This window comes from Anabrus simplex, chromosome 7, assembly GCF_040414725.1.
Source record: "Anabrus simplex isolate iqAnaSimp1 chromosome 7, ASM4041472v1, whole genome shotgun sequence".
In the NCBI taxonomy this organism is placed as follows: domain Eukaryota; kingdom Metazoa; phylum Arthropoda; class Insecta; order Orthoptera; family Tettigoniidae; genus Anabrus; species Anabrus simplex.
Window position 1 is genome coordinate 177,486,318 of NC_090271.1, and position 288,358 is coordinate 177,774,675.

The 288,358-nt window shown below is 40.7% G+C and overlaps 1 protein-coding gene across 6 annotated transcripts; it reads right to left on the minus strand.

The window, feature by feature from the left end:
• Positions 1–8,538: 8,538 nt before the first annotated feature.
• Positions 8,539–221,577, minus strand: LOC136877020 (protein big brother). 6 transcript variants are annotated; one of them, XR_010860698.2, is made up of 8 exons: positions 221,396–221,577; positions 192,182–192,268; positions 172,887–172,997; positions 100,741–100,857; positions 98,212–98,331; positions 77,985–78,107; positions 50,636–50,724; positions 8,597–8,646 (listed from the first exon to the last, which is right to left on the minus strand). XR_010860698.2 is itself a non-coding variant. In XM_067150813.2 (7 exons), the coding sequence occupies exons 1-7, from the start codon at positions 221,567–221,569 to the stop codon at positions 8,602–8,604; spliced, it is 747 nt and encodes a 248-aa protein (XP_067006914.1). In that variant the 5' UTR covers positions 221,570–221,577; the 3' UTR covers positions 8,539–8,601. The 6 variants fall into 6 exon arrangements, 2 of the variants coding, with proteins under 2 accessions (XP_067006914.1, XP_067006915.1); XR_010860697.2 differs by having other exon boundaries at positions 8,604–8,646; positions 50,632–50,724; XM_067150813.2 differs by lacking the exon at positions 77,985–78,107 and having other exon boundaries at positions 8,539–8,646; positions 50,632–50,724.
• Positions 221,578–288,358: the final 66,781 nt, after the last annotated feature.

Genomic DNA, 288,358 nt, shown 5'->3' on the forward strand with positions numbered 1-288,358 from the left:
TGACGTAACATTTAGTGCAGACTACAAAGTTTTGAACTGCCCGTTCGGTGGTATCACGTACGATGTTATCCGAGTAAATACTCCTAACCACAGCGTATTCCACGTTAAGAAAATAGTATTGCTCTTATGACAACAGGGTTGCCATATCGAACGGCTCTGCACAACAGCGTCATGGGAAAACCGTGGAATATATATTGGTCAAACTCAGTACTTAAGTTTAAAACAAAAGAAGGAAGAAACTAAGCTGCAATTTGTTTAAAAAAATCTAAGGTACAGGCATTGTAAAGGAAGGGGGGGGGGAATTATATATGTTTTTATAGCAACATGGGTAAACTACCGCACATACAAAATTCCAAACTGGGAGAAAATAGACAACACATTTTTATAGGCTCGGGCTAGGGGATGCAGTTAAATACATTTAATAAATTTGTCCAGGTAACGTCGGGTACTACTGTGCCGTCATATCACCCCACGAAAAGAATGGTAACGATTAAATGGGCTTGTGAAAAAGTGGTAAAAATGTGCCAAAAATTAATTGCGTTTAAGAAACAAAAGCTAAATAACAAATCAAGCACAGATAAAAACCATAGCGAATTTCTGTCAACTTATGCCGTGATGTATCGCTGCACACCAAAGCACCAGTAACAACTGCTGCACAGTACGAGAATATTAAACACACACACACAAATAGATGACATTTTTACAACAGTGATAAGCTGCCGGCGATTCACAGCGTAACGGATTATGCGACTCGGAAGGAAAATGAAGGCAACAAAGCGATGGCTGTTCCCACCATTGTGCTTCCTCCCTTAGAATGTATTTATGAAATAGAAAAGCTTCAGTAGTTATTTTAATAACTCACGGGCAAAAACATGCCCCATCCAAGTTCTGTCTTCCATAACACATTATACAGTACATTATAATATTCCTTAATCACGAGAAGTTATGAGCGTCTAAGAGGGGGTGTGTTCACTCCTTGTAGGTCCATAAGAGCAACACTGTTTTCTTAACGTGGAACGAGCTATAGTGTCTTCTACTCACAACGCTATGTTTATCTTTCAAGTTTGCTGGACACCCCAACATACTCTGGTTCACTGTCATCTAAAAGACTGTAGATACGAACAGATATTCACTTCTTTTGGGAACGTATGTTTGTTTGTTTAACGCTTGCTTGTAGCTCCAGTCACATTGGAACATCTAAATGAAGCAAATGATAGGCTACTTCGTTTGACTTCTTTACACAAAGAAATGATCAGCATCATGTAAACAGTCTGCTGGTGGGCGGGAGTGATAGAATATATCCAGAGTATCCCCCACCTGTAGTATCAGTCGCCGGGGCTCTCAACTTAACTTAACCTATTTATCTCCAGGCAACGTTAAAATTCATTCAACAGTTTATGGGACTTCAAATCTGGTATGTGTAAAGACAGAAACATGCAAATGCCGGGATGGTATCTAACTCAAGGCCACGGCCGCTTCCTTGTCTATTCCTTCTAATCTTCCCATCCCCCGGCAAGGCCCCTGTTCAGCATAGCAGCTGAGCCACCTGGGCGAGGTACTGATCCTCTTTCCCATTTTTATCCCCCGACCCAAGGACTCACGCTCAAGGACACTGCCCTTCAGGCGGTAGAGGTGGAATCTCTCTCTGAGTCCTAGGGAAAAACCAACCCTAGAGGGTGTGGAGGGTGAACGGTTTAAGAAAAGATATTATTATTATTGTTATTATTATTATCACCACTCAAGCTTTATGCGATGTCGACACAGTTAACGCTTTTCTTAAGAGAAACATCAGAGTGAACTTACAGTTTTAAGTGAACTCTGATATCGTGATTATAGTAACGAAACTTCATATTTTGTGTGGAATCAGAGCCACAGGGACATGCCTTTTCTTCCTCGGAAATCGCCTACACATTGGCGAGGAGACAGCGACATTGCCGCTCGGACCAAAAATTGCATGTCTACTTACCGCTGAGTCATCAAGTCGCTCTTGCAGTACTTATCCATGATCACGATGAAGCTAGGATTGTTCAACACTATAGCCAAATGGGGCATGATTTCACACCCTTGATTAAGGCGAACATTACCTGAAATATAAAACGCTGACATAATTATTGGCACCAAGCTCGATAGCTGCAGTTGCTTAAGTGCGGCCAGTATTCAGTATTCGGGAGATAGTGTGTTCGAATCCCCACTGTCATGAAGATGGCTTTCCGTGGTTTGCCATTTTCACACAAGGCAAATGCTAGGGCTGTGCCTTAATTAAGGCCACGGGTGCTTCCTTCCCACTCCTAGCCCTTTCCTGCCCCATCGTTGGCGTAAGACCTACCTGTGTCGGTGCGACGTAGCCTGAAGCAACTTGTGAAAATAATAATAATAATAATAATAATAATAATAATAATAATAATAATAATAATAATAATAATAATGGTCTTAAGTTAAACAGGTTTTCCAGGAGTGTGATAAGAAAGTCGTAAGTCACTACTCCTCAATATAACTAACAAATAGACACGCCCTTCCTCCATATTTTAATACAGCAGACTGTCTGAATGGTGTGGAAATAATTGTCAGTAATTTTAACTCATTGACCTTATCAATCTATCCTTAACATAGTCGCTCTGTATTACAATTTGGAGGTCATGTTTTACCCAGACTGTTCTACTTGGCACCGCTTTAGATACTGACGTGAGCAGTACGAGAACACTCCAGTGCTGATGTCTCCGACACAGTTGCAAGGGCTACTGTTTACAAGATTTGAGGGCTCATGTTCAGATACCGAATGTGAATATATTTATATCGTTTCTGAAACTGTTTACTAATGATTACTCTAATTACAAAAGGTCTTTTTAATTTAGTAGAAATAGAAAGACCGGGCGAGTTGACCGTGCGGTTAGGAGCGCGCAGCTGTGAGCTTGCATCTAGGAGATAGTGGGTTCGAACCCCACTGTCGGCAGCCCTGAAGATGGTTTTCCGTGGTTTCCTATTTTCACACCAGGCAAATGCTGGGGCTGTACCTTAATTAAGGCTACGGTCGGTTCCTTCCTATTCGTAGGCTTTTCCTAGCCCATCGCCGCCATAAGACCTATCTGTGTCGGTGCGACGTAAAACCAAAAGGAAAAAAAAAAGAAATAGAAAGATATTAAAACAGGATAAAATTAAACTCTTTTGAATGTCATAATTACCTTACTTACACTTAACAAAGGGTGTGTGAGGCATGGGCTAGGAGTGGAAAGGTAGCGGCCATGGCCTTAATTAAGGTTATTTGCATGGTGTGAACATTTTAATAATGTTATTGGCTTTACGTCCCACTAACTACTTGTATGGTTTATGGAAACGCTGAGATGCCGGAATTTAGTCCCGCAAGAGCCATTTAACGTGCCCGTAAATCTACAAACACGAGGCTGACGTAATTGAGCACCTTCAAATACCATCGGACGGAGCCAGGATCGAAGTTGGGGTCAGAAGGCCAGCGCCTCAAACGTCTGAGCCACTCAGCCCGGCGGTGTGAAAATGTGAAACCACGGAAAAACCATCTTGACGGCCGCCGACAGTGGGGTTTCGAACCCACAATCTCACAGCTGCGCGCCCCTAACCGCATGAACAACCCGCTCGGTCATTCCAGTTCATTTAGGGCCGGTTTTATAAAGGCCGCTGAGCGAAGATTAATTTAGAGCCTAGTTCAAGAAATTAACTGAGATTACAACTTAGTCGTGTTGTATTTACTGTAGAGTGATCAGACGTCCGGATTTCGCGGGTTTCCGCCTATCAATAATACACTGTACCGGTAAATGTTCCGCAGTTAACGGAGCATAAGAATGATCTAGGGAAGCACGGTGTTTATTGGAGCATGTACAGAGAGGTGCCTATCTTTTGAATAATTATTATAATTCAAAACGGCTAGCTTTATTTTTTTAAATATTGAAGCTTGTTTCCCTTGGTTTCACCGATCACACTGGAGAATAGCATGATAATAATTCAAAGTAAATTTCAAATGTTTCCTTCCTGGGTAATGTGTCTTTCTTGACGTAATAATTCAAAGTATTTTATATGATTGAATATTAACCTTAAATTAAGTCTTTTCTTGATGTCAATATAATGCTCGAAATTGATAATCACCTCAAATATTAATGAAAGTAAATTTTTAGATTTCATTCTTGAAGTAAAGAAAGTGATGCATAATTATTGCCCTAAAAGTCCTTCTAAAATATGAGCAATTTCAATGTTTGTGATTGTTCACTTGATCCTTAAAACTATGAAAATGAAAACCTACAACCTATTTTCCAGTCATTGACCGGGTCAGGGATGTAACGAATGAAGCAGATATAGGCTATTAGTACGATGGGGTCGCCACTCCCAAAGTGATTTATTAATGACTGATAGATGCTATGAAATGAGAAGGGAGAGTGTTGCTGGAATGAAAGACGGCAGGGAAAACCGGAGTACCCGGAGGAAAACTTGTCCCGCCTCCGCTTTGTCCAGCATAAATCTCACATGGAGTGAAAACCTACAACCTATTTTCCAGTCATTGACCGGGTCAGGGATGTAACGAATGAAGCAGATATAGGCTATTAGTACGATGGGGTCGCCACTCCCAAAGTGATTTATTAATGACTGATAGATGCTATGAAATGAGAAGGGAGAGTGTTGCTGGAATGAAAGACGACAGGGAAAACCGGAGTACCCGGAGAAAAACCTGTCCCGCCTCCGCTTTGTCTAGCACAAATCTCACATGGAGTGACCGGGATTTGAACCACGGTATCCAGCGGTGAGAGGCTGACGCGCTGCCGTCTGAGCCACGGAGGCTCCTTAAAACTATACTGGCTTTTAATGATTTACGTTCCACATTTTTCAGAAATAAAGTCAGTATGGACTGTTTCACTTGATGAAAGGGACTGTTTAAATTAGCACTGGGTTCATATCACCTGAATGTCCAAGCTGGAAGATGTTGATGCTGAAATGTTGTCATCACCATAGGCTCATTGAAGCACGATACCTCGCTGACCCTTAGAACCACAGAACCAGAGAACTATAGGACCACCCTTCATCGATGTTATCACGTTCCAGAAAAAGTTCGTGTCACTCACGGCGATCGTTCATAAGGCGTAATATGAGTGCTAATTTAGATTGCTGTCAGGATTTCACGCATTCACTTAAGTAACAGAGGATGACTATACGAAACGCATGAAAGTTTAATTGACTTTATGGCTTTGAGCGACCTACACAGTTCACTTGTTATATTGGAAAATGTTAAAAGTATTGGAGAACTCTATCTCACAGTCCAAAGTGCCGGAAAGTGTCGGAAATGTCACACAGTCTGTAATGCACAAATACGTAAAATGTCTATGTTTCATGAAGTAGAAGTTAAATAAAGTAAACTCATACCGTGACGTAGTATTGCTCACTTTCTGTTTAAACTTAGAGTTGCACTTAAAAAATAAGGTAAAGTGTTTTCTAGATAATTAAATACTGTCTCTAGAAAACTATTACAGTTGGTAACTCCGAGGCTAAGTTCATGAAACGCACTTTTGGAAGGAACCACAAGTTCGTTTATGACCGCACTAATTCTATTTACACGGCGATAGCATTTCGTATTATTACAGGGGCGTAGCCAAGGGGGCTGGGTTTACATGGGGTTAGACACCCTCCCCCCCCCCCCCCAAGGAAGTTCTACAAAAGAAAATAAACGGAAACTTACAATAAACGAGTGAAAGTCGACTCATTGGGTTGACTCTTTGAACATTCACAGAGACATATCAGATGTAAGGCTTTTCAAGCGTTTGCTCTATTAACCTTAAAAGCCTTACATCTGATATGTTTTTGACATGCTCTATTGGTGAAAAATATCTAATTCCCTCCATGGGAATTTAGAATTTACCATTCGGAATTGCTAGGCGGGCAATAATTCCATTGTGGAGACCTCCCGAATGCAGTTATCAGACTGTGCCTCATATAGAATATAGGCTTCTGATAAGCTCACCTGCATACACCCAGCGTCAGTGGGTAGGGTCTGACACATCCCACTCTGACGAGTCTAGTGTCAGACCTAAGACGAAACGCTGGTTAATAGAGCAAACGCCTGATAAGCCTAACATCTGATATGTTTTTGACATGCTCTATTGATGAAAAATATCTAATTCCCTCCATGGGAATTTAGAATTTTCCATTCATTCACAGAGACATAATTGTAAAAGCAACAGATCTCTTGAATCTATTTTCTAAGAAGCATCAAAATTTGGATTTTAGATTGTAAACTGAACATACCATTCGCTGTAAAACTGTTGACCTTGATCCTATTGTTCTCCTGTATGTTAATGGAAGGTTTTGTAGTTTACTGCATTCTGAATATCAACATTCACTTGTAGCAGTGTCCTTATAAAGACACTCATGCATGCGCACACCACACATTCACAAGCACCTTCATGATGTTCTGCCATAATTTTGTCACTATAACCCCCACCGCTATCGGTCGATCCTGGCTACGCTACTGACTTCTATAGTATCATGCTCGTATATCCACTGTCGAGTAACTAGGATAAAAATTAAATAGTTATGTAAATAACGTCCGCGTCTGTGGTGTAGTGGTTAGCATGATTACTTGCTACCCCCGAAGTGGGAGGGGGGAGGTCGATTCCCGGCTCTGCTACATTTGAAATGTAGTATCGAAGGCTGGAACGGAGTCTACTCAGCCTCGGGAGGTCAACTGAGTAGATTCCTACCTCAGCCATCCTGGAAGTGATTTTCCGTGGTTTCCCACTTCCCCTCCAGGCAACTGCCAGGATGGTATCTAACTTAAGGCCACAGCCGCTTCATTCCCACTTCCAATCTCCCCATCAACCACGAGGCCCCTGTTCAGCATAGCAGGTGAGGCTGTCTGGGTGATGTACTGGTCCTCCTTTACAGTTGTATCCCCTGACCCAAAGTCTCACGCTTCAGGAAACTGCCCTTGAGGTGGTAGATGGGATGCCTCGTTGAATCTGAGGGGAAAACCAACCAAAATGAGCGAGACAAAAATAGGGAAAAGTGTAAACGGCGCAGAGTACAGTCAATTTGCGTTCACACATACGTACGATAAGGGTTTACGCGTCCTCCAATAAGAACGGTTCTTGAAAATATTTAAGGTCACTACAAGGAATCGAGGCACTTCTCGAGAGTTCTGTTCCGGGAGACCATTCTAATTTGAGGGTGTGTAACGAACACATGCGTTAACCGATGGAAGTCATTTTGTGCTGAATGTATTGAACGAAGTAAGTTAAAACACATTTAAAGAGTTATAACATTAATAACTGTGATATAAAATTACAAAAGAGTAAAACATTTGACAATGTTCTGGCATATGGAGAATATTGGCGCATGCAAAATTTCAAGAAAGGACAATTGGACGCCATTAAGCAGAAATGATCCAATCGTCAAAATTATAAAAAGTCGGTTAATGGCATTTTTGGTGTGGTTTACCTTCGCCTATTTTTAAAATCAAAGGGAACCAGCCCTAAATCCATTCATTACTAAATAATATTCTTGTTAGAAAATGTTCTCGATATCAAGTGCAGCATTTCTATTTCAGTCACCCGTGCAAATCGAGGCGCAAGAGCTCCGTGCACTGTGCATCGGTTCCACTCGGCTCAGCTCGGACCAACGCTTCGTCTCTGGGCTACTCGGCTAAACTCGGCTCGGATTTGGAGCGCTACGGAACAAGTGAAGAAGAGGGAGAGAAGCGGAGCGAGCGAGACAGGGGTGGGGAAAGAGAGAGACGGTGCTATAGCTCCAAATCGAGGAGGGGGGTCTGCACTCTGGGCAACCAAGCGAAGTCGTCTTTTGCACCGTGCACAGTGCATGCACCAGGCGTATGCACCCTGAGAGGCCCTGCTCTACCCAATGGTTTATTTATATGAACTTCTTTTATCCATTTAATTTCAGTTCAAAGGACCCTTTAGTTCAACTTTGACTTCAGTTTTCTCAGGTTGGTTCCTTTCTGATTAATGCTATTCAATTAGAGGAAAGAGCATCTTATGGCATTCTAAAATGCTGTTATTACCAGTGCCGAACGGAACAGTTTCAGGAAAAACATTATAATATGAACTATTGTATTTCTTCCATTTATTTTTAAAATAATGATTAAAACTGGAATAAGAGTAATGGTGTGATTTTATAGAGAGAGTATTCAAACTACAGCCTTTATATCAAATCTCTCTATTTGCATGATGCACTCACGTGAAATAAAACTTACGGTCGTGTTCCGATACAGCCTATCTTTCCCCTCTCTTTTTATGCGGGTACCATTCATAACGCCATGGGATTTTTCAGTGTAAATTCCCAACCTGGGATCCCCTGGCATTCAAACCTCGACCATCTAGGGGGTAAGCTAATAGCTAAGCTACTACGCCAATCACGCCCACATGCCAGATGAAGAATAGTTCTCATGGATACTGTTAATTTTGGAAAGAAAATCGGTTATTCTACAAGAGATTGTATTTAAGGGGAGATGGGAAGAAATAACAGACATACGAGAGAATGAAATACGTTTTATTCTAAACACATAACTTACAGCAATACAATGTACAGAACGAGCTATACTACACGGTGTAAACGATGAGATGGAGAGGGGCGCTAGTGTTGGTGGTGACCATGATTTATGTCGCTCTTCTTCCGTGCCTGAAACAAGACCATGTACAGCATGACAGAACAGGATCTGGAAAGATGCAACCACATCCTAATTATAGCAAGTACAGCAACATGCTCTACACACAAACTCAACTTTCTGCATGCACCTCAGGCATAGTTCAGTACCAGCTTATCGACAAAATAAAAATGTAAAAAACAATGCAGTCACGGATTAAGGATACAGAACAATGGTATAAGTGCGGAATGCAGGTGCGAGTGCTGCTGAGTGATACGAGTGTTGCAGTGGTCGTTTCCACAAGTGTGTTACATACAATTTTTCTACGGAAGTTCAGAATCAGAGTCTTCATATTTTATTTGGGGCACCACTCTCTGAAAAGGTGTGTATTAGATAAAATAATACACAATTCCAAAAGGCAGTCACTTCTGAATCAGGTTTGTTGTCTTGATTATAGAAGTATCTATTGTTGATATAAATAACAGTAGAACATTAAGAAGCGTACCCGGCTTCATGGCTGGGTGGTTACAACAGGAGGTACCGCACGGTGAAAGTATCGAAGTAATACAAATGTACTGTAATGTCATTGAAATGTTTCATACAGTATGAATAGGAAATACTGAACATATGCAGGGTGGTATATGAGCATCAGAGGGTTGGCCATCCTGATAAGTCATTTGAAAAAAAATAATTCGATACCTCACTAAAGTTAACCAATCAGGTCACTTTGCTGACGAATTCAAATAGGGTTTGTGAGGCGGTGTTGCTAAATCTGAAAGACCGAGCTCGATAGCTGCAGTCGCTTAAGTGCGGCCAGTATCCAGTATTCGGGAGATAGTAGGTTCGAACTCCACTATCGGTAGACCTGAAAATGGTTTTCCGTGGTTTCCCATTTTCACACCAGGCAAATGCTGGGGCTGTACCCTAATTAAGGCCACGGCCGCTTCCTTCCCACTCCTAGCCCTTCCTTGTCCCATCGTCGCCATAAGACCTATCTGTGTCGGTGCGACGTAAAGCAAATAGCAAAAAAATAAATAAATAAATAAATAAATAAATAAATAAATAAAAAAAAGATCTAAAAGCGGCTTGAGACTGGCACTAATGCCAGTGACACCGGCTGAAACCCACGGCGTGTTTGTGTTTGGTGCTGATTTCTCAGCGTGGTTCTCAAGCCGGTCTTGAATCACCTGCAGATTTAGCAAGATCGCTTCGCAAAGCCCATTTGAACTCGCCCGTGAAGCGATCTGATTGGCTAACTTCACAGTTAATAAAATAACAACAGTGTGGGACATAAAATTTAATGTTTTTTTTTTCAAATTACTGTATTCATTAGTATGGCCAATTCTTTAAAGCACATATACCCTGTTCACGTTGTTTCGGACCACCCTGTATATTTTTATTCTGAGATTCCTCTGTTGTGCAGCTATCCCGGACAAGAATTTTTACTTACAAATGGCGATTTACAATTGACAGTGAAATACGTAAAACATCTAAACAAATATATTCTAAAAACGATACAGGAATTCTAAAACGAGAGAAGAAATTAATTGAAAATGTTGTAACAGATCCTCATCTAGCGATCAGCAACCCAATCACCTCCCACCACTTACTTCCTTGGCCTGTGAATTGTTACCCTCAAACGATACAGTAATGTTGGATCAATAACAAAGCAGATGTTCGGCTTCCTGTAAATGGCCACAATCTCTGCACGCTTGCTGGATCCATCCGTGGAGATACAGTGGGTTTCTTGATAGCCTTCAAATTTGAAATATTCATTATGAACTGTGTTGTGAATTCTGTATTGCTGTCTGCATTTGTAATTAATGAGAACTGTCGTTCCCTAATCCTGAAGATCATGATCTCTGATAACATCTCTCTGTATAAGTCTCCACCCTTCGTAGTCTTCTGCGAAATGTAGTCCTTGTGTCCTTATGTGAGGGATCTTCCAGTTACAGTCTGTTTAAAATGTAGGAGTTCGCCCACCATTCCTCTTCCTAGGGTCATTTCCTAGGATTGTGTGTTTTTCGAATCTACCTTCTCAAGGTCGCATGATCTGATGAAAGAACTGAACAATTATTTATTGGTAAACTACCAATAGCATGATAATGATGCTCATCTCCTTGAGGATGGACTCATTGTTTCGAAATGATCAAGGAATACGAAGCGTTCTTCTCCAGCACCACATTCCAATATACCCTATGCAGTTCTTAAGGTCCATGCTACCGGGCGAGTTGGCCGTGCGATTAGGGGCACGCAGCTGCACTATCCGGTAGATAGTGGGTTCGAACCCCACTGTCGGCAGCCCTGAAGATGGTTTTACCGTAGTTTCCCCATTTTCACACCATGCTGGGGTCATTGCCGCGCTTCCTTCTCACTCCTAGCCCTTTCTTGTCCCATCGCCGCCATAAAAATCTATCTGTGTCGGTGTGCCCTAAAAGCAAATTGTAGTTAAAGAAAAAAAAGGCCACGTTTGAGTACTCTAGAAAAAGACAGAAGACACTATCGGGACTAATCTCATCTTAAGATAAATGGAGTGATTTTTCCCAATATGAGGTAAACTAGCCCCGCGGAGGACAGGAAGTCACCGTGCACTGCACTGCTTTCTCACAACCTCAAGAGAAGAGGAAGTGGTCTGAGGCGAGCAGAATGCAGCGATGTAACAGAAAAAAGGAAATATCTGGTGTCAGTAACGTAACTTACGTCTTGAACATCGTAATTTTAATGCTGACTGCTTGAAATACACAACTGGTCATACATCATAAACAATTCAGTTTCTAAGTTATGAGAAAATATATAACAATTCTAGTTGTCGTTTACGCCAGCCTGTTATAACGTAAACTGAACAGAACATAACACCATTTTCTCTGCAATTTAGAAGAGAGCCATATAGAACCATTTCGTGGACATTTGCCTACATTTTCTGTTTCGTGTTTCTTTTAGTTTATCGATGTAACGCCATCACTTATGCAAATCAGCCAAGTCCTCCTTGTGTTTATATTTGACCTTCAGCGAATCGTCACACTGTAAATTTAATAGTTCCATTTGATACCTGTTACGAACATTGTTGCCATCGATTGAATACGCCATAGCTGGACAATTTGTAACCGAAGGCTGTGTTTGCGATGCTGGTAATATTAGATTAGGAAATGAAGTCTTAAAGGAATTGAATACGGGTCGAACGTTCCCCAAACCAGATTTCCGAGATGCACTTGTTACACAGATAGTATCTATATTCGGTTCGACATATGGACTTACCAAATTTTCATAACAGGAAATAATTATTGCGAAAACCAGAAAATGTTTCTACACTTTGGAGACTCAAGCTTTTGTTTTAGGCTTATTTATTTTCATCTCGTACTTCTTACCCAAGACTCCGTCCATACTATTCAGGAATTTCTCTAGATCTTCTTCAGTCTCAGATAAAATAACAATATCATCGGTAAATCTCAGGGTTTTCATTTCCTCTCCTTGAATTGTGATTCCCTTTCCATATTCCTCTTTGATTTCCTTTACTGCCTGTTCTATATAAACATTGAAAGGGAGGGGGGCAAACTGCAACCTTTCCTCTCTCTTTTCTGGATTGCTCCTGCTTTTTCAAAGCCCTCGATTCTTATCACTGCAGACTGATTTTTATACAGATTGTAGATTCGTTCTTCGTTCTCGGTATCTGATCCCAATCACCTTCAGAATCTCAAATAGCTTGGTCCAATCAACATTATCGAATGCCTTTCCTAGACGTACGTACACCATGTGCGTGGGCTTGTCCTTCTTCATTCAATCCTCTAAGATCAGACGTAAAGTCAGGATTGGTTCACTTGTTCGTAGAATTCCTGTATGCAGCATCTACCTTTCCTAAGACCATACAATCTTCATCATCCTTGCACTTCTCTTTCAGCCATTCTTCCTTAGCTATCTTGCACTTTCTATACCCTTCATTATGTATTCACCTGTATTCTTTTTTGCCCCTGACATTTCTTGCATTCTTGTATTTTCGTCGTTCACCAATCAGGTCTAGTATCTCCTAAGTAATCCATTGAGTCTTAGGTGATCTTTCCTTTCTTCCTAACATTTCTTCAGCAGCCCTACTGACCTCATTTTTCACGACTGTCCATTCTTCTTCTATTGTGTTTTCTTCAGCCTTTTCATTTAGTCCTTGTACAACATGTTCCTTGAAACAATCTCTCAGACTTTCTTTCAACTTGTCTAGATCTCATCTCCTTGCATTCTTTCCTTTCTTCAATTTCAGATAGCATTTCATGACCAACAAGTTGTAGTCAGAGTCCACATCTGCTCCTGGGAAAGTTTTGCAATTCAACACCTAGTTTCTGAATCTCTGCCTAATCATAATGAAGTCTATTTGATACCTTCCAGTGTATCCAGGTCTCATACACGTATACAGTAATCGTTTGTGGTGTTTGAATCAAGTATTAGCAGGGACTAAATTATGATCGGTGCAGAATTCAACCAGCCGATTTCCTCTTTCATTCCTTTGTCCTAATTCATACTCTCCTATTGTATTACCTTCTCTTCCTTGGCCTACCACTGCGTTCTAGTCTCCCATCACGATAAGATTCTCGTCGCCTTTTTACATATTGTATTAAATCTTCTCTCTCTTCATATATTCTTTCGATTTCGTCATCCCCTCCGAACAAGTGGGAATATAGACCTGCACTATTATGGTGGGCATTAGTTTAGTGTCTACCTTGACAACAATAATCCATTCCATATGCTGGTCGTAGCAGCTTACCCGCTGCCCTCTTTTCTTATTCATTGTTAAACCATCTCCTGCATTTTCCCTGTTTGATTTTGTGTTGATAATTATGTAGTCGCCTGACCAAACATCCCTGTTCTTACTGCCAACGTACTGTGCATCTAACTTTAGTCTATCCATCTCCCTTTTCAGATTCTCTAACCTACTACAACGATTCAAACTTACAACATTCCACGCTCCGAATCGCGTACGGTACAAACGTTTTTAATCTTATATTATTATTGAAAACCTACAACCTGTTTTCCAGCCATTGACCGAGTCAGGGATATAATGAAGGAATCATATACCAGGCTATTAGTACGATGGGGTCGCCACTCCCAAAGTGATTTATTAATGACTGATAGATGCTATGAAATGAGAATGGAGAGTGTTGCTAGAATGAAAGATGACAGGGAAAACCGGAGTACCCGGATAAAAACCTGTCCTGCGTCCACTTTGTCCAGCACAAATCTCACATGGAGTGACCGGGATTTGAACCACGGTATCCAGCGGTGAGAGGCCGACGCGCTGCCGTCTGAGCCACGGAGGCTCATATTTTTTTTGATTCATTGTGCCCAACTGTGGAGCGCGTTTGAACTTATTTTGCACATTGTTTCTTCTTCTTTTCTTCTCAATATTTCTTCATTTTTTCACTGTGTTCCTTTCTGCGTGTTTCTGTCCAGCCTGTATTTTTTCTTGTTGGTTTCTCTGCAAATTTATGTTTGTTTACTAAGCTTCTAAATTTCATTCTATCTTGAATGGTTTCGTCCTCAATACCCATTTTGTGTAGATCTTCATGAATTTCTGCTAAGCAATTGTTGCGGATTTTCAGGGTTAGAGCTAGATTTAGAATTTTCTTTGTCAGCCTGTTGTTATCCATTCTGTGTAGGTGTCCGTAGAATTTTAGTCGTCTCTTTCTGATGGTGTCTGTGATTTTTTCTGTGAATTGAAAAAATTCGTGTGGTTTCTTTTTCATCCAAATTCCATTTTCGAACTTTGGTCCTAGGCTCATATTATTATTATTATTATTATTATTATTATTATTATTATTATTATTTCTATTAAATCATGTCAATATCCTCTCTAACTGCTTAGGGGACCACGGTACATAAAGCAAGGCCACAAACATCGAGCGCATGGCTACGTGTCCCGAGTGTTTAGTCTCGTGCGCTCGCAATTGATGAGGGCTTAAGGAAAGTGTGTACGTGCCCTGGGGCAAGTCTTGAGGCTCAAAACGCAAACAGACAGCATTGAGTTCCACTCGGGTCATATATCGTGCCTCCAGTGAATGTCGCTGCTTAGCGGGTTACGACACCGCATGAAATATAGGCCAAGATACAGAATAGAAGTAACCTCTCTCTCCAGCAGAGACATTTTCAGTGTGTTCCATCTGCCCTGAACTAGAGATTAAAGCCTGTTATCGAAGACTGGCAATGTTCAACAAGCGAGGATATTCTTCTTCTCAGTGGCGTACCTAGGAATTGAAAAGAGGGAGGGCTTGTCCCTAACTTACACGCAAGATGTTTGTGGCACATAAATTAGAGCTGGTAGCTTTTGAGGATTCACAAATAACCGGAGATACGTTTAGTTCAGATTTCCATCTCCGTGTTTTCTGCTAATATGTGGGTGTATTTTGTTTTTATTTTTGCGAAAAATCAGAAACCCTTTTTAAAATTCATTTCTAGTTCACTACCAAATTGCACTGATCGACACCAAAACCTATAGCTGATTGAGCTCTCAATGAGCATTATTATGTATAATAGATGTATCGGCTAGGCAGATCTGACTACAATATAAGTTAACCTTTTAAGAGCGGTTGGAAACAGATTCCTTCGATTTGTGATGCCACGTTTAGTCAACAAACATCATGTTACAGATGATAGCAAATTAATAGATTCGTGGAATCGGACGTACGACAAAAATAATATTTTATATGCCACGTAAGGTATGGATTTAAGTTCAATTAGTTCAGTTTCAGCCGGAGTGGCTCAGACGGTTAATGCACTCGCTTCCTGAGCCCAAGTTGGCAGGTTCTATCCTAGCTCAGTCTGGTGGTATTTGAAGGTGCTCAAATACGTCAGCTCCGTGACGGTTAACGGGACGTAAAAAACTCCCACGGGGCAAACTTCCGGCACCTCGGCGTCTTCGAAAACCGTAAAAGTAGTTATTGCATTTACGTCACACTAACATTATTATTGGTTCAGTTTTAGACTAAGATAACATAGACGCAGGGATTATAGATAGACACTGTCGGTAGAAACACAGAAACATGTTTCAGTGTTGCGCTCGTGACATAAGAGATGGATTGTTTCTTCATGCTTTAAATCTGATTAAAATCTGAAAGTGTTTCTATAAGAATGAATGGGGACTTCAATCGGGTTAACACACACACACACACACACACACACACACACACACACACACACACACACCTTCACCTTCTTCTTCTTATTCTTATTCTTGTGGTGGCCCTGACTGAATACGTGTTCCTATATCCGCGCTGAGTTGCCGTGTCGTGGATGTCGAACTGCTGTACTGTTGGAGGTCCAGGATAATTTTATTCGCCCACGTCCATGATTCCCTTTTATGATCATTTTTAGCAGGTTGTATTTGTCATTTCAGGGCATGTAAATAAGCTGCTTTCGGACGTTTTCTGAATGGCAAAACTTCACCCTATTTCCCGGCACGAGGCAGAACCACCCCTTTAGTGTCGTGGTCTACCCAACATTCTGACATACGTCCACAGTTTTTTTTTTTGCCAGTGGCTTTACGTCGCACCGACACAGATAGGTCTTATGGCGACGATGGGATAGGAAAGGTCTAGGAGTGGCAAGAAATCGGCCGTGCCCTTAAGTAAGGTACAGCCCCAGCATTTGCTGGTGTGAAAATTGGAAACTACGGAAAACCATTTTCAGGGTTGCCGACAGTGGGATTCGAACCCACTATCTTCCGGATACAAGCTCACAGCCGCGCGCCCCTAACCGCACGGCCAACTCACCCGGTCGTCCATAGTTCTAAAGCCTACAGTCGCTGCATTGACGAAGGGTTAAGTGTCCATCCTTCGACCCCGTAAAGCAGCACCAATAACCCGACATGCCAACGACTTTCGAATCCGAGATTACGATTGCACATAAGATGTTCGAATTTCAGAAAAACACTTGTTGCAATGCCGATTGTGGTACTTATTTCTACATCCAGCCAGCATCCTCAGTCGGCTTTAGGCGGAGGACGATGGACCGTCACCTTCTTCGTTACTCCCCATAGTGTCATGTCTAGACCACATCATCGGGCGCGTAGGGTCCCCTGGTCGGAGGTCCCCCTCGCCTGCGACCAGAGAGTTCGTCGCTACGCGCCCCGGCCGAAGCTAACATCGACGCTGCAAGATTATTGGCAATCATTCGATCCGGATACCATGGAGGAGGTTTGGGCAGACCCACCCCTGCGGCCCAACATATATCGTATTGAGGAGCTCAGATGGAAATCGGTCCCGTGGGACGTGCGACGACTCTCGAGTGGGCAGCCTCATCGGTTCCGGCACCCCGGACGCCTCCAGTCAGTCTTCCGACGACGGTAGTGACCTTGAAGCTGACTACAGTGAGCCCTGGATGAGACCACGCCCGCCCCCGGAGCCGCCGCCAGGACACCTTCAACACCAACACCAGCCACCGGAAATTCGCCTGCACGCTCCAGTCTCCTACATCTCCGTTGGCGTTGATCTGCCTCATCCGGTTCCCTACCTGGGTACTGCGATGGGTCGTTATGCTACTCGCATAATGACCACTGGGGTCAACCTGTCTTCAGGCCCACACGACAATCAGCCTTGAAGGATCAGGTCATCGAGGACCTTCTGCGACACGACATCATCGAGAGGGGTGAGTGTTCGTCGGCCTTTCCCCTGTTCCCCGCCTCCAAGGAATCAGGGGCGGCGCGGGTCATTTATGACCTTAGCACAGGCATTAGCTTCTATTCCTGCCCATCACTTCGCGTGCAAGCTCGACTAGATCCCTATTGCCCCCCATCCATCACGCAACGCTCGGCCACCACCGTGCAGGAACTTCACTCCCAAGAGTTCGATGTGGGTATCTTTTCAAAATGGCGGGGCTGAGTGGCTCAGACGGTTGAGGCGCTAGCCTTGTGTCCCCAACTTGGCATGTTCGATCGTGGTTTTCCGTGGTTTCCCACTTCTCCTCCAGGCAAATGCCGGGATGGTACCTAACCTAAGGCCACGGCCGCTTCCTTCCCACCTCCTTGTCTATCCTTTCCAATCTTCCCATCCTCCCGCAAGGCGTCTGTTCAGTATAGCACATGAGACCGCCTAGGCGAGGTACTGGTCATCATCCCCAGTTGTATCCCCCGATCCGGAGTCTGAAGCTCCAGGACACTGCCCTTGAGGCGGTACAGGTGGGATCCCTCGCCGAGTGAAAAACCAACCCTGGAGGTTAAACAGATTAAGAAGAAGAAGAAAAAGAAGAATAAGAAGACCTAGATGGTACATGTTCAGTCATGCTTGGAAGTTATTGTCCATTTATTCTTCTCCGTTAATTCCTGATACATGGCATTATGTTACCAAATATAGAATCAATGAAGCCCATCAATTCGTAGAAGCCATTTCAAAAGTTGACACCTCAGACAAAACGTTAGATAGAAACTTTGGACACAAGGTCTGAATGAGGTAACAATGAATAACGTAATGTGAGAGGAAGACATTCCTCAATTTCTTGGTAGACGTTCGTGCTTTAGAACCAATGCGACCGTGGTTATTTTTGAATGATCAGTTCAATAAATGTAAACAATTACAACCCAACAGGGAGGTCTCCGAAGGTAACGTCGGAAGTGGTCCAGTGCTGTAACGTTAGGGTTTGCAAGACCTGCTAATGCAGGTGGGTCCCGGGCTTACTTTCTCTGAAAAAATACATTAATTAATTAATTAATTAATTATACCTGAATGTCAGTCCACTCGGGAAAGGTGATATAACTTTACTTTTTTTCGAATGGATTGAAGAAAAACGTTTTCAGAAATCTGAAGTAGATGAATTCAGGTGGCTGCGTCTAACTATTGCAACAGTAGCTTTATAAAATGAATTTGAAGATGTATCCGTTTAATTCCTAGATCAGGTTTTCAGAAAGGCTCTGAAGAAAGAAATCGCCTTGAAAATCTCTGTAGCTGACTTAACAAAGCTGTTAGTAACAGATGTCAGAGTTGCTAATGTCCTAAACTTACGCACGGCATTTTGTTCGTTTATAACTATTCCTGTTTCTTCTGACGAACGATTATTTTAGATGCTGAAACTTATAAACAACTATTTATGAAGTGGTACGATCCAAGACACACTTATTGAACTCAGCCTCCTCGGCACCGAATGTGAAAGAGCCAGTTCCACTGGCGTCAGGAAAACCACCCGTACAGTGAGTGCCATACCTTTGCATACCAGAAAGAACACGCATGGTCCAGGTTTATTGTGCTAATGTGAATACAGTCAAATATACTTATAAATATTTTATTTCAATCTCTAGCCTAGAATATATTTAACTTTCAAGATAAAATCTAATAATTAATTAATTGTATACTCTTACGTTAATTCTTATGTGGCCTACGCTGATGACGCCCTTCTTTTAATTAAAGCAGATAATGTGCGGGATCTGAAAGTAAGAGCAAATTTGTCTCTTGACATTTTATTTACTTGGGGTTATGATAATAAATTACAATTTAATCCCCAGAAAACGAAGGCCATGCTTGTTACAAGGAGAAGGAAACTAAGAAAGCCTAAAATTAAAATGAATGGATAAAATATCACTATGGAAAATCATATTCTTTATCTAGGAGTTGTACTTGACAAGAAGCTAACCTTCAGGGCCCATTTCAACAAACTACAACAGAAAGGCAGTAAGTTTATGCAAGGTTTAGCTATTGCCCGCGGACCTTCTTGGGGACTAAATTCAGAGGTACTAAGAATTATTTATGATACGGCGTTTGTACCTCTGATATTGTATTGCGTTTCCTCTTTTCGAATAACACTTCAGAAGAAATGGGCTCAGCATAAATTGATGCAAATTCATAGATGATTTGCCCTTCGTATTTCCCGTGCTTAACGCACCATCTCTACTGATGCAGCTCTTCTTATTACAGGCATTGAGCCACTATTTCTGACGGCGATAGCAAAAGCTGAACTCACTTTTTTTGAAGAAAAACAAAGTGTCACCAATGCCCATTCTGAATACCACTCTAAAGCAACCTTGTCATTTTCTACAGTCTGATCACCCAAGTCTCTTCAAAAACTTTATTTATGAAAATTGTTCAATTTTCCATGACTGCTTTATTTACACAGATGGATCTCACATACCAAGCACAGATGAACAGGACAGAGTTGTATGTGCCTTCGTTGTTCTTGAAAACGATTCTGAGGTGTTCTCATCCCAGTACAAACTCTCTTCCACATGCTCTATTTTCCAGGCTGAACTGTGGCGATCAAGTCTGCGATCGAATGGTGCAAATCTAACAATAAGAAATCTCGGTTATTAAGTGATTCGCAAGCTGGGCTGAATGCGATAAATAATAAATATAATCTGAATCCAATAGCTGTAGCTATTAGAACCACAGTTCAAGAAAGTCCGCACATCTGTTTTGATTGGATTCACGGTCATTGTGGAATATCTGGAAACTAGAAAGCTGATCTTCTGGCGAAAGCAGCGACTACATCTAATTTGGAAATTTCTATGACAAAACGTCACCTAGCTACGCTAAAAAAATCATAAAGAAGCACGTAATCCATCAATGGAACAACATCTGGACTTCTTCCACTAGAGGCCAAGTCACCAGAGAAATATTCTTCCCTGAGGTTTCCCACCGCCTGCAAAGTAACGTGTTGGTGCCAAGCTTTGAAATTACTCAATTTTTGACTGGTCGTGGCAAATTTGGTTATTATTTTCGTCGATTCAGAATCAATCGTCTTGATGGCTACATGTGTGTTTGCGGATCCTCACAAACGGTGGATCACCTGCTGTTTGAATGTGCTACATTTGAAAGAAGAAGGCATGACTTGAACTCTCATCTGAATGATTGTAACATTGCATTATCAAAACCCCTGTATCATTTGTTCAAGAAGCCATGCTGTTACAAATATTTTATTAACGTCATCCACTTCATTTTCCGTCGATTAGCTACATGAATTCATTTTCATTGTAAAACTGAATATGTATTTTAATTATAACCCCAGGATACAGTAAAATAGGGTTCCGAACTGCTTTGGATATTCAATAATAATAATAATAATAATAATAATAATAATAATAATAATAATAATAATAATAATAATAATAATAATAATAATAATTCTTATGTTTATGAAAGTGATATAGACTACATTATTATAGTTACTGTACATTAGTGGGTGTTATCGATACGTTTTCTTCTAAGGGGCCCTATTTTGCTTTCTGTGCTGCAGATAGATTAGGTTGACAAATTCCAGGGATTAGATATTATAGCTTGCACTTGCTAGAATAAAAACTGAATAAACAGAGCGTTTAGGACTTTGGTCTGTCAAAACGACTGAGTCAGCACCTCATTTGACCTTACAAGGCTGAATGAACCCCCGTTTCAAACCTTGCACTAGGATTTGAATCGTTGACGCGCCAGGACTCGAACCTAGGACCTTCGACTAAGAGGCAGACACACTCTGCGGGACTGAACTTGGCCAACAGAAACACAGGTCAGAAATGCACACATACTTTAAAGATGTTGTATCTTGTCACTGGCAGAAGCACTCCGTCCATTAGAGCAGGTCTGCTGTCCTTTCTTCCGCTAATTCCAGACGCGTGCTGGGGGAAGTGCTCGCGCGTGCCCAAGGAAAGCAGACCATGTTACAGAACTGGGTGAGTGAAAAGTTCTAAATTTACGTTCATCAGCCTCTTATGGTATGCCCAGGAAGTACAAACTTTTTTTTTTACATTATGGTTAATTTACTACAAAGCAATAGCGTCGAACATCGCATGCTGAGTCACACTCCCAAAACTGATAGAGTATGTGAGTTATATACGTCTATCTTCAATTTCACCAAAATGCATTGGTATTGTCCTTCAAAAAATGAATGCATGGTATTGAATGTTCCTCGTATTTAATATTTTATCAGACTTTATTATCAAAATATAATTCATCTCCTTCTTCAAGTGCTATCTTCTCTCAGAAGGTCGGCTACCATCACCAAGATTCTTGCTTTAGAACTTTAGATGTTGCAGGAAGTAACAGCTCAACAGTGGAACAGTTCAACCAAGTATTCAGATTATCAATCCAAAACGTCTTCTTACCCGTTGCCTTGCATCTTCCCTTGAACGATCAGTTTTTATCTAGGTATTTCTCTCCTCTCATCACATTACCGGAGATACTGCAACTTTCTGGTTTTAAGAGTATTTATTATTCCATTTCCCTTTCCGATTCGCCTCCTTATATAACTATTTGTGACATTATCTGTCCACCTCAACCGCATTGTCTTTCTGTAAGTCCATATAACAAATGCCTCTAATCGGTTCACTTCTCTTTTCTTTAGGGTCCAGGTCCTAACTCGATAGAACTAGGTAGAGAAGACGTAACATTTCGTCTAATTTTTAGATAAGAACTAAGGCCTCTCAAGTAAATATAAACCCTCTGAATACTTAAAACAAACATATTTCTAGGCTCAGTTATTTCTGAGAAAAGTGTATCCGCGAGATACTGGTACAATACCATGCTCTCACTCTTTTTTAAGCAACTGTACAGTACATACATACATGCAGTAACTCTCTTCATTATAGACCGTTACGCTATTCAGCGCACAGTCCTCAAGCCTCTGTGAATTACGAAAGCACCTCCACAATCCACTATTTGTAACTAGTTCTGAGGTCTCATTTAGTTCCACAACTCTTATCATTAAAACCATCATCGTCGTCGTGATTTCCCTCTGCTTCCCTTACCCTCAAGGGCCGAGTCCTAATCTCTTCAGTAATCCATCCTCTTCCATTCAACTCACATGACCCCTCCGGCGAAAACGGTTTATGCGTACAGCTTCATCTATCGATTTCATTCTTAACTCAGTCCTTATCTTCTCATTTCGAGGAGCCTCTTACTATTGTTCCCACCTGTTATTACCAGCAATTATTATCGCTACTTCCATGCCAGATACTTGCAACTTATGGGTGAGATATCTTGAGTCCATCCAGGTTTCAATCCTGTACAGCAAATCCGATGGAAAGATAGTTTCGTCCGAGAGCTGACTTATCTTACAGAATACCGTTGATTGTAATTAGTAGTTCTCTGCATTAGTTCTGCTACACCTTAATTCATTTTCACTTAGCATACTACCATCCTGGGAGAATACACATCCTAAGTACTTGAAATGATCCACCTGTTCCAATTTTGTTATCCTCACCCGACATTCAATTCGTTTAGGTTTCTTCCCTACTGACATTACTTCACCATGTTGCTTACAAGGTGTTCCCGGCCAGTCAAATGGAAGCAGGGCTCCGTCAGTCCCATAGGTCCAAACAAGGCCTAGGTAACATTCTGAGCGTATTCGATAAATTATCGTGAAGTAAGGTGCCCGCCTTACGAACACAGTCCCACTCAGAATCTCTTCTAACAGTTTAGAGATCGCAGTGGATCTGATAGCCCTAGTTGCCTGAGCACAAGGAGGGTAACTCAGAATACTATGTCCGAGATGCCCATCCCTGTTCAGTAGTAACTGATATCCCGGCTCTCTGGACCACTTACTAGGCCACTCAGCCGTTGTGCATAGTTCACGAACTAGGACATGACTCCAGTAACCACATCCCGAACCACCCACCAGAAGAATAAGAATAATAACAATAAGAAGAATAAGAATGAGAAGAAGAAGCATTTCACCAATGAAAGATAACGACATCACTTAAATATTTATAACAAACAAGTCACCTCTCTGGAACACTAAATCAACTATATTCATCAGTCTTCAGCACCTGGCTTCCGGAACAGGAATACTTGATGTTATAAGTTCGTTGCAACATTATGGTCAGAAAGTAACTTTTTTTATAATGCGTCTGATTTAAATGTTGTCCTTTTGAGTATGTCAGTACTTTGAGATATAGTGTGTATGGACATCTCATACTGTTCTAGAACAGTGGTGGACAAGGCATTTTTTTTTTTGCTATTGGCTTTACGTCGCACCGACACAGATATGTCTTATGGCGACGATGGGACAGGAAAGGGCTAGGACTGGGAAGGAAGCGGCCGTGGCCTTAATTAAGATACAGCCCCAGCATTTGCCTGGTGTGAAAATAGGAAACCACGGAAAACCATCTTCAGGGCTGCCGACAGTGGGGTTCGAACCCACTATCTTCCGAATACTGGATACTGGCCGCACTTAAGCGACTGCAGCTATCGAGCTCGGTAGGCAGTGGTTTAACGATGCAATAACTCAAATAAGTTCGTTGTGTGTGTGTGTGTGTGCGTGTACGTGCGTTTTTACGAAAATGCCTCAAAAAACGGTTACAAGAGTTCGCACGGAGAAACTATTTCACAGGCAGATAATAAGGAGGCACCGATACGCTAGTCACCATTCTTGTCAAAGCATTTGTTTCAACGGTACACCAAGGCATTGAAATAGTCTGCTTCCAGTCCCTGAAGCCACATCATGAGGGCATGCTGAACGGCATCTGATGGGGAACTGACTAGGCTAGGTCTACATAATGCAGAACAGACATGCCCAATGAATAGCAAGGAGAGAACTGACAATTCCGCAAAATAGTCACTACTTTTCAGCAGAAGCCGACGACACGTCGATCGTGATTTCGGCTCGTTCGCGTATGAACAGTTTCTGCAATGGCTGATAATATTTCCCTTGCATGCATATGATGAAGTGAAGGTGTACTGTATACTGTCGGCCCCGTGGTGTAGGGGTAGCGTGCCTGCCTCTTAGCCGGAGGCACCGGCTTCGATTCCCGGCCAGAACAGGGATTTTTACCTAGATCTGAGGGCTGGTGCGAGGTCCGCTCAACCTTCGTGATTACAGTTGAGAAGCTATCTTACGGTGAGATAGCGGCTCCGGTCTGGAAAAACCAACATTAACGTCCGAGAGGATTCGTCGTGCTGACCACACGACACCTCGTAACCTGCAGGCCTTCGGACCCTGGCCTTTCGGGGCTGTTGCACCATGGGGTTGACGTTTTACTGCATAATTATATTTATCAGTGCTTTTTGGGCTACAGATGGACTTTATTGCCGCAGAAGTTTGACAGCGAATGGCCTCGCTCCTTAACCCTCAAACACACGCGTATGGAGTGGAATCCACCCCAAGTCATTTTATTTCCTAGTGAAATGTACAAATAACTTTTCTGTGCTCTCCCCGCTCTTGAACCGTTCTGGCTACAATTAATACAGTAATTCATATTTTACAATACAATAATATGTGGGGTGGAAGGCACCCCTACGCGAGTGTCTGCGTCCTAAGATCTGGCGCGTGTGCTTGAGGGTTTAAGAAAAGCGGAACTGAAATACGAAACAAAAATTGGGTAGCATATGTGCGTTGTGTATTATTATTATTATTATTATTATTATTATTATTATTCGTAGCTGCTAATCCCACACTAGCACAGAAGTTCAGTAAACTCTTTACATTCACATTAACTTTCATATCTTTCCCACATTTACCCAACACCTTGTCATATCCTTGATGTTGGCCCCTGTTTTGCAGTAGGCCTATGTATCAACTTCATCTTCAACCTCACATGGCGAATAGACCGAGGCAATTCTCGCCCTAATTCCTCCACTGCTAAGTATACTCTCATCATCGCTCAGTTACGTGCTTAACAGAAACTATGTTACGTGCAATAGAATTCATCTGCCCTTCTTTTTTAAACGCGTATTGAGAACCACTTTATAATCTAATCTCTTCCTCATTACATTCCTTTACCCGAGCATCAACTAACACGTCTAGATGCATCCTCCTTGCTGTCTTAACCAGTTCTACATTCTTTCTCCCATAAGCCTCATTAATATTGATAGCGCCCCGTCGAATATCTCCTTCGCCAAGTTCTTTCCAAATAGTCCATCGCCCGTCAAATGGAAGTGGGACTTCGTTAGTCCCATAGGTCCAAGGCTGGCTTAAAATATTCAGAGCTTTGTAAAGCCTGTGAAGCAGGATGCTGCCCTACTTACACACAGCCCCAGTGAGGATCTCCCCTCTAACGTGTTAGTAACCACCACTGGATTGTATAGTCCTAGCCGCCTGAGCACAAGAAGGACAATGACTCAGAATATGTCCAAGATGTCCCCTCCTGTCCTATAGCAACTGGTATCCCGACTCTCAGGACCAACCCTTACTATTCCACTGAGCCGTTGCCCATGGTTCACGAACTAGGATCAGCTACAGTAGTAGTATAATTGGATGGTTCGGCCGCCTCCTCCTCCTCCCGCCGCCTCCTCCTCCGCCGCCGCCGCCTCCGCCGCCGCCGCCCGCGGGAAATTTGAATTTTGGCGGGAAATTTGAATTTTGGCGCGAGATTTGAATTTGTAAACAAAGCCACGTGCTTTTTGACAGCTGTCATCGACAACAACGCATCGCTAACCTCACTGCTGCCATCTTGACGGGCCTAAACCTCACTAGTGCCAACTTAACCTAACTAGCATGAGGTAAACAAAGCCACGTGTTTTTTGACAGCCACGTGCTTTTTGACAGACAACAACGCATCGCTAACCTCAGTACTGCCATCTTGACGGGCCTAAACCTCAGTAGTGCCAACTTAACCTCACTAGTGCGAGGTAAACAAAGCCACGTGTTTTTTGACAGCCACGTGCTTTTGACAGATTTGTAAACAAAGCCACGTGCTTTTTGACAGACAACAACACATCGCTAACCTCAGTACAGCCATCTTGACGGGCCTAAACCTTAGTGGTACCAACTTAACCTAACTAGCATGAGGTAAACAAAGCCACGTGCTTTTTGACAGCCACGTGCTTTTCAACAGATTTGTAAACAAAGCCACGTGCTTTTTGACAGCTGTCATCGACAACAACGCATCGCTAACCTCAGTACTGCCATCTTGACGGACCTAAACCTTAGTGGTACCAACTTAACCTAACTAGCGCGAGGTAAACAAAGCCACGTGCTTTTTGACAGCTACGTGCTTTTTTGACAGCTGTCATCCGCCATCTTTAAACCACAGAGCACTGTGCTGCCCTCTTGCGTCACCTGTCATCGGCAGTGCTGCCATCTTGACGGGCCTAAACCTTAGTGCTACCAACTTAACCTCACTAGCTCGAGATAAACAAATCCACGTGCTTTTTGACAGCCACGTGCTTTTTTGATAGCTGTCATCCGCCATCTTTATTCTATAGAGCACAGTGCTGCCCTCTTTAGCTACTTACCTTTGAAATGTGGTGGCGGATAATTTGAAAAATGCTTTTCGACAAGCAGCCATCTTTAATCCAGAGAGAACAGTGCTACCCTCTATGTGGTGGCGGCAAATTGAAAAATTCCACGTGCTCTTGTTTGAAAACAAACTCACGTGCTTTTTTGACAGCTGTCATCTGCCATCTTTAATCTATAGAGCACAGTGCTGCCCTCTTTAGTTTGAAATGTGGTGGCGGTAAATTCCACGTGCTCTTGTTTGGAAACAAAGCCATGTGCTTTTTTGACAGCTGTCATCCGCCATCTTTAATCAACAGAGCACCGTGCTGCTATCATGCGGGCAATTTCATCACCTATCACCCGCCATCTTTAATCTACAGAACACCGTGCTGCCCTCTTTATGGCTACTACCTTAAGCATGTAGTAGCGGGCAATTTGAAAAGTTCTGTTAGCTATCATCCACCATCTTTAATCAAGAGAGCACCGTGCTGCCATCTTTAGCTAGATACCTTTGAAATGTGGTGGCGGCAAATTGAAAAATTCCACGTGCTCTTGTTTGGAAACAAACTCACGTCCTTTTTTGTCAGCTACCATCCGCCATCTTTAATCAACAGAGCATAGTGCTGCCCTCTTTAGTTTGAAATGTGGTGGCGGCAAATTCCACATGCTCTTGTTTGGTAAACATAGCCACGTGCTTTTTTGACAGCTGTCATCCGCCATCTTTAATCCAGAGAGCACCGTGCTGCCCTCTTTATCGTAGTAGATGTAAATTCGTCACCTGTCATACGCAGTGCTGCTATCTTTAGCTAGATACCTTTGAAATGTGGTGGTGGATAATTTAAAAAGAAAAATTCTTCAGCAGTCCTCTCTCGACGCTAATTGCATAAGATGGCGGCTATACATGACTCCTTAAGTGTGCTTACGCAAGATGGCTGCTATACACAGGTTCTTATGAGACGCCCTTGGGATGCTTGCGCAAGATGGCGGTTATACAAGGCTCCTTATGAGACGCCCTAGTGATGCTTGCGCAAGATGGCGGTTGCTCTTATGAGGCGGCTTAAGGGTCCTTGCACAAGATGGCTAGAGACGCCCTAAGGATGCTTGCGCAAGATGGCGGGCACAAGATGGCGGCTATACACGTCTCCTTATGAGACGCCTTAAGGGTGCTTGCGCAAGATGGCTGCTGCTCTTAGCTTAGAGGCTAACACGTCGTGCTAGTTCGATTCATTAAATTTGGGGCTTAAATGCAAAATGTTAAATATCTCGAAAGCGATGCATCGTAGAGCAAAACGGACAAAACATTTTCTGCCCAGTACCTCGGTTCGCAGTACGAGGAACAAGAAAAACATAGTCTAATGATGAGATCAACGGTTCGGTTCCTACTTAGGCCCTTTGGCATTCACTCTGTTTTAGCTTGTATTGAAGTAAGTCTTCGTAACATGATCAGGTCTAGCTATGGTAGAGAGTATAACGTGCCGTGCAAGTTCGATTCATTAAATTTGGGGCTTAAATGCAAAATGTTAAATATCTCGAAAACGGATAAAATTTTTCTACCTGATACCTAGGTTTGCAGTATCAGGAACATGAAAAAACATAGTCTAATGATGAGATCGACGGTTCGATCCTTACTTAGGCCCTTTGGCATTGGCAGCTATCTAATTCTACAAGATGGTGACTATACATAGCTTCTTATGAGACAGCTTAAGAGCGCTTGCACAAGATGGCTGCTGCTCTTATGACACGCCCTAGGGGTGCTTGCGGGAGGTAGCAGCGACAAGACGGTGACTATACACAGCTGCTTATGATACGGCCTAGAGGTGCTCACACAAGATGGTGGCTGCTCTGATGAAGAAAGTTAGCTTTGCATCGTGCAGGTATCTTTACAGCACTAAACCTCATACCTTTGAAATGTGGTGGCAGGTAATTTGAAAAATTCGACGTGCTTTTTCTTCACAGCAGCTATCTTTAAACAATAGCGGCTATACATAAGCTGTTAAGGCCTCCTCTTATGTCAAGGCATAGCTCTATCGAACAAGTTTAAACCTGCATCGGGATAGCTAGAGTAAGCATGTGCTGCAGTGATGACGTCATTATGCATGTTTAGACTTGCAAATCACTAAAGAAACATAACAAGACTAGAATCGAACACCGCACTCTATGCCGTTAACTTTATCATGTGATCGGAACATTGATTGAAGTGTTTAGAACACTAAATAAGTGATCAAGACTATAATAGAACACTGTACTCGATACAACATGTGTTTAGAACATGTCAGGGGATACCTTTGTTCTAAGAAGATTACCGCACATTCCTTGGCTAAAGGGCTAATGGGCTAAAGGGCTAATGGGCTAAAGGGCTAATGGGCTAATGGGCTAATGGGCTAGGGCGCCTCTCCTCTCTTTATCCGGGCTTGAGACCGGCTCTACAACTAGAGGCGGAGTTAACACCCTAAGGAAGGGAGAATGTTGGGAAATAATCTATACGAATATAGCTACTCGATCGACTATATACTACAGATGGATGACTTAGGTGAGGGTAAGCGCTTACTTAATAATACCTACACGACGTAATTCATACTCTATTTCAAAAATATCTTCTTTGTACTGTGTGTAACCAGCATCATGATAGGCTCTTAGCAGTTGTAAACGTTTTACGAGTACGTTGGGGTCTTTACAGTAGCTTATATCTACATAGGGTAACAGAGGCTTGTTGTGAACTTTGAGTCTATATGCAGACAGTTGATGTGCAGGGACTTGTTTTGATGTAATACGTGCTTCAGCAGTAGCGTTTCTAGGTACAAACATAACTTGTTTCGATAGCGATGAAGCGTTGAAATTTCCTTCTTCTTTACCTTGCATCTCTTCTTGAGATGTTTGCACTTCGACAGAACGTGTAGTAGGCTTAGGAAATGAAGTAAAATCATCAAGCTGTAATGGCAATGAATTTTCTTCTTCTACTTTCCCTTTACTACTGTTTTGATCAACATCATTATCCTTATTATCATAATCATGATCTTGCCTCTCTTTATCTTGAAGTTTGTGCTCAGTAACAGAACTTGCAGCAGGCCTAGACAGCAAGGGAGAATTAAAAATCTCTCGCAGAGGTGTACTTTTTAAACATAAATCAGTGTTCGCTGGAATATGGTTGAGCTCTTTGTATTTTGTTCCCGATGAAGCTACATTACACGCGGCTTCATGACGTTGAGCGTTGTATGCGTCCTTGAACTCTCTTCTACAATGTTTGCATTGAAAAATCGTCCTACATGATATCTCATGACGTCTCCTGTGATAGCTTCGGGAAAATGCTTTTCCACACTCTTCGCAAATATACCTAGAAATAGGTTTTTCCATGACGGACTTTTATCTTCTGCTAACAGATTCTTCTTTAAATCTACTCGACATTTGTTACTCTCTACTTCGATGATGCGAACAGCTTAGCGATTAATAGTAAACTAACACAAAAGCGTATAACCAAGGTAGCAACAGTAAGGTTTAAGCCCATCAAGATGGCAAGAGTGAGGTTAGCGACGTTCTGCTGTTGGATTTTAAATTCCGCGCTGTAACATGCATAAGGTGGCAGCCTTGAGGTTTACTGCCGTAAAGATGGCAGCAGTGAGGTTAGCGACGCTCTATTGTCCTTCAAAGTGAGGTTAGGGTTCGTCAAGAAGACAGCTGTCAAAAAAGCACGTGGCTATGTTTACCAAACAAGAGCACGTAGTCGTGACGTCACGGTCACTTCATCAATCCTTAGCTCTACGTCGTTAAGAGCAGCATTAGGATTAGCTATGTTTAAAAATCTTAGGAACAGAGCAGCAGTATGAATAGCCATGTTTTAAAGCGTGTAGACATCACCTATCGATTTTACATGCATCGACTCTCGTACTAAACTTCTTCCGCTAGATCGTGCTGCTATCTTAGCATAACCTATACGCATGACCTTAAAGTACAATGAATAGTCATGTTTCAAAGCGTGTACGCATCAACTATCGATTTTGCATGTATCGAATCTCGTACTGAACTTTTTCAGGTAGATTGTGCTGGTATCTTAGCATGAACTTAAAGTACAAAGAATAGCCATGTTTCAAAGCGTGTACACAACACCTATCGATTTCGCATTCATCGAGTCTCGTACTAAACTTCTTGCGCTAGATTGCGCTGCTATCTTAGCATAACCTATACCCATGAACTTAAAGTACAAAGAATAGCCATGTTTCAAAGCGTGTACATATTACTTATCGATTTTGCAAGCATCGACTCTCGTACTAAACTTCTTCCTCTAGATTGTGCTGCTATCTTAGCATAACCTATGTGCATGAACTTAAAGTACAAAGAATAATCATGTTTCAAAGCGTGTACAGATCACCCTGAACTTCTTCCGCTAGATTGTACTCCTATCTTAGCATAGCCTATACGCACGAACTTAAAGCACAAAAATAACGATGTTTAACAGCGTGTACACATCACCTATTGATTTTGCATGCATCGACTATTTTTTACCGCCAGAGTGTACAACGATCGCATATGTGTATTGCTAACGTATGTGTATAAAGTTAAAGCACAAAGAATAGCTATGCTCCAAAGCGTGTACACATCACCTATCAATTTTGCATGCATCGACTATCGTACTAAACTTCTACCGCTAGAGTGTACAACGTTCGCAATTGTGTGCTGCTACCTATGTGCGTGGACTTAAAGCACAAAGAATAGCGTGTACACAACACCAGTCAATTTTGCACGCATTAACTCTTGTACTAAACTTCTGCCACAACAGCGTGCGATCATCGCTTGTGTGTGCTGCAATCTTAACATAACCTATGTGCACGAAGTTAAAGCACAAAAAATACCCAAGTTCAAAGCGTGTACACATCACCTATCGATTTTGCATGCATCGTCTTTCTTACTAAACTTTTCCACTAGAGCGTGCAACAACCTTATAAGTATGCTGCTAACTTAGTATAACTTATACGCATGAACTTAAAGCATAAAGAATAGCGATGTATAAAAATCTTGTGAACATAGCAGCAGCAGTAAGAATAGCAATGTTTTAAAAGCGTGTACGCATTGCCTATCGATTATACATGCATCAACTAGAGTACTAAACTTCTCCCGCTAGAGTGTGCTGCTATCTTAGCATAACCTATGTGCACGGATTTAAAGCACGAAGAATAGTTAAGTTTCAAAGCGTGTACACAACACCTATCGATTTTGCATGCATCAACTAGCGTACTAAACACATTCCGCTAGAATGTACAACGTTCGCATGTGTTTGCTCTGCTACTTTAGCATGACCTATGCGAACGAACTTAAAGCACAAAGAATAGCGATCTTTGAAAATCTTGCGAACATAGTAGCAGTAAGAATAGCAAGGTTCAAAAGCGTGTACGTATCACCTTTTGATAATGCATGCATCTTCTACTAGAGCACGTGACCATCGCTTGTACGTGTGCTGCTATCTTAACATAACCTATGTGCACGAACTTAAAGCATAAAAAATAGTTGTGAGTAAAAATTTTGTGAACATAGCAGGGTGTTTACTACGTAGGTGTAGACATTGAACATTGCATGCTGAAGCAGCATACTACGTGACCGTGACGTTACGACTACGTGCTCTTGTTTGGTAAACATAGCCACGTGCGTTTTTGACAGCTGTCTTCTTGACGAACCCTAACCTCACTTTGAAGGACAATAGAGCGTCGCTAACCTCACTGCTGCCATCTTTACGGCAGTAAACCTCAAGGCTGCCACCTTATGCATGTTACAGCGCGGAATTTAAAATCCAACAGCAGAACGTCGCTAACCTCACTCTTGCCATCTTGATGGGCTTAAACCTTACTGTTGCTACCTTGGTTATACGCTTTTGTGTTAGTTTACTATTAATCGCTAAGCTGTTCGCATCATCGAAGTAGAGAGTAACAAATGTCGAGTAGATTTAAAGAAGAATCTGTTAGCAGAAGATAAAAGTCCGTCATGGAAAAACCTATTTCTAGGTATATTTGCGAAGAGTGTGGAAAAGCATTTTCCCGAAGCTATCACAGGAGACGTCATGAGATATCATGTAGGACGATTTTTCAATGCAAACATTGTAGAAGAGAGTTCAAGAACGCATACAACGCTCAACGTCATGAAGCCGCGTGTAATGTAGCTTCATCGGGAACAAAATACAAAGAGCTCAACCATATTCCAGCGAACACTGATTTATGTTTAAAAAGTACACCTCTGCGAGAGATTTTTAATTCTCCCTTGCTGTCTAGGCCTGCTGCAAGTTCTGTTACTGAGCACAAACTTCAAGATAAAGAGAGGCAAGATCATGATTATGATAATAAGGATAATGATGTTGATCAAAACAGTAGTAAAGGGAAAGTAGAAGAAGAAAATTCATTGCCATTACAGCTTGATGATTTTACTTCATTTCCTAAGCCTACTACACGTTCTGTCGAAGTGCAAACATCTCAAGAAGAGATGCAAGGTAAAGAAGAAGGAAATTTCAACGCTTCATCGCTATCGAAACAAGTTATGTTTGTACCTAGAAACGCTACTGCTGAAGCACGTATTACATCAAAACAAGTCCCTGCACATCAACTGTCTGCATATAGACTCAAAGTTCACAACAAGCCTCTGTTACCCTATGTAGATATAAGCTACTGTAAAGACCCCAACGTACTCGTAAAACGTTTACAACTGCTAAGAGCCTATCATGATGCTGGTTACACACAGTACAAAGAAGATATTTTTGAAATAGAGTATGAATTACGTCGTGTAGGTATTATTAAGTAAGCGCTTACCCTCACCTAAGTCATCCATCTGTAGTATATAGTCGATCGAGTAGCTATATTCGTATAGATTATTTCCCAACATTCTCCCTTCCTTAGGGTGTTAACTCCGCCTCTAGTTGTAGAGCCGGTCTCAAGCCCGGATAAAGAGAGGAGAGGCGCCCTAGCCCATTAGCCCTTTAGCCCATTAGCCCTTTAGCCCATTAGCCCTTTAGCCAAGGAATGTGCGGTAATCTTCTTAGAACAAAGGTATCCCCTGACATGTTCTAAACACATGTTGTATCGAGTACAGTGTTCTATTATAGTCTTGATCACTTATTTAGTGTTCTAAACACTTCAATCAATGTTCCGATCACATGATAAAGTTAACGGCATAGAGTGCGGTGTTCGATTCTAGTCTTGTTATGTTTCTTTAGTGATTTGCAAGTCTAAACATGCATAATGACGTCATCACTGCAGCACATGCTTACTCTAGCTATCCCGATGCAGGTTTAAACTTGTTCGATAGAGCTATGCCTTGACATAAGAGGAGGCCTTAACAGCTTATGTATAGCCGCTATTGTTTAAAGATAGCTGCTGTGAAGAAAAAGCACGTCGAATTTTTCAAATTACCTGCCACCACATTTCAAAGGTATGAGGTTTAGTGCTGTAAAGATACCTGCACGATGCAAAGCTAACTTTCTTCATCAGAGCAGCCACCATCTTGTGTGAGCACCTCTAGGCCGTATCATAAGCAGCTGTGTATAGTCACCGTCTTGTCGCTGCTACCTCCCGCAAGCACCCCTAGGGCGTCTCATAAGAGCAGCAGCCATCTTGTGCAAGCGCTCTTAAGCTGTCTCATAAGAAGCTATGTATAGTCACCATCTTGTAGAATTAGATAGCTGCCAATGCCAAAGGGCCTAAGTAAGGATCGAACCGTCGATCTCATCATTAGACTATGTTTTTTTCATGTTCCTGATACTGCAAACCTAGGTATCAGGTAGAAAAATTTTATCCGTTTTCGAGATATTTAACATTTTGCATTTAAGCCCCAAATTTAATGAATCGAACTTGCACGGCACGTTATACTCTCTACCATAGCTAGACCTGATCATGTTACGAAGACTTACTTCAATACAAGCTAAAACAGAGTGAATGCCAAAGGGCCTAAGTAGGAACCGAACCGTTGATCTCATCATTAGACTATGTTTTTCTTGTTCCTCGTACTGCGAACCGAGGTACTGGGCAGAAAATGTTTTGTCCGTTTTGCTCTACGATGCATCGCTTTCGAGATATTTAACATTTTGCATTTAAGCCCCAAATTTAATGAATCGAACTAGCACGACGTGTTAGCCTCTAAGCTAAGAGCAGCAGCCATCTTGCGCAAGCACCCTTAAGGCGTCTCATAAGGAGACGTGTATAGCCGCCATCTTGTGCCCGCCATCTTGCGCAATCATCCTTAGGGCGTCTCTAGCCATCTTGTGCAAGGACCCTTAAGCCGCCTCATAAGAGCAACCGCCATCTTGCGCAAGCATCACTAGGGCGTCTCATAAGGAGCCTTGTATAACCGCCATCTTGCGCAAGCATCCCAAGGGCGTCTCATAAGAACCTGTGTATAGCAGCCATCTTGCGTAAGCACACTTAAGGAGTCATGTATAGCCGCCATCTTATGCAATTAGCGTCGAGAGAGGACTGCTGAAGAATTTTTCTTTTTAAATTATCCACCACCACATTTCAAAGGTATCTAGCTAAAGATAGCAGCACTGCGTATGACAGGTGACGAATTTACATCTACTACGATAAAGAGGGCAGCACGGTGCTCTCTGGATTAAAGATGGCGGATGACAGCTGTCAAAAAAGCACGTGGCTATGTTTACCAAACAAGAGCATGTGGAATTTGCCGCCACCACATTTCAAACTAAAGAGGGCAGCACTATGCTCTGTTGATTAAAGATGGCGGATGGTAGCTGACAAAAAAGCACGTGAGTTTGTTTCCAAACAAGAGCACGTGGAATTTTTCAATTTGCCGCCACCACATTTCAAAGGTATCTAGCTAAAGATGGCAGCACGGTGCTCTCTTGATTAAAGATGGTGGATGATAGCTAACAGAACTTTTCAAATTGCCCGCTACTACATGCTTAAGGTAGTAGCCATAAAGAGGGCAGCACGGTGTTCTGTAGATTAAAGATGGCGGGTGATAGGTGATGAAATTGCCCGCATGATAGCAGCACGGTGCTCTGTTGATTAAAGATGGCGGATGACAGCTGTCAAAAAAGCACATGGCTTTGTTTCCAAACAAGAGCACGTGGAATTTACCGCCACCACATTTCAAACTAAAGAGGGCAGCACTGTGCTCTATAGATTAAAGATGGCAGATGACAGCTGTCAAAAAAGCACGTGAGTTTGTTTTCAAACAAGAGCACGTGGAATTTTTCAATTTGCCGCCACCACATAGAGGGTAGCACTGTTCTCTCTGGATTAAAGATGGCTGCTTGTCGAAAAGCATTTTTCAAATTATCCGCCACCACATTTCAAAGGTAAGTAGCTAAAGAGGGCAGCACTGTGCTCTATAGAATAAAGATGGCGGATGACAGCTATCAAAAAAGCACGTGGCTGTCAAAAAGCACGTGGATTTGTTTATCTCGAGCTAGTGAGGTTAAGTTGGTAGCACTAAGGTTTAGGCCCGTCAAGATGGCAGCACTGCCGATGACAGGTGACGCAAGAGGGCAGCACAGTGCTCTGTGGTTTAAAGATGGCGGATGACAGCTGTCAAAAAAGCACGTAGCTGTCAAAAAGCACGTGGCTTTGTTTACCTCGCGCTAGTTAGGTTAAGTTGGTACCACTAAGGTTTAGGTCCGTCAAGATGGCAGTACTGAGGTTAGCGATGCGTTGTTGTCGATGACAGCTGTCAAAAAGCACGTGGCTTTGTTTACAAATCTGTTGAAAAGCACGTGGCTGTCAAAAAGCACGTGGCTTTGTTTACCTCATGCTAGTTAGGTTAAGTTGGTACCACTAAGGTTTAGGCCCGTCAAGATGGCTGTACTGAGGTTAGCGATGCGTTGTTGTCTGTCAAAAAGCACGTGGCTTTGTTTACAAATCTGTCAAAAGCACGTGGCTGTCAAAAAACACGTGGCTTTGTTTACCTCGCACTAGTGAGGTTAAGTTGGCACTACTGAGGTTTAGGCCCGTCAAGATGGCAGTACTGAGGTTAGCGATGCGTTGTTGTCTGTCAAAAAGCACGTGGCTGTCAAAATACACGTGGCTTTGTTTACCTCATGCTAGTTAGGTTAAGTTGGCACTAGTGAGGTTTAGGCCCGTCAAGATGGCAGCAGTGAGGTTAGCGATGCGTTGTTGTCGATGACAGCTGTCAAAAAGCACGTGGCTTTGTTTACAAATTCAAATCTCGCGCCAAAATTCAAATTTCCCGCCAAAATTCAAATTTCCCGCGGGCGGCGGCGGCGGAGGAGGAGGCGGCGGGAGGAGGAGGAGGCGGCCGAACCATCCAATTATACTACTTACAGTAACCCATACCATGAACCATTACACCGATCTGTTTTCAGGCCAACTTTGCTGTACGGGAATAAAAGCTGGGTGGCCTCAGGATATCTTATTCATACGTTAGAAGTAACAGGTATGAAAGTAGCAAGACTGATCGCTGGTACAAACAGGTGGAAACAATGACACGACGGTACTCGGAATGAGGATATAAAGGCTAAGTTAGGACTTTATGGGTGAAGCGGTACGCATAAACAGTCTTCGGTGGTGGGGTTGGTCAGGCGAATGGTGGAGGAGAAGATGGATACTTAGGAGAATAGGGAGTAGATGAAGTACGGACTGTTGGGGTCTTTCACTTACTCATAAGGATTCAGAAGCATGCCTCTGGTTGCCAATTAAGTGATGTTTCTCCTATTGTAAAGAGACGTGATTTTGAATAATTCACGATTAACACAAAGAGAATAATGAATTTCAATTTCTAAAGAGTAATGCGATTATCTTATGAGGGATCAGCAAAATCAGTCCTTTTTTCTTCTCCTTGTTTGAAAGTAGACAAAAGTCCATTAACTTCATCAAAACATGAACAGGACAAATATCAATTAACTGGATAGTTAATGGTCTTCTTTACTCTACTACGATAAAATTCATTAACACCTTTGGAATTCAGAACTGAGTTTTTAAATAAAATGCCTAGGGTTATTTCAGTTACTTCTGATCTCTATGGAGTCTGCTTGGCTCGATTCATATTTTAGCCAGAGAACTGAATTGCGAGCCCATTGAGAGCATCAACTCTGAAAGCATTGCACTCTTCGGGAGTTTCAAACAAGAATACTATAGGTCTACCGAAATAACTCTTCCGGAGCTCTCACTTAGCAAGACAATAAAATAACTGCGCACATAGGAGAGAATTACTGTAGATAGTTTACTTCAAGTGCTAAACAACTGAAAAGAAAACTCGACTACTCAAATACTTAGAAATAATAATAATGCTAAGTCGTATGCAAGACGGCAGAAATACCAGACAAGATACCTTTGGGCGAGCTTGGCAGTGTTTTAATTAATTTTGTCGGGTAGAGGTGATGATTTAAGAGAAAGTAAAATTAGGCAACCATCTTCTGTTACCAAAATAAATTTAAAAATATAAAATTAAAAGGAAAATGAAAAATATTCAGTTAATTAATTTTGAAAATGAAGGGAAAAAAATACAAACTATAAAAATTATTTTATAAAACCAAGAAATCCTTTTCATGTAATAGGAGACTGAGTCTTTTCAGATGCTATATATATAATTAAGTGCATCAGAAATTATGTATGTGGAATAATGGAGTTGTGGACTTCAAATTCTATTGACAGGTTTTTGAAATTGACAACTGTCAGACTTGCGGCTTATAAGTTTGCCACAAACTAACCTCCGCACACAGACGCCTCTTCGCTTCAGAACATAAACACGAGACTAGATTTGCAGTTATTTAGAAATTCTGTTGCAAATCGTATAAAATTTCCTAGGCAGACGAACTTGGAGGAATTTGAAGACAGTGAGCTGACAGGAACTTTTACTAGGAATTAAGTCGCGTAACAGATGAATTTATAAGTTTCAATACGTCAGCGAATCTTAACTAAATGGAACCTCAGTTGGAACACTAATACTTTTGTTCCACATATCTTGAATTCCAAAGAATAACAATAATGGAGAGCACCATACAGATGCCAGAATGTTTTTGAAATAATTAATTCCGGTATGTGCTCACAGCAAACTTTAATCAAGATCCGCTAGAACGGCTCTTTGGTATAATGCGATCATTAAGTTACAAAAATCATTCTCGAACAATAGATTTCCTGAATTTAACATGCCACACAAAACTTGCCGTCATCAGGTAGTCTATTAAAGTAGAACACTGGCTAAGAAGACAGAAGACACGAATACGGCTGTAGTAGAAAAAGCACGGAATAAAATGTAGAAAGCACGAGATTTTCCTCAGAACATAATGACCTCTTACTGGAGTGGACTATTCATTTACTTAATATTGATTGGCATAGTGTTGCCAAAGCGAGTTTTATTTATTATTGCATGTACATTACAGTTAACAATGGGCAAGGCACGCAAGGTTGTGAAATGTATTCTGTGTCCTTCATACAAAGCCTACAGAATAATATTGTTGTTTACGTCCAACTAAGTACTTTTTGACGGTTTTCGGAGACCCCGAGGTGTCGGAATTTTGACTCGCAGGAATTATTTTTACGTGCCAGTAAATCTATCGACACGAGGCTGACATATCTGAGCACCTTCAAATACCACCGGACTGAGCCAGGATCGAACCTGCCAAGTTGGGGTCAGAAGGCCAGCGGCCACTCAGCCTGGCAAAACCTACATAAGAAATACCTTCTGAAGCCCTCAAATTTATTAGGGACTACAGCAACAAATACAGCACTGACAGCACTCTCCTCACCCATACTCCAAAAGCCGTTTTCAACGTGTTGGTGAAAGTTCAAAATGTAGGCTACCGTCACAAAAACTTCCCTGTGGACATATCTATGGGGCGATATTTTTACGAGTGTTTGAACAGTATAAACGGCATAAAAATGATTCAAAGTATTTATGGTGGTGTGGATATTATCCCTAAATTTGTTTTGCATTGTATGAAGTGGCAATTTTATTTTGTAAGAAAAGAGGCTAGAAATGAACTGAAATCTTCTGAGATGATTAAGTCTACTCGGAACCTATCCAAACAATCTGACAACTAACTTCTACAATGCATTGTGCGTGCAGTAATTTTCTTTTATTCGTTTGTCGACTTGAAAGCTCACGCTCAATTAGAGGAGGAAGAACAGCCTAGCGGAAGGACCGATAACTAGGAGGGAGCTCACAGTTTGTTTTATTCGCTATGGTGGCAGTTTGCCTCCTCCAGTCGGACATGATCATCTTTCACAAGCTGCTGGTGGTCCGAGATGGTCTGCGAGAGGTCCCAGCGACAGCTTCCTCATCAACAGCCAGCCACTCCCAGTCCACAGGTTCCACAAGCGCGATAGAAGTGCTGGCCGCCCGAACGCTGAACTTTCTTGTGTTGCTGATAATCTCTGACTCGTTCTCCTGCAGACTTCTTGGGTTTATTCGATTTGTCTGATTCCCATCTCCCTGAACGCGTGTACGATAGTTTCTGATCCATTTAGACTTAAGATATTTAGACATATTGCAAATGTAACCCAAATCTGTACATCTCAACTGACCTGATCATGAAAATATGGATGTTTTGGTGAACAATGGTTGCTGGTACGATAGAATTCTGCGAGGAAAATTTAACAATACCACTCATAACACTATAGAACCACGGAGTCACGAGGTATACTAATTCTTCTGCATCACGACAATCTATTTCAACACAGAATGGAGGAAGCTCCCTCCTCTCACCGTGTTACAATTTATGCATTCTCGTGTAACGCTCGAAATTCTGAGCAGGGGGACGGTACTGGAACGAAACGAAAGACGTATTCTAAGTCAAAGGTATTCCATGATTGCACAAGTACCTTTTCTTAAGTGCGTACATCGCGCTCTGGGCGCCCTGGTCTACAAACTGTCTTCAGTCAAGAAGGCTATGCAATCGTACAGTCGAGAAGTTTTAACACCATAGCCTCGTTGACCTCCTCGCCATGTCCAGATATTTATGTTCTCCCTAGTGTCGGTTATCTTGAATGCTGCAGTTTACTGTATGTCACCACCAATGTAATAAAGAAATAATATGATATTTTTCCTCTCAACAACAGTTTATATTAGATTTCAAGAAAATGTATACATATCTTATTCCGCCTTCATTTGAACGAGCGCGCAAACCGACATACGCTCTGGAGGCGCTTCTCTAAGTGTGTGAACCAGATCTCACCACTTCCGAGCATTAGAAACTGTACAAAATACTATTTGGCTTGGGTTCGTACGTGGTGTTAAGGGCTGAGGGAGTACCAGTGGCCACCTGATGCAATGCTTCAATTTCATGCAGCATGTAACATGCAAAGATCAAAAATGCTTTATATTTCAAAAACTAGATTACAGAATATGACAAGACAATGTGGACAACACTCAGCGTTACCAATATAGGGACTAGACTATTGATGTAAATAAGGCCTTCGATTCCGTTTGGCACACGGGTCTCCTTTACAAACTCTGCCACCTTCCTCTTCCTATTACTCTTATTCACCTACTATTTAACTATCTCAAGTGTAGAGCCGCTAATATTACAATCTGTGGTGCTCGCTCTTATACCCTTCCTCTCACTTCTGGTGTCGCTCAAGGCTCCCCTCTCTGTCTCCCCTACTGTATATCCTGTTTACTTATGACATTCTCCACCCTTCCCCTCCTCTCCGCTTATATCAATATGCGGACGACTTAGCCATCCTTGCCCTAGGTCATTCCTTCACCTCACTTACCAAACACCTCCAATCCCATCTCAATATTTTGGTATCTTGGTTCAATTCTTGGCATCTTACACCTTGGATAACCTCCTAAGCTTTGGATAACCTCTTATTGGCCAGAACAAATAAGAAATGACGCCAGTAATCAAAAAAATACAACAACATGGCGGCCTCCAGATCAACAAAGGCCAGGACACACATCATAATAGATGTTCCCGATAAGCTCGGCAGCGGACTATGTCGTGAATGAATGTATTAAATTGATGTTTTCTATATTGCAAAGAACTTGTGTCAGCCTCACCTCAATTGACTTATGTATTTCCATGATTGTACCCTAAAGGGCAGCTCTCTCGATCGTGTGCACGGAGGATCGTTCTTTCGGCGAGACCTTTGTCTTATGTCTTTGGAGTGAATCTTTGCATTGTTATGAGTGCTGAATATAAAGATGGAGCCCTCGCAGATTGGAGCGGCGTTCTTATGTTATAAATGGGTTTATAACAGATTCAAACATGACCCATACTACCTTGCTTCTTATTATTTAAATTACTGATATGGCAGGTACATTAATATTTATTTTAACCATGCTTTTACGGTGTTTGTAAGACATTCTTCACTATCATGCATAGCTGATTGATATGCGTCCTTGTACTCAGAGCGAGAATGGGTTGTGTGTCTGTTGTTGACGTGATAGCATTGTGTTCGTGGCTGGGTCTCTGATTTATTTTGGTGCACTGCATTGTAAAATAATACCTTGCCATCTTATGAATGTATGCCCTGCGTCTCGGGTCGGAGATCCATTTCGGGTCGTACGGAGTGCATAAGTGATGGGCTTACGCGTGACCGTTAGGTCACTAATATGTTGCTGCTAATTGCCTGAGCTGTGCACGCTATCCCTAACATATGTGAAACCCCATATTTGTGATCAGGTGAGTCACATTATACGAGTTTGTGTTCAACTTATTTACTGGTGCAACTGCTCGTATCATTTTCCGATGCTGGCAGTGTGTATGTATTTGTTTGCGTGTGTGGGCGTGTGAAAGGAGAGTAATGATGACGTATCGATCAGTTTATTAAATATTTTAATCTTTTCTGGACCTCGTGCTTGTCGTGGGTAGGTTTATTCTAGTTTTGTCTTGGTGTCCGTCCCGGCCGTTTGTTGACCTAGAGGCCGCCATTTTGTTTATTTTCATTCGGGCTATGTGCATGCCTGTGCTTCTCTTTGGTTTTGAACTTTAATTCTTTGGTCCAGAGATACTGCTCTCTGTGCTAAGATGTGATCTTGCGTGTTTGTTTATGTTTCTCTGGGTTTACTGTTTACTATTCTTTTTCTGCTCCTCGCTGCGTGGGGAATTATGATATCTAGTAATTGTTGAGACGATGCAGAAATAATAATAAACGCGTGGGCTTGGAATTTCATTATGCTCGCTGATTGAATTAATCCGTGTGGATTGTAATCGCATCACGGTATTATGTAGCGAGACTACTGTTGTAAAGGTGAGTGCGTTATATTAATAATTTCAACCTGGTGTATTGAAAAGAAAAGATGTGGTCACACATCAATGATATGATCTCCAGTTGGATGGGTATTGAACGTGTATGTATTATCTCTTTTTGATTGCTGGCTTCATTTCTTATTTGTCCCTTTTTTGAATTTTTCTATTATTTTCAATAAACCCTCATTTGAATTTAATTCGTTTTTTACTGTTAGTAGTCTTAGTGTTTATCATATACTGCATTGAAATGAGGGACATTTCCAGTTCAGGGTTGTGTCGTTAGCCTTTACTAGTCGAGGTCCACGCCTCGATTCTCCCGTTGTGCGTATCATAATATGTCTGATATTATCTACAAAGGGAGGGATATGGTTCAAATGTACTATTAACCCTACTAAAACTCAATTTGTTGTTTTTCGCCTTAAGTCTCGCCTCCGTCCTATTAGTAACCGAATCCGACTAACACTGTATAACGTCCCTCTTGTAGAAACTAAACTACTAACTTACCTAGGTATCCCTTTTCAGAACAATTTAAAATGAAACTACCACCTTGCAGCCATCCACCGTAAAGCGGTTTATCGTTTCCGTGCTCTCCGTTCCCTTACCGGCCCCTCCTCGGGCTTGAAACCTCGCCATCTACTAACCGTTTATAAATCATTTATCCGCCCCCTCCTTACTTAGGCATCAATGACTTGGATTACTGTGCCCTCTACGGACTACGCTCGACTGCCACGACTGGACCGTCATGCTCTCCGCATCGCCTACCGCCTTCCTTATGACATTCCTTCCACTCATTTTCAATCTCTCTATAGTTTTCCCTCAATTCTCACTCATCTTCACTCCCTCCGTCTCAACAATCTTAATTCTGGTAACTCCAATCATAACCCTCTCATTACTGAAGCCCTTGCTCTTTCTCCTCTGGCCACTGCTATTTACAATAACACTCGCACTCTTGACAATTCACATCTTTTCCTCCCTGCTACTCCTTAGCTTCCACTAGATACTTCCCGCCGCAACCTCCTCGCTAGATGTTATGTTACACACAGCTGACTGTGCTTTCACATGCCGATACCTTAAGACATGAAGTGTCGAATGGACTCTTTTTTGTGGCTTTTGGAAGATACTGAAACCGTTCAATACCATGTTACTAGACATGTCGGAAAGTTATGTGTGCCGTTCACCACATCAATTTGTGAAATATTTGGTTGCAAATAGTATTTTATGCCCTGTCCGGGATACGAACGACGCTGGGTGAGTTTGGAGGCTGGAGCCCTAATTGCGTTTAAGGAGAGAGAGAGAGAGAGAGAGAGAGAGAGAGAAGCTCGGGATACAGTTTGAACTTGGTATTGCACTCTCTATCGTGCAAGAGAGTTGACGATATGACTCGAGGCTTAGGATGCTGCTTGTGTCCAAAGGCGTGGCTAATTTACAGGGCTTCAACCTAAGAACTGCATATTACCATCACTTCCTTGCCTATTTCCTGGATACCAACCCACAGATTTGGTGGGCTCATCAATAATAATAGTGATAATTCGCCATAAGCTCCGGAAGACTATATAAGAAGGATCAACAAACTTCGCATAATTTGCAGTATCTAATGAGGTAGAAATGTAGTTTACTTCTAGACGCAATTTTAATGACGTCACTTAGAGCAACATCGCAGTGATAAATACCACATGGCCCTTGGGGTTTCTTTACTTAAAGCTGGGGAGTCCCCATCGCCCCCACCACGCGCGCCTGAAATCCAAAAGATGCATGCGTAATTACTCTGAAACACACGATCCGATTTGATTGAAAATAGTTCAGTAGGTAGAGCGTGTAAAGAGCTACAAATTGAGTATCCATTCGACTTTGGAAGATGTTTACTAAAGGAGCGAATATGTAAAAGCCGGATGGACGTACCGTTTCCATAACGAACTCCACTAATCGGCTATATAAGGCGTTTCACCCTGCACATTTCAGCTTATTCTATGCCATGGTTTGTGCGATTCCCGTCACAGTGCAGAGTAAGTGTTTCTTTGTGCACATATCTATGGTCACTGTGTGATAGGTGTGTGTGTGTGTGTGTGTGTGTGTGTGTGTGTGTGTGTGTAGTATCGACAGTACTGCGATCAGTACTTTTCTTGTGATGAAATGACTATGAGATATTCTCAGAAATTAAATTCTAGACAGGTTAAGCAAATGAGCTTCATTTAGAGACCGGGTCATACTGGAGTGCTCATCAGCGTATAGTTGATACCGTGATTAGTGAGAACAAAATATCATAGTGCTATAGTGAGCACGTGTGAAGCTACCAGAGGCTACAAATACTATCAGATGAGAGTCATATTAGCCAGGGATGAACGAGTTGAATAGTGACGCTCAGCTTATGGGACAGATAGAGTATCGAGTAACGCTATCTGCAATGAACGGGGCGTGAGTGGCGATTTTCAAGAACATTAATCGCTACTTGTGGTAATCCATCTCAAGACAATGAGTGGGCATTACTATTATCGCACTTATCTAGAAGTCAGATAAGCAATACTTCGAATAACTCGACTTGCATTTGTGTTCACATGTATGCGAGTGCCCCCTGAACTCAGTGCTAGCGACAACGAGAACGCACCTATGTGCCAGTGGTATTCCTGAGTGGGAGGAGAGCATGGGATGTTCATTGGCTTAGAGATAGCAGTTTTTCAGTACATCATGAAGCCAGGGCGGAGCCAGATGAACCCAGGATCTTCTACTAACGAGATGGCGGTCATGGATAACTAAACCCATATGGGTATGGGTATCGCCAGATGACAGCAGGTTACACACCAAAACGATAAATAATTTCCAATGATATCTTAATGAATATCCGTCAAAGGTCGCATTGATATGATAACTTAAATTTGTAAATAAATTCAACAGCATGCATTCTGACTTCATGTGTAGCATGTAGCGAGCCTCAAAGGGGTATAGCTTCTTTATTAGTTTTTGTTTACTTGTCTTCAGGTTGATTATTTGTTAATCACTAAATTTATCTCCAGGAATCTGCATGAGGTAGTGTTTAATGCCCCATATGTTATGTGTGTTTAGTGAAGCATCCATAGATGGGGCGGGTTTAAATAATTCGGCTGACTTTCATAACATTTCAATTTAATCAGCTGGTAGGATCTTCCTAATTTCCGATTTTGAATTGTGCGATGAAACGGTAGCCAGGTGTTACACAAATTAAAATTTTCCTTGTTATAGACATCCTCCTTTAGTTTAAGGATGCTGATAAGTGAAGAAAGGAAATATTGACTCGAGGTACGAACTATTGACCTAGCAAGATACGAGAGTGTATGAAGTATTATACTTTAATTCCCTGTTGGAGAGGCATTGGAGTAGTGTGGATATTAAGCACATGGGTATGAAATTGAGTGCAATAGAAAGAATATGTGGAAATATATGCAGGATATGAGAAATAATAATATAAGCCCGTAGTGTAATTTGTAGAGGCATTGGAAGAAAGTGAGTAATATATGATGCTCTTGACCTGCAGAGATTTTCGCCCTCTTAAGCACATACTGCTTAAAATATTCACTTGCGTAGTAACCTGTCGTTACCACTGGGAGGCTCTGTGTTAATGAGCCGGTAGTTGATGCATTTCCTCTAATCAGGGTATTAAAATAAATTTGTGGTTAGGGAATTTCACTAGTACCTCGAGTTAGAATGGTATGGTTCGATACCTGACTGGCACCGAAGTTCTTGGGTCGATAGCGGAAGACCCTTGTGGGATCATGGACTCCGGAGAGCATTGGAGTGTATTTCATATCTTGTTTACAGGGGAGATGCTCCACCGTATTACGTATCTTATTGTTTGTGTCATGTGTATTGTTTGGTGATTCATTTCTGGAGTTACAGGTTCACCAGCGTTGTAAATGTCCATGTTCTATTTTTGTCACCCCGCAGAGACATGTGTGTTCAGTAGTGTGGTAATTTGTAATGAGATATAGGAACCATTAGTAATAGGCGACTGCAGGATTTTCATGATAATGATAATAATAATAATAATAATAATAAATAATTTCGTGTTGCTATTTCTAGCCGAGTGCAGCCCTTGTAAGGCAGACCATCCGATGAGAGTGAGTGGCATTTGCCATGTGTGTTATTGTGGTGGAGGATAGTGTTATGTGTGGTGTGTGAGTTTCAGGGATTTTGGGAACAGCACAAACACGCAACCCCCGGGCCATTGGAATTAACCGATGAAGGTTAAATTCCTCGACCCGGCCGGGAATCGAACTCGGGACCTCTGAACCCAAGGCCATTACGCTGACCATTCAGCCAAAGAGTCGGACATTTTTCATGATTAGATATGTTGATTATTCATGTAGAACGTACTGATTAAATACACTCAAAATTAAAAAGAACCATCAGAAAAACCAAATGTATTTGTGTAATTTGTTTTCCTTTTACAGTAATAAGTGGACGTTATATTTATCATACGGAAAAACATGGTCATTGACCCTTGTAATGAAGTGTAAATATTCAAATAATATCATTATCAAAGTCAAAGGGAAACGTCTCTAATATTTGGCAGTGAATCTGTAATATATGCGATGTTGAGTGGTTTCGACTTGGGAATGTCAGATTGCAATTGAAGAGTGAATAACGAACTCATAAAGACATTAAATGGCATTACCCATGCAATAAGTTAAGTGTAGCATATCTTAAAAATTGCCATGCAGGCAACTTAATTGGCATTTCGTGTGTGTACAAAAATTTTCATAAATGATCTTTCAGTGAATAAAATTGCGTTTTGAAGTAGGTAAAATGCATTTTTATTCTTTACTAGATTAATGTATACCTCTTACCATAGTGCCTTACTTTCAGGATATTTATTTTACATGCCCACTTCATTTTCGTCGGACAGGACCGTGATCCATATGCTCTCGAGCGAAGCCGCTGCTCGGAATGAAAGTAGCGGGGATGGGACTTCGATGCCCGGGTTTGATTCTCCGAGGTTCTTCATCCATAAGAATTCCATCCATGACATTTTTTGAGGCATGATTTTTATACTTAGGACTCTGCCGATCCCCGACACAGGTACAATATCAAGTAGCTAAGGCTCTTACTTGACAGTCCAGAGTTTAGTACTTTTGAGAAAAGTATCCAGGAATTCATACATTCTTAAAGTGAATCCATCTTTGTTAAAAATACATTCTGTAGAAACTGTGACCTTACGGCAGAAAAAATTAACTAGAAGAAATGATTTATCTCAAATTATCTTTCATCCTTTTCCAAAATCTAGAATTTGCCATTCATTCCGAAAAAAGTTACAAAACTCCCATAACTCACGCAAGTAACATTCACGAGAGGGAACTAATTGCTTATTTTTTATAATATCCATTCCAGTGCATTCAACGCTTCTTAGTGCGCCATTACACCGAGATTACTTTTTCAATCAGTTTCTAGATCTTCACAGGGGTATTTTTGATCTAGTACCACTTGTTTGTAGAAACCAGAAAGTCGTATATAAACCACTGAGTGAAATAACGTCGATCTGTTTTAATTCCATTTCATCTCAGCAATAAACTTGCTACGTGTAAAACAATGAAATCAGTTCTATGACTTGCTTGACATAAAACATGCAGTGGATTATCACTCGTTCAGCTAAATATGGGACAAGGATTGATGATGGACTACCAAAAGACACAGAGGACTGTTAGTAAGAAGTTATATTTGAAGCAAACATCTACAACATAAACCAACATTCATCATTCACAAACAAACAAATATTAAAATCATTCTTATAATATTACATAACAACAAAACAGTGTTTCTTGCACATGACACAGTTCTTAGAACATGTTAACGGGTGGACACCAGCAAAGGGCATGCGTTTTAACGGTAGGTTGAGCACTTTTGTGGATCGACTAGACGTGCAGAAATGAAGCCTCCTCTAGAGGTAATGGCTGTAGAAAATTAGTATAATAATATTCCGTTACTAACTGAAGATCGTTGCCTGCTGTCATTTCTTGATGGATACAGTACTTTTGTATCCATCTCTTGGCACAGGCCATACTAAAGTGTAGCTTCCACCGAAGTCCCAGTCAACATCCATGACAATATGGAAGTTGCTGGGGTATGGGTGGTGCTGAGTATTGACATTCAGAGCACGACTAGTGTTATGAAAGGTGCTGCTCATATGGTCAGTCGTGCTGCAATAGTACTTTCTGACCCAGTGAGGAAAGCAATGGCATACTACCTCACTCCTCATCTTGCCTAGTACGCCTCATTTTGGTTCTGCCATTGGTTTTTGGGGTTTCCTTATAACCGAATAACCTTTGGTGGTGCTATTTGAGGATCCAACCAGCCTCTGGGCTGATGACCTGACAGACAGACAGACAACTAAAGATCATTTAATTTGGTGCCACTTGACAGACGTTCATTCCATTCCTCTCTACCGGGACGCAACACGCTGCGGTGAACACTCTCAACATACAGGCGGGAAACGTTGTGTAGACAGACAAGAATTCAAAATAGAATAATTATACGGGTAAACACTTTTCAGGACAGAACTTTTCATTGTCGTAAGTTACAAAAACAAGGAGGAGAGCTCCTGAGTTCACTGTTCCTACTCGCAGCCCCATCGATAAAAATATTTGCCGAGTTTCCTTAAGTCTTCGTTACCAAAAGGAAAGAAGTGTGAAATTAAGTTGACTCACATTACCCTCCTGTTTTCTGTGGCTCATAATTCAACAACAAAAATCTACAATGAAATAATGTTCTTGAATTATTAACAGAGCCTTTGGATGACTTATTCAATAAAACACGTCCCTTAACCTACCAACACGGACAACATGAGATCGAACCTGCACAATAATTCTAGCTTTCTAACCTTTTGACTCTCGTTTATCTATATTTACAGCGGTCATTTCACAGACTGAAGCGACGATCTGTACATTATTGCTGAATGGAGTATACTGAAGCCTGTAATGCTGAAGCCAGAATACGACAAACTGAACAAGATGTAGACAGGAACAAAGCAGTCAAACTTGCACAATAAGCCCGGTGAGTTAATAGATGAGTCCGTCTAGCCATCTCCCAAACCCAATCTGAAGTTAGCGTATTTTAAGTTATTTCGGAGATCCAGGGTAAATAAACAACTCCACCTCCGGGAGGTAGCTCGGTACGTTCTGCTGCCGTCCTCAAGCCCAGATAAAGGAGGAGGGTGAATGGCTACAGAGCCTGCCGGGAAGATGTAGCCACTAAAATTCAAGTAATACTTTTTACTGGTAGAACATCCACCAGTGCATCCTTCAAATACAATCTCTTATATTGATGGGAGAGGGCAAGTGCCCAGTGCCTGGAAACAGGGCTTTGTCGGCTAAAAAATGGTCGCCATAACAGAAGAGTCCTCGGTCATCCAGGCTGGCGGGTGAGCGTGTGGTTGACAGCCCCACCCTGGAAAAAGATATATCGTTGAGAAGCCAAACAAGTGATGCCCGAAGAATGAGCACCAGTTGCGAAGGAGTTACCAAATTATGAGAGCTGTGTGCTAAAGAAGAACGTAAACTGTCCACTGTTATACGGTCTCAAGACGCTTCCTTTGGCAAACTCTTTAAGCTACTCTGCAACTTTACGATCGACCAATGAAACAGACTGCAAACCATCTATCAAATCGTCCATCGAATTCTATAAGGAGTACCAGAAAACAGGAAAGTTACGCGAGTTTGAAGTTTCATTTCGCACGTCTAGTGTATTCCCATTTCGGGGTGCTGAGGGGACATGCTGTACTACATGCTGGCTACGGCGGGCTGAGAGGGGGGCCTACTTGCAGGGAGAGGTTGATGCGCTGGGGTCCCGCGTTGCACCGCGCAGATACTGGTGAGCTCACGTGATGCTGGAGACCACTGCCCATCCGGAGCTGCCAACACAACAATAAATGACATTAATGATAATAATAATAATAATAATAATAATAATAATAATAATAATAATAATAGACGTATAACAAGTTTTATGATATGATAACTAGGGCAGAGACAGAGAATTTTATGTAACAAATCACACAAACTTTCTTAACATAAATACATCCATACACAGTCAATACATTTTTGCCTTACAAAGAAATATTTAAATAACTCAAATGATTTGTAATGTCGGCCACAAAGGCAAGGTCAACAAATCAGAACTGTGCTCTTACATCGCCATAGCTGCAGGGATAGAGAGTAGTGGGGCTTGGGGTCAGCCTTTGGCAGGACTCAAACGCTGAGTTGGAATGTCCTGGGTTAGAACGTTACTGGATAGCGGATACGATCGCAGAGGCCGGTGGGGTTTATAGTTATTCGAAGGTGAAAACTCAACTCTCACTGGCTTTCGGCACGTTAAAAATCTCCTTCAAGAAAAAAAAAAAGTCTTGGGAAGATTTTACTAATAACCTGGAAAGGCTAGGTCAAGCAGCAGGGAAACCTTTCTGGACAGTAATAAAGAATCTTAGGAAGGGAGGGAAAAAGGAAATTAACAGTTTTGGGTAATTCACGTGAAGTCATAATAGATCCCAGGGAATCACTGGACAGGTGGAGAGAATATTTTGAAAATACTTTCAGTGTAAAAGGAAATCTTCCCGGTGGTGTCGCGAACAACCGAGCTCATGGGGAGAAGGAAAATGTTGGTGAAATGACGCTTGAGGAAGTGGAAAAGGTTGTGAATAAACTCCATTGTCATAAAGCAGCAGGAATAGATGAAATTAGAGCTAAAATGGTGAAGTATAGTGGGAATGCAGGGATGAAATGGCTTCATAGAGTAATAAGATTAGCGTGGAGTGTTGGTAAGGCACCTTCAGATTGGACAAAAGCAATAATTGCACCTATCTATAAGCAAGGGAACAGGAAGGACTGCAACAACTATACTATTAGTATACCAGGCAAAGTATTCACTGACGTCTTGGAAGGGAGGGTGCGATCAGTGGTTGAGAGGAAGTTGGATGAAAACCAGTGTGGTTTCAGACCACAGAGGGGCTGTCAGGATCAGATTTTCAGTACGCGGCAGGTAATCAAAAATGCTACGAGAGGAACAGACAGTTATGTTTCACAGAACTTGAGAAAGCATATGACAGGGTAACGAGGGAAAAGATGTTCGCCATATTGGGGGACTGTGGGATTAAGGGTAGATTATTAAAATCAATCAAAAGCGTTTATGTTGACAATTGGGGCTGCAGTGAAAATTGATTACAGAATGAGTTCTAGGCTCAGGGTACTTACAGAGGTTAGCCAAGGCTGTAATATTTCACCCTTGTTTTTCGTAGTTTACATGGATCATCTGCTGAAAGGTGTAAAGTGACAGGGAGGGATTCAGTTAGGTGGATGTGTAGTAAGCAGTCTGGCCTATGCTGATGACTGTCTTAATGACAGATTGTGCCGAAAGCCTGCAGTCTAATATCTTGGAACGTGAAAATAGGTGCAATGAGTATGGTATAAAAATTAGCCTTTCGAAGACTAAATTGATGTTAGTAGGTAAGTAATCCAAGAAAACTGAATGACTGATTCGTGATACAATACTGGAACTGGTAGATAATTTCAAGTATTTAGGTTGTGTGTTCTCCCAGGATGGCAGTATAGTAAGTGAGATTGATTCAAGATGCAGTAAAGCTAATGCAGTGAGCTCGCAGTTGCGATCAGCAGTATTCTGTAAGAAGGAAGCCAGCTCCCGGGCGAAACTGTCTTTACATTGGTCTATTTTCAGACCAACTTTGCTTTACGCGGGCGAAAGCAGGGTGGACTCAGGATATCTTATTCATAAGTTAGAAGTAACACACATGAAAGTAGCGAGAACGATTGCTGGTACAATCAGATGGGAACAGTGGCAGGAGGGTACTCGAAATGAGGCGATAAAGGCTGTTAGGAATGAACTCGATGGATGAAGCTGTGCGCATCAAGCGGCTTCGGTGGTGGGGTTATGTGAGGCAAATGGAGGAGGGTAAGAGAAACAGAGGGAGACCAAGACGACGATCGTTATACTCAGTTTCTAACGATTTAAAGATAAGAGGTATAGAACTAAATGAGGCCACAACACTAGTTGCAAATAGAGGATTGTGACGACGTTTAGTAAATTCACATAGACTTGTAGACTGAACGCTGAAAGGCATAACGGTCTATAATGATGTATGTAAAATTATGAAATATAAAAAGATATGATTTTTTAATAAACCAATAACACTTTAATTATTTCCTTTCTCATTGATCTTTTCGTGTGTTTAAATCTCCCAGGAAAGCGTTGAAATTTATATTTTGCAGAACGTATTCAGTGGCCACAAAGACCAATCAATTCAGCCGTTCCTGTGTCACTGAAGATGGATGACACCTTTTCAGAAATTTGACTTCGAAAATACCCAACCGGGCGAGTTGGCGGTGCGCGTAGAGGCGCGCGGCTGTGAGCTTGCATCCGGGAGATAGTAGGTTCGAATCCCACTATCGGCAGCCCTGAAGATCGTTTTCCGTGGTTTCCCATTTTCACACCAGGCAAATGCTGGGGCTGTACCTTAATTAAGGCCACGGCCGCTTCCTTCCAACTCCTAGGCCTTTCCTATCCCATCGTCGCCATAAGACCTATCTGTGTCGGTGCGACGTAAAGCCCCTAGCAAAAAAAAAATACCCAATAACAGTAAATATATTATTTTTGAAACAATCATTGATTCTTACTTGAGCCTCCGCGACTTAGACGGCAGCGCGTCGGCTTCTCACCGCTGGATACCGTGGTTCAAATCCCGGTCACTCCATGTGATATTTGTGCTGGACAAAGCGGAGGCAGGAGAGGTTTTCCTTCGGGTACTCCGGTTTTCTCTGTCATGTTTCATTCCAGCAACACTCTCCATTCTCATTTCATAGCATCTATCAGTCATTAATAAATCACTTTGGGAGTGGCGACCCCATCGTACTAATAGCCTATATCTGCTTCATTCATTACACCCCTGACCCGGTCCATGACTGGAAAAGAGGTTGTAGGTTTTCATATTGATTCTTAGTTCTTTTTTTTTTTTTTTTTTACTCTACAAGATAAACAAGGCAGGAAATGGAAACAACCTTGACATCGCCGTAATTTTGTATTTTTGTCTTATGTTTTATGATGTGCCCTTCGTAAGCATCAATAAAAGTTCGTTGTTAATCATGACGTACGTATAAATTCTTAGCGCTATCGTAACTTTTGGGAACGTTGATACCACCACATTTTCAAAAATGAGTTTATGTGTATGCTATACTGGCACCATTTCATCAGCTTTAAAATCTTCTGTGATATAATATTCTTGAAATAAAGTTTTCATCTGTGAACTTCAACTCTGTGCCCTCAGGATAACTCTCTAAATTTTGAAATCTGTCTTGACAGAAATTCAACAGGGAACCAATGTGCTTTGTGCTGTATGCTTCCGTGCGACATTGTTTCATTTTTACTCTCTCTCTCTGAAACAATTCAAGAAAGTTTGACGATAATTTTCTTACAAGGTCAAGTCAGTGTTATTTCGTTCCGTTATCTGCGGATTGTAAAAGTTGTTACGTCTGCGTTAGTGCCTACTCTGCCTGTTAAGTAATCACTGATCAGGTAATGGTTGTATTTACAGTACTAAGTTCGACTGCAATTCAAACTAACTCCCCACAAGAGCCATGACCTGGATAAGCCACTTTGGTCTAGTTTTTGTTCAAAATAAAAATTGATTCTAAGATTTTATACGTGAATAACCAAATTGATTAGTTTTTTTGTAACCTTTTCTGAGGAATGACCCGCTTCAGAAAGTGCCGACATAAAGGTGGAACTGTAGCCATAACAATCAAGAGCGGGGACAGTTAATTGGGGTATGGATTACAGCGGACCGGCAAAGGACAGGGGAGACTTCAATGGACTAACGTCTACCTGGAGTAATTTTAGAGAATTACGTTGAGGCTAAGTCCTGGAGGAATTTAACATACGAGTTGGAGATCATTGATAGATTTAAAGAAGTCGGAATGAATTTCTCAATCCCAAGTTTACCCACGTAAATAGTTGAACAACAGAACAAAATCGAATGAGTTGCAGGTAATTCACAGACCTATATTCAGGGGTTACATTCAAATATTTAAAACGACAGAATAGGTAAATCATTGTGTTATATGTACAAATATTTTAAAGAAAAAATAGTTTGTAGGCGGAGGTTAGTTCCGAGAACAACCCAGCCAATTTCATTATTATTCTGTTACCACCAGAAAGCTTGTTTCTTCCGAAGAAGTTGCCCTGGTCGCGGAACCTCCTGATACGGCAACTCTGATAAGGGACATGCAAAGAAGGAAAAAAAGAATTATGTTGGTCACCAACCTTCTGCGAGAAGAGGAAGAAAAGAAGAAGAAGAAGAAGAAGAAGAAGAAGAATCTTAGCAAAAGAAGAAATTCAAACTACATTTAAATAGGTTTAATTTGTTAAGGATGTATGTCATTCTTTTGCCAACGTTTCGAGAAACTGGCTCCGTAAATGTCAAACTGCTCGTGAGCCTCTTACAGTACAAGGGAACCATTTGGGGTTTGTGTTTGACCAGACCTATCATAAACTAGGCAGGATGATCGGCTAAGATGCTATGAACTTAATGACAACTGTCATTCTGCCGTAAAATAATATTTACGTACTTACAAAATTGTAATTTTTGCTGCAGTTTTAAATGGAACGTGGTTTATCGAAAGCATCGATTGCAATAAACTTGCTGGGATAAGGTGCCATGTCATCTCTGCACGCCTGCCGTTGTTACATAGGCGGTCTACAGCATGATAAATTGAGTGATCCTAAACAAGTCCAGAAGTTTCCTTGTTTGTGCTAATCAGAGGTTATGTTAATAGCCTGCACGTTTATATAGACTACCAATAATTTATAATGCGTGATATTTTACCTACCATTATAGACGATAGGGTACAAATCAATCAATCAATCAATCAATCAATCAATCAATCCTGATCTGCATTTAGGGCAGTTGCCCAGGTGGCAGATTCCCTATATGTTGTTTTCCTAGCATTTTCTTGAATGATTGAAAAGAAATAGGAAATTTAATGAACATCTCCCTTGGTAAGTTATTCCAATCCTGAACTCCCCTTCCTATAAACGAATATTTGCCCAATTTGTCCTCCTGAATTCCAACTTTATCTTCATATTGTGATCTTTCCGACTCCTCAAGACACCACTCAAACTTATTCGTCTATTAATGTCATTCCATGCCATCTCTCCGCTGACAGCTCGCCAACATACCACTTAGTCGAGCAGCTCTTCTTATTGCTCTCAATTCTTCCCAACCCAAACTTTGCAACATTTCTGTAACGCTACTCTTTTGTCGGAAATCACCCAGAACAAATCGAGCTGCTTTTCTTTGGATTTTTTCCAGTCCTTGAATCAAGTAATCCTGGTGAGGGTCCCATACACTGGAACCATACTCTAGTTGGGGTCTTACCAGAGACGTATATGTTCTCTCCTTTACATCCTCACTACAACTCCTAAATACCCTCATAACCATGTGAAGAGATCAGTAGGCTACCCTTTATTTACAATCCCATTTATGTGATTACCCCAATGAAGATCTTTCCTTATATTACCACCTAGGTACTTACGATGATCCCCAAAAGGAACTTACATCCCATCAACACAGTAATTAAAACTGAGAGGATTTTTCCTATTTGTGAAACACAACCTGACTTGTAACCCTGTTTATTCATACCATTGCCCACTGTCCATCTCACAACATTATCGAGGTCATTTTGCAGTTTCTCACAATCTTGTAACTTATGTATTACTATATACAGAATAACATCATCCGCAAAAAGCCTTGTCTCGGATTCCACTTCTTTACTCCTACCATTTATATATATAAGAAAAACATAAAAGTCCAATATACTGCGTTCAGAAATGCCTCACTTAATTATTACAGGGTCAGATAAAGCTTCGCCTAAATTAGATCTGTTTTCTAGAAATATAGCCACCCATTCAGTCACTCTTTTGTCTAATCCAATTTCACTCATTTTTGCCACTAGTAATAAAGCTCTATTTTTATATATATATTAGTATACTGTACTAGATGTAAGCCTCTCTACGACGGGGAGAAAGTGCTTCTAATGTAGACCTAAATGTATGCATACCTCAGTGTTATTTCACTTAATGGTTAGGTGACGAAATACCATGGATAGAGACCAAATGAACAGTGAATTAGTGCCTGGAATATGGTAGTTTGTAGTCTAACGAAGGTGTGCTTCCTTTGTAGAATTCAGCAACCTTCATACCAGGTCTTGATTTAGATGAAGATCTGTCTCTGGAGTAGCTCCTAATAAACGTGTTGAGCGTTTCTTAAAATGCTCCAACAGTATATAATCTCTTCCACAAAATGTCATCGTTTGGGCATACCTTATCTTCTTATTTATTATTTCATAACCGTTTCCTTCATGGTTGTAGATATAGTATACCTAGCGCAGGGAATGGTTGCAGTGTACAAACATATTTCGTAGATGAAGTCTAATTTCGGAAGAGTTAGTTAAAGATCATTTTCCGATGTGTACTTCAGATGTCACAAAAGAAATCAGGAAAACTCTGCAGTCAGTTAAATTAGGCTGTTGCTGGGCTTCTTCACGAACAGTAGGAACTGAAGCTGAGGACAGTGATGACAGATAAAAGTGATGATTTAGTGAAACCCTTCGCAGGTTTACACTGTTATAAACATGAATTATACACCAATCAAGTATATACTTATCTAGTATTGTAATATCTACTCGAGTTGAATTCTCCAAACAATTTCAATGTGAGGTCCATTAACCGACGTAACACATTCCAAAGCATTTGAAATATATACTTTGCGGCCTGGATGGCTTATATTTCATTAAACGTATTTATGTGATCGCTGCAAAAATAATCCATTCTAATCATTTTATCAAACAATATATCATCAATTTCAATGAGCAAATTGGTAGTGGACAAAATAGTGAACTTTGACGTTTCGAAAGTCCATTCTTTTAACTTCAGGACAGCATTATTAATCAGAAATGAACTTCGGAGGCAATATCCTTTTCAAGTGAATGTAGTTAGAGGATAAAAACCCACAAAGCACCAAACTTCAATGTTCTACTACAGTATTAAGTACATACTCAGAAATATAAAGGATAAGAATCACAACTTTTTTTTGCTAGTGGCTTTACGTCGCACCAACACAGGTAGGTCTAATGGCGGCGATGGGATAGGAAAGGCCTAGGAGTTGAAAGGAAGCGGCCGTGGCCTTAATTAAGGTACAGCCCCAGCATTTGCTTGGTGTGAAAATGGGAAACCACGGAAAATCAGGGCTGCCGACAGTGGGATTCGAACCCACTATCTCCCGGATGCACGAATCACAACTAGGAACTCAAATTATGTGTCAATGTCGTCCTCAGGAGAATAAGAGAATAAATATCCCGAATTGCCAACCTTCAATTCTGTACGTATTTGTGTATGCAATCAGAGCGGCAAAGAGCTAGAATTACAGCCATGACGTCAGTAAGGCAAGGAGAATGAATAGTAAAAAGCAAACTACCTAGCAGCCCTCCAGGCAGTCGTAAGTTTCTGGTATTGCCGGGAATCCAGCCCATGTCTCGAAGGATGGTAGCTGTGCGGTTAGGGGCGCGCAGCTGTGAGCTTGCACCCGGGAGATGCTGGGTTCGATCCCCACTGTCGGCAGTCCTGAAGATGGTTTTCCGTGGTTTTCCATTTTCACACGAGGCAAATGCTGGCGTTGTACCTTAATTAAGGCCACGGCCGCTTCCTTCGCACTCCCAGGACTTTCCTATCCCATCGCGCCATAAGACCTATCTGTGTCGGTGCAACGTGAAACAAATTGTAAAAAAAAAAAGAAGGATGGTAGCCAACAGCGCAAAACCACTGCACTACGAAGGCGGTCAGAATGAATATGGCAACCGCCTGATAGGAAAAATCTCTCGTATTAGCTGTAGAGAGCGCCGATACATTCGGACATTTTCCTCATTATTTGAAAAATTTCCGTCAAACTTGCAGGAGGTTTAATATTTTTCAGCAAAACCACGTCGGGAAGTCAGTAAAAATCCTCGGACGGATCCACAACTGGACAGAAAACACTGGATTTTATAAATATGTTATATACAATACATATTTTGGGCCATAACTCGCGCTGAACCCTTTTTTCATAACAATGCGCAAAAATCTTTAACGATGTGGGGAACTGTTGCATGTATCAGTTCGAACTAGAACTGTCACCGTGGCAGACAGGAGTTCGTACTCTGGTGAAGAGCGTTTGGTTCCAGCTGTGTGGGTGCACGAGACACCCAATATTGGCGCGACGATGGTGATGTTATGAATCGTTTCCAAGATAGTTTTAGATCGCAATAACATCATGTTCACGGATGAGTGCGCAATTTACCGAAGTTAAAGAAATCGAACCGAGCTCGATAGCTGCAGTCGCTTAAGTGCGACCAGTATCCAGTATTCGGGAGATAGTAGGTTCGAACCCCACTGTCGGCAGCCCTGAAGATGGTTTTCCGTGGTTTCCCATTTCCACACCAGGCAAATACTGGGGCTGTACCTTAATTAAGGCCACGGCCGCTTCCTTTCCATCCCCATCCCCTGTCCCCATCGTCGTCATAAGACATATCTGTGTCGGTGCGACGTAAAGCCAATAGCAAAAAAAAAAAAAAAAAAAAATCGAAACGTTGTGTTTTGGAGTAAGGACAGATCCTATTTCTCACAGGAATATGTTATGATCTGGGCTGGCATGACTGCGAACCGCATTCATAGACCATTCTTTAATGGCCCCGTTGACGGGCTGTCATGGCTCTATCCGCAACTCACGGAAGCTGGAATAGCAGATCCATAATCCTGCAACAGATGGAGTCCCTGAGCATTTTGCTATAGTGTTAGAGAATGCCTTAATGAACTGTTTCTAGACAGGCCGATTGGGCGCAGATCGGAGGCAGCACGCCCCCCCCCCCCCCCCCCCACCTCCAAAGACCTGGCCACTGAGGAGCCCTGACTTGTCCGTTCCAGACAACTCTGTGTGGGGTTTCATCAAGGAAAAAGCCAGGCAATATCGCTACTGAACATCGGAGAGAAGTGTTTGTATATACTTGTGGCGTATTCAATTGTGTTAGGATAAAGGTGTTGCTCACACTGATATTTTGGACACATGGTGTTGAATACATCTTATAATGTAAAATAAACGTCAAATTTTGTTGTACTTATAAAATACAATAAAAATGAAATAAAGAGGGGTTAAGGTGACGAACGACCCACCCTGTATATGTAGATTAGATATACAAGAATTAATATTACAGTTCCCATTATAAAAGATACAGAAGTAAATCTCAAAATTAGTAGAATAATTTTGTAGAGCGTGAAATTGTGCACGTGTTGTGAACATTGAATTTTCAGAAAACAATTGTAACGCTGCTTTTGCTTTTCCGAAATTATTATTATTATTATTATTATTATTATTATTATTATTATTCAATTTACGGTATGTTAATTGATCATTCACCCAAGTTTCACCGCAATCCGTCTCGTCCAACCCAAACAGTTTCGTGTCAGTATCACTACGGAAAGGTTATTGCACATTTTCGAGAATATTTTGAATTCTGATCAGTGCAGTTTGTGTTCAGGGTTTCATGTATTCCTCGTTGAGATAGAACTAAAGTTTTCCCCCCCGTAATTATATGTTACGTATCTGCCTGTCGGGCTGAACCTGTTGAGAGGATTACCAGTGTCATCATCGGCTTGACTCGAGTACAGGTGTACAGGGGAGTTCTCACAGCGATTACTTCTCTTTGTGCTGCCGTGCCGCCCCGGGGACATCTGAGCTTTCTTTTCTTCTGAATGTGTATGAGCAAACAACTGAAGGAAAATGTCGCCGTGTTGAAGTATCAGCTGCTCCGACAATAGCAACATGACAGCAGCTGACTGACAGAGGGCATCCACATACCTGCAAGAATCTTTCCATCTTCCTGGGCTCCATTATGATAAGTGTAAAGCAGATTTAGAAGGGAACACTCGCCCTACAATTCATTTTTTTCTTTTCAGTGATATCTCATTTTCAAACAAACGTAGTTCTAGTATAAACTTCATCAATTTAGAAGCTTTAGGATGCATGATATTTCTACCTCAGTTGCTCAGTGATTAGGCTATATCAATTTTGGTTTATTAATAATAATGTTGTTTTTTCGTGTGGCTATTTATAGCCGAGTGCAATCCTTGTAGGCAGACCCTCCGATGAGGGTGAGCGGCATCTGCCATGTGTAGGTAACTGCGTGTTATTGTGGTGGAAGATAAGAGTTATGTGTGGTGTGTGAGTTGCAAGGATGTTGCGGACAGCACAAACACCCAGCCTCCGGGTCATTAGAATTAACCAATGAAGGTTAAAATCCCCGACCCGGCCGCGAATCGAACACGAGACCCTCTGAACCGAAGGCCAGTACGCTGACCATTCAGTCAACCAGTCGGACATAATAATAATAATAATAATAATAATAATAATAATAATAATAATAATAATAATAATAATAACCCCCAATGAATGGAGAGATAGCTCTTCGAACCTACGCAGGCCTCGCCCGGTAAAGGCGTTCTCTGTTCACATGGAAGGACGTGGGTTCGATTCCCTGTCAGGAGGTAAAAAAATTTAAGAAACGAGATTTCCACTTTCGGAGGTGCATATGGTTATGAGGTTCATTCAACCTACACCAGAAATGAGTACCAGGTTAATTCCAGAGGGCAAAGGCGGCCGGACGTAGAGCTAAATCACTCTACCCTACCAAGCGCCGAGGTTACGGATAGTAGAAGCCTTTACCTTCCACCCCTCTCAGGGACTTCATGGCCTTACAGAGATGACTTTGCTGTACTGTAGAGCCTTCTCCGGAACTAACGACTGCGTCAAAAACGGCTATTCAGAGGCTGAAACAAATAGACATTCATGTTTTCCTTCTGTGAATTAATTTTCCTTCGTTTCTTTTTCTTTTTTTGCTGTATTTTCTTTCTATTTTCTATATTGTACACTCTCCCCACTTCTATACTGTTTTCTCTTTCACTTTTTACAAGTATGTGTTTTGTTTCGTAAATTATTCAGCGTGTTTTCATCATGCTCTTTCTTCCTCAAGCTGTGCGAGGCTTAAGCAGTACCATAAAAACCAAACCAAACCCCATGGCACTACAGCCCTTGAAGGGCCTTGGCCTACCAAGCGACCGCTGCTCAGCCCGAAGGCCTGCAGATTACGAGGTGCCGTGTGGTCAGCACGACGGATCCTCTCGGCCGTTATTCTTGGCTTTCTAGACCGGGGCCGCTATCTCACCGTCAGACAGCTCCTCAATTCTAATCACGTAGGCTGAGTGGACCTCGAACCAGCCCTCAGGTCCAGGTAAAAATCCCTGACCTGGCCGGGAATCGAACCCGGGGCCTCCGGGTAAGAGGCAGGCACGCTACCCCTACACCACGGGGCCGGCACAAGCAGTACCATAGCTAAATAAAATACATACATAAAAATATATTTTCTTAGAAACTTTCTACAATACATTTTCCTATAACCCATTGGTGTAGTATATATTTCATTTCTCCATAACTTTGCTGACATATGACAACGTCTGACGCCTGCACCGATAGGAAAATCAACGCGTGGAAGGTTCGTAATTCGAATGCTGTTACTGTACGTCTCCTTAAAACAACACTCTCCACAATTGTCATTTTCCTTAAATAAAGATTTCCTTCTTCGCTAGCCTTGTTAGTCCTCTGGATTGTGGATTCAATTAAACTAACAGTATCTCTTGGCTGTCACAGGGGAGATTTATATAGAAGACAGGGTATGGTTGCCCACGCACGACCTTACTGTACAACCTGAGTAACGCTGAGTAACGAGCAAAGAGTTCACATACAGCTCGTGGCTGGTGAGTCCATGAAACGGTGAATCAGCGATATTATCAGCTGGGTCCATATTTTATCAAGCGACCTTTGGAGTGACTCATCAACCTCTGTTCCTACCATGCCTTCCTTTCTTGGGCCTTCATAGCTGCCTAGCTCCGTGACATATTTCATGCTTGAATCATCAAATACATTTCTCCTGTTATTTTTGGCTTCACTGACTGAGACTAGTCGCGCTCTCTCTCATTTATTCTGCGGAAGAAATTCCATACCTAACTGGCGGCAAATGTCTACTCATCAAGATGAGAAATATAGCACCGATAATTCTATTTCTGGAAAGGTATATGCTGCTCTGAAGTTCACTAAGGATACGACAGATATGAGTAGCCTATCAGGTTAATCACTAGGTTAAAGGCTGCCGTGCATGGGACCAACTATTCTTACCCACTTCATGTCTGTTAGGTCATCAGCCCAGAGGCTGGTTGGATCCTCAAATAGTACCACCAAAGATTTTACGGTTATAAGGAAACCGCAAAAACCAATGGCAGCACCAAAATGAGGCGTACTAGGCAAGACGAGGAGTGAGGTAGTTTGCCATTGCTTTCCTCACTGGGTCAGAAAGTGCTACTGCACCATGACTGACTCTATGAGCAACACCTTTCATAACACTCAGATGCACTAGTGCTCTGAATGTCATTACTCAGCACCACCCATACCCCAGCAGCTTCCATATTGTCACAGCCATGGATGAGACTGGGACTTCGGTGGAAGCTACACTTTACTCTGGCCTGTGCTAAGAGATGGATACAAAAGTACTGTATCCATCAAGAAACCCACTTCATACAGTACGCAAATATACGCTTTCATACTGATTCATTTATTGTTGCCTTCTCAGCATATTTAGCGGTGAATTTAATTGTCATACGTCTGCATAGGGCGGGATTAATCTTACGGCAATAATACGATGAGAAATCGCTCTCGAAACCATCCACAATGGCAGGAAAACAGGCCGATATCGCGTGTGGACCACCAGTGGTAGCTAAACGCTCGGCTTTTCTGTCGGCTGTCTTGTTCGACCGGTGGTGCACGAAAAATAGGCGGAAATGCATCGAAAATAGACTGTCAGCGCTGTTAAGTGATGGTGGTGATTATTATTTTAAGATGAAGTACAAACTAGGCAACCACCCTCTATAAAACACTAATCAGAGAAAAAAATTGAAGGGATCCGGCACTTCGGAAAATGAAGGTATCGGCAAAGAAAGACAAGGGCGTTAAAATGAAAGACTCACTAGGCTTCGAGTGCTCTAATACTGGCGGGGTCGGAAAAGAACAAGAGCTGTCCAAGGCAGGTCGGATAGGATAGATGAAAGCGAGGAGTCTGGCACAAGTACGTGGAAGCAATGCCAGGACTCTGTTAACGGCCCCGTGGTTGCCAACCAATGCTCCCAAGTTCAGAGCCCCTGAGGCCTATTCCATCTAATTCTTCACTGCTTTTTCCAATACCCCATACAGTGCCCTGTGTTTTACAAGCGAATTTAAAATATTTTTATGCAGCTTATATTCCGTATGTGGCATATTTCTCTCCATACATCTTGTGCTCGTCGAATCTGTTCATTCCACTTACCATTTCGACGCTAGTATAATTCCTAAATATTATATTTTATTGCCTATCGGTATTACTAATTCTAAACCTAACCACCACCTTTCTTTTTAATGTACACTGACTGACAGAGCAAATGCAACACCAAAAAGGAGTGGTCAGTACTTTATGCCAATTGCAGGGTAGACTGACGTCACTGAGGTATGCTCATGATGTGAAATGTGCCACTGTGCTGCGCACGTAGCGAACGATAAATGGGACACGGCGTTGGCGAATGGCCCCCTTCGTACCGTGATTTCTCAGCCGACAGTCATTGTAGAACGTGTTGTCGTGTGCCACAGGACACGTGTATAGCTAAGAATGCCAGGCCGCCGTCAACGGAGGCATTTCCAGCAGACAGACGACTTTACGAGGGGTATGGTGATCGGGCTGAGAAGGGCAGGTTGGTCGCTTCGTCAAATCGCAGCCGATACCCATAGGGATGTGTCCACGGTGCAGCGCCTGTGGGGAAGATGGTTGGCGCAAGGACATGTGGCATGTGCGAGGGGTCCAGGCGCAGCCCGAGTGACGTCAGCACGCGAGGATCGGCGCATCCGCCGCCAAGCGGTGGCAGCCCCGCACGCCACGTCAACCGCCATTCTTCAGCATGTGCAAGACACCCTGGCTGTTCCAATATCGACCAGAACAATTTCCCGTCGATTGGTTGAAGGAGGCCTGCACTCCCGGCGTCCGCTCAGAAGACTACCATTGACTCCACAGCATAGACGTGCACGCATGGCATGGTGCCGGGCTAGAGCGACTTGGATGAGGGAATGGCGGAACGTCGTGTTCTCCGATGAGTCACGCTTCTGTTCTGTCAGTGATAGTCACCGCAGACGAGTGTGGCGTCGGCGTGGAGAAAGGTCAAATCCGGCAGTAACTGTGGAGCGCCGTACCGCTAGACAACGCGGCATCATGGTTTGGGGCGCTATTGCGTATGATTCCACGTCACCTCTAGTGCGTATTCAAGGCACGTTAAATGCCCACCGCTACGTGCAGCATGTGCTGCGGCCGGTGGCACTCCCGTACCTTCAGGGGCTGCCCAATGCTCTGTTTCAGCAGGATAATGCCCGCCCACACACTGCTCGCATCTCCCAACAGGCTCTACGAGGTGTACAGATGCTTCCGTGGCCAGCGTACTCTCCGGATCTCTCACCAATCGAACACGTGTGGGATCTCATTGGACGCCGTTTGCAAACTCTGCCCCAGCCTCGTACGGACGACCAACTGTGGCAAATGGTTGACAGAGAATGGAGAACCATCCCTCAGGACACCATCCGCACTCTTATTGACTCTGTACCTCAACGTGTTTCTGCGTGCATCGCCGCTCGCGGTGGTCCTACATCCTACTGAGTCGATGCCGTGCGCATTGTGTAACCTGCATATCGGTTTGAAATAAACATCAATTATTCGTCCGTGCCGTCTCTGTTTTTTCCCCAACTTTCATCCCTTTCGAACCACTCCTTCTTGGTGTTGCATTTGCTCTGTCAGTCAGTGTATTTCCCTTTTCACATACCATTACTTTTGACTTATAATAAATGCTAATTTTTAAACTCCATTTTCTGCAATATTCAGCCGTTATTATGATGATGTTTTGCAAACCAACTAATGTCAGAGACAACAGAAGGATGTAGTCTGCAAAAACCAGGCCAGGAATTTCTTTATTGTTAAGACATGGGCTTGTCAATTCTCCTTCCCTTCGTTATCCAAAATATTGTTAATAAATATGCTGAACAATATTGGCGACAGCTTGCACCCCTACTTTAGTCTAATATTTAAATGAATCTCTACTACAATTAAGTCTTCCAACTTTCTTATATCTACCACAACAATACGGAAGACGGAAAATATCCTCTTACAGTAGGAAGGGGGAATAGTAATATCGAACTCAGCCACGAACGTGTTGATGTTATTCCCAAGTAACGTTATTTAAGTGCCCATAATAATATTTTACATCTTACTAACTAGCTTTCTCTTACAGTTTTCGAAGACGCCGAGCTGCTGGAAGTTTGTCCCGTAGGGTTTCTTTTACTTGCCGGTAAATCTACCGATACGAGGCTGGCGTCTCTAAGCACCTTCAAATACCGCCGGACTGAGCCACGATCGAACTTGTCACTCTACCGTCCGAGGTACTCGGCTCGGAAATTTTAATGCCCAACAATTAATTAGCTATAAATATAACCTACAAAGAATTTTAACACCGATTTCTTAAACATTCATTTTGTAATTATGTTTTTTGTGAACTACCAAATGAAAGGTTAAAGTTGACGTTCACTTCAGCGTGAATATAATCTACAGGCCTCACAATTTAGAGCATATTTCTCATAACTAATCTAGCTCTCTTCCCCTAGAAGATCAGGATGATCCTTGAAGTGAGGAGCAATCATCTACTTTTTAATAAAGTGGAGTGTATTGAAGACAAGATAAATGGAACTCTGAGAAAGCAATATAATCGCTGTCTATTAGATGACCCTTTCGACAGTGTGCAATGATCAGCAGTTTGTCATGTACACGCCCCGACTGCTTTGTCCACGACCTGCCTGCACCCTTTGCTTCCCCCAGCCGACGGAATAATGAAGGAGGAGCAACATCTGCATGGAATTTTACGACTGCATTCATGTCTGATGTAATCAGAACAGCAGAGTCCAGGGAAATCTAAGATGAGAAACAGCCCTCGTTAGCGTATTGCCTCTCAGCATTGGGCACTGCTTACAGTAATTTTGACAGGTGTTCGCCTCCAATGTTCAAGATTGCAGGATCGAATCCCAGTGCAGCCGGTTGACGTAGCGGCGTATGTAAAGTGGGTGGTTACAGGTTTACCCCCGCCCCCGCCTCAATGAACATGTGAACTTCTCTTTTCTTACTGAAACATAAAACCCTGTAACCAGAAATAATAGTAGCCATAATAGTTTCCTGGAGTCGGCACTTCCATGTAGATTTGACCCAGTTTTATGGTCGCATGCACTTTCTGGCACAACCCTATTTGAAGGTGTGTGTTCTGTCTTTGTAATGGTTGGAAGTTTTGCCATTTGTTTTTTGTCTCTCCGACACTGGCATGTCTTATGACGACGACAGTGTAGGACAGGACTAGGGCTGAAGTAAGCGATCGTGGCCTTAGTTAAGCATCTGCTTAGTGTATAAATATGAAACCACAAAGTAACAGTCTTTAGGGCTGCCGACAGCAGGGTTAGAACCCAGTATCTCCCGAATGTAATCTTACAGCTACGTGACCCAAACCGCACAGCCAACTCTCTTGGTGTGGCTGACAGTGTGGAGTATTTTATGTAGATGATGAAAAAGCTATTAAGACGAACACAAAAACCCGCGCCCCGTGTAGGGGAATTAAATATACGCAATGAAAATCATGGCACAATTATAGCATGCACCCTCCAAAAAAAAAAAAACAGTCAAGTAGTTTAAATAATTGTAGAATCTGGTTCACTATACAAGTAGTGTACCCCTTTGTCCCGTTTTCTGATACGGAATAGGGTATGAGGCGAGATGAAATTATATGGCATGTTTTTACGGCCGGATGCCGTTCCTGACGCAGACCTCAGTAGTGGTTTCAAAACCTTACAACTTTTAAAGATGAAATCGAATTCGCCAGTCACAGATGTTTTCGTCTCACTTTGACAGTACTGTAGCGAACTCGTCTAACAATCGAACAGAGTTTCGTTTGCTAGTAGGCCTAGATGTTAGACAAATCCCTCCTCTGTAGAGATTGTGGTTAACAACGAACAAGAAGCCGACATACCATTAGCCAGTAGCGATAGCTCGGGAACTGAACTGTCGTATTGAAAAGGGGCTTAAAGTGACAGGCAACTTTCTTTCAGTAAGACCATACAGATGTGCTGTTTTAAGAATAAATAGCGAAAATTTAGGATAATAACTTCTAATTATTCGAAGCATATAAAAATATTATTGAAGGTATTAACAAAAACTAGTATTAGCAAAAATTTGCTACCGCCAGGCACATGCTTAGCGAGCCTTTATTATAAATCTACCTCTGTTTAAAATGTCCAGCCCGGCCGGGAATTGAACTCGGAACCCTCTGAACCGAAAGCCAGTATGCTAACCATTTAGCTAAAGAGACTGATAATAATGATAATAATAATAATAATAATAATAATAATAATAATAAACAACTTCAGCATTCCGAACACAAGTGGCTTGAGTACTGAAAATTTACAAACACGAATTCTTGTAAATGCTCAATTAACATGTATCTGGTTTACAGATATTAAACAATAAACATTGAATTTTTGCTCAGACTAGCCGCGAAGTAATTGATATTGAAGGATGCACACACCTTCGGTACCGACGGTCAAGAATACAATATAGACACGGAAAAAGTGCGTGTACGTGTAAATAATGTATATACTGTATATATGTTCATTTCAACATACACTGCTGGAAAAAAATTAAACATCCAAGGACAAGGTCATTTTATTCACAAACGATGTGAGAGGTAGTTCATCATTGCAGGAGTAAAGACCGCGCACCTTTTAGCGATATTTCTTTGTACTGGTAGGAGGAGTAAGGAGGGAGCTCTCCCGGTTTCGGTAATACTGCCAACTGAATGGAAATGAAATCTGAATTGAATCGATAATATGATCGATATGAATTTTCTAAACCTTTATCATCTTGAGCCAACAACTGTGTCATACACACGTTATATAACATTTCTCGATGCGCATCTTGTTCCTAGCATGAATTCTATACTTCGGCTTTGCTGTGTAAACAACAACAGTACTAGTACGCCAGATGTCGCACAGCGATGCATAAGCGATTCATAGTTCGTGTTTCAAAGGTTGCCAATACGAAACTCGAAGGTACCCGAGGTCGACCTATTCAACACTAGGGTGTCCATGTATCGCTAAAAGATGTGCGTACGGTATATGACTACAAGTTCCGACCGAATGAAACACACATGTCACAGTAAACGGTGCCCCAACAGTGCATTAATACACAGTGTACCCACCTCTGGCGGCAATACAAACTATCATAAAGGTGCCGAATGGCATCCTGCGATAGATTGTCTCAGGCATCTTGCACCTTTTGATGCAATTCGGCAATGGTTCTTGCAGGCTCTGGGGAACGCGTAAGTTCCCGCTTCATATATCCCATACGTGTTCGATTGGCGAGAGATCCGGTGATCTTGTTGGCCAGGGCAGTTGTTGTACACCGCGAAGAGCACGGTGCGTCGCAGGAGCTGTATGTGGACGTGCACTGTCCTGCTGGAAAATCACTTCACCTTCCTGTCAAAGCGCTGGGACAACAACCTGTGCAATGTAGCGGGCACTGGTTACGTTACTCTGCAGAAACACTAACTGTGACCGCGAGTTGTAACACTATGAAGCCTGGGGTGGGTCCTGGGTGTCGTGGGCGAATGCACTCTGGAATAGGCCGCTCACCAGGTCTACGCCGTATACGTGTACGTCCATCACCTGCATACAGACAGAATCTACTCTCGTCACTGAAGACAACAGAGCGCCCTTCCCCTCTCCAGTCGACTCTTTCACGACACCAGAGTAGCCGTGCTTGGTGGTGTCGTGGTGTCAGTGAAAGCCTGGCCAGAGACACACGTGATTGTACTCCTGCTGCAAGCAGACTGTTTCCAATGGTCCTGGATGGTGTTCGGTCGGCCACGCTGCTCGCACAATGTGTCGATCTCGACGTGCGTCCGTACTACGTGGACTTCCGGAGCCTGATCTGCGGGTGTGGGAATGATCCACAGACCACTGTTCAAAACAGCGACACACCACTGATACATTGTGCCCAGTGCAACAATCCGTCAATACGTCCGTCCAGCTTCCCGCAGGCCCGCAATGCGACCACGTTCAAATGGCTGCAGTTGTTCTACAGGAGCACGTATTCGTCAGCAGGATATGGCTGTACCTTAGAATGAATGTTGCAAACACTGTTGACCTCTGACCTCAGCACAGTTACTGCCTGCGCACGGACAGACCTCTTGACCGCCATCTGATCGCCGATGTCCGTGACAAATGAATCAATAACACAACAAACCCTCAGCATGCACATATTATACCTTGGTGCCACTGAAGACAGTCCTTGAGGATGTTGCATGTTTCTACCCGGCAGTGAATAAACATACGGAAATCAACACTCGCCGACTCCTTCATTCGATCAAAAATCTACTGTTACATCAATTGTCTTTCATTCGTATAGGGATTGCCATATCTCATACCTCATTATCCCAACCTATAGGCTAAATATCGCAAATACAATTGACCTTTCAGAAAGTAGAAATGCTGGCTAGCGGGGCAAGTATAGTTCTTCTCGTGGTCAATGAAAACTGCACAGGTAAGTCCAGGTAGCAGCAACAGGAGTGACAATTGCTGTGGGATTAAAGTCACAATAACTGAGACGAGTTTCGGCGGCAAATGGATAGGAAAGTATTAGGAATGTAGCAGCTCTGACATTAGTAAAGGTAAATTTGCTTGGTGTGGAAATGAGAAGTCCTTGAAATTCATGGTTAAGGGCTTCTTCTACGGAATGCGAGCTTACAGCTATACGGCCCATGTCGCGCAACCAACTCGCTCGGTACAAAGAAGTCTGTTCTTCGCTGGTGGGATAAACATAAGGCGACTGGTGAGTATACCATAGGTCACTTTTGCTTGCGCGTAGTACCACTATATTAGGTCCAAATACGTTTGTGATTAGTAGCAACAGAGTGTGCTGTCGGGTTTTATAGTACCTGTGATTAGTACCACTATATGAGCGACACCATGGGATGAGGGAACCCATGGTTCTGGTTTGCCTATGATTAGTACCCACTATATGAGAAACACAACGGGATAGTACGAGTCCCTGTGGTTAGTAGGCCTACAGTTAAATGATGACCACCATAGGTTTGCGTTGCCTGCAAATGGTGCCGCAATGTGCGAAACACCATACAGTAGGTCTGTGTTACATGTGCGAATTTCATTACCAGTAAGTAGTAGCATAATGTGCGGAATACGGGGAATCTACGCTACTTTTGATTAGTACTGCAACATGACAAATAGCATGGTTCTACTTTCCTAGCGATAAGTACCATTATGAGGGGCCGATGACTTGGATTGTGGACCCCTTTAGACTACAAGCATCATCGATTCAGTATTGTGCTATAGAAGAAGTCCCTTGGTCAGTAATACTGTTGTTTTACGTCAGTTTCTGAGAATGTGAGGCTTTGCGGATTGGATCCACTGACTGTTCTAAATTCATATCCATCCATTCATTCTTCGTTTTGGATTCTGGTCAGTGGAGGATTTAAGACTTTTAATTTGTCATTACATTTCGTCTGATTACGTACCATTAGGGGCCGATGACCTAGATTTTAGGCCCCTTTAAACAACAAACATCATTATCACCAAAATACACTGTAATTTCTTATGAACCAAAGACCACTGAACATAATTTATTACGAGTGAAAATTTGAAGTCTCATCTGACACGACCTCGCCGTTCTTACAAACGAAAAAAACTAAGTGCGATAGCATACAATAAATGATGTCCTTGCACAATTGTGGAGGTAGAGGGAAGTGTCCGGTTCCATGGCCAAATGGTTAGCGTGCTGGCATTTGGTCACAGGGATCCCGGGTTCGATTCCCGGCAGGTTGAGAATTTTAACCATCATTGGTTAACTCCGCTAGCACGGGGGCTGGGTGTATGTGTCGTCTACATCATCATTTCATCCTCATCACGACCCGCAGGTCGCCTTCGGGAGTCAAATCAAAAGGCCTGCACCTGGCGAGCCGAACATGCCCTCGGACACTCCCGGCACTAAAAGCCATACGCCACTTCATTTCATTTCGGGGAAGTTATACTGCAATTGCATTGTGTTTATCATGTTTTAAATAATCTGAGATAATATCATTTAGTGAAAATCTCTGCCCGCCTCTGTGGTGTAGTGGTTAGTATGATTAGCTGCCACCCCCAGAGGTCCGGGTTCGATTCCCGGCTCTGCCACGAAATTTTAAAAGTGGTACGAGGGCTGGAACGGGGTCCACTCAGTCTCGGGAGGTCAACTGAGTAGCGGTGGGTTCGATTCCCTCCTCAGCCATCCTCGAAGTAGTTTCCCTGGTTGCCCACTTCTCCTCCTCAAGGCAAATGCCGGGATGGTATCTAACTTAATGCCCCGGCCGCTTCCTTTCCTCTTCCTTGTCTATCCCTTCCAAACCTCCCATACCATCACAAGGCCCCTGTTTAGCATAGCAGGCGAGGCCGCCAGGGCGAGGTACTGGTCCTCCTCCTCAATTATTTCCCCCGACTCAAGATTTCATGCTCCAGGACACTGCCCTTGAGGCGGTAGAAGTGGGATCCCTCGCCGAGTCCGATGGAAAAACCAACCTTGGAGGGTAAACAGATTAAGAATGAAAGAAAGAAAGAAAATCTCTATTTTGTCAACGATTTTAGTGAGAATATTTTGAATATTTTAATGTTCTCGTTGGGTTTTGTCCTCGGGATTTAATTTGAGGAAATTGTTGGTTTATCTGTTATTAATTCCGTATTCATTTTTCTTTGTAATTGTTGTATTCCTTTTCTTTCACGTTTCTTCCCATGCTATCGAAAACTCCCTCCTAACTTCTCCATTAAGACATTCGGAGGCCAGTTTAATTTGCAAGACCTATAATGTGAACAAAGAAATAATATTTTGTATTAAATCATTCTAGACATGTGGAAGACTCCGTGACCACAATCGTTTCTTGTTCATAAGAATTGAATCTTCTGAAGCAGTAAAACTACTACGAAGCGTCCTGTAAATCACTTCACTGACCACGAGTTTTAAATGCATCCGCCACAAAGCCTCGCGAACTCTTAAGTCTTGAACTCTTTCGCCTCCACACAGAGGCATGGTACGTTCTGATTCTATATTGTTCAGTAGCTTTGGGACTGCTCGTCGCCATCCATGTTTGCCATATGATAACATGCGTTAATTTTTGTGGTAGTGAGTTAGTGTAATTAAATTTTGCAAGAACACTCTTAGAATAGTTGTGCACCTAAATAGGGTGGAACTGCTGAACTTACTGAGCTAATGCAGGGTCTAGCACAGTGTTTAACCTATTTTGTTTGAAGAAGCCCCAGACATATTCAACTAAACATTAAGGAACCGTAGAGAACATAGGGTAAAATATAAAATAATGGTGTACCAGGTGCTTCAGATTCATATTCTGCAGCATGTTGGGATACCGCACATAGCAGGTGCATTTGTATGGAGAAGAAAGGGTATGAATATTGCTGCAAGTTTTCTCACAATAAAGGTTCAAATTCATTTTCTGCACACACTGCGACTCTCTTCTCATTCAACTCTCTAGCACTCTTGTTAACAATGTCAGTGTGATAGTTGCTGTTGCTGGACGAAGTTTGTGCACAAAGTCAACCTATTTGCAGTTGATGCTGCGTAAACTTCGTCGCGCAGATAGCCCTATAAAATAAAATAGCCCCATGGGGATTTAATCGGGCTCTTCTTGGAGGTGCAATCTGGTAAACCAAAACAATATAAAACACTAGAATATATAAGTAAATTTATAACATTTAAATAGCAACGTAATTTATGCTCAGTAATCCGTCACTCACTTGTTCAGCGATCTACTCGCAGAAAGCCCCGCGATGGGCATGTTCACCCGGTTGCAGGCGCTGAGTTGTGTGTCATTTAAATGGGTGCTATTGCAAATTATGTTCAATAATCCAATGCACTTCAACATGAGTATATATTCAATGTGTGTCCACAGCTGAAATATGAGGGTATCTGGCAACGGAATCTCTCATTTTCTCTGGATTCCTTGACAGTGTCCTACATTCGGGAACCTACTGCGATCTGGATGTCATCTGACTGGATACTGCCGTGCATAAAGTGCAGCTGCTCTTTTTTATAACGTAGTCTTTCCACTGCTAAGCATTTTATCAGATTTAATGTTTACGCGCTATATCTGTTTGTACTCTGAGCAATGCACAGAGCCCTCATGCTGCATTTCAGCAAATCGATTTCCCAGTAAGTCCCTGCAACATTCGGCAACTCTTTCGACATAACGCTCTTGCATGTAGTCTTTTCATGCATTAAAATGAAAAGTCCTACAGTGGACCAGGTCGACCACCCATTCTATTGCGGAGTATTTGAAGCACCCGGTACTGTAAGAGAGTCGAATTGCAATTATTATATTTTCAGTAACATTTTTGATCAGTATTTAATTAATATTCTTCATAGAGAAGCGTCCACATTACTTTTACAAAAACCGTTGTTAATAGAAGCACGAGTTTTATGTTCATACAAAAGCTTTTTTGTTTGCTAGTGGCTTTACGTCTCACCGACACAGATATGTCTTATGGCGAAGATGGGATAGGAAAGACCTAGGAGTTGGAAGGAAGCGGCCGTGGCCTTAATTAAGATACAGCCACAGCATTTGCCTGGTGTGAAAATGGGAAACCACGGAAAACCATCTTCAGGGCTGCCGACAGTGGGATTCAAACTCGCTATCTCCCGGATGCAAGCTCACAGCCGCGCGCCTCTAACCGCACGGCCAGCTCGCCCGGTTCATACGAAAGCATTTCAAATAAATAAATAAATAAATAAGTAAATAAATAAATAAATAAATAAATAAATAAATAAATAAATAAATTTGAAAATAGTGTCTCTGCAAAGCATTTTGTAAAATTCATTTTCAGTTAAAAAGATAAACAGTTTTATTTATTTCTTTATTAATACAACTTCTCCCATGAGGAGGCTGCCATAAGGACAAAGTGTATCAACTACACAGTATTTTGTCTTCTAAGTTTGCTAATATGCCAGATAGAAATACCCATCACAAGGCTCAGGAATAAGTTTGGAAAGAATTTGGAATGTGGAATGATGTATGGTTCTTCAAATGTTATATAGATGGTTGCGGAGTATGGTTACTGAACCTCGTATTGCGGCGAGAGCGATGTCGTGAAGTCGTGTCCGGTTGAGACCGAGAGAATCCCATGCCTGAACAAGAAATTTAGGGATTGTGCCTCGAGCTCCGATCATGAGTCCATGGACGGAAATATTGTCTAGGTGATACAAGTCCTTATAGTAATTCATGGTAGACTGGTAAATCGACTTCTTCTCGGCGTCCACCTCTTCGGCCTGGCCAACGTGCGACTCGAAGCGTATTGTGGGATCTAAGATTAGTCCTTGCTTGCTAGCTGGCTGAAAGGCTATCATGCCAATACGCCTGTTACTCCCACCGGTAGCTGGGCCAGAAACCTCTTCGTGCACCCTGAAACCGTGATCCCTCAGCGAGGTCGCGATCATGTGTCGTATGGAATGATGGCGGGAATTTCTCAATACCTCCCGGTGAGGACAGGCACCCAGGGCAAGGGTAAGAGTTTCGTGCACTCTGTGGCAACGCCGACAGAGGGTGTTGTCGTGGGACCTTCCCGGCACGGAGCGAACGGCGCACACATTCGCTCTCATCTCGATGGCCTCTCTCCATTCAGCACAGGATAAGCCTCGGTGATCTCTTATCCATTTGTTCCCTGGCGTGTATTCCTGGAAGAGTCCAACGCCCTTGCCTTTGTGCGGCAGCTTCGTCCATGACTGAACTTCTCTGTCTCGTAGTATCTGTCAGACCTTCCTTACATTGGGAAGATGGCTGTTTTTGGACATAACTTGATCATTCATTTCTATGCCTAGATCTTGCAAACCAATTGTACGTTCTCGCTCCAAGTTCCTAGTTGCATTAATGCAGCCGTTATTTGCAAGCGATAATTTATTACAGATGTTAATATGCTGTAGTTTGGCTTCCCAAGAGGCGCGAAACTTTAAATACACAATTCTGTTGACCTGAATCGAACGGATCCTTCCCCTGTCTGTCAGTGTCAGTGGCGGTAGGTAAACATACATATTCAACCGAGAGCGTTGACTGGTAGGTAAGGACGACCAACAATCTAGGTCTAATAAAGTGATTGTGGGAAGTGTGCAGTGTGATATTTGGACTTGTATCTTGGAGCATAATAATTTTATTCCTGAGCGCACCTTTGATAGGCAGGCATGAAGTTCTACAACGGTAAACCGTCATTATGGAAATCAGGAAGTTCTACAACTGTAAACCGTCATTATGGAAATCAGGAAGTTCTACAACGGTAAACCGTCATTATGGAAATCAGGAAGTTCTACAACGGTAAACCGTCATTATGGAAATAAGGAAGTTCTACAACGGTAAACCGTCATTATGGAAATCAGGGAGTTCTACAACGGTAAACCGTCATTATGGAAATCAGGAAGTTCTACAACGGTAAACCGTCATTACGGAAATCAGGAAGTTCTACAACGGTAAACCGTCATTATGGAAATCAGGAAGTTCTACAACGGTAAACCGTCATTATGGAAATCAGGGAGTTCTACAACGGTAAACCGTCATTACGGAAATCAGGAAGTTCTACAACGGTAAACCGTCATTATGGAAATCAGCACGCTCTGGCATAAAACAAAGATTTCTTTTGCTGGAAACGCCAAAAGGCATGTCAACTGAGGCCAACGAGCGTAAGCGACATGTTTCTTTCTAAGACACCAGATAGCAAGAAATCCACATGTCGAATCATCATACAAGTTTATGTGCAGCGTCCACTACAGACATACAACGGTTAAATTACGACTGTTTGAAAATACTCTACGCATTTTTGCAGAATCCTGGTTGGGAATCGCTTATCTAAAGTCCCATGTTAGTGCAGCCGGGTATTTGTTGACAGCACTCATCCGTTTTTAAACAGCTACTCAGTTGTCTCCACGCTGAGCAGTCGTACCCATTTACTGGTAATAAGGCCTAAGCGAATGATCTACTTCATTTGGCTGTAACCTACAGTCTAATCAAACGGATAGTGTCGTAGAACGTATTCACTGGCGTAGAATCCCAAGGAGATTACTGACGAATAACTATAGATTGTTACTGGAAAGAAACTGACATGAAAAATCGCATGGCTAAGAGAAACTAGATTTCACACACAGTCACGGAGATTTGATGCATAGATGCACTGGTGAAAAACCGACATCGCCTGAGTTTACAAAAGGCTGTAAGTTATTTCCATGTTTGATTATATAAATACACAGATCATACCTTATAAATAAAATGTCTGGTTATTAAATGAATCGGACTTCCACTGTCTTTCAGTGTCAGTACGGAAGAAACATGTAAATTTTCCCTTAAAGGGGACCACAACGGGAAATACACGACCTCTAGACAATCATAATTGATTACCATCACATTTCCAGTGCTTAGTCCAGAAGGAATTCGCTGACAAGGGACACCCAACGACTTGACCTGACGAATTTGGACAAACACTGTCACCGGCCACGTTCCATGATTAAATCTTAAATCGTGGTACTGCCGTTACAAGTGAAGAGTTTGAATGCAGGCATGTCAAGAGTCCTTGCCCCCACGACTTACCAGCCACTGCTTAAAAATGTGCTCTCGGGCCACACCCGACTCTTGAGTGGGAATGATTAACACTTTTTATCAAGTTAAATGTGAACAACGGAATCAGGCTTAAAGGTTCAGTCATTTTCTGGTTCTGGTCACCATGTTTCGTCAAAATCAGAATTTTTGAGTTAATAATATGCTTTACCTTGAGCCCATAATATAAAACATAATATAAAAGAAAATCTAAAAATTAAAAAGTTATAAATAATTAAGACCTACTTTGCAGGTTGTAGACCTCGTCAGACCCAATGATTTCGTCCGTCAGAAAACCTCCTGTTAAGAAGAACGGAAGCCTCTCCGTTCAAGCCCTATCTCTGCTCCAGGCCAGAAATTCCAGTTCTTCTGCATCACAAGAAACAAGTTTTAGCGATACAGACTGCGATATTTTTCAACATTTATTAGTAGTTGATTATATACACATATTTCTTTCAATGACACAGAAAACTAAGTTCCTGTTTCACAGCGGGAGAGTATTTAGCTTCAGCCTAGAATGTTTCTCCGCACTCCAGGACCACGTTTGCGAAAGTACAACTTATCGTGAAGACAAAAAACACAGTACGGTAGCGACAGAAGTGCAGGAGTCTTTTTCTAAACCTTGAAAATTACCTTTGGGAACTGAAAACACTGAAGGTTTTCCAAAGAATAATTTGTAATTCGAGAATCAAAGAATATTGTCGATTAATACGCAAAATGCTTTTGAATTATTTTACGATAGCCTCATGTTCAACCGAGAGCGTTGTATGAGAGATAAGGTCTAATCAAGTGGTTGTGAGAAACGTGCAGGAACAAGGAGCCGATATTACACATTCTGATGTCAAACTTCTAAGACAATCAGTGTTAGAAGAGGCTACTTTTTTTTTTGCTTTACGTCGCACCGACACAGATAGGTCTTATGGCGACTATGGGACTGGAAGGGGCTAGGAGTGAGAAGGAAGCGGCCGTGGCCTTTATTAAGGTACAGCCCCGGCATTTGCCTGGTATGAAAATGGGAAACCACGGAAAACCATCTTCAGGGCTGCCGACAGTGGGGTTCGAACCCACTATCTTCCGAATACTGGATACTGGCCGCACTTAAGCGACTGTAGCTACCGAGCTCTGTGAGGCTACTTTTAAACTTCACTGAATGACATTGAAGAATCATGTAATCAACTACTTAGCAGCCTAAATGGGATCTTTTCTTTTAACAATTTTGTTTTGTAAATCCTGAAAGCAAATTTGCTACTTAAGGTGTAAAGACAATCAAAACACGATGTACAAACAGTTTCCCAAAACTGGCCCTGGCGTCTTGCAAACAGGTTGATGTCTCTTCGCAGACGGACTGAGTGTCTACTTATCCTTTGCAAACGTGGCTCCTCACACGGAAAACATTACGCTGAATGGAACAGTTAGGATAATTTTGGTATCGTACACCAACTCTTAAGAGTACTCACAACAATGACTCCCTCACGCATTCACAGGGATAAGACTGGAGAGACTGAATTCATTCTCTGAGTGAGCACTATACAGACTTCCTTTTTCGACAGCTTCCTGCTTAAAACAAGTTCTCTCACTATACCATCCTGACATGATGGAAGAAGTCTCAATTGTACAAACTATGACAGTTGAAGTATTATATTTAAGGAACTGATTATTGCCTAATATCAGCTATCTTATCTACCATATAGTTTAGCACCATGTATAATGTGTAAAATATCCGTATAGAACCTAACAAATAGTTTTTTACGATTGCGGAAAGGCCTCTATTGCAATGGACATTTACGCTAGTGTATTGTTCTACGGAAGTGGCCTAATTTAAGAGATCAAAGACAAGTTTACACAGGTCAGAATGAGACACTTCATATTGTATTTGGAACATCGCCTTCAGGAAAGGTATGCGAGATAAATACTCATTTCAAGAAGACATTTCGATCCACTATCTCTGAATCGGGTTTGTTATCGTGGTTACTAGGAGCATTTATTATTAAGCGTGCAAAAAATGAGCGCAGAATATATTTTCCACACTCCTTTCGGAAAACAAATGTTCGGTGGAACGAGCGAGTTGGATGTGTTGTTTGAGCCGTGCAGATGTTGGCTTATATTCGTAGATGACTGGTTCGAATCCCATCATCGGCAGTCATGAAGATCGTTTTCCATGGTTTCCCATTTTCACAACAGGCAAGTCCTTAATGCCACGGCTGATTCCTCCCCAGCCCTAGCATGTTTCTATCCCACCGTCGCCTCAAATCCATTTCAATAGGTACGACGTTAAAATACTAGCAAGAAATACGTCTAGCAGCAGTTTTTTTTGGGAAACTGCATTTTCCCGCAATTTCGTAGGAAAATGCTTTTGTGGGTACATAGCCTGTCATCGTGACATCTTTGCAATCATAACAGGCAGTTTCTGGCTAGCAGTAGGTACTCTAATGATTTTGCGAAAGAACGACTGCCATCAGGAATTTATGATCCACCATATAAGTCAACATGACGAAAGCAACGGGAAACTACCTCACTCCTCATTTCCCTAGTACGCCTCTTCAGTAACACCTAGGCCATCTATGACAGCTAATGGTGAACCTGTTGAGGATCCAACCAGCCTTCGGGCTGAATACCCAACATACATATAAGTCAACACATGCAAAGATTTACACTATTGTAGTTATTTTCCAACCTTTCCCGTTGCGGCCGCAATTCGAATCCTGACGAATGCATGAAAGAACACTGAAGTGAAATGTTACATCTCTATGGTTCATATACGACTTAAAACTAGAGCTCCTGCAGCTAACAATCACATCAACAGCCACGTAAAACTGTGAGCTTGTTTCTCCCAGTCAAGTCTTTGGAAGAAGTATAACAGGTTCTGGCAAGAAGAAAATTACAAATTCATAGTTTTTGAGTATGGATACATTCAACAAAAGGAGGATGGAAGTTACATGTTTCCACTATCCACAGACTCCATACGAAGTGGTATAGAGAGCCGTCGCTTATGTCCCCGTGAATTAACTGGTACTTATTCCTGTGATAAGCTGAACGCCCCTCCAGAAGTGGAAATCTCGTTTCTAAATGTTTCACCATCCTGGCAGGGAATCAAACCCACATCCTTCTGAGTGAATCGAGTCCACCTTTACCCTAATAATAATAATAATAATAATAATAATAATAATAATAATAATAATAATAATGGCTTTATGTCCCACTAACTACAGTACTTTTACGGTTTTCGGAGACGCCGAGGTGCCGAAATTTGGTTCCGCAGGAGTATTTTTACGAGCCAGTAAATCTAGCGACACGAGGCTGACGTATTTGAGCACCTTCATACACCAGCGGACTCAGTCAGAATCGAACCTGCCAAGTTAGGGTCAGAAGGCCAGCGCCTCCCAGCCGTCTGAGCCACTCAGCCCGGCACCTTTACCCTCTCGGTCGGGCAATTCCCTTACTAAAATACCAAATTCCTGCGGGACTTCGACCTGAACCCAGAATCAAAAATCTCGTCCACGAGCCTCACTGCGATCAACACGTCAAGTTTCATCTCACGTTTTAGGTACCAGTAGTTAAATAAATATAAAGCAATCTGACGACGATGGAGCAAGGGAGGACGGAAAAGGTCTTGATTCGTGTGCCTATAAGAACGTCAGCATACATGTACGTAAAACGTTTCTTGAACTACTAGTTAAATGTTACTGGCTTTAAGAGAGGGCAGCGTGCTCTTGAAAGATATTCTTTGCGAGCAAGTCAGTGTATTGGTCTCTCATATGTAAGCTTTCTTATATGCCATTCGTCTGAGACGAGGTTCGATACTGCAACTTTGAGCAGGCCTAACCAACTACATAATACGGCCGATGAATGTGTGATATGTTTCTGGGAAGAAGAAACAAGGGAGCTAATCAAAGAATGAATATGAATGAAGGATGCTTTGTCTTGGAAGGAAAATAATTTCAAGTTCCTGGAATCGATAATGGCTATGTTTAGATGAATTTTTGAAAATTTATCATTGTTCACATGTAAAAGAAACCGATATCTATCGGTGTTTATGCACTATTGTTTACAGCCCACTATTTATTCTGCCATGGGTTAGAACAAATTCGTTAGCGCCAGCGACTTCGCTGTCTCGTGTTTAGCTTCGATAAAGCAGTAGAAACAACAGAATAGAATTTAATTTAGTCAGGCACTATGTTGCATACAACAGAAATTCTCAAAGGAAAAGATAACTATAAAAGCACATGCAAATACTCAAAATAATATGTAACTGCAATAGACTATATATCAAGTTTGCAGTTTCAAAGAAAAGCTGCTCTGCAAAAAAATTATGCATGATTACACATTATTTAAGATTACACCTGAATATATTGATTGGTAGTTTTTTCTGATCTGATGGCAATTTATCAAACACGTTTAACTGAGCAATAAAATCACTTGAATTTGATTTCATCGGTTTTTATATATACCATAATAAGTGCATTATAAATAGCCTATGTGTGTTCACAATTATCATGAGACTATGGTATAACAGTTATTTTTCTTATTCAGCCCAGTCGCTATTATGAATGGCGTGAAGGTGCTACTAATAGAGTCGATCAGTACATACATTTTGGTGAGTTTGCAGACTTGTGTGTAATAGCGCTTACAGGCAGTCGGAATGAGAAATGTAGCGGGAATAAGGCTTACTTCTTACTTGCCTAGTACGCCTCTTCAGTGACGCAAAGGTTTTCTGTAGTAGCTGAGGGTGAAACTGTTCTGGATCTGATCAGCCTTCGGGCTCAGGATTCAACATTCAATTCGCAATAGGAAGTAATGTTTCTTTTAATAGATTTTCGATCTGCTGAGTTACCCCCTACAAAAGAAGTAGACTATCCAGCTTATTTCATTCTCTCTCTCTCTCCCACTCTCTAATTTCCGATATTTAGAAATAGAGGGAAAGTACCTCTATTCAAATTCTAAGTAGGTTATTCGCTTCCCTTTATTATAAAAGTATAGGAATAGTATTGCTCTCCCTTCGGAAACCCCAGTGAAAGATGAGACAAGAGGAATCATTGTCATTCTCAAGCCTCTGGAAGGTTTATCTGTATCATTATAGCCCCTATGGAGAAAACACTTGAGTGAGAGGCACATCAACACTCGAGTCAAGCATATTGCCCCTGTAGTCAGTCAACACACCGGGCAGGCTCCATTCCTCAGCAGGGCGTATGACAAGGGTCATTCTCAAAAGCTACTTTAAACTTTGCTGACTCCAACAAAGGGGCCGGAACGCCGCGGGGGGCCATTTCCCGGCCTGTTACCCCGACACAAAGCACATGTCAACCCCCTGCTGCTAATGTCAGGAGCAATGAAAGGGCGCAGATTCTCATGGAAATTGTAAGGTGTTGAGTTGGGGTGCATTTTTTATATCACCTGGGGCCTGCTGCCACATTAACGACTCAATATTATGTTACATATGCTTGGGCAATCCTGAAAAAACTTGACTTTTCGCGGGGAAAAGATACATCTTATTCTATTATTATTATTATTATTATTATTATTATTATTATTATTATTATTATTATTATTATTATTATTATTATTATTATTATTCAACTTTCATGGAAATGTGAGCCATATCAGCGTTTGGTCATAAGCAATTTCAATAAATTCTGATATTTATTACTGTTAAGGTAGCTAAAAGAAACCAACGGAAATACTGATATTTCGTTCTAAAGGTTGCCGTTCGAATCACAATAATTGAAAAAGGGCGCAGCAGACAGACAGGTAGACATCTCGTCTTAAAACAGCGGTAAGAACCAAAAATATAACAAGACCTGAACCATTTTACTGAGCTTTCAAATTAACGAACACATTTTAAAAATGTATTTATTTAATTAATTAATTAATAATTAATTAATTAATTTACAAGTGCCGAAGCCTCCATGGCTCAGGCGACAGCGTGCCGGCCTCTCACCGCTGGGTTCCGTGGTTCAAATCCCGGTAACCCCATGTGAGACTTGTGCTGGACAAAGCGGAGGCGGGACAGGTTTTTCTCCAGGTTCTCCGGTTTTCCCTGTCATCTTTCATTCCAGCAACATTCAATATCATTGGGCTGATCACTTAGATGTTAGGTCCCTTAAAACAACAAACAACAAGCATTTAATTTCATCTGTCAGTCATTAAGCATTACCGCAGAGGAGTGCGACAGGATTCGGCACCCGGCACAATTCCTATAATCGTCGCCAGATGTGGGCTTTATTCATTCCATTCCTGATCCGGTCGAATGACTGGAAACAGGCTGTGGATTTTCACTTACAAGTGCCGAAGTTCGGGTGCTTTCGAATTTTCCAAAATTTGACGCTACCCCAAGTTGCAAAAATGTGCACCTTTGCCGCATTTCTAGGCCAAGAATAGGGGTATCCTCCTTAACCACATTCTTAAGGCGACACCCCGGAGATAAAAATATATTTTTACCTAATGCATAGATTTTCACGAAACTTTGTGGAATGTCACTTACATAAAAGTAGAGATATCACGAACATTTATTTCATATACAATATTAGACTAATAGTTTTCCAAAAAAATTGAAATTTTTAATTCTATTTTTTCATGAAATTTAATTAAAATGTTAATGTAAATTCGTAATTAGGTAGATAATAATTCTTTTAAAAGCACTACGTACTGATTTTCATGTACATAATTTATATAAGGATATATATCGTACTAAAGTTTATGTAATATCTTGGACTTAAAAATCTTTACTACTTGAAAAAATTCTGCAATCAAAAATTCCATACGCAGGTTTCGTAATATAGCTGTGATACATATACCATAACAATTTTGTTACGTTTGGCAGAATAATATGGGAGAAGAATGGGTTTTAAATGTAAAATTACAATTGGCAAACAAAGCAGTATTACAGTGATAAATTGTTTGAATTCAGTGGAATAACTTCGTGTCAAGAAGAAAGAAACTCAGTGTTTTCAATTTTAGTCATTAAAAAATTCACCAAAATGAGTTAAATATCTATTTTTACCTCCGGAGTGTCGCCTTAATTATGCATTGCACTATCTTACGAGATGATTCAGCCTGCAGTGAAAAACAGGGAGTACGACAAATTATCGACTAAATACCGACTGTAACTATTATAAACGGCTATGGGTAATAAAGGGTGATATGACAGATAATATAACCCATTAGACTAACTTTTAGCCTAACATGCGCTATTGGTATTAGAATTACGTAGGCGACTAATGACTTACGTGACTGAGTGCATCGTAATACAACTATACACATCTGACTTTTTTTACAAGTTGCTTCACGTCGCATCGACTCAGATGGGCCTTATGGCGACGATGGGATAGGAAAGAGCTAGGAGTTGGAAGCCACCCTGGCCTTAAGGTACAAATAAGATAAATTCAGTCTCTTTGCAGCCGACCGCGCTAATATAGACGACACTTCACAACAGTACAGGGAAGTCAAAATTAAGTGGTTCGTCTGGAAACTTGAGTCTTCTAGAGATTATCTCGAGTGTGGATACTTTATGCCCACAATCCTGCAGAAAGAAGCTATCGGCATGCCGTCCTTTCAAGTCACGGAATACCGTTCCCCCAGACCACCACAATGAAAGTTCTCAGTCATCTTAACACGATTTACAATGCAAACGAAAATGTAAAACTGAAGACCTGAACAAAAATGTTAGTAAACAGAAAATTAATTGTTTCGTTCAATCAAGCAGACATCTTGAGGTGAATCAGATCACATTAAAACATAAAAGTAACTTGGGAAATGTATACAAATATCACATACGCTTACGAAATATTACTGTAAACCGGTTATCGCACTGGAAAATAAATGCAGGTCAAACAGTTTTTAAATGTTATTCTGTATTTTTTTAAAAAGGTTTTCTTTCAGTTGCAGTATTTCGTATAAGTTATATTATAAATTGCAGTGCCTTTGCTGGCGAGACCAAGTGCGTACAGTGCACTATGTCGTCTGGTATGGGCTAGAACAAATTTGTTATTTTCTTTGAACTATCTCAGTCTCATCCTTTGCTTTAACACGAACGTGTATAAGGTATGAGCGATGCTAGTAATACCATTCTTTATGCAACCAGTCCCTGTTATGAATGGTGTGAAAATATAGCGCAAATGGTCAGCTGATGCGTGCATTTCTGTGGGTTTGGCAGACTGATATGTAACAGTAACTACTGACTCTGAAGAAAGTAACGGGAAACTACCTCACTCTTCACTTTTCTAGAATGCCTCTTCAGGGACGACTAGGCCATCTACGACAGCTGATGGTGGAACTATAGATGATTAAACCAGGCTTCGGGCCGAATACTCAAACATACATTACAAATTGTGTTTGACGTAAATTGAGACAATGAAAAAAAATGACTAACCAATGTAAATGAGAGAGACCCACTAGTGAGAATAGTTGAAGCATGTCTACGGAGGAACATAATCCGAATAAACAACAACGTAGAAATTTCTGAAGACATAATACAGACGAACGGAGTTATGCAAGGGGATCCCATGAGTCCCACACTTTTCAACATTTATACAGCAGATGTGAACCGCATAGTAGAGGAAGGATCAAAAGCAGAGCTGATCCTATACGCAGATGACATGCTGATCGGAGCGAAAGAAAAGGAGGATGTGCAAAGGGCAGTCCGCAGACTAGAGACCTGGGTGGAGGAAAACAGCCTACAGATAAATGAAGAAAAGACAGTACAAATGACCTTCAGAAAAGGTGGGAAATCAACGCCCAAAGACAACATAACATTACACCAAAAGCCATTACAAAAGGTACGAAATTACAAATATTTGGGAATAACACTACAGACAACGGCGGCGTCCTTTGGTATACATATTCAAGAAAGAACGGCAGCAGCAATCAGAGCCTCATACAGCATCCAAAACATTTCAAACCTTTCAATCAGCACGGCGATGAGACTTTTCAAGACGACAGTAGCGCCAGTGATAACATATGGAATTGAGATCGTGTGGGAAAAGCTGAAGATCGGAGACCTGATGAGAATAGAAAGAATAAAAGCAATGTTCATGAAGAGGATTACCCGAGTCGGAAAGACAGCGCCATCCCGGATGGTATACGAAATGCTGCGGGAGACGTATTTCATAGAAGACATACGATCACAGTTCTACCTACAATCAACGGAAGCAAGCAGGGCACTAGTAAATATCAGGGAAAGGAAGAAAAGTGAAATCGACCTCGACTTCTACGCCTCACCAGCGATGACGGACGATAGATGGACTAGAGAGTGCAACACACAGCGCCACGTGATAACACGACTCTCCATACATGGGTTTCACCACAAGGTATGCGTAAACCAGAAGTTCCATGAGCCAGACGAAGATTGTAAGTGCATTTTGTGTGGACAGAAGTGTAGAAGATATCACATCATAACATGCACGAAAAGAACCAGGACAATTACAGACTATAGCAAAGACTAAAATGTGAAATTTATTTAATGCTCAAACTTGAGTGTACATTTCTCTATTAATTAATGTAAATGTAAAACTGAAGACCTGAACAAAAATGATAGTAAACAGAAAATTAATTGTTTCGTCCAATCAAGCAGACATCTTGGGGAGAATCAGATCACATATCTCAATAAATTACGAACACGCGACAAAAAGTATTATTTTTCTTCTATCCCTAGCTGGTGAGTGGCAATGTGGGCAAACCCCGTAGCTAGTACACTGCTGTGGGTGGCTCCTGGACTCCGAGCAGCGTGCACGACTTGCTTCCATTCCTTGCAATTGGTGACTTAAGACCTTGGCTCTTCAGATCTTCCTCGATGTTCTCGAACTATGTTTTCTTTGGGGAAGTTCATTTGTATCTTCCACAGGGTTGATCGTTGTCGACAGAGGAGTTGGTGCGAAAGTCGACAAAGTTGACCGAACCATTGCAATCGTCACTTTTGAATGTTATCTTCGATGGGTGCTTGGGTGTTGCGCCTTCTAAGTAAGAATGCGTTTCGAACACTATTACGTATAAAAATTCCCAGTTTCTGACGTAGGTATCGCATTTGAAATACTTCAAGTTTGTCGAAGAACGTGCCCCTGCAAATTTAAAAATTATTGTCTTTCTTTTTTTGCTAGTGGTTTTACGTCGCACCGACACAGATAGGTCTTATGGCGACGATGGGATAGGAAAGGTCTAGAAGTTGGAAGGAAGCGGCCGTGGCCTTAATTAAGGAACAGCCCCAGCATTTGCAAACTACCGCCTATCCTTCTCACTATCTCATTCGTCAATAACGTCCGATTACTCTAAAACATTACGTATTCCACTCTTCTGAGGCTCTAGCCGAGTCTGGCATTGCCTTCCACTCGAATAAGAACGCAACTTGGTAGATGCCAGTACAAGAAACGTACGTGGAAGGCATCTGACAACCCTTACGATGATTGCGGTACCGTGCCTCTGTCCATTCTCCACATCGCCACATTGGACGTCCATGTGGACAGGGAAGAAGCAGTGCAGTGGCGAAAAAGGCTGGACATATATTTGTGATAGCTTGTCGTTATTGGTTAGGGACCTAGTCTGTCTTTTCTTATGTACATTTTGTTTGTAGGTAATATGTAGAGGGGAATCGGGTAATATGGAATAGTCGGGCAATAAGGAATACCACAATATCTTGCCTGAGGGGTACTGCTCTCACGTGGAAACTCGTCGAATTACGGTAAATGTTCTCATGATGCTTTGTATTCACTTTCGACATGCTCGTGAGTCAGGGGAGCAAGAATATTTGTTTTCCATATTTAAAAAGCTTTTGCAGGTAATTCTTTTAAAGCTTGTATTAATTACCAAAACTGGGTTTAGTCCTGGGAAATCCAATGTTACATATTGTACAAGAGTTGCTTATATTGCTACACCAGTGTAACTTCCTTGTTGTGCAAAGTTTAGGGCATGACAAATCCTTTAATTCCAGCATGGTGTGTCGGGATATATGGAATACTGTTTTAGTTTCAAAGTAAAATGACGTTTAAAATTAATTAAAATTAATTGCATTAATCCTGGTATATTATAACATTTAATTACCTATAGATCTCAGTTTCTGCATATGTGACTTTTGTCACTGAATGAACAAGTGACTGTAAAAAGAAAACTCTGAATAATTAGTGTATACAGATTATCATTCAAGTTAATTACCAATTTTATTCTTTCGATTTTTAAAATTTCTGTACGTCCACCTGTAAGAACGTTCATTAAATATAACTGAATGAATTTATTGAAGTTGAATTTTAATTTACATATTATTTACCCTACTATTCCATATTAGCCGACTATTCCGTGTTACCCACCAAGTGCAACTTTTTGAAAGAAATAATTTTGACGTGAAGACATTAACAATTTACAATTTCAAATTATAGAGAATCTTGGCTAATTATTTGAATTTTCAAACCATATTTATTTATATTTCATAACTGATTTCGGTAAGAAGTTATAATGCCAAAAGTAAATGGTATTCCATATTATACGACTCTCCCCTAATGTAATTTGTATCCCTTTGCCGTACAAAGTGATAACGCTCAGGCCCCTCTCTTTCATATTTCCTATCTTAGCTCTCATGGACAACTGACACCGACGACACCATATTTTCAAAGCGTGGAATGTTGTAGGTTCGAACCCAGTGTCTCCCGGATGCAAGCTCACAGTTGCGCGCCCCTAACCGCACGGTCAGTTAAAATACTGCTCCTAACGCATAGGCAATAGAGGCATGTAAGCCTACATAGTCTTCGTTGACTGTTCATGAGAAACCTACAACCTGTTTCCCAGTCAATGGCCGGATCAGGGATGGGATGAATGAAGCCCCCAACTTGCGGCGAGGATAGGAATTGTGCCGGCTGCCCAGGCCTGTCGCACTCCTCTGGGGCAATGATTAATGACTGACAGATGAAATGAAATGATAGTGGAGAGTGTTGCTGGAATGAAAGATGACAGTGAAAATCGGAGTACCCGGAGAAAAACCTGTCCTGCCTCCACTTTGTCCAGCACAAATCTCACATGGAGTGACCGGGATTTGAACCACGGTATCCAGCGGTGAGAGGCCGGCGCGCTGCCACCTGGGCCACGGAGGCTCTTCCGTTGACTGTTCATATCGCTATATATTGGTCCCATTGCATTGGCCAGCATTCGAACCGTAACAGAATGTGACGTCCGAAAGTGGTACACAACTATAGGCCTACAATTTTTCAATGTAGTCTCCGTTACTTTCAATGCAAGTCCTCCAGCGCCTAAAAAGTGCATTGATTCCTCTAGAAAAAGAATCCTTAGGCTATCTGCATAGCCACTCATGCATCGCCTTCATCCTTCATCTTTATCATTATAGAACGGAACCTTCTTCCTCCCAGCGTCTTCCTGGGTGGCTCAAATATGTGGTGATCTCTAGCGGCAAGGTTTGGTTAATATGGTGAATATGGTGGATGTGGAGGACGCCCAAAGTGGCACGTTTTGGGTGGTAAACTGTTGTAGGGTAGTATGGGGCATGTTGCTGTTGTGACAAGTTTGCATTGTCGTACTGAATTAATTTGTTGCGCTGACCTTGCGTCACTTTGTAATCTGCATGCCTTCGAATGAAGCAGCGGTCGCTTCGTAGGCCAACACTCATTAGGGCTGTGGCGCTATGGGGGTAAATGGTCGCCCAATAATGTTCCAGTTATTCTTGTATTATGTACAGTGAAACATAAGGCCGAAATTGGCACGCAGACAACCCAAATGGCGTCAAATCAAAGTGTTTTCACTCAGTAGATGGGGCTACTGACCAACGATTCGCAACTTGCTGCCGCTTCATGAAATGTTATATTTTACCGGTGCTGCTTTAAGGTGTCGAAGGGAGGATACTAAAGACTCTGTCAATGAACAGACTTTAAAACTCTGAAATGTAGATGTATCGCAGAATGTTTGAGATTCGTGAGGTCTTAACCGTCCGCCTCTGTGGTGTAGTGGTTAGCGTGACTAGCTGCCAGGCCCGGGTTCAATTCCCGGCTCTGCCACGAAATTTGAAAAGTGGTATGTGGGCTGGAACGGGGTCCACTCAGCCTCGGGAGGTCAACTGAGTAGAGGTGGGTTCGATTCCCACCTCAGCCATCCTCGAAGTGGTTTTCCGTGGTTTCCCACTTCTCCTCCAGGCGAATGCCGGGATGGTACCTAACATAAGGCCACGGCCGCTTCCTTCCCTCTTCCTTGCCTATCCCTTCCAATCTTCCCATCCCTCCACAAGGCCCCTGTTCAGCATAGCAGGTGAGGCCACCTGGGCGACTTACTGGTCATTCTCCCCAGTTGTATCCCCGACCAAGAATCTGAAGCTCCAGGACACTGCCCTTGAGGCGGTAGAGGTAGGATCCCTCGCTGTGTCCGAGGGAAAAGCCGACCCTGGAGGGTAAACAGATGATGTTGATGATGATGATGATGATGATGATGATGATGATGAGGTCTTAACCCTCGCAAAACGCAGGAAAGCAGACTATTTCAATCACATCTTGCAAAATGACGAAATCAGCCATATACAAGATACAAAGGAAAACTTGGAGCGGGCTGAGAAGATTATCCTTCGACAGTGTTTTAATATCCACAATACGGCAACCTGTGATACAGGGAACACAAGAAGAGAAAGATACTCCATGATGGTAGCCGACGCTCTTCGAGGAGACGGCATCAGAATTATTATTATTATTATTATTATTATTATTATTATTATTATTATTATTATTATTTATATAATTATTAATGTACCGGGTGGTACACCTCCACGCCGCTAATTTAAATGCGCGCCAGTTAAAACTCCTCTGCTGGAGGAAGTCTGAACTTTATTGACGGTATTAATTTTCTACCTTCTCAGAAGATGTCACTACCTGTAAATTTTGGAGTTTTAGAACTGTGTCACTTTTGATGTGTTTTTGTTTCGCTTGAAGTAAGAAGTGTGAACTTTCTCTTCTAGAGGACACTACTGAAGATCTACAATAGTGCAACCTAGTGCGGAGTCAGAGAACTATTTTTTTGGAGAAAATTTAATTTCAAGAGTTTGTTCTTTGTTAAATTTCTTTCTGTCATTGTTTAAGTTGGCAATATTTACCCCTTTCTTCCCCTTGTTATGAATGTATCCAATCCCGAATTTCTTCTATTAATTTCTGACCAATCTGGTGTATCTTCCCCCAACTTGAATCTGTTGCGGGGTCCTACCCAATAAAGAGTTTGTGGGAGGGTGTTTTCTTACCCCCAACGACTAGAACCTTCCGCGAGAGGATATAAACTGCTGATTTTCGGGTCTCCGGGCCACTTCTGTTCCATCTTTCTGTGCGTAAGGTACACAGCAGGGGGCGGGAAGCGCCTCTTTCTTCTCCAGCCGTTCAACACAAGGTAATGGCCAATTAATAACTTCTTTCGTTGCTAGATCAGCAGTTTAACTCTCGGGGCGGGTTCTAGGCCTTCCCACATGTAACTTTCCTTTAAAATGTAAAAACAACTGGTATCTATTCTATTTTCAAACGACATATCGGGATAGAGAGTGTTTAAACCTCTCGAGCTCCCACTCACATCGTCTTGAGGTGAACTTATTTTTCTCAACCAATTCTTCCGTAATGTAATGTAAATTGCTATTAAGTCACCTCTGTAGTATGGGATTAGCCCTTGTATTAACGGCCTAGTGCCAAGTAGGTCTTAAGCAAAGTGTATTAGGAGTGCAAGTTCGCCTCCTCTCAAATTGTATTTTAGAGGTCATGTATTAACCTTCTTGTCATTTAACAGACCTCAGTAGGTTGGGTATTTTACCCCTGTGTATATGTCCTTTGAGGACAGCTTAAAAGTGGAGTTCGGAGTGGCCTATGATAGGCTTGTATTTTAGGGGGAAGTTGCCCTTTCTTGAAAATTGTGTTTCTGCCTCAAGGAGGCTTTTGGGTGTAATTGGAAGCAAATGTTTCTGGCATGTTTGGGGGTTTTCGGCCCCTTTGTTGTATGGTGTTCATTGTAAGGTTGGGCTCTTTGCTCAAGAATTATGTTTCTGACTTTTGAAGCCCCAAATGGGGTACCTATGTAAATGTATTTTTGAATCGTGTTTCGGCTACTAAGTACCTGTTCTATTTGTTGTTACCTAATTTTGCAAAGAAAATATAACCTTGTTAAATTTTAAAATTAATTTCACTTTAGTAGCTTGAGACCTATTCACCACCCAGCACCTTCTTTCATGCATAACTACCACCAAAACACGGTAACAATTAATAACACATTATTAATAATTGTTAATTATTTATTATTATTTAATAATAATAATGTTATTGGCTTTACGTCCCACTAATTACTTTCTCGGTTTTGGGGGACGCCGACGTGCCAGAATTTAGTCCCGCAGGAGTTCTTTTACGAGCCAGTAAATCTACCGACACGAGGCTGACGTATTTGTGCACCTTCAAATACCACCGAACTGAGCCAGGATCGAACCTGCCAAGTTGGAGTCGGAAGGCCAGCGTATCAACCGTCTGAGCCACTCAGTCCGGCATTATCATTATTATTATTATCATTATTATTATTATTATTATTTATTGTGCACTAAATATTCCGGTAGCCAGCCCCGTGGTGTAGGGGTAGCGTGCCTGCCTCTAACGCGGAGGCCCCGAGTTCGATTCCCGGCCAGGTCAGGGATTTTTACCTGGATTTGAGGGCTGGTTCGAGGTCCACTCAGCCTACGTGATGAGAATTGAGGAGCTATCTGACGGTGAGATAGCGGCCCCGGTCTAGAAAGCCAAGAATAACGGCCGAGAGGGCTCGTCGTGCTGACCCCACGGCACTTCGTAATCTGCAGGCCTTCGGGCTGAGCAGCGGTCGCTTGGTAGGGCAAGACCCTTCAAGGGCTGTTGTGCCATTGGGGGGGGGGGATATATTCCGGTAAGGGCTAAAATAAACTTGTCACTTCCATCGATCTGTCCAAAATGGAAGTAGCAGAATTATCACTGATTCCATCAATGACAATCGATATGTAGCCCGTCCCTGTAATGAAGAGTGTGCAAGTGTTGCTTTTGTAGAATGAGAATTAGAATATGAATGTTTTCGATAACATGTATTATTTGAGTGGCAACTACTCAGTTAAAATTATGTTAGAATGTTTTAGTTTTAAGGCGTGTTCTAGCTCAAGGATATTCGCGGGGCACAGGCCTTTCAGAACCATAAAATGATACATTGACTGTTCCCCAGGCCTGAAGCAATTAAATGTCTCCCAAGATGACTAATCTCTCGCAAGGCTGAAATGCTTGTTTAGTTTTTCCCGGAATGAATGTCAATACGTGTGAGAACAATCCGCCCTCACCAGGCCAGCTCAACATCTGCATGCTGTTGGTACACAATGGGCCTCCCGCTTGACCCGAGCATGACAGCTCAAAGGCGGCCTTTGTGCACTCATTGCAGGCTCGCTTTACCCGGCAAGAGTCCTCCATCTAAAGAGCCTCTTTACGACTCTAATTGGCGCTACATTGTGCTCCCTTGTTATTCCTGCAAATATGCTTGAAATCACAAGTTTCCTTTCTCAAACAATGCACCAGTCCAATTAATCCCAGTCCAAGCTTCATACCTTGCATCCAACACATAAGCTATATTAAATGTAATGGGAGCGATACTCCACGAGACTGTAAACGCCCACTCAGTACATTCTTAGACAATGAATGTAACGTGGAGAATGCTTGTCAGTGTGAAAGATCGCTTATATTTTGAGTGTACTGAGTAGGCCTGTGTAGTTCAGTTTTTTAGAAATAAAAAAAACCTGTTTAAAGAACCAAAATGATTTAGTCAAATGAGACTACTGTCTCAAAACTTCATGCGCGAGGAAACTCAAAATAATTATTTTAAAACAAGTGTTCCTAATGTGGAATACCATTCTTTTTCAATAATCATAACACATTTTAATGAACAATTATTTTTCGCAACTTGCTTTACGTCGCACCGACTCAGATAGGCCTTATGGCGACGATGGAACTGGAAATGGCTAGGAATGGGAAGGAAGCGGCCGTGGCCTTAATTAGGTATAGCCCCAGCATTTACCTGGTGTAAAATGGGAAACCACGGAAAACCATTTTCAGGGCTGCCGACAGTGGGGTTCGAACCCACTATCTCCCGAATACTGGATACTGGCCGCACTTAAGCGCCTGCAGCTATTATAAAACAATTGAAGATGATCAACTAAAAGTTTTTACAACGTTCATTTGCTGTCATCGCGATTTTCCCCTTGCTTGTTTCTGTGAGATACACAAAATAACTGTTCCACAAGGTGGCTGACCTTTCCGTAATGCCTTCCATTCAGTATCGAGATCACGGAGACCGGACAGATCATCTGTGGAATAATTACTCGAGAAGTTTCTGTATTCTCATTTTCTTAACCACTATGTTCATAATTCGCTTTGTCTTCGATTGGGATGAACTTTCGTCAAAGTTACTGCAATTTGGAGGATAAATTCTCGTAACTGCGAAATAATTTACAGTGACAGATTCAATTTGTGGTTTGAAGTAACCATTGACAAACAGCCTTGAGTTCCTCTTCTTCAAAGCACTCTAGCCTACCAGTAGAACAAACTAAAATACGTATCAAGGTAATTTGAAAAAAAAAACACTGTTAGATTGTTTTAAATTCAATTCAATATTTCCTAACAAAATATTATAAACTTAAAGATAAATGGGATAGGCTGTGTCCAGATACGGCAGAAACTTCATTCTTTTCTTTCACATGAATACATAGTGTGAATGGAGAGTTCAGATGATTTGATTTGTTTATTTATCATCAACAGAGTTATTAATTCTCCAATTACATACGATATAATACATTCAAATAATAACAATATTAACAGCACTTACTACTACTACTAATTATAACTAAGCAATCTATATATATAAAATAAGAGTTTTGTCTGTACATTGCTCAGAATTTGAAAAGAATGGTATTTCTGTATCGGTCATGTCCACAGTAACAAGAAAATGTATTTTTTACTTTTCCGTAATGTCTGTCTGTCTGTCTGTCTGTCTGTCTGTCTGTCTGTCTGTCTGTCTGTACACGCATCACGAGAACACGGCTGAAGAGAATTTAATGAAAATCTGAATGTAAAGTCGGATGATGAACCGCTGCAATCTAGGCTATAAATTTTTTAATCACGCTGAGTGAAATGGTAGTTTAGGGGAAGGCCTAAAATTTAATTGTCAAATATTTATTTTATTAGTGATCGTATCTTCACGAAAATTGGTATGTAAAGTCGGGGAATAGGTCGCTATAATCTAGGCTGTCAATAATGTTATTCGCCCTGAGTGAAATGGTAGTTTAGGGGAAGGCCTAAAATGCAATCTATATATAAAATAAGTGTTTTGCCTGTGCATTGCTCAGAATTTGAAATGAATGATATTTCTGTATCTGCCATGTCCACAGTAACAAGGAAATGCATTTTTTACTTTTCCGTAATTTCTGCCTACCTGTCTGTCTGTCTGTCTGTCACGAGAAAATGGGTAAACAGAATTTAGTGAAAATCGGTATGTAAAGTCTGAGAATAAGGAACTGCAGTCTACGATATAAATAATTTTGTAGGACACCCTAATATCACAGAGTCGAAAGAAAACTAATGTGAAGGCCTGCAATATAGAAAGCTCATAAACGTTATCAACAATAACATTACATTGACCATTGTTTGTTGTGAAGTGCTTTTTGTCTTCTGTTTCCTCTCATCCCCGATAGATAGGATTACTGCAGCGTACCGAGGTTTTTTAATTTGTTTGACGTCGCACCGACACAGGTAGGTCTTATGGCGACGATGGGATAGGAAATGAATAGCGGTGTGAAGGAAGCGGCCTTGGCTTTAAGGTACAGCCTGGTGTGACTGGTGTGAAAATGGGAAACCACGGAATACCATCTTCAGCGTTGCCGGCAGTGTGGTTCGAATCCACTATCTCCCGGATGCAAGCTCACAGCTGCGCGCCCCTAACCACACGGGCTACTCGCCTGGTCGTACCGACTGTAACAGCCTGCCTGTATATTGGCGGGAAGTAGCTGGGGAGTAAGATAACTTTCTTCTTTAGCATGCCATTCCTCTGGTTCATACATTTCCTGATATATCTGGTACGTAACACACTGGTTCATCATAGCATTCGAGCTATTCAATCCCTACACTGAGGCACTGATTGGAATGAGTAGTGTGCATATTTAACTGGAATAATGACAGAGGAGTGTTCACGGCAGTCTGCGACCTGGTTATTCCAGCTCTGGAACCATGGACTCTTAGATCGGCACCGTAGTACTGTTCGTTGAAAGTGAAAAAGTGTGCGGTTTTTCATTTGATCGAGTATTTTATATGAGAACATTGCTTCCAAATTGCTACATTCCTACTGACGTTTTTGTAATGATCTTTGTTGAATTCAGTTAGGAAAACCACCAAGTCAGTCTTTCTGAGAATCCCGTAGCGAAGCACGGGTACATCAGCTAGTATATAATATAGACATATTTACAAAAACATTTAAAAAAAGACATGAAAACAGATAAGTGTTTATACATTTGGAATGATCAAAGGTGTATTATTTATTATTATTATTATTATTATTATTATTATTATTATTATTATTATTATTATTATTACTATTAGACCTATTATTATTACTATTATTATTATTAGACCTATTATTATTATTATTATTATTATTATTATTATTATTATTATTATTATTATTATTATTATTATTATTATCATGGGATTTCTGAATTCGAATAGTCCACTTTCACTAGCTCAGCTGTCAAACAGAGATGTGTACAACAGAACTACTTTTAAAGTAAGTTCTGTACAAAAGCTATGTACCATTTTAAAAGTCTAAATATATGGAGCAACTTGGCAGTGCCGTTAGGATCGCGTAGCTGTGAGTTGGTGGGTTCGAATACCACACTCGGCAGCCCTGAAAATGGTTTTCCGCGGTTTCGCATTTTCTCACCAAGTAAATGCCGGGGTTGTACCTCAATTAAGGCCACGGCTATTTCCTTCCTAATCCTAGCCCCTTTCTATCCTTCCGTCACCGAAAACATTCGATGTGTTAGTGTGACATTAAACCAATAACAAACGAAACAGTCGAAATAGTTACATACGGTAATGGAAGTTCGTAATTTCTCTGTAGATATCAAACAGCCTAAATCTAACCAATGTTTGAGAGTTCCCTTCTCTCCCCTGTTCGTACATTCCCTCTTAGAAAAATATACTGCATTGATCAAAGTGTCATGAATAAAGAATTACCTTTTTGGTGCGCGACGTACAAAATAATGATACTGGCGCCCATTTAGGCCTATGTGAAAGCAAATGACTCAGCGCCAATATTCTAGAGCTGCCATCAAATATGACTAAAATACTCAAAATGTGATCTCATGTCGAAACAAGTCCGAAATATGTATTTAAATGGCAAATACAAACCACTTATTTGCGACAAAAATCACGCGTTTAAAACGCAGTTAGGTATGAAAATAAAGGCAGGGAACAAAATATACTCCACTTACCTCAAGATCAGGATCCGCGGGGCGCTCCTGATGCTGGCGATAGGCGCGCTGCTTCTCCTCAAAGTCCCGCAAACGTTGGTTGTAGCGTTCGATCTGATCACGCAATATGGAGTCCTCAATCTGCAATTAATTATAACAAATGCATTAATGATGGCATTTTAACATAGGCACTCTTCTTTCAGCCTAAATTAAGAAAAGTCCTAGGGGTTAAAATAAAAGAACCCTGATTCATCATGTTACGAAAAGTGTAATTCTATGAATGCCGCAATAATTCTCTCGTGAAATAACTCAAAAATGCCGGGCTGAGTGGTTCAGACGGTTAAGGCGCTGATCTTCTGACCCCAACTTTGCAGGTTCGACCCTGACTCAGTCCGGTGGTAATTGAAGGTGCTCAAATACGTCAGCCTCGTGTCGGTAGATTTACTGGCTCGTAAGAGAACTCCTGCGGGACTATATTCCGGCACCTCGTAGTCTCCGAAAACCGTAAAAAGTAGTTAGTGGGACGTACAGCCATTATTATTATTATTATTATTATTATTATTATTATTATTATTATTATTATTATTATTATTATTATTATTATTGCTATTTGCTTTACGTCTCACCGACACAGATATGTCTTATGGCGACGATGGGATGGGAAAGGCCTAGGAAGTGGAAGGAAATGGCCGTGGCCTTAATTAAGGTACAGCCGCGGCATTTGCCTGGTGTGAAAATGGGAAACCACGGAAAACCATCTTCAGTGCTGCCGATAGTGGGGCTCGAACCCACGATCTCCCGATTACTGTATACTGCCCACACTTAAGCGACTGCAGCTATCGAGCTGCCTTTTTCTGATTTTACTGGGTAGGCACTGCGTGTTAATTTGGCCCCATTTTACGACCGGATGCCCGTCCTGACACCAACACTACGTGGAGGAATGTGTGTGCGTGTTTCCGTAATGGTTGGTAGTGGTGTGTGTTGTGAGCAGATAAAGGGAAATGTTTTAAGACGAACACGAATACCTAGTCCCAGAGCCAGAAGAATGAACCACACGCAATTAAAATCCCCGGGCCCACCGGGCATCGAACCTTGGTCCCCCTGATTTAAGGTCAATACGCTGACTATTCAGCCAAGAAACAGAATTATTATGTTCATAAATCATTCCTTTTAGTGTAATGTATAGACCTTTAGAGATCATGTTCTTGGAAATGTACTGTAGGCTATATGTCGATAGACCTATGTTATATTAATGAGTGTTTCTCTTTTTTTAAATTCTCTAACTAAACATATGCGAAGTCCTGGGTCTTGATATAACGTTCTGTCACAGCCATCTTCTGGAGGAAACCTCCATGAGAAAGCCTCTCAGTATAGTAACCAAGGATCATCGTGCCCCAGAATTCTGATACTCGCGCCTATCTTCCTAGTACATTCGATAAACTCGTTCGAAACTTAAATGGAAGTTGGTGTCTACAATCTATTGATAAACAAGTTTAATCCCTAACTCCATAGCCCACAGCACTGCAATTTCAGAAATACAAACTAAAAATTGTCACAGATATAAAATTGAAAAGCCATACACGTCTTTTTTATTTGGCGACTTTTACTCTTTAAGGTAAGACCGAACGCCAAAATCTGAAAAGAAAAAAAAAAGAAAAAAAAACTTTTTTCATTTATTGACTCACGTTACAATTTGGACCTTAACGAACATTCTGGTGTATAATTTATATAGAAATTCGTCCTAGAAGTACTTTTAATTATTTTTAAATTTACATCTACACTGCATGGATTTTCGTTTCATGTTGCACCGATTGATATATCAGGAAGTTCTTGACCTAGAAGGCTGTGGTTTGGCCCATTTTAAAGTTCCGGAAGTTGGCTATACTCTGTTGCGCCCTAAGACGTCTGCCTACTGCTGTTTACAAACAAATAATTGGCGTAACGTTACTTCATACAGAAAAATCGATCTTTGATTTGGTGCGAGAACGATGTATGACCATTTGATATTCACTTAGTTGTATACATAAAAGTTACCTCACCTTAAGATGTGATGCAGGTACTAGATAAGTCCACGGTGGTTTGGACATGCCTGCATGATGAAACTATTGGATATACGCGCCAAAACTAAGTTGTAAGCATGCTCAGTTAGGTCTATTATTTCCCTAACCGACTGCACCAAGAAGTACGGCAGCTAAATATTTTTACTGATGACTGCAGTCCATAAAACAAGAACTCCCAAGTGGTGCAGTACTTGTTATCTGTAGTATAATCTAATCAAATACGAACCTGAAGAGTACGTTAGTGACTAGAAGACCGTTTTCATTAAAGCAACTGTACTTCAAGTTACATTTTGTTCTAATACACGTATCTATTCACCTCAGTGCAATAACCAAGTAAGTCCACCCCCAATATTTTGGTCTTACTGGAGTTATAATATACGTGTTTTTTCTTTCCCGTTTGCCTACAAGAAATAAATTTCATGTATCACCTCCAGTAACATTGGTAAAGTGACTTTAAAAGTGATAGAAGGGAGACTAAAATGGTCGTTACCTGTGCCTTGTCTTCATCAAACTCCAGACAACCGACGCCATCCAGGCGCTCCAGATCTACCCAGCCCCGCCACCGGACGCAGACGCCATTCATGATGAAGTGGGAGCGGAGGTGGACCTGCAACACAGCGACAGGGATCTATTACAAGAGACCAAAAGCACAAAGCGCTCGCAATCCATCACAAGACTCCTTTCAGAAGGCCATGCCCTCTTGCTGTATTGTGCTGGCGAGAACAAGCGGAACAGTAAACATTCCAGGCTGCTGCTACTTTCTAGCACTAGGTAGTCATGGTTTATTAAAATTTGCTTCACTTTGATATTTTTCAACAACTGAGTCTTAAAAGTTCGAGCACATATTCAACAAACAAACAAACAAACAAACACTCTGAGAGCAATCTAAAGCTCCGTCTCCTAGTGGTGTTCTCAAGTTTAGTTGGCTGGTTCAAGTTGGAGAGTGCACCATTAACCCTCGCACTGCACACTGGGGCTCAACAAACGCCATACAGATTTATCTGTGTCGAATGATAGGTTGCATCTATTCTTTTCCTCTTCTCTTGAGTCAGTTGGCACTCTTGCAAGACGCTTACAAGTTCCTTTCAGAACCCTTTCACACTATTCAATAGTACCCTTGTGAGTGGGGGCATATTAGCCAATATATAGGGCTTACCTGTCGTAACCGACAGTTGGCTGCGTGATACGAATCGTGTAGCTGTAAGCTTGCGTTCAGGAGATAATGGGTTCGAATACCACCTCGGTACCCCTGAAGATGATTTTCAGTATTTCCCCCGTTTTCACACCAGGAAAATGTTCGGACCTACCTTCATTAAGGCCACGACCGCTCTTTCTTTCCCAGACCCAGCTCTTCCTCCTCACAGGGTCGGCGAAAATCTGTGTTAGTGAGACGTTCAACCACTGGCAAAATAAGAAAATTACCTGACGTGAGAGACGACTGAATTATCTCGGCTGTACGTAATAGACTAATAAAGATGACTGCGAAGTTAGGAAAAGTTAGGAAGCGGTGCTCCTCCAAGACAAGAAGGAGCGTGAGTTGATGACTACGGGGTCCCTAGCAGGCTCCTCACGTGCTCAGTTTTCCTCCCTTGGTCAACCATATTTCTGTTTCGGGCCCGATTCTATTAGGTTTTAGGAAAGAAAGAGAGTATTTCATTTTTCACGCCCTTCGTAACTCGTTCCTTTCTTTTACATATCTTCATTTTCGAACTCCTTTCTTCTTCTCTGATTAATTTCAGGACGGTTATCTAATTGTAGTTCCCCAAAAACAATAATCCCCATCACCCCCACTACCCAGAACGTGACAGCGAGAGACCTGTAAAAATGTTTAAATTAAATGGCGTCCACGTGATCCCAGTATGTCGTTCGCGTTACATTAAAATGAGTGTGCTCTGAGGGAGGGTTCAAACTGTAAATGTAACCAGCAAATCCTAGCAGAGTAAGAATGAGCACCTAGCGCATTAAAATATACTCTGGCAAGGTAAGATAACCCTGACGGAAGAGTCCTTGCTCCTCCAAGTTGGAGGCTAGACGTAGAAATTACAAATTTACTCCGTAAAAGTCAACGGCTACCTAGAAGGTTCTGACCCTATTTAAATCAGGATCTATTTATGAAGTGACTTCGAGTGACGAACTGGCAGGCATTTGTCAAGAACAGGGAATCTTATGATGAACAATGTAGACAGATGTTCATACATGAATGTTGTGACAGATAATGAATCAATTCTGTCTAATCTCCTGCGTAAATTGGTGCTCCATCCGCCATGATAACAGAAAGAGAGAGCAAGTTAAATACGAAAAAAATTTGAGAAGGAGACATTACACTACATGAAGTTTACCTCTATCGCCCTCCTCTCTTGTGTACAAGTTTTCCAAGGATGTAAGGAAGCAAGAGACGATTGCTTTAATGTATTGTTAAAGCATTCTTAATTAACTTGTATGGAAATTTAAAAATAAATATATCATAGTATTATCTCGAGAACTCCGAAATTTTCTTTCTTTCTTTCTTTCTTTCTTCCTTTTCCCCACATTGTTTTCCTACCTTGTAAGTGTTTAGAAATTAAAATAACCACGTCAGGTTTTGATAAAATGCATTGGTATCAGAGTTCGTCAACTATATCGCTACTGAGAGAGCTCAAGTGTGGACCATCTGCAGGGATTCGTTAATGCACCCTTCCGAAGATCGGAAACTCCCACGTGTGGTTACATTTTCAGCTCTTAAAGTAATGTTCGCTTTAAGAGAAGCTGTCTTCTAGAGTGAAAATTTTAAGTGGCTTGTTGCAAGTGACAAAGTGTCATCGATTGATATTGAATGACTGGTGATCAAGTACCGAGTTATTTAATTTATAAGAATGGATAATTAATCAATGTAATCTTAAACATGAACTCAAAATGAGGTAATAATTATACCAAATTAAATATCAGGTTTCTTGTGAATATATCTTTGTGATATGGGCTATTGTTTTTTAGGGAAACTATAATTTATCTTCCAAAATATTGTTAATTGTAAGGGACATGTAAATAATCTTGTTTTGGATATGAGCCTGCAAGATAAACACAGTAGTTATATTATTTAAAGACCAAATGCAACACTGCTCAACAGATGTAAGGTGTCCTGAACCGAAGAATTTCGCCCTGGACATCAGGAGTAATAATTCTTCTTGAGTTGGTACTACTGTAGGTACGGATTAAGTCCAATTTTACGGCTATGTGTAGGGATGTGTTCGCCACTGCGTGTTCCTGCTGACTAGTAGTGTTAAGTGCTGTGTATAAAGGAAGATGTGTATTAGGCAAACGCAAACAGACAGCCCCGACCCAGAGGAATTACCCAGACACAGCTAAAAATCTCCTGCGGATCGAACCAAGGGTCCTCTAAAGCGAGGATTAATACGCTGACAATTCAGTCAATAAGCCGAATAACATCACAAACTACGTGAAAATACATTATCTTAAAGAAGAAGAATAATTTACAAAACCACACCTGTTCAATATAGTTTCTGTTTTGTCTGCATACCAACAGCAACAAATACTGTATGTCGAAATGGCCACAAACATTTCGTAATATCTGAAGTGAAGGAAAATCCTTAGAAGAGTGCTTGAAAGAGCTGTAACCATGAATAATGAATGAAGAACTAATTAATTTGAAAGCGGAGTACACATTTCTTAAGTGAGAATATTCGTAGGTGTCGGCGATTATGGTTACCTTAGTCAAGTCAAAAATCTCATTGTTCCTGTCAGCAGCTTGAACTAACGGCCGTTGATTTGTAGCCACGCTGCATTTCAGAGGACACGGATATATGTTTCTGTTGTATGAGAAAACGTGGAACTTTTAAAAAAAGTTTTCATGAAAACATTATGCGTAGGATAGGTATGTCATAACAAGGGCACGACACGTAAATTAATGCCATTTATTTCGGATCGTTTCAACTCCTAATGGTTACGATTACACAACTTCCTTGACTATTTATATTCTTTCTTTTTACGCCAATACGCCTTCATTCTCTGGCTCGCTTTTGCTCGTTCCTCATCCAAGAACACCCTTCTTGTTCTCCTGGGTTTCTCTACGAACACATTCGTCACACCCGCAATTTTCCTTCTGAACATTGTTCTGTTTGTTTCTTTTTATTTATTTATTTATTTATTTATTTATTTATTTATTTACTGTCCTCCTGTACTCACAGAGGAACTTTCAATTATCTCAAGTATAAACTACTAACGGATTAAGCTCGGACGTTTTTGTTTTATTATTATTATTATTATTATTATTATTATTATTATTATTATTATATAATAATTTACAATGTTACACCCTGACATGCCGAAAGTCATGGGGCAGGAATTTAGTATATTTTAGGCCCTCATTTACCTCAGCCAAGTGTAACAACTCATCGTGGTATCGATTCCATAAGTGGAAGAAATACCTGTGGAGATATTCTGACCCATGCCGTTTGGATAGCTACCCGCAGCTTCCTGCTATCTGTAGGTGCAGGGTCTTCGGTGTGAATAGACCTCACTAACACGTCCCATAAATGCTCGATAGGGTTCACATTAGGTGAACGAGCTGGCTACAGCAGTCGTTAAAATTCTCCTCGAAAAGTTTCTGGACAACTTGGCTACGACGACACGGTGCATTATCCTGCTGGAATATCTCATCGTTTTAAGGGTACCTGAAATTCGTGAAGGGCTGCAAGTTGTCACCACCAAGCAGTTCAACGTAGTAGCCACTGGTCAACAACCATTTCAGGCGGATCAGCGGATCGAGCCCATGCCATGTGAACACATCCCACGCCATTATGGAGTTACCACAAGTCTGTATGGTGCCTTGACAACAACTCGAGTCCATTGTGCCATATCCGAACCCTGCTATCAGCTCAAAATATCTGGAACAGTGGCTCATCGGACCAAGCTACGTGTCGCTAGTCCTCCAGTGTCCAATTTAGCAACGTCATTCGTACAGGTGAGGCGCTGTGCACGGTGTCGTGGTGTTAACAAGGGCACTGTGGTAGGTCTTTTGCTTCCATATCCCACTGATCTTAAAGGAAGCTGCACTACTACTACCAAACGTCTTCATTCCTTCCCTGAAGGGGAGGCGGGCCTCTTAGACGGTGACGCCGTCTCTCAGGCCGGGAGATTTGTTACGGTGAAGGAGATGTGCGGAGAAGGTGAGGGGGTGGGCGGCCGTGGCCTATACTACGAACTGTCCCGGCATTCGCCTTAATGCAGGAGAATGGAAAACCACGGAAAACCATTCTCAGGACAGCCGCCGGGTGGGACCAGGCGTGCAGACCGGCACTGTGACCCAGGCCCGTCTCCCGAATGCATAGGCGTAAAGCCACGGTAGAGCCGTGGCCAACTTTCCTCTGCTCGGTTGGCCGGTCAGAGTACAGAGCATATGGGACAACAACCCTCTCTGCATCTACCGACTGGAAGCTGCACTGACCTGCTGGATATTGGTCTGGTACCTCCTGCGTTGAATGTGGTTGTGATTTGAGCCAGTATGGCTTGTCTATTACCACGAACAATTCTAGCCAGACACCGCTAATCGCATCCGTGGTCGGCCACTGAGGATGCTAATGCCTTCCATGAGGCATGAGGTATTCTAGATACACACGTGACACCGTCGCTCGAAGTCTCCGCACAACGTCCAGAATGGAATCTTCCATCCATCCGGCCCCATTCGAAAGACGATAATTCACATCGCCTTGCCATCACAACCAGCAAAGACGGTGTATACATTCGCTCTCGAGATGACCGATCATATTTGATACAGGTCTGGCCACTTGCAAGACGTCACAGTACATTGGCGCCACCGACTATTACCTTAATATACTGCTATCCCAAGACTTTTGGCATCTCAGTGTAATTATTACTACTACTATTTTAATTTGTGATAGCTGACAAATATGAGACGGCGATATTCGCTCTCAGCATTCTGACGTGAATCAAAGATCATTCGTATGAAATTTCTGTCTTATTTGGAGCCGGCTTCAAGACAATAGTGTGGTGGCGCCATAAGATGGACGCGGACTGATATGGGTTTATTATTATTATTATTATTATTATTATTATTATTATTATTATTATTATTATTATTATTATTGATTCGTTTCGGCCAACTAAGGACCACGTCATTTCAACTGTTTCCTTTGAGCTTTAATGTTGGTCCAGTACTCCTTCATTCGTATACGGTGTTGCTCCTTTCGCTCTTTCGTCCATGCCTTTCCAGTTTTCAGCTTCGGCCTCTGATGTTCTTGGAGTTTTTTCTTAAGTGGGTCACGTTCCTGGATGTTTTCAAATGAGATCCCAATCACCTGCAGATCCTTCTGTACCTCAACTGAATCATGCCCCCTTTGTCTTTTTCTCTTGGAGGAAAGTGAAAATGCGGTTGGTTGACTTAATTCGGGCCATGTGTCCATAAAAAGTAATCCTCCTTTTTCGCATCACGTCGGTTATTTTCTCCACATGCGAGTACAACTCCTGGTTGTGCCGTCCCCTAAACTCGCCACTGTCTTTGACTGGATCTAAAAGATTCTCCTCAAAATCTTCCTTTCCTTGGCCTCCAATTTCATCATGCCTTTTTTGTTCATGGCGAGACATTCCGCTGCATATAGAGCCAGTGCAACAGTGTTAAATTTTGCATTCAGAGATATAGATCTTTTGTTATAGATATTTTTAGTCAGATGGTAGGCCATTTCAATTTTATTCATGCGTGAAGCGAACCATTATTATTATTATTATTATTATTATTATTATTATTATTATTATTATTATTACAATACAACGACATTAAAATAGATGCAATGACCCAAGGTTGCTTGTGTAAATGAGGATATGATAGGCTATGTTTATGTTTCACTCTTGTTTATTATTATTATTATTATTATTATTATTATTATTATTATTATTATTATTATTATTATTACAATAAAACGACATTAAAATAGATGCAATGACCCAAGGTTGCTTGTGTAAATGAGGATATGATAGGCTATGTTTATGTTTCACTCTTGTTAATAATAGATGCAAGGTCAATACTTCGGAAGATAGAAGTTTGGTGTGGCCTCCAATGTAAGTAGATCATAAAAAGGTCGTTTGAATATTACAGTCAAGTAGCCTACGTTAGAACTATCACAATAATCTACCAACTGAGATTGAACATTATGTTTCGAACTTTTCAGAGGTCCGAAGTTACAATTATTTCGCCAGCTCACGAAGAAACATTGCTCATTCTGCCGTCATTAAATATCTCTGAGGATATCTATAGGATTTGTGCGCAACAGTGATATTAATGGGCCTACAAACAGAACGTAAAAGTTAAAAAACTAGACATATGAGGAGTTACATGTCGCACTTCTGCATTGGTCAACCAAAAGAAAGATTTTTTAATAATATTTTAACGTTTGTCAAGTCTCACTAACTACCTTTACAATTTTCGGAGACGTCGAGGTGCCAGAATTTTGTTCCGCCGGTGTTCTTTCACGTGCCGACACAAGGCTGGCCTATTTGAGCACCTTCAAATACCACCGGACTGAGTCAGGATCAAACCTGCCAACTTGGGCTCCTTTCCCTTTCATTTTGCAGACGAAGCCGTAAGTTGTTTTCTACTTCAGATTATTCGCCCACAATTCCTATACTGTAGGACTTATTTTAGCACAAGTCAGCGACTGTACGGTGTGACACCTTCCACCTGACTTCTCCAATTGACACGCCAGTACCCTCGTTCCCCCCCGAGTGACTTGACAAACACTGGACCATTGTGAAACGTCATGTCCGCTGACTCAGGTATGTGTCTGCTCACTTTACCGGCCACTTTCTACCTGGCCCCTTTTTCTACAAACAAACTTATTTCAATAAACTGTTGAAAGTCTCAGTATAAATAAAGACATTATATCTTTGTTGGAATTTCAACATGACCGGATCTGACCCCTCTGACACGTCAATAAAAATGGCTTCTAGAGAGAGAAAATCCGCTTTAAAAATGTAATAATGCATGGTCTACGACTACTGTCACTTTCAATAGATTTCACAACAAACAGAACGAGAAAAGGAAATAGCTGAGCTATTTCCGTACAGGCCATGAAAGTCACTGGAGGAACGGTAGTAAAGGCTTCTACTATTCTTAACCTCTGAATTAAGCGGGATTTAGTGGTTAGCTCTATACCCGGTCGCCTTCACTCCAGAAATTAAATTTGTACTCATTCTCTGTGTAGGCTGAGGGAGCCCCAAAGCGTGTGCTACTCCACAAGATTCTAAATATATGAACTGCCTCACGAGAAATAGAGCCAATGTCCTTTCGAGTGCATCCAGCCTTTATGCCTCGGTTAGGCACCTCTCTTACTTATATGTTTATTATTATTGATATTTGTTCTACGTCAAGCCGACAGATAGGTCTTATGGCGACGATGGGATGGGAAAGGCCTAGAAGTTGGAAGGAAAAGGACGTGGCCTTAATTAAGGTACAGCTCCAGCATTTGCCTGGTGTGGAAATTGGAAACCATGGAAAACTATCTTCAGGGCTGCCGACAGTGGGATTCGAACCCACTATCTCCCGGATGCAAGCTCACAGCCGCACGGCCAACTGGCCCGGTCAGAGACTTCCTAGCCGAGGAGGAAAAGGTAGGGTGTGTGTGTGTGTGTGTGTGTGTGTGTGTGTGTGTGTGTGTGTGTGTGTGTGTGTGTGTGTGTGTGTGTGTGTGTGTGTGTGTGTTTTCTGTTCACCCGGAAAGAAGTAGGTTCGATTCCCCGTCAGGATGTCTAAAAATTAAAGAAAGTTTAACTCAGTCTAGACCAAAAATGAGTGCCAGGTTAATTCCTGGAGACAAAGACGACCGGACATAAAGATGACAACACCCCACTTAGTGCCGAGTTACGGACAATGGAAGTCTTTACTTTCACTTCTCCAAGGGCCTTCGTGGTCTGTAAGGAGATGGCTTTGCTGTTTCCTTTATAGCAGCGCAATATGAACACTGAAATCGGTGGCCAAGTCACCTATAAGGCCAATAGCTATGGCTTGAATTCCTAGCGGTTTAACATCACACAAGCACTGAAAAATTTCTTGTGACGATGAGATGGTACAGGGCTAGAGCTAGGAAGGAAGCGGTCTGTGGTTTTTCATTAAGGTGGAGTTCCTTTGTGAGAATGGTAAACAACAGAAAACCATTATTTCAGGGCTGCAAACGGTGGGGTTCGAAACCAACTTCTCCCGAATCCATCCCACGGGCGCTCTACTTTGCAGTGTGGGTTGATGACCAGCCCCTTAACAGAGTCTGACATTACTTCCATTTACAGTACTTGTGTCAGACGCCTAATTTTCATCCATCCTATCTCTCTCTCTTGTTTTCTTCCGACTCAACGGTATACGTTTGCGAGGCCTCGGGAGTCTCATTTCCACACATTTCGTGGCCTCTCCCTTTCTTTTGTTGATACCTTCCCTTTTCGAAGGGTTTTCTCCCCTGAATGTTAAGAGAGGATGGTTGACAAGTACTTCCTCTTAACCCAATAATCACCAATTTAGCCATCTATAGCTAGATTTAAAAGTAATTTGCTACAAAATGTTGAGTCTAGCTATTAGCTACATTTTTTGCTAAAAATGTCGTTACGTGAGCTAATTCGGCCATCTCCTTTTTTAATGAATTTCTTTAGTAATTAATGGATCTTTAATATTCACGGCGAACGACACACGAGTCATACTGAATGTTCAACTTATAGGCGACCTTTGACGAATTGGTGCAACAGTTATTAATTAAATCACTCACTAGACTCTGGTTTCAGGACTACATTGCATCCCTACAGGCTATCAACCAGTCCATCAATCGGTAAATTCCCGACTTCCATCAGTTAGCTTCCTGGTTGGCTGAGAGTCTCCTATTCGGATTCAGACAACGTTTAAACCAGTGCAGTTGCTAAATTAGTGAAATATATGACTGGCAGTAATAGTGTAACATAACATAGTAATAATTTATAGTGTACATATAGTTGCGATTAACCGAGATCGATAGCTGCAGTCGTTTAAGTGGGGCCAGTATCCAGTATTCGGGAGATAGTAGGTTCGAACCCCACTGTCGGCAGCCCTGAAAATGGTTTTCCGTGGTTTCCCATTTTCACACCAGGCAGATGCTGGGGCTGTACCTTAATTAAGGCCACGCCGCTTCCTTCCCACTCCTAGCCCTTTCCTGTCCCATCGTCACCATAAGACCTATCTGTGTCGGTGCGACGTAAAGCAACTAGCAAAAAAAAAAAAAAAATTAAATGTAGTTGCGATTAACATTAGTCAGTAGTTTAGTTTTAATAAATAGTGAAAATGCCTCCTAAGTATACACAACAGTATGGAGAAAAGTGGGAATCTTTGGCGGAATTTAACGGGTGGTTTCAACCTGTTTCTAATTATAAAACTAAAGCATATTGCAAATAGTGTAAGTATGAAATAAAATCGGAGATGTTTTATTTAAGAGCACATGCACAACGCGATAAACATAAAAGAGCGGCCGATTGCTTTCACCTGTCAGCGCCAGCGAACAAACTTCTACACTACAGGTTCATTAGGCGGGGGGTAAAATAGCATCGTTTGAGTCAGAACATTGTGCTCTACTCTCTAATGATCACTTGTCGGAGTTCATGTAGCCTTTTTTAAGCTATTTTAGTTGGTAATTTTTTTGCCATTTTAGCTATATTTTTAATACAGTTAGCTACTTTTTGTGTTCATGAGTTGGCAACACTGATCACCATCATCTCTCCCGCATACAACACTGCAGCTATCCGACCCGTTCTATTTCATAGCCATCTCACTGGGTGAGAAAGCTAGTATACCGAAACTTGTCCTATTTTCTCTCTTTTTTTCCTGGAAAAGCCAGAGCTCCTACCAGGTGACTCGTGACCTTGATCTAAATATCAATGAGCCCATGTAAATGACAGCGCTGAGGTTGTGACGGTTCATTAGTCGTGCTGGGAGAAAGTGCTGAGTCACCGGTGTTCCACGATCATTAACTACCCCCCGAGGTGGCATCCTTTCTTTTTATCTTGTTAAACAACTTCTACGCCCGCAGGTAAGAGGAGAGGAGAGGACAGGACAGGATCGTCACACCTCCAGTGAAGTATATACCACACTCTGGTGCAGGGGTTCTTAACCTGGGGTCCACGGACCACCTGCGAGTCTGTAGATGGCTTTCACAGAGTGCGTGAAAGGCAAAAATGTAATATTTACACCCACAACAATGTTAACGTGAAAACAGAAGAGTAACTGTGAAATTGTATTCCTAGCAATAGTAAGTATAAAGCATCAGTCCGACTCATTGGCTGAATGGTCAGAGTTGAGGCCTTCGGTTCAGAGGGTCCCGGGTTCGATTCCCGGCCGGGTCGGGGGATTTGAATCGCTTCTGATTAATTCTTCTGATCCACGGACTGGGTGTCTGTGTTTGTTCCAATACTTTCCTCTGCATATTCAGACAACACACTACACTACCAACCACCACAGAAACACGCAACAGTGATTACATCCCTTCATATAGGGTTGGCGTTAGGAAAGGCATCCGGCCGTAAAACAGGGCCAAATCCACATGTGCTGCACAGTTCGCACCCACGACCCTACAAATGAGGGAACAGCGAAAGAAGAAGAAGAAAGCATTACTAACATCTATATCCTTATTGTAAATTAGGATTAAATACAACCAGAGGACCCGCACTGCTCCGCGGCATTCGTTATAGGTCAGATAACTCGTCTTGATCTGCCTGTCGTACTCATATTGTTTTGCGTGCCTTTTCAACTGTTTTATTAACTTTTAATAAGAAGTGCATTATTGTATGCCGCAGTTCGTAGTCAGAATTCATCCATTCTGACGTCATCGTGCCGTCTGTTCGGTAAGAATCTATCCATATATTAGCTTTTTTTTTAAATCCTGAAGTTCTAGATGTAAAGCTTGACATTGTGTCGTAAAAGAAAATTGTATTTTTAATCGGAGTTCATCAATATAGAATGGTTATCTTGTGAACTTATAACTTAGTCTCCAAGGAGAGTTTTTGCCAGATACATGTCCTTCATTCTTTCTAATGTAGCTAGGTTATCCTTCGATAGGTGTTCCCAGATAATGTCTACGGCGTATGTCATGATGGGGTCTGTTTGTACGTAGAATTTTTATCTTAGCAACATGCAAGTTATTAGGAACGCTCTGCCATCTGTTGAATATCTGTGGAAGCTGGGAAAGGTTAGAGAATCAAAGAGTATCTAGCAGGGAATATTATTCTTCCGTAATCAGAGGAAGTGTATACTCTCTGGCTTGACAGGTAGTAATAAATATGAATCCATGAAATGACATTACTAAGGATGAAAATCACATATCAGAATACAGGGTCTTTATTTATGCTTGGCAAGGACTTTCTCGCTCGACCTTGGCCGCCAGTGACGGTTCAGTTGCCGGCTACCGCGGCAGAATACGGTGCTCAAAATCATTATCATGCATTTTATTCACCATGTTTGCAGTTAATGCTCAAAATCATTATCATGCATTTTACTCACCATTTTTACAGTTTATGCTGAAAAATGTTCTCCATGTGCTGCCAAACATAATCGGCATATCCTAATGAAGTTTTCGGTTACTCTACCAAGTTCTTCAGCAGTGATAGATGCAATTGCAGCCCTTGTATTGTCTTTAAGTTAATCTAGTGTGAGGGTTGCTCCCATAGACTACATTTTTTAACATTTCCCACAAATAAAAATCACACGCCGTTAAATCTGGGCTACGAGGGGGCCACAGATGTTTACTTATGATCCTCGTACCAAACACGCTTCAGTAAGGAGATAATGACTTTTACGTGTATTTTTAATGTTTACTGAACCTGTACGTTTGAATCTCTTGGCCAGTTGTTTTATTGTCCGATTGACAGGAATGGGTCTCCCTGGAAATTTCGCTCGAAACTTTTGTCTTGTCCTAACGCACTTTTTTCTGCACTTAATGTAAGTATTGTGCAGATATACACGTTCACGTAACGAATATTTCACATCACACCACTATTCACAATCACAATAAAACACTATACAATACGATATACAGTACACAGTAGCTTCACTGAACAACCTATTATGTCGGAGCTCAGCTCTCAGCAACTGCAGGAAGTGCCGGAAACAGCGCGCGCCAGCGGCCGGTAGCGGCCTGTCATCGGCGGCCAAGGTCGAACGAGAAAGTCCTTGCCAAGCATAAATAAAGACCCTGTATTAATGAAAGTGTTGGTCGCTTAGCAACCTGCTAAGTACAAAATGTATTACGGTTCAAGGTAAGCCTACGCCTGCAATTATTGGAGTGATCATTTAATGACTTGAATAAGACAAAAATGAAGCAGACTAGTCCAGTAGAATGAACGGACGGATTTGCCAAAACTGTGTTTAGTAAACTATAGAATTATATATAGAATAATTCGTATCTAACACACTGTTGTTTAAAAATTCGTGAAATGTGAGTCTGGGCGAGTCTTGGATGATTCTGAAAAATCTGGTAAAGCAAGCTATGGGTGTTTTGACTCAATTTGCCACTACGTACTTTTGTAAGGCGGTGTCTTCAGCATGTGCTTCTAACAAAACAAAAACGTCGAAGTCGATTGGATTCCAAAAATGACAAGCGTGTTGCCTTGTCAATTACCATTTCACAATTTCATCTTATTCAAGCCAAACAACAAGAACAAAGTTCTCACTGAAATTAACAATGAAGCTGAATTAAGGATTTGTTATGCTCGTCTTTCACTTGATTGTATTTCACGTTTGTTTGAAAAGGCTATTCGTTTTTGCATGATAAAGTCTGAAGAACAATTTTTGGTTTTCAATAATATAGAAGAATATTCTTTGCCTGCAAATGTGTTTATATGCTTATGTTCATCTTTATAGGAAAGGGGTCCATAGAGTTCAGATTTTCAAAGGGATCGGAGACATGAAAAAGGTTAAGAATCTCTGCTCTACCGAGCGAGTTGGCCGTGCGGTTAGGGGCGCGCAGCTATGAGCTTGAATTCGGGAGATAGGTTCGAATCCCACTGTCGGCAGCCCTGAAGATGGTTTTCTGTAGTTTCCTATTTTCACACCAGACAAATGCTCGCACTGTACCTAAATTAAGGCCACCGCCGCTTCCTTCCCACTCCTAGCCCTTTCCTATCCTATCGTCACAATAAGACCTATCTGCGTCGGTGCGAAATAAAGCAAATAGTAAAAAAGAACCACACACACAACAATCTCTGTCGAGAGCTTTCGACATGAGTGGGGAAAAAAGAGTCTTAGGAAGAGCGACAGAGGGTTGGTTACCATTGAAATATAAACCACCGAGCTCGATAGCTGCAGTCCTTAAGTGCGGCCAGTATCCAATTTTCGGGAGATAGAGGGTTCGAACCCCACTGTCGGTAGTCCTGACGATGGTTTCTCGTGGTTTCCCATTTTCACACCAGTCAAATGCTGGGGCTGTACCTTAATTGAGGCCACGGTCGCTTCCTTCCCACTCCTCGTCCGTTCCTGTCCCATCGTCGCCATAAAACCTATCTGTGTCGGTGCGACGTAAATCAACTTGTAAAAAAAGAAATATAAACCCCCTCAGGTCATAAAACAAATTAGTTTAATTTACATGTAAAGCAGATGGTACAGAGAGCAACTTACGTGCACTTTTTTCTTGGCGCATAATTGTCCTTAGTTTCTGAACTCTACTTGGGCCGGTGAGCGTCACAAAAAGATGACAATTGTAAAATCAAAATAATTTCTACACACGACGTGCGACGACTGTGTTCAATATCTGATTGTGAAGATAAAGGACCAGTGTACAAAAGTCGATATATATTCTGGTACACTTGCTCACAAACATCTGGCAGTCGAGCATCCGCCGCTGTCATAACCCGTGCAAGCTGATCTTCCTCCGACTCTACGGGAATCTCGCAAATCCGAAAACAACAACAACAACAACTTACACACTTTGCTCCGCTCACTAATAGTAAACGCGGGACATTTGAACACGTGGTAATGTTTTGCGTGCAAGCGGGAAAAATAAAATAAATAACTTATCTCGAAAACTAACAATCTATGAGTAACAGTTAGGTCAATTCAGAATGATTTAGAGGTGGGGACACATACCCATTCCCCGTAAGAAAATCCATCCCAGATAGGCCTATGTGAAAGAAAATATTAGCAAACTCTTTGATATCGGCATTCACTTGTCATTTATATGACAGGTGTTGCATAGGCCTAAGATGCGATTTATTTTAGAACACCGACTTTAATCTTATTTTTTGAGTTAGTATGAATATTTCGAAATAACTGACCTTTAATAACACTATCCAACATGATTTTGCGGTAAAATAGAAAATATGCAATTCTTATGGAAATCGCTGCCCTGATTCCGAAAATGATGCTATTTTTTTTTCTATCACGTCTAGTTTTGACGCAATTCGGTGTTTAGTATCTGCATGAATTCGTAAGATGTAATGTTGAGAGATGTTCTCGCGCAACTTTTTTTAAGAATACAATTATGTGATTTGATTTGTTACTGTTTGCATTTTATTATAGGTTTATTGCTGTGTAAATAATCATTTTGTAGTTGGGGGTTTCCTAGTAAATTCATAACAAACTCTCCCAGATACACAATAGACCGCGAGGTATGTAGGATTGAAGATAAGACAGTTGAGCGTTTGTCTTTCATCTTAGACCACTTGCATAAACAGACGTGTTAAAAGCCCCAGCCTTATGCAATGTTTATGATGGACTGATAAAGCAGTTTCCTTTCAAAGATAACAGTCCTAAAGTATTATACTCACGAAGATGAACTTGTATTTTGTACGGATGTTTCAAACCTTATACGTCAATTGGGAGAGAAAGAGTATGATCCTAGTAACTGGCGTGTTTTTATTGACCCTTTGCTTCATAAAACAAATGTTCTGGCATCCGTACCACTTGCACAATCCACAAAAATGTCTGAAACATGCGAGACATTAAAGATGGTGCTTGAAAAAATTAAATATCACGAGCATGGGTGGCAAATTTGCGGTGATTTGAAGACATTATTGCTGGGACAACAAAAAGGTTGTACAAAATGTCCCTGTTTCCTCTGCGAATGGGATAGCAGGGCACGGGATAAACACTGGGATACAGTGAATTGGCCAGAAAGGAAACAACTACAACCAGGATCCAAAAATGTCTTGAATGTAAGGCTTATTGACCATGAAAAAATTCTACTTCCACCCTTGCACATCAAATTAGTATTGATGAAACAGTATGTCAAGGCATTAGATAAAAGTAGCCTATTCTTTCAATATTTATTCACTAAATTTCTCTCACTATCAGATGCAAAAAATCAAAGAAGGCGTATTTGATGGACCACAGATTCGTAAACAGACGAAGGATAAAATTTTCACAGACACGATGACAAAAATTGAGAAACAGGCATGGAACGCATTCATAGAAGTAGTGACTAAATTCCTTGACAACATTAAGGACCCTCAATACAAATAAATTGTAAGAAAAATGTTGGGAAAGTTTAAGGAACTCTGTTGTAATATGAGCCTTAAGCTTATTTTTTTTCTTTCTTTGCTAGTTGCTTTACGTCGCGCCGACACAGATAGGTCTTATGGCGACGATGGGACAGGGAAGGGCTGGGAGTGGGAAGGAAGCGGCCGTGGCCTTAATTAAGGTACAGCCCCAGCATTTGCCTGGTGTAAAGATGGGAAACCACGGAAAACCATTTTCAGAGCTGCCTACAGTGGGGTTCGAACCTACTATCTCCCGAATACTGGATACTGGCCGCACTTAAGCGACTGCAGCTATCGAGCTCGGTACTTAATTTCTTAGCTTCGCATCTGGATTATTTCCCTCCAAATTTAGGAGCTGTCAGTGAAGAACAAAGTGAAAGGTTTCACCGGGGTCTCAAAGATGAAGAACAACGCTATCAGCGACGTTGGGATGTGAATATGATGGCCGGTTACTGTTGGTCGATTGCACGAGACGACCCTTCTAGAGATCAATCAAGAACTTCAAAAACCCGGAAATTCCACGGAAAACGGGAAAAGACGGAGGTGTGAATCTAACCTGCACATAATGTAAGTAACAAAACTATGTATGTTTAACCATGTAATGTTTATTCAAGGTACGGTTATATTAATTTAAAAGCAACTGTATAGTCGAAACTAAATAGGCGCTTTATGCTTCAGTTTCACGAATTTCAATATATATTAAAAATATAATACAAACCATCTACTTGCTTACAAAGCAGCATTTATGTGTATTTAATGTATGCAAAGTATGATTACGTTTTGCAAGCTGAAATTTATATTAATATATCAAATTTAATCAATACTAAGTATCAACCATTTTACATAAGAACAAAATAACATTTTGTAAAATTGCCACTAAACCAGACGTGATACGCCAAAACAATTTTTTTCTCGAATTCTGCGTTAAGAAATTCATAAAACCCACCTATTTTCATTTTTACCGCACAAAAAAGGTTTTTGTGCAGGCTAGTGTAATCATCATCATCATCATCATAAGATTATATATTTACTAAATTGTAACGAACGAGTAACTGAGTAACACGAGAATTATTTTGCGGGCGAGTTGGCCGCGGGTTAGAGGCGCGCCACTGCGCTCGCATTCGGGAGATAGTGGGTTCGAATCCCACTGTCGGCAGCTCTGAAGATGGTTTTCCGTGGTTTCCCATTTTCACACCAGGAAAATGCTGAGGCTGTACCTTAATTAAGGCCAAGGCCACTTCCTTCCCACTCCTAGGCCTTTCCTGTCCCATCGTCGCCATAAGACGTCCGTGCGACGTAAAGCAAATAGGAAAAAAAATTGCGAGTGTGCTTTTTGCCATTGTATCCAAGTAACTATCACTAGCTAATTGGAACCGCGTACTCGTTAGTGATACGCTAGTATCAAACTCACGCAGGGTTTGTGTGGCAGTGAAATTCGGTTCAGAACATCTTCCATCTATCCTGGTCTACCTATTAACGGGTTAGCATTTCGTCTCTCTTACTAAAGTAATCAGCAGTGCTTGTAGTAACATGACTCATTTTATTTTCAACGAGGGTTTCTCAGTATGGAGCATGTTCCTATCAGAGGTTGTGCGAAATGTTGTGTTATATGGGGCTGACTAAGTATTGATGCTAGTCGGTTGTGACTGGTGAGAAAATAGCAGACAAGTTTCGCTAGAAGTACGAGGAGTATCGCGGGAGTATCTAGTCTCGCTAGACAAACGAGTGGGTTTAGTTCACGAACTTCAAGCAACAGCAAGTTGCAAAGATGGTTTTTGATTGTGTTTATCTCTCTCTATTTTCTTTGTTCATTTTATTAAACGATTGGAAATTATTATCTATGTATTAAGTTTTGTTTGTAAATAAATCAGTAAAAAGATGTAGGCTATTGCTCGACGTGCAACAAGCTTCAGCAGACGTGCGGCGAGTATCGCTAAACGAACGGATCGGGTGGGGGAAAGAACGATATAGTGAAAAATAGATTATATCAAGAAATGTCTGAAAATTATGTCCTTTATATCTAAGATGGATTATTTGAACCTTGAAGTAGTCAAGAAGAAGAAATACAAATAATTGGACGAAAGGATCGAAAAAGAAATGTACAAGACATTTTTGAAAAAGCATGTTTTTCCTCTGTTATTAAGATGAATTGGGCCTCATAAAACTATTGCGACAGAGCTATTAAGATTTTTTTACAAGCATTTACTTATATTTATTATGAATAGAGTCTAGTTGCAAAAATAATAAACACGAAAAATGAAAAAATATAACAAGTCAATGAAGAAACTGCTGATGGGATACGGCCCGAAATTAAGGCCAAATACGGTTATCCGTGAGAGTCCATGGCATTGGGTTTTAAACCTCCTATCGTGAGGACTGTTGTTTTTATTGTTATCGGTTTATCTTACTGTATATTCCTTTATTGGGTTACAGTCGAACTTGCCCGTTAATCCATCTGTTGCCCAAGATCTTCGGTAGTAGTACGTGTTCTCTTTTAAGGAGGTGCTTTAATCGAAAAGGAATCATGCATAGACCTATCAGTCCTTTCCTATCCACTGCGAGGCATTCAGCTGCATAACCGTGCAGCAGTGTCTGAGCTGTGTGTTCAGGAATTTTCCTGTGACTATTACTGGTTCCAGCCCTGTAGAACAGACCCTCCGACGAGGGTGGGTGGCATCTGGTATGAATAGAGAACTACGTGTTAGTATGGTGTGATTAACATCCTTTAACTCGGCTCGGAATCGAATCCGGGGCCCCGTGGACCGAAAGCCATAACGCTCACTATTCAGCCATAGAACTAGACAAAATAATCCTAGTTGTCTTCCATGAGCTGGTGCAGCTCGTTTTGCCCACATACACATACGGGCCCTTGTACCAATCATAAATCTCTGTCGGTACTAGGAATCGAATCGAGTCGAGTCTACCAGGGCGGCAGTATAGTACTGACGTGGAACAGTGTTTAGAGATATAGATATTTTATAGTAAATGCCTCTCTTGTACCTATTTCCCATTTCCTTCATTCTTTGAGGAACCTGAATCCTTCGTCGTTCATTGGCCAGAGGGCTGTTGTTAATTTCCCTTAACGTGAATAAATAATCGTCACCAGGGAAGAGAACAACGAAAGGCCCTGGGTATGACTAACAAAACACATCTATAGTTGTGAAGCGTAAAGAATGCAATATATTAGACAAACTGTCCACGTCTGGCTACGCTTGTTTTTGCTCAGTGTAAAGAGAAAGTCAAACAAAACGTTTGCTCCCGTTCTCACGACCAGCCCGGCCGGTCTGTGTACACAGTCCGTTACTGCTCCCCTCGCTACGCATTGCGATACCGTACGTGTAATTTATTGAGCGGCTCGGCTCATAAAAGGGCCCTGTGTCCATCAATAACAGTGACCTACACGGTGTTAATATGCAAACAGCCGTCACGCCTTGTTCCAAGTCGCACCAATTAATTAACATAAACGGTGTGCATGTTAATTGTGACCCTGGCCCACAAAAAGTGCAGTGGTCCTCTTTGTTTCTTGTGACGGGTCGCTGACTTAGTCTTGTTTGATGTTCATTTATCACACCTATTAACTGCAAGCTGCAAGCCTTCCACGGCTGAGACACACACGATAGACGCGACCTCTAGGTTTCCCCAGATGACTCAAGAAGGTCGCGGGATATCGAACAGGTATTTCCTCTTGGCAAAGTAAAACATCTGACGTAAGAAACAAAGCCATGTGATATTCCGTGGAATACAAGATAAAATCACTTTGATAATTTTCTTCACTGGAAGGATGGTACTCGGAATGAGGAGCTAAAGGCTGAGTGAGTTAGGAATGAACTCTTGATGAGAAGCTATACTCATAAACCGGCTTCGGTGGTAGGATCATGCGAGGCGAATGGAGGAGGATAGATCACCTAGGACAATAACTGACTGTCATGGAGGGTAAGAAAAGTATAGGGAGACCAAGTTTCTACCGATTTGTAAATAAGATTATGGAACTAAACGAGACCTCAGAGCTAGTAACAAGTAGAGGATCGCGGAGGCGTTTAGTAAATTATACTAGGCGGCTGCGATTGTAATCCCGGCCAATACAAGCGAGAGTCTTGAAATTATAAGCTATGTCCCTGCGATTCGGATTCCAAGTAAAACTGGAGGTCCCGTGGCTATGGTCGCGACATCAGCTGTTACATAAGACTACGGTATAAGGTACCTTTTCCTTCCCCTGTATTATGGAGGAAAACCTTAGGGAATTCCTCACCAAAAATAGTTGTGGCCCGGCATTGAAGCGCTCCCACTCTCCTACAGAGGTTAATTGAGCTGCGAACTACGCTCGAGTGGACCAAATGGATGCAAGACAAAAAGTGACAGGACGAAGCAATATATTTTGTAATGTCACTTACGTAATGACACTGCAACTTGTTCCAGAAAGGTGACGGAGGCACTGAGTGGGAAGTGGGGAAATACCTGTATCAGTCGGACAAGGACACACAATGGAACGTTCGTAGAAGAACGAGAGAGTGAGCAGGAGTGCCAAGTGCCGGTTCTCTCCTCCACGAGTTCCTAGCGCTGTGCCTTGTCGTAATCTACACTTCTATCAATTCAGTTTTAAGGAAGACAGTCACAACGGCTCTATTCTCACAGTACAAAGATATTTCTATTAGTATAAAATACTTTCTTAGGTGCTGCGCAGCCGAGGTGGTAAAGGCGTGCCCTGTTCATCCGGCAGGACGTGAGTTCGATTCCCAGCCATGAAATCGAAAAAATGGACAAGAGATTCCTCTGCTGGAGGGGCACATGGACTTGAGGTTCACTCAGCGTACACTAAACAGTATCAGGTTAATTCCTGGAAGCAAACGCGGCCGAGCATAGAGCTAACCACTGTCCCATTTCATGCCTTCCACTTCTCACAGAGCCTTCGTGGACTGTACGGAGATGGCATTCCTTTTTTGCTTTTCCTTTAAAACGTCCTTTCTTAGCGGATGTACACCCAGCTATAGGTTACTTAATTTAGGGACATCGTCAATCTGGGCTTTGCGTGGAACCAATTTTAATGTATAATGAATGCGAATCAAACCCGGTATCTCAAGGATGGGAGGCTAGTATGTCAGTTATTCATATATGCAGCCTGACAGTTGTGTTCTCATAACGATATTTATTAACGGGCTGGACAACCCGAGCAGCATGGTACAGTTGTCAGTGCACGCTCCTCCGGCCAGTTTGATGCAAATGAATGGTGAGTGGTTTGAATCCCACTGTGGGCCGTCTTTAAGATAATGTTCCGTGGTTTCTCATTTTCACTTTCAAGATACAAATAATGAGTAGAAATTATCATCGTCATAGGCCAAGTTACGCTTAATGTCACATAGCTGAATAATTACCGAATGTTCATTATGTTTGTTAAGTTTGAAGCGTGAAGTCACGCCCTGTAATCTAACAAAACTCTGTCAATGCATTAGTGGTAGTATTTCCTCTGGAAAGAGGATATGCTTGTTATTTTTGTTGACAGCGAACGCTCTACAACAGCAGGCAACAGCTGGTTTAAACACTATTGCACGCACTCAGTCAGCATCTTCAGTAGCTACCGACAGCCGCAGTTTTCTTGAAATTCCCAAACACGACTTTCGTCGAGATAGGTGCAAGCAGACTGGTACGACATTTTGATGCTTTCCCCAAGAAAAGTTGGTGTATCATTTACCTTCCACTTTGTATGATGTAAAGGATATTTGATCTCATGAATAGTATTGATGACAAACAATTTACTTTGATAAGGAATGCATGGTTAATCAGAAAATCTATTTTATTTTATTTTATTTTATTGTGAGGTTAGTATTTTACTGCAAACTTTATCATAAAAACGCCTATGAAGGGCTACCTTTTACAATATGTACACGTAGGTATACACCGTTGTGGACTCTTTCGCAGAGTTCTATTTCTCCAACAGTTCTTGCACACATGCGGCACTAGGAATAGAATGATGAAAGAACACGTGATCGCGGTAGCTGACGTATGTATGACATCACAAGTTAGCCACCCAGTTAAGGTATGTTTTTGGTGGTCGTAAGTCGGTTACCACGCGGTAATGAAATGGCGTACCATATCGCTTTTAGTGCCGGGAGTGTCCAAAGACATGTTCGGCTCGCCAGCTGCAGGTTTTCGATTTGACTCCCGTAGGCGACCTGCGCGTCGTGACGAGGATGAAATGATGATGAAGACGACACATACACCCAGCCCCCGTGCCAGTGAAATTAACCAATGATGGTTAAAATTCCCGACACTGCCGGGAATTGAACCCGGGGCCCCTGTGACCAAAGGCCAACATGCTAACTATTTAGCCATGGAACCGGACACCACGCGGTGAAGCCTGGCGTGTAGATGTCACTCAGATAAGCGTTCTGACAAGGCTTGTTACGGTCCACATTAGTGATTTCGGACCTTTTGGAATTCTGGCAAACAATTCTATTCTTTTCAATGCATTTTCGATCATTTCGAAGCCGTTTATTCTCCATATTGAACCCTTGAACTTACGTAGAATTATGGGTTCAATATGGCGTGAAACGTTTCTTCGCACCATATATTTCTCACGTGTTCAATGTACAAGGGCGTGGAACCCACCGAGACTATCAAGTGACCCCTCAAATGACGTACTAGACGCCGGAGTCTTGCTGTTCTTCCCGATGTTTTCCGTTCTCTGTTTAATAACTTGACAAGAGTGTAAAATTCAGGCTCATTTCCGGTTTTACCTGTCTATATATTTCTCTCTGATTTCTGTTTATAATATTTTAGTAGGTATGCCACTTCCATACCTTCATTGCATTAAATGTATCGCCTTTACTATTTTTTTGTGTTATGACTGTTTTTATATACTTCCATCAGCCACCAAATTATTCCTCTAATTTCTTTTTTATTAAGCAGTCCTTGTTGCCATATTGTTACTAATTTTACAAAATTCCACAAGTGTTCTCTTGTTAATACATTCTGTCCTCATTGTTGGTCTTTGTCTTTCACTCTTTGGACCATCTTCTTAAACAATCCCATATCATCCCTTGATAAATTTATTTCCCAGTGTTACTCCATTCCTATGTCATCTAGTAACTTCTTCACCCCGTCCACCCAGTAACCACAAGGTTTGTATCTGCATTGAGAGGTAATTATATTTTGATAATTAAGTGTGATAAAATATATTGAGCGACTATACGTCTAACAAATATTTTGTAAAATATCTCAAAGAATATTTCTACTTGTGTATGCATTTAATAGAATAAAAATAATAATGCTTTCTTGCCGAGGATAATATTCATGTCTGAAAGAAGGGTTAGATTAGGGCAATATTGAAGTCAGATCCCAAAATAGATTTGGAAACCAACTTTCTTGGACTTAATAAAAATAAGTTTACTGATAATCTTGAAATAACTTTTGCAGTTTCGGGAGAAATTAGTTTATTGCGCCTGAACAAGGCGATGACGAAGCTTCCTAACTATTCCAGTAGCAACCACAGTCCGACAAACAACATTATCACAACTTAACATTAATGTCTCTAATGTTGCAGCCTCTCCGGGGAGCGAAGAGAGTCATTCAGGAAGTGTTGAAGAGTCCAAGACAGAGAGGAGGGTTTATTAAAGTCGCTCTCCTCTCCCTGGGGCCCCTTTGTTCTGCTGCCCCCACCCAAAGGGTTGTCGTCCCTTCAGCCTTTTGTCGGTGGCCACCCGGGGTATGTTTTGCTGACAGATGTTTCAATACATTTCCAGAATAAAAGTCACATCTAGGTCCTGGGTGCTGAAGGCGTTAACGCGCGTTCAGGTGGGAGAAGCAAGTGGACCCCCTGCTGGCCGCTCAATTAATTCGCCACTCCCAGCGCGCAGCTGTGACTTCATATTGTTAGCTATTGCTATTGTTGACTAACATTGTTACGTTTTGAGAGAAAAATTAAAATTTGTTTGAACACAGAATGCTTTTATCTTCCATTACTTTTCTGAGATAGCCTGGAGGAAGACCAGCCTTCGCATCAGCGGGAGGGCATCTAATAAAATAAATATCACGAAACAATGGCTGTAAAAATGGGCATGTATTCAGATTGAATTAAGCCAACGTTACTGTACTTTGATGGACTCGTTTTAAAATATTACAAATTTTTAAGTATTAAAAACAGTCTCCTTAAGCAATGTACCATGTCTTTCTTTATAATCCTTGCGTATGCCGTGTTAAAAATATGAAGACCAGAATGGCTGTGGAAGAAATGTTAAACATTTACAGTATTATTTATTTATTTATTTATTTATTTATTTATTTATTTATTTATTTATTTATTTATTTATTTATTTATTCTCTTCTTTCTGACCTTTTCTGATGGTAGAGAAAAAGGTTCTTTTCGCGCACCACCAATATTCGCCTGATGATGCTGCACACTTCCTATACAGCTGAGATACAGTGAGTTGCCGAGATCACCGTAATCAAGGGTGCAGCAACTGGGTCAGCTGTTTATTCGTTTTTTAGATGTAACATCGTACGCATCTACAGTATAACACACTAGTTAGTTTGGAATTCATCAACATGGAAAGTTTAAGGCATTTTAAGCACCTAACACGCTAACTGTTGCATGGGGAAAACCGTTGTACAAATACACAGGAAAACAACCGATTCGTGAATGGTGACGAGAAGCAGTGTACGTACACCAGATGCTTGCTATATTACAGTTATAAACAGAATGAACAGCTGACTAACCATTTATGCCCAAATTCTGTTTTGCTTCAGATTTGCCTGAAAATCTTACCACAGGGTCTTCATAGATCCCAGATTAAGGATGTATGACAATCTGCTTAGACATGGTCAAATATAGATATTTAGGAGTTTTTTATTTCTGTTACGGAAACGCATCACTAGGCAAATACCAGCAGAATACTATCTTAATGTTAATTTTACAATTTGTTTTACGTCGCACCGACACAGATAGGTCTTATGGCGACGATGGGGTAGGAACGGCCTAGGAGTGGGAAGGAATCGGCCGCAGCCTTAAGGTACAGCCCCAGCATTTGCCTGGTGTGAAAAAACCACGGAAAACCCTCTTCAGGGATGCCGACAGTGGGGCTAGAACCCAGTATCTCCTGGATGCAAGCGCACAGCTGCGCGCCCCTAACCGCACGGCCAATTAGCCCGGTAATTTAATGTTGTTGATCATAAATTTCAAGCAATCAGATCCGTGTAATAAGTTGACCTAAAAATTGAAATACAGAACTTTACATTAATACTACAAGAAATTGCACATTTCTCTAGACAATATAGTGCCACATTCCTTCGAAATTCAAGGCAATCTACTGGAGGTTGATCTGAAAACTCCTGCATCCTGCGAGATAAAATCCATGCAGTCTGTAAGGCAACATCGATAATCCACAAAAACTTTTTTCGTACGAATATTTGTGCTGTACGTAACAACATTTTGATCCATGCGCTCGGTCCCACCGATGTGCTGATTGTATTTCATAATCAGATTAGGCTGAGACACTTTCACATTCTTCATTTTAACTGCTGAAACTGTACGTAGCAACACTTTGGACCTTTCGTCGGCATGACGTTTTCACAGTTCGAAATGTCTAATCACAGAGTTACCATGTCAGCGGCACAATGTTAGGAAGGAACCGTCAGTGCAGAAAATCTGCGGTGGAAAATCCTCAGTCCTATGATGTTTATTGTCCCTGTCAAACCAACACCACGCGCTGTGAACTCTTCAGTCATCTTTATTGACATGAATAATTTATCCGGAAATATGTGGTAAGGAAGCGTTTTAGAGCAGTCTCATAGCAGTGTGTCCGAGAATTGCAAATAACACAACCGCCAAGACCAAAATTAAAATCTATGTTGATTATGAGTGCCTTTTTATCTCTGATAGACATAAAAATCCACCAGTTAGCTATGTTTCAGGTTCATAAATCAACTGTTATAGAAAAATCGGACTGGCGGTTGTGGTTGTTGTTGAGTATGTTTTAACTTTAATATCACACTATTACCATTGCCACTGGAATATTTCCCAATTGCGATGTATTTGTTAATAATAATAATAATAATAATAATAATAATAATAATAATAATAATAATAATAATAAACTCTTTGAACCCATAGCGGCCGTAGTAAGGTACTACTGCTTCGTCAACATTTACCTGTTTCACCCATGGGACATGGTTAGTATATGCATTCTTCAAATGTTCAAGATAGAGTCTTGATTTACATACTCTTGTCATTACTGTCTATCATCATTTAACTGCAGATATCTCAATTTCTTCAAAGCGACGTTTCAAGTTTATCTTCCCTATACATTCCTCTCCTTGACACTGAATATCCACTGACAGTAAGTATTCCTAAGAATGCCTTCAACTCGTCCGTACCCAATGTAAAAACTGGCGGCCATTTTGCATCACATAGATCAGTTTGTTTCACAAGATCTAAAAGTTCGAAAATATCCGCACGGGTCCGGTTTTGTTCAAAGACCAGTGGCCAGTAGGGTACGGTTTAAGTTATGCACTTTTCACTCAAATAGTCACTTCTGTTGGTGAGATTATACCGGAACACCACCACCACCATCATCATCTTTATCCTTGTACGTTTTGTTTTTTATTGCATTTACTCTTGTGAAAGGGATTGTTTCGTGAGAAATAGAACTATCAGTAGTATTCTGCTGCAGATTGTCTCCTACATGTGCATTAGTATCAGAAGGTCCGACTCGTTGGCTGAATGGTCAGCGTGTGAGCGTACTGGCCTTCGGTTCAGAGGGTTCCGGGTTCGATTCCCGGCCGGGTCGGGAATTTTAACCTTAATTGGTTAATTCCAATGGCTCGGGGGCTGGGTATTTGTGCTGTCCCCAACATCCCTGCAACTCACATACCACATAACACTATCCTCCACCACAATAACGCGCAGTTACCTACACATGGCAGATGCCACCCACCCTCATCGGAGGGTCCGCCTTACAAGGGCTGCACCCGGCTAGAAATAGCCACACGAAATTTTTAGTGTCAGAAGACTGATTTTTAGGTAAACATGTAAATGATAGTGTGATGGGACCTGAAACAATTCCGTTACTAGACAAGTATTTTCGGCCTGAAACTTCACATTCATCTTGGAGCTGACGTCCATTCGGATAATGCATAGTACCACCTAAGTCTTCATCACTACTGTCCTCACTGGTGTCGACACTAACTTCAAGGACGGCGATAAAAATATCGGCAGGTTGAGTGGCTCAGACGGTTGAGGGACTGGCCTGATCCCAACTTGGCACGTTCTATCCTGGCTCAGTTCAGCCTCGTGTCGGTAGATTTACGTTAAAAAAAACTCCTGCGAGAGTAGCCGGCACCTCGGAGTCTTCAAAAACCGTAAAAAAGAAAAGTAGTTAGTGGGATGTAAAGCCAATAACACATTGTCACTCCTATGCCAAACCCACGAATGTGACAATGCTCTTTCTATCCATAATTTCCCTTAAGATTGGTCACGTCTCCTCAGAACAAATGACGTTGAGTTCATTTTCCAATGCTAATGTGTAAAGGAAAATTTACCTTAATGTATCGTACTGTGGGGATGTATGTTTCCATGACATATTTAACCACTCCCAGAGTATGATGTATTTAAGGTTCATTTTCCTTTACGCATCCGCATAGAAAATGAACTCAACGAAAATTGTTCTGATGGAATATATACCAACATGTGGCTGGAAGGCGTGACCAGTCTTAAGGGAAATAATGGATAGGAACAGCATTGTCACATTCACCGCTTTTGGCATAGGAGCGACGATAATAATAATATAATAATAATAATAATAATAATAATAATAATAATAATAATAATAATAATAATAATAATTGTACCAGTTGGTACACCTATACGCCGCACATTTGAATTTTCCGCCTTAAAGTACTCCTCTACTGGAGAAACTCTGAACTTTAAAAACCGAATCAACTCAACTGTTTCTCAGATGATGTCACTGTGTGTATTTCGATTTGTTTTGTTTTTCATTGATCAAGAAGTCTGGATATTCTCTTATAGATGTCACTGCCAAAAAAACTATGATCACGCACCCTGGTGCGAAGTGAAGGAACTTTTTTGAAGAAATTTTGTATTCTGAAGTTTCGGTCTTTACTAAATTTTGTTCTTTCATCTGTGGGTTGGCAATATTAATTTTTCTTTCCGCCAGTTTTGAACTTAGCCAATCCCGAATTTCTTTAATTAATTTTGGACCAATCGGGTCCTTCTTCCTCATTTTTTGATCCGTAACTTTTAGACGACCAATAAACGTCCGTGGGTGTGTCTTAATCATTCATGAAAGGTCTCGAATCTTCCACGAGGGTATAAAAACTGCTGATTTTCTTGTCTCCCTGCCACTTCAACAACATCTTGCTTAGTGTACAGAAGCATAGCAGGGGGCGGGTAGCGCCTCTTCCTTCGGGCAGCAGCTCTTCAACAAGGTAATGGCCGTTTAACATCTTTCTTTTCTCCTTGCTAGCTCAGCAGTTTAACCCGCGGGGCAGGTCCGAAACCTTTAATATGTAACTTTTAACTTAAAACATGTAAATCTTTTTCCTACCTTGTAAAACTTCATATATCTTTAAATGTAAATCGGGGATAGAAAGTGCTTTACCCTCTCGAGTTCCCCTTCATCTTGAGTTGAGGTGACTACGTTTTCACAACCGATTTTCTACACTTAATGTCTTAATATTTTTTTATACGAGTCACCTCCGTAGCTTGGGAATAGCCCCTGTGTCTGCGGCCTAGTGCCCCTTAGGTTTTATATAAGTTTTCATGTAGGAGCGCAAGCAACGCCTTCATTCATATTGGTATTTTGGGCCATTTAATTAACCTTTTTTTTTCTTCAAGGCCCTGTAGGGTGGGTACGAGATACCCCTGTTTATATTTGTAAGTTGTGCCTTTATGGCAGTGAATTCTGAAGTCTAAGTAATGCCTTTAATAGGCTTGAAAAATTGAGAGCTGCTCAGCTCTTTCTTGGGTTTGAAAAGTGCCTCTGGGAGGCTTGAGGTTAAAAGTGGGGAGCAAGTGCTCCATGTAATGTGGGGTTTTCTGCCCTTTGGTAATTTGTGGTTGTGAGCTGAGGGCTCAGGAATTGTAACTTGGGGCTCGAAGCCCAGAATTTGTAAAGACCTCTTAACTTGTGATTTCGTTTGTAAAATTATCGTACCTGAATTTTCATTGTTATTTCACCTAGTGAAAAGTTGTTAAATCTTGTTATCTGTGGAAAATATAACCTTTATTTAAATTTTAAATTCATCTTTCGGACTTGTAGTTAGACCCATTCCAGCCCGCACCTTCTTTCACCTCTGCTGATCCACCAAAACACGGTAATAATAATAATAATAATAATAATAATAATAATAATAATAATAATAATAATAATAATAATAATAATAATAATAATAATAATAATAATAATATCCAGCTAACTAATATCACTGATCACTTTGTCATGCCATCTACATCATCGTTGCATGGGGCAGAATCTATGCAAAGAGAAGCCTTCCCTGCACCTACTAAGAATCAAAAATGAGTACGTAGGCCTATATTTGAATTCTACCGGACCGCGGCGTGAGTAGTGTGGCGAAAATGCAACATTTGTATTTTTACACAAGTTGCGTAGTCAGAGTCAGCAATTTGGGGCCGATGACCTTCAATGTTAGGCCCCTGAAAACAACAAGCAAGCAGAGTCAGCAATGTAACAGCAATGCAATGGTGCATTACAAGTCATTTTTATATTCCTAGAATGGAACAACTCCGATAAACTGTGCTTTCTATAATACAGAAGCTCTATGAGATATATTGCACACATTTCACACTGAAAACGTGCAAAATCTGAAAATAAATTTAAAAAGCAGCCAATAACAGCACTGAACTGCTTCTATGTCAGAATTGTTGATGCTATTTTGAAGGCACTACTGTTTGCCAACTGTTATGTATAGCAAATGAACAACGTAACAGAAGAGAATTTTCTACACGGCTAAATGTAACCTGAAGTAAAACGTTGCAATAACTAGGCATATACAGAATAAGTAGTTGTAACTTTGAATGAGGTGATTTCGGCAACACCCCCTCTCTCGGCTGTACAGCGGGTGTGCATCATCATGTGAATAATCGTTGTTGAGGGGAAATAATTTATTTCCTCACTCAATACGTGGGATCGGCACTTCATGCCATTTAAGTCTAGTTTTATGCCTATATGCACTTCCTGACGCCAACCTTATGTAGACGGATATACTCACTATTGTGTGTTTCCTTGGTGATTGGTAGTACGAAGTGTTGTATGTAAATGGCAATGTGTATTAAGAAGAACACAAGTACAGAGCCTCGAGCCGAAGAATTAAGCAGGTGCGGCTAAAAACCCCAACGCGATCGGAATCGAACCCAGGGACCTCTGAACCGAAGTCGGCTACACTAACTATGCAGCAAAGGAGATGGACTTTTAAAAAACAAAGCTAACAAAAATAACCTGAATGTGTGTTATTGGAGTCTTCGTGAAAATAATATAAACTAGTGTTAAATAGGATATTTTTTGTTAAGTTTGTTTCTTGTAAAATATACGTATACTGTGTAGTGGAGTGCGGGTTGAGGTGGCGAATATTTTTGCAGAAGTCAGTAGCACTATTCGCACGTGGTTCGGTTGTGTTTACATTGAGTCTCAAGCTAATCTGAGAGACAATAAAATCATGGGAATTCGCCTCAGGTGGTGGAATGAAGGAACTATTAATCAAATTCATATTGTTAATACAATTACATTAAACTGCTATATATTAACATTCTTTAGGTTTCTCTAGTTCTTCACACCTAATAGCTACATCTGTCGTCCCTTGCCTGGAACGTCAGTACAATTAATGGATGGTGATTGGTATAGCATGAAGGGTGGACTTTTACACTTACTCATTTCGTCTAGCGACATTTAATAGCCTTTTACCGACTGAGAACTATGGAACATTAGGAGATCCTGACCAGGCCGGACTCGACGGGAGCACAAATCACACGGAGACTTCAATGGCCGGAGAGGCGTGTAGCGCTAATGAGGAGAACCAGAGGGTCACAGCAGACAATAGCTAGCACATTCATTGCTAATGGACGGAGCCTGCATCATTTAGCTGATGTAAAAACGGCCTGTTCCAGTTATTATCCGCAGGGCTAGCAGGACAGCATGGCTTGTCGCTATGGCATAGTGACCATGAAAATTAATTTAATGTTTTACATTTCTTTACCGAACAACAGGAAGGGTAGAGATATATTGCAGCTGGATTACATTATCGCCCCACGTATGCAAATTTAAAAACAAACCTTTTCGCTTTAATTCCCGGGTTTATTGCAATTCCTTCACTGGATTATAGGAGGCCAGTCACTAGTTTCTGGGAGTATCAACTGATATTGATAGCAGGGTGAATGATTTTCATGCTGTAACGGGAATGCTGCATTTTCAAACTCTAGTTCGTATGAGAATTGGGTAATGTTGCAGATTGTCGTAATACCCATGTGATTTCATATTATCCTCCTATCCTTAATGTATTATATCACTTAGCTCCACCTCTGATGGATACTTGTTTCCAAAAAAATAACAGTATTTTGTCTCCCCATCCCTAATCCTTGAAAACATGTTATATCTCCGTACAGATCATGAAGGCCTTTGGAAGAGTGAAAGGTAAAGACTTCCACTATCCGTAGTCCCAGCGCTAAGTAGAATCAAGTCTGTAATTCTATACCCAACCGCCTTTGCCCTTGGTAATTAACCTGGTACTCATTTTTTGCGTAGGCTGAGTGAAAATCAGTCATGCTATTCTCCAGATGTGGAATTCTCGTCTCTATTATTTTTCCTGACGGAGAGTCGAACTCTCGGGTGAACTGAACATACTTATACCCTTTCTATATACTGCGGGTCACACTACAACAGAGAGTAAATATTTCAAGCGTACTGAATAGCCGCTTAGCCACAGCAGCGCCCGGTACGGCCGAAAAACGTGGCACACTCTACCGACAGACCTACTTCTCGAACTTTAGTCGCAACATAGTATTTGTGTCAAGTTTGATAGTCAGTGAGAGAGATTTATTAATTAAGGAAATAAAGAGGCACCCCCTCTAGTCAGACATCGATCTTACTACAAAATTTGAAAGGTCCATTCTGCGATTTAGATTAAATAGTAATACAGATACTGAGGGATGCTCTGCAAATAATTCATTTCCATCTAGCAAAGAATACATTGTGATTTCCGTGTAATATCAATGTAACTTGTGAGATTTTCTCTGGAAGAGCTTATTTTTATGTATGTTATATGAAATACGTAACGCTGAATCAATGTTCCTATTCCAAGCAAAAGGACAAAAAGCCGGTAAGGGAACAAAAACGTAACGTAGATGTTTCTCGACAAAAAGTGTAAAAGAAAGTGTTTCTGTGTATACCTTAACCACCACACTTTCTTTATTGCATATTATCTATAGGCCTAGTATGTATATGGCGCGACGTAAAGCCCCTAGCAAAAAAAAAAAAGTATGTATATGAATAGTATCTTATAATATTATGTTATACTCCTGTTATCATATCGCACCTCACTTATTTTCGTGATGTATTATTTCTCAATACTTTTTAACTATTATGCTTCATATGTTTCTTTGATGTGCATTGCTTATAATAATGTTCAAACCTTTACCTTGTTTAGCTGTTTATTTTTTATTTGTTTACTTTTTAGAATTTGCTTTACGTCGCACCGACACAGATAGATCTTGTAGCGACGATGGGGTAGGAGCAGGAAGGAAGCGACAATGGCAGTTACGGTACAGCCCAAGCATATGCCCGGTTTGAAAATTGGAAACCACGTAAAACCATCTTCAGGGCTGCCAACAGTGGGATTCAAACCCACCCTCTCCCGAATGCAAGCTGATAGCTACGTGCCCCAAACCACGCGGCCACTCGATCGGCAGCTGTTAATATTTCTTTATTATATTGTAAACTACGTGGTTAATTGTAAGAGTGGGCCACGAGTCTCATCTTCGAACTTCTTAAGACATAAATATAGAAACACCGACCACTGCAGTAATTTCAAAACTTGTTCAAAACGGTATAAAATTGTCCGTAAAAGCAAGAACCGCAACTAATTTTTCGAGTAGATATGTAGAACTATGGCATTTCTTAAAACCGACAGCAGTTTTATTATTATTATTATTATTATTATTATTATTATTATTATTATTATTATTATTATTATTATTATTATTATTATTTGCTAGTTGCTTTACGTCGCGCCGACACAGATAGGTCTTATGGCGACGATGGGACAGGAAAGGCCTAGGAATGGGAAGGAAGCAGCCGTGGCCTTAATTAAGATACAGCCCCAGCATTTGCCTGGTGTGAAAATGGGAAACCACGGAAAACCATCTTCAGGGCTGCCAACAGTGGGGTTCAAACCTACTGTCTCCCGAATACTGGATACTGGCCGCACTTAAGCGACTGTAGCTATCGAGCTCGGTAATTATTATTATTGTTATTATTATTATTGTTATTATTATTATTATTATTATTGGGAGATTTTACAGTGGTTGTATAAATGCTTTAGTGAAGTGGACTCGTTGCCAGTCTTGCCCGAGGAACATAAATTGAAAATAACTGGTTTGGAGTTAAATTTAGAATGTACACTATTAGAAAATATGCAGGCTTTACATACAGAACCCTTCAAACAGGCCTTGCGGCGTTTGGCAACCCTGCTGTAAACTGGAGGGTTCGTTTATTGCCCCGTTCGGGCTTTGTATAAGCCAAGCCAGCCTTGGAATTGTTTATTTCAAAAGTCTCGTTTCGACAAGCTGTAAATACAGAGTTAGTTTCTTAATGGCCTCCCATTAACCGTCCTCTATTAGCTTTGGAACAGCGCCGGTCAGGTCGGCCCGTTAACTTCAGCCTTTCTCCAAATCCTGACTCCAATTTGCGGGTCAGCCGCTCCACCCCCATTCTTCGCAATTGTTAAAATACCAACAATTTCCAAGTTTACAGCCGTAACTGACCATCTTACAATGTTCCCTACGCGCGCCCCCATGCCATCGTCCACTCCCATGAGGGTCGGTTACAAGATGTTCCTGACAGAATTGGAGATTTATGGGCGTTTACAAGTTTTAATAAGCGGAGGGTTCTGCTCTAAACTCCTCTCAGGGGCTCAATTGACTGAAGAAAATTAGACAGTACTGTATACTGCTTCATTGACATTGCAACATTCCTTAGAATAATTTACAGGGAAGGTTATCTATTAAAGTTTTCATTTAATAACAAAACCATCTCCGCATAGGTCTTGAAAGTAATGGAGTAGAAGGAGAAGGCTTCTACTCATAATGTCGCCACTTTCTACGTGAAGCAGAGTGGGTCTATGCCTGGGTACCTTTGCCTCGATATTATTATTATTATTATTATTATTATTATTATTATTATTATTATTATTTGCTATTTGCTTTACGTCGCACAGACACAGATAGGTCTTATGGCGATGATGGGACAGGAAAGGCCTAGAAATGGGAAGGAAGCGGCCGTGGCCTTAAGGTACAGCCCCAGAATTTGCCTGGTGGGAAAATATGAAACCATGGAAAATCATCTTCAGGGCTGCCGCCCACTATCTCCCGGATGCGAGCTCACAGCTGCGCGCTCCTCGAGGATATCAAGAGAGGAATAATTATATTATTTATATGATTTATTTAATGATTTATATGATTTATTTATGATTTATATGATTTATTTAATTTTGTAGGCAAAACATCGAATGTTTCACCAGAGATCATGTAGAGGACATCGAACATAGTATTCAAAATTTCGTCTCTGTCTGCCACGAAACCACAGAGGAAGCTTGTTGGTACCAATTTCTAATGTACGATTAGTGAACCCCAGAATCATGTGCCTCTCCAGATATGTAAGTCTCGTTCGTAAATTTCTGGACTTCCTAACGGTGTATCGAACTCGCATTCTTCCGTCTCCTTGTCTTGACATTTCTGACTTCCGTGCTATAGTTTGTGTTCTATTCGTGATATGTAGCCTCTTCCAGACTCAGTTTCCGGCTCTAGCTGTTACCCTCGCCTTCCCTCGCGTGGATTTCGTAATTTGATAATTTCATCGGTACTGCACTAAACATTATTTGAAAATCCAGAAAGTATGAAAACTCACCAAAAAACTGAGTTTCATTTACCCCAGAACCTCTTTGCATAACCACGTTTGTGGTGTTGCTCTGTAGGGCTACTATGATGACCATGCGACACTGTATGTGTAAGAAACGGTCCTCTCTCAAGTCGAAAAAAAATACAGGTTTGTTTATTTTTAAAGGAGATTCCAAATACCAATTTTCACGTCTGCAACATCTTTAGTTTTCTAGATATAAGTATCCTCATACAAACAATTTTTCAATTCTTTCATCCCCCTTTTTCCGAGAGAAATACGAATTTATTTGTTTTTAAAGGAGACTCCAAATACTAATTTTCACATATGTAACACCTTCACTTTATGAGATATCAGTATTCTAATAATTCAACCCCTTTCTCAGTCCTTTTTACCCCCTTAAGTGTTTTTCCGAAAACAAAAAAATGTATGTTTCTTTATTTTTAAAATAATAAAAATATCAATTTTCACGTCTGTAACATGTTACGTTTCTGAGATATACTGTAGATTTAGTCTTTTTTAATTCACCCCCTTTTGCCACTAGTGTTCACCCCCCCCCCCCCGCCCATTAATTGGATTTTCCAGAAACGAAAAAACGTATTTCTTTATTTCAAAAGCAGATTTAAATATCAATTTTCATATCTGTAACATATTCAGTTTTTGAGGTATATTATAATTATAAAAGGTAGTCAAACCGTTTTTCACCCTTCTTGATGGAATTTTGCCGAAATAAATAAAATACGTGTTTCTTTATTTTTAAAGGAAATTCCAAATGCCAATTTTTACGTCCGCAAACATTTAATTTTTTGAGGTACAGATGTACTCAATTTAAACAATTCACCCCTCCCTCCCTTTTCACCCTGTTAGCGACGAAATAACCAAAAATCCTCCCTTGGTGAGCATCCACTCTGTAATATAAATGTATCTCCAAAATTTCATTTTTTTAATGTCCAATAGTTTCGGCTCGCCGATGAGGAATCAGTCAGTCAGTCATCAGTCAGTCAGGATATGTTATTTTATATATATAGATTGTTTTACTTCTTTGGGCAGATGGGCTGTTCTGTAATAGAAAAATGTGTCAACAACTACAGTTATGTAGCCCGTAACAGTAAACTTATGTTTTTTCTAGCAATTTAATAATAATAATAATAATAATAATAATAATAATAATAATAATAATAATAATAATAATCTACTTTAATGAATTTTGGAGACGCCGGGTGCCAGAATTTTGTTGCACTGGAGTTCTCTTATATGGCGGCAACAATTCGCTTGATATACTATTTCCGTGTATCTCACACACTCTCCTTTTCATCTCGGGTGAATTCATTATTATTCCTTATCTTGATAGATACAGTAATTATGAATTTGTGATTGACACAGATTAGAGCAAAATGTACATTGCACGTATATTTCAGTTATGACTGACACTTCAAATGCTGCCGAGGTTTGAATGGTGCTAGGGATAGCTTCAGAGCACGGTTAATACATGTAGAGGTTGTGAACGGAGCTACCTATATTATCTTCTGGGGCAATGAGGAAAGCAATGGAAAACTTATTACCCTACTCACCATTCATGGTTGAGAACTCACAAATACTGTAATGACCCGCGATCCTATACTTCATAGAATATATTTCAGATCATGCGACCTTGATTCGTACTCTGTAAACAGTTATCGTGAGTACACATCCCCAATCACATCATTATTATGGCCGTGAAATATAAAAATACACAAAGGTGCAAAACTTTATCAGCATTTCTCGTAATATAGCTATTGCGAAAAATCATCACCCCTTAATCATTCATCTAAACAAAATGGATCACGCGCCGCATTTCCTGCGGTGACGATCATTTCTGCGTCTACTTGAAGACCACAGAAGAATTAAAATTCAGTGCTTATTTTATTAAAATGTATCGTGCGGTGGCATCAAGGGCGCAAGTTTACCAGCTGTACTTGTTCAAAACTGACGTGTGTTGTATCATTCATATAGAGGTTCGAAATGATAAATTCTGCATTCTAATTTCTTCGTTTAGTATTTTTTAATGTCCATGCATTTTATAATTCAGAGTCTTACACGTTTTGAAGACAAACATAGAATTTGAGTTAATTCAGATAACTAAGTAACCTCTTGATAATATTAAAATTATACATCAATTTTAAATTGATATAGAATAAAGCATAACAGAAAAAATAAGTTTCCTAGGATTCAAAATCAGAATAACAAAAAGAAAATATACCATATTAACTTAATCATGTTTCCATGAATCGGTGACACATTTTAAGGAAATCCTAGAACATACTTGAAAATTTTGTTCTGTCGTTCATGTTCTCCTATCAGTTACAGTCAAATTGTACTTTCTGAAATATCTTTCAGCACCTGCACTGTTGGTAGGATCCCAAATACTTTGCAAAGCTGCTTCGGCAAACTGGCTATTTGAACTTAGCAATCGACAGCGTTTGCATGCAGTCCACTGCATTAGCTTTACTGCGTCTTGATTCAATCCCGCTTACTATATTACCATCCTGGGAGAACACACATCCTAAATACTTGAAATTATCTACCTTTTCGAGCTTCTTATCACCAACCTGACTTTCAATTCTGTTGAATTACCTACTGACATCAATTTACTCTTCAAAAGGCTAATTTCCATACCATACTCATTGCACCTATTTTCAAGTTCCAGGATATTAGACTGCAGACTTTCAGCACAATCTGCCATTAAGACCAAGTCATCAGCATAGGCCAGACTGCTTACTACATTTCCACTTATGTGAATCCCTCCCTGCCACTTAATACCTTTCAACAGATGATCCGTGTAAGCTACGAACATCGAAGGTGAAAGATTACAGCGTTGTCTAACCACTGTAAGTACCTGAACCATCAACTCATTCTACTATCAATTCTCACTGCAGCCCAATTGTCAACATAAATTACTTTGATTGATTTTAATAATTTACCCTTAATTCCATAGTCCCCCAGTACGGCGAACATCTTTTCCCTCAGTACCCTATCACATGCTTTATCCAAATCTACGAAACATAAACAACTATTCCTCTCGTAGCATTTTTCAATTACCTGGCGGATACTGAGAATCTGACCCTGATAGCCCCTCTGTAGTCTGAAACCACACTGGTTTCCATCCAACTTCCTCTCAACCACTGATCGCACCCTCCCTTCCAAGATGCCACTGAATACATCGCCTGATATACTAATGAACGAGATACCGTACCTAGATAGTTGTTGCAATCCTTCCTGTTCCCTTGCTTATAGATAGGTGCAATTAGGCCCTACTGCTTTTGTCCATTCTGAAAGTACCTTACCAACACTTCATGCCAATCTTATTACTTCATGAAGCCATTTTATCCCTGTCTTCCCACTGTTCTTCACCAATTCAGGTCTAATTTCATCTATTCCTGCTGCTTTATAAAAATGGCGTTTATTTACCATCCTTTCCACTTCCTCAAAAGTAATTTAACCAACATCATTTTCCTCCTCTCCATGTGCTTAGTTGTTCGCGACACCCTACCAGGAAGATTTCCTTTTCAAAATATTCCCTCCACCTGTCCAGTGATTCCATGGAATCTATTATGAGTTCACCTGAATTAGCCAAAATACTGTTCATTTCCTTTATCCCTCCCTTCTTAAGAATCTTTATTGCTGTCCAGAAAGGTTTCCCTGCTGCTTGACTTAGTCTTTCCAGGTTGTTACTAAAACCACTGTTCGGAACTTCTCACTAATCATATCCATGTACTTCTGTCTAATTTTCACGTCCTGGATTTATTACCCCTATTCGTTTGCAGATAGATTTCACTTTCTCTATCCTAGGCCTAGAGTACTTAGTCCAACAGATCAAAGTGGTCTGTATCATGAAAAATCCCCCAAACCGCACATTCCTAACAGATTTCCTGAATTTGAAATCTGTTAATATATAGTCTATTATGGATCTGATACCCCACGTGTAGCGATGACTAGTCTTGTTTGAAGAATGTAGCCTATTCATAACTGCTAAACCCATAGTAGCACAGAAGTCCAGCAAACGCTTACCATTCCTATTAGCTTCCATCCAATAAATAGTGTAAGCCCTACCTTTATTTAATGTAATTTTTCTGCAGTAATAATAATAATAATAATAATAATAATAATAATAATAATAATAATAATAATAATAATAATAATAATAATAATAATAATAATAATAATTGTATTGCCTCAGCTACCGTGTGCAGACATTTCTATTTGATGCCGTCTGGCTGTCTGCTCGTCAATTTCGACGTTCCGTTTTACTCTACGCCTACTAGATGGCAGACCGAGTAAACCGAAACTCTCTTGGGCGTCTATGGCTGAGATTGAATGAATTTTGTCGGATGAACACCAAATGTGTCACTAGAGATCTTTTATATGCCAACATCGTACGACATGGAGTGTTGAATGGACTTTTATCCGCCCTTCAAAAATCCGATTAACCCTGCCGGGTTTGAACCCGCTATCTTGGGATCCGGAGGCCGACACTCCACGAGTGATCCACAGAGGCAAATTCTTTTTCTGTATAAACTGTAGATTATTATATTTCCATATCTTTTACTTGATACGTAACCGAGATATATTAACTTCAATTACTGAATTTTATTTTGAATTTATGTGTAATTAGAAGTTCAGCTTCCTGGCACCCAACAGTTTTATATTTTTGAACAGTCATAATAGATATTAACCGACACACGGCAATTTTCTCCTATATGCGCCTCCCAAAAACCACATGGTCATGCACCCAAATAGATATAACTAGTGTGTCGTGAGGTTTAGTTATTCCCGACCGCTGGTCCGGATTTTTTCCCCCGTAGAATATTATTATTACGTGTTTTGTAAAAATCTGACAGTAAGCAATTTTTCAGGAGTCGTGTGAATGATGCACATAGCAAGTTTGTGGATTTTGTGAATCTCCCACACATTTTAAACAAGAGGAGAAAACTTATTTTAGAAAGTAGGCTATAAGAGAACAAGGCCGTTCCAGAGTAGAGACCTTTAATCAGGAACCAATCGAGTTAGCTGCGCGGTTTGTGTCACGAAGTCGGTAAATGGTGGTTTTGAACCCACAGTCGCCAGTCCTGAAGATGGTTTCCCACGGTTTCCTATTTTCACACCTAAACGGAAGGTACAGCCACTTGCTCTCCATCCCTAGCCTTGACCTATCCCCACCGTCCCCAATAAGACCTGGTGTCTGTGCAACGTAAAACCAAGGGTTCATGATTCTTTGGAAATTTCCTATCTCAACAACAGACAGTGCGAAAGAGTTTTCAACACAATGAAGGAGATCCATACCAAGAACAGAAATTGTCTGTTAATTGGAAGATCAAGCGACTTATCTTCACAGACACCGTTGGACATGCAGTGGATTAGGCCTACCGCGTAAAAATATGAAGTCATGGCTACGAAGGGAGATGTTCAGCTAATGAAACAGCACGTCGAAAACATGAAGGACGCTATTTTTTTTTTTTTTACACAGTACGAGTATATTTTCGATTGTTAAATTCATCAGGAGAGTTCAGGTAAATGCAATATATTTTTCCGGAGTCAACACACTTGCAGTATTTTGTAAGCTCAGTCCTTGCGAAGTACAACTTTACACAACCCTGACCACTGGTTACAGGACATGAAGGACTTCGTAATGGTTTACAGCCGGCTATATTCCAAATGGAGCTGGAGCGGTGTCTATTGTAGAGTCAATGAGTCTTTAGGGTTCCTGAAGGTCAAGAGAAACTTCTCGGCTTCAAAATGTTGTGGCTGCCGTTATCCACTGTAAAACAGTGTACGCTTTGGCATTTTGTACCTCGAGGCACTGTAAACGTGTGTTCAATCACACCACCTGTTTCCTTATGCTGTTCATACTCTCTTTGAAAACTGGCAAGTATAAAATAAAATGAGAGTGTTAAAATGAACAGATGTATTAGTAGAGGCGAGGTAGAAGTACTCCTCCCATCCCCTTTCTACTAATATGTATACACGATAGAAAGTGTCCGGTTTCTTGGCTGAACGTCAAGCGTCGTTTCAGAGGGCACTAGGTTCGATTCCCGTCCGCTTCGGAAAATTTAACCCCGTCTGGTTAATTCTCCTTGCTCGGGAACTGGGGGGTTTATGTCGGTCCCTATACACACCTCTTTATACACACACGATATACTACATCACCATCCACCACAGAAATGCGTAGGCCTAATAGTGAATACATACCTCCACATATGGTTGGCGTCAGGAAGGGCATCCTACCGCAAAACAAGGCCAAGTCAACATGTGCTATCAGGGTGTCGCAACACCAAAGGAAGGAAAGGAAGTAGATACAGGACAGGTGATACAAGAACACGAGGATACATTTTTAAAATGAATACCTCCTTAAGGGAGTAGAAGAGGGGTAGAGGTCTTGAAAGCATCACAATAGTAATCATGAGACCGGGCGAGTTGGCCGTGCGCGTAGAGGCGCGCGGCTGTGAGCTTGCATCCGGGAGATAGTAGGTTTGAATCCCACTATCGGCAGCCCTGAAGATGGTTTTCCGTGGTTTCCCATTTTCACACCAGGCAAATGTTGGGGCTGTACCTTAATTAAGGCCACGGCCGCTTCCTTCCAACTCCTAGGCCTTTCCTATCCCATCGTCGCCATAAGACCTATCTGTGTCGGTGCGACGTAAAGCCCCTAGCAAAAAAAAAAAGTAATCATGAGCTTATCACATACAATTTTAGTTATTCCGCGAGTTTCTGAAGACAACAGATCTACGTAATACTGTTTCATAGTAACCATTGGCATTACCTGTTACACAGGCACAGGCTATTTTGTATTTTATACCCAATTCATTGCAGATATTTCATTAATTACTGAAAATTAGCCTATGATAAAGGGGGCAAGCAATAATTTAATACGACAGTTGACATTAAACATTTAAAATGTGCATTTGTCTCACGATTATACACTTATGTGCACTATCAAACACAGGTCAAATCGTCTGAAGGTGTAACATACAATTTATTTATTTGTTTATTTATTTATTTATTTTTATTTATTTATTTATTTATTTATTTATTTATTTATTTATTTATTTATTTATTTATTTATTTGACTTCCATACACACTGAGGCTATCCAGATGCACTTTCATCTTACAGATACTATGTCAATTTATTGGGTCATTACTAGTGGACATGCAGAACTGCACAAAGCCCAAACAACAGAAACATGTTTTTCTTAGGATGAGTTCGAATGTATCAAATTCTAATGCCAAATGAGAGACACACGTGTTTGAATTATTCAGTCATTAAATAACTCCTTTCCAGGACTAAATTCCAGCGCTACAACGGCTCTTACTAACAGCAGTTAAACAAAACAAAAAAGCACGGACCTACAGCCCCGATGGGCTTTGGCCTAGCAAGCGACCGCTGCTCAGCTAGAAGGCCTGCAGATTACGAGGAGATGCGTGGTCAGTGCGACGAATTTTCTCGGTCGTTATTCTTGGCTTTCTAGACCTGAGCCGCCATATCATCGTCAGATAGCTCCTCAGTTGTTCTCACGTAGGCTGAGTGGACCGCGAACCAGCCCTCAGATCCAGGTAAAAGTCCTTGACGTGGCCGGCTCCGAATGCGGGGTCTCCGGGTTAAGAAGCAGGCTCGCTGCAAGGACGGCTAGTAGTTGTATAGCAATATTATTAATTTATATGTTCAATGGCCCATTATGAATACATCGGAGCGCCTAGCTAGTCTAATTTGAGAGACGCCTCCCGACGACAAGGCACAGTCTAGGTCTGAACAATACCCAGCTGGGGATAATGATGCGCTGCGAATCGCTGCGACATGAACTTTCTAATAAAAGATCAATGGGCTTCACTTTTCATCGCAGCTTCATGTTAAATTAACTGCCGACCCTTCTCCTAGGGCTGGCTGTGGCGTACAGCCAGCGCCGGACACAAACTGAACCCGTTGATTACGTGCTGTGCTTCAATTGTATATAAAAAAAGGGCTCAGCACATGAAAGGATAACCATTAAAAACAATTAAAATACCGTAGTATTTCCACATTTTGATTGAAAGCAAAGTAAGCTGTAGTTTTACTCGACTGTGGATATCGTGATCATAGCCGCAGAACCTCCAGTTTTACGTGGAATCTGAATAACAGGTACGTGACTTTTCATGTCAAAGAATTCCGCATGTGTTGACCGGAATACTAGCCGTAGCCGCTTGAAGAGAAGCCCGATTCCATCCCATTATTCCATAACGCCCTCCAAACAAACTTTACTTTAAATGTAAAATGGCCTCTGGAAGTATAAACGAGAAGGTTAAGAGTTAGTTTTTATCGATAGGACAGGACGGAACGAGACTATCAAACTGCCATACTTCACGTTAATATTAATGCAAGAAAGAGATTTTAATTAAGACCATAGGTCTATATTTTTTGCCAATGACATTGTGAAGTATTTAAAAAATGAGAAACATAATACTATTAATAAAATGTTATTTCCTAGAAACGTCAATCCGGGGAGTATAGGAGTAGTACGCTTCAGTCTTGAGGTTCCCAGTTAGATTCTTGGCCAATCCAAATATTATAATTCTGAACCGAGGGCTGGAACGGAGTTCATTCATCTTCATGATATTACTGTGGACCTGTCTGAACTGAGAGACAGCATCAGACAGTGCCTCAATGAGCCTCCGTGGCTCGGGCGGCAGCGTGCTGCCCTCTCAACCGCTGGGTTCCGTGATTCAAACCCCGGTCATTATTTGTGCTGGACAAAGCACAGGCGAGACAGGTTTTTCTCAGGATACTCCGATTTTCCATGTCATCTTTCATTCCAGTGACAGTCTCCATTATCATTTAATTTCATTTCATTTCACTTTACTTCATTTCATTTCATTTCATCTGTCAGTTCTATGTGTCACTTATGAATCATTGCCCCAGGAGTGCGCGACAGGCTTCGCCAGCCGGCACAATTCCTGTCCTCGCCGCTAAATGGGAGCTTCATTTATTACATTCCTGATCCGACTGAAACTCGAAACAGGCTGTGGATTTTCATTTTCATGGTGCTTGAGTGAATCTCACGAGCTATCGCTTATCGCACCCACAAAAGTGAAACTACGCTTCGTCTGAGAAGGGAATGAGACTGGAATCAATTTCTTCGTCATGCACTTTGTTGAAAATCCACTCACCATATTCCTACACACAGGATCGCCCGGTTTTAAGTGTTTTCACCACAGTGCAGTTATAGGGCTGTAACTTTCTCTGTACAAAGGGCCCTACGGGATTTCCGGTTGCTGATTTCTTAGAATTTTTCAGGTATTGTCCAATATCTTCAAGTTTTCTTCCGTCAGTATTGTAAGTCACCTTCTTCACTTCTTATAATTAATATTATCCGTTTCACGAAACTTATTAACTGGTCTATGAACCGTCCCACGACTTGGAACTCAAACACCTGGAAATGTCTCTTGAAATAATCTAAAACACGAGCATATTCTGTTGGGACACAAGAACCGTAATTTAACACTCGCAAGTTGCTGTACGTCGCACCGACACAGATAGGTCTTATGGCGACGATGGGACAGGAAAGGCTAGGAGTGGGGAGGGAGCGTCCATCGCCTTAATTTAGGTACAGCCCCATCATTTGCCTGGTATGAAAATGGGAAACCACGAAAAACCATCTTCAGGGCTGCAAACAGTGGGGTTCGAACCCACTGTATCCCGAATACTGGATACTGACCGCACTTAAGCGAATGCAGCTATCAAGCTCAGTAACTTGACACTCGAGGTGGAATAGAATAATGAGGCCTATTGTTAATATTATTATTATTATTATTATTATTATTATTATTATTATTATTATTATTATTAATTATTTTCACTGTACACACAGGCTTGGTCACTTCCAGCCGCTGTTCCGGTTTCAAGATAATTGGATGACCCGGTATAAGCAAGCTAACAGGAATGATTTTAACGACTATGGAGGTATTTCACTTTTCAATATACCAGACATCGGCAGTTTGGAAAGGAGAGTGCGATCAATGGTTGAGAATGAGTTGGATGAAAGCCAGTGTGGTTTCAGACCACAAAGGGGGTGTCAAGACCAGATTTTCAGTATGCGCCAAATATCTGAAAAATGTTGCAAGAGGTATCTTTATGTTTGGTAGATCTAGAGAAGGTAGGCCTATATGCCAGAATGCCGAGCGAAAAGATGTTAGCCGTACTGAGGGATTATTTAATTAAAGGTAGATTATTACAAACAATCAAAGGCATTGAAAATTGGACCACAGTTAGCATGGTGGTAGAATGAGTTCTTGGTGCAAGGCACTTACAGGGGTAGACAAGGCTGTACTTTTGCACCATTGTTGTTTATAGTTTACTTGAATAATTTGCTCAAATGTATAGTGTGACAAGGAGGGATTCAGTTAGCTAGTAAGCAGTTTGGCCTATGCCGACCACTCTGTCTCGATGGCAGGCAGTACAGAAAGCTTGGAATATAATATCCTGGAACTTGAAAATAGGTGCAGTGAGAATATGAAAATTGGCATTTCCAAAACTAAAGGGATGTTATTAGGGAAGAAACCTGAGAAAATTGCATGTCGGCTCGGGAATACAAAACTGGAACATGTAGATCATTTCAAGTATTTGGAATTGTATTCTTCCAGGATTGTAGAATAAAAAGTGAAATTTAATCAAGATGCAGAAAAGAGAGGTCGCAGTTGCGATCAACGCTATTGGTCAGCTCCCGGACGACGTCTACATCCTAGGAGGTCTTATTAACAAACAAACAAACAAACAAACAAATCTGAAACGTATCGGCGATATTTTTGCTCCCCTGTCTATACACTGATCGCACTGCTTGTATGGTGTGGCGCTAAAGTTATTTCTCCATTGCCACCATACGTCGACGGACTGAACTCTGTTTTTTCGTCGGCATCTGCAAATTATTTCAATGTTTTCAAATTATTATTAATAATAATAATAATAATAATAATAATAATAATAATAATAATAATAATGGCGTGAGTCCTCCAGAGAGTCGTGGTGCAGGTCTTTCGAGCTGACGCCGTACAGGCGACCTGCGCGACTGTAAGAATGGTACCCTACCTAAGATGGAGATGGCACGAATACCCAGCCCCCAAGCCATAGGAATGAACTAAAGAAAGTTTAAATCCCCGGCCCGGCTGCGAATCGAACCCGGGACTCCTTGGATCCAAGTCAAGCATGCTAACCATTTAGCCATGGAGCCGGACATGCGCCATCTGGACTGCCTACGTGTTAATTTCGACGTTCTATTTTACCCTACGAGATAACCGAGAACCGGGTCCGTTAAGCACCAAATGTTTCAGAGATCTTTGACACGCCGATATCGTACGACAGGAAGTGCCAAATGGATTTTTTCAACCCTTCATAAGTCCGACTACCTCTTTCGAGTCAGTATCCGTGATCTTTATATCCGGAGACTGCAACTCTAATATGATTCATAGAGGGAACTAAATTCTTATTAAGAATCTCACGTACCGTACGACATGAGAGAAAGAGCGGATAACAGGGGAAGAGCTGTGTTTTCTGAACAAAACTACTCAGTCGTCGTGTAAACTAGTGTTCTTCTTTCACTCCTCGATGATGTATATTAGTTATAGCGCGAACAAAGAGGCTGGAGGTTCCATTTTGTGCGGACCCTGCGCTCGCATCACCTGGATGCACCATTCATCTCTGCCGTCGTTCACAATGGGATGTTCACGCGAGGGACAGCTCCAATTTGTCAGCCGAGCGAGGCGGAACAAGATAGGGACCGTGTCAGAAGCTAGCGGCAGGTAATCAACCCCACGAGGAAAAAGATAACTAAATACTTATTATCTGTCTCCCTTCCATATCCAGGGGAGGGAAAACTGCCTCACCAATGAAATAGCATCACTGGAATGCAATAAACAGCTTCAAGTACCCCCAAAGGATTCACCCTGCGATCAACGTAGTGCTGTACAATAGAATTTAATTGTCTTCATCGAGCAATGAGTCATCGTTATTCAACAAGGGAGGGTTATTCTCTCATATGCAGGGTTGTATGACAACGCATGGACGTACGAGTGCCTCGAAATAATTTCACCAATGCCGACTCTTTTAATGTAGAATCATTTTTTTGAAGACCTACTTGACAACACACGGACAGCGTTATCAACAGCCACATTGTCCATGCGCGTGCTCTGTCATAGCCGTAGTTGCTAAGTGTGAAAATAAGACTAGGTACTGTATATACTCATATTACAAGTTCCATTTATCTATCTGTGCATTTTAAACATTGTTAGGGCAAATAATAATCTTCTTCTTCTACCGTTTTTCCCACACGTTGTGGGGTCGCGGGTGCGAATTGAGGCGTACATGTGGATTTGACTTTGATTTTACGGCCAGATGCCCTTCTTGAAGCCAACCCTGTATGGAGGGATGTAACCACTATTGCGTGCATCTGTGGTGGTTGGTAGTGTGGTGTGGAGTGGTGTGGTGTCTTGTCTGAATATGAAGAAACGAATGCTGGGACAAAGAAAAAAATAACAGGTCCCGAGCCACAAAAATTAATCACACGCGATTAAAATCCCCAACCCGGCCGGGAATCGAAACCGAACCCTCTGAACCGAAGGCCTCAACGCCGAGCATTCAGCCAAGGAATCGGGCGCAAATAATAATAATAATAATAATAATAATAATAATAATAATAATAATAATAATAATAATAATAATAATAATAATAATAATTGTACCGGCTGGTACACCTCTACGCCGCACATTTGAATTTTCCACCTTAAAGTACTCCTCTACAGGAGAAACTGTGAACTTAAAACTGGATCTACTTAAACCTTTCCTCTGAAGACGTCACTGTGTGAATTTCGACGTGTTTTTGTTTACTATTTATCAAGAAGTTTGGACATTCTCTCATAGATGTCACTGCCTAAGAACTGTGATCATGCACCCTGGTGCGAAGTGAAGGAACTTTCTTGAAGAAATTTTGTACTCATAAGTTTTGTCCTTGCTAAATTTTGTTCTTTCATTTGTGGGTTGGCAAGATTAATCTTTCTTTCCGCCAATTTCGAACTTAGCCAATCCAGAATTTCTGTAATTAATTTCCCACCAATCATAGATGTCTTCTTCGATTTTGTGTGTAACCGTGTACTGTAGCCAATAAAAGCCTGTGGGTGTGTCTTAATTATTCATCAAAGGTCTCGAATCTTCCCCGAGGGTATAAAAACTGCTGATTTTCTTGTCTCTCGGCCACTTCATCAGCATCTAACTTAGTGTATGGACGTGTAGCAGGAGGCAGGAAGCGCCTCTTTCTTCAGGCAGCAGTTCTTCAGTAAGGTAATGGCCGCTTAACATCTTTATTTCTTGCTAGCTCAGCAGTTTAACCCGCGGGGAAGGTTCGAAACCTTTACCATGTAACCTATCTCTATAAACATGTAAATTTCTTCCTGTTTATGTAAAAACTTCATATATCTTTAACTGTAAGTCGGGGATAGAGAGTGCTTTACCCTCTCGAGCTCCCCTTCATTTTGATTTGAGGTGAGTACGTTTTCGTAACCGATTTTCTACTCTTCCTTAATGTGTTAAATTTATTCAGTATACGAGTCACCTCCATAGTTTGGGAATAGCCCCTGTTTCTTCGGCCTTGTGCCTTTTAGGTTTTAAAATGTGTATTTAGGAGTGCAAGTACTCGCCTCCATTCCTTTGGTATTGCGGGCCACTCACTTAACCTGTTCTTTTTCTGCTAAGGCCCAGTAGATTGGGTACAAGATACCCCCGTTTCATTTTGTGTAAGTTGTGTCTTGATGGCAATTTAGTGTAAAGCCTGGTATTGCCTTTAATAGGCTTGGAAAACTGAGAGCGGGTTAGCTCTTTTAAGTATTTGGATATGTGCCTCTAGGAGGCTTGCCATCGCTAGGTGGGAGCAAGTGCTTCCTCCATGTTATTAGGGGTTTTCTGCCCTTTGGTAAATATGTGTTTGTGAGCTGAGAACTCAGAAATTGTAAATTACGAAGACGTTTTACTAACAACAGTTCTGCCGGTGTGGTTTCAGTCTGGGATTCTAAATAGGCTATCAGTTTGTCCAGCTGAACTGTTGCATCTCCACGAATCATTGTTTCTTCTGATGAAGCCTCGGTTTCATTTTCGAATTCACCATCACTCTCGTCATGACCTGCCGAGGAACAAGAGGCAACAATTTATTCGTCTGTCATTATGCCGTAGCCTGAATTACCTTCATTTTCCAACCAGTCATTTACATCGTTCACATCCACGTACGAGCATCCGGGAACGCGTGCAAATGTGTCAAGGAACTCAGAAGAGTCCACGGTCTCCCATTCTCAATTCCAAGCGAATGCCGGGACGCTACCTTTCATAGACTGCGGCCGACTTATTTCCAATTCCTGTCCTTAACTATCATTGGCGGAAAAGACATTCAAGAAGAATCGACCCCGTAAAAGAAATACTGTACAAGTAAAAATAACTTTATTATTATTTTCGATCCGGATAAACCGGAGATCCGGATTAATGAGGGCCGGATAAACGAGGTTTTTGTGTATTATTATTATTATTATTATTATTATTATTATTATTATTATTATTATTATTATTATTATTATTATTATTATTATTATTATTATTATTATAGTCGAAGCCTTTATCTTCCACCCGTCCAATGCCTTTCATGGCCTGTACAGAGATGACTTGACTTTGCAGTTTTTTTTTCTCAGGAACGCCGTTGATTAGTTGGTGTTTTTCTATTCCCAAGATAGCGGATTCCGTCTCGATAGAGAATACTAACATTTGATGGTGTCTAAATTTGCCGTGTCGTTTGTTTTCGTCTTTATAAGGAACTCCTGTGGACGGAAATTGTAACACCGTGACATCTTTTAAAATATATAGCAATTGCAGTGACGTTAAAACAATTAACGTTACTAGCATCATTGTTAACATCATCATCATCATCAATCTAGATCCAGAACAGCAGTATCAACTATCCAGATTCTACTCCGAAGTCTTCAAGTTTTGTGTTCTTGTTTCGCGATTTCGGGTCATGAGAGGGCATATTTGGGTTTGATTTCCATGAAGTAGCCTACTAATCATTCCAGATGTACACAGAAAATTTGAATTAAAATTTGTATTACTATCTTTTAAGTAATCATCTACTCTGGCCTGTTTGTTTGTTTGTTTGTTTAGTCCTCAGCCCGAAGGCTGGTTGGATCCTCAACAGTTCCGCCAACAGCTGTCATAGATGGCCTAGGCATCACTGAAGAGGCATACTAGGGAAATGAGGAGTGAGGTAGTTTCCCGTTGCTTTCCTCGCCGAGTCAGAAGTTGCTATTACATATCAGTCTGCCAAGCCCACTGAAATGCATGCACCAACTGACCCTATGAGCATCATTTTCACACCATTCATAACAGGGACTGGCTGCATAAGCAATGGCATTACTAGAATCACTCATACCTCAGTCACTTTCATTTTGTCAAAGCCAAGGATAAAGCTGAGACAGATCAATGAAAGTAACAATATTGCTCTAGCCCATACCAGAAGACATAGTGCACTGTAAACACTAGGTCCTGCCAGCAAAGGCATACTCTGGCCTATAGTCTACTAATACTATGTTATATAGTACAGGATTTGCTACTGGTAGTCGTTCGAACAATGTAAAGACTATCGTAAAAGTAGAGTGTTCACGAGTTCATACCAAGTTCCTAATTTGTAGTAGGCTATGTGCTGTTTACAGCTTTCTGATTTATCTTCGTTATTTTCCATCTGTCTTCATAGAAACATTTCAATATTAAACTTGCTGGAATATAATTCTAACAAGGGGGCCGAGTAGGCCCAAGGGCGTTTGGGAAAGAGGAGTTATGGGGCAATTTCGACCAAACAGGTTGGTTGGGCACTCTTCTTGCCGCAGGCCTGCTTTAGTACAATATTCAACTTTCTCAGAAAACAAGCTACAGTTTGGGGGAATAATATTTCTTGCATTCTTGAGCACATTCATATTTTATGGATATTTATGACGTATTGAGCGGATCGTAATGGGAGGTCGTGTCAAGGGGCGCTGAAGCATGTGTGTGACGGCTACGAGCAACGCTCCCTCTTGACGGGGTTCGTTTCCGGCCCGATGGCTTCAATGACCGGCACGAGGCAGGTACAAGGCGGCTCCTTTCAGTACCATCTGGGTGGTCTTCCACCGCGCAGTTCCGTGTTGCAATTGAACTGACTGAAACTAGTCTAGAGAATGACGCGGGTTCGATTCCTCATCCGAAAGTCGACAATATTAGAATATAGACTCCCGTTTCTCGAGGTATACTCTGCTCACAATAGAATGAGTAACCGCCAGATTAGCGTCATTTTAGACGAGCGGTAAGCCGCTTTGGCCGCAATGAAGTCTCAATTAGAAATCAGATTTGAGCATTGTTGTTAACAATAGTAAACAGCCCAACAATAACTTAAGTCTACCCCTGATCAACCTCTGTCATGTTTCATCTTAGCGTCTACATGAATTAGCTTGTCAATCCTCGTATTTTTATCTGGTTAGGCAATGTATTCTCTTATAATGGTATTTGAAATGCTTCACATTTTCTTTCATTGCCCCCAGCCTTCCAAGTTTCTCAGAGTGAAAAAGGTTAACGATTGTTAGCCTGCATTGCTAATTGACGCCAATAACGACTTTCCTGTAATTTGCACAGCTTTACCACGTACGGTGCGTGAGCCCCCCCCCCCTCCCCCCCGCGGGCCGTATTCTCGAAATGCTCTTTTAACACGTAAAAGTGGGTTTTATCTGGCAAGTTAGTAGTCACAAAGAAAATACATGTGGATATTCTTACATGAAATTCAATTAATTTTAAATCCTGCACGTATAGGCCTACTCCTTTTTTATACGACTAGCAATTTACCCTGGAATATTCTTACATGAAATTCAATTAATTTTAAATCCTGCACGTATAGGCCTACTCCTTTTTTATACGACTAGCAATTTACCCTGGATTTTGAATTTTCTCAAATGGGACAATTATCACCAGTTCCCTGGATTGCGGTAAGAGAGCAGCGTTATTCCACCGAGCAGATACAGCGGGTGTACTGATCCACTTCTAGATAAGGAGATCGCGAGATCTGAATGTTGTATCAACGGACTCTGCAGTTTACTAACGTAATAATAACAATGAAATGAAATGCCGTATGGCTTTTAGTGCCGGGATATCCCAGGACGGGTTCGGCTCGCCAGGTGCAGGTCTTTCTATTTGACTCCCGTAGGCGACCTGCGTGTCGTGATGAGGATGAAATGATGATGAAGACAACACCCAGCCTCCGTGCCATTGGAATCAACCAATTAAGGTTAAAATCCCTGACCCGGCCGGGAATCGAACCCGGGACCCTCTGAACCGAAGGCCAGTACGCTGACCGTTCAGCCAACGAGTCGGACAATAATAATAATATTTCATATGATTAAACTATGATTTTATAGTTTACACTGGCAGAATATTAAAGAGGAAGTTCAATTAGTTAAAGTTATAAGTTTTTGTGCAGTATAGGTATGATGAATTTTTGTACTTGATTTTATTGTAAAATATTCCCACAACAGCTGCATGATGATGGGGTGAATGTTCCTTTTGGGGATCATTGTAAGTACCTAAGTGTTAATATAAGGAAAGATCTTCACTGGGGTAATCACATAAATATGATTGTTCGTAAAGGGTACAGATCTCTGCACATGGTTATGAGGGTATTTAGGGGTTGTAGTAAGGATGTAAAGGAGAGGGCATATAAGTCTCTGGTAAGAGCCCAACTAGAGTATGGATCCAGTGTATGGGATATGGGACCCTCACCAGGATTACTTGATTCAAGAACTGGAAAAAATCCAAAGAAAAGCAGCTCGATTTGTTCTGGGTGATTTCCGACAAAAGAGTAGCGTTATAAAAATGTTGCAAAGTTTGGGCTGGGAGGACTTGGGAGAAAGGAGACGAGCTGCTCGACTAAGTGGTATGTTCCGGGTTGTCAGTGGAGAGATGGCGTGGAATGACATCAATAGACGAATAAGTTTGAGTGGTGTCTTTAAAAGTAGGAGAGATCACAATATGAAGATAAAGTTGGAATTCAAGAGGGCAAATTGGGGCAAATATTCGTTTATAGAAAGGGGAGTTAGGGATTGGAATAACTTACCAAGGGAGATGTTCAATAAATTTTCAATTTCTTTGCAATCATTTAAGAAAAGGTTAGGAAAACAACTGATAGGGAATCTGCCACCTGGGCGACTAGCCTAAATGCAGATCAGTAGTGACTGACTGATTGATTGATTGAGGTTGCTCAGGGACAAGGAGTCCCGGTACCTGAATAACAACAGATAAAGGTAGAGATAGAATGAAGTTACACAAGAATAGGCAAAATAATAGGTAACGATAATGAGGCACGCGAAACATTTATTTGAGGTCTGTAAGCATGGTTCTTGAAGATCATGGAGTTCGTGAAGGTAGTAATGGCGATGTTATATAGGAAATCTCTATTCAGCCCAATGTTATTGCAAAATTTGATAAAATATTTAGTTAGGGTTCCTCGGGCACCCAACATCATCTAGCCGATTACAGAGGTGATGCTAGCTTGTACAGGTGTATATTTTGTACAGTAGACCTGCTTAGTACGAAACATAAAAAAATGCGTAATATTTCATATTATTAAATTTCAATATTATAGCCTACTGTACGATTAGATTGTGTGTATACTTCTGTTATTAAAAAAGGCATTTTTTCAGTTCAACATAATAAAAATATAGCCTATAGTATGTTATCAGTTTATAGAGTATTTTGTTAACATTTTGTTAATACTGGACTTTTATCACATATTTGAAAATGCACTGTTGCACCTCCACTGCAGGTTTATGCACCCAACACTCTCTCCCTGCCTGCTGTCAAGAGAGCGGACAGTTTAGCTCTCTAATGACGCCATCAGGAAATTCCCTGGTGATAACTGAGATAAAGAATGCGCCAAAACACTGAAAAGCAGTTCCTTTTTCTGGAAAGAAAACACACATGAACTCCTTTCTTTTCTTTATTTGTAGAAAATTAAATTCAAATTAATTGGTGGGCTCTGTTTTTAGGACCAAATGTTCAGGAAGCGTTTTCAGTTTTTAAAGTCCCGGACGTACACTTTTTTCGACTTGCTGTAGTATTTAAACGACATCTTACCCTCATACACTATAAAGGCACCCGTAGTTCGAATCTCGGTAGATGCATAAAATGCATTTTGAAATGAAAAGTCATGTGCGTGTGGTTTTGATTCCACGTGAAATTGGAGATATCGTCGCTATGATCACGATATCAACAGTCTCTTAAAAAAGGCGACCTTGCTTTTGAATTGTTAACAAAATGAAGACCTTTGTATAGCCCATGGAGGAGTTTGAAGCAAAGGCTTCCACTATTGTAACCTGGACACTAACTAGGTTAGAGTTCATAACCATATGACTGGCACACGCTGGTGAATACGGATCGATACATATAAATGAAATAAAATCTTAATAAGCTGGTTGCGGCGTAAATTAAAGACAGGGACTGTGTCATTGCAGATTTTCGGAAAAATATAAATTCAATTTATTTTATAATTTTATGCCTTCATAACTTGGAATGAACTGTCAAACATTACGGGGTGGGCCTAATTTTTTTCCTTGGCAGAATGGTAGATAGACGCGAAGATTCAACATGAATATCGAGGTCATTAGACTAATAATTACGAAGAAAGATTGCATATCTCTTGAATAGTGAAAAAGGTTCGAAATGAGAAGGCATGGGGGATGGGGAGATACAAGCGATGTACTGGAAATGAGGGAGAGATAAGAGGCGTGGAGCAAGAAGTCAGGAAAAGATGAAACAAGCGGAAATACAGAAAGGAATGAAATGTGATGAAAATAGTTTCAATGCAACGTACCACCAAATGCGCCTTGGTAATTCTTTTGCAACATAATGCACATTAACACTGGACTGAAAGGTCAGGCAGTGCTGAACAGACTCACTCTTCTACATAAGCGGTGGATTTTGAAGTCTTTAAAAGCAAATGTTTTCAAACGTATTTCAATTGTTACTGTACAAACCTAAAAGGCAATCATGTCCTGTTCGAAGATGTACCACAAAGAAAGCAGGTTATGAATGTCTACAAGAACATTAAAATACTAGTTCTCAATTTTTAAGTCTAAACAAAACTAAACCCCTTAAGGAGCATACGGTAATATGATAACTCGCGTGTGTCCTTTATTTCTGCAGCTGGTACGTTGACTGGACAGTCATACATACATAAATACATACATGCCTACATATTCCACGTCGTTCCATCTTAAGCGATGGGTCGGCGAACGAGGCTTCTCCACCAGTTCCGGTTTCTAAACTTCTCTCCTTATTCACTGCTTTCCAAAGTATTCCTCGCTGTTCAATGTCAGTCTTCACCATGTCCTTGTACCCGAGTCTTGGTCGGCCTCTTGGTCTTTTGTCTTCAAGTTCTACATCATACATTTGTTTCGGTAATCTGTTATCTTCCATGCGTCGCATATATCCATACCATCTCAGTCGCTGCTTCTGTCCTGCAGTCTTACAACTTGAGCCTGTTTGCGGATTTCCTCACTACGGACTCTGTCCCTCCGTGTCTTACCGATCATGCTACGGACAAACCTCATTTTTGTTGCCTGGATTCTACGGACATCTTTACTTCTCATGGTCCATGTTTCACAACCATAGGTCAGGACTGGTACGTAATAGGTTCTTACATTTTGTTGGTATTTTCTTGTTCCACATCATGTCTTTAACTATTTTGTAGAAGTTGCCAGCTGTCTGAATTCTGTGGGAAATTTCCTTATCTATAGAACCAGTATCAGAGATAACACTTCCAAGATATTTGAATTGATGGTTAATCTGTAGCTGTTTTCCCCTCCATTTCAATGTGTCCCACTGGTTGTCCGTATCTTTTCATGACCATAACCTCACTTTTCTCTTGGCTGAAGATGAATCGATATTATTTAGCAGCTTCTGTCCAGGAGTTTATTTGTTCTTGAAGGTCTTCTTTAGAGTCTCCCCGCAAGCATAGATCGTCAGTGAACAAGATAACTTTCATTTACTTACCTCCAGTGCTTCGGTGTACTTTCCTTTGAATCTGGTTCATCACAGTGATTTGATTTTACTGCGGGTATCTTCATACAAATTCTTGATCCTGTGTATCATGTCACCCTGTATTCCAATTTTCTTCAGTGTTTCCCACACTCTCATGATATCCAGAAAGGCTAACCACAAATCTCGGTTGTGTTCGTAGTATTTTTCCATTAATTGACGGACGGTAGAGATTAAATCAATATTTGATCATTATTTTCATTTGTCAGACAATTGCTCAGACCCGTAACTGTTGGCCTTTCTTTTTTTATGTTTAACTTAACGTAAACAAGGAAGATAACTGTTGTGTTTGCCATTCCTACTCTTTGCCTGGTTTTCTTCAATGTGTTTTAGACTATCAAAAGGAAAGAAATGTGCATTCAATAATGTTACTCACATTACTGTTCACCATAGCTCACAATTCAAAATATTTAAAAAAAATCGTCCCATATTGACTTCGCAGAGCCTCGTGCGTATGCACAGAGTTCCTTAGTTTCCTGTTATCAAATAATACCAATTTTGCATGAATAACGTCGCTTAATGATCAATTTTACAATCATGACCCAGAAAGACCTGTCCGGTTTTTATTATCCTTTATTAGAAAGCAATTATAATCTTGTACGAGCATATGCAAAAACCTTGGCATCTGCTTCAGAGAAGTGCTGCTATCAGTTGCGAGAGTTGGAGCAATGAGTAATTAGAGTCACGGTGAGGTGCCGGGATATAATGAGTGCACTTCACATTTTAATGAGTTTGACGCCCGTGCTGTGTCAGTGACAAGGTAATGGCTTGTCAACTGATAAGTGCGCTAATTGGCCACGTAGGTGACATGCTTATTATGTCTTGGGCCGCCATTGCGCTGTCTAGACCATTGTTGACGCGACGCGTGTTGCTTTTGTTTCGCAGGGAACCCCGCGCACGCGCCAAGGGCGGCTTAGATTAATTAAACAATTGCCCACCCGCTTACACATTCATAGCGATCTTAATCATATCCTTAGCATTCATTATACAGGATAAGCTCCTGGCTTCCAACGTGCAAGATACAATCAAGTTGGTACCCGTAATGGCGCACCACGCTATGAATCTCGGCGCTTGAATGTCCCGTACTTCCTGCGGATATGATCTATATTCAGCGAGACAGCCGCTTTATGGTCCAGAATGAACCAGGCTTTTCTCAACCATGTTCGTTAAGACACAATAGGAGGGATAGCTTTCATTCCCAAGACTTGTTATTTCTTTGACGTTTAGGTTTTTTTTTTTTTTTTCATCTATCAACTACCGACCGGCCCTGACTTCGCACAAGGGGCAGTTTTGAATTTATGGTGATAGACCTTGTAAGATTTCCTTGTAAACTACATTATTTGATTTCCTGTTGATGTATGTACGTAGTGCTTTGTGACATTTTTTCCAAAGCACTTCAGGCCGTCTGCCTGTTTGTTCCTTCCTCCTCATGCAGTATTTAAACTGTTTTATCTTGATAGGATTATTGAGGTAAATAAACAGTTTATTTTAATGAAAATTGTGTGCACTTATTAAAAACTACTTAAAAGAGCATTATGGTTAGATCCGCATTGTCAATACACTTTCTGTTAATGAAACTACTTACTCATCGAACTTGTTTCGAGAACAATACACATTATCTTCATCAGCGATCATCAAAGTCTAACTTTATTACAACATCAACAAATAATAACAGTATTAAAATGACAATCACTTCTTAAATAAACTCAAGATCTTCGAATCCTATCGCTTTCTTCTTTTTTCTTTTCTTCCCTAAATGATACAAGTCAATACATGAATAAATAACAGCACGTATTATGGTCAAGTTTATCAACAGTAAGATTATGTAGTTTATCTCTAAATCAATATGGTTTCTTATTTCAAGTAGTTTTTTTTACCACAAACTAACATAAAAACACTTACACATAGGTATATTTTTGTACAGCTATTTGATGCCCAGAAATTATTCTTATACACATACTTGGAGTCTATTGTTGATGATTTAGGCAGCGTAAGCGAAGAAAGTTCTTGAATAACCGTCTTTTCTATGGTTTCCTTAATTAAAATTTCCGCCTCTCGGCTCCCCTTTTGTTCCATATGTCCTCAATACAAGCTCTGCTCAACGGTGAAAACCACACCAAATACAGACGCACACCTTTAATATGTAAGTTAACCTTTTAAGAAATGTCTAGCCCAGGTAATACAAGAACAACAAATGTAGAATACGGAAAATAGAAGATGATTCAGTTGTACAGTTTCTGAGTGAATATTTTATCTCCAAACATAGACAAAATTTGAAAGTACTTTGTTGAGTTCAAATCATCCCCCCCCCCTCAAACCGTGCATTTGTTTAGTTACCGTTCTGTATTCACAACGCCTCATAAATCAAACTATTATTTATAGGTGAACATTTTTTTTGTTGCTACAACGTACTGTCACTCTGACATCACGTAAAGGTGTTTCAATCTATTGCTTTCCTTAAATTAAAACATCTAAAATGACTACTTTTGTAAAGATTGTTGAAAGACAGAGCGCAATAAATTGGTTAATTGCTAGTTGCTTTACGTCGCACCGACATAGATACGTCTTATGGCGACTATTTGGCAGGAGAGGGCTAGGAGTGGGAAGGAAGCGGCCGTGGCCTTTAATTAAGGTACAGCCCCAGCATTTGCCTGGTGTGAAAATGGGAAACCACGGAAAACCATTTTCAGGGCTGCCGACAGTGGGGTTCGAACCTACTGTCTCCCGAATACTGGATACTGGCCGCACTTAAGCGACTGCAGCTATCGAGCTCGATATTGGTTAATTGAATAAGTTCACAAAGTTATATTACAGCGACGTCAAAAAGGACTGGTCAGTAAAAACTGCCCATGTCAAACATGCAGATAAGTGTATCTAAGCAGCGGATTTCAGTGAAATCATATTATTTGTAAACAGATAACTGTTATATTCATGGCATCATTCCTTACTCCGCACCGATAAAAGCTGTTAGGTATTTACAACATTCGCTGTTATAGAAACTTTTAACAGCATTACATCTGATCTAGAAAGGAATGGTTGTACACATGCTTAAAAGCACTATCCAGTTACTAGTTTTGCTTAATATCAAAAATGATTCATTTTCACATCATTACATTTCATTTGTCGGTTGCAGAAAACCGGTCGAGGTCCCGCGAACGTGGAAAATACTACGAAGTACCTATGATTATTTCTTGATGGATGCAGATTTTTCTTTTTTTCTTTTCTCACCTGGTTTCTGACACAACCCAGATCAACTTCAAATGAAGCCTGAGTTTCATTTATGACTGTCATAGAACAGAAACTGCTTTGGTATGGGTAGGGCTGAGCATTGACATTTGGAGCATAAGTACTGCCTCTGGGTGTTGTGAAAGGTGTCACTTGCTGCAATAGCATTTTCTGGTCCAGCGACGAAAGAAATGGCAAACCAACTCACTCACCATAGCACATACTCCTCATTTAGTACATTTACATGTAGGATTCAGATCGATCTGAGTACACTCCCCGTATTGAAAACGCCATGTAAACGGGGACTCAGTTCAGATTGAGTCTCAAAATCGACGCGGTAAAATCTGGGATCGTATCGTACTCGGTTCGAGCTGAGTTCCATGTAAACGCGGATTGTACTGAGATCGTACTGAAAACGACTGCGCACACACTCCATGTTTGTTCTGACGAAATCATCATCAAATTTCAGTCGGAATAACAATTATTATAAGCCAGTAAATATATTTACCTGTATAAATGATCCAACAACTGTAATCGTATTATAAGACGGCCAGCCCTTGCGAGTAACAAAATCACGATAACCTTCTGTTGGGGGTAAAATTGGAATGTGCGTTCCATGTATTGCACCAATTGCATTTGAAATACTACACATACTTTCAAAACTGAAAGTTATCTCCTGGACTTCTACTGCATTTGGCGTTTTTAAATTCTAAGAGGTGATATCGATTTTACTACAATATTCTGCATCGTTCGTATACGTCCATATAGCCTGGCGGATTCAACACGATACTCAACTATCCTACCACGTGTAAACGGGGATCGTATTCAATACAGTAAGTGTACACAAATCGATCTCAATCCCCATGTAAACGTATTAATTGTCGCAGTAGCATAGGTTGTTGTGGTTTTTCAATAACTGCATAACCTTTTGGTGGTGATACTTGAGGATCCAACCAGCCTTACGTGGTGGTGGGTGATTATTGTTTTAAGAGGAAGTACAGCTGGCCTCTGGGTAGAATAATTAACACAAATAATATTGGCTTGGAACATATTTTATTTTTCCCATAAAATTGTCACATATTAATTACAAGTGTTTAACAGTAAGGCAATACTAAACATTGCTGGGCCCACCCAGGCTCTTAAAAGCCCTCATCTCTCAGCCTCCGGAATTGGCTCAAGCTTGGTCAAGTGGCGAGAGCAGCTGTGCGCATGGTCGACTGCGCATGTCAGCTCCGGCCTCATCAATTTCACGGGCCCAGCTCGCCTCGTTCCGGCCCCTTACTGTTTACAACGTTTTAAGTTTCTGCATGCGCATTTCTTCGGCTTTCAAAACAGATCTACTGTGATTTATGGGAGCAAGGTAGCGAGGGGGACGACTGTGTGATTGAGACGTTACATCCAGGTGCTGATATCCCAGGTAATAGAATGGTCATCGCTCACATTCGTAAGGGCCGCCAACACACAACACACTTCAGGTTCTATTAGGAAATGTTTCATTTTCTCGTGTGCCAGGAAATCAGGGAGAACCAGCTGGTTCTCAGTGTTGGCTATGTGCACTTCTCCATGCGAATTCGAGCATTTTGTTATTTTATGAAAAGTTTCTGTTTGAACAACGTACAACCTAAAATCATACAGAAATTAATTTCATTTAGTCTCCCACTGTTCCTCTTTCCCTCCATGTTGAATTCCATTGTTCTTCGAGGTAACTCATTCTCCTCCATTCGCCTCGCATGATTCCACCATCGAATCGGGTTACGCACAGCTTCATCAAGTTCGTTCCTAATGTGGCCTTTATCTCATCATTTCGGGTACTCTCCTACCATTGTTTCTACCTGCTTGTGCCAATGACTTTCATTCCTTCAGAACACCGGCCTGCGAAGCTATGAAGAGGCTAAATGTGCTGCTCAGTTACTAGTCAAAGGGAGAAGACATATCACCGGGGCAAACCAGTCGAAAGACTGAATAAATCACGATGACGATGACGAACTGCAACTTATGAATAAGATATGCTGAGTCCACTCATTTTTCCCTCCTGTGCAGAAACATTTCTGAAAACAGATCGGTGTTAAGATTACATCGTCAGACAGCTGACCAATAAATTTATTAATATTATTATTATTATTATTATGTCTAAATGTATTGTTTGTTTGTTTGTTTGTTTGTTTGTTTGTTTGTTTGTTTGTTTGTTTGTTCAACTCTTGTCCCATTTCTCTACGGGTGGGGTGTGAGATGAGATGAATCTGTCGGTAGCCTATAAATATGAAAACTTTCGCTGATGATCAAAATCCCTCTTAGGAACTACTGACATCTTTGATCATTAGCTGGCATCCTATCGTAATATGTTGCTTATCCTAGTGTTTTCGTCTATGACTCGATCATAGGAATGAGCGACAGACAATCTGGGACAGGATGTATTATTTCATTTTTTCCCAGGAGAGATCTACACGAAGTGACACGTATAAATTTGATATATGCCGTATAATCGTTGCATAGCTGAAACGTAGGATAAAAGGAAGGGAGGAGAACTTCAAGCTATTCTCAGGTCGATCAGACAATGTAACAATGTTAGTACAAATAATATGAAGCCCACCGTTCAGTAATCACTAGCATTAAGAGAGGATACCGGCCCGCTAAGCGTCGTCACCTATGCTCGGCGGGTTAGTATTCCAGACTCGCTGAAGGCGTATGGGGATATCGATGTTGATTCATTCTGCGACATTCGAGTAAAAGTGCATAAGTCCAATTTTACTTATGTTTAGATTAATATGGCCAGAAGAGGCAGTCTGTATTTTGTACCGATTATAATCTGGACTGCTATAAAACTTTGTATCCCCTTGCCTCGGGCATAGTTAACAAAATGCCTGAGTAGCTTCACCCTGCAAGTATTTTTGCTCTGACATCCAAGGTCGAGGGGGAAAGAAGATAAATATATCTATCACTTTCCTTAAAACTAATTCTTTCGTTGGATTGTGCGCCGAGAAGTTACTATTGAAAAGAGGAGAGTATTTCGTAAATTTAGCAAGTACTAAAGTATTAAAATTTATTAAGTTCAGCTAAAGTTATATTGGCCTGTTAAATATAGTTTTAATATTTATATGTAGTTTTTAACTTGGCATTGCGTGTAATTTGGACTGCTCAAGAGTGTGTATTTTAGAGTTAAAAATATTTTCGTGTTGAATTTCTTACACTCACGGCAAAGCAGTATTTTTTTTCTGTACGTTTGGTATGAATGATGTAATTTGGAGTGTGAAGGAAAATAGCTCCGAATTTCGGGCTATACTTTTCTTGGATTTTTGGTGGGGATGGTAGATGAAGGTGGTCTATAAAGTCAAGAATAACGACTGAGAGGATTTGTCGCGCTGACCTCCCATACCTCTTTACACGCCTCCAGCCTGAGCAGCGGTCGCTTGGTAGGCCACGCCCATCAAGGCTGTAGTGTCACTTGATTTGGTTTGGTTTATGATAGATTCAGTTAGATGTTTATGTCTCTGAGGTATTTGTATACAAAGGTCAGTTGCGAGATTATTTTTAGTTGTTATATTTCCCCAGAAACCGATCATGAATATTTCTGTTATTGTGCCACTGTGAAAAATGATATTCAGGCCTATATACTATACACTCCGGTGTTCACTTATTGTATTTTAATGAGGTGTTGTCAAAAGAAATTAGTTTAAAATGCATTAAGAGTGTTTTAATGCGCGGCCACTCAAGATAAAAACGGAGCATGGTATTGTACTTTATAAGTTCCTCGCAGGTACTTTTCTCAGACACAATTGAACCTATAGATACGTTTGTTGTGAGTATTCACAGGTCTATATCTATATGGGATGTGAATTATATTTTTACAGTAAGCGTGATAACATAAATGCGAGGATCATATAATACCACGCGCTCATTCTTTCTTGAACGACACAGTTAAAGTGACATGGGATTAATTCAAATTAAACGCAAACTAATTTTGCAATATCATATTGATTAATACAACTTCCCCCATGAAGAGGCTGCCACAAGGACAAAGTATGTCGACTAGACAGTATTTTGTCTTCTAAGTTATTGGTGAGTTTGCTAGTGTGCCAGATAGAAATAACCATCACAGGACTCAGGAATAAATTTGGAATGTGGCATGATGCATGGTTCTTCAAATGTTATATAGATTATTGGGGAGAATGCTTACCGAACCTCGTATTGCGGCGATAGTGAAGTCGTGAAGTCGTGTCCAGTTGAGACCGAGAGAATCCCATAGCTGTACAATAAATTTAGGGATTGTGCCTCGAGCTCCGATCATAAGTCCGTGGATAGAAATAATGTATAGTTGATATCACGAAATTCACGAAAATTAATTTATTTTCAACCTAGATGTTGAAAATAAGGGATACGGTGTTTCATAAAAAATATACAATTTTCATAAGTTAGTGATGTTACGCTCATTCGAAGTTCCTTGGTCCAAATTACACGGATCTCTCCTAACAGAATTTCTTTCGTTCCATCACTCCGTAAATCCTAGTAAAATTCTTTTAGAAGATACCACCGGGTCAAAAGTGCGCAAGTAGTACAAATGCATAATTTTTAATGAGTAAAAATACACACGTACATTTATGTAACTTGACACGGTCATAATTCACATCAATTTGTATGTGTTAGTGAATAACTTTATTTAGGCCTATGTATTCTTACTCAGTCTGTGGCACATATCTCGAGTATTTTTCTATGCGTAAATATAATTTGTGTATTTTTCTCAAACAAAATTGATTTAAATGTTCATATAGTAAATCCAAGTGCTGCGGCACAACAGACTTGATGGTCTTACCACGTGACTGCTTCCGAGTCCGAAGGCCTGCAGATTACGAGGTGACGCATGGTCAGGCGACGAATGCTCTTTGCCGATATTTTTGGCTTTAGATCTAGATAAAAGTCCCTGAACTGACCAGAAATGGAAACCGAGGCGTCCCGGTAAGAGGCAGGCTCGCTATCCCTAGACAACTAGATTCACATTTTGTTCTTCTGCTTAATATGCTTAGTCAATTTCTGGTTCGATCCGACTTCACGAGTCCGAACAAATGAAAACCTTGACTTTCAAGCGCCAGTACAAGCGGTATGAGCAACTTTCCTTTGTCCGAAAGGCAAGCGATAAATCTAATATAACTATTCAAACTGTAAAAATATATCTGACAATCTCATTTCACCCGACGATTAATGTTTCATTAAGTCAAGGCCTGCTCTTACACCACTTCATTAGGGATCCTATTATACTGTATATATTCTTCAATCATTTGTTCATACACAGTATTATGCGAAGACTTTCACTGAATATATGCAAAATGTATGCAAAATTCAGAATTATTTACAGAGTTTTCTGAAATAATTAATGAATAACTCGATATAACTTATTAATAAATGCGGATTAGTTTCTGTACCGTTCCCGCCATGCTATGTGATGCTGCGAAGAGGCGGGGGCTGGAAGGGCGATTCTCCCTCTCATGACCGGATTACTGACATTGTCATGTCTAGTCGCAATAGAAAGCAGATGTGTTGGGAAGAGATCCGCTTACCATTGGCTCGGGGGAATAAACCAGTTCACATACTTAATACTGGTCAACATGTAGCAAAATGGCGGACATCCATGTCAAGAGCTATTGAATGAATCCTCAACGCCCATCTCCTCGCTACGATGCTTGACTGGCCACCTGGGATGATGAAAGACACGTAGATACCCTCGAAAAAGACCGGCTACCATCCATATGGTTGCTGAATTAAACCCCAGCTTAGACTTTTTGATTCTAGGATATGGAACACCATCATGTGCTAGCACGAAAATTTTAGAGCCATTGCTGTAGCTGAGCTGGCACGCCGTACCGGCATAAATAAAAGCTTGCTGTCAGGGCACCGGCAAAAATTGAAAACAGTCTTCCCTATTAAAACTCGGTGTTAGCTGTTTAAAACATTTATGATTAGGCTAGGGTTATTATAACAACTATTTTTGATGAATAATTATTTCCGTTCACGAGTATAGGAGGTTCTGGCGCAGGTCGCGTACGACTTACGGCAATCTTGTTACGTCTATAAATTTCCCAATTACTTTCTCGAAGTAAAATACAAAGATATCTCACAACTAAGAATTTTATACTTTTAAAATGAAATCACATTTCTTTGGGTGAAGTGAATCTGCATATTGGCCATGTTGATGCGTACATCTTCACTTATTGACATGGGGTCGAACTGCGTCCATCCCTGAGTTCTGTCGCCCTCCACAGCGCAACTGAGAAAATGAGATCATTTGGAAGGTTGAAACTGTCACAAGATGTAGGTTACAAAAACAAACAATGATGACTATGATATCTGAACTGTGTACTGAAAATACGTTTTTCAATGAGCTAAATGAGTTATCTACACTATTCTGGCATATCGTCGTTGCCGGGACAAAACCTCCTATGTGATAATATTTTTGGAGATATACTGACCCGCAGCACATACATTATGAAGAGCGAGAATGCCTTGACTATATTCACACAATATTGCACCTTAGATGACAGAACCTTACAGGCCAAAGTTGTAAGCTAAAATATTCACATAGGAGGTTTTGTACCGGCAACGACGATATGCAACGATACTAACCTCCATCTACAAGTTCCTGGGACTCCTGTTACAGCTTCAATAAAGATAAGACTCAAGTATATCTTTTAATAGAGAGAAGACTTCCACAGTATTACTTTCAATTGCATATTTTATTTTATTATCAGATCCAAACCGGAGGATGATTCCTTCGTTCGTATCATTGGAATTTGCAGTCAATTCTTCAATCTCTTTTTTGTTGTTGTTTATCTTTGTGCTTATGACTATGCCATACAAAACGAAGGAAAAGTAGTGGCCTTGGCCGTAAGATACATTTGCCTACTGTAAAAATGAGAAATAACGAGAAGTGCTGCAGTCAGATAGGTTCGTTTTTCTCCCATAGGCATCCTTACAGCTACAGGCCTTCGATTAAAACACAGAAAAAAGTTAATAAGATACATTTTAACCAAATAAAATTAGGAAAGGAAAAACTGACGGGAACAGATAGATGGAACTATAGCTAATATTATAATTTTTATTGTGGAATTGTCACGTATTACTTTTACCGCGTGCCTCACCTTCTGAAGTGAAAATGTTCCGTTTCGAAATAAATCATTGGGCACGATACGACAAATAAACTTACTGCAAGGACTTAGCTAGGCCATTAAAATACTGTATCTACAATTGATTGTAATATTCAAACACGAATCAAATATTCATGTTTTTCTTTCCTTTTTAAGTTATAACTTAGGAGTTAGATTACGAGGTCCTTATTCACTATGCACAAAATTTGCCTAAGTTCTAGAAGTTGACCAACGTAAAACTCGTGGAACATAAGAAAACGAATTCATTCGTCCTTAAAATATAAAATTCTATAATTATTTAAAAAATGTACTGAAATGACATCCATGTTACTAGGGCTGCAGCAGCCACAAAACAAAATGGCGACCAGTCGTCCCCTGAATCGATCGGCGTCGCGATGCTCCTGCCATGACGTCATCTCCCTGCTACATTGGGGAAACGGAATGGGGAGGGTAACTCCTCACAGCACTGGTATGTGGACGCTAATAGATCGCAAGTACGCTCGTGAACAGAAGACTCAAATCTGAATTATAATCTAGCTAGGCCGTCTGGGGTAATGTTTTCATATAGCATTTTGGAGTTGAGAATGTATAAGTAGCCTACAGATGAAAGGTACAGTGATTTCTGATAGAGAAACTCTCCGTGAAAAAATGTTTTGAAATAACATGACCGCGAAATGAAATGTACAATAATAATAATAATAATAATAATAATAATAATAATAATAATAATAATAGAGGAAGAAGAAAACTTCCGCAATCATCGTTCACTACGACGTTTATCAACAAAGGATGTAAGACTGTATGTTAAACCTTGATTCCTAACTACGATATCATGAACTCCGACTTTGAAACTGACTGTCATGTCTTGATCTTCCGGCTTCGGGGTCCTGGGTCCGATACCCGGCTAGGTCACGAGATTTAAATTGCAATCTGCTAATTCTCTTGGCTAGAAGACTGTTCCTGCCATTACTACACTACACTCACGACACTCGATACCACATTAACGAACAGTTTCCTATAAACTACATACGCCGCCCATCCTTGTTGGAGGGTTTGTCTCACAAGGACTGCATCAGGCAAGCAATAACCACACGTAATTATGTATTAGTTCCTACACTGACACTAATAATCACGAAGAGAAACCTTCATAATTTTAAACTCAGGCGTGATAGTCGTTTGCAAGTGAAACGACCCATACTGCCATGAAATATCGACATTTTGCGAAGTCCCTTCCTACACTTTCGGAGTGAAGGTCGGTTAAACATGTTTGTTCATGTTCGATGTTAAACATAGACTAACACTATTGTATTAGTGAATTTCAAAAAGTTAATCAAATATGACCGCCTTTGTCAAGTTCATAAGACTCCAAATATTATTTTAATAAAATTTGTTAAACTAACTGGTGCCAAAAACAATTCAATGTCATGAGGGATCGTTTAAATGCAGAAAACGTAGTGAGTTTTGTCCATAATTTCCATAGGGACCATGATATAAAAGCGAGGTTCACTCCAAAATTGTTGATACGATCTCTAAGGATAGCCTTACGACTCATATTTTAGTTGAAATTAATTTGAAGGAAGCCAATTGAAAAAATGCAATATCAGCACACTACAAATACGTCCTTTATTGTAATCTCTAGAAGACGATGTGTAGGCTGCAATAAGCATAGTGTTGCAATCTACATATTAGATCTTTAACAAGAAGACATTTACGGTACATCAGTTGCAAATATGTCCTTTATTCAGGTAAGCCGATGTGTATATAATTATATTGTTGCAATCTACATATTAGATCTTTAACAAAAAGACATTTACGGTACATCAGTTGCAAATATGTCCTTTATTCAGGTAAGCCGATGTGTATATAATTATATTGTTGCAATCTACATTCCCGTTATAGGGCAAAGCTCTTATATATCACTTATTTGCTTAAATATCACGTCACTGAGATGGTGGTGATTGTGGTGGTGATTATTGTTTTAAGAGGAAGTACAACTAGGCTGTTTTAGTTTTCAGCTAAATCTGAGTCAATGCATTGATTGTTTATGAGAATTGGGGTGATAAGAACATTTACTAGAGAGCATTGAGGATTATTTCCCCACTGAGTGTGCACTGGTCAATATATTAACCACTTTGCTTACATAATTACAACAATAAAATTCAAGACAAGGCATCATCTAAAAAACATTTCTAAGACTGTAATAAGATAATTCTTACCAAGTATCATAAATATGCACTCAGGCAGCCGCATATCCAGGGGAGTGGGATTTGGGGATTTACGGAGCCAAGCTCTGCATTTGAGAGACGCGTGAGTTGAAGCCCCACTGTTGACTGTCCTGAGAATGGTTTTGCTGTGATTTCCCATTTTCACTTCCAGGCAAATGCTGTGACAGTTCCTATTCACAGACCACAGCTGACTCCTTCCACCTTCATTCACCATCATTCATGTCAACTTCATGTCCGGCTCCATGGCTAAATGGTTAGTGTGCTGGCCTTTGGTCACAGGGGTCCCGGGTTCGATTCTCGGCAGGGTCGGGAATGTTAACCATCATTGGTTAATTTCCCTGGTACGGGGGCTGGGTGTATGTGTTGTCTTCATCATAATTTCATCCTTATCACAACGCGCAGGTCGCCTACGGGAGTCCAATCAAAAGACCTGCATCTGGCGAGCAGAACCCGTCCTGGGATCTCCCGGCACTAAAAGCTATACGCCATTTCATTTTTTCATATCACCTTCATTAGCTCCTCGACTGAGGTGGCATTAGAAAGAGCATCCAACCGTAAAAACATGCTATATAAATTCATCTCACCTCATCCATGACACTAACAAGTATACATTATTATTATTATTATTATTATTATTATTATTATTATTATTATTATTATTATTATTATTATTATTATTATTATTATTATTATCTGAGTACTCCCCTGCACACAGGGAAATTAAATACACTACAAATGGACTAAATTTATGTCTTTTGTAAAATACACATTACGTGCATTTGGATACAGGCCCTATATCTATTTTCATAATTTGGGAAACGAATACATCTTGTGACTGCCTGACTCATTAGCTGAATAGTCAGCGTACTGGCCTTCGGTTCAGAGAGTTCCGGGTTCGATTCCGGCCGGGTCGGGGATTTTAATCGCTTCTGATTAATTCTTCTGGCTCGGGGACTGGGCGTTTGTGTCCGTCCAAACCCTCTCCTCTTCATATTCAGACAACACACAACACTACCAACCACAACAGAAACACGCAATAGTGATTACATCTGCCTGCCGTAAAACAGGGCCAACTCCACATGTGCGACCCCACATTTGTGGGAAAAGGCGGTAAGAAATGAAGAAGAATACATTTTGTGACTGATGAAACGTACTTTCATAACCTCACTTTCTTGCTGCATGCTGTCATAATAGTGATTATGACATGTGGCCAGAATATTGTACTAAATACAAGTTAGGAAGGGCATCCGGCCGTAAAACCGTACCAGAACATGTACGACGCAGTTCACACATGCGCCCCCAAAGGTGTGAGAAAAACTGAAAAATAATAATAATAAGAAGAAGAAAAATCACAAAAAATGACCATTATTGAAATACCTAGCTAACAATTATTAGTAATGATTTTTGAATCTTTTAGTGAAAATATGTTCCTTATTCAGAATTCGAATCCCTATTGGATTTAAACACTGCATGTAATATTGTTTTAATTGTTTAATTGATTTGTAAATTGTAAATGTAGAGCAGTAAAAAATGAATAGCTTCCCCTGTTTATTGCCGTATTTATATTTACACTAGCTGATGTACCCGTGCTTCGCTACGGAATTCTACATTGCATACAGAATTCTAGGTTAGGTAGAGTACACGTTGTGAGTAAGATTGTATTAAATTGCATAGCTCTTAACGTTGCTCTAGAAATGCGACGGAGAAGTCACCAAACATACGGACCAAAGGAATGGTATGCTAGAGAAGAAAGTTGTCTAACTCCCCTGCTATTTCCCGCCAATATTCAGGCAGGCTGTTTTACTCGGTTCACAGCAGTAATCCCATCTATCGGAGATGAGTGGCAGCATAAGAGACAAAGAACATCAATACAAACAATGGTCAATGTAATGTTATTGTTGATCAATTTATGAGCTTTCGATAATGTAGGCCTTCACATTTAGTTTTCTTCCGACTCTGAAATACCACTCTTATCATAGTCAGAATGGTAAAACTGAATAAAACATAAATGATCGGAAATTGTATTCTCTATAAATTCTGTCATGTGGTACTTTTCGATACGACCAAAAACATAGATATGTAAGAATTACACTTTAGGTGCCTTCCCTTAAACTACCATTTCATCCATGGTGAATAAAATTGTTTTTAGCTTAGGCTGGAGTTTCTTATTCGCCGACTCTATATACCGATTTTCATTCAATTCTGTTTACCCATTTTTTCGTGGCTTGGCGTTTCATGAATATCTCTGTTATAGCCGATACGGTAAAAATGTATAAGACATAAATGATCAGAAATTTAATTCTATATAACTTTAGTTCTGCAGGTATTTATCGATAGGACCACTAATAACAAATATTTGAGAATTACATTTCAGGCCTTCCCCAAAACTACCATTTCGCTAAGCGTGAATAAAATTACTTATAGCCTAGATTGTAGTGGCTCATTCTCCGACTTAACATACCGATTTTAATTAAATCCTCTTCAGCCGTTTTCACGTGTCTCGTGACAGGCAGGCAGACAGACAGACAGACAGACAGACAGACAGACAGACAGACAGACAGACAGACAGACAGACAGACAGACAGACAGACAGACAGACAGACAGACAGACAGACAGATAGACAGACATTACGGAAAAGTAAAAAGTTAATTTCCTTGTTACGTGAACACGAATGATACAGAAATGCCATTCTTTTTAAATTCTGAGCAATGTACAGACAAAACTCTTATTTTATATATATAGATTACCAAACGAATTGGCCTGTGCGGTTAGAGTCGCGCAGCTGTGAGCTTGCATTCGGTAAATGGTGGGTTTGAATGCCACCGTCGGCAGTTCTGAAGATGGTTTTTCGTGGTTTCCCATTTTAACACCAGGAAAATGCTGGGGTTGTACCTTACATAAGGCCATGGCTGCTACCTTCACAATCCAAGCCCTTTCTAATCCTTCCATCGCCGATAAACCTTGATGTGTTAGTGCGATGTTAAACCCACTAGCAAATTATATAGGCTATAATTATATTACCACTTCAGAGAAACCATTAAAAACTTACTTAATTCATTTATTTAAATATTGTCAAATTAACTTTGTCCTCTAAGGTTCTGAAGCCCTCATATAGATAAGCCTATACTGTTCATTCATAGTGACTAGGTTAATTTAGACTCTCACCATCGATTGTGCAGTCTAATCCCTGAGCAGGGAATTTAAGAACATATTTACTAATATGTTACCGAAACTCTTTTAGAGCATAATTTCAGCGTTCAATGTCTGGTTCAGAAAAGAGATATACAAAATGTGTCTTACCTTCCCGTGCTCCTTGTCGAAGTCACATTCACGACTCGGGTCTGTCATACTGTAGCCGTTACTACTCGGATTGAAGACCAGTTGCATGTTGGTACCCGTCGCCACGAACGCCTGAAAGAAAAGAAAAAAACATAAGTTGCGACTTAGTCTTCATCTACAACAACAAAAAACAACTTTTCTTCTTATGTTATAAGTTTTAGATCTCAGGAAAACCTATTTTTTTTAGGAAAGGTCGGAGTTCGAACCAACTATCTCCCGAATGCAAGCTAACAACTTACACGACACGAACCCCGCAGACAACACCCGCTCGATCTCAGGGAAAACCCTTACCGATTTTTTTTATCAGCACTAATTTGAGAGGATACTGTATTTTGTCAAGGGGAAATGCATTCTTTCAGCATAGTGTCTAGTAAGAGGTTTATATTTTTGGTTTTACACCATTTAAATTATACCCACCAGCCCCGTGATGTTAGAGTAGTGTACCTACTTCTCACCCGGAAGTTTAGATTCGATTCTCGACCAGTTCACGGAATACTATACTGATACCTGCATCGGAATTCACTCAGTCTCATGAGACAAAGTGAGGAACTGTTGAAATGAAATGAAATGGCGTATGGCTTTTAGTGCCGGGATATCCCAGGACGGGTTCGGCTCGCCAGGTGCAGGTCTTTCTATTTGACACCCGTAGGTGACCTGCGCGTCGTGATGAGGATGAAGTGATGATGAAGACAACACATACACCCAGCCCCCGTGCCATTGGAATTAACCAATTAAGGTTAAAATCCCCGACCCGGCCGGGAATCGAACCTGAGACCCTCTGAACCGAAGGCCAGTACGCTGACCGTTCAGCCAACGAGTCGGACGAGGAACTGTTGATTAAGAGGCAATGGACTCGATCACCAAACCCCAGTAATATGACCGAGAATTTCGGCATATTGACCACGTAACCCTCCAATACATGCAGGCTACGCGATTGGACAGCTGTCTTCTTGGTATGCCAAGACCCAAAATGGGCTTTATGAGCGGAAAGTTTTTTAAAATGTATGTTCGAAATTGTGAACATTACACGAACAAATATTATAGTATCTTCTAACTAACCCAAACAAGTAGGCTACTTAACTATTAATAATGTTTGGGAACATTTCTGCCTATCGTTATTTCTTTGTTAGATAGACTGACAAACAGACAGAGTCTTTATTCGTGGCGAATTTAAGGTGCTAGATCCTCTCTTACACCTAACCACTGCATTTACGATGTTCAACATTAATAACATTAATAACACAGCAACAAACCACGAGATAATGTAATATAGTAACACTGATAAACCACTACGTATAGGATGTAAGCCTACAACATGACAATAAAAATGAAAATAACAATGATAAAATTTACAGTGTCATAATAGAAACAAGAAAGTGTAGTATAAACCTGTAACTAGCAAAATATTGTGAACGTTTTAAGAAATATGCCCATTCACGTGCTCATTTAGTCAGCTCCTTGCATTCAACATGAGATTTCGACAATCCACCTTAAATTTCCTACGTGAATATGATCTCTAATGCTGTCAGGGAGGTTAATTAATGATAACACTCCATGAAACATATAGGCCTACTGTATTATGTTTATTTTAAGTTAAACATTATTTAGAAATAATACAATGCCACCCTTTGCCAATATTTGTCACGTGAATAAACCATATGTTCTTGAAAAATGTAGGCCTATATCTTTAAAACAAAATTCATAATGAGAAAATAGTCGTGTGACTTATTTCCTCCTTTAAAGATTAATAACTAGAATCGTAAATGGTGAGCAATTATGCAGTTTAGCTTGTATTCTGTGATAATTAATTCTATAGTCTTCAAAAGGCACCGCCGAAGGTTACGTGATTACAGGGACATCTCAAATCGCATGACAACCTTTATGAGACATATCAAGTTGGATGATGAGTATGGTAGTTCGCTATTGCTTTTTTCTAGAAGCTAGAAAAGTCGGATTTTTTTTCAACTTCATTCATATCTAAAGAGCTTCCGCGCCTATCACAGCCACAACATGAGGCAGACCGAGCGAGTTGGCCGCGCGGTTAGGTTCGCGTAACTGAGCTTGCATTCGTGAGATGGAGGGTGTTCGATTCCCACCGTTGGCAGCCCTAAAGATGGTTTTCAGTGGTTTCCAATTTTCACACCAGGCAAATGCTGCGGCCATTCCTTGCGTCGCGGAAAACCGTCGATGGTTTAGTGCGACGTTAAACCACTAAGAAAAAGAAAGAAAGAAGAGGCAGACATCGGCGAAAGGTATATTTTCATCTAGCGTGTGACAAGAGAGAAAATGGTGCAGGATTGGTTTAATCCATGAACAGTTCATAACAGGCAGCAATCCTAAGGTATATATGTAATTTTTGAAACAGTTTCTTTCTTATTCACTTCTGCTAAAAAGAACGTTTCACTTCTATATCGTGTCTAAAAAGAAGAAGAATGAACAAGACAATATTGCATGATGATTAAGACTAGAAACATCCGCCATAAAAATCTGAACAAGTTTCTTATGGAAAAACATCGTACGTCCAACAACCCTGATAATGTAAGTAGAATCAAGGGAATTAAAACAGAAGTGTTCTTGTTAATATCCGTCAAACTCAATATTGCGAGTATGAGAATCTCTCGTGTTGCAAAGCTTATACTCTAGATGAAGAAATTAGGTAATTTAAGAAATGCGGAATTACACACATGCCGTTTACAGTTTTGAAGTAGCACTAGTGGGATAAATATGTTCACAAGTCTGCAGGATCTTACGGTTGTTTCCTTTTTCCTGGTATACGTCCTTTCAGTAACAGTCGTGTTCTGTGTAGTTGCCAGTTCAGTTCTCTCCAAGAGTCGAGAGGCGTACGTAATCCAATTACACACGGATCACCTTACGTAACATTAAATGACCTTAATGACATCATAATAAAAGAGTATGGAAAATGCCAAGGCTATATTTTAATCTTTCCCTGTGGTCTCTAACAGAAACTGCATTTCCTTATCTCTCTCGCGCGTAAACAAGAGCTAAAATCAGTCTTCCTCCTATAGTCTAAGTGATGACCAGGGAGCATTTTATACTGGGGTGTAATAGAAGTATCGTCGCCATAAGACTTATCTTTGTCGGTGCGACGTAAAGCAACTAGCAAAAAAATTAGAATTAGAATTCATTTATGACTTCCATATCCGCCACATTATGACAACTGTATGCCTTTGCTGGAAAGATCTATTGTTTAAAGTGCACTATGTCTTCTGGTGAGGGCTAGAACAAATTTTACTTTCGTTGATACAGTGACCCAGGTATGAGTATGTTAGTAATGCCATTCCTTATTTAGCCAGTCCCTGCTATTAATGGTGTGAAAATGTTCATAGAGTCGGTTGGTGCGAGCATTTCAGTGGGCTTGGCAGACTGAGATGTAAAAGCAACTTCTGGCTCAGTGATGAAAGCAACGGGAAACTACCTCACTCCTCATTTTCCTAGTCCACCTCTTCAGCTATGCCTGGGCTATCTCTGACGGGTGATGGCGGACCTGTTGAGGTCCAAACCAGCCTCAGAGCTGAGCACTCAACAAACATACATACAAACCAATAGTTGGAAATTTATGATTTTCTGGATGTTGAATATAGCACCTGCAGTTGCCTCGTAAGTCTTTGCTAGTTGACCTAATACATATAACTTTCTTTTCATTAAGGCATTTATATTCATTTAAATTATCGTCATTTGGAGTTTACTGTTGTGCAAATATATCTTCAGTTTCTTTTCTGTCATCTAAGCTGCTTTTATATGTGTGTTGTTTTATTTTTCCATTGTATTTAATTACCCGCCCGGACATTTGAATTCTATATTATTATTATTATTATTATTAATTCACACAATTATGGGCTGGCACATTGGACAAAGTGAAATATTTGCATATAAATAATATCAATGAAAATGAAACATCACGATTTAGGAGTAGGCTTACATGCGCATAGCTGCAGAAAGTGTTACGTTTATATCCGGCATTGGAGATTGCTGGTCGCTCAACACTGTGTTGTTTCAGTCGTTTGCAATAGAAGAAGTCATTGTTAACGTAGTTGGTGCCTGATTATTGCAACGGATCCTTTCAGGGCTGCAAGGAGTATTTTCTTCAAAATACCGTTAGGGATATGTAACCTTCGAATGGTGGCTTTAAAGTAAGATGTTGTGGTTCTCCTTGCTCCAGCAATGAGTCCGACAATTTCAGTCCTCTTGAGTTTGTATTTTTGGAGGTAATAGCGGACGGCCGGACTGTAGGCATACACTTTCCCTTTCTCATCGTTCACTTCCATCGGTTGCTAGATTCGAATCTCATAGCTGGATCGATAATGCATTCAGATCTCTCAACGTCTTTTAGCTATTGTGTTTAGAGATGTTGATACCACGCCATTTAGGCTGCCTCCATGTCTATTTCGACGTTCTGTTTTACTCCACCACATGACAGAGAAATCTAAACTCTGTTGAGCGATTCAATTCGTCGGGTAAACATCAAATGTGTCTCTGGAGATGTTTTACATATCGACATCGTGGACCAAATGGACAAGTTTATACTTTCTCTACTGCATTTCTACCCGTTTACTGGGGATCCAGAGGACCACATTTTTATCACTGGTCCCCAGGGAAATATCTTTATCGCATATTTTATTTCCTTTAAGTCCTGTAAGCTGACGAATATTGGACTATTCTTCCTTAGCATATTATTTAAATAAAAAACTAAGACATTCCAAATCTTTCTTGATAGAATCGTCAACCTGATCTATTTAGGAGGGTGTCCGAGCTCTTCAATGGGAGAAACAGAAAGTAAGGGTAGCAGAAACACTGGTGCGGTCTTCAGAAATTGGAGAGTTCTAATGATGATTGTTGTTCAGTGAAGTGGATGCGGGGGTGTAGAAATGTGTGAAACTGTGTGTAGGTTTCAATGAGGCGGTGAACGGCTCATTGGGCCCGATAACTACCTACCCGCTTCCAAGCGATTTGTTCCAAACCCTAACAAACAAGTAGCCCGCTGCGGGGAGTTCAGTTTACAGAGCAAAACAAAGAAGTAGATAACTGGAGCTGTTTTTCACTCAAGCTTTCGAACATTCTTGATGATACAGAACGGCTATTTGGCTCCCATCTTTTGCTGTACAGGCCCACCTCAATATTTTCGAAGTCAAGACCGACTCAGAATAAACATTAAACTCAAACGCAACGTAAATATGAAACTTTGTACCCATGTTATTTAATGAAATCCTTCATAATAAAATACGTAAGGGAAACGTGAACGTAAACTCAAGACTCAAGACTCCAAGCTTTCATGTTCACGCTGATAAAATTCGAGAAAGAAACACGATCCCTATGGCACCATGTAGGAACAAACTTTTAAAAAACATGCTGAAACCGAGTCGTTTGATGATAAACTGATAATTTTGTTTAAAAAGCATAGTTGTCTATACGGAAGAACTCATACATCCAATAAGAAATGTAAACAAGTAGCTCATCAATTTAAATGTGTACATTTTAAGTATAGTATCATTCATATAGCATATTTTCACGTTCCGAGAAATGAAAACCTTGCAAGTTATCATTATTATGTTATTTATAGAATTATTTTCTTTTATGTGTGGATAAAAATAATATTTAGTATCATGAATGGCATTAAAGTTGAAAAAGGACAGTTCTACACGAACGTACGTACTAAACTGATAAAATCATTTTTATTTCATTCTATGAAGCAATTGCCTTCTTCCCATACTCAAGAGTACGGAAAATGACATTTTACGGTACTTCAATTACTTTCTGCACTGGCTTATTAAAAATCGTCTCTGATTGGTTGAACTCTGCTTCACAGTAATGTAAATACCAATAGTCAAAGAGGTCATGAATAAAGGAACACCGAACTTAACCTTGTCGAATTGTTTCTCTGTCTGATGCAGGACTGTGGTTTCACACACACACACACACACACACACACACACACACACACACACACACACACACACACACACACACACACACACACACACACACACACACACACACACACACAGAGTCTATGCATTCCCGGCTCAAGTAATCTGTCGCCATCACAATACTGACAAATGTAGGCTATAAGTTAATCCAGTTCCAACCAGATAACTATAGCATTTACCACAGTACAGTGTATCATGAAGTTCGTATTACCTTCATTAATCCAGGACCACAGGACCTTGTTTACGGCTCTGGTGGCTTAATGTTCTGTTCGCTGCTGCAGGTAACAAACGTTTAGGCTATATTTTATTACAACATAACCCCATGTACTCAACTCTTATATCCAGAGTTGGAAATTGAGTAAATATAATTCAATTACTTGTAACGATTACTTTGAGTAATGTTTACTTGTAATCGTTACTTTCTACAAAATGTAATTTTTACTCGTAATTTAGCTTACCAGTGCTGGATAAGGTACCATACTTTCTTACACCTCCAGTACTTATTCTACAATATCCATCAATGCTAAGGATATCCTTAAAATAAAACACAGGTATTCGTGCCTCTGCAAAACACCATTTCAACAAATGGAAAGACGTACTTTCCCCCAACAGATCTAGGCTTAGCAGTGAGAATTTCAAGAACCGATTATTTTGTAAAGTAAATGGCAAATTGTTTGAAATGGTAAAAGTCAGTTACTAAAATAAAAATTATGGGAAACTCATTTTGAAGTTCCAAGGCAATAATATTTATTTTCGCTTATGGCAGAAGTACGTGAGCGCCCACTGAAATAATGCTGAAACTTACCATAACATTTCTCACAATATCTATAACATGAAAGCTAGAAATGCACCAATTTTACCATCTCAAGTCAAAGCCCTTCTGATTCTAATGGATTGCAATTTATAGTATTTAGACTTCTAGTTTCTTGTAAGGAATTTTGTTGAATATGAGAAATTTTTCAAGATCTTATTGAAACATGTCGTCATGTTGGTACACATTACTACTTGAGTATTGGTACTACTGCTCCTAAACTATCACCACACATTCATAGATGCATGAAAGTCTTGAAACTCTAGAATTTTAACATTTGATAAATATGTATGTCTTCAGTTATAAATTAAAATTTAATTTTAAAATATTGTAACTTTTAGCAACAAAAAAAGTTTATAAAACACAGTTTAGAAGCAACATTAAAAATTCTAGAGTTGAGTTTTGGTATCGCAGTACAGTCATACATGAGTGTGCAAAATTTCATATCTCTAGGTAGAATAGTTTAGGAGCCAAGGTATCGATGTGATGTAAATCGGTTATTAGAAGGTAATTCTCTAACGATTATAATTGTATTTCAAGAAGTAAACTACGAGTAAAAATTACATTTTATAAAAGTAACGATTACAAGTAAAAGTTAACGGTACTATAAAGTAATCGTTACGATTACTTCTCAACTGTGAATATAAGAGGTGTGTAGGCCTACATGGAGTTACGTTGTAATAAAACATAACTGAATTACTACCCAACTCTGAATATAGAATAAATATTGTTTTGACGTCAATGTTTGTCGTCATTGAAATGAAATGAAATGGCGTATGACTTTTAGTGCTGGGAGTGTCCGAGGATAAGTTCGGCTCGCCAAATGCAGGTCTTTTTGATTTGACTCCCGTAGGCGACCTCTGCGTCGTGATGAGGATGAAATTATGATGAAGACGACACATACACCCAGTCCCCGTGCCAGAGAAATTCACCAATTATGGTTAAAATTCCCGACCCTGCCGGGAATCGAACCCCGGACCCCTGTGACCAAAGGCCAGCACGCTAACCATTTAGTCATGGAGCCGGACTTTGTCGTCATTGATTAGTTTAGTTTATGTTAATATCATACGCTTATGCACTCACATTAATGTTAACGTTTTCACTGTGAAAGAGCCTTCAGTAATAAAGGAGTTTGTGTACCTTTAGAAAATAATAGGAAATGTATTTACATATTTTGGCCAATTATCGTGTAAATAAATGAATGCATATGAACATCCTGGCTGGTGCGACTGGACACACATGTTCAAAGCGATAGAAAGTGTATGAATATCTAACATTACGAGGCAGGAGAAGGCGGAGTATTAATCAGCGTGTCTGTTTTTTTTAGGGAGCCCCGGGTTCGATTGCCGGCTCGTCTAAGGACTGACTAAGCCTACCGTAAAGCGGCTCTCTTAGCCGTATAAGATCAACCGAGAAGCTGTCTGAAATGAGAGACTGAGGATACGGTCAAGAAGCCAAGCAAGACGACTGAGCAAGCCGTCCGTTGACCACGTTGCACTCTCTTAGCAGGTCAACTGGTTCGGCAGTATTCGTCCCAGCAGGCCAAGACCCTTGGGGAACTTTGGCCTACTAAGCGACTGCTGCTCTGCCCGAGGTGACGCGTGGTTAGCACTGTTAGAGGCAGGATGATAATAATAATAATAATAATAATAATAATAAAATAATAATAATAAATTAACGTTTTCACTGTAAACGGGCATTCCGTATTCAAGGAGTTGATATAACTTTAGAAAATAAAATGTTAATAATTACTAATTAATTAGTGATTAATTATTTATTAATATTATCTACACCAGGCCTATCAAAGATGCTGGCCACGACGAGAGGTTTGCTGCAAACATGGCAGTCAAGCCAAACGACTGCGTTGCCCCCGGTCAGCGCGTTGTAGGCTATGCACAGAAAACTATGACCTTGTGATGAACGTTCTAACGCTCAATTCCTAATGTACGTAATATGAAAAACAAGATATTCGTTCAGATTTAAGTAGACTTTACATAACGGGATTGCGCACATAATGGGATTGCAGAAAAGCGAGTTGTTTAATGCATACATGATTCCCCTTCAAAATAATTACGAATGTTTGTAAATAAATAATCTATTTTTCATATTCTTGTTTGGAAAGAGAGATGGAAAGGGAAGAACTTACTTATACACATATATGTTTAATAATTCAAGTTTTATGGATCATACATCAATAAAATAACGTATATTATTATTAGGCCCTATTATTATTATCAGTATTATTATTATTATACCCGGTCTTTTACAGTTTTATTGGGGTTGGCACATGGTGTATATGGCCAAGTTCTACGACCGGATTCTCTTCCTGACGTCAAACATACGCGGAGGGATTTATTCACTACTGCATGTTTGTGTAGAAAATAGAGTAGTTCCCTTTAAGAAAATAAAATTAGTACCGTTACCCCTACCTCAGAAAATATTGACGCCATGGAAAAGTACTGTAAGTCAGATTATGAGCCCTTTAATACCTTTACTGAAAGTGTATATCAATATCTTTAATCGTTCACGAGTTATTTGAGATGGACAACTTAGCTGACCCCTGTATAATTGAGAAAGGTTTGCTCCCTTTGTAGTGGAGTGACCAATTTCTGTCAGCCTTTTAAGGTATACTTAAAACAGTTTTAAATTATCTCTTTCATGACTGTTGGTCCGAACTGAATTAGCGTGCTATAGCAGACTCGGCTGAGGTTATTTCGATGGCAACAATCAGTGTGGTGGTCCAAATTCCACGCAAATATAATAAAATCGTTATTTTTCCTTAAAATAATGAATTTAGGGGCCGATGACCTTCGATGTTAGGCCCCTTAAAACAACAAGCATCATCATCAGCATAAAATAATGAATTGGGGACAAGGAGAGGCTCAGTTAACAGACATTTAGAATTTTAGAAGTGGTTCACACTATATATTATAGTGCACGCCTGTAGTTAGAGTATTGGAAACTTTCACTTCCCTTAGTTATCCAATATCCCAGCTGTCAAGAGCTGGCTGTATTGTGCTCATGATAAATGACGCTTGAAGAGGGCTAAGTTTACTTTCTGAAGAGGGTGGAACATTGTAAGCTCCCCTTAGCGGATAAATAATGCGAGATATTATATGGCTCCATGTAAACAGACGCATGGATCAGAACCCAGAAAGCCATTTCTAGTTTTGCCTTGGCTATTATATTTTGCAATATCCTTGTATAGGATACACACTTTTCTCTTTAATATGAGGGTTTTGTTCGATCTCCCACTACTTCAAATGACATATTTGTGTAAGTCCGTATGTTCCACTTGTTAATCCTACTTTTTCATGTTTTTTTTTTCATTTCCCGTAAATCTCCTTTCTACAAGCGGTTTTTATTATATCATAATATTAAAACTGTTGGATATATTTGCATGGTAGCATATTTTATTCATATGAACATCCTCTAGGCCAGGGCTATTAAAATAGTTGTCCCACTTACGAAAAGCTGGAAAGATAGGCAGGCCACGTTATTGTGGTATAGCTCCATATTCGGCTATGCTCCAAAATTTGAATAATTCTCCAGGAATGGGGACATAAAGACCCAGGGGATGCCCGTTGTGGTTCTGAATTAAACCGTCGTAGTCCTGTCGTCCAGCGTATTGGTCGACTCACTAGCTTCGATGTTGTAGAATTAAAAATAAGGCCGCTAAGTCTTGCTGCTGACTGAAGAAATCTGATCTATAATGAAATGTTAACAACCCAAGAAGAACACAGGCAAGACTTAAGCTCCGAATGGTCTTAACACGTGCATTATCTTGGAAGGAAGTGGCGGCCACATCCTGTGGTCGGCAGGAAGAAGTCCTGCTGCAAGAACATGCAGTACAAACAAGCTGTTGAAGGAGCATCCTACCTCGGCACCAGTTCTACCCTAGCCTATGCCGAAGCCATCAGTCAACCGAGTTCCTTAGAAATTTAGTCGACGCGAGGGTAATTGACGTGACTAGACCTATAGTTTCGAAACAATATAAATAAGAACTGTCCCTTAGGCTCTGCGCAATACAACCGCGCAATACAACCGCGTAAGCATAGGTCGTAAATGGTACAAGAAAGGACTGCCTCGTACATACCTGCTAATCAATAATACTCCTCAGGCTATCATTGATAAATTGCAGGACTGAGTGGCTCAGACGGTAGAGTGCTGGCATTCTGAGCCCAATTTCACAGGGTCGATCCTGGCTCAGTCCGGGATCCTGGCTCAGTCCGGTGGTATTTGAAGGTGCTCAAATACGTCAGACTCGTGTCGGTAGATTTACAGAAACACTGACCGGGACTAAATTCCGGTACGGTACCTCGGATTCTTCGAAAACCGAAAAAGTAGTTGGCGGGACGTAAAATATAATAATAATAATAATAATAATAATAATAATAATAATAATAATAATAATCGTCATCATCATCATCATCTGGATTTTACCGTACGCAGGCGCTTTGGTTTGACGCCATAAAAGCTGCCTGCATGTCTCTTACTCTTCCAGGTGGTAGAGTGACGGATTTCGGTTCAGCGATCTGTGGCTGAGTTGTGAATTAATTTTGTCGGGTAAACAACAGATGTGCCACCAGAAATCTTTTACATACGAAATTCTACGACATGGAGTACCGAATGGACTGTGTTCTGCCCTCTATCGGGTTCGAACCCGCGAGCTTGCGATCCGGAGGCCGACACTACCACTGAAATGAAATGTCGTATGGCTTTTAGTGCCGTGATATCCCAGGACGGGTTCGGCTCGCCAGGTGCAGGTCTTTCTGTTTGATTCCCGTAGGCGACCTGCGTGTCGTGATGAGGATGAAATGATGATGAAGAAGACAACACATACACCCAGCCCCCCGTGCCGTAGGAATTAACCAATTAAGGTTAAAATCCCCGGCCCGGCCGGGAATCGAACCCGGGACCCTCTGAACCGAAGGCCAGTACGCTGACCGTTCAGCCAACGAATCGGACGACACTACCACTGATCTCCATAGAGAGCTATGTCTTCTGGTGAGTTAGTTCATTTTGTTGTTGTTGTTGTTGTTGTTGTTGTTGTTTGAGTCATCAGTCCATAGACTGGTTTGATGCAGCGCACCGTGCCACCCTGTCCTGTGCTAAACTTTTCACTTCTATGTAACTATTGCCTCCTACATCTGCTCTAATCTGCTTGTCATATTCATACCTTGGTCTACCCCTACCGTTCTTACCACCCACACTTCCTTCAAAAATGAACTGAACAAGTCCTGGATGTCTTAAGAAGTGTCCTATCATTCTATCTCTTCTTCTCGTCAACTTTAGCCAAATCGATCCAATCTCACCGATTCGATTCAGTATCCCTTCATTCGTGATTCGACCTATCCATCTCACCTTCAGCCTTCTTCTGTAACACCACATTTCAAAAGCTTCTATTCTCTTTCTTTCTGAGCTAGTTATCGTCCATGTTTCACTTCCATACAATGCCACGCTCCAGACGAAAGTCTTAGGAAACATCTTTCTAATTCCGATATCAATGTTTGAAGTGAGCAATTTTTTTTTCTTAAGAAAGCTCTTCCTTGCTTGTGCTAGTCTGCATTTTATGTCCTCCTTATTTCTGTCATCGTTAGTTACTTTACTACCCAAGTAACGATATTCATCTACTTCCTTTAAGACTTCATTTCCTAATTTAATACTTCCTGCATCACTTGCCTTCGTTCAACTGCACTCCATTACTTTTGTTTTGGACTTATTTTCATCCTGTACTCCTTATCTAACACTTCGTCCATACCATTCAGAACTTCTCGAGATCTTCTCCAGTCTCAGATAAAATAACCATAACAATATCATCGGCAAATCTCAAGGTTTTGATTTCCTCTCCTTGGATTGCGATTCCCTTTCCAAATTCCTCTTTGATTTCCTTTACTGACTGTTTTATATAAACACTAGCAAGATACCCGTGCTTCGCTACGGTATTATACTGAAATTTATAATTGAATGCTAATTGTTTTAGATATATAATCCGCCGAAATTCGCGATCTGACTCGTTTTCTGCGAGAATCCGCCAAAATTCGCGATCTGACTCGTTTTCTAATAGATTACGGTATGTTTCCTCACATTTTTCAATCTTTCTTTCCAGCAATCGATTTCGTACTTCCCGGGCTAGGTCCAGATATTCCACCCCGTCAGTTGGGTCCCTAAATCTTTGCCATCTTTTCCTATAAGCGTTTTTAATATGGATCAAATCCTTCAGGAGATCCGGCGTGGTGTCGTCTTAGGTGCCTTGGCGGTACTGAACCCGCGACCGGACTGCATTCTTAGTCATTACCCGTCCAGGACCCGTTTCCATTATTATTATTATTATTATTATTATTATTATTATTATTAAAAGATGTTCTGAACCCCACAGCAAGATGCAAGATCGCTACTTGGCGGTAAATTACATCTGCTGCCAGTGTCATTGTTACAATGTGACCAGCACCATCGTCGCGCGTAGGCAAGTGTGCGGGATTTCTGGCGATACCAATGACATACTTCCGTGCATTGTTGACCTTATTATAGAGGTGAACAATTTGACGGTCCATCTCATTCCTATCGTTTATTTCAAATGTGTTTAAATTTTTATTTACATGCCAGGAGAATCTACTGTAATCTAAGAACGTTCTCCGAAGGAAAAGATGGCTGTTGAAAACGAACCCAGGAAAGATTAAAAATGATCGGTTTATGATCAGAATAAGTACATCGAAACTATATAGCCTGTTTCCAGTCATTCGACAGGGTCAGGAATGGAATGAATAAAGCCCCATCTAGCGGCGACAATAGGAATTGTGCCGGCTGCCGAAGCACACCTCTGGGGCAATGATCGTTGAATGACAAATGAAATGAAATATTGGACAGTGTTGCTGGAATGAATGATGACAGAGAAAATCGAAGTATCCGGAGAAAAACCTGTCCCGCCTCCGTTTTGTCCAGCACGAATGTCACATGGAGTGACCGGGATTTGAACCACGGAACCCAGCTGCGAGAGGCCGGCGCGCTGCCGCCTGAGCAACGGAGGCTCCTTAAGTACATTATGAACAGTAAAATCAATTGATCTCATTTCCTTTTACACCCCACCGCCGTTAAGTTTATTTACACCCCCCCCCCCCAAAAAAATAGAAGACGTGTTTCTTTATGTTTAAAGGATATTCCAAACACCAATGTTCACATCTGTTACATTCAGTTTTGAGATATAAGTATCCCCATAAAAATAATTCACTTTATTTTCACTTCCTTTCACACTCCCCTCACCCCCACACCCCGTAAGTGAATTTTCCGGCAAAATATACTTGTTTCCTTAATAGTAAAGGATCTTCTAAATAGTAATTATCACGACTCTAACTTCTTCAGTTTTTGATTTATGTGTCTTCATGAAAGGAATTCAACTCCTTTTCACTCCCGCCCCCCAAACGCGTTTTTCTTTGTTTAAGGAGATTCAAATACCAATTTTCACGTCCGTAACAACTTTAGTTTCTATTAGATGTATGTATTCTCATACAATTAATTCAATTAATTTTTCAATTCTTTCACCACCCCCCCCCCCCCCCCCACCATCATTGGATTTTCCGAGAATACGTGTTTCTTTACTTTTAAAGCAGATTCCAAATGTCTAATTTCACGTCTGTAATATCTTCATTTTTGAGATATCAGTAGCCTAATTAAAAGAATTCAACACCATTTTCAGTCACTTTTACCCCCCCCCCTCTTCCACATAGTGGTATTTCCGAAAGCTGAAAATACACTTTTCTTTATTTTTAATAGAGATAAAAATACCATTTTTCACTTCTGTAACATGTTAAGTTTTTGAGATATACTGTAGAAATTCGCTTTTTAAAATTTCACCACTTTTTATTTCCCCTTAAGTGGAGTTTCCAAAAACAAATCACCTATCTTTCTTTACATTTACAGGAGATTCCAAATACCCACTTTTTACGTCTGTAACATTTTACGTTTCTCAGATATTCTGTAGATATAGTCTTTCAAAAAATTCACCCCAGTTTGTCACTCCTGTTTAACCGCCATTAATTGGATTTTCCAAAAACAAAAAAATACGTGTTTCCTTATTTTTAAAGGAGTTCCCATATACAAATTTTCAGTTCTGTAATATTTTCAGTTTCTGAGATATATGTATCCTCATTAAAGGCATTCATCCCATTATTCACCCATTTACACCCCTCCTATTGGGATTTAAAGAAAGCAAAAAATACGTGTTCTTGTATTTTTAAAGAAGATTCTAAATACCAATTTTTTACATCTGTAAACTTTTAAAGTTTTAAGATGTAGACACATTCATTTTAAAAATTCACCCCCCCTTTTCACCCTCCATTATTTGGATTTTCCAAAATAAAAAAATACCTGTTTCTTTATTTTTAAAGTAAATCCCAAATACCAATTTTCAGGTCTGTAATATCTTCAGGTTCTGAAATATAAGTAGCCTCATTAAAGGCATTCAACCGCTTTTTCACCCTTTTCCACCCTTCCAATTGGGATTTTCCGAAAACAAAAAAATACGTGTTTCTTTATTTTTAAAGGAGATTCTAAATGCCAATTTTTACATCTTTAAACTTTAAAAGTTTTGAGATATAGATAGACTCATTTTAAAAATTCACCCCCTTTTCATACCCCCCATTAATTGGAATTTCCAAAAACCAAAAATATGTATTTCTTTATTTTTTAAGGAGATCCTAAACACCAATTTTCAGATCTGTAATATCTTCAGTTTCTGAGATATAAGTATCCTCATTAAAGTCATTCAACCACGTTTTCACCCCCTTTCACCCCTCCTATTGGGATTTTCCAAAAAAAAAAATGCGTGTTTCTTTGTTTTTAATGAAGATTCTAAGTACCAATTTTTACATCTGTAAACTTTAAAAGTTTTGAGATATAGATGCACCCATTTTAAAAATTCACCCCCTTTTCACCCTCCCATTAATTGGATTTCCCCAAAACAAAAAAATACGTGTTTCTTTATTTTTAAAAGAGATCAAAAGTACCAATTTTCATGTCTGTAATATCTTTAGTTTCTGAGATATAAGTACCGGTATCCCGATTAAAGGCATTCAACCTTTTTTCACCCTTTTTCGCCCCTCCTATTGGGATTGTCTCAAAACAAAAAAATACGTGTTTCCTTATTTTTAAAGAAGATTCTAAATACCAATTTTCACATCTGTAAACTTTTAAAGTTTTGAGATATAGACACACTCATTTTAAAATTTCACCCCCCTTTTCACCCCCTTAGCGACGGAATATCCAAAAATCCTCTCTTAGCGAGCACCTACATCTTAATATAAATATATCTCCAAAATATCATTTCTTTATGTCCAGTAGTTTTGGCTCGGCGATGATGAATCAGTCAGTCAGTCAGTCAGTCAGTCAGGACAAGCTACTTTATATATATAGATTGAAAAGGAGGGTGGACAAACTGCAGTCTTGCCTCATTCCTTTCTGGATTCCTGCTTCTTTTTTTAAATCCCTCGATTCATATCACTGCAGACTGATTTTTATACAGGCTGTCGATAATTCTTCGTTCCCGGTATATCATTCCAATCACCTTCAGAATCTTAAATAGCTTGTTCCAACCAACATTATCGAATGCCTTTTCTAGATCTACGAAAGCCATGTACGTAGGATTGTCCTTCTTAATTCGATCCTCTAAGATCAGACGTAAAGTCGGGATTGCTTCACCTGTTCCTACATTTCTTCTGAAGCCAAATTGATCTCTCCACTCAGCTTCAACTTGTCTTCTCTTTTTTCTGTAAATAATTATGTATTAAAATTTTGCAAGCATGAGATACTAAACTAATGGTGCGGTAGTTTTCACACCTGTTAGCACTGGATTTCTTGGGAACAGGTATAACAACATTCTGCCGAAAATCGGATGGCACTTCTTCTGTCTGACACATCTTACGCACTAAATGAAATAACCTTGCCATGCTGGTTTCTCCTAAGGCAGTCAGTAATTCAGAGGGAATGTCATCAATTCCAGGTGCCTTGTTCCTATTTAGATCTCTCACAATTCTGTCAAACTCTGACCTCAAAATTGAGTCTCCTATTTCATCAGCATCAACAGCCTCTTCTTGTTCCAGATCAATATCAACTATATCTTTACCTTCATACAGCTGTTGGATATGTTCCTGCCATCTTTCTGCTTTGTCTTCTTTCCCTATAAGCGGTCTTCCATCTGGACTCTTAATATTCATTCAGCTAGTTTTCCTTTCTCCAAAGTTTTCCTTGATTTTCCTGTATGCAGCATCTACCTTTCCTAGGATCATACAACCTTCGACATCCCTGCACTTCTCCTTCAGCTATTCTTCCTTCGCTTCCTTGCACTTTCTATCCACTTCATTCTTTAATCGCCTGTATTCTGCCTTCTTAATTTCTAGCAATCTTGTATTTTCGTCGTTCATCAATCAGGTCTAGTATCTCCCGAGTAATCCACTGATTCTTAGTTGATGTTTTCTTCCTTCCTAACATTTCTTCAGCAACCCTACTGACTTCATTTTTTATGAATATCCACTCTTCTTAATTGTGTTTCCTTCAGCCTTTTCATTTAGTCCTTGTGCAACATATTCCTTGAAACAATCCTTCACATTCTTTTCTTTCAACTTGTCTAAATCCCATCTCCTTGCATTCCTTCCTGTCTTCAATTTCTTCAGATGGCATTTCATGACCAACAAGTTGTTGTCAGAGTCCACGTCTGTTCCTGAGAAAGTTTTGCAATCCAACACCTGGTTTCTGAATCTCTGTCTGATCATAATGAAGTATATTTGATACCTTCTAGTGTCTCCAGGTCTCGTCCATGTATACAGCCGTCGTGTGTGGTGTTTGAACCAAGTATTGGCAAGGACTAAATTATGACCAGTGTAGAATTCAACCAGCCGACTTCTTCCTTCGTTCCTTTGTCCCAATCCGAATTCTCCTACTGTATTACCTTTTCTTCCTTGGCCTACAACTGCATTCCAGTCTCGCATCAAAATTCTTTCGATTTCCTCATCATCTGCCGAACTAGTAGGCATGTAGACCTACACTATTGTGGTGCGCATTGGTTTGGTGTCTATCTTGACGACAATAATTCTTTCACTATGCTGGTCGTAGTAGCTTACCCGCTGCCCTGTTTTCTTCATTATTTAATCAACTCCTGCATTTCCCCTATTTGATTTTGTATTGATAATTCTGTATTCTCCTGATCAAAAATCCTTTTCCTCCTGCCAACGTACTACACTTATACCATTAACATCTAACTCTAGTCTATCTATCTCCCTTTTTAGATTCTCTAACCTACCACAACGATTCAAACTTCAAACTTCTAACGCTCCGACCCGCAGAATGTCAGTATCCATCTTCCTGATGATCGCCCCCTCTCATGTAGACCCCATACAGAGATCCGAATTGGGGACTAGTGTACCTCCGGAATATTTTACCCGGGAGGAAGCCATCATCAGTACATCATTCATACAGAGATATCTGCATGTCCTCGGGACTTAGTTACGGCTGTAGTTTCCCGTTGCTTTCAGCCGTGTGGCAGTGTCAACTGAGCTAAGCACTGTTGAGTATTATTACAAGGCCACATCAATCATCTAGACTGCCGACCTTGCAACTTCCGAAAGGCTGCTATCCCCCTTTCGATGAACCATTCGTTAGTCTGGTCTTTCAACAGATACCCAACCGATATGGTGCACCTGTGGCTCGGCTATCTGCTTCACTGGAACACGAGAGCATTCCCACCGCGGCAAGGTCACATGGTTCGCAGGGGAGGAGTTAGTTCATATTACCCTCATAATATGTAGCTCATACTATTATCATGTACCATATAGCTCACATTCAATTTCTCCCGGTAGGTGGGGGCGGTAGAATACCACCCACGGTATCCCCTGCCTGTCGTAAGAGGCAACTAAGAGGGGCTCTAGGGCTCTCAACTTAGGAGCGTAGGTTGGTGGCCATGGGGCCCTCAGCTGGGTCCTGACACTGCTTCCCCTTACTTGTGTCAGCTCCTCACTTTCATATATTCTATCCGACCTCCCTTGGTCAACTCTTGTTCTTTTCCGATAATAACGGTTTTAGAGCGCACGAGGCCTAGGGAGTCTTTCATTTTCACGCCCTTCGTGGCCCTTGTCTTCCTTTGGCTGATGCCTTCATTTTTCGAAGTGTCGGATCCCTTCCATTTTTTCTCTCTGATTAATGTTATATAGAGGATGGTTGCCTAGTTTTACTTCCTCTTAAAACAATGATCACCACCACCACCACCACCACCACCACCACCACCACCACATTCAATTTTAGTCAAAATTATTATTTAAAAAAAAACGGCTAGCCTATTTAGAAGCTGAAACCGCTCTCACTCGAAGATTTCTTTTCCGTACATACAGGTCATGAAAGAGAGATAGACCCTATCATGTGCTATCATATCATTAAAGAATTTTTCTCATGCACCATAAGCCAAGACATCGAGCCGCTGGCTGTAGGCCTATTTAGATTCTAGACTAATTACTCACAATTTCGGTGTGCCCCTCCCTGCAGCCATTTTGGAACCGAACCTGGCGCTCCTCCTGTGGGCGATCTCGATATCCTGTGTAGCGAACCTGGAATAAACAAGGAATATATATCAATCAATCAATCAATCAATCAATCAATCAACTGCATTTAGGGCTGTCGCCCAGGTGGCAGACTCCCTATCAATTATTTACCTACTCTTCTCTTTATCAACCATTTTCCATGATAAATGATTTCAATCCCTAATTCCTCTTCCTATAAATGAATATTGGCTCCAATTTGTACTCTTGAATCCAAAATTCATCTTCATAATATGACCTTTCCTGCCTTTAAAAACTCTACTTAAGCCTAATCGTCTACCACCCCACTGACAGCTCATCTTCTTATTCCCAATTCTGTTACAGCCCAAACTTTTCGACATGTTCATAAGGCTATTCTTTGTCGGATACCACCCAGAATAAATCGTGCTTTTCCTGGATTGTTTCCAGTTCACTTTGTATTTAGTAATACTGGTGTGGGTCCTGTACACTGGAACTGTACTCTAATTAAGGCCTCAACAGAGATTTACACGCCCTTTTCTTTACATCCTTACTTACTAACCAACCAACCAACCAACCAACCAACCAACCAAGCAAGCAACCCCATGGCTTACCACTGCTCAGCCCGAAGGCCTGCAGATTATGGGGTTTCGTGTGGTCAGCACGACGAGTCCTCTCGGCCGATATTCTTGGCTTTCTAGACCGGGGCAGCCATCTCACCGTCAGATAGCTCCTCAATTGTAATAGCATAGGCCGAGTGGACCTCGAACCAGCCTCAGAGCCAGGTAAAAAAATCCGTGACCTGGTCAGGAATCGAACCCCGGGCCTCCAGGTAAGAGGTAGGCATGCTATCCCTACACCGCGGGGCTGGCTTACTCCTTACTACACCCCTTAATTGCCCCCATAACCATATGAAGAGACATGTAAGCTTTGCTTACAGTACAACCTCGTTAATGTGATTATGAACTTTTCCTTATATTAACACCTACGTACTTACTGCGATCCCTTTGATGTTTCTTCACAGTAATTAAAACTGAGAATGATTCTCCTCTTGGTGAAACTTACAACCTGACTTTTCTTCCCGTTTACTATCATATCACTGTCTGCTACCTACTGTACCTCATAACCTTGTCGAGGTCTCTTTGCAGTTGCTCACAATCCTGTAACCTGTTTATAACTATACGATGTATTACATCATCCGTAAAAGGCCTTGTATGTGATTCCAGTTCTTTACTCGTATTATATATGTATATAGAATAAAGCATAAATGTCCAATAGCTCTGCCTTGCTGAACCCCTTTTTAACCAGGATCAGATATGCCAGACCTACTCTAATTCTCCGTTCTGTTTCTTTATTTTATTTTTTATAGATATTTAGCCATCGATTCAGTCACGCTTTTGTTTAGTCAAATAGCCCTCACTTTCATCAACAACCTCCCATAATATTCCCAGTAAAAAGTCCTGGATAGATCAATAGCGATAAGTCCATTTGACCTGAAACTAGAATATCTGGCACATGTTGCTGGAATCCTACAAGTTGAGTCTAACTGAAATAACCTTTCCTAAAGCCGAATTACCTTCTATCAAATCAGTAATTTCGCAAGCCCGTCTAACAACAAAAATATGTTTCCCAGAGCTTACATGCAGCACATGTCAAACCGACTGGTCTGTAATTATTTACTTTATGTTTATCACCCTTTCCTTTGTACACTGGGGCTACTATAGCAACTCTCCATTCATTTGGTATGGCACCTCCATGCAAACAGTAATCAAATGTTTCAGATACAACAGATCTAGTAGCGACGTATGCAGCAAAGGATCTTCCTTGAAGAGATTTTTCACTTCACAATACATCCTCGATTTTCCTCATAGGAAAATGTAATATTAGATGCTAAACTTCAAAAGCAAGTTTGATTAATTTATATCTCTGACAAAGAACTCATCGTATTGGCCAGTGGAACTGCACCTAGTCGCAGTGACAGTAAGAAGATGCTGAATGAGTTGTTAGGAGAAGAGTTGCGTAGGACGTAAAAGAGAAAGGCATGAGTAACATGTCTGCTTAAATCAAATGTTCTTTAAAAGTCTCTTGCGACAAATATAATTCTGACCGTATATTGGAGTACCAAGGAGAGCCTCCGTAGCTCAGGCAGCAGCGCGCCGGACTCTCACCGCTGGGTTCCTTTGTTCAAATCCCGATCACTCCATGTGAGATTTGTGCTGTAGGCCTACAAACCGGAGGCGGGACAGGTTTTTTGTCCGAGTACTCCCGTTTCCCGTTTTCCCTGTCTTCTTCCCTTCCAGCAACACACTCTAATTTCATTTCATTTCATTTCATCTGTCAGTCATTAATCATTGCCCCATAGGAGTGCGACAGGCTTCCGCAGCCGGCGCAATCCCTATCCTCGCCGCTAGATGGCGGCATCATTCATTCCATTCCTGACTCGGTCGAATGACTGGAAACAGGCTGTGGATTTGCATTTTCAATGGAGTACCCAGGAGATCTTCATATTAGTTTGAATTCTACGCGATAGTTTATACGTGACTGATCCCAGGACTGTTATTCGTCCCACCAGTGTGATGTTGCACCTGAAAACTTTTTGTATAAAACAATACAATGGAGTTACATTTATTCCAGTTCAAGTTATTAAACAGTTATAGATTCATTTAAAAATAAGAAGAGGAATAACGAACATGACTTCTAATTTTGCTTTGATATTGTGATATTAATCATATCGTTAGCTTAATTTCACTAAGCCAAACATCTTATTAGATTTGAATTTTTCGTGGTTCAGTCACTGTCAAAAGTGAGAGACTGGAGTGGCTCCATTATAATAATTGGCATATGCTTTGCTTTGATATTGTCCATCTTAATTCTTCAACTGCGTTTTGAAGAAGCTATTTTTGCGTGAAGTTATAATAAGCTTATCAATTGTTCGGTTGAAACTTCGTCTATTCATCAAGTTATGTGCCCGAAAGTGTTCATGTACTTTCAAATTTGCCACCTCATTCATCTGAGCCACTGGGTGATCCCACAACTTCAGTTGCATCTCCTTCACAATCTTAATCGTCGTTCGTATCTATGTGATTGTCTATATCAGACAGCCGACATATCTTCCAGAATCTAAACTTCACATGTCCCTTATAGGCTACAGCCAGTCCAGGGACGTAGGCTAACGTTAGGGCATGCAATGCAGACGAGCCCGGGCCTTTAAGGGTCCCGCAGTCTCATTGCGAAAAAATAAAAGTATGATGGGCCGATTGCAGAAACGGTATTTAGACGATGTCTACGGTTAAACAATGCCTCAGTATGGCTGCCGCATTGCAGAGACGTTATTTATCACTTAGACATTGTCTAATACCGATGTTCAACCGGTCATGTTTAAACACTGCCGAGAGCACTGTTTAGCCTCAAATGAGAGGAGTGAATCACAATCAGAGGTGTTGTACCAAATGAAACATGTAATTTGTATTATCATGTTGAGACGATTCCGGGAATAAATGTTAGTCCGACGGCCTCTCTGTGGGTCGCCTGCTGCTAAGTCGCAGTAATTCGTTTGACATGTACGGGGAGACAGATCTTAAAATAAGGTTTCGAGAGACTTGTTTCTTGAGACTGACAGAGGGACAGTCCGGTAATTGTCAACTTGAATACAATCTTGGAAACCGATACATTTTATTATATACCTGGGGTAATTTCCATGGAATTATAGGTCACTTCAGCTATTTACATACATATCAGAGTTACGTGTCCCATACATCAACCGGGAGGGATTCACTAATATTTACTGCCAAGTAAACACGCATAATAGTGAAAACTAAAAAGTAGGTTGTATGAGTTTTTTATGCAGGCTATATAATCGTATAAGTTTTCGGCAACTATCAGATAGGAAAAGGCAAATGGAGGTGATGGTGGTGATTATTGTTTAAAGAGGACTGGGGAAGAAAAGCCGTGGCTAACAGCCCTAGTATTTGCCTGATTTAAAAATTGGGAAACTACGGAAAACAATCTTCAGGGCTGCTGGTGACGCGTTTCGAACCACGATCTCCAGAATGCAAGCTACATCTATATGGCCCGTACAACACACTCGGTTACACATTACTATTGCTTCATCTTCCCTTCGTCGAAGCTATCGTATTTATGAGCAGAATACACTCACTGTAACAACGCTATAATCAAAGCTACACTTCCCCATATGGTGGCGTGTCGCTTTAGTGTCAATAATATTATGAGATTTAATTTCCACTGAAAGCGATACTCTTAACTGTGGGCAAGTCATGCTCATGCTTAGCCATATTTGAGTAATGTGTAGGAAGACAAACAGCTGACTGGCGTTCGGCGCGCGCACCGAAGAATTTCATTGATTGCGACAAGCAAAGAGTTGCATGAAAGATATTTCTATCTCCATTTTCAAACCAATATTGAAACTTTAAGTGATGTCTAGTTAAACATCGACTAAACATTGTTTATGCAATGGAAGATCGTGCTCGATTTAGACGTTGTTTAGGTAGACGTTGTCTAAGGCTTAAAACTAGTCATCGTTTCTGCAACCGGCCCTATATATCTAGCCTAATGTCAGTCTGCACGGAAATGATCAGGGCGATTTTGTAGAATCAGTCGAAATAGCTTATTCTTTACAATTTGTGCGCAGAGGAATCGCCACTTGATTGCATCTAGCAACATTTTATTGTCTTTAGTGCAACACAGCACAGCTGTGACGTACCCACTTGGCCCACAGATGTATGACAAATTTATAACGTGGCGGGTCACTTTAATATTAAAATAAATAAATATGTCATTGTTTCTCCAGAAACAGTATCCCAAGGGCGCCAGTCTTCAAGCTTATGGCTTGAAAACAAAAGTAGATAATAATAATAATAATGCGTAATGAGACTCAAAAAACTCCCAGGGGTGAGGTGAACGGAACACAAATCATTAAGTACACTAACTTGGAATTTAAGGATCATTAATAATCATTTCATAAAATACAAATTAGAACAGCTATTTATTAAGATGAAAAACGTGACGTAACGGCGTTTTAACGACATCTGAACTTAGGGAAGCAAAAGAAAAATTGAATGAAATTAATTTTAAAAATGAACTGTTGCGCGAAGACTTGCAGTAACTTATGCCATAAGCTCACCATATGTAGACTCTGTTGTCTTGAAGCTGATGATATGTGGATCTCGTACCGACTGCCTTCTCTGTTGTTGGATTCCAGTCCTACTTCTACATTTCCTGTCCTTAACACTTCCTACTGTACTCCTTACATAAAGTCGTAATGAGTCCTAATTTTAAGTGCAAAACCACCATGGGTTATGTTCATGGAGAGAATACATTCATATTCTTCCGTATTACGGAACAGTAGCGTAGCTAAATTCATAATAAGAGCTCTCCAGCCCTATACTAGTCAAAGCCGGTCTCCCGTTGACTACCTCTCGTCATTGAGATAACAAGTCCCAATGAGAGTAACTTTTGAGTAGAATATACTCTGATGCGAAGTGAACTAAGTTAAAATCTTCTCCGATGTGTAGACGTAGAATCGTAGTAAGAGTATGAATAAGAATATAAATGAGAAAGTCCGAATCAGAATCTCTTCTCCAGCCCTTGTCGGTGGTATTTATCGGTTCAAAGGTCTCCTTCCATCAGCCATATCACATGGTCCAGTAAAGATTCGAGGTCTCATCCCTTCTCCCATGTATTGCTGTGAATCCATCACGTTGCTTCATTACGTTCATTCACATAGGCTGAACTTTCCCGCTGAAATAAAGCGTCTCGAAGCGGAGTTTGAAAAGTGGGTGTTAATAATGTATCAACTGTCTCTTCATGAGGTGGAGAGGGTAATATCTCTCGTAACCTCGATGACGTACTTTTCCTGGAACTGGGCTGAAATTAGCCTGCTGACTCTGGTCACCTCACAACGGCTATTGGAAAATTTACTGCAAGTTATAAATATGCGTGATGGAAATACTTTACCCAATAATTTGTTCGTTCAGAATACGTTATAGCCGCGATACAAAGAAATGAAATGATGATTGAAATGGATGATAAAAACCCTATATATATATATATATATATATATATATATATATATATATATATATACATATTAATTTAAAAATGACCTATCAGTGATTAAATATATACATCTTATCAATTAAATATATAGTTCAATAATTAAAAATATACAGTGATGTCCCAAACATCACACAGCTTGCCCTTGCCGTCTTTCGCAAAGCCACGACATGCTCTTCAGGGAAGACCTACACCAAATTATTCAAAAATAATTACAGTAATGAAAATTGGTACCAAAACATCATACTTTAGTTACAAAATGACAATTTTGCTGTGTAGTGCACCGGAGATCGTTTTATTGCACAAATTTCGTAAAAACGGTTGTCACACATTTAATCAACAACAGTGGATAATGCCAATAAGAAGCTGGTGTAATAACGATCAGTCAACTCGGTTTTGAACGAGCTCTTTTCGCGCGAAGTTCATAAGCTTATCAATTGTACGGTTTGATACTTTTCAAACTGTATTTGAACAGCTTTTTTATTTAATTTTATTCGTTTATTTTAACAAGAGTCTAGCTCCTGAGGGAGCAATAGTTTCGTGTTTCGCCATACAGCTCTGCAAGAATATAATCGGAGCACTTCGGAAAATGTCGGTGAGTTTGCCACGCGTAGAGCAGTAGGAAGTTGAATGTAATTCTTCGAGTACAGGACGACACATAACCATGATAATAAGATTAAGATTCAATCATGCCTGTACTCCTGAACATTTATTTAGAATAAAGGTGATCGAATCGATTGATTATCTCTGAATGTGATAAACTAGTCGGTACAACAAACCAGATATATTTTCTTCCAATGTGAGAAATACAAATTTAGACAGAAATGAATTAAGTTGGGTTTCCCGCTGCCATTGAATGTATCTTGCCTGTTACATAATCCTACAGTTCAACTGGCAGAGTTAATGGCTCATTTCCTTCCGGAAAGCAAACTAATAATGTAACTCTACTAATCTAACTAACTACCTCCTTTATATGTGATTCGGTCTTGTATGTTTGGCAGTCAAATGCCGTCATGAATCACACTGGCGAGAAGATATATTACCCCGTATTCCTGTGTGTATTTTTATCCCACTCTTTTAGTATATATCCCATCAACAAGAATCGACTTTTATAGATATGCACATTAAATACCATAACAAGATATTCAGAATGGTACTTAATATAAGAATTGTAAACATTAAAAAGGTTCAGTGACTGGACGGAGGCTATGTTTTCGGAGTCCAACAACGACCAAGAAGAAGAAGTAGTAGTAGTAACTCTTGGAGGGAGCAATGCGGTTAAGTGCGCTCAGCTGTGAGCTTGCATTCGGAAGTTCGAACCCCACTGTCGACAGCTCTGAAGATTGTTTCCCGTGGTTTCCCATTTTCACACCAGGCACATGTTGGGGCTATATCTCAATTAAAGCCACGGCCGATTCCTTTCCACTCCTAGCTCTTTCGTACTCCATCCCCGCCATAAGACCTATCTGCGTCGGTGCGACGTAAAGTCAATTGTAAATATATACAGTATACCAAAACCAAACCCCATGGCACTACAGCCCTTGAAGGGCCTTGGCCTCCCAAGCGACCGCTGCTCAGCCCGAAGGCCTGCAGATTACGAGGTGTCGTGTGGTCAGCACGACGAATCCTCTCGGCCGTTATTCTTGGCTTTCCAGACCGAAATATATATATACACTATGGAGTATTTTGATTTCTTCTAGGCCGTGAACTTTCTAGTCGCAACGATCTGACTCGTATGAGCTCTTCTTGAATTACTGTATGATACATTTATTTTTCTTTACTAAACGCCATAGAAATACCACTTTTCAACATAAAACGCAACGTTTTGTTTTTCTAATTCGCTTTTATGGGGATTCCGAGACCTTGGAGCGAACCGAGACTTCGTCTCAACAGCAACGCAAGCATTCCGAGCCGCCTGCATCTTTGAAGAATCCAGAAATGGTGGTAATGATGACATAAAGCTGAAAAAGAATTTGCTTTTGTGTGCATTTTATTTTCGTAAAACCAATTGGAATCGTACTGAGGAACGGAGGGATAGCGTGACATCTAGCGGCACTATTTGAACTGCTAATCCGATTATTTTCTTACAGTGCTATGCGGCAAAACATGAAACTATTGCTCCCTCAGGCTACGGAGTATAGTTCTGTAGTTGATGAAAAATAAGCACGAACATCTAAATGGTTCATGCTTGGCAACTGAGCAGCTTATTGTTATTAAACTACCGAGGCAGTCAAATAAAACCTATTAAACATTATTTAATAATCATCTTACAATAACGATTAATCGCTTTGTTCATATAATTTGACATTATATTGCATTACTTCGACCTGCCTTAATTAAATTTATATTAAGTTATTAATAGGTTTTACATTTTATTTGAGGGGGCCCGAATTTTTCTTTTGGCAGCTGGGCCATTATCACATTTGCTATATCCCTGAGCCAGTCCCTGTGGTGAGTAGTGTGAATGTTTCACTGGTAGGGTGGGTTGGTGCGTACATTTCAGTGGGATTTGTAGATGGATACGCAACAGCACCTTCTGGCTCGGTGAGGAAAGCAACAGAAAACTACCTCATTCCTCATTTTTCTAGTAGGGCCTTATGCCTTTCAGCGACACACAGGTTTTCTATGAGAGGTGATGGAGTTGTTGGAGATCCAACCAGCCTTCGGGCTGAGAACACGGACATTCTTGGGGAGTGGCGACAGATACAGAATAATCGGTACCGGTATTAAGGCAACTGCCGCATATTACCGAGGCCAGAGATCGAACCACTAAGCTATGGTTTTCCAGTTGTCAGAAAGTGGATATTGGTTATGAATTATGTGCATGGCTAGTATACTGTGTCTTTACTGTAAGAGCGACTGAATTGTTCCCTATTGTACTGGTAGAAGTGTTTGAAGAGCGTTAACATGATTAGGCTAAAGATAACAAGAGCAATTTGTTGTCAAGTTTTCTTTTACCATGCACTAATGAAGACGTTAGAATTACAATGGCATAGGCTGTCACTAAATGAAAACCGTTAGACAGTTACATTACTACTTAACTTACACTTTTCTATACCCTTCCTTCACCGTGTAATTTTAGGCGTGTAATTATGCTAATATATCCCTTTGCATTCTGAATAGGTCCCTTAAACTCTACCCGACCGTCATTTGTTACACATTTGCGATTACATTACAATCATTAATCGAAATATCTGAGCCACACACGATACAGAAGTCGGCGAGAGTGGCTCACTCGGTTTCACGATGGACATTGAAACTCAAGTGTGCGATTCAGATTGTTACTATTTGAGGAAGAAGGATCGCATCAGATTAATGTTTGTGAATTGTCGGGGCATACAATTGTATTCGTGATACGTTCCTACACTCACACCTGATATAATAATAATAATAATAATAATAATAATAATAATAATAATAATGTTTTACGTCACCTTTTTTACGGTTTCCGGAGACACCGACCAAGGTGCCGGAATTTTGACCCGCAGGTGTTCTTTTACGTGACAGTAAATCTACCGAACGAGGCCGACGTATTTGAGCAGCTTCAAATACCACTAGACTGAACCAGGATCGGACCTGCCAAGTTGGGGTCGGAAGGCCAGCGCAGACATCAAGTGACAATGCTTCCAATTACTTGTGCCAGGCTCCTCATTTTCTCTTCTTTCCTTTCTTCCTGGCCTCGAACAAGTCACCTTCCCTTGATATCAAAGAACCCTGACCACTAGAGACGACAGATCTATTCTGTAAGCTGAAAAGAGAATAGCAATGGCAGGGAAAGGAGCTAGCCACTCAACTCTGAACCTGAGTGTCCCGAGTGTGAATCAGGTGGAATTTTCGGTGGGACTAACGCATATCAGCAGGAAGAGCATCCGGCTTTAAACCGCTGCCTAAGCACTACATTGAGCCTGGGTGCTTCATCCTTACTGTTCATAGTGTACTGAAAGGTAGGGATACAATTGGGTGGAAAAGTTTTAAGCCGTATGGCCGCATCGAACTCATCTCCAGAGACAATAACAATACCCAGTCCTGCATCAGAATAGGTTTATCCCTTTCTGTACCCAGAACGTCAATCTACGCTAAATCGTTCACTGTCACTGCAGCCCGACAATGGAATCTCTTTCACGATGGTCGTCTGAATTAGCCTACGTCTAGCAACTCGGTTTTTAAACCTGTGTTGAAATACCGGGGAAACGTGAATGAATCATCAGGTTGTGACCTTAAAACTCCTACTTCCTCATCTTTATTATTTCCCTCTTCTTACTATTCCTTGTAATCACCTCTAATTTGAAGGCGATAGTGAGGCATCTTCTTGGGGCGAAGGCGATGTGATTAGCTCAGTGGCTTCTCACCTGGAACTGAAGCTCGAATTGCGGGCGATTTTGGGTTGAAATGTTCATCTCAAAAATCACGTGGCGTCAAGATGGGCATCCGGCCAAAAACCAACGTGTGTTTTGTAGTCTATATATTAAAAGGTTATATCTTAATACCACTAGGTTTTATTAATTTATTCGTACTATTAGTTTAATTTTCTTCTTCTTTTTCGTCTTATTATTATTATTATTATTATTATTATTATTATTATTATTATTATTATTAGATCAGATAATGGTTCACCTTCTCTAAATCTCTGAGATCTGTTTTCTAGAAATATAACCACCCATTCAATCACATTTTTGTCTGGTCCAATAGCTTTTCCATTTTCCCCTAAAATCATAAGACTGCTAATTTATGCTTGCAATTATTTTCTCCTTTGCAGACTTCTTCGCTTAAATTCAATTTCCTGGTAAGTTTCTTCAATCCCTCCTTACGACCACAACGGTTTCTTTCCAACTTGCAGCTCTTTAATCTCATTATATTGGGCCTTAACTTTTCCTTGCTGCATTTAAGGGTGCATACCTGTTTTCACACTCCCCAACAATTTCTTTAAACCCCCATAGGCTCCTTACATTTTTAAATACCATTTCCCACTGAAAATACAGTAATTACTTTTTTAAACTCCCTGGTCCCCTTCTTATCAACCATGTTACTTTCTAACAGTCGTACTTCTACAAACTTCCTTTCTGAAAAATGAAAATGCGCAGCCTGTTTCCAGTCATTCGACCGGGTCAGGGATGGAATGAATGAAGCCCCATCTAGCGGTGAGCCTAGGAGCTGTGCCGCCTGCCGAAGCCTGTCGCACTCTTCTTACAACCTGCCTTTCTATCGCATTTATTTTCGACTACAACAAAAATAGTTTCGTGGTCACTTACCATCTATCGTATCATTTCAGTTTCTCTATACAGCTCACCTTGTTTTATCATCATTACGTCCAGAATATTCTTCCTTCTAGTTGGTTCCTATTCGGCCGTTCTTCCCAAATCAACTACTTTATCATTAATTTGATTATCATGTTTTTTGTTAGTCTCATTACCTTCAAAGGTAACATTGGCTAAATTTAGATCACCAACTATAATCACCGTTCCTTTCTGTGTCGTTTCCTACATAGCTGATTATCTTAACAAATAATTTCGTTTCAGCGTCTCCCCTTGCAGGTCTATACACACTAAAACATCTAATTGCCTATCATCGTTAGGGATGAGCCTTACACCTATGATTTCATGTTTCTCATCCTAAACTTTTTTCATAGTTTATAGATTCTTCTTTCACCGGCATGAATACTCCCCCTGCTTTATAATCTATCCTGTCTCTACGATAAACACTCAACGGTAAACACTCAACTGCTAGGAGAAAATGTTCGCATCCATAATGTCACGTCTTAGTCACATTCAACTTCTAGTACAATATCTTGTAAATATGTTAAATTACTTAATGTTATTTCTTTCCTTTAAATACTTCCACATTTTAACACCGACAATTTTATGACATCCTTACTTAACTTCCAGCTCCCTGTAGTCTATTTCACCACTCCCTAGTCCACCTCGTTTCTCTGAATGTACTCCTTACAGCCCTTCTAAACAAACCTAACTTAAACATAACCTGTAGTTCAAGTTAAGGCCATCTGAAAGCAGATTTCTATGTCGTATCAATCCATTGGGATCTACAAATCTCACAACCAGTTTCTCATATACCCACTCCACAGTCTCATTTAAATCCCCGATCACCCTCCAGTCAGCATCCCTCCTACATAGTATCCCACTGATAATCTCCGCTCCCTTGAACTTCTCCCGCGCTGTCATAACCAGATCCCACACATTCCAGCTATGTTGGCACCTATTTCTGCTTACCTTACGTTGTTGATCCCAACATGAAAACTATTACCTTCTCTTTACCCTCCTCCTTCCCTTCTACTTCAACATTTGCCTTAACCTAATGCCTGGATAACATCAACCTGGTGCCCTTTCCTCCACACACTTTCCCCACGTGTCTTACAATGGAGTCCCCCATGACCAGAGACTCAGTGCTGTCCACCTCATTAAATCCCGTCCCTTCTTGGTATTCCTTAACTTCCCTGACGGCTACAGTATCTACTTCCACCTACCTTTCCTCTCATGATACTGTTGCACCTCCCACTTCAGTCAGTATTTCTCTACGTTTCCCTTCCCTCTCTTTCCTCTTCCTCTTATCTTCCCCCTCCTCTGTGTAACACTTCCATGTTCCTCACCTCTTCTCTCTTCTACCTGCAGTAACTCACACCGATTTTTCACCGATACCTCTCCTGTACTCTTCTCCTGTCAATCTGCAGTATCTTGGTCCTCAATTTCCTTCCCCTTAAAGTATTAACTCATCTGTCTTCCACAACATCTCCCCTTCCCTCCTTCCTGGCATTGTTAACAGAATACGTTCTAGACATATTGATGATATTGAAGAATGAGACTCATAATTTATAACCATACAGCACATTTTCTGATTTTATCAATAATTCGTTCCAGACTAATGATTGTTTACCAGAAACTTTTGTTTCTGTCTCCTCAATCATCCCTAGAAGTTGGAGTGTTGAATTTTGATACACTGTGTACGTGATGCGATGATACTAGTTTTGTATGTCTGGCACGTAAGCCGCTGGTCAAGTAGCCTCTCTCCGTATGTATGTATGTATGTATGTATGTATGTATGTATGTATGTATGTATGTATGTATGTATGTATGTATGTATGTATGTATGTATGTATGTATGTATGTATGTATGTATGTATGTATGTATGTTATATTATTTCTACATTAAAAAGAAACACAGCCAGGTTAACATTTCCGTACTTCTAGATATGAAAAAATGAAGAAATACATAGACTGGACATTTATTCAGACATGAGAGTTTACTAGCCTTCATCCTGGAGGGTTCTGTGGAAGGAAGAAATTGTAGAGGAAGTCCTAGACTGGAATATATTGCTCAACTGGTGGAGGAGTGAGGATGTCAATTTTATGTAGAACTGGAGAGAATGGTACAAAACGGGAACCTTTGGAGAGCTGCTGCCAACGAACCTTAGGGTTGTAAACTTTAGTAATAGTCCGGGTGCGAAATTATAAGGGGTGGAGGGGAAGGAGGGTTTCCCTCCACCACCGAAGAACACATATCGTATATTTCTGAAATTAATGTTTTTACTGTGCATATTTTCATTAAATCATCAGCAATAATGTACATAATACAGAAATGCTGTAATAGAATGACTGCCAGAGTTGAGATATAAAGCAACGTAGCGGTGGCAACTCAGCACCTGCAGCTTACTGACATGTTTCGCTCTGGCAAGTTCATAACAAACCCGGGCAAAAATGTAACTTCCTTGAAGTCCTCCCTCCATATCATTACTCTGAGTAGCTCGAGCTTTCACCACTCCTGTACTTCTTCAATTTAATCCAATTTTTATGATTTTACGACGCACCAACACAGATAGTTCTTACGGCGACGATGGGATAGGAAAGTCCTAGGAGTGAAAAGGAATCGGACGTGGCCTTATTTAAGACACAGCCCCAGCATTTGCCTGGTGTTAAAATGGGAAACCACGGAAAAGCATCTTCAGAGCTGCTGACAGTGGGGCTCTAACCCACTCTGTTCCAGTTGCAGGCTCACAGCTGCGCGCCCCTAACCGCACGGCCAACTCGCCCGGTCCTGTACTTCTTGGAGAGGATGTGTTTCCGATAGGTAGCCAACAGGACAATATTCACTTAAGCAAGTTACAAAGTGACAAATATGTTCAATGAGCACTAAGCCCTGGTACAGGAAGGTTGCATTAACAAAGCCATAATACAGCCATTTCTTTGTGATTTCGCACAGTAGTAGTAGTAGGGGCTGCCTGGCCGAGGCAGTAAATGCGTGCTCGGTTCGCCCGGAAGGACGTGGGACGAATCCCCGTCAGGAAGTCGTAAAATTTAAGAAACGAGATTTCCACTTCCAGAGGTGCATATGGCCATGAGGTTCACTCAGCCTACACCAAAAATGAGTACCAGGTTAATTCATGGGGGCAAAAGTGGCCGGGCGTAGAGCTAACCACTTCACCCCATCACGTACTGAGGTTACGAATGGTGGAAGCCTTTACCTTCCACCCCTCCAAGGGTCTTCATGGCCTGTACGGAGTAGTAGTAGTAGTAGTAGTAGTAGTAGTAGTAGAAGTAAAAACCTGGTAATATCTCATATCACTTCCTGCTAAGGTACTCTGGGGCGTACAGTTACAATGAAATACACATCATCAATCCTACACCTTGAACAGTTAATTCTTATTTCCACACAAGTGATTTCTACACGAGATGCTTGAGGGTAAGTCCGCCTTGGAAAGTAAATGGAAATCCCTGATTTACGTCAAAGCATTTTGTAACCATTGTGGGTGCTGAAGATTTCCTTCAAACATTAATAAACCAATAAGTTATAAAGAGCCAGAAGTAATTAGGATATACAGTAACAAGAGAGGTGTCTTGCAGCTGGGCAGCTCGCTACGTTCATACAGACCTCTAATTAAACCAGGCATTGGTCACAACTCACGCACAAAAAGCGCGCACATATGACCTCTATTTTTGAAAGAATGTGCAAGTGTGAGAGTTTTTGGAGATAACCTATCTACCTATCTAAGAGATTAAAAATGGTGATAGTGGTGGCGATTGCTTTAAGAGGAAGTACAACTTGACATTCATCCTCTCTTAACACTAATCTGTTGTCCGACTCGTTGGCTGAATGGTCAGCGTACTGGCCTCCGGTTCAGAGGGTCCCGGGTTCGATTCCCGGCCGGGTCGGGGATTTTAACCTTCATTGGCTAATTCTAATGGCCCGGGGGCTGGGTGTTTGTGCTGTGTCCAACATCCCTGCAACTCACACACCACACATAACACTATCCTCCACCACAATAACACGCAGTTACCTACACATGGCAGATGCCGCCCACCCTCATCGGAGGGTCTGCCTTACAAGGGCTGCACTCGGCTAGAAATAGCCATACGAAATTAAAAAAAAAACACTAATCTGTGAGAAAACTGAAAACAATCTGACCCTCTAAGAATGAGGTTATCGACAAAAAGAAAAGGAAGGACCACGGAGGGAGTGGAAATAAAGGACTCCCTATGCTTCGCAAACCTGATACTTCGGGGTCAGAAGAGAAGAATCGACCAAGGGAGATCAGATAAGAAAAAAAAAAAAATCAACATTTATGTTAATGGCAAAAGTTAATGGAAGTAATGCCAGCAACACCTACGGCTCCGTGTGCCGTGCAGTCTTTTCCTCCTCTTTATAGAAGAGAGTCACCTATCAACACAATGCATTTATTCTTTGGCATTCGAAGCTAAAAAAAAAAAATTCCTACTGATTGCATCCAGAGGTGTTTCTTGCTACAAGCAAGATTTTCTTTGAGGAGTCACCGAGCTCGATAGCTGCAGTCGCTTAAGTGCGGCCAGTATCCAGTAATCGGGAGATAGTGGGTTCGAGCCCCACTGTCGGCAGCCCTGAAGATGGTTTTCCGTGGTTTCCCATTTTCATACCAGGTAAATGCCGGGGCTGTACCTTAATTAAGGCCACGGCTGCTTCCTTCCAATTCCTAGGCCTTTCCTATTCCATCGTCGCCATAAGACCTACCTGTGTCGGTGTGACGTAAAGCAAATAGCCTTTGAGGAGTCGTACAACTTAAATATCATTAGGTCAAGATAAACGTAAAGTAATATAACATGAAGAAAAGGTTATATTAATACATGCATTCGATATTAGTTTTAATAAGCTGAAATACTAAAATAAATACCATAACGATTGTAACTTATTATACGACCTATTATATTTTATAGGGGTAAAAGATCTCTACAGGTCGACGCCTCGAACAAATAGCACTTAAAAAATTATATTGTATTGTATTGTATTATATTACCAGCTGATGTACCCGTGCTTCGCTACGGAATTCTACATTGTATACAGAATTCTAGGTTAGGTAGTGTACACGTTGTAAGCAAGATTGTATTAAATTGCATAGCTCTTAACATTGCCCTAGAAACGCGATGGGGAAGTCACCAAACGTCTTTTCTCGTGTGAAGATCAGGTTAGGGAATTTTCATTGTAATGGTAGGCCCGCTTGCCTACCATCAGTCACAATTAGGTTGAGGAGTTCTCATTATAATGGCAGACTCTCACTCTCCACCTGCCTTTTTACATCCTCAGAAAGACTGACTTAGTGGTTTTCCCAACTGAATGAACATAGTGATGGAACCAACCAGAGGGAAAAATATCCTGGATGTGGTGCTGATAAAACCAGATGAGCTCTATAGGGAAACTGAAGTAATAGATGGTATTAGTGATCATGAAGCTGTTTTTGTGGTAGTTAAAAATAAATGCGATAAAAAGGAAGGTCTTAAAAGTAGGACTGTTAGGCAGTACCATATGGCTGATCAAGCAGGTATGAGGCAGTTTCTAAAAAGTAACTATGATCGGTGGAAAACGGTAAATAAAAATGTAAACAGACTCTGGAATGGGTTTAAAGAAATTGTTGAGGAATGCGAAAACAGGTTTGTACCTTTAAGGGTGGTAAGGAATGGTAAAGACCCACCTTATTATAATAGAGAAATAAAGAGACTAAGAAGGAGGTGCAGACTGGAAAGAAATAGAGTTAGAAATGGCTGTGGAAGTAAGGAGAAATTGAAGGAACTTACAAGAAAATTGAATCTAGCAAAGAAGGCAGCTAAGGATAACATGATGGCAAGCATAATTGGCAGTCATACAAATTTTAGTGAAAAATGGAAGGGTATGTATAGGTATTTTAAGGCTGAAACAGGTTCCAAGAAGGACATTCCAGGAATAATTAATGAACAAGGGGAGTGTGTATGTGAGGATCTTCAAAAGGCAGAAGTATTCAATCAGCAGTATGTAAAGATTGTTGGTTACAAGGATAATGTCGAGATAGAGGAAGAGACTAAGGCCAAAGAAGAAATAAAATTTACATATGATAGCAATGACATTTACAATAAGATACAAAAGTTGAAAACTAGAAAAGCGGCTGGAATTGATCAGATTTCTGGGGATATACTAAAGACAATGGGTTGGAATATAGTACCATATCTGAAGTACTTATTTGATTATTGTTTGTTCGAAGGAGCTATACCAGATGAATGGAGAGTTGCTATAGTAGCCCCTGTGTATAAAGGAAAGGGTGATAGACATAAAGCTGAAAATTACAGGCCAGTAAGTTTGACATGCATTGTATGTAAGCTTTGGGAAGGCATTCTTTCTGATTATATTAGACATGTTTGTGAATTTAATAACTGGTTCGATAGAAGGCAATTCGGTTTTAGGAAAGGTTATTCCACTGAAGCTCAACTTGTAGGATTCCAGCAAGATATAGCAGATATCTTGGATTCTGGAGGTCAAATGGACTGTATCGCGATTGACATGTCTAAAGCATTTGATAGGGTGGATCATGGGAGACTACTGGCAAAAATGAGTGCAATTGGACTAGACAAAAGAGTGACTGAATGGGTTGCTATATTTCTAGAAAATAGATCTCAGAGAGTTAGAGTAGGTGAAGCTTTGTCTGACCCTGTAATAGTTGAGAGGGGAGTTCCTCAGGGCAGTGTTATCGGACCTTTATGTTTTCTTATATATATAAATGATATGAGTAAAGGAGTGGAATCGGAGGTAAGGCTTTTTGCGGATGATGTTATTCTCTATAGAGTGATAAATAAGTTACAAGATTGTGAGCAACTGCAACGTGACCTCGAAAATGTTGTGAGATGGACAGCAGGCAATGGTATGTTGATAAACGGGGTTAAAAGTCAGGTTGTGAGTTTCACAAATAGGAAAAGTCCTCTCAGTTTTAATTACTGCGTTGATGGGGTGAAAGTTCCTTTTGGGGATCATTGTAAGTATCTAGGTGTTAATATAAGGAAAGATCTTCACTGGGGTAATCACATAAATGGGATTGTAAATAAAGGGTACCGATCTCTGCACATGGTTATGAGAGTGTTTAGGGGTTGTAGTAAGGATGTAAAGGAGAGTGCATATAAGTCTCTGGTAAGACCCCAACTAGAGTATGGTTCCAGTGTATGGGACCCTCACCAGGATTATCTGATTCAAGAACTGGAGAAAATCCAAAGAAAAGCAGCTCGATTTGTTCTGGGTGATTTCCGACAAAAGAGTAGTGTTACAAAAATGTTGCAATGTTTGGGTTGGGAAGAATTGAGAGAAAGAAGAAGAGCTGCTCGACTAAGTGGTATGTTCCGAGCTGTCAGAGGAGAGATGGCGTGGAATGACATTAGTAGACGAATAGGTTTGAATGGCGTTTATAAAAGTAGGAAAGATCACAATATGAAGATAAAGTTGGAATTCAAGAGGACAAACTGGGGCAAATATTCATTTATAGGAAGGGGAGTTAGGGATTGGAATAACTTACCAAGGGAGATGTTCAATAAATTTCCAATTTCTTTGAAATCATTTCGGAAAAGGCTAGGAAAGCAACAGATAGGGAATCTGCCACCTGGGCGACTGCCCTAAATGCAGATCAGTATTGATTGATTTTGATAGGTCATTACAATGGCGTCAGTAGGAATGGCGCTATTCATATGAAATATTCGATCAAATGAAAACCACACATTTTCTCACTTTGAACGAATAGTACTACGCCACCAATCTAACAGTCCAAAGTTCCAGAGCTGGAATGACCAAGCCGCAGACAGCCATGATACGTGAACAATCTTCGTCGTTTTTCGGTGGCGGGCATAGGGGGGGGGGGACGAATAGTGGAGAGTCCCAGGGCACAAACTATGTCCTTTTACTAATCTGTTTCCTTGGAGTACCTGATGAGTCGCAAAATCTCAATTCACTACAGTAGCGGCGGAAAATTTACCTGACTTGAAAGCAATTTTTCCTCCAAACCGGAGGAGAAACCTCCTCTTCACTGCTAATTTGGAATAAAATGAATGTAGAATTTAACAAAAGTGAAGAGGAAGAAACTTTTCTTAAGGTACGGCTCTTTTCAGGGTTGAATTTTGAGTTATTTAGTGAATTGTGGTGCTATAATTTGAAATATGCCTAAATTGTAATTCTAGACCAGCTCATACTACTACTACTACTACTACTACTACTAAGTGGATCGAATAGCTGGAATACTATGATGAACCCGTGTGTTACGTACCAGCAGTATCAGAAATTGTATGAACCAGAGGAATGTGATGCTAAAGAAGGAAGTTTTCTAACTCCCCAGCTATTTCCCGCCAATATTCAGTCAGGTTGTTATACTCGATACGCAGCAGTAATCCCATCTATCGGAGTTGAGTGGCAGCATAAGAAACAAAGAACTTCATAAAAATGGTCAATGGAATGTTATTGTTGATCAAAGTTATGCGCTTTCGATATTGTAGGCCTTCACATTTAGTTTTCTTCCGACTCTGAAATACAACTCTTATCATAGTCGGTACGGTAAAACTGAATAAAAAATAAATGATTGGAAATTGCATTCTCTATAACTTTTTATGTAGTATTTTTCGATAGGACCAATAGTAATAAAGGTACCGTATTTAAACAAATATAATTTTAGGCGCCTTCCCCTAAACTACAAATTCATCCAGGATGAATAAAATTGTTTATAGCTTAAACTGTAGTTTCTTATTCCCTGACTTTATATACCGATTTTCATTAAATTCTGTTTACCCATTTTCTCGTGGCTCGGCGTTGATATGGGCTTAGGAACAAAAATACAAATTCATGAATATCTGTTACCATAGCCGGTACGGTAAAAATGTATAAGACATAAATGATCGGAAAATTAATTCCATATAACTTTAGTCGTGTAGGATTTATCGATAGGAGCACTAATAATATAAATATTTGAGAATTAAGTTAGGCCTTCCCCTATATTACCATTTCACTCAGCGTGAATAAAATTATTTATATCCTAGATTGTAGTGGCTCATCCCCAGACTTCACATACTGATTTTCATTAAATTCTCTTCAGCCGTTTTCTCGCGATGCGTGTACATAACCTACATACAGACAGACAGAAATTACAGAAAAGTAAAAGGTGCATTTCCTTGTTACTGTGGACATGACCGATACAGAAATAGCATTCTTTTGAAATTCTGAGCAATGTACAGACAAAACTCGTATTTCATATAAATAGCCTAGATATCCATCAGTAGCCGTCATTAACGTAGATTAACGAAATTCACCTCAAAGAAATTGATCTCATTCGCAGTAGCCTAGTCATCTTGCGGCCTGAGCGGTCGCTCGGTTCCCTTATAACTCGACCTTACGTCCCGCCTCGTGGCCATGATCATTAAGGCGTCAAGTCTCTATGGTCTGACACCGTGGCTGGCCGGTTTGAGTCCTGTTGGTGAAAAAATATTTCACCATCAGAATGTTGGGTGGCGCGGAACGAGAAGAGGTGGTCGTATAAGCCCGGATTCAGTTCTAAACCTCTCCGCAGTGGCAGTATGGTGTGAAGGCCGATGACGCTGTAGATGGTGATTCGTCCGTCGGATGGGGACATAAAGCTTTGAGCAGACCCCTGTGTTGCTATAAGCCGACACCGGATTTCACCCTCTCCCTACCTCATTGTAATCATCCCACACCCAGACACGCAGGTCGCCTATAGGTGTCAAAAGAAAGACTTGCACCAGGAGAGCCGAACATGTCCTCGGACACTCCCGGCACTAAAAGCCATACGATAAGTAAATAAATAAAATAAATGTAGCCTACACCATGCAGACAAAATCCCGCTTATAGCAAAAATTACTCACTATTGGACCCTACAGCGACCGAACATTACTGAAAGAAGCAATCAAATATCCCCTTGGAAGTAGTTTCAATGTTCTCAATTACTACGGCTGTATAGAACGCTCGAACACAAGTTTATCAAAACTTAGAATCTCCGGAACATCTCCAAACAGTAGGCTCAGGGCCGCCTAGATGCATTCTGGGTCCCCTGCGGCCTCTCTTCCTTAACGCCATAACCAAACACCATATAAAATTTGTATAGTCGCTCAAAAAAAAAAAAAAAAAAAATGAGCACGGTATTGTATGTTCCTCCCATTTAATATTTTATCAACTTGTTTTTATTTATAATCAAAACATAATTTATGTCCCATGTAGATACAAACACTCTGGATAGCCACAACAAACATGTCTAGAGGTTAAATCGTTTCTAAGAAAAGCGTCCAGTAGGCCTACAATTGAGGAACTTACACAATATACCGTGTGCTCATTATTGTTTGAGCGACTGTGCAATTAAGAGTACAGACATATAACAGAAATATAGTTTAATAGGTACATTATTTTCAAAACGAGTAAAACATGAAAATTATTAATAAATATGAATGCCAAATAGGCCTAATAATTTCATGAGTCCGAGTACGCTATCCTAAATTTTTCACTGTCCCACTGCCAACTGCGATGAAAGGATACATATCTAATGGCATATTGATGTGGTATTATATTCGGTGTTGGTGGTATCCGGAATTTTCTCACTTCACGGTCACAAAATCACACAACCTTTCCTCAGAAACAGAATGATAAAAGCACAAGGCCACAAAATCACACAACCTTTCCTCAGAAACAGAATGATAAAAGCACAAGGCAATATTGGCTAAACCAAAATAGCTGATCCGTGAGTCATCTGAATTCAAATTGTCAAAGATGAACGCAAATAATCATATTTAAGTTAAACAGATCGAGAGACATTCTATGAAACACTAGCCTAAATACCGTATGTGAATGATTTTCGCAGCATTTCCTTTATTAGGCTTCTACTAACAATAAAATCAATCCATTAAACTTCCTGGCTTCCCGACATGTCCCCCTCGCTGTTCCTTTCTGTAAATACTATTATGAAACAATCTTGCTACATATTTACGAAGTGCCATCTATGCAAAGTTTTACGAAAAGGTTTCGGTATGGATGGCATGTATCCTCTTCCCCTAAGCTTAGACAAAGCATAAACAAGAACTTCTTTCCGATTCCCTGCCTATTCCAGAGACGAGCTTCTGGGTTGTTCAATAATACAGGTGAACCTCTCATAAGCTGATTATAATTCTGTTTGCATGTCAACTTATCCCTTTTCAAACAGATCTTGGGGATTAATCCTCTAGGAATGTAGCCTTGGGGCGGTGCTAAAAGCTAATATTTACTCTGCAGAGCAGTCTGTCAAAATAATTTGACAGAAAGTAAACTAAGTGAAGAGCCTGAATGATATTGCCCACGGCTTCTAAGAACGTCTTCACATCTACGGTCGAAACGCCGTTTAGAATAATCTCCTTGTCCTTCGGGCAGCTCAGAATATTCCTCTCTCTCACACACACACACACACACACACACACACACACACACTGATTTGTCGTCATCTTACGACGTCCATCAGCCATGTAGTACGTTTACATGCAGGATTCAGATCGAACTGAGTACACTTCCCGTATTGAAAACGCCATGTAACCGGGGACTCAGTTCGGATCGAGTCTCAAGGTCGATACGGTAAAATCTGGGATCGTATCGTACTCGGTTCGAATTGAGTTCCATGTAAACGCGGATTGTACTGAGATCGTACTGAAAACGACTGCGCACACACTCCTTGTTTATTCTGACGAAATCATCATCAAAGTTCTGTCGAAATAACAAATATAATAAGCCAGTGAATATATTTACCTGTATAAATGATCAGCAACTGCAGTCATATTATAAGACGGCCAGCCCTTGCGATTAAGAAAATCACGATAACCTTCTGTTGGGGGTAAAATTGGAATGTGCGTTCCATCTATTGCACCAATTACATTTGGAAATACCACACATACTTTCAAAACTGAAAGTTATCTCCTGGGCTTCTACTGCATTTGGCGTTTTTTGAATTCTAAGACGTGATATCGATTTTACTATAATTCTGCATCGTTCGTATACGTCGATGTTGCCTGGCGGATTCAATACGATACTCAAATAGCTTACGACATGTAAACGGGGATCGTATTCAATACGGTAAGTATTGATCTCAGTCCCCATGTAAACGTACTAATTATACTCTCTTCTCTCAGCAGCTACAATACCAGAGATGAATCTAACGCATCGGTGCAAATTGCAAATTAACTAACAGTCGGAACGGTGAAGAGAACAATTGAAAAGTATAACATGAATTATGAACTACTGTTTTTGGTTTTCGGAGACGCCGAGGTGCCGATATTTTGTCCCACAAGAATTCATCGCGTGCCAGTAAATCTACCTTTTATTAAGGAAGCTATATTTTTCAGTATCCACTCACAAGAGGAGGTCGCCATGTGGTTTTCTAGACAAGTGTTCAAATTTTGAGGATTTGCTCTTCATTAAAACATATTTTAGCCCTGTTCGAGAGTTTTTTGCCAACGGGTCTTATTTTGTTCAAAAATTAACGTTTAAAATCTGCCCTCAATCTTTTGTAGTCTTATTCCAGCAAATATTTCCGACTTGCCCCCGTGGAGTAGTCGCTAGTGCGTTGGCGTTGGGAAGTGAAGGTTTGGAGTTCCGTGTCCGACCTTGTTCATCACTTTTTGTTTCTTTTACTGACATATCCCTTATTTTATTTTATTTTTTTCGAGTTTAGGTTTCAGAAAGCTTAGCTTGATGGATGATGAATCAGAGTAGAACAGAGGGAAGGGCTCCTGCGTTGCTGCATTAGACACGACGCAGTGCGAATAAACCGCGCTGCATTTACATTTCTTATTCAGTTTACCCACTAGGATTGGCTTTTTCCCCTCTGACTCAGCGAGGGATCTCACCTCTGCCACCTTAAGGGAAGTGTCCTGGAGCGGGAGGCTTGGGTTGAAGATACAACTGGGAAGGAGGACCAGTACATCGCCCCGGCGAGCTCACCTGCTATGCTGAACAGGGGCCTTGTGGGGAGTTGGGAAGATTGGAAGTTATAGACAACTTTTCAAATTTCGTGGCAGAACCGAGAATCGAACCCGAGCTTCCGGGGGTAGCAGCTAATCACACTAACCACTACACCACAGAGGCGGACTGCTTTTAAATTTTCATGAATAAAATTTACGACACGTTCGAACGACAAGGACGAATAATGATTTAAAATATTGCAAATAGCTCTAAAACAAAAGAGACCGCAGTAAATAAATGATTGAAAAAATAAAATAAAATAAGGGATGTATCAGTAACCCTAAAAGAAAAAAATGTGCTGACCAAGATCAGACTCGAACTCGGAATCTTCAGTGCCAATGCGCTAGTGACTACGCCGCGCACACAACGTTAAATTTTGAACAAAATAAGACCCGTTGGCAAAAAACGCTCGAACAGGACTAAAATATTTTTTAATGAAGAGCAAATCCTCAAAATTTGAACACTTTTCTAGAACACTACATGGCAACCTCCTCTTGTAAGTAACTGTATATAAAAAGAGTTTCAGTCTCTCGAAAACACAAACGCCCATCTCTGTGGTGTAGTGGTTAGCGTGATTAGCTGCCACCCCCGGAGGCCCGGGTTCGATTCCCGGCACGAGATTGAAAAGTGGTATGAGGGCTGGAACGGGGTCGACTCAACCTCGGGAGGTCAACTGAGTAGAGGTAGGTTCCATTCCCACCTCAGCCATCCTCGAAGCGGTTTTCCATGGTTTCCCACTTCTGTTCCAGGCAAATGCCGGGATGGTACCTACAGTAACTTAAGACCACGGCCGCTTCCTTTCCTCTTCCTTTTCTATCCTTTCCAGCATAGTAGGTTAAGCTGCCTTGGCGAGACACTGGTCCTCCTCCCCAGTTGTTTCCCCAACCCAAAGTCTCACGTTCCAGGACACTCCCCTTGAGGCGGTACAGGTGGGGTCCCTCGCTGAGTCCGAGGGAAAAACCAATCCTGGAAGGTAAATGAATTAAGAAAGAAAACACTAACTATAACACAATAACATACCTGTAAATAAATAGTCTGATAGTGTTTAAGATTGTGTATTTTATTTACAGGTAAGGCCTATGTTATAGTGTTATAATTGAGGTGCTAGTGTTCAAAAGGTGCTATTTCCAACCTAAAATGATGACGATGATGCTCGATATTTAAAGGGTCCCTCCACCCTAAGAAAGTTGTAGAAAACTCAAGGAAACTTATACTAAACGGCACATGGGTACTTAAAAAAAATGAAGTGGAAATAGCTCCTTTGGAACAGACAATCCTCAATTAGCGTTTTCGACAGACTGGAAAGCTTTAAAATTACAGTAAATCTACCGACAAGAAGCCGGCCCCGTGGTGTAGGGGTAGCGTGCCTGCCTCTTAGAATTCGTCGTGCTGACCACACGACACCTCGTAATCTGACAAGTACACTTAGCGTCATGGGCGCCCGCAGGATCTTTTCCAGGGGGGGGGGGGCACATTAACAATTTTCTTGAATATAAAAACCAATATAACGTCAGCAACATTAAAGTATTTACAGAAACTTCCAGTTATAACATATGCTAGATGACTGTCAGTAATTTCAGTATATGAAATAATCTAGTATGATATTAAACAATTGAACATCAACATCTTTAGAATTCCAGGGGGGGGCAAGTGCCCCCCTTGCCCCCCCTTGCGGGCGCCCATGCTTACCGTATTGAATACGATCCCCGTTTACATGTAGTAGACTATTTGAGTATCGTATTGAATCCGCCCGTTAACATCGACGTATACAGACGATGCAGAATTGTAGTAAAATCGATATCACCTCTTAGAATTTGAAAACGCCAAATAAAGTAGAAGCCCAGGAGATAACTTTCAGTTTTGAAAATATGTGTGGTATTCCAAATGTAATTGGTGCAAAAGATAGAACGCACATTCCAATTTTACCGCCAACAGAAGGTTATCGTGATTTTCTTAATCGCCAGGGCTGGCCGTCTTGTAATATGATTGCAGCTGCTGATCATTTATACAGGTAAATATATTTACTGGCTTATATTTCGACAGAACTTTAATGATGATAATTTTGTCAGAACAAACATGGACTGTGTGTGCAGTCGTTTTCAATACGATCTCAGTACGATCCGCGTTTACATGGAACTCAATTCGAACTGAGTACGATACGATCCCAGATTTTACCGTATCGACCTTCAGACTCGATCTGAACTGAGTCCCTGTTTACATGGCGTTTTCAATACGGGAAGTGTACTCAGTTCGATCTGAATCCTGCATGTAAACGTACTAAATAATATCAAAACCATCTTTAACCATAACTTAAGGTCAATAGCCCTTGTTATTCCGTAAATTCGTTTCAACTTCAGAATGATAAAACAAAGTAAATAAGTAAAAGAAAATTGCAGAAATTAGGCTACTTGCAATTATCTTAATTGAAAAAAAATAGGACATATTTTAGGTTTTAGCCTTAAAAAACATGTCATTTTAGCTTCAATAAAACTTATCCTATAAAAGCTGTTCCAGGTTTTCAAGATTTTCCCCGACTTCCCGCTCTTCGGTTTCATTCTCCTCCCTCATTCCGGGAACTGCATCACTCTGCAATTAATTCTGCTGGCGCCCATAATTCGTTGTGTTGTTTATTTTATTTCGAGATGTATTTGTTTGCCTTCATTTACAAAGAAAATGAAAGGCCAAGCATGAATGTTATTTCTCAGAAGCCGAGAGAGAAACTATATATCTGGCATGCGGCCCGGATATGATGCTGGATCGTTCCGCGAACAGGCCGCGTGCTTGCCTGAGTCACTAGTACCGAGTATCTCCGGCTGGCCCGTTAAGCTAAGCGCCTGGCTGGGAATTCCACAGACTTCTCAGCGTTAACCGTTTCATAACACAGATTTTAATTTTGCATCAATTAAGTAACTCCTAAATGAATACTGACTATTTCAATATATTAAAAGAGCTGTAAGCGTCTGCCCTGTAGTCTAGGGGTACCGAGCCTACGTAGTAGCGGCTTAAAGCGAAGAATAACAGCCGAAACTGAACGTCACTTCGTAATCTACTGGCATTCGGGTCGAGTAGCGGTCGCTTGGTAAACCAAGGCCCATCGGGGGGTGTAACATCGTGGAGATCCTTCTTTTTTTCTCTTTTTTTCTATAACATAATTGTAAGGCAGTTAACGACGACGAGTTTGATGTTTCTTTAATGGACCAAATCAACGAGATGTCAGTCTTCAAAACTGTATTCGAAGAAGGAAAGGAGTGTTCTCAACACCTCGAAGAATGAGAGGCGACATGAAAGGCTTCCTACGCCCTAGTCGTGGCGAAAGGGAAGCGAGAGGAGCCGAGAGAGAGAGATCATGAGACGAAATAAGGAGTCCATCCTCCCCTTATCATTGATATAATCGCAGTTAACGGCTGTCGATACCATGTCCGCACTGGCCTTCGGTTCAGAGGGTCGCGGGTTCGATTCCCGGCAGGGTCAGGGATTTTAATCGCTTCTGATTAATTCTTCTGGCTCGGGGACTGGGTGTATATGTCCGTCCCAACACTCTCCTCAACATATTCAGACAATATACCACACTACCAACCACCACAGAAACATCCCTCCATATAGGGTTGGCGTCAGGAGGGGCATCCGGCCGTAAAACAAGGCCAAATCCACATGTGCGACACAGGTCGCACCCGCGAAAAAGCGGTAGCAAAAGAAGAACGGCTGTCGATACCATAATCTAATAAATACCAGAACTTTGTGCTTTTATTCCATGAAGGGAATCTTTACACAAACTATCCAGAGTAGCAACTTGCCTTCAACTACTACCAGCATTCCTACCTGCAATGAAGGTAGGAAGGAAGAAAAGGTCTGAAGAAAACACGAGGAGACAATAATAATAATCCCTTGTGCTCAGAACGTTGTTGTTTGACCGGTGGATCTCGGGTTCGGTGACTGCATATGAAAAATGTGCTCTATAAAGCATTGTTGAAATAGGATTCCTCCAGGAAATACACTCTAACTTAATTCTAATACTTATTCATTTTCATGTTCGTGTATTAACGCTAAGGTCATCTTCACTTGGTGCTGACCTGGAATAATAATAATAATAATAATAATAATAATAATAATAATAATAATAATAATAATAATAATAATAATATAGAAATACCAATTTATCTCCGTCCACCATTAACTATAGTCTAAAAATGAGCATATATCACGAAACATTTTACATGTGTTATTTTATACAATAACTGCCCACTCATTAAGGAGTGTCGTTTTCCCAACACTAAAGAAAACTGAAAAATACCAACGTTTCAAAGGGTTTTATTAATGGTATTTTAAGCTCAATTTCCTTCAATTATGTCAATGAAGTGCTTGTTTCCAACCTGCTGTGGACATGTTGGAAACAATTGCTGTCATTTGCTGTTGTTATTTTGCGTAGTGATAAATTACATTTCGTTAAATGTTAAATTGACACTTCTTGTGCTTATTGCGTTCAGAAAACAAATTGGCTAGTGATACCATACGAACCATTTTAACTAGCACAAACGTAATAGGGCCTATTATATCTCTAGAAATTTAGAAATTGCTACGTTTGGATAAGTGCCTCCTTCTACAAAATCTATACAGCACTAATGACGTATTCTTAGCAGAATAGGGGCACACACATCATTGGGTTCTTGCTACACAGTCTTAACATAATCACTTCTTACACTTTATCACTAGCAATCACTTTACCAGTGTTCATAAGAATCGACAATCAATCATCCAACTTTTCGAGTAAGTTTATGGAGGAGTAATGAGCAAATAAATAAAGATATTACAAGACAACCAAATGTTACCTGACAGCAACATTACAAGTGACAAATGTCATTTCGTACTCACCTCGCTTTCTCGACTCAGTCGCCGGAAGAGTTCGTCGGACTCGAACTTGCTCTTCTGATCAGGGACGACACGCGGCATCTTGAATATAAAACGCGGTTTTGGCTGCTCGTACAATCCGATGGATTCAAACGGCAGCATGCCGGCCAGCGCAGCGGGGTCGTTCATAGTGTGCATGATGCAAGCTGTCGAGACCTACTGACGAGCAAGGCTGCACAAACGGGAACCTTTCAGTGGGGCCTTGGTTAGCCACGCCCCCGAACACGTCACAGCATGGCGACCATCCAGTCGGTAGGAACCGCATTTTGAACTGGAACGTATATTCTATTGATCATTTCATATTAACTGAAGAGAAATTGGAGAATTGATATTGTGTTTTACTGTATGAAAGTTTATAGTTATAGGCGTAATAAAATTTTCTACTGTTATTCCATGACGTAGTAGCATATTTTGAAAACGACGTACTTTCTACAGTCAAACTGTCAAACAGCAGGCCGATTCGGGTTTCAATTCCATAGAAATCCTGTTAAAACTATCGCAGAAGTAATATTCAATTAAACTGTCTAGTACTGCGAGTTTTTGACTGGTGGTTGTAGTGACCATTGTTTTAAGACTGGACAGCCATCCTCTCTTAACACTAATCAGAGGGAAACTGGAAGAGATCCGATACTTCGAAGGAAAACAAAAATAAAGGTATTGGCAAAGAAAAGGGAAGGGCGTAAAAAGGAATGACTCCCTAGGCTTCGCAAATCAGTAGAGAACAATATTTGATCAAGAGAGGTCGGATATAAAATGACATTGAGGAGCCTGGTACAATTAAGTGGAACTTGAGAACATCTGGAGTCCTATTTTAGTCACATTTTACGACAGGCATAAGTATTTTACCACCCCCACCCGCAAGGGGAGGGTTTTTGAATGCGATGTGCCGTACTTGCATAGATCTACTCGTTTCTCCACCCAAGAGAACTCTGTTCCAAACTGCTTTTTTTTTTTTTTTTTTTTTTTTTTTTTTTTTTTTTTTTACGAGTTGCTTTACGTCGCATCGACACAGATAGGTCTTATGGCGACGATGGGATAGGAAAGGGCTAGGAGTCGGAAGGAAGCGGACATGGCCTTAATTAAGGTACAGCCCCAGCATTTTCCTGGTGTGAAAATAGGAAATCCCGGAAAACCATCTTCAGGGCTGCCGACAGTGGGGTTCGAACCTACTATCTCCCGAATACTGCATACCGGCCGCACTTAAGCGACTGCAGCTATCGAGGTTGGTGTTTGATTTTGTAGCCTATATTTTTTCTGTTGTCAAAGTGTAGGCGTAAATATAATTACGAAAGTTAGTGTCTTCATCAAGAGATGTGTTAAAGAGAGGCAAGAGAGTGAAGGACCGTGTTCCACCGGTGCTCAGAAATTTTCCATTTTATAAAACAAACTGTTGGAAACTATTGGAATGAATACTTGAAATATAGCGTGTCTATTTTTGTTCCTCTTCTTCCTCTTCTTCTTGTTCTTTTACTACTGTTAGTCTACTATTAGACAACTTCTTGTCTTTTTTCCCAATTTCTTGTCGTCGGCATTTAGTGTCGATTTGGCTCAGTTTTGCGGCCGGATACCCTTCTTGACGCCAACCATATGTGGAGGGATATATTCACTATTGCATATTTTTGTGATGGTTGGTAGTGTGGTGTGTTGGATGTAAATTAAGAGAAGTGTACTAAAATGAACACAAACACCCATATGTAGTTAAAATCACTGACCCGGGGGCGACTGAACTGAAAGCCAGTACCGTGCGCTAACCATTCAGCCAAGGAACCAGAGTTGTTTTAATAATAATAATGTTATTTGTTTTACGTCCCACTAACTACTTTTACGGTCTTCGGAGACGCCGAGGTGCCGGAATTTAGTCCCGCAGGAGTTCTTTAACGTGCCAGTAAATCTACCGACACGGGGCTGTCGTATTTGAGCACCTTCAAATACCACCGGACTGAGCCAGGATCGAACCTGCCAAGTTGGGGTTAGAAGGCCAGCGCCTTAACCGTCTGAGCCACTCAGCCCGGCCAGAGTTGTTTTACTGTAAAGTATGAGTTAATTCATCAGTCCAAAGGCTGGCTGGATCCTCAAATAGTACAACCGAAGGAAACCACAGAAAACCGACGACAGCATTGTAATGAATCATAGGCCCTACTAGGCAAGATGAGTAATGAAGTAGTTTGCTATTGATTTAGATATTCAGCCAGAAAATGCATCTTTCACACCATCCAGACGCACTAGTCGTGCTCTGAACGTCATTACTACCACCCATACCTCAGCAACTTCCATAAATTAGACTACTATCATAGCTATAACTGAGACTGGAACTTCGGTGGAAACTAGATCCTTTGCCAAGAGACAGATGCAAGAACAGGCAATAGAGAATGTGGTACTTCCCTCCTCATAGGGTTGACGTCAGGCAAGGCAATCGGATGTAAAACTGGGCTTAATTGGGAAAAGACCAGTAAAGAAAAATCCTTTCTTTAGACTACTCCTAAAACATACGTCAATCGTATAATGCCACTGATCAGTGTATAATCCACATCGTCAATTTTTTTTATTATGGTTAATTTCTTAATTGACCTCATTTAAAATAGGTATGTTGAGGGCGACTTACGTGTGACTTTAATTTCCTTCTCCATCACTATTTTGTCCTGCTCCATGGCTAAATGGTTAGCATGCTGGCCTTTGGTCCAGGAGGTCACGCGTTCGATTCCCAGTAGGGTCGGGGATTTTAACCCTAATTGGTTAATTCCGATGGCTCGGGAACTGGGTGTGTGTGTATGTTGTCTTAAGCATTAGAAATCATCCTAGGTAGGGCCCATCCTCACGGACGCGCAGGTCGTCTATAGGGCGTCAACTCGAAAGACCTGCACCAGGCCTCTCTGGAGGCCACATGCCGTTATATATCACTTTTTTAATATCATGTTCTTAGGACAGAGTTTCTTAACCGCTGGCCTGCTGTCTGATAGCCCGGGCCCTGGTATCAGTTATACCGGGCCGCGAGATATTCTCACGGACTGTATAATTTTGCTTCTCGAATAATGTTATACTTATTTTATAGTGGTAACATTCTTAGGAGAATCATTTTAGTGATTGTGTCGAAATGCGCAGACAAAGGTCGTCTCTAAACTCTACATTTATCTAAAATCTAAGTAAATAACATCTGCGTAGCCAATGTCAGTGACCAAGCCATTTACTTGTGAATGATTAGGGAATTTGCATATCTAGAAATCTTTAAACCTTTGGGAAAGGTATTACAGCTGTTTATGACAGGTCATAAAAATTACCTGCAACCCGATTACAAGAATGGGCGTTGAGCCTTCTGTTCTCAAAATTGAACGAAATAACATGTGTTGCAGATGTCAGTGTCCGTGAGAAGTACAGTGACATTTCTTTCTTTCAGTTAGCCTGCATTGAAGATTAAGGCAGGCTGTAGGCCTACTGTATTCGGTTCTCGATACTGAAGAGTTATAGCGAGCACCGTCTTAGCTCAAGTTCGCACTGTAATGAATTACTCGTTTCAAAGCCCGAATGCCGTGACTTTTTAAAGTAATAGGCGTGGAGATTTAAATGTTAATATGTCTATGTATAAAATCCAAGGGACTGCTTAATTTAGATATTAGGAAATATACCGAAGGTGTGACGGAACAACTAGTGATGCATCCACCTCTAGTCCACAAAGCGATGTCTAGGATAAGCAAAAGGAGAAGAAAACTGCCAGCATACAGAAAATTACAACATATCCTACCTAATTATTAACATTTTTGTTAGTTAAATGTATGGACTTAAAACAAATGGAAACTAGTTTTCCAGTAAATTTGTTGGGATTCGGCCCTCGTCTTTTGGAAAAATTCGGGCCGCCGTCTCTCAGAGAAAACATAGTCTACTCATAGCAGTAGGACGAATGCATTGCCCCACTCGAAAAACCAAATTTATCCAATATCTATTTTATTCCAAATAGGATCTTAGTCACTAAATTATGTTCTACTCGCCCTCTAAGCGCAGCAGTCGCATGGTTGGCCAAGGCGCATGAGGCATAGACGCATGCAACCAACGAACTCCTACTCACGATATTGCTCTTTCCAAAGAAACTTATCGCCCGGAAAACTGTGCATTGTAGGCTGCATGCTTTTGTTTCAATGGGCTAATAATACATAGGCCTATTACTGACGAGTGACAATATGCAGTGGCAGCGATTGGAAATTAAAAAATATAAAAAATAAAATAATAAAAATAAAATAAAATAAACAGACAACAGACAGTACCCGGGTTTGTGAGATATAACGGACGGGAGAGGGGGTATACACATCAAAACTATAAAAAGGCCAAAAATGGTAAGTTTTTAAATGTTCTTTCAGCGAATTTCGACAGAGATTGACATTTTTTTTGCTAGGGGCTTTACGTCGCACCGACACAGATAGGTCTTCTGGCGACAATGGGATAGGATAGGCCTAGGAGTTGGAAGGAATCGGCCGTGGCCTTAATTAAGGTACAGCCCCAGCATTTTCCTGGTGTGAAAATGGGAAACCACGGAAAACCATTTTCAGGGCTGCCGACAGTGGGATTCGAACCTACTATCTTCCGGATGCAAGCTCACAGCCGCGCGCCTCTACGCGCACGGCCAACTCGCCCGGTGATTGACAATTTACCAACTTAACTGCGGTAATAGTAGGCCTAGTCTTTTGAAATTTTGATTCAATACTACAGTATACAGTAAAACTTTCACCAAAGAAACAATATTACACATTTATTACAATTAAAAAGAAATACGGCGTGATTATACAATTAAAAATATTTAGTATCTGAAAAAGTACTAGACATTAAAGAAACCGCCAGACTGATGAATGTACGTGGCAAGGCGGTGAATCATACTTCATTGTCTATGACCTAAAAAAAATATAGCCCTGCTACCCTTCCTCAGAGCACATGCAAAGTCTCCACTATTTGCTGTGGCGCTATACAAATCGGTTAGCCGCGACGAAGGACGTTTTGCGCGTATTTCCGCTAATAATTTTGGTAATGATTAAAGAAAATAAAGAATCATATGATATGACAACATGGCTTGTACAAATGGCTTATTTTTAATAATTCCTATAATTCCTAAAATGTAATAATTTCTCCAAACGTGGGGTTGCCCCCCTCGCCACTCCCCCCCCCCCCCCCCTAAACGTCGCTACTGTAATATCAAAGAAAACACTGTGGTTTTACTTTGACAGTAGTAGGTACAAGCAGAAGATCGTAGACGCTGTAAACTGTTGCCTTACCAGCTCATTTGTTTCTCTCTCTCTTATTCTCAAGCGCTTAGGCTACATCTTCTGAAACGTGTGTCAATCATGGGCTCTAAAGTAATAATAATGCTATTTGTATTACGTCCCAATGACTACTTTTTGGAGAAGGCTCTAAATCAAAACTCTGTAGTAGGTCGCTCAATAGAGTTCTTATTTCTGTTGGAGTAAAATGGAACTTTGAAATTGACACGCAGGTAACTTAAATGCCGTCAAGTTAAAATGTTTGCACACATGATCTGAGGTCATTGATACTTATTATTATTATTATTATTATTATTATTATTATTATTATTATTATTATTATTATTATTATTATTATTCTAGTGGTTGAACGTAGCACTAACACATCGAAGGTTTTCTTCGATTTCCGCAGAATTCCTTCTCCTATAATTCGCGTGTGAGTATGTGTAGTGACTTTGCATTAGCCTATCTGATAATACAAGTAAACAAGTGTAGGAATATTTCAACTTAATAGAGGATTTATTTACGTTTTGGCCATAAGCCTGATTTCTGGCTTCTTTTCAGGGCGCTCTAAGCACCATGGGCAGGCCCCTCGGTTTGGTAATAGCAAGCCTGCCTCTAACCCGGAGGTTCGAGGTTCAATTTTCGCCCAGGTCAGGGATTTTGACCAGAATCTGAGGGCTGGTTCTAGGTACACTCAGCTTACGTAAGAACAATTGATGAGCTGTCTGACGGCGAGATAGCCAAGAATAATGGCCGAGAGGATTCGTCGCCTGACCACGTAATCTGCAGGCCTTCAGGCTGAGCAGCGGTCGCATGGTAGCCCAGCGCCTATTAGGCATAGGCGCCGACTACATGGGGGTAAAAGGGCGCATGCGCCGCCCCCCACCCCCCCCCCCCCCGCTCACTTCCCTCTACGAACTCCTTGCTCACGATATTGTCCTTTATTCAAGAAACTCATCGCCCGGGAAAAAATGTCCATGCATTGTAAATGATGTCATTGGGCCTACTGGTGAGTGATAATATCGAAGAAGGTACTGGGGTGGTTTAGTTTGACTAAAGTACAAGCTGGAGATCGTACACGCTGTCGACAATGCGTGGCAGTAACATCATGTTCCATTTTTTATGCTTGTGACTCTACAGCAATAGAAAATAATCCACATGCTAATGCAGTTAATGGAAATATATTACATTAAACTATGAAAAATACATTAATTTGTAGAAGTAAAAGGAAGTAACGAATTAATATCACAAATTTATATGTCGGATTTTAGAATCATTGAATGAACCGAATTTCTGCTTATATCAGGGCCTCTCAGGGTGCATGCGCGTGGTGCATGCACTGTGCACGGTGCAAAAGACGACTTCGCTTGGTTGACCAGAGTGCAGACCCCCCACTCCTCTCTCCCTACACCTGTCTCCCCGTTCGGCCTGTCTCCGCGTTCCTCACCTTCACTGCTGTTTCACCCCCACTGCGAAATGTTTACGTGTGGTGAGCGGAGATGCACAGTTGTATGGGACAAGGTTACCAGTGTTATTAAAAAAATTAAAAAAGTGAATTAGAAATACACATACATGTTTGAGAGGAATGTAAACATAATTTAAAAAAAATGCAGAACCCGTAACCAAAATGAAAATGCTACAGTACTGGAACAAAACTCATTTGTGGATATAGAATGCTCTTCTTCAAGCTGTTTCAACTTCCTTAATTCTTTCTCTCTGACGTCTCCTATGATTTCACAATAATTTTCCGAATGTAGTCTGTTGTAGTGTCTTTCAATAGATGATTTTCTTACGCACGTAATTATCGTCCCACAGATTAAGCATTTGGCGTTATCGTCACGACAAACAAAAAAAAAAAAAAAAAAAAAAGAAAATACGAAAGTTCCCAGTTCGATTGAAATGGACTTTCGGAAGTCTTTGCTTTCTTCGAAACAGGTTGCTCCATTATTATGTTGTTGTCGTGCGCTTGTCTATTTCACTGATAAACACGTCGTCTACCACCAAACGCTTCGTCGCTCTCAGCACACTACACCATCCGAGTCAAGCCGAGTTGAGGCGAAGCGTACCGATGCACAGTGCACAGAGCCTATGCACCTCGCTCTGCACGCGTGAGAGTTTGGGCGTTTGAGAGGCCCTGGCTTATATCTATATATTCTATGAGAATAGCTCCCCAAAGGGAATGAAGAAAGAAATTCGTCGTCTATGCCATAAGGGTTGCAGTATCATAGGGTTCTTAGAAAGTAAAATTGACTATGGACACTCTTAATCATACTTCACTTTGAGGAGCAAATGATCGAGATGCTACAGGGTCATTTACGAACATCAAATCGTGGGTTTACAACCACACATACCGAGCTCGATAGCTGCAGTCGCTAAGTGCGGCCAGTATCCAGTATTCGGGAGATAGCAGGTTCGAACCCTACTGTCGGCAGCCCTGAAAATGGTTTTCCGTGGTTTCCCATTTTCACACCAGGAAAATGCTGGGGCTGTACCTTAATTGAGGCCACGGCCGCTTCCTTCCTACTCCCAGCCCTTTCCTATCCCATCGTCGCCGTAAGACCTATCTATGTCGGTGCGACGTACAACAACTAGCAAGAAGAAGAAGAACAACCACACATTAAGTCAAAAGTTGTTGTTTTATTCATAACAATTTACCCGTCAGCATTGCTCCGGATACACTATAGCCTATGGGCTTATTGTTTGCCCTGTCTGGAATTAACACCAGCCCATTAGACTGTTCCTGTGGTCTTAGTTAAAGTGTACAGACCCATTAATGATTCCGTGTTTAATTCTTTTGGTTCAGTGAATGTTTCCAAATATGTTGTACCGATTCTCGAACGATATTTCCGGATGTCCATTGTCCTAAAGGCTGATTTCACATTTGTAAATTTCTGAAAAATACATTCCGAAAGGCTTTCTTCCGAAAGTTATTCGTTCTGAATTGTATCATTTTAAATACTTATAAGAATTAGGCCTACGCGTAAGTGGGCAACCTTTTTAATGATGTATTAAATGTTGGATAATGGTAGGCCTACGAACTGAGGCTCTAAATAATAAAATTAGGTCCACGGTGGTTCAGGTTCTCTATTCAAAGCGCCTCTGTTTTATAGGCTATGTTTCATACAATGAAACTAGTTGTAATTCTCTCCTGAACTATCGTCCACTTCCTTCTAGGCGTCGCTTTCACAGTCCTACCCATTCTGAACTCTGTTATCATTGTTTCCAGTCCCCATGTTCTTTTTGGGAGCTCTGTTAAAGATGAATAAAAAGAAGGGCCTGTCTACCAACTGGATGCTGGAATCGATTATGAATCCTTCACTCAGATTATTCGTACGATATTAATTGTGCATCGTGGAATCATATTGATTTCTGATGATAATTGGATCGGAAGGATGCATTGGCACGGTTCCTCCCCTAAGCTTTTCGTCCAGAAACATAATTTGAGTCGAATTAATCGAACACTGATATAATCTCGCTGCAGTTCCTCGAACGTATCGAAAACATCATCTACGGTGACGAAAGCTAAAGCCAGTAACATTAGGTTACATGCAACTGCTCTTTTAGTCGACGAACTCCGGGGTTGTTATATTGGTCCTATAGTCCCTCTGCCTGAACTCTCCTGATTAAATCATAAAGTAAGAATATTTCACCCTAAAGAGTTTTAGTGTAAGTTATCTCTCGGGAATCTTAAACAACTCTGAAGTGATACAGGATTGGCTGGTTGACTGCGTAGGCTTACTCTCACTCTTCTGATCGATTTCTTTAAATTTAAGTTTAAGTGACACCAGACGACAGTCTCTGCAATTCGTTTCGCAGTATCTGAACTGGTTGAAGCTCCGGTTGGTCTTGGCAACATGCTTTAGATTATGCCTTAAGTTATATTCTCTGCCTTTACTTTCTTTCTGTTCGAGGATGGGAGTGAGAAGCTTGCTCGACACCTTTCTCAACTATAATGTTTACAGCAGCGACAACGGTTATTGCTCGTGCCGAACATTGTTTCATCTGCAGACTCCTACATTCCCCAAAAAATTTACCCTACCTGCCAGACCTATCTGTAGAGTAAGCATAGGCCTATCCATTACACAGTAGTTTCATTCTTCCTATCCCGGAATAATTTATTTTGGGTTCCTGTTACATTTTCATTTTAAACGTTTTTGAATTTGGAATGTTCTCTTTAAAAACTACTTTTGTAAAACGAGCATTACTGGTTAGCAACGCCGAATCGATTGTTACAAAATAGAGAGGGAGAAATTTCGGTATAATACGATTTTGTAGAAATCTGTTTTCGAAATGTTGGCTTCGGAAAAATAGTTTCGGCAAAACAGTTCATTCGGAAAAAGGTAACTTACGTTAAGAATAAGAGATTCGGAAAAAATGTCGAGAACTTGTTGTGTAGACCTACCTCTTACGGACTTGAACCTCGCAAGTGCAGATTATATAACTTATGATGGGTAGCTTCTCTCTTTTCTTTCTGCATAATGTGCATTCTGGGCTGTTCTTTAGAATTCCCATTTTATTTAAGTGCATCTTCACAGGTGCATGCCCTGTGAAGAGTGCTAATACAGTGCACTTTAGTAGTGTTTCAGTTGTTTTCTTACATGCTTCTTTGATAAATAGCTTCCCATGTTTGTACCCGTTATTGTTTTCCACCTTTTTAGATATAGCCTACATCCCTTGACCACTCCCTGAGAAAAAAAAATTGCAAAATGTTTATTATTCCATTGCTAATATCTCTGCTCTCAGAATTTATATTTAAAATTATGCAATGGGTTTTTAGATAATCTACCGTAGACTAGTGCTGTAGGGTAGTGTGATAATGTAAACGGGTTCAAAGACTGACTGAATGTGTTTTGCTTGTAAATCCTCGACAGGCCTCTTCAATATTAGGTAGTTTTGAAAACTTCGTACGGTACTATACGAGTCCGTCACGTGGCACATAACTACTCTACTATGTGAATTATTCTTTCTTTTCGTCTTTCACGTTTATTTATTTTGTTCTGTTTGGTAGTACGGCTTCCTTTTGTCAATAAATCTTGAGTCAAGACGAACGTGGGAAAAGGGTGGGGGTGGAAAAGTTGCCGTAGCCTCCAAGAATATCGCCTTGTCTCCGCGCATGCTTACCAGCATTATTCAGTGGGAAGAAAGAAGATTGCCTAACTTAGCACTTGAAAGCTACCAAATGTGAACCTAATAATAATACAGTATATCCGGTCCTCTACACCTTTTTTGTGTCGGGTAAACAGCGTGATGGGATTAGTGCCCCTTCACGTCTACTTCTCACTGGATGATGAATATGATTATTACCAGAGTGTAAACACGGGCGTGTCCAATCAGCTGTCATGTCAGCGACAGGCTGCCAAAACAGACTAGCTCTCTATTACGTTTGGGGCGCTCACAGATTTGCATTACAAGCCTTTCAGTAGGGGAGCAGGCGCTGCACGGAAGTCCCGCCCTCGCTCCTCATTGGCTGGACAGTAGCGAGACGCCGACAGATAACCAATGATCGAGTAAAGCTAGGGAGAGGAAATGTCACTGAGCATATATCCCATTGTATACTGACAAGAACTCAACAAGGGGGACATAAAAGAGGGGTTGGATCTCATAGGTTTTTGTCTATTGAGGACGAGATAGTCTGTTCCTGTAGTCCCTTATTGTACACGACATTTGTCAACGTATTTCCTCTTTTAGTTACACTCCCAGGCATTATACGTTGGTTCCCTCTGGAACATGAATCGTCTTGGAGTAATAAATGAAATGAAAAGTGAGTTTACAGTTCAAAAAGTAAAAGTTTGAAAATCTATATAAAATACATAATGTAGACTTGAGCTACAAAATGTCATCCACTCTTTTGAAATATACTATTCCTAAAACTTTTTATCAGAAACAACTTCAGCCAAAAGAAATTCTTATTCGAAAATTTACCATTGATCCTTAACATTTCTCTTCTTCAGTGTTCCGAAAGTAAGTTAATTTATACTTAGCTCTCGAACGAAACTTTTACATCGATCTATTTTCAGACCGACATGGCTGTACGAAAGTGAGAGTTACGCTACGTAGTTCCGGGTTATCTTATTCATAGGTTGGAAGTAAGACTTGACAGTAACGAGAACATCGTCGGAAGACTAGTCGGAATTGGGAAATAAAGGCTACATTAGTTCACAGAGGACTGGGCGAGTTGGCCGTGCGGTTAGGGGCGCGCGGCTGTGAGCTTGCATCCGGGAGATAGTGGGTTCAAATCCCACTGTCGGGAGCCCTGAAGATGTTTTTCCGTGGTTTCCCATTTTCACACCAGACAAATGCTGGGGCTGTACCTTAATTAAGGCCACGGCCGCTTCCTTCCAACTCCTAGGCCTTTTCTATCCCATCGTCGCCATAAGACCTATCTGTGTCGGTGCGACGTAAAGCCACTAGAAAAAAGAAAAAGTTAATAGAGGCTAGCAAACTGAACGCTGAAAGTCGTAAGAGTCTATAATAAAGATAAAGGCTAATGATTTAGACCAATTTAATAATTTCGTGCATGTCGCGTGTCGGTGAACAGTAAACTATTCTGTATTCAATAATTAATAGTAGACCTAGTCTAAACCCTCTTATGTATGTTTATTTCAAAGGGATTACTCTTCTATGCACAAGCTATTATTGTTTCAACATTAATTAAATAAGCAGCATCACGGCCCCCAGCAGGAAGACATGAACGGCCATTTCCACTTGTTTCAAAGAGATGTGTGCAGCAATCTTCTATGATATCAGAGGTAGGGTAGCTACAGTGTGCAGGCATTTCTATCTGATGTCATTTAGGTGTTCCGATTATTCACAGTCTTGTTTTACGTCGCACCGACACAGATAGGTCTTAAGGCGACGATGGGATAGGATAGGGCCGGGAGTGGGAAGGAAGCTACTGTGGTCTTAGGCCTAATTAAAATTCAGCCCCAGCATTTGTCTGGTGTGAAAATGGGAAACCACGGTAAACCATCTTCAGAGCTGCCGACAGTAGGGTTCAAACCCACTATCTCCCAACTGCAAGCTCACCACTACGCGACCCTAACTGCACCGCCAACTCGCTCGGTAGTATTCCGATTTAATCTACCAGGGAGGAAACGGAACTCTCTTGCACGACCGATTATTGAGTTTTAATAAATGTTGTAGGGTAAATGCCGAATATCTGAACAATAACATCGAACCGAATGTCGTCTGACGCCATTGACGGGATGGAGACAGTGTTCCAAGAGAGCAGACAGCCTACTGCAACAAAGGCTTGGCCGCTGTTCGGAGGGAAAAGATACGCCGAAATATGTCACCAGAAATATTTTCCATGCTGACATCATTCGATATGGAGTGCCGGGCACACTCCTTGTTTCGCCATTCAAAATCCGATTACCTGTGACTTTGAGATCCGGAGACCGACCTCCTACCACTGGACTACTGAAGGTCATGGAAGATTAGTACAAAACTCTACATGATACAAGTGATCATTGAAAAACATGTCTTCTTCCTCGAGGCTGTCATTCTGTTTAGTTAATGATGTAATAATAACAGTTTTTGGATCCATTCACGCACAGCAAATTTTCCAGTTAACTAAATAGGAGAAGCATAGTTTTATGGAATAATGATACTTTTTTCCAATAAAAAATAGTGTTTTTGACCCTTATGAATAATAATAATAATAATAATAATAATAATAATAATAATAAAGTCCAAAACTAAATTGTGTGTATTAATTCATGTATGAAACTCGCTCAGGACGATACGATATTGAATCTATTCTCTATGAAGGTTGCTCCATAGAGCAATATAATAGTCTATAGTCTAATATAATATAATATAATATAATATAATATAATATAATATAATATAATATAATATAATATAATATAATATAATATAATATAATATTATTATTATTATTATTATTATTATTATTATTATTATTATTATTATTATTATTATTGTCTTCATTAGTTAATTCAGTACAACTTCTGAACTTTGTGTGTATGTCCAGGAGTAGGCCTACTTTGTACAGAGACACACTAAACATGAGCAATCACAATGCAGTGTCCAAACGCCATTAGCTTTTTTAGCCCAACTTCCGAATTTTGTGTGTAATTCCTACGCATTGTCGTCGTATGTCTCTAAAATTTGCTAAGCTCTGGTCCAACTCAGAACTCAGGCATATGTTGCCCATTTTTTGTGACTTATGTTTATCCACGAAAATATGGCAAGGTGAAAAACAACAACTACAAATAAACTCGAACAAACAAGTTTAACACACAAAACATTATTGATATAGGCCTAAGGAAGATACAAAGCAGGTACACTAAACGATAGACTAAGAGAACGTATAAAAGTGCTGCAACATTTAGATAACTGGCGGGTTGGCTGTTTTTCTAAGTTATGCTGGATGAGTAGGCCTATTTCATCCCATTCCCGTGTAACATTACGGTAGGATCCAAACCATGCTTATTTACACACCTATCTAATTGAATGGGTCGATAATTTACTTTAACAAAAACTTAAAATCTTGACGTATCAAATGACTAAATCTCAACATTGGTGGGTATGAACAGCTTACTGTATACTTAAATTTAAAACACACCTGAAAAGTACACTTCAGCAAGAACCAATTGCTGGAACATACAAGCAAATATCTACACTTCATGCTGAGAGTAAAGAGACGAATCGTATAAAAATGCAGACCAGGATCTCGACATAAAATTCCAAAAGATAAATGAAGGTCGTCTGGACAGTAACAAACCACTAATGACATTTTAAAAACCAAATAACGCGCATACTATTTTCCAAGTATTCTAAACTTGAAAGTGGTGGGATCCGCAAATTCTTCCAACGTTGTGATCACAATCCAGATGACAAAATCCAAAATTACACGATTTTTACCTCTTCTGTGGAAATATTGCACATTACTACATGCATATGTCATATGCAGCCTACATCAGAGGAAGTTCACTCCACTGCAGTATGAATTCTTCGATAACAATCGGGCATACACAGATAATGATTATGGACGTGGATGATAATAAATAACACAGATCTATACTTTACGACATAGGCAATCCTTGGCAGCAATGCAGAGTATCTGACACGTCGGGAAATACCTCGATAGAGAAAATAAAGGAGACCTCACGCTCCTCCATAAATTTGTTGCCAAGATATGCAGTAAATAAAACACTAGCCTATTCAACTTTAGTCCTAATGCGACACTGGGGCTACTTTAATATAATGGGACATTAGCGACCTGCTAATTCCTAAATCAAATAGCAAGGCTTGTCTGCAAATCACGCAATTCGTAAAACAATAATCACTATCCTTTATCTGATGGCTCAAATATTCTTAACATAATGGTGTGAAGATCCAAATGCTCGTATGTGATATTTCTATCTACGTGTTTACGACATCATCTACCCGAAATTTTTCCTACCGAAATGACATTACCTCTAAAAGATGGTCTCAAGAAAACTTCGATTCACCAGAACAAAGAAAATTCACATGGTGATTGTCTGTGCGGTCCCGCCATGCGGGGAGTACACATTGTTTGGCAACGGAGAATTAACTTCTCCTTTAGCAGGTTAGCAGTCCCTATTTGCCAACACGGCGGGACCGCGCAGTCGATCTGGGGTTGGAACACGTGCACGGAGTGACACTTACACGGAGCCTTTCACACTATATAACAGTACTTTATGAGTCAGAAGTTTCAATTACGTGCTGACACGCATGTCCCAGTGATAAGAAGAAAATATTGGAAGTTGAACAATAAACTTTTAAAGCCTCCAGATGCTACACAAAAATTTCACACGATGTGGGAACGGATAGTCGACAGGAAACGGAATTATTCCTCACAACCCCTCTCGTCGATTCATGCGGCTAAACCTGGCATACGGTGTTTCTTCCGAAATTTGTCTGTTCATAAAGCTCTGAAACGAAAACGTACTCAGCAATTCTACGAACAAAACTTACATGACTACAATTGTACGCAACAGCATGGACATGACGTACAGCATAGATTAACAGAAATTAAACATACACTCTGTCAGATAAAAGAAGAAGATATAAAAGGTGTACAGGCAAGGGCACGTATTCCTTCTTTAGAAGAAGACGAAAGGACATCGTTTTACCACATTGCCAAATAGAAGGGTAGAAGTAAGGAAGAAATCATCTCAAAACTACAGACCACATGGGGGTACATTACAGTACAGGAATTTACAATATTACTCAAGTGGCAACCGATCATTTTGAATTAGCTTTTGCTCAGGACTCGACTCAACAAAGCAAATCAGCCCAAGCCTTTTTACAACCTATCAAGCAACAACTTTCAATAGATGAAGCCCAGGAACTAGAGAGCGACATACAACAAGATGAACTATTACAAGCTATCAACGACGCATGTTGTAAAAAATCACCCGGCCCTGATGGTCTTTCTTATGAGTTTTACAAATCTTATTGGCTATACGTAAAGGACGACTTACTGTTACTTTTCCCAGAAATATTCACAAGTGAAGAGCAGATGAACACTTTAGATGAAGTAATACGGGTGTTAGTACCGACGATTAAATCACGCAAATCCTTGTCAGATTACCGTCCACGGATGCTAATTAATACAGATTACAAGTTGTTTGCAAAAATTCTTGCCAGTCGCTTACAATTCACCTTACCTAATATCTTAATTTCCAAGCAACGTCATGTGTTGAATAACTCCAACATCATACGTGGCCTCTCAAACCCACGTAACTTTGTGCTGAACATGTCATCTCAACCCAACAGATCTGCTGCACTCGTCAGCATGGACTTTTCGACAAGCTTTTGACCAAGTTAGACATTCTTATGTATGGTCTGTCATAAGAAGATTTGCTTTCCACAACAGTACGAAACTTATACAGCATTGCAACATCCAGACTTCAAATTAATGGCTTTCTGTTTAAAACAATCTACATTCATAGATTGATTAGACAAGGTTGTCCAATCCCTACAGTCCTCTTCGCCATCAGTGTGGAAACATTCATTTGAAAATTAACTTTGAAGCTTCCAGGAATACAACTAGGTTCAACGTCCTTACACACGCACGTCTATGCGGACGACATCACTGTTATCTTGGCACGGCCCAAACAGCTAGAAGACTTAAGATTGTTCATAGACGACTATCAACATCATTCTGGAGCAAGAATTAATCCACACAATTCTGCAATACTACCATTTGAGCCCTGACCGACACAAGATCAATGGATTCCCTCTGCCGAAACACATAAAATCTTTGGAATAACATTTTCTACAAATTTGACTTCAATGATTGATGACAACTGGAGAAAATTGCGTAATACAGTTCACTCTGCCCTATTTGTTCAACACCTTAGAAACCTTAATATGCGTCAAAAGGCCTGGACAGTTAACACCTTTGCACTAAGTAAATTGTGGTACGTAGCGAATATTTTACTTCCGCCACCTGTAATACTGTAGTTAAGAAAATAGATCTAGCTATAGCTATCTAACTATGGAGAGGACAGCAGTACAAAATCGCCAGAACATAATTGTACCAAAGCATTACGTGTGAAGGATTAGGACTAGTTTCTGTAGAAGCTAAATGCACCGCACTCGTCGCGCGAAATATTAATTGTGAGCGCAGACCAGATAATGATAATGCTAAAGCGGTTCCGAATAATATTATCCGAAGTGTGGCCTTTCCCACTTTCCATCATAATTTGCCACTGCATTTCAAACGGTTTTTGAACTTTATAGATAACCTTCCACGAACTTTAATAGATCCAACTTCAGTTCAAATAACAAAACACATATATTACCATATAATGAACCGGATATGAATCCACTTCTTCTTCTTCTTCTTCTTGCGTTACGGCCTCTGTAGGACCACGGACAGCTCCTTCACGGATTGCATTTTCTTCTTCTCCTCCCAGAACCTCTTCATCCTTTCTCTTCTTCTCTCCCGCTCTTCTTCCGAGATATTCAGTATCCTCTTCTCTTGTCTACTCCACTGGTGACTCTCAATCCTTTTCCTGTATCCATCCCTATCATTGATCTCTGGCATATTAGTCGGTATGTACTTGCTTTTCCAATTTTCCTTTTCTTCCACCTTGATCCCCAATTCTGACCAATCTTTCCGGAGTTCAACTACCCACTTGGTTCCTGTCTTTCCTCGTGTCCTCGCTGTTGTTTCCCATACTCTTTTCGTCATTCTATCCATATTCATCCTGATTACATGTCCCGCAAACCGTGCTCTTTTCAGTCTGATTTCTTCTGAGATTGTCCTCATGTTCCGGTATAGTTCTTCCCTGGGTCTCCTCATCCATCTCTCACCTCCTCTCTTAGGGCCTAGTATTTTCCTCAATATTTTTCTCTCTTCTTTCTCTAGTTGTTCCGCACCATTTCTTCCTAGTGCTATTGTCTCAGCAGCATATAATACAGCATTTCTCACCGTTGCCTTGTAATGTCTGATCTTTGCGTCTGTAGATATATTCTTTTTATTGTATATATCTCTGGTCATACAGAAGGCTGATCGCATCTTCTTTATCCTCTCTGTTATTCCCTCATTACTCCTATTCCTTCCTGTTATAAATTCTCCTAGGTACTTGAATTTGTCCACCTTTTGCACGGTGCCTTCCGGTGTTGTCCAATCCTCAGTGGTATTCAATGTCTTTGTCTTGTTGTAGGCGATCCTCAGTCCTACCCTTCCGGCTATATTGCTTAAGTTGTTGAGTTGTGTCTTTGCATCTTCTTCTGTCTCACTTACTATAGCTATGTCGTCCGCAAAGGCTAGACAATCTACTTGGGCCCTATTGTCCTTTTTGTCCCCAACATGCGTCTTTGGTATTCCCATTGTCTCATTCATTGTTCTCCACTGTCTGATGACTTCATCCAGAGCTATGTTGAACAACATTGGTGATAATCCATCTCCTTGTTTGACACCAGTGTTGATATCAAATTCTTCAGAGAGTACTCCTCTGAATCTCACCCTTGCCTTTGTGTCTGATAGAATTTCCATTATGAGTTCATGTGTAGTGCCATCTAATCCTCTGTTCTTCAGGATTCTTCCAAGAGTTTGTCTGTCGATGGAGTCATATGCCTTAGTGAAATCTACAAAGGTTACCACCGTTTTTTTGTTCTTTAAGGCCCTATGTTCTATCAGTTGTTTCAGTATAAATATCTGTTCTATGCATCCTCTTCCCTTTACAAGATATCCTCTTCCCTTCCTAAATCCTGCTTGGTAGTCTCCAATTGTACTTTCTAACTGTTCTTCCAGTCTATTGAGCAGGACTTTCGACAACACCTTATAGCCAATCTCTAGTAGCGAAATTCCTCTATAGTTGTTTGCATCCCTCTTGTCCCCCTTCTTATGTATTGGTATTATGATCGCATTCTTCCATCCTTCTGGTAACTTCTTTGTTCTCCAAATCTGGCCGATGATGTTGGTCATGTTGTCTACTGCCTTGTCACCTCCCCACTTAATCATCTCAGCTGATATTCCATCTTCTCCGGTTGCTTTGTTATTCTTTAGATCGCTTATGGCCTGTGCGACCTCATCTCTAGTTGGAGGACATGACTCTCTCTCTTCTGTGTTTGTCCCCAGCTCCAGCTCTTCTTCAGGTGGTTCACAGTTTAACAGGTCATGAAAGTATTCTGCAAGTATCCTACAGTTCTCCTTCGCACTAACTGCCAGATCCCCATTCTTATCTCTTATAAAGAGTTCTCTGCCTTTATATCCACTCAGGCTCTTTTTGAATTTCCCAAAAAAGTCTCTACTATTGTTTTTCCTGAAGTTGTTTTCAATTTCATCCAATTCCTGCTTCATCCTCTGTCTTTTGGTCCATCTTATGGTTCTGGCTGTTTCCTTCCTTACTCGTGGGAAAACTTCCCATTTTTCCAGGTTCTTCTTAATGCTCCAGTCTCTCCAGGCTTTCCTGCGATTCTCAACCGCTTCCTCACAGTCCGTATTCCACCACCAGTGTTTCTTTTTCTTTTCTTCCTTTCCCCATATTTCAGCCTGTTTCCTCATATTCAGTTTCATGTCATCCCATCCATTGCCAGTTTCTATTCCTTCCTCGTATTTGGATCGATTGTGCCGTAATTTGTCTCTGTCTATATTTATTTTTCCAGTTGGTCTACTTGTCTGTGGCAGTCTACCCCTGTGCGGAATCCAAAGGCACTTGATTTCTGTAAGATAGTGATCTGATTCTATTCTTGTGTTCTTTCTGACCTTTGTGTTCATAATCTCTTTAGTGTTTGTCCGATTGATTGCCACATGGTCAATCTGGAATTCCCCAATGTGGGTGCATGGGCTTGCCCATGTCTTTTTCTTATTCGGTTTGGCCCTGAAGTGAGTTGTCATAAGTCTCATTCTGTGTTCTCGACATAGTTCAATTAACCTTTCTCCGTTTTTGTTCGTCCTCTTGTGTGCTGGGTACTCGCCTACTATCCCCTTATGTTGCTTCTCCCTCCCTACCTGTGCATTATAATCACCTACAAGTATCTTTACTTGTCTGTGTGGTATGCTTTTCAGTGTATCATCCAGTTCTTCCCAGAAACTGTCTACAGCTTTCTTGTCTTTTCCGTTCTTGTCATTGGTAGGCGCATGTCCATTTACTATGGTATATTTTTTGTTCCCTGCTCGAATTGATAACGTGGAAATCCTTTCAGACATACTCTTCATTTCAATTATGCCATCCTCATACCTCTTGTCTATTATGAATCCTGTACCAAAGCATGTAGGTGTGTGTCTTCCTTTTCCCACTCTGATTCCTGGTTTCCCTTTCAGCACTATGAAGCCTTCTGACTCCACTGTGTCTTCATCACTATATCTTGTTTCTTGCATGGCTAGTATCCCAATGTTTCTTTCTCTCATCTCATCTATTACCTGTTTAAGTTTACCAGTCTTTGTCATTGTCTGTACATTTATGGTCCCCATCCTGAAAATCTTTTTCGTTTTGATCCTTTTGGAGGTTCTTGGGAGCTCCGACTCTTCCCATTCGCACATTCTGGCAGGTCCCCCAGAATCCGAATGCCTGCTTGCGTCAACTTTGGTTGACGGGGGATTGTCCCCCTGGGGTAATCTCAATTCTACAGTGCGATCCATTCCATGAGCTAAAAGGAATGTTTGTTGGGACAGCTCGGGACTGTCCAATTATACGACTGAGGTTGTTAGCCCCAGAAGATGAAATAAGAGCTTGATGTTCAGCTCAGGCTGGCATTTCCTCCAAACCTCACGCTTCGGTTTTCCCGCCGGTACTCGGGTGGCTGACTGCAGTGGTTTCCCACTGGGCGATGGGTGCGCCACGTCCCTACGCCAATATGAATCCACTTACAACACAGGCAAAATATCCTTCGCGACACTGAAACTAATATGGAATAATATTGCTAATAAATGGATTCCTCTTCAGTGGTAAACACTTTATATCTAACAATAAATGAAACTGTAGACTACTAACAAAGGATAAGTTATTCCAACACGGATAGTCTGACTCCAAGGTATGTGAACAGTGTCAGCAAAGAGATACGTTAATACATCGTGTTAAGTCTTGCGTAAGTGCGGACATATGGGCGAGGTCTTTTGCAAAAACTGCAAAATACTTCAAATGACTCCACATTCTTTCTTAGAATATCGATTCATCAACAAAGAATATGCATTCATCTCTGCCACGGTCAACAACGCATTTCTCTGCCTAACTACAGCAACCATTCCCTTCATTACGGAACACCGACGGAAACCAAGAAATGATCTTAGTTTGCCATCAACTTCAGTTTTGTTAACCCCTTTGAAATCCTCTTATCGATCTTCACTGATGATGTCGTCCTTCTTTTCCCATCGATATTCAAAGCTATCCTGTGGAATTGGTGACCGCAGTACTCTGCGTCATCTGGCAGAATCTTGATCAGTGAATATACATTCGGGCGCGCTCTCGAAATTAAGCCGTTTATTCCTTGGTCCCAGCCGTCAGAAACGTTATTGGACCTGTGCCGCCTTCCACAACATTTCCACATATTACTTGGCATATTATGTTCGTTATCCAGACGTTGCCAACGGCCGTAGCCGTGTTGAAACACCGGATCCTGTGAGATCTCTGAAGTTAAGCAACATTGGGCGTGGTCGAGAAGTGGATGGTTGCCACGCACTGTTGGTGGGGGGTAGGTGAATGGAGGAGCGGAAAGGAACTGGCCACCCTACCGTACGTAAACTCCGGCTCAGATACACCTCTGCGGAGGTTCGGATTTGCCTTCGGGCAGAACACACCCATACCATATACATCCAGACATTGATCGACAATATAGTCTTAAAACACCCGTATATTCTGGTTTTCAGGCGTGCCTTTTTGAATATCTAGCCAACCACCAATAATCATTTCTAGGGGACAGGCGCTGGTGTTGAACACATTCGGATGTGAAGTCTAATTTCTTTTTCTCTGTACTCAGTAACTAGGCCACAGTCTTGTCCTTTCCTCCAATGACATCGATTAAAACGGCAGTTACAACCAAAAATCTCAGCTAGCATTTTAGCTGATTGGACGATGGTGATTTCGAGGTCCATAAGAAGTGTCACAGGTACTGAAGCCGGGACTCCTGGTGGAAAATATAAAATCCATGTGATGGGTCGAGATATTCAGGACCTTATTAATAAGATGAAGTGATTGATGAATTATGTCTTGCCACATTGAAATGAGAAAGCGAATTAAATTATGTGAATGAAGTCTAGAAAGTTTCATGTGAGATTTGAAGAGACGACTTGTTAAAGAAGGAGCGGAGAGACTCCCCAAGAAACTGTGAATTATGTGGCTGGGAACGCCCCCTGTAAAACCAGAGAGAGGCCCGCGAATATTATTCTTTTGCTCCCTAGGAGGAACGGAGATTATTCTTGTTATTCTTGTGTCAGCCCATAGGACACAGTTTCCCATTTATTGAGTAACACGGCAACGTTTTAGAATTTTATTGTTTCATTGTGGAATATAAACCACCCATCTATCTCAGCTGAAGTTAATTACCGACAGAGGCCAGTAAACCCTTTGAGAAATACGTTATTATTATTATTATTATTATTATTATTATTATTATTATTATTATTATTATTATTATTATCTGTAGTTAGGGATTTCAGTCCCATCTTCAATCGTCGCAGGAAGTGAATTCGGATCTCGCTGGCATCCACCTAGAGCGGGCAACCACGGCAACCAGATGTATTCAGTGATTTTTTTGTGTGTATTGGTTGTGTTTTGTGTTTTATTTGTTGATTGTGTTCTGGAATGACGTTGGTTCTGACCCAACGGTCAATTTATGTTATGTGTCCAGAGTCGTGGATTTATTTTTGACCCGTGGCACTTTTTATGATAATTCTTTTAATATATGACGATGTATGTTATTTCGTAGGGTAACGGGTTAGATCTAGGCCAGGATTCACTCAGACTTGTTTATAAGTTGCGTAATGGTACCCTAGTGTCAGTGGGGACAGTTTGAGTGAGTTTATTTGTTTATTATTCCGTATATGCGAGATCATGATAAAGCCATTTATAGCGGTTGTACTTAGTCTCGTCCTCAACATATTTAAACAATTTCAACATGTTAACTACGAAATTTGTAGTTATGCATGTATATCCAACATGGTTATTTTGCATTAGGTTCATTAATAATCATAAAACACCCTTTTATTTTCCAATTTTAAATAATGTTCTCGTTCATTTTCAGTTAGATGATACCCGTATTCCCCTTCCCTTTAAGCCGCTAAGTGTGTATATATATTATGCCCTCTTGATTTAAAACCCAGTTGACGATATATCGCCGGAGACCTACATGGGTAGGGGGCGGGTGCAATATACAGACATGGACAAAAGTATTCATACCCCTAGCCATCCAATACAAAATGCTTTATTGCTGGACCAATACGGAGTACAGCTCAGAATTACAGACCCAAACGTATGCCTTGTACGGCAGTGGTCATTACGAAGCACAAAATAAACTGGAAATAAATAACAGTACATAACAAAGCAACAAATGCGTACTCCATGACACTACTTGTCTGGACATAAGTATTCATATCTTACGTGTAAAAATGGGGTTTGAACGAGTAAACAGAAACCTGTGTTGTTTCGTGGCATTAGGTGTGTAGTACATGCAGACAGAGACGGACTAATCAGCTGGTCATAGACGGTACTAGTCCAATGGCGAGGAAAACCAAGGAAACGTCTGTTGAAGAGAGACGACTTATTCTAGGCCTTCACCACCAAGGAAAATCTTATTTCGAGATCGGAAACATCATTGGAAGAAGTAAATCAACTGTTCAAAGTATCATACAAAGGTTAAAAGGACAGGATGTTCTTATAAGCAAAGAAAGAAGTGGACGTCCGAAGAAACTGACCGCACGAGAAAGAAGGTTCATAGTGACCACAATTAAAAAACAACCACACATTGCATCTTCGGCAATAGCATCGCATTTGGCGGAATATTTCCATCATGTAGTGTCAAACAAAACTGTAAGGAGGGTACTTCATCGTGCTGGGTATCGATCTAGGGTCCCAAGAAAGAAACCACACATAACGAAAGTGAATCGACGGAAGAGACTACAATTTTCAAAAGAATGTGTGATAAAAGATAATGCGTTTTGGTCGACAGTGATGTTTACAGAAGTGATGGACGCATTTTAGTGTGGAGACGCCCTAACACAGAGCTCGATGAGCAGAACCTCGTTACCACTGTGAAGCGCGGCGGGGGTGGGGTTATGGTGTGGGGCTCAATGGCCGCTTCAGGTGTCGGGGAGTTGTTATTTATGGACAGATTTCAATATTTGAACATCCTGAAAGAAAACGTTCGCAAAAGCGCCGAAGAGCTTGGGATTGCTAATGAATTTTACTTCCAACACGACAATGACCCCAAATATACGACGGAAATTGTTCGCTTGTGGGTACTCGACACACATTAAAAACACCTCCCCAATGGCCGAATACCAACCCCATCGAACATCTATGGAGACTAAGAAACCACCACATAACAAGTAAAAGACACTTGAAACAGTTACTACAACAAGAATGGCGGAACATTTCATCTGAACTAACACGGAAACTGGAGTTCTCATTGCCCAGCAGGTTAAAATAAATAATATACAGGAAAGGCAAACAAACGCGCTACTGATCGAGTTGGTAATATCTCTTTCTTCATTGAGTTCTGAACTCTTCTTGAATACGGTATGAATACTTATGTCCAGACAAGTAGTGTCATGGAGTACGAATTTGTTGCTTTGTTATGTACTGTTACTTACTTCCAGTTTATCTTGTGCTTTTTAATGTACACTGCTGTATAAGGTATGCGTTTGGATTTGAAATTTTGACCTGTACTCCGTATTGGTCCAGCAATAAAGCATTTTATTTTGGATGGGTTGGGGTATGAATACTTTTGTCCATGTCTGTATATGCATTGTAACTATTGGTCATCGGGCTCACTGCAAATGGTAGAGCAATCCTCGACGTCGTTTCCCACTGCCTTTGTTCTAGAATTATTCAATGTACAGAGGTTATATTACAGTAGTCGTAAATGTATTAGGTTCATTCATTCATTCATATCCTAAAGGCAAGGCCTTGCCGCTACAACCACATTTGTCTCTCCTCTGCTGAGCGTTTCATGTCAACATATTTTTTTTAAATTCAGCCTGTCCATCACGGAATTCAGATACTTCTTCCTCAGCCTTCATCTTCCCTTCTTACCAAGAACTTTTCCTTTCAGCAGAGCCGTGAGGAATGTGTTATGTCGAAGTGTGTGGCCAAAGAATTTGGTTTTCCTCTTTTCTATAACGTTGATCAATTCCCTTCTTTCGTCTATTTCCTTTAGGACACTATTGTTTGACTTTTTCTCTGTCCAACTAATTTTCAGCATCCTCCTCCATATCCACATTTCCATTGCTTCCAGTCGTTTTATATCCTGTTTTGCTAAGACACATGTTTCGCAACCATACAACAAAACACTCCACACAAACATTTTAGCAAATTCTTTCCTAACTTTAATGTTAATGTTCCTGCTTGTCAGAAGCTGTTTCTTGTTACTGAAGGCTTGTTTGGCTAGAGCAATCGCTCCTCCTGATTTCTGCGGTGCATCTGTTGTCCTGAGTGATAATGCTTCCCAAGTAGCAAAATTGACTTACTTGTTAGGTTTGTAGTGTATATTTTGTGTACTGATGATGTGCTCATGCACTCGTATTTTCATAATATAAGTAGTTATTTTAGAATCAATGGAGAAGTTACTAGAGAACCTAGGTGCAGTTCGTACCTGTCACATCCTTTTCAGAGGGTTAGGTAAGGTCCGAAGCAGATGTACCAGTACGCAGCTTTATGTACACGCCCTGGGAGAATTGTCATGTTCTATCAAAATGCGAGGGATCCCTTTAGGTGAATTCTGGCGCCAAAATCCCGAACATTTCAGAAAATGATTCAATTTATTTTATGTTTATTATATGTAATTATATTAAGAATTCAACTAACACCCAAGCGATAGGCGAATATTTATTTATTTATTTATTTATTTATTTATTTATTTATTTATTTATTTATATAACAATACATTTTGACACAGGTAGCACCAGTGGCGTATGCTGAGTCCAAGACGTGGGCTACCACTAGACTTAGGTTACCCCTTTGCGATGGTTGCGCCTTTTAAGCGTTTTTAGCTGCAACGAAAAACAGTTGCCTTATGAATAATACAGGATAAACAGGGGCATAATTATCCATAGTACATGGCCTTAAGAGTAAAAGAGAAAAGGTTGCATATAACTGGCCGTTAACAAAAGGCAAGGAGGCAAAACTCCAACAATCCTTATAGAAATTACTAAAAACCTAAGTGGGCTTACGGCCCAAAGATACAAAGGTTAATCCCATACTACAGGAGGGTGACTAAAGGCGGAACCTCTAAAGCCAAGACGAGATTTACAAAATTTAGAGTTTGAAAACTTTAGTCACCCAATTGCAGGGTTGAATGGGAGATGGCAGAGGGTCACCACCCTTCTTTCGCTTACATTACATATTTACCGGTAGGGAACAGAAACAGAGTCCTCAGACTTCACCGAAAATCTTACATTTAAATCACCTGCCATAAAGGCGACTAAAAGGGGTCCCAGAGTCTATCAATTTTGTAGCATTTTTGAGCTTGATGTTGCTTCCAGTTATTTGTGTCAGGCTATTCGCTTTAAGATTTCTTATCCGACCTCCCTTGGCCAACTGTTGTTCTGTTTCTGTCCCGACGGTGTTAGGTTTCCGAGGCCTGGGGAGTCTTTCATTGTCAATCCCTTTATGATGGTTGTATTTCTTTGGACAATACATTCGTTCTAAGCATTGTTGGAACTTTTCAAATTTTGCCCAGGGTGGTTGCCCAGTTATACTTCCCCTTGAATCAATAGAAACTTGATAAACTACTTTCCTTCAGACCATTTACGAATGATACTGGCCAATTAAAGGATGATGTACATGAAATCCAGGCATTAGTGTAAGTAACCACCAAACACACACTTTCCTTTTAGACGCTTTCATTCCCCACCCTGAAGGGGAGAGGCCTTCACCCTGGCCAGGAATATCGGCTGGTTGGGGAAGGAGCGATAGGTTAAGGAAGAGGGTAATTGGAAGTAATGAATGAGGAGGTGTGCGCGGATGTTATTTAAATACCGGGGATGTGTGTAAGGAGTGAAAATTCCGAGGAGAGCACTAGGGTGGAAATTAAAGGTTCGGAGGTGGAGACGTTGTTCAATGAGGTGATGCGGAGTCGGATGAGATCGAGAGCCGGAGGTTGTTGAAGGAAGAAGCTAGTTGGGGGAAGAGGTGGACTGACGGCTTGATGAGGTGGAAATAGAGGAGGAGCTATGGCCGGCCGGGGGCGAGGACATGTGTTGTTGGGGGATATCTAGTAGAAGGGTGGGGTGGGGAACGAGATGGCTCTACTTTGTGAAGGTGACGGTATATAGGCTCCGCGTCGGATGAGGCGCTGTACATCATCTGCGGTGGGGAGATATAGGCGGACGAGATACGTTGAACCGTTGCTGTTCTGGATTCTGAAGGCTCGACAGGCTGGGACGCCGTCTTTATGGAGTTCCCGGATTACTTCTTGGTCGGTGATTGAAGGGTCAACGCCGCGGATAACACAGCTGTACGTTAGAAGACGGTGGTGGCTGCGATGATGCGACTGGTGCAGAGGGTGTGGCAGGTGTGGCAGGCGTAGTAGATTCTTCGGCTTCGGCTCGGGAAGAAGCTGGTGGCGGTGGAGGGAAGACTGCTGCGAGCGTGGTAGATGCTGCGTCTGGGGGCGGGGGTGATATGTACGGAGGACAAGGTTGTGCTGGTGTTGAAAGTAGAGGGAGAGTGGAAGTCATAATTGGTGAAGGATGGGACGTTGTTACGGTGGTGATAGGAATATGGGAATGGTTATGGGCAGATATCGTGGTGGTAGTAGTGGTGGTGGTGGTGGTAGTGCAGAAATAGGACGAATACTGTTGCTGTAGTGTCCCCGGAGATGGTGCGGCTGCAGCGGGCGTGATAGATGCGTCAACAGGTGGCGATGATGGTGTGTACCACGGACTAGATCCTACTGTGTGTTGTTGTCGGTATATGTACGCGCCGTTGCTGATAAGGTTCAGGACGTCGTCTTCGGCGGGGAGCTATAGACTGACCAGAGGTGTTGGATCAGAGCCGTTCATTATCCTCGACACGCTCCAAGCTGGGACACCCTCTGCGTGGAATTCGCTGAAGGTATCTTGGTCAGAGTAGGCAGGATTAACGTCGACAACGATACAGCGATACATGATGGGTAGGCCGACTTCCTACTTGGTGTCAGCCGACTTGCTTTTATTTAGTGCGGGGGGGGGGGGCGAGGGGTCCTAAAATAAAGGTGAGGAGTCACCCGGCCGATCAAAAGAAGTAAAGGTGCTGTGGAATAATGAGCAGTCCACACTATAGAGAGATCGATTCTCCTGTGATGTATGCCACAGTTTCCTTGAAATACAGTATACTGATGATTCAAATTTTGCACAATGTATGATGATGAAATTATATAGATAATAGTAGTTTGTATGTAGATACGATAATAAGCTTTTGGTTTTTTTATACAGAGAACATTGCTCTGCGTCTTCAAAAGATAATCTCGTCTGTTTACGAGCAAGACTTCTCTAAAAATGAATGAAGGTTTGAATCACATGAACTTAAGAATGCTTTACTCTGCCACTAGATGGCTCCCTGTGCACAGTGTGAACCATCTCGTGGTGAAGAGAATACGAATTTGGAGAAAAATAGGAAAGAAATAATAATAGTGAAAGAACAGGGAAGATAACTAGCTAAAAAATCCTTAATGGCTGACAACCACATATTACCTAAGTGGAGTGTGTCCCTGTTGAAACTGTCAGGATTTTTACGTATTTGCAGAGCTTCCCGTATAATCCCAGACCTGTAGTGTTTAGTGTGGTTAAGAGCTCGAACATCTGGTAGGCGGATGCAGGGTAAGTCTGGGTCCACAGGTGGCCACGGCTGGTCCGTGGTCCGACAGCTCTGCACTCCGACCGGCCAACTGAGCAGATGAGGGATGACCACGGCTCTACGGCTATGAATTCGGGAGACGGAGAGGGGCTGGTATCCACCTTCGGCTGTCTTGAGAATTGTTTTCCGTGATTTTCCATTCCCTTGCACTAAGATGAATGCCGAGACAGTTCCTAGTATAGGCAACGAACGCCTACCCCCTCACTTTCTCCAAGCATTTCCTGGTCTGAGAGACGGCGTGACCATCTAAGAGACTCACCTCCTTCTCCAAGGAAAGAATGAAAACATGTTAGTAGTAGTCGAACATCTTGGAACGCGACATCATGACCCGTTGATAGGGCGCGCTCAGCTGGTCTGGTTGGTTGAGACGGATATTACTTTGGTGTTCCTTGATACAAGTACCAATGGAACCGGAATGTTTGGCCAATGTATACCTTGCCGCAAGTACAGGGAATTTTGTACACCTCAGAATGTATTTTGTATGGCTTATTACTAAGAATGGTGCAGCCTTTGTAAGACAGACCCTTCAACGATGACGGGCACCATGTGTTATAAGTACAATTTACTTTTAGTTTTAAGTTTTCATTACCCACCCTGAAGGATTACGCCCTCTCTCTGGCCAAGAAATGCGAGCAGGTCGAAGAGATGTGAAGGAGAAGAAAGGTGGGAGTGAGAAATGATAGGATATGTGTGCGAAGAGGAAAGGTTAGATGAGAGTTCCAGGGTATAGATGAAAGGTTACAAGGTTGAGGGTGGCTGTGAGATTACAAAGGCAAGTGGTGAAGCATCGAAAGATATCTAGCGTCGGAAAGGGTTGGGGAAAATTAGTTGGAAGAAGGGGTGGACAAACGGATTGACGAGGTTGAAAATGAGGAGGCGCTGGCCGGGGTCGACGATGGGTATGTGTCGAGGTATGGCGAATTGGTTGGGGTGGGGAACGAGACGGCTTCTCTTTGTAGCGATGTTGGTAGATATTGGCGCCAGTGGTAAGAAGGCGTTGTACGTCATCTGCAGTTGGAAGATGTACGCGCACCATATACGTAGCGCCGTCGGCGTTCCGAATCCTGAAGGCACTACGGGCGGGGACGCCTGCGACTTGAAGTTCCCGGAGGATGTCCCATTCAGAGATGGTAGGGTCTGTGCCGCGAATGACACAGCTAGACATAGCGTGGAATGGTGGTGGTGCTGCATTGGCGATGAGGATGTTGCGGCAGCTGCTGCGGCGTCGTCTTGCGAAGACGTTGATGGCGATGGCGGCGTAGCTGCGGGCGAGTCCAAGTTGTTATCAGGGAGTTTCTGGGGACGAGGTTGTACGGGGGTTGAAGAAATAGGAAGGGTTGAGGTCATTATGGGTGAAGGATGGCATATCGTAACAGAAGTGACGGGAACATAGGAAGAGAATGAGCTGATGTCGTAGTAGTCGTGGAGGTGGCAGTGGTAGTTGTGGGGCGAGTGAATAAAGGAGACGATGACGGCTGTTGCGATGTCCTGGGTTGATGCGCGGTTGCGACTGGAAGGGTAGTTGGGTCTGCGGTGAGCTGATCTATTATAGATTAAGGAGTTGGATCCACTAAGTAGTAACTTTGGGGAATAGTTACTCCGCTGTCGAGGAGGCACTTCATGTCGGCTAACGTGGGTAGATACAGAAGAATCTGCGATGATGGCGATGAATTGTAGCCGTCTAACAGTCGGTAGGCATCGTGAACTGGGACGCCAGCGGAGCGGAGGCGGCTGTAGATGTCTTCAGATATGGTGGGATCAACATCGGGAATGACGCAGGTAAACATGGTGTCGGGGAGGTTGACTTTCAACTCGGTGTCAGCTTAATTGAGTTCGTTGAGGTAGCGAAGTAAAGATGGAAGCCACCCGGCCGATCAAAAATATTTGGAGATTCTGCGACGAAGAGTTGCTGTCCACTTTAGGGAGGTTGATTTGTGTCAACCAGAGCTGTGTGTCTGAATGTACTTAAAAAAATGGAAACAAGATCTTGCACGGAGAAACTGTATCTTACAGGCAAATAAAAGAATGTATAGTAGTACACATTGCTATTCAACATACTCACTATTCTCATTCAAGCTCTTGTTCCTCTACATCAAAACATCGATATTGGCAAGACAGAAATCTGCTTCCAGTTTCTGAAGCCACGTCAAGACGTTCATCCTCGTGCTTCATCAACGATCCGAAGGGATGGAAATCACTGGAAGTCTGGTCGGACGGTCATCGCTCAGCCCAGCTCAGGTGAGATAAAGAGAATAGAGCTGTGTTGGCACGTGCCTTTTTTGGAGGAGGGGGTGCCGTGAGGCTCCGCCCCGCCTCACAGCCCGTGGTGACCTACCTGTTTGGACAAATGACCAACAAGCGAGTACTAACGCAGGAACATAGCCTAGTACAAGAGTACAGAATACCTTGAGGTGCAAAGGCTAGTCTTCTGCCAGCTACTTCCACCCCTACGCAAAGGATAAGTTATGAGAAACCTCCCTAAACCCACCAGGCAATCCCATATCTCCTTTCGGCACTGGTTACTCTGTCGCGGTCGTACCAAGACATCCCCGGCACTAGACCACTGCCGCTCAAGACCCACTGTCACCCCCGGTCCATGGCCGCCTGTAAGGCTTTCAAGGTAGAAAATGGAGAAGATAATAAAATAAAAAATAAATTTAGACACGCAGTCGAGAGAGAACAAAGAAATAAAAAGTAGTCTTGCAAACGCCCATGTTGATGGCCAGTAATGCGAAAGTTCTTCCCAAAGGAGCTACTTCGCATACCCCCTTCAAAGTAGGATATTATTGCAGCCACCACTTATAACATTGAGGACGGACCGCATAGAGAATGTGGTGCCGCACTACTGTTGTCACAGCGGTGGTGGTGAATGTTGTTTTAAGAGAACGTACAGCTGGGCAATCATCATCCGATAACACTAATCAGAGGAAGGGTGGGGGGGAGTAGAAGTGATCCGACAATTAGAAAAAGGAAGTTTTAGTATTGGCCCAAGAAAGATAAAGTCCACTACGGGCATGAAAATGAAAGACTCCCTAGGCCTCGTGACCTAATACCGTCGGGGTCTGAAATGAACAAGAGTTGATCAACTGAGGTCGGGTAGGGCAGATGAAAGTGAGGAGTCTGGCACAAGCAATGCCAGGGCTCAGCTAAAGACCCTGTGGTCGCTAACCCACGCTCTCAAGTTACGAGTCCCTGGAGACTCTTTTAGTCGCTTCTTGCGACAGGCCGAAGATATCGTGGGTGTTATTCAACTGCTCTCACTCACAAGGCAAGTTAAAATATATTAAAGCTCCTACAAACTTTACGTCTGGTAGAAGAGAAATAACTGACATGGCGAGCATCACATCTGGACTAGCATTCATCTCTGGTCTTCTGGAGGTAATTCCCCTTAATATTAACGTTGTTACTGCTGGTTGTTTTACTAGATACTAAGGAATGGTACAGGGCAAGCTATATTGCGGAAATCATATTAAGGAGGTTGTCAAGAAAGGTTATAGATCTCTCCACATGGTTATGAGAGCATTTAGGGGGTGTAGTAAGGATGTAAGGAGAGGGCGTGTAAGTCTCTGGCAAAACCCCAGTGTATGGGATCCTCACGAGGACTACTTGATACGAGAATTGATAATGATTCAAAGGAAAGCAGCACGATTTGTTGTGGCTGTTTTCCGACAAAGGTGCAGTGTTACGAAAATGTTACAAACTTTGGGCTGAGAAGACGTGGAGGTAAGAAGACGAGATGGTCGACTATGTGGTATGTTTCGAGCTGTCAGTAGAGAGATGCCGTGGAATGATATAAGCAGAAGAATAAGCTTGAGTGGTGTTTTTAAAAGTAGGAAGGAAGTATGAAGATAAAGCTGGAAATTAAGGGGAAAAATTGGAGCAAATATTCGTTTATAGGAAGAGGTGTTAGGGATTGGAATAATTTACCAAGGGAGATGTTCAATAAATTTCCAAATTATTTGCAACTATTTAAGAAAAGACTAGGGGATGTGCCACCTGAACGACTACCCTAAATGTAGATCAGTGGTCATTGATTGATTGATTGATTGATTGATTGATTGTCAGTGGCCTATGCTGGGATCAAGACGTGGGCTACCAGTAGACTTAGGTTACCCTTTTCGTTGGTAGGTTTACTGAACGTCAAGCCTTCAGCGTTTTGAGCTGCAGCCAATAGCCAACGGAGAAGCCTGCTATGTTGTGAAATCTGCTTCACAAGCTATTGGCCTGGCCTCTGCTGCTGCCAATGCTCAACCCCTGATCAGTGGAGATGGTAGCCGAAGGTTTAGCAAATTAAAGTTCGGCTTTGTGGCTAAATGGATAGAATGCTTGCCTTTGGTCCGATGGTCCCGGATCAATTTTTAGAATCAACCTCCTCATACTGTTAATTCCCCTGGCTTGGGGACTGGGTTGTTATGACGTCTTCACCATTCATTTTATCCTCATTAGGACACTACCAACCCTACACAGATGCCATGCACCATTATTATTATTATTATTATTATTATTATTATTATTATTATTATTATTATTATTATTATTATTATTATTATTATTATTATTATTATTATTATTAAATACAAATGCTGAAATTAGAGCTGTCATACCCATCGTTCATTGGTTTATTAGCTTACTCGGGAGATCAGTGGTGGTGTCTGACCCATGATCACGGGTTCGATTCCAACCAACAAAAGAGAACCTCTGAGATTGCATTTCATTTTAGCAGTTGTACCTATAAAATCAAAACTATATTGCTCCTATAACAGCAGCCCTGCAGTGTCTTCCTACAAGGATGTAGAAGAAAACGGGAGTGAAATACCAGCACTCTGTTATCTATATGATTAAGTCAGAAGAATGAGATGAGGAAGTATATACGATGTGTAACGCACGGTTGATGGTAGTGGAATCGGAGGTAAGGCTTTTTGCGGATGATGTTATTCTCTATAGAGTGATAAATAAGTTACAAGATTGTAGCAACTGCAGCGTGACCTCGAAAATGTTGTGAGATGGACAGGAGGCAATGGTATGTTGATAAACGGAGTTAAAAGTCAGGTTGTGAGTTTCACAAATGGGAAAAGTTATCTCAGTTTTAATTACTGCGTTGATGCGGTGAAAGTTCCTTTTGGGGATCATTGTAAGTATCTAGGTGTTAAAATAAGGAAACATCTTCATTGGGGTAATCACATAAATGGGATTGCAAATAAAGGGTACAGATCTCTGCACTTAGTTATGAGGGTGTTTAGGGGTTGTAGTAAGGATGTAAACGAGAAGGCATATAAGTCTCTGGTAAGACCCCAACTAGAGTATGGTTCCAGTGTATGGGACCCTCACCAGGATTAATTGATTCAAGAACTGGAAAAATCCAAAGAAAAGCAACTCTATTTGTTCTGGGTGATTTCCGACAAAAGAGTAGCGTTACAAAAATTTTGCAAAGTTTGGGCTGGGAAGAACTGAGAGAAAGAAGGCGAGCTGCTCGACTAAGTGGTATGTTCCGAGCTGTCAGCGGAGAGATGGCGTGGAATGACATTAGTAGACGAATAAGTTTGAGTGGCGTTTATAAAAGTAGGAAAGGTCACGATATGAAGATAAAGTAGGAATTCCAGAGGACAAACTGGGGCAAATATTCATTTGTAGGAAGGGGAGTTAGGGATTGGAATAACTTACCAAGGGAGACGTTCAATAAATTTCCAATTTCTTTGAAATCATTTAGGAAAAGGCTAGGAATGCAACAGATAGGGAATCTGCCACTTGGGCGACTGCCCTAAATGCTGATCAGTATTGATTGATCTGACGGACCGAAGCCTAACTCACCTATCCCCCCGGTCCCCGCTCCTACCCGATATACAGCAGCAAACCGCATTGGGCGAGTTGAGGGGAGAGGGACGAGAGTCTGGGCTGCGATACCAGTCTCCGACGCTTTGCTCTCAAAAATACGTGCGACGATTCTTCTCACTGCTTTCAAGTTTTGAAAATGTAACAATGTGTCAGATGCTTACATTATAATGTGCTTTAGACTTCCATCGTTCTCAATTGAGGTTTGGGCTTCACCGATAGCCTTGGTAGCGCTCAGTATACGCCATTGGGTAGCACGGCTAAAATTTGGGAAAATGTTAGGGTTACTCATAGCTAACGCATCTAAGCAGTATTTGGTTGATCTATCTCATGATGACTTGCAACATTTCTTTGCCATAATTTTTACTTGGTGTTCAAGTCCTCTCTTGGCAATCGCTTACGTCACTGGCATAAAACACTTGTGAGCAAACTAAAGGCTGCAAGTTCAGGAGGCTGAAGATCGGTATTGGTAGGTAAAATACTCTGAAAACCTTAAAAATGTCACTGTGTTTCAGAAAACACGAGACCCTATTTGGGACATGAAGGCTCAACTATTGAAGGGGTGGGGGCGAGGGGGCGTAAACCCATAACATTCCCCTCCCTCACGCACGCCACTGCAAAGGACAGAAGCTGTTACGAGCGAGCTCTCCAAGCCTAGGAATTAATTTTGTTATTGTTGAAGCATATGGCTATAGAAGCTCCGTTTTCAATCGTACTTCTGAAGCGCTTGGTAATGATTCAATGAAAGAAGTGGGAGAGAAATGTGCTGCGAGCACTGAGATAGGCCCTGCACATTTTATATAGTGTGCTATAGAGTATGTAACAATATTGTAAGACCAAACGCTCAGGACACATTTCTCATACGTAGAAGAACATGTTATAGGGACATGAGTCCGGAAACGCTTTATTTCCATGTTAGAATAAGTCGCAGGGATACATCAACGCATCCGGGAGTTTCACCTGATATGCTGGTAATTGTAGAAAATAAGTTCTAACAAGGAAATAAAGCGTTTCCAGACCCGTATTCAATAACATAATACGTGTGAGGAATGCGTCATGAAAATTTGACCGCACCATATTGTTACACACTGTATACAATGACTGTTGCAGGAATTTTATGTCCCAGTGATGATGTTAGCTAGAGGCTGCCTAGCCGAGGCAATTCACCCGAAAGGACGTGGTGTCGATTCCCTGTCAGGAAGTCGACAAATCTGAGAAACGAGATGTTCATTTCTGGAGAGGCACAAGGCCCTGAGATTTATTCAGCCTACACCAAAAATGAGTACCAGGTTAATTCCTTGGGGAAAAACTATGCACTCAATCCCAGTAGGTGCCGAGGTTATGGGTAATGCAAGCCCTTACCTTCCATTTCTCCAAGGGCCTCCATGCCCTGTATTGTGATGGCTGTGCGTTTTGATCAAAGCTGTGCTATATTCAAACTGTCAGTCCATTTTTGCGTATTTCAGTGATCTCCGCGAAAATTAAATTAACATTCTAGATGCTGATAAACCACTATGCATATAACAAAATATTTACCAAATGAACCTAAATCATTCTGTTTATCTACAGAATTATTATTCTATGCCTGCCCCCAAAATTACATTTGTACTAATTTCTGTTGGAGACTGGATGAATCTCAGAGTCTTGTATCTATGCTGTGCGAAAGTGATCGGATCCTTGCGAACTTTTCCAGCTTTGTGATGAGAATCAACTCTACTTTCCACTTGAACCAAGTACGATCCTGTAGTATTAGTCAGGTACTTGCTGGTGGTGGTAATTGTTGTTAGTCTACTAAGATAATACATCTGTTTGTACAACGTGAGGACAAAATATTTGTGTCATACAAAGAGCTTAGCAACAATCCCTCACAATAATGTTGTAGTTGCTGAGAAACAACGCACTTGCTATTTAGTTAAGAAAAATGGTATCGAGATCACAGGACTTTATCTATACTCTGAAACGTGGGCGGAGAATGCACTTCCTGGAGCAGAGGCCCTCTTCGATGCCTTCCATATTCCCCGGTTTGGCTCCTGAATACGCCGCCTACACCTCAAATTATCCTCTGAGAGTTACAGACTGGAAGGACTTCGACGCCCCTGTCGTCTTCCCGCCCTTCCAAGCAGACAGGCCGACGCTACCTCCTCGGGTCTGCATATGGAACCATCTTCAAAAGCCCGACTTCAGAACTTTCGAGTCGTGTAATTACAACAAGGAAAAGGTCTTCCAGGTCTTTGGTATGTACCAAATAAACTTCTGCAAGAAATACCACTAGGCACTACCCCTACTGCAGACCAACAGTGTGTGGAAGCATATAACATATTCACAGTGTTAGTTACCTGTTGTAACATGTGATTCAAAGATGTTTCCAGAGTTGCCGGATATTTCCGGTCAAGGAGATTTGAGGTCACTGAGATATACTTGTGCCCACCGTAGAAATTCCCTAGCAGTCACAGGAGATTTGCGGTCACTCCAGCAGGGGGTGGGTCTCATTAGCTTAATATCGGGATATCCTCGCTGACCTGCCTGGGCTCGTGCTCGCTCGCTTCGAGAACAACATTCTTCTCTCGCGAGCATTGTTGAGAGAAACAAGTTGACGCATCGTTGAAACACGTTTGAAAACGGACACTTTTTGCGTTCCACCTGCGATAAAAAGTATTAAAATATAACCTAAACATTCCAAACCTACATGACGTAACGTGAAATGAAACGAGGAAAATAAAGGTGTTACTGATTTTTCTATAAATACCCTCCACACACGAGTACAGATAACATTTTGGTCGGCTAGAGTGATGTCCGCACTTCTCCGGAGGGAGATACCTCTCGCACCTCGGCCGACACAATCCAGGCATAAACATAATATCAGTGATCGGAAATGTCCTGTGATTTTATGATAACCGCAAATGTCCGGACACCGTTTCCAGGGGCTTTCAACTTGATAGAGCCGGTTAGTAACGACGGCAGCCGCTATCGTTGCTTCCACTTACCTCTTTCAGATTTTCTATCCAATCTTCCCTGATCAACTCTTGTTCACTTCTGATTCTGACGGTGTTAGGAAGTCTTTTATTTTAACGCCCTTTGGCCATGTCTTTCATCCACGGTGGGTGAGGGCTGTAGAATACACCCACCCCTGTCGTAAAAAGCGACTGACAGCTTTCATCTTGGCAACCACGGGTCCCCTAGCCAGGTCTGGCATTGCTTTCACTTAATTGTGTCAGGCTCCTCGCCTTAATCTTTCGTATCCGACCACCCTTGATCAACTCTTGTTCTTATCCGACCCCGACGGTATTAGAGCACTCGAGGCCTAGGGAGTCATTCAATTTCACACCTTTCCTGTGTCTTGTCTTTCTTTGTCCGACATCTTCCTTTTTCGAAGTGTCTGTTCCTTTCAGTTTTTTCTCTCTGATTAGTGTTATATAGAGGAGGGTTACCTAGTTGTACTTCCTCTTAAACAATAATCACCACCATCACCACTCTTGAGAAGCCTTTATTTTCTCGTCTTTCTTGGTCCTTCCCTTAGGTTTGCTAATATCTTCGTTCTTCGAAGGATCGGACCTCTTCCATTTTCCTCCCTGCCCCCCCCCCCCAAGCTTTCAATGTCGTTATAATACCCAGTACTCGTCGCCATAAGACCTATCTGTGTCGGTGCGACGTAAAGCCCCTAGAAAAAACATATACCCAGTACGACCAGACGTGCGAAAACCGGCCGAATGTCACATGACCATTTGGGATTCGAATGAATCAATCAATCAATCAATCAATCAATCAATCAATCAATCAATCAATCAATCAATCAATCAATCAATCAATCAATCAATCAATCAATCAATCAATCAATCAATCAATCAATCAATCAATCAATCAATCAATCAATCAATCAATCAATCAATCAATCAATCAATCAATCAATCAATCAATCAATCAATCAATCAATCAATCAATCAATCAATCAATCAATCAATCAATCAATCAATCAATCAATCAATCAATCAATCAATCAATCAATCAATCAATCAATCAATCAATCAATCAATCAATCAATCAATCAATCAATCAATCAATCAATCAATCAATCAATCAATCAATCAATCAATCAATCAATCAATCAATCAATCAATCAATCAATCAATCAATCAATCAATCAATCAATCAATCAATCAATCAATCAATCAATCAATCAATCAATCAATCAATCAATCAATCAATCAATCAATCAATCAATCAATCAATCAATCAATCAATCAATCAATCAATCAATCAATCAATCAATCAATCAATCAATCAATCAATCAATCAATCAATCAATCAATCAATCAATCAATCAATCAATCAATCAATCAATCAATCAATCAATCAATCAATCAATCAATCAATCAATCAATCAATCAATCAATCAATCAATCAATCAATCAATCAATCAATCAATCAATCAATCAATCAATCAATCAATCAATCAATCAATCAATCAATCAATCAATCAATCAATCAATCAATCAATCAATCAATCAATCAATCAATCAATCAATCAATCAATCAATCAATCAATCAATCAATCAATCAATCAATCAATCAATCAATCAATCAATCAATCAATCAATCAATCAATCAATCAATCAATCAATCAATCAATCAATCAATCAATCAATCAATCAATCAATCAATCAATCAATCAATCAATCAATCAATCAATCAATCAATCAATCAATCAATCAATCAATCAATCAATCAATCAATCAATCAATCAATCAATCAATCAATCAATCAATCAATCAATCAATCAATCAATCAATCAATCAATCAATCAATCAATCAATCAATCAATCAATCAATCAATCAATCAATCAATCAATCAATCAATCAATCAATCAATCAATCAATCAATCAATCAATCAATCAATCAATCAATCAATCAATCAATCAATCAATCAATCAATCAATCAATCAATCAATCAATCAATCAATCAATCAATCAATCAATCAATCAATCAATCAATCAATCAATCAATCAATCAATCAACCAATCAACCAATCAACCAATCAATCAGGACCTGTATATAGGGCAGTTGCCAAGGTGGTAGATTCCCTATCTGTTGTTCTCCCAGACTTTTCTTAAATTATTTCAAAGAAATTGGATATTTATTGAACATCTCCCTTGGTAAGTTATTCCAATCCCTAAATCCCCTTCCACCGGGCGAGTTGGCCGTGCGCGTAGAGGCGCGCGGTTGTGAGCTTGCATCCGGGAGATAGTAGGTTCGAATCCCACTATCGGCAGCCCTGAAAATGGTTTTCCGTGGTTTCCCGATTTTCACACCAGGCAAATGCTGGGGCTGTACCTTAATTAAGGCCACGGCCGCTTCCTTCCAACTCCTAGGCCTTTCCTATCCCATCGTCGCCATAAGACCTATCTGTGTCGGTGCGACGTAAAGCCCCTAGCAAAAAAAAATCCCCTTCCTATAAACAAGTCAACAATTTTTCCTCTTGGATTCCAACCTTATCTTCATATTGTGATCTTTATTATTTTTAAAGACACCACTCAAACTTATACGACTACTGATGTCATTGCACGCCATCTCTCCACTGACAGCTCGGAACATACCACTTAGTTGACCAGCTTTCCTATCCACTATATTATAACAGAGAAGTAAAGAGACTAAAAAGGAGGTGCAGGTTGGAAAGAAATAGAGTTAGAAATGGCTGTGGAAGTAAGGAGAAATTGAAGGAACTTACTTTGAATCTAGCAAAGAAGTCAGCTAAGGATAACATGATGGCAAGCATAATTGGTGGCCACACTAATTTTAGTGAAAAGTGGAAGAGTATGTATACTTCAAGGCAGAAACAGGTTCCACGAAGGACATTCCAGGAATCATTAATGAACAAGGGGAGTGTGTATGCGATGATCTTCAAAAGTATTCAGTCAGCTGTATGTAAAGATTGTTGGTTACAAGGATAATGTCCAGATAGAGGACGTGATTAATACTAAAGAAATATTAAAATTTACCTATGACAGCAATGACATTTACAGTAAGATACAAAAGTTGAAAACTAGAACAGCAGCTGGAATTGATTAGATTTCTGGGGATATACTAAAGGCAATGGGTTGAGATATAGTACCATATCTGAAATACTTATATGATTATTGTTTACATGAAGGAGCTATACCAAATGAATGGAGAGTTGCTATAGTAGCCCCTGTATATAAAGGAAAGGGTGATAGACATAAAGCTGAAAATTACAGGCCAGTCAGTTTGACATGCATTGGATGTAAGCTTTGGGAAAGCTTTCTTTCTGATTATATAAGACATGTTTGCAAAATTAATAACTGGTTTGATAGAAGGCAGTTTGGGTTTAGGAAAGGTTATTTGACTGAAGCTCAGCTTGTAGGATTCCAGCAAGATATAGCAGATATCCTGGATACAGGAGTCAATTGGACTGTATCGCGATTGAACTGTCTAAGGCATTTGATAGGGTAGATCATTGGGAGACTACTGGCAAAAATGGGTGCAATTGGACTTGACAAAAGAGTGGCTCTGTTTCTAGAAAATAGACTTTTCTCCACAGATGTCTCTAGTTAAGAACTGATGCCATGCACTCTGGTGCAAAGTGAAGTAGACATTTAATGAAATTTTATGTTCATAGGTTTTCTGAACTGAATTGACTTTCCTTATTTTTGACACTTCAAGCTTTGCAATACTTCTTACTCATCCCGCCAGCTTTGGAGTCTGGCCAATAAGAAATTTTGCGTATTTATTTTTCAGCCATTCATGGGCTTCTTGTAACTTTTCGACTACCCATTAAAAATGAGAGGGTGTGTCCGAATTTAGTCCAGAGCCTTCTCGAATCTTCCTCTCGGGTATAAAAATGGACGCCTTTTCGAGCTAACTTGTCTTATTGATCATCGTATTACGGAGTGTGTATGTTAAGAGAGGAGGCGAGGGCCCTCAATCTTCGGCAGGCAGAACACAAGCCCAGGTAATGGCCACCATATTTTTAAATCAGTAGTTATCTCCGCAAGGCAACCCGAGGGGAAGGTTCCCTATCTTTCGTAATATAACTGTAAATTTTCTAAAATGTAAACCTTTCTTTCTGCTCATGTAAAAGTTCAAGTTAGTCAAAGGTACTTAACCGAAAACTGGGGGTAGAGAGTGCGTTACTCTCTCGAATTCCCTTTCAGTTAATCTTGAGGTGACTATGATTCTGTAACTGTTTTTCACTTGTAAATTGTAAGTTAACTTGTACGTCTAGTCACCTCAGTAGTGTCGTCGTCGCTCCGCAAGCCCAAGTAGGGTTTTAACCTTTTGATTTCAAGGAGCACAAGTGTCCGCCTCCATACTTTTTTTCTTTTTTGCTAGTTGCTTTACGTTGCTGCGACACAGATAGGTCTTATGGCGACGATGGGATAGGAAAGGCCTATAAATGGGAAGGAAGCGGCCGTGGCCTTAATTAAGGTACAACCCCAGCATTTGCCTGGTGTGAAAATGGGAAACCGCGGAAAACCATTTTCAGGGCTGCCGACAGCGGGGTTCGAACCCACTATCTCCCGGATGCGAGCTCACAGCTGCGCGCTCCTAACCGCACGGCCAACTCACCCGGTACATTTCGTTTTTGGGGCCACTAATTGACCCTGTTAATTTCCATAATGGCCCAGTAGAATGGGTAAACTAAAAGGTTATTAGTATAGTATTGTAAGTTGTAGGTGGTGCCTAGAGAGGTCTGAAAGTGTAATTTTATTGAGCAAAGAGGCTCTTTTCCGTCTTGTAATAGTTAAAGGTTGCCTTGAGTAGGCTGTAAGGGTTTGGGAGCGTGTCTCCTGGGTAGAATTGTAGAGCATTGAGGTTCTTTTCTTCAAATGTCAAATATATTTGTGTAATATTGAGTGGTGCGTTTGGAAGGCCGTAACTTTGTAACCGTTGGAGCAAAGTGCTCCTGTAAAAGAAATTGGGAGATTCGGCTCCTGGCCCATTTGTCTGAATGTAGATTAGTGATGTAGCGACTTCTGTAAATAGGGAGCTAAAATTGTAACGAACCTTTTCTAGGTTTTCTCTTTTTCTACTCTGTACCTGAAATCTGTTGTTTCTTCTCTTGTTGTTTGTTAAAATTTAACATCTGAAAAGAAATATAACCTTATTTTAAAGTTCTAAGTGGATCTTTGACTATTGTAGATAGACCCATTCAGGCCTGCACCTTCTTTCATCTCTGCGTTCCACAGAATTCCCCGGAAAACTTTCTTTTGCCGATACCTTCAATCGACCCTCCCCCCCTCCCGGTTAGTTTTAAGAGAGGATGATTCACCAGTTGTACTTCAGCACCACTTGCCCCCTTTTGTCACCTCTTACGATGGCTAGCGTATATCGTGTATGTATTCTAACCCCCGCATCTATCAGGGTGGGGGCGACATCTCAGATTTAGTCAGTATTCTTTGTTTATAATCTACACAAACAGTGTGTCAACTTAACAGACCATCTCTCATTAGCCTTTTATTTGTCTCTTGTTCCAGAGATGAAATTTCGCGATGTTGAACGAGGTTCTGCAAGAAAGATACTCTTTGAGCTTCTTTACGAAGTTCTCCGTTATTGTAGGTAAGATTCTCCTCCACCATTCGTATACCAATTTGACAACTAAACCAATGAAGAGTTCCTCATGAATAATACTTTGAGAGCAGTAGGAAATGACGTTAAATTTCCTGTTGCTTAAACATTTAAGGCATTTCTGAGATAGCAAATATTTCAAGTGTTAATCAAAATTTCTGAGTGTACTGTGATGTCTAATTTCTCCATTAATTTTTCTGGAGCTAGTTTGAGAGAGTTTTTCAATCCTCCTATGTTCCAAAATAGCATATTTAATTGTTTGTCCATTTAATGGTTTTCTTGGTGCATTCTATATTATTTCTCGGGATGGCGAGAAAGTTTCTGGGTCCTCTTTATTGATGTGTTGCTCTGATACGGTACGCACTCCTAGTTCCTGCCATGTGCAAAAGTGTCAGCGTGGTGCAAAAACACCCTTTAGCCAAAATTCGAGCGAATTTTCTTGTTCTAAACTTTCTTAGAGTATCGTTAATATGATTAAAGCCTCTAGGTGTCCTTTCAGGTCTTCTGCGGCTGTTGCGCTGTGTAGCCATGGCAGGCTACCACCACAAACCGTGCAAGACAACAGCTTTCCACAACAGTTGCGTGTGCAAACTGTGTGACCAGGAATATGAAATAGATAACATTACAAAGTGCTCCAGTAGGACAAAGCCAATTAAGGACTATGCCAAAATCTATCATTTCATGCACATTTTCTTTCATTTCATGAGATAACAAGTACAAGATGTTATCATATGGAATAGAATCATATTATGCTCCATGTTAATTTATTACTGAAACTGGGTTCACCACCCGTAGCTGCCTGTTGTTTTCTACTTTGTAACCTTTCGATGACTACTAATAAATAAAATCATGAATAAAAATATATAAATAAAATTACTCAAAAACGTAATAAAATTAATAAGCATAATTAATCGAAATGTCCGTAGTATGGGCGCCAGAGTTCACCAGAATGGATCCCTCGAATTTAGATAAGAGCATGATAAACTGTATATCCCAGGGCATGTACATAATGCTGCGTATTGGTACATCTGCTGCAGGCCTTACCTAACCTCCTGAAAACGACTAATTAGGTAGGAACTGCACCTAGGTTCATCAATAACACTGATTCTAAAATAGCTAACTATATTCTGAACAAATTCCGTGCATGAGCACCTCATCAACATACAACATTATACATATAATACACACATAAAATATTGCTGGAAGACTCTATATTTAAAACAACAACAATGAAAAACAGTGGGAAAACGAAAGCGAGAACTAAGCTACCATTTGTAGATAGTCCGATGAACAATGTACATGTATGAAGATAAATACCCTTCACTGTCTCTATATCAATTCGACTTACCGATTCTCATGATCGGCAGTTATCACATCACACAGATACTGTAACTTGTAATACTGTATTCACATATTTTAACACTTGTTGTAAAGATATATACACACGTCTGTCGATCCTCAACATAAATTATGAAAAGTCTGAGATAGCTTTCACCAACATATAATGCTAGGCCGCCACAAGTGCTACAATACTTAATGCGCAAGCCACAATCAGCCACTTTCCACGAACATAACAAGACTACGCTCCACGAACGTTTGAAGTCCAGTCCATTGCAGCCGTGTCACTCCAGTACCGTGTATCAGCACCACTTCCTTCCCGTACAGTGCGTCAGTTGTAGTTCTCTTATACAGTGTCACTGGTTGTAGTTATCTTCCTTCTCGTTCCTTTACAATCACCTTTACAATCACCTCGGTTGCCGCCGTATGATCAACCTTTATAGACATCAACATCCCCTTCCTCTCAGATGATACGTCTGGATTGGTGCTTGCCCACCAATCATGAGTGAACATCTTGTCAAGACATGCCCTGAACTTCTCCTTTCTCCCAAGAGATAAACAAACTCTGGGGTATATTCCATGAGTCACCAAACTTTCCTAATACAACAACAAGCTCATCTCATCAGGCTGGGATATATAGGCCTACATGACTCATGAATTTCCCGACACAAGTACATCACAACAAACACTGGGGTAGCCATATGACTCAACCAAATTACCAGAGTTATTAAAGCAATGTTTTCCCACTCGTGCAAAACAAATTACTCATACCTACATATGTGGATATCTTCCAGCTTACCAATATAAATGGCAAAATATACAAATGAAATACTGATAATAATAATAATGATAATAATAATACTAAATCGAATACTGACAATAATATCTCTAACTTCTACATATAATTCGGGGGTGTGATATATGTACTATCACAACTTCTTTCAATTAGATTTTCAAATTTTGGTGGGTAGCCTTCATACTTTGTAGGGTCGCATGAAGTTTTGGTCCTGTACTTTTTTCACATGATTTGTCGTTTCGGTATAAGACAAAAAGAGAAACGAGTCGAATTAATTAATTAATGGTGTTTATTCCGTGACTAGTGAATTGACACGGACAGGTGTTTAGTAACTTATTAAAGTAAATGTCCATTAAGAACAAATCTATGTGATGGTGGTAATTATTGCTTTAACGGACAAAGCAACGGAAAGGTCACTTACAGCTTCTACTTAGATAAAAGCAATGGACTTACTCCGTTGCTTTTTATTTGTCATGCAGTTGATCTTCTGCTTTTTGTAATTGATAATCCGCGCAGTCTAATCCTCGTGTGAGATAATGTATATCTCTAAGGAGCCGTAGCTTACATCTGGTAAAGTACACATTTAATTCCGGTCTGTCGTCTGCCAAGACTAAAGCATACATCTGGAGGCATACCATACCAGACAAAATGTGATAAATGAAGAACGTTAAGCAGCCGTTAAGCCGAGAAACCACAGCTTCCGAATACGTGCGGTAAAAACCATCATATTAAATGTGCAGTCATATACAGGACAATTCAAGAGAAATCTACAGTATAAGTGGGGGTGGGGATATTAATGATGATTATTAACAAAATACAACAACGTACATGATCATGGTTCCTGATCGTACTGTATTAACTTAAGATTAAATTACTTGGCACCATAAAACCGAAGGGAGAGAGAAGTGACATTATTCACAATCAGCACAGGATACTGGTGTGCTCAGATGAACGAAAGCTATATTCGTAAAAAGCTTGGTATTTTGCACCAGTTCAGTAAAATTGTTTGTGAATTATTAGACTATCTGGACATGGATTTCAGCAATTTTTATATTCCTGTTGCTCCTTCTATAGCATAAAACAACGTACTCGTAGGATTGCAATGTGACTTGATCGACCTAAAGCATGCTTGTGAGATGCCAATTATGATACAAGATCAGATTCGATAGGTCTACAAACGATTCATTAGTGGATACTAAGCACAACTTCATAAATTACGTGCTAAACTACTTTTTTGTTCCATTTGAGTGAAAAACACTATTATATTAATTAAAGAAAACAAAAAGCATTTGAGGAATAGGCTTGGTCTTTCAAATAGCAGTCTATAACATTGAACGTTTAGAAGATACCTCAGCGAAGATCGAGCCATCTTATTTGGTGCAACTGCCGTTTGAATTACTGTATTCCTGAATTGGCATTATGCGATACTTTGTATATTTGTTTCCGTATTTAATACTGGTGATTAACTTAAGAAGTTCTCTTATATTCGGTTTGCATTATAAGGCTCCAGGTTAAGTAGGCCTACAGTATGATATGTTTGTTTGGTTTGTTTTGTTTTGTTTGCTGATGCGCTCAATAAGATAAATAGTTGATCACTTATCGCCGGAGATCCGAGCAATCCGTTGGGCAACCTCTTTGATAAAATTGAGGCCCTCATTACCCCAGGTACCAATTGATTCAGTGGCTACGGGCATGAAGAATAATTTGGCTATGGCTTTTGTCTATTCTGTACATCACGTCTATACCTCACGAAACAAATACGCTCAACCTTGCAATATAAACATGAGTAATTAGTGCGATAACCCTGACCACCATTTTGCCAACAAGATTCTATGTTAATGTATGTAATACAGTATATAGAAATACGTTATTATAATAATATTCCTTCGGTTAAATGTTTTATATCATCCACATCGTTTTAGACCCGAAAATTCGCCGCTTTTACGCGCGAGCGAAATACATAGCAGAAAACGGTTTCTTTATTTTTAAAAGAGATACCAAATACCAATGTTCACGTCTGGAAAATATTTAGCTTTTTACGATATATGTATCCTCATACAAATTATTTTTAAATTTTTTTCGCCCCCTTTAAATGGGTTTCCTGAAAACAAAAGGATACCTGTTTCTTTATTTTTAAAGGAGATTCTAAATACCAATTTTCACGTTTGTAACAACTTGATATTTTATTCCTATTACGGGGATACTGTGGTGGACAGAGGTGAAAGAAGGTGCGCGCATGAATGGGTCTATCTAAGACAGTCAAAAGATTAATTAAAAACTTTAAAATTGGCGTTTTATTCCTTTTCCCGGTTATGTTTTTTTTTTTCAAAGACAAACTTTATAATTCAGGTACAAAAGTTCATAAGATAGGGTAACAATTCTAGAATATGGAATAACAACAATCTTGAGCTTGAGCTCCCTAATTATACATTCTCCGTGAGGCGTTATTATACAAGAAACACAGCTGTGTACGCAACATGTGTCTCTTTTCGGCACTAGTAATCTTTGGTGAATTATTTCATTCTGCTATTGGACCTTGTATTCGCGGCCTAGTGCCTGTAAATTGAGCTGAGACTGGAATTCTACACTAGTTGAAGTATTGGATGACTAAACCTTGTATCTGGTGGACTGTGCAGGAGCGCTCTGAACTGTTAGCCTACTGGCCATCTACTCAGTCTATACGTGGCAATTGTGACTTTTCGTCGCATAGTTATTCTGTGTGTTATTATCTCTAAGGGTATACTTGTATTGTGGACAGCTACACGGACTCTTACGCCATCTGTGAGAGTACATAGCTACTACAGGATGTGTTTTGAACGGTGTATCGCTGTTAGACGGTGTCGCGCCATGTGGCGAAGTGCAGAGTGTAGCTTTCGGCTGTTGGAACTGTTCGAGTGTAGACGCTGATGACCATGTCTACCGGCTGTGCTGCTCCTTATATAATTATGACTGAATCGGTCGGTATTGGGTAATTAAGGAGGAGGACAAAAATGTGTTTTAAAGTATCTTAGTTACATTAGAGTTAATTATGTAAGTTTTTAAAATTCTTACTTGTGAGTGCCGTAGTAATTAGGTGAAACACGAGGGGGTTACCTGGGCATAATTGGTCACCATGAAAGCACGCCTTTAGGATTTATTACTGTAAATATTATTTTCTTGGTATGTGTTACTGTATTCTATGAGTGTATTTATTGTAGTTGAAATGATGTCACTGTTTGCTGATGGCGTTCAAACTTGAAGTGAGTATTGTGTATAACGGCGAAGTGCATTATTGTGTTCAGGTAACTTGAAATTCTCCATTGTCTTTCTTTAAATTTTGTGTTTCCCTTTGATTTATTCTTATTTCTGGTGTATCTGCGTGTGTTTCCCCTGAGCTTTTGATACGTGTGCGGTTACTATTGGTAAATTTCATATTCATTGCTGTTATTGCCGTGTTTATTTGGTATACATTATCATGTTTTCTTTGATGTTGTGATTCTCATATTATTTATTCGTGCATCATTTCGTGTGTTTCGGCCTCGTGTTACCCGTGTTCCAACCTAAGTACTACGTTTGCACTAAACACCACCCATTTTTAAATAAAAATATTATTGTTATTAATAGTATGATATTGCGTAGATTTTATTATTTGCTTGGTACGTATAGTTAGGGGTTAGTATTGTTTCTATGAGGAATTAGTTATAGAAGTGAGTACCATCAAAAGGAAATTTGATGAAGATGGATTGTTGTTGTTCGGGGATTGGAATGCCAGAATAGGAGAATTGTGCCCTGTTTACAGTAAAGAAGACGAGATGATGATGAGGGTAATAAAGCGAAGTGCAGATAAAGAAAGAATGGATCAAAACTGTTGGAGCTATGTGCTACAGGCCAATTTTATATTTTGAATGGATGGCGGGAAGGAGATGGGGGAGGGGGGTAAGCTAACTTTCATTACGGAACAGGGGGAGTGTGATTGTTTTAATATTGTGTACAGAGGACATGCTAAAGCATATCAAAAAGATGTAGGTTAGAGACTGGGCTAAGTTCCATCATGCACCAGTACGGGTAATGTTAGAAAGAAGCGAGGGGAAAATAGAGGGGGAGGAGGTAAAGGGATGTATGGGGAAGGACACTAGTTACACTAAGTACAGGTGGACGGAAAAGACAACATAGGAGTTAAATGCCCTTTTAGAGAAGGAGCTGGATATAATTAGGTATGGATGGGAAGAGGCCTTGAGAGAAGGTAAAACTGATAAAGCACTTGAGTTAATCGAATACCCAATTAAAAGGGTGGCAAAGGCTAATAGAGTCCCTAGCAGGTCGAAGAAGAATGAAGAGTGCTGGTACAACAATGAATGTAAAGAAAAAAGAAAATTAGTGATGGTGGCGCTAAAAGAGTTTAGGAAGAAGGGAGGGTGCCAAGAAAGAATAACGTTCTGTAACCTAAGAAAAGAATACAAATTAAACATCGCAGAGAGAAAGAGAATATGGATGAAAGAGCAAACAGAGCTAATATACAAGGAGTGCAAAATGAAACAAGTGGATAGAATATGGGACAGAATTAATAAAATTAACAAGGGAGGGAAAAGGGTTGGCAAACTGAATATAGAGGACGATCAATGGTTTGATTATTTTCGGGAGCTCTTAAGAGGGGAAGACAAATGGAAAAAGGTAAAAATGGAAATGACAGGAGGGAAAAATCTAGAGGTTCACATTCAGGAACTGGATAAAAAGATCTTGGGGGATGAAGTGATGAGGGTACTGAGCAATCTTAAGAGTAAATCAGCGGGAGGGTGTAATGGTATAAGTAAAGTTTTTTGGAAGGAAATAGGTAAACACGATCAGATAGTAGAAAGTATAGTTAAACTTTTCAACGGGATTTTCGAATGAGGGAACTACCCAAAAGAATGGGAAGTTGGTGTATTATGTCCTATTTACAAAAAGAAAGGCCACAGAAATCTACCAAAGAATTATAGAGGAATAACACTGCTCGACTCGCTGAGTAAGGTTTACACAGGGGTACTGGGTACTGGCGAACAGGCTAAGTGATTGGGTTGAGAGACAGTCGATATTGTCAATCTATCAATTCAGGAGACGACGCAGAACAACAGATAGCATAATGACCGTCAAGATGATCATAGAAAAATATCTGGATAGGAAAGGGGGTAAAGTGTACTTAGCTACAACAGACTTCGAGAAAGCATTTGATACGGTTAGTAGAAGAGCTTTATTAGAAAAATTAGGGAGAGTAGGGGTATCTAGGAAAATTATCAAAGCGATTGAAGCTATATATAGGAGGGTATATTGTAGGGTTAGATTGGACGATAATCTGTTGAGAAGCCAAATAGAATGTAAGGTAGGTCTGAAACAGGGTTGTAAGTTATCGCCCATATTATTTCTTCTGTTCATTAATGACATCCTCCAGGGCCACGGTGGAGATAGCTGGGCGGTGCCAGCGGTAAATGGGTTAGAGGTACCAGGCTTAATATTTGCCGATGATGTGATCCTACTAGCCCTGACAGGGGGAGGTTTACAGAAAAGGGGTTTAGGAGTTTGCAAGGAAATGGTCCCTGAGAATCAACGGAAGTAAGTCGAAGGTGATGGTAGTAAGTAAAACTAAGAGAAGGAAGAACGAAAGGATATGGGTGGTACAGGGAGTGAAGATTGAAGAGGTAAGCAAACTAGAATATCTGGGGGTAATTATAAACAGGAGAGGAGACTGGAATGGCTAAGTGAGAACAGCAAAATGGAATAGGGCTGTAGCACTTTCAGTGGTCAAAATTCCTGGTATAAATTACAGCCTGCAGAGACTAGCTTTTTAAAATGCTGGTGCTAGGCAGAGTACGGTACGGGGCGGAACTATGGGGTTTAGAGGACAAAAAGACATGTTGAAACAGATTATATCCAGATTCAGTAAAATAATAATGCAATTACCACAATGCACGGCTAATGCCGGGGCATTACTAATGTGTGGGGAGTGTAGCAAAGCTGATTGTGTCAAAAGAGTACTAAAATATTGGATGAGACTTAAAATAGGAGAAGGGGGTGTGGTTTTGCAAGTAGCGTATCTTCAACAGTCGAAGCATATGTATAAGGGGTGTTGGCTTACGAAAGTTAAAGAATATTTGAATAGGATTGTATGGAGTATATCTGGAAGACAGTGTGGTACGGGAAAGAGAGCTGTAGACTGAGAGAGATAGTAGGGAGAGTTAAAGACATTCAAAGGCAGCGTCTGATAGAGGAAGGTAGGGAGAAGTGTTCCCTTAGCCTGTATAATGAAATCACCAAAGAAGCAAGAATAAGTATTACCAATGTAAACAGAGCAGAGAGAAGAGGTATGTTGTGGTGGTTAATGGGGATGCATAAAAATAAGGGATGGACAAGAAGGGCTGATAAGTCACGGTGTTTATTATGCGAGAAAGTGTCCAATTACCTCCACTTGGTGAAAGAATGTGTTGTTCTAGAAAAAGTGAGAAATAAGTTGTTGAATCCAGAGGAGCAAGCCATACTTAAACAGGGGGATGAACGGAAAATTACTAAATGGGTAGTGAATGAATGGACCAGGAATGGTAACTTAAATAAATACTCATGTGCTGCAAAAGATTGTGTGTGGGCAAAATAGAAGAATGAACTGGTCAATGCTGCTCTTAAATAATGAACCAGGGTTTAGGAGACTTCGAGTTGGAAGTAGTTAGTGTATAACTCAGCAGACTATAGAAGTTATGTGAGTGCAGCGAAATGGAACAATAGAGGATGTCTAAGAGCAAGCAGACAGGTCCAACCATATTGAACAGGGTTCAAGGACAGTGCCTGCTTGCTAAGATGTCTCAGTGTGAGGAGGAAGTGAATTGACAAGTGTTGCTGACACTAAGGATGGGGGCAGGTCATGTACCCCCCTAGAGTGCCGATATGTTTTATTTATTTTAATGTTTTTTTCTCTTTTTATCGCCGAAATGCATTTATATATGTATATTCACGTTGCCGTTCTGCCAAGGTCTCCGATAAGGAGTGAATCATTTCTCTGTTTTATCAGTTAGATATACTCTATATTGGGTTAGATATAAATTAGTAATCATATTTAGTGGGAGGTGGTAAGAGGAATAGTATATTTGTTTTTTATGGGTATGGTGAACATGTATCTGGGCAAAAACCTGCTATGTTCAATGGATTAGGATTGTATATGTCAGCGTTCCTGTGGGTGGTTTTATTAGATTATTGTCTTTATTAAATGAGTATACCTGCATTCATTTCAAAGATGTAGTTCCTTAATAATATAAATTTTGGGTTTTAATTGAGGGTTTGGGCACCCCTAGTGTGGAGGGATCGTCGCTGGGGCCTTATCGATTCTTCTGATTGTTATTTGCTTATCTTATCGTCGTGTGGCAGTTACGCAACTAAAATTAGGCATTATTGCCTCTTCTGGATTAGCGTCCGCTGGTATGTGCCGCTGTGAATATAATTATAAATTGTTTGGTGGTATTGAGGCGAGATCGCGTATCTTCTTTCTTGTGGTTGCGTGATCTGCCTCATTATATTATTTATATCGGGTTGTGTATTTGTTAATTTCCTTGCCTGCTATGTTGGGTGATTTAATTAATTATTTATTTATTTGAGTTTATATTATTTTAATTTCGGTACGGTATGGTGTTTAACTTATTGGTCCGCTTTGTGTGGGGTTTCTATTTATGGTGACGCGTTGTTGTTTCTACGTTATGTGGGTTTTACGGAGAATGATCCTCCCACTAGGGTGTGTCGGAAGCCCTCTATTAAGCAATTTTTGTCATTCTAATTCAAATTTTAATTTTGTTTAAGGATATTTACTAGTAACTTGTGAGGTTTTAAGCAATCCGGTGCACTAGGATTTTCTTTTAAAATTAAGAAATGGTTTTATTTTAAAGAATATTAATTTTATTTATATTTAAATTATTAATTTTACAAACTCTTATGTATGCCATTTAAAATTTCATTCTTTCAAGTTCATTTTATTTTATCAGGGCCTAAATGGTTCATTTTATTTTATGACATGTAAATATGATTTATTCAAGTATATATTTATTTTCAAAATTTAAATGTTGGTGTCGTTTTGGTGATTTCCTTCGCAATTCCTAGTGATCCCCACCTCTAACTTTATTTTATGGGTAGGTTCTTGCACTCTTCCTCGCTTCCTTGCTTCCTTATTTATATTTGATGTGTTGTTATTTGATTTATTTTGAATTATTTGCTTTTTTAAATTGTCTTGTGTGCGCACTTCCCTATCAGTACGTCATTCTTCATCATTGTCAGGGTGTGTTGCATCCGTGAGCGCTGCGGCTCCTTTCAAAAACAGTCAAGGAGACGAACCTCCCAATTTCTTTTACAGAGTATTCAAAATATACAATGTTTCAAGAGCACATTTTGCTCCACAAAATTACCAAGGAGACTACTCTCCAAACATTATACCACACCGGCCTTCCAAAGGCACCTTTTAACCATTACAGAGAGAGCGTCTTTGCTCTATTAAAATTTTACCCTTGGAAACCTAGTTCCAAAATGTTCCAGACCTATCAAACGCACAACCTACATTTTACAATTCAGGCAGTATTCACTGTCTTAGATACTCAACAGTCTAACCTCTTAACATAAAAGAATGAAATTGAATTTTACAGGGGTATCGAATACCCATTCTACCGGGCCTTTCTGGAAAACAACAGGTTAAAGTTACTGGCCCAAAAATCAAAATAACATGGAGGCGGACACTTGCCCTCTTGAAATTTGCGATTAAAAGATTAAAACCCTATTTGGGCTTCTGGCCCGAAGTTACAGAGTGTTGGCCTATACTACCGAGGTGACTAGATGGAGAGAATATTAAAATTACAATGATTTCAAACTGAAACAGGTTACAAAATCATATTCACCTCAAAATCAAGTTGATAGGACACGCGAGAGGGTATTACACTCTCTATTCCCTGATTGCGGCTAAGTTCTATTAACTTGTTTGAAAGTTACACCTTAGAAAACTAAAGTTACATTAGTAAAGATTGGAAACCTTCCCCTCGAGCTAGCTTTCAAAGACTATCACTTCTATAGAACTGCCATTACCTTGAGCTGATGGATTACTCTGCGATGGATGAGGCTCCCCTCCTCTTTACAAACACACATTAGATTGCAGCGATGAATAAGGCAATGGGGCCTGTTCCACGAACGAACTTTGCACTTTTCAGTTCAGATTTTGTTCCACCACCACTTTTCAGATTTAGCTTGCAAATTGAAAAGTTAGGAATCTTTTCACTTTTCGAGCCTGTTATGTTCCTCCATTGGTACAGAAATGCAAAGTATAAAGAAATGAAGTGAAAAGTTTTCATAAATCTTGCAAAGATCTGTTAATTAACAAGTATGTACACTAGTTTATAGGCGTAGAATTTTGTTTAGTGGTATAAACACGTTACGACCTGAGCTTTTGTTAGCATCAAGTGAGGACGGTGATGAAGAATCCAATAAGAGAACGTACAAAGGCGAGATTAATTTTCATAACCTCACTTCGACGGATTTTCGCGAGTGATTTCGTATTACCCCAACACAGGCTGACTATATTCTTGAAATGATCGGTCATTTATAGAAACATGCAACAAAAAAAGAGTCAATTCCTTTCCGAAAAAGAACAAATTCTTATAATGCTATATGCATTGGTTAGTAAATGGTGCCCAGCTGCACGGTGTAGCACCAATGCATGGAACATCAAAATCAACTATTTGCAGAACTGTTACCAAAGTCGTACATCTTATAGTAATGTAATATTTCCTAACAGTATGTTGGCCTGATAATCCACATAATATAGCGACAGGATTTCTAATGAAGGGTGAATTTCCTTCTGTGTGTGGAGGTGTTGACGGTACTCTCGTAAACATTGATGTGTGTCATCATTTGAGAGGTTATCTTTAAAGTTGTCAAATAGGATGTCACATTTCTCCTTGACAACTTCCAGCACAGCCAGCTTCTTGTAATACTAACCTTTCTTTCCCATGATAAAAACTTAAACGGTACCACAAATTACCGTCAAGTTCACCGCGAAAAGTAGAGCATTAAAATCATAGAGTATTAGGCAAGGAGGATAGATAGTATTAGGCCTATACAGTTTGCTCATGGAATAAACTCGATCGGATCACTCATTCGCAAAGACTTTTCACTTTGCGAATAAATTGAAAAGTACAACCTAGATCATGGTGGAACGGAAAGACTTTGCACTTTGCATGAATTGAAAAGTGAAAAGTGCAAAGTTGAAAAGTTGCAAAGTTCGTTCGTGGATAGGGTGACCAGATATCCAGAGACAAAAAGCAGGACCTGATCGTAAATATGATCTAGCAGCGAACTTGATCGCCAATTTTTCTCGTTCCTGTTAAACGATACCAAGCGTAAAAAGCATACAACGAATCGTACATTATTAGGTACTCACTACAGCATGATAACACTTTTTTAAATGTGATTTTTAGATGCTATAAAAAGGAAGTAAGTTAATATGTTCCAATAACAAAAATACCAAATTTTATTAACCTACTAACTTATTATGCTATTACATATGTTTACATTAACTTACAACACACAGTGTTCAGTGTTACATTAACACGTTGCAGTGTGAAGTTACTGTGACAGGCGCTCCTATTTTTCACTTGAATGAATTGTCTTCAACAACTTTAAGTTTCCACGCAGTATGTCATAAAACTCTACGCAGTTATAATCCAAGTTGCACCTAGTGATTACCATGTGTTTTAAATTTTCAGGCTTTAGCCTGAATTTTTCATCTGTCCAAAGATCGTTCTTTAATGAAAATACCCGTTCTGCAGGAGCATTTGTTGCAGGCAAGCATAACACAAATTCTACAATATCACCTATATTCCTGACGCCAATATTCCTATCTTCAAAATTAGTGAAGATTTCCACCCACCTCAAATGAGTTGGTGTACGAGATGAATTCCATTCCTTTACTTTAGTAACTGTGACATATTCCCTGACATTAACAATCTCATCAAAAAGCATTGTACCTGGTATCACATATGTCTTTCCCAGTGTACTTAAATATAAAATCTAATGACCTATGTACAACACCCCATTCGAACAAAGAATTAAGATTTACCCAAATTAACACACTGAGTTCAGAAAAATGAAAAGTCCACTGGTCTAAGTATTCCAAGCAAGTGGAGTAAAATATTTCAACATTTTTCTTGAAATGTGAAACATTAACTAAGCCATCATTTTTCAAGGTTCTTTAGTTTAGATTGAACAACTGAGAGTACAAAAACACAATCTAGCCTATTTGAGAGTTTTTCCCTGAGATCCTCAAGTACTTTACAAGCATCCAACATAACAACATGTTGCCCCTCTAATAACTGAATAACACTGTGAAAAACTGCTGCTTAAGTATGCACAAAATTCAACCACACCTCAGGCAAGGGATCATCAAAGAACTGTTTGATTACAGTTGGACACCTGCTTTGTGATTCAAAATATGATTTCAGGGCCAGATACAACTTCAGTACTCGTTCAATGGAAGGTAACAGGAAATGCCACCTTTTTGTACAGAAACCAAGAACTTTGGAATACTCAATTTCGACAAAATCACAAAACTCAATCAAGGAGGCCTCACGTACAGTGTAAATGTAAAAATATGAGTAGATTCTTTGCACTACACTTTGAACACAAACTGGAAGACAGTCCACAGCAGTTTGTATTGCATTGTTGACTATGTGAGCACTGCAACCAACACCAGCAATTGATTTCTCAAGAGACTTCTGCACGATGGAATAAACATTTTTTAGAACCCTTCCGAGATGAGCCACCGAAGTTAGTATTATTTGTTGTCTGCACGAAGTCCAAACACTTTACTTTCAAGATAAAAATCATTTAGCGTTTTCAGGACAAATGACGAAATAATGTCAGCAGTTTCCCCATCATGTTCTTCAAAATCTAACAATTTTTCCTGTACCCCCTTGTTGTAAATAAAATAGCGAACAAGAATGGGGAAAAGTTTGGTGGATTTATGATTTGAAGAGTCTGTGTAGACCGAGACATAGTTCACATTTTCCAAGTCCTTTTTCACTTCAGATATCGCAAATGGACTTATCACATTAGTGACAATAGCTTCACACTTTGTCTTAGCACACGAATATTTTGGTTCGAAACACTTCTGAAGCAGTTTAGACGTGCAGTCTGCCGAGCGAAATGTTTGGTTATGTTTAACAGTATGGAATGCAAAACTGCCTTCAGAAGCTGCCAATTTCTGTTCAGCTGACTCCAGTTCAGCTCCTCGGAAGAAAGTAGTGAGAAATGAGCTGGATGCAGCAACATTGTCAGCGAGTTTGTGCTTCTTAGTATCCAAATGTCGTACAATCTCACTTTTCCCGCCGTTTGCTATTGAAAACAAAGCTGAACATTTGGTGCAGCGAACGTCGCTTTTCGATTTATCTGGTACTATAAACGGGTAGAGAACCGGCATTTAGTTCACATTTACCTTTAACTTTCGGCATGATTACCACGGCTAGCTTAAACCACACTACCTGATCATCTGGATAATCACCAGTACCGTTGCCTACGCTATACTCAAAGCCACGAAAGAGTTGTCACAACGCCAGTACCAGCCAGCAGCTCCTCAGTACACAACTACACTGCTCCAAACTGCTCTTCCCGCCGTGAAAGGAACGACCGCAACGACAACCGGAAACAGGAGGGTTTATATTTGAAGTTGTAGCCATATTAAATTAAATATTCGTTATTTTTCGTTCCCTTTCATTCGTTTAAAACATTAATAATTACATATACCATATTCTGCAAAAGAAATGAAACCATTTATAATGCAAAAATATTTCGCAGTATTTTCGCAGGATATTTTATAAAAAGCAGGATATTTATACAATTTTCGTGTCTCTTCGCGGACCGCAGGATAGGGTGTTAAAGAAAAGGAGTATCCTGCGAAAAGCAGGACATCTGGTCACCCTATTCGTGGAACAGGCCCCTGGTCGAAAAATGTTCCAGCTTTTATACCCGAGAGGAAAGATCCAGAAAACTCTGGGCTAAGGCTCAACGCACCCCCAATTTCCACTGGGTAATTAAATAGATACAAGATATATATTACTGTTGGTGAAAAATACATATACAAAATTTCCTATTGGCCCACATCTTACTTGGGCGGGAGAGCTAGAAGTGTTGTAAACTTTAACATACCAAAAGCGAAGAATAAACAATTCAGTTTAGAAAACTTTAAAATAACAAATTACTTTGCAATCTTAATAGTCTATCTTCACACCAGAGGGCATAACATAAGTTTTTTTTGTAGAAGCATCTGTCGAAAAACGTTCAAACTTCTTGCATTAGTAGTTGTAACTTTAGGATGGCAGGTAGTGTTCTTCCTGGTGCTTGATTTAAATGAACGGGGCGGGTGTACCTTCCGGTATAATTCCGAATATAAGTACCTTCATACAAAGAATTCAACTAATTTTTCTATTCATTCATTAAGTGAATTTTTCGAAAACAAAGGAAACGCGTTTCTTTACTTTTAAAGACGATTCCAAACACAAATTTTCGTCTGTAAAATCTACAGATTTTGAGATATACTGTATGTATCCTAAAAAAATTCAACTTCTTTTTCAGCTCCTCCCGCCGTTAAATTTACCCCGCCCCCCCCCCCAGCAAATTGCGTCTTTCTTTATTTTTAAAGGAGACTCTAAATACCAATTTTCACGTCTTTAAGCTTCAGTTTTTTTTTAGATAAGAGTATCTCCATTTAAAATTCAATTTCTGCACTCCTTTTTAGCACCACCCCACTTAAGTGCATTTTCCGAATGAAATACGTGTTTTTTATTTATAAAGTAGCTTCCAAATGCCAATTATCACGGCTGTAACATCTTCATTATTAGGATATAAGTATCCTCATGAAAAGAATTCAACTCCATTTTTCAACCACCCTCCTCCCTAAGTTGATTTTTCCCCAAAAATGCGTGTTTCTTTATTTTTAAAGGGGATTCCAAATACTAATTTTCACGTCTGCAACATCTTTAGTTTTTGAGATACCAATAATTATTTTTTTTATTTTTCAAATCCTACCCCACCCGCCACGGCGGTTAAGTGGATTTTTCGAAAACAAAAAATACATGTTTCTTTATTTTTAAAGGTGATTCCAAACACAATTTTCAGGTCAGTAACATGTTAAGTTACTGAACTAGTTCAAATGAACGAGGTAGTTCATTAGGTGATGTCATAGAAACAGCCCTAGCGGCACTTAATTCAAATGAACGAGTTAGTTTATTATGAGCACGAACAGAAAACAGCTAAACAAGCCCGCCGCCAGTCTGCCTAAGTGAAGAAATGGTATCTACGGGAGACGGCGAGACAGAAAAACTCTCTAATTTTGTATAACTCCTTTTCTCTCAGTTGAGAAGTGTGAGAGATGTGCTGTCACGTGACCATTAACACGGCACGCCATTGGCCATTTATGTGAGAGCTTATTTTGTCGTTCAAATGAACGAGGTAGTTCATTTGTGCTGTCTGCATGGAAACAGCTCTTGCGGCATTTCGTTCAATGAACGAAGTCGTTCAAATGAACGAGGTAGTTCATTTGTGCTATCTCCATGGAAAGAGCTCTCGCGGCACTTCGTTCAATGAACTAAGTCGTTCAAATGAACGAAGTAGTTTATTATGAGCATCTTAGCAACAGCATAGCGGTGCGAGCTGGTACGTATATTTTACGATAGATGGTGTTTGCTTAGGTCTTCGTTGTCCCTTAATATGAACGACAAACCATTATAGTCTTCGACCGCACCCCACCTCTTACGCTATTTAAAGCTCGGCGGTTCAAGGGGCGTATGAATCCACGGAAAAACATTTCTCTAAGATGATAATTGTCCTTTTTAGCTGTTAAAGAGCTGTTAATAAGGAATGTTCCTGAATAACTAACTAATATTACAATGCTAGATATGTCTTTCCAAGTGTTTACTCTATAAAACCAGTGTTTTTCCTTATGCCTGACACTACACTCATCAGAGTCGGATGTGTCAGGCCCTACCCACTGACGGTAGGATGTATGCAAGTGAATTTATTAGAAGCCCGTTAACTTCTGATATGCTCTATTGGTGTGTAAAATCTAATTCCCTTACTATTTCCATTAATGTCACATTGTAATAATGGGAGTAATGACTGAAATTACCGGTGTGACCTTCTATAGTTTTCTGTCGATCACCACTTAATTTTAACCACTACTACATACATCTCCTTTTACACATCATTACACATGGGACAGGACAGATAGTATCCGAGAATAGGAATCGTCTCACACGAAAAAGGGTTGAGCAGCTATTATTTCTGAACAGTAATATCTGAACTGTTTAACGGCCCCCATTTATTGTTACGGTTTCCATGGACATCGAGGTGCCGAAATTCTATCCCATAGGAGTTCTTTTACGTGCCAGTAAATCTTCTGACAAGAGGCTGTCGCATTTGGGCACTTTGAAATATATGAGCGTTTTCTATGTGGTATGAACAATATTTTAACATACGTTATTTTACTTGATTATTCTTCTACGCCCATACACTCATCTTAAGATGCGTACTTTACTGAATACAATCCGTAGTCTCGTGTCGGTTACCATCTGATAACATGATTTTGCTACTCCGCTCCAAGTGCGTGTGATTTCGTTGTGCCTCATGTTGTTAACATTGATTATTTTGTGTGTAGACAAAGTATTTATTTACCAGTGCCCGAGTATAATTCCCACAACTGTCGTGTATTATAGAACGCTTACAGTATTGTACGTAAGTGCCAGACTGTAAACACGTTTTTTGTAATGTTTTAAGAGGTAAACCAGCGACATTATCACCCCATTGTGTGTATTGTGGACCGTATCTTGCATAAGACCGGACTCGAACAAACATGAGCTCAGTTATAGCTAGCAGGCAAGTACGACCAAGACCAACTACAATATCTCAGATCTTAACCGACCTATCGAAACTGTCCATAATGGCGGCAGCTGGAGTGCTAGCATGCGTTTGTTTTGATTTGTGTAAGCCGTGTTGTTACCAAATGTTTACGGAAATTTGAATATTATTAATCGTACATTATATTTATTTATGGTCTTAAGAAGATTATAGATCCTCTTTCAATGCCGTAAGAAGCTGTTTGTTCTCAAAGAGCTTATTTATTCCAACAATGTCGGAGGTGATTAGGTTAATTTTGATTCTCGTGTTCTTCTCCGAAAGTACTTTCTTTAATTTTAGTTACCTATGCAATATGTTTATAGTTCAATGTGCTGTATGCCTGGATGTAAGAAAGAGCTCAGTGTTCCCGTTTCCAATAGACCTAGTATTAAGGCAAAATTGGGTTAAGAGCATTCGTAAGGAAAACTTCGAAACGAATCATAAGACTAATAATGTTGTGTGCATTAATGATTTTATCATTTTTGAAATCAAATGTATTCTGAGGGAAGACATATACCTATAGAAGGTGGTGATCTAATTCCAGTGCCGCGCAAATTTCCGAAGTTAAAACTAATGATGCCTATCCTAGCATTTACCCTATCAGCCAACGAACCTTACTACAAAGAAAATTAAATCAGTCCTAGAAAGAACCGGAAAATCATGACCAAGATTTATGATTTAGAGACTAAATTAATATTAAACGGTGGTGCAAGAATGATGTAACTTAATTAATTTTCAACGTTTTACAGTGAACATGAGTAAACGAAACCTAACCCCATTTCCCGTGAGTTAGCGTGTTCTTTTTTATATAAAATACAATTATGCCATCAATTCTGATGAGTTTTAAGGTGACGAGTGCTTTAGACGGTCAAGTTTATCATACAAATATCGCTTGTACCTACTCAACAATACAGGTGGATTTTGGAGGGTTGAAATTTTGTTGGGGAAATTTGTTTGCGTGTTTTACATAATGGGCTGTGGTTAATGGTGGTGTTACATAGTATTTCATGGAAGGTTAATAATGTTCTTTGTTGACATCTATATATCTTATTTGCTGACCGGAGATTCATATGTGAAATATTTTTATACTCTGTGTTTCAACCTGACGTTGATACAATAATTCTCCCTTCGTTTTTTCCCCTCTGAAATTTCATTTAGACTTACAATACGCGATAACGCTACTTATGGTGTTTAATTATTCATATTTTGAGTTATTGAGTTGCATTTCATGAAGTTCGACTAGTGATATTTTCTTTAGGTGACTCGGAATAAACATGCATAACCTTTCCCTCAACCTCTCATATCGCACGCCGATGTCCGCCATGTTTTTTCTGCATTAGGGTCTGATGTAATTGTAGTTGGTCTTGGTACGACATTCTGCGAACTTGGAATTTGATTGTCGTCTTTCGGAGCTGTAGTACGTACATTTTACAATAAATGATGCTTGCTTAGGTCTTCGTCCTCCAACATGCTGTATGCTCACATGAACGACCCGTTCAAAATATTTGAACGAACTCGTACCAGTTCAAATAAAAGAGTCGTTCAAATGAACTAGTTAGTTCATGAACGACCCAACTCTAGTTACGTCGAACCCGAAAATCTACCCGATAAACGGAATTCGTCTGATAGTTACACAGGTGTTGGCTTTTATTATTTCCCACAATCTTAAACTTGATTTGCATCGTCCTTGTTTTCAAACAATCTGTTCTCAGGCCTTTTTCAAACAATCTTTTCTCAGACCAAAGAGTGCACAACTGGTGGGTGCATTCCATTTAGTTGCTATTTATATCGTCAAATATAAGAGCTCGTAGTAAGAACTTGAAACGCTTGAGAGCCATAAAATATCGCAAAAATTCCAATCCAGTGCCAACGGATGCCCAAAGATCTTTCAAATTCAGGTGAGAAGCTTTCAGAATTCCTGACATATACAAAAGACCAAAGGCGACTTGAATCTCTGCTGTCGTGTTCACAGAGTCGCTTTCCCGCAAGTAATTACTTTCATTTCTCTCTATTCATATGTTTGAACATTTGGTTATATCACTCATCATATCAACAGTGAAATAGTTTCCATAGATCTAAGGGAGAGCATGCTTCAACGGCTTCTCTCCGCATTTGAGGTAAATGGGTCCGTATTTTATTGCGAGCAAGAGTCCTAACATTTTTAGGCGGTGTGTGAACGTTCCAGTGCCACACAGGTTAGTTTGTTGCAGTTACTTTATCTAGTTTACCTATTTCCTGTAATTCAACAACATAAATTTCGGAATGGAAGTCGTCTTTCAACACATCGGCATCATCATCAATTGACGTCTCTTCTGCCTCTAGCGAATAACCGTCTTCGAAATGGACCTTATATTTTTCCATTTAGCAGTTCTTGCCACTCCTCACGTTCTACACTGTCCAACAGTCTCTGAATTCTTTTGTTTCCTTCTTCCATGACAACGCAGAATGTCAGCAAGCACTACAGTACTGAAATATTTACACTCGGACCATAAATGTTTGCGTAATTTCCGTATCATGAGAGGTCGCATACGGATGAAAACTCCGGCTCGCTGAGAAACGCGCGGGGACGCACACGGAGGAATGCTCCAGGCGTTCACGAAAAGCGCGCTTACACCGACAACGTGATTGTTGCCGGGCTGAAACTTCTCCCACCTCTAGCCGGCAGTTCGAGGGAATGGTATTGAAAGGGACAGCCCGTTAGCACAATCGTATGATATTATACACTGGTAATTATTTATAGCCCGGACGAAAACTCCGTTTGTGACCTCTCATGGGTTAAGGGGGATGAAAAGATGTAAGGAGGGGGGGGGGGTTTGAATTATATTTTTGAGGATACTTATATCTCACAAACTGAAGATGTTACAGACGTGAACGTTGGTAATTTGGAATCTCCTTTAAGAATAAAGAACACTTATTTGTCTTCCGAAAATCCACTTAATGGTGTCGATGGATCAATTAAGCGGAAATCAGTAGACCGGTTGAAACTAACTTCCCTATTTGAAGAGAATATCAGTACCACCGCCGACCCTCAACGTACGAAATCTACCAAACAATGGTAGGACTGACAGAGCCTCCGTGGCTCAGACGGCAGCGCGTCGGCCTCTCACCGCTGGATACCATGGTTCAAATCCCGGTCACTCCATGTGAGATTTGTGCTGGACAAAGCGGAGGCGGGACAGGTTTTTCTCCGGGTACTCCGGTTTTCCCTGTCATCTTTCATTCCAGCAACACTCTCCGTTCTCATTTCATAGCATCTATCAGTCATTAATAAAATCACTTTGGGAGTGGCGACCCCATCGTACTAATAGCCTATATATGATTCATTCATTTCATTCCTGACCCGGTCAATGACTGGAAAACATGTTGTAGGTTTTCATTTTCAATGGTAGGACTGACCAAACCGTCACCAGATCGGGACGTACAGTATGGTTCATCTTCCTGCACGTTTCCTTGAAATTCGCACGAGCGAAGCGGCGGGTAACAGCTAGTTTTGTAATATGTATCCTATAGACATAACTTACAACATTTAAAATGATGGAACTCTGGAGTCAGCTTTACCACTATATTTTTCTTCAACTTTGTAAACTACTGCATAGAGCTAGATAAGACCAGGTGGCCCCGCGGTGTAGGGGTAGCGTGCCTGCCTCTTACCCGTAGGCCCAGAGTTCGATTTCCGGCCAGGTCAGGGATTTTACCTGCACCTGAGGGCTGGTTCGAGGTCCACTCAGCCTACGTGATTACAATTGAGGAGCTATCTGAGGGTGAGATGGCGGTCCCGGTCTCGAAAGCCAAGAATAACGGCCGAGAGGATCCGTCGTGCTGACCACACGACACCTCGTAATCTGCAGGCCTTTGGGCTGGGTAGCGGTCGCTTAGTAGGCCATGGCCCTTCGGGGCTGTTGTGCCATGGGGTTTTGTTTTGGTGTGGTTAGATGAGACCAAGTCTTCGAAATTTAAATAAACTTCATTTGCTCTCTTCACGTATAATGATAACGTTGATGATGGTTGTTTTAAGAAGACAAGGCATCTGTATTAGCAACATCTCTTATATTTGGCAAGCAACTAATATAGTATTCTGCCCAAGAAACAGAGTGAACAGGTTCTCGATTCAGAAGCCGTCAGCCTTGTTCTTCACAATCGCGATTACAATCGAGGAAAGTTCAACAACTTTTACGGTTATACCCTGGCATAGTCATATTAATGTAATATTCTGTCCTTGAAACAGAGTGAATTCATTCACCATTCAGAAGACGTCAGCGTTGGTCTCCATTTTCTACTACACTCACGATTACTTCCAAGCCTCACTGTGGCGCACAGCCAAGGAAACCTACAGCTACTTCAAGGAAGCAATTCTCCTTCATACCATCCAGGTGAGTGCACAAGTGGAGCCCATCTCATCCAGTGGTGGATCCAGAACACATTTGCGAGGAAGAGAGAGCAGGGATCACATTTCCATTTGTTCCACGAACTTGTTCACTATATATAGTATGTATTCTTAGAAAGCCTATTATTTTGTCGTTTCTTAAAAAAATATTTTAAATTAATTTTATCTGCTTATAACATGCGACATAGGACCACAAGGCGGGGAGCGAGGCGGAATCGGGGTATAGGCCCCGGCCGCGCCTGGCAATGTTCCATTTTCTTGTCGAGTTACAATACGACATCCTCATACTGAACCCAGCGGATTTTTATCATTTCCTCAGTCATGTTGGTTTACGTTTGTGGCTTGCACGTATCAGTTATCAGCCTTAAGTAGAACTTGTCCGATAACCTGTCTTCTCGGGGTGTCTGCGATATTGTGTGCAACTGTGTGAATTTGGTTTGTACCCTGAAACTTGAGGTAAGGTTTCAGGCCATCATTTTTCTGGAGTAAGAATAGAAAATTTTGCAGATAGAACACACCCAGGATAGCAGGTACGTAACTCAGATACTATGTATGAAATGGTGCAGTTTATCAGTCCTATCGTGATTTAACGTCTCAGTCATGAAGCTACATATCACCCAACGATCAAGATATAAAGATCAGTCATAAGATCTCGCTTCACACTTGCTTACTCTTTATTCATTTTCGACCATAGTTGTAGATTAGAAATTACACCAGTTGTAAAATTATTCATTGATAATAGCATTTAAAAAAAACGAACTTTGAAAATACCGCGCAAATGAGAAGTCTCAGTGGTTTCCGGTAAGTGTTACTGTCTAGTAACTAGCCCTTTACCACACATTTCCGGAACAATTATTAATACGAGCAGCGTATCCACATTTGCTTCTGTTTAATATTGGCAAAGGTGCTCAAATACGTCAGCCTCGTGTCGGTATATTTACTGGCACGTAAAAGAACTCATGCGGGACTAAATTCTGGCACCTCGGCGACTCCGAAAATCGTTAAAAATAGTTAGTGGGAAGTAAAGGTATTATTATTATTATTATTATTATTATTATTATTATTATTATTATTATTATTATTATTATTATTATTAGCGAAAAGGTTTACGGAGACCTACCAAACGAAGAAGACAATTATGGCCATTCCCTAAGATTGAAGAAAGCGCGGCAAGTCAAGTCCAATGTGAAAGGGTTTGTCGACGGTCTTCTCTCGCCATCAACGGCGCTGTACATCATACTTTCCTACCTGAGGGGTCAAACGGTGACCCGCTGGTATTATTTTGTAGTCTTGAGACGTTGGAGGAGAAAAAGACCAGTGTTGTGGAGAAATAACTCCTGGAGACTCC

Coding starts and splice junctions, on each gene's coding strand:
- LOC136877020 (XM_067150813.2), bottom strand. CDS start 221,569: ATGCACACTATGAACGACCCCGCTGCGCTGGCCGGCATGCTGCCGTTT. Junction 100,858..172,886: donor TCGACAAGGAGCACGGGAAG/GTAAGACACATT, acceptor GCTGTGTTGCAG/GTCCACCTCCGCTCCCACTT. Junction 98,332..100,740: donor TTGATGAAGACAAGGCACAG/GTAACGACCATT, acceptor AATTAATTGCAG/ATTGAGGACTCCATATTGCG.